The sequence below is a fragment of the Macaca thibetana genome, chromosome 1 (genome assembly GCF_024542745.1).
Source record: "Macaca thibetana thibetana isolate TM-01 chromosome 1, ASM2454274v1, whole genome shotgun sequence".
Lineage (NCBI taxonomy): Eukaryota > Metazoa > Chordata > Mammalia > Primates > Cercopithecidae > Macaca > Macaca thibetana.
The window spans coordinates 66,827,356-67,115,713 of NC_065578.1; the positions used below are offsets into that span (position 1 = coordinate 66,827,356).

A 288,358-nucleotide genomic window follows, 5' to 3' on the forward strand; every position below is an offset into this window, starting at 1 on the left:
ATGGACGTTGGAGACTCAGAAATGGGGAGGGTGGTAGGCAGGTGAGAGATTTTAAAAAATCACCTATTTGGTACAATGTATACTCCTTGGGTGACAGGTATACTGAAACCAAGACTTGACCACTTTACTATTCCTCCATGTAACCAAAAACCACTTGCACCCCTAAAACTATCAAAATAAAAATAAATAAAAATTAAAATACTAAAAAAATACTCAAGTGATGCCTTTCAAGAGTACAAACAAGGCATTGAGGGGAGGATTTGAGGGTTTATGGAGATCATCGTCTGAATACACATCAGCTCTGTGAAGGCAGAATTGTGTCTGCGTGGCTCAACATTTTACACCCAGGGCATATATAATAATATGGGCATAATAAATAGTGCAATAAATAATTGCTGAATGAAGGGGCTCAGCCAACCAGTATTTCTAGCACCTATTACATACCAAGCGGTAGCATTATTGACTGACATTATGAAAACATCCACTTATTTGGGTACCATGTGCTCAGCACAAACAAATCTAAGCCATACAATTCCATGAGGTAGGAAGTATTATCCCCACGTGGGCAAATAAAGAACCTGAATTTCGAGACATTATTCAGTGTTTGGCCTCGGTTTTCATAACCAGTAAGTGGCAGAGTCAGCATTAGAACCTATGTCTGCCTCATGCCATCACCGAACTTGCTGGACTTCTCAACTCTGCTTGCTTCCTTGTGTATCATTAACTCCTATCCATGCAGATCAGCTTGTGCTGAGGAGAAAGGAATGAGCATTGTACCTTTTTCTTCTCTCAATCAGTTTAGAGAGGTGCACACATTTTTTTTTTTTCCTCCACTCATAAAGAATCTCAGAATTCTAGGACTGGAAGAAAATGTGGAAAATTCTTCTCTTGGTGCTGAAGGCTTGAGTGGAATTTGCAGAAGCCCCTTCCGGGAGCTCTAACTAGCTGTTTGGTAAGTGCAAGGGGGCAGAGTCTGCCCTTGCCTGCCTGTCTGCCTGCCTGTCTGCCTACCTGCCTGCCTGCCTGCCTGCCTACCTGCCTTCCTGCCTGCCTGCCTGCCTGCCTGCGGTCATTGCTGGCCTTGCTAATTAGATCCCCTTTCATCTAAGGAGCTTCAAGAGCCTTTCTCCACTTAACTTGTTAATCTTCGCCCCATCCCTCTGATGCAGATGACAAGCTTAATTAGTCCTGGACAGAGACAACACAGAGCCAGGAGACAGCAGCAGAGCCAAAAGAAAAACACTGGATAGCTTATTCCTCCTCTGCTGGCTCATTGTCTCTCTTGCTGAAAAATGTATTTTCAGCTTTGTTTTGAATTGGCTTCTGCCCTGTATTTTGGTAGCCCAATTCTAAAAATCAAGCCTAGTCAATTTGACTCTTAATGCACACATTTGGGTGTGCGAAAATATCGCATTGCTTTCTTTTTAGCTTTAAGTTCAGCTCAATCCAACATAAGCCCCCCATCTCCCTGGGCTGATGGGAGATTTGGTCTCAGCTGTCATTGGTGCTGACTGCATCTCACGCCCTTCAGAAGCAGTATCAGTTCTAGAGCCCATAAGCAGAGAAAAACTTCTCAGTGGTGGCTGCAGTCGTGGATCCCTGCTGGCAGTGGCTGAAATGCGCATCATGTATGCTTTGAGGTCCCAGTGCTCTATTGCATGAGAAGGTGAGTGTAGTCAGCCATGCCAGGTGTCCAATGGCCACTCTATGTGGTGCTGCCAGGAAAGGAGGCTTGAGTGCCCTTTTGACCCCTCAGATCACTATCACCTCTGTACCTCAGAGAATCTGCCTCTGCCACTTAAGGCTCTCTCCCCCACTCCAGGACACACTGCACTGTCTTCTTAATGAATTTTGGCTCCTCCAAAAGCCAGGAAGAGAAATTGTCTCTCAGCTTTGGTTCAGTACAAGCCCCTGAGGCAGAGGAAACTGGAGGGGCCCAGCAATCCTCTTGAGATGTATGTAGAGAGAGGAGGGCAGAACCCCAGATCTGTCTTTTTTTACTTTATGGCAGAGAAAACAGAACAAAACATCCCCTGAATTTTCCTACTATCAAAGCAGTGTCCCCAAAGAGGAAACAAGGAGTATTACTTTGCTACATTTGTCATCACAAAGTGCTACAGATTGGGTGGCTTAAACAACAGAAATTCATTTTCTTGCAGTTCTGGAGGCTAGGGGTCCAAGATCAAGGTGCTGGGAAAATTGGTTTCTCCTGAGGCCTCCTTGCAGATGACTGCCTTCTTCCTGTGTCCTCGCATGGCCTTTCTCTGTGCATGCGCATCCCTGGTGTCTCTTTTTTAATTTTGTTTTTGACACAGTGTCTCCCTCTGTTGCACAAGCTGGAGATCCTCCTGAGTAGTTAGGACTGCAGGTGTGTGCTGCCACACCTGGCTACTTTTTGTTGTTGTTGTTGATACAGGGTCTCACTATGTTGCCCAGGCTGGTCTTAAACTCCTGCCCTCAAGTGCTCCTCCCACCTCAGCCTCCCAAAGTGCTGGGATTTCAGGCATGAGCCACCATGCTCAGTCCCTTCCTCTTATAAGAACACAAGTCATACTGGGTTAGATCCCACCCAGAAGGCCTCATTTAACTAAATCACCTCTTTGATGATCTTTCTCCAAATATGGTTATATTCTATGGTCCTGGAGATCGGGATGAATTTAGGGTGATGGGGTGGACACAATTTAACCCATAACACAAGGGTTAACTGTATTAAAAAAAAAAAAAATCCCAGTCCACTCTCTTTGCCCTCTGTAAACTGCAGCCACCTCCTTTTAGGCTTTGGAGTCTACAGACCAGATTCAAGTTCCTGCTTCGACATTTCCTAGATGTCTGGCTTTAGGCAAGCTATTTAATATCTCCGGGCTACAGTGTCTCCATTCATAAAATGGTGCTAACAATAGTGTCTATCTCAGAAGGTGTTGAGACAGTATTGCTGAAACACTGAGCACAGTGACTGAAACACAGTAAGTGCTGCATAAGGAAAGCTACCTCCCACCCACCCCAGCCCTGATTAAATCTAACTCTGCCTTGAAGGCTGAGAACAGAGGCCCCTTTTCCTCAGAAGCCCTCCCTGAAGTTTCAGGCTTGGGCTGGGGGCATCACCTTGCTATTTTCCCAATCATAACACTTAACAAACCAGATTGTGAAGGTCAGCTTAATTGTCCCTGTTCCTTAGTTCAAGAAAATATCCATGAGGCAGGTCACCAGTCTTGTTTGTCTGCCTCAGAGTTGACTGTCAGAGGTGGGCAGGTTGGTTACTGTAGAAAAGACAAGAAAGCAGAGCTGGATGGATGTAGGAAAGTGAGGATACTTTAAAGCGGGGTCTCAGCCTATGCATTATTGACATTTGGGCCAGATAATTCTGTTGTAGGAGCTGCCCTGTGCATTGTAGGAGGGTTAGCAGCATCCACACCTCTACCCACTAGGTGCCAGTAGCACCTGCCCCCCAGCTATGGCAACCAAAAATATCTCGATACCGACAAATGTTCCCTTGGGGACAAAATTGTCCCCGTTGAGAACCACTGGCTCAGAATGACTTAAGTCAGTGGTTCTCAAATGAGCATGCATTGGCGTCTCCTGCATTGGACTCTCAGAAACACAAATTGCTGGGCCTCATCCCCAGAATTTCCGGCTCAATGTGTCTGGGGTGGGGCCTGAGAACTTGCATTTCTAACGAGTTCCTGGGTGCTGGTTGGGTGCCAGTTGGGAACCACTGTCTTAAAGGCCAACAAAGCTTTATTCTCCGTAACATTAAGTGAGTACTTTTTGGTCTCAGGCCAGAGTTGGCAGAGTAAAGAGAAATCCCACAGACTCGGGGTCCCGAGGAACACATTTACATGAGACTCCCCTGAGTCTGTAGGCATGGAGGAGATGGCAGGGAGGGAGGCAGGGGTCAGCCTGGAGTCAGGAACAGCCCCACTGGGCAAGGGCAAGGTGATGGGAGGAGCCCTAACCCCTATCCCTGCCAGTCATACCCACAGAGAGTCCCAGCGTTCGACAACATTCATTCAATAAAGATTTGCCGAGCACAGCTAAGTGCAAGGTACTCTTCCGGGCACCGGGATTCCATGAAGGACACAGTAGAAAAACATCGCTGCCTTCATGTAACTTGCTTTCTGATGTGGTGAGACAGGAAATAAGAATGCTAAATAAATTGTGTAACCTGTTAGAAAGCAATATGTTCTATGAAAAAAATAAATGAGAGTAGGTGAGATTGGAGGTGGGAGGGTGATTACAATTTTGAATAAGATGGCTAGCAGTGGTGTGCTGGTAAATGCTGAACAACTGGCTTTCTGCGGGAAAAAGCCCTGATTTGTAGCAATGGCCAATTTCAATGGTGGAAATATCCTTGCCATGGAAGATCAAAGCTATAAATTTTTTTATTTATTTAGAGACAGGGTCTTGCTCTGTTGCACAGGCTGGAGTGCAGTGGTGCGATCGTAGCTCACAGCAGCCTTGAACTCCTAGGTTCAAGTGATCCTCCCACGTCAGCCTCTACCTCGGCTGGGACTACAAGCACACATTACAATGCCTGGCTTATTTAAAACTATGAATTCAACATCATTAAATGGGAAATTGGGAGTGCACATTAGCACAGTATTATGTAGTATACCTACCATACGGATGTAGTAGATGTAAATAACCTCAAGTATAGGTAATAGTAAAATGTAAAATAATTAGGCAATGAGGTGTTTCGAGTATGTTTAAAACCTGGGCTGCTAATACAATTTATTTAGTTATAAATTCACATAGTTTAGTTTTCACTAATGTTTGTGTTTACTAACCAGCTGGCAAATTTCCTGGAAATTTAACAATCAGCTCTTGGGAACTGGGACTAGCCAGCCCTGGTGTACCACTGGTGATTACCGAAGGCCTTGCTGAGAAAGGGACATCTGAACAGGAACCTGAAAGAGGTGAGGTGAAGGCGTAAGGCCTGGGGACATCTGGGGACCAGCACTCACTGGGAAAAGCACTTGCCTGGGAAAAGCAGCATCTCAGGCTGGTGTGTCCACATATCCATGCTCTTGTCCTTGCTGTGCCCTGAGCCTGGACAATCTGTCCTCCTGATATGCTTAGTGACAGCCATCAGGGCCAGACTTCCAGATGACTGATGGCGTAGAATTCTTTATTTCTCCCACGCCTCCTTACATCCTTTCTGGAAAAACAGGTGGCTATGAAGGTGGTATGAATAAATGAATGACCACAAGTAAACAATCAGTGTTCTTCTGTGATCCCATAGCACCTTGAGCCCAGTTGTTTTTAGCTCTTTACATTATTATCCCGTTCTTCTGTCCGTATCGGCCTCCCCCAGCACCCCACGGAGCCCGATGTCAGGCGCATGAAAACCCCTGGCTCATAGCTGACGTTCCAGGAGAGCTTAGTTATTGAATGGGTCACCATGACCTCAACCTGGGCTGGTTTAAGGCATGAGTGGGTTTTAGTGATCGCCCTTCTGTTGGGTGAAGTCCACAGGCTGAGGCCCTTCTGCTGGAGCAGCCTCGTTAGCATGATGGCTCACCCCCTGGCCTGTGCAAGTGAGGCCAAGGAGAGTGTACCCAAGCAGGCCCCAGCCCCAGCCCTAGCTATTCACACACACCCACCACCTGTTGGGCCGTGGCTTGGGACTTCATTGAGGCTGCGTTACCTAACCCTTGCAGCAACCCAGCAGGTGGGGATCCTTACCCCCATGTTACCTATGAGGAAAATGGGAGGACAGAAAAATCACCCGGGTAGTAAGTGACAGAGCTTTCCCTTTGCTGCATAGGTTGGGGAAGAGCTGGCGGAATATTCTGTAGAATATTAACTGTAGTAATGCCAGGCAGCATGGGTACATGCTCATTAGAACTGCAGCCACGCTTGGGAGCACAGCAGAAGAAATTAGTGATTCCACTTGGGGCAGGTGGTCAGGGAGCTCTTGGACACCATAGAAATCACAGCCTGAGCTCTGACTTCTGGGTGGAAAAGGTGTGGGGGCTCTGGGCCCTCCCACTGGAAACCTAGGTGTTGGTGGGACCTCAGAAGTGAGGATTTTCATGAAGCTGGCTCAGGATCTGGCCCCAAGTGCCTTATTTATTTATTTATTTATTTATCCACCAAAACAAGCTGAGGTAATATTTTTAAAATGTTAACTTATTTCCTCTGGTGTTTTCCTGTTAATGCAGTATGCTGGTCTGAGTCCACACCTCAGTGGAAGGGGTGTCAAGGATGAAGGCACAAATAGTGCCCTGCCCCTCTGTCTTTCTGGTTTTGCTTTCTAAAACTTTGTGTCCTCAGTGGAACAAAGAGGATTAGGATTAAGGTATCTCCAAAATGTCTGGGGAGAAACAGTAAAGGGAGACAGAAGGTTCCCCCCATCTAGTTGGGTTTGAGGAGGTAGAGGATGAAGTTAATGAGAGCAGGGTGGGCCAGTCTAACATGGGGAGTCCCCAGGCACTGCAGGTCCCACAGAAAGTTTTGGGAAGCCCGAGGCAGGAGTGCTCTACCTCTTTCCCTGTGGGAAGAACCCTGGGGGAAAGCAGGAAGACCCCATGAGGGAGTGGCTGCAGACCCAGAGGAGTCCTTTGCTCCAGCCTGGCATGGAGGGAGTCGAAGGATCCTCTGCCCTTGTGACGCATAGAGATGATAGAGGGCCCTGCCAGACCTCAGGGACTGTTGGGACAGGAACAATGCCTGTGGGCACTGCTTCCTTAGGACCAGCAGGATACTGGGAGTCTCATCAGAAGCCTAGCTGGACCAGTGAACTAAGAACCAGCTCCCATGTCTCTGCCCTGAGTCCTGGCGTGGCATGACTCACTGAAATTTAGCCACAATCCCAGGAAAGAGGGTGAGAGAAACCTCAAATGGATGACATTTCAGTTTCTGTTACCATGGGAGTATAGTGGCTTCAAGTAAAAATTAGGTCAAGTTACAGAGTCATAAACTACAGAAAATATTTATCAAGCCCCTAAGACTTTAGGCACTGGGGTTGGGAGTGGGGAAAATCAGTAAATTGGGGACCTGTCAGCGGTCCCTCTGTCTACGTTCCTGAATTAGAAGTTATGCCAGGGGTTGGCTTCTATAGAGGGTCCTCTGTATGCACGGTAGTACCACTGATGTGTGTTAGGCACTGACTTTATGCCAATCCTTGCACCAAGAACACCCTTCTTCCTGTTTTAGACAGGTTCTTGGGGCTAAAAGACCAAGCACTTTTTGCAATACAAAGTGGCTGTTTGGGGTTGAATTGTGTCCCCACAAAATATATGAAAGTCTTAACCCTGGTACCTGTGTATATGACCTAACATGGAAAAGCAGTCTTTGCAGATGATAAGATATGTTTGTTAGGGTGGGCCTGATGCAGTATGGCTGCATTCTTATAAAAGGGGGGAATTTGAAGATAGGGACAGACATGCATTCAGGGAGAATGCCATATGAAGATGAAGGCAGAGATCGGAGTGATGCACCCACAAGCCAAAGATTGCCAGCAAACCACGAGAAGATAGGAGAGAGGCACGGGACAGATTCTCCCTCATAGCCTCAGAAGGAACGGACTCCGTCAACACTCTGATCTCAGATTGCTGGCCTCCAGAACTGTGAGACAATAAACTTCTGAATGGCTTAAATAAATTTAAGCCACCCATCTGTGGTACTTTGTTATGGCAGCCTAGGATACTAATACAGTGGGTGACAATCCCACAAAGGGGAAAGATGACTTAAATACTCCTTCTCATCCATCAACACAACCCAATGGTCCTATAGGCACAACTATATCTACCAAATATTTTGGGTGTGTTTAAACATGGGCTAGTTATGAAGTAGAGGAAGAGATGGTTACCATGACAATAAATTTCTGAATGGCTGAAATAAATTTAAGCCACCAATCTATGGTACTTGGTTACAGCAGCCGAGGATACTAATACAGTGGGTGACCCCAGAGGCTTTGACTTAAGCCATGGAGTCGTGAGCCACAGAGCTAACCACTATACTGCTGTGCAGCTGGATTCTACAGAATAGAATGTCTCTTTTCTCTCTGCTCCATTAACCCTTCTTTACTTCTTCCCATATCCTTTGCACTATTTTTAATTGAAATCATCTCCATTCTTTCTTATCAAAGACTTCACTCAAGTACCCTGTGATCCTTCCTCTCTGGGTCATCGGGAGTTCCAGAAACACCCATTGTACTCTCGGACCCCAGGAATGTAGCTTATGCTGCTCCCTGCCTGAAATGCTCTCTACCGTCTGCCAGTGGCCACCTATTAAATCTGAATCATCCTTCAAGTCAGATTTACTGTCTCCCTCCTCTACCATCAACAGCATTAAAAAACTAAGTCTTTGCACACTCAGAATCGTTGTTGGGAATGGACATAGCTGACTTCTTAAGTGCTTTGGATATTTCTAGAAGGTCCCAGAGAGCAGGTGCTTTAAAACTTCCCCACATTCTAAGACAACTGAATCTGTGACTTTAACCTGGAGTTCTTCACCCCTTCTTTCTCTTCTGGTTTCTCAAATTTGCCTGCCCATGAAAAAGAAATATCTTCAAATGACTCTATACTTGGCATATATCTACCCCATTAACAGATTTTTTTCAATCCAGGCAAGAAACCCTTATTCCACTTCCTTCCTAGCTCCTTCCTGTATTTTAACAAGGTTTTGTCATCTCCTTGTGCTAGCCTCAGCAGAGATGATTTGGCTGGATGAGCATTTTATTTTGGCATTTGAAGATGGTGTTGGTGGAGCCTTCCATCCGTATACTGTGAAAGAATACAAACAGAACTAAATCATCCAGTTTCAGGTCCTGGATCCTCTCCAGTTTCAGATGAAGGCAGAAACCCTGCTCCCCCAGAACTGCAGCGTGGCCAGTGCCCTGAGAGCAGACGAGTGGGGAGCCAGACGACCGTGGCCGCCTCTGCGCAGTGGAACACTGGCCCTTGACAGCTGCAGGGGTCTGGAGGAGCTGCTGGCCTGGTGTTTTGCAGGGCTTGTGCTGAGAACTCTTCTCCTTTTTTGGAAAACAAATCAAACCCTGCAAGGAAACCTCAGGCTGGACAGATTTTCCTTGAGACGAATCCACTCTGATGTGTGCCTCTTTCTGCCACAACCTTTGAAAGTTAAGGCCACTTTGTGCTGCTGTAGGCCACTTCTCTGAGGAGCCCCAGAGTCTCTGAATCTTACAAGTGCTGACTGAAAGAAGCCTGCACTTACCTAACAAAGGGGAAAGATGACTGAAATACTCCTTCTCATCCACCAAGACGGCCCGGTGTTCCCACAGACGCAATTACATCTAACAAGTATTTTGGGTGTGTTTAAAGCATGGGCTAGTTATGAAGGAGAGGAAGGGATGGTGGGTGCCTTCTTGTTTGCTTTTAAAATTCTGTATTTGACAGGAATACTCTGTGCTGGTATAATGATGAGACTCTAGAGAACAGTAGTTTTTATAGGATAAAAGTTTAGTTCTGGCTGGGCGTGGTGGCTCACGCCTATAATCCCAGCACTTTGGGAGGCTGAGGCGCGCCGATCATTTGAGTCTTGGAGTTCGAGACCAGCCTGGCCAACATGGTGGAACGCTGTCTCTACTAAAAATAGAAAAAAATTAGCTGGGCGTGGTGGCATGTGCCTATAGTCCCAGCTACTTGGGAGGCTGAGGCAGGAGAATCGCTTGAACCCAGGAGGCGGAGGTTGCAGTGAGCCGAGATCGCACCACTGCACTCCAGCCTGGGAGACAGAGTGAGACTCCATCTCAAAAAAAAAAAAAAAAAAAAAAAAAAGAAAAGAAAAGGAAAAAAGTTTAATTCTGCTTCATGGACTAGCCCAGAGGTTGTCTGGTAGTCAGTAGTCTGATAGGATGGTCCTGCCACTCTCATTGTATCTCTCCCTGCTCAGGGTCTCACTCAAACCTCTGTATTCCAGTCAAAGGAAAGGGAGAAACAAAAGTTTTGCCCAAGGTTCTCACATCCCATTAGCCCAATACTAGTAGCATGGCCACCTCCAGTTGCAGGGATATTGGGAAATGTAGTCTCCAGTGGCATGCCTATGTGCCTAGCTAAAAATAAAAAAAAATTATATCATTGAAGAACATAATGGACAAGTCCTAGTCTCTGCCACCCTTTCTTTCACTTATTCACCCACTCAAGGAATTACTTACTACGTGCCAGCCATATGTTTGGCACCGTTTTTACTCAGTTGCTGATGATCCGGCAATGTATATGAACACATGCCCAGCTAAAGTCACATTGTGCTGCATTCTCTAATAATTCAAACACTGTGGATCTTCAGGGAAGGAAGGGCTCATTCCTTTCTGGAGAGATGTGTCCATTTGTTTACAGATTTATTGAGCACTGTGGTCAGCAGCCTGAAGATGGTCCCCAGTGATCTCCACCTTCCAGAATTTACATCCTTGTGCAATCTCCTTTCCTTGAATGTGTGCTGGACCTAGTGACTCACTTCTAGCAACTGGAATACAACAAAAGTGACAGAATGTCACTTTTGAGATTAGGTTACAAGAGGACTGTGACTTCCACCTCACTCTTTCTCAGACTTCAGTCTGGGGAAATCCAGCTGCTTTGTTTTGAGTAACATTATGGAGAAATTTGTGTGGCAAGGAAATAGTATCTTCAGTCAACAGTCAGCAAGGATCCTAACATCTGCCAACACCACGTGACTGAGCTGGAAAGTCGATTTTCTGAGGACTGCCAACAGCCACCCGAGTGAGCTGGGAAACAGATCCCCCCCTGCCGTTGACCCTTGAGACTGTAGCCTGACAGACACCTTGATTACAGCCTTGTGAGAGATCTGCACCCCAATCACCCAACTAAGCTGCACCTGTTCCTGAATTTCTGACTCAGAAACTGTGAGATAATAAATATTGTGAATTTCAAAAGCTAAGTTTTGGGGTAATTTGTTATGCAGCAATCGATGACTGATACAAGTACCTACTATTTTCAGGTAGTATGTGAGGCCATTAAAATGTGAAAAATGAGTGATGCTTCATTTTGTCACTGTGTCTGGGGAGAGGGGAAGACAGCAATATATATACAAACATGGTGCTTATGATAGAAGGTGGTCATTGCAGTGATGGAGAGGTGCTGAGTGTGAAATAGGAGCACAAAGGAAGAGCTCCTTATCCAGAGGAGGAAAGGAGATGAGGAGAGACATCCTGGAGAACACAAACATTTTCAGAGAAAATTGAGGGAGGGGTCATTCTATGGAGAGGGGACAGAGTGACTAAATGCCTGGAGGGGAAACAGTACAGAATCTGCTTGGGGATGGAGTGCTATCATTTGTGTGTACAACAAGAGGTAAAGGAAGATGAGGCTGGAGAAGTGACTAGAAACTAACCTAGTCTCATGCCAGCAATGTATTTCTATTTATTTATTTACTTTGAGATAAGGTCTCACTTTGTCACTCAGGCTAGAGTGCAGTGGCATGATCTCGGCTCACTGCAGCCTCTGCCTCCTGGCCTCAAGTGATCCTCCCACCTCAGACCCCAAATAGCTGGGGCTACAGGCGCCCACCACCATGCCTCACTGATTTTTTTTTTTTTTTTTTTTTTTGTATTTTCTGTACAGATGGGGTTTTGCCATTTTGCACAGGCTGGTCTTGAACTCCTGAGCTCAAGTGATCAGCCCACCTTGGCCTCCCAAAGTGCTAGGATTACAGGCGTGGGCCAGCGTGCCTGACCCACTAATTTATTTTTAAATAATCAATATTATGCAATCCTGCCTTGAGTAAAAGGAGGTAACAACAAAAGAGTTAATGAAGGCATATTCTCAACAGTCCAACACCTGAATTTTAAGAAGCCAGTTTCAATTACCTATAAAACACCAACAAGTGTAATTTGTTTCATTGTTTTTCTCATAAAATTTGAGCCAGGAACAGTTGACATATTTCCATTGAATAATTGTGGTTCCTATTGAGAAACCAGCTTAGACAAGCTGTTTGACGGATTTGCAACTGGAAAATTGACCCTTTCAGCTTTAGGTTCTCATGAGTCAATATTTTGAAAATCTGAGAAGTTTGGGAAGAATTGTATGTTTGCTGTTGTTGTTGTTGTTTGTTTGTTTGTTTTGAGACAAGATCTCACTTTGTCACCCAGGCTGCAGTCAATGGCGTGATTTCGGCTCACTGCAGCCTTGACCTCCTGGGCTCAAGCAATCCTCCCACCTCAGCCTCTCAAGTAGCTAGGACTACAGGTGAGTACCACCACACCCTGCTAATTTGTGTGTATGTGTATTTTTTGTAGAGACAGGGTTTTGCCATGTTGCTCAGGCTGGTCTCAAACTCCTGGCCTCGAGTGATCCTCCCTGCTCAGCCTGCCAAAGTGCTAGGATTCCAGGTGGGAGCCACCAAGCCTGACCTGGTTGATTATCTTTTTCTTTCTTTTCTCCCTTTCTCTCTCTTTCTCTCCCTCTCTCCCTCCTTCTTTCCCTCCTTCCTTCCTTTCTTCCTCTCTCTCTCCTTCCCTTTCTTTCAATTTTGCAGACTATCAAAGGCTCCAATAACATTTCTAGACTCTAAACCTCAGCTTTGCAAGGCATGAAGAAGAAACCAAAGCATTCCTCTCTCCCCTGAGAGAAGGATTAGCTCCAAAGATTTTTAAACTAGCTCTCAGGAGGTTCTCTGGATCATTACTGCTCACAAGTGCATCTAATGACTCAGTAGATAATGAGGTTATTTGAATGAAGACTACAACACTATGCTTATGGGTACGATTGGCCTAGAATAGGAGAAATTTAAAAAATTAACCTTAAACTTAAAATATTTTACAATATCACTTCAAAATGATTTTCTGTATCTAAAATCCTTATTTATTTATTTATTTATTTATTTATTTTTTGGAACAGGGTCTCACTCTGTCACCCAGGCTGGATGGAGTACAGTGGTACGATCTCGGCTCATTGCAACCTCTGCCTCCTGGGTTCAAGTGATTCTCCTGCCTCAGCCTCCTGAGTAGCTTGGATTACAGGCATCTGCCACCACGCCCAGCTAACTTTTGTATTTTTAGTAGAGACGGGGTTTCACCATGTTAGTCAGGCTGGTCTTGAACTCTGACCTCAAATGATCCACCGCCTCAGCTTCCCAAAGTGCTGGGATTACAGATGTGAGCCACTAGGCCCAGCCTAAAATCCATAATTATTAATATGAAATAATGTTCAGGTGCCCCCTCACCTGTGGTGCACACAGTTCCTTGAAGCTGGGGTCTGTACTTGTGCTCGTGCTTGTGGAAGCAGGGGTTTTGAGTAGACTCCTGGAAACAAAATATCACCTGCTGTGTTGGGTTTTGCTGGAGGCTGCATACTCCTCCTCCAAATGGAATTGGGCAGCCCTCTCATATGATGAAGTTATTTCTTCCTCTGTCTCCCATACATGAGTGTCTTGTGTTGCTATTACCCCCTGCAGGAATGATACTAAAATATTATCAACCAAAAAGACAAATGCATTGGCCAATCAGAATGGACATAGTGCTTGCTGGAGAAGCATCCTGGGGTCTCTCTTCTATGCCAGTTATTATCCATTTTGTAGGGAGATCTGGGGGCTCCAGAGGAGGGACTAGGTGACAAGGTGTTTCTCAGGGGCTCAGGGGCTCCTAGGGGGTTCAAATTTGTACAAGTTGAATAACGTTGTGGTTTTGTTTTTTGTTTTGAGACAGGGTCTCACTTTGTTGCCCAGGCTGGAGTGCAGTGGTGTGAACACTGTTCACTGCAGCCTTGACCTCCTGGGCTCAAGCGATCCTCCTGCCTCAGCCTCTTGAGTAGCTGGGACTATAGGTGTGCACCACTATGCCTAATTTTTGATTTTTTGATTTTTTTGTAGAGACAGGGTTTTGCCAACACCTGGGTTTAAGCGATCCACCCACCTCTGCCTCCCAAAGTGCTGGGATTACAGGTGATTAATGTTTTAATGTCTGTCTTCCCCACCAGACTGTGAGCAGCTTGAGGGTATGAGCTCTATTTTAGTAGTCTTGAGTATCTCTACTATCTAACACAACGTCAGCCCCTAGTAGGCACTTAGTAAATATTTACTGTGCAAAATGGAAATATGCCTGTTTAAACATTTGGTGTTTGTTGGGGACTCTGCCTTAAGCTAGCTACTGCCCTAGACAATTTGGGGGATGTAAACAGAATTAAGAGTTGGCATTTATTTTTGATGAGTTTTCAGTCTAGTTAGCAGACTCTAGTAGAAACTGTCTTGTTCATCTTCATTGCCCTGTGCCTGACGCAGTGCCTGGCACATAGCAAGCACTCAGTAAACATTTGTTGTAAATTCATGTGTCTGGGCTAGAAGGGTTGCTTCAGACTGGTCATTCTTTGTCTACCCCTCCAAATCTGCCAGCCCAGCAAACTCAGCTCCACAGAATTACTCCCAGTGATCCAACAAACTATTACGGTTAGCCAGGAACAAAAGCCACTAGGAAAATAATGCATCACTTTTCATCTGGATGTTTCCAAAGGAACTGAAGTATTAAAGTCACAGTTGTCCCAATCAGATCATCTTTTCAAAGGAATTACAGGGTTGTGAGCCAACAGCAACCACATACACCTTTGCAGTAATCAGAACCAGCGTTCTCAATGCTGAAAGCAAAATCAAGTAAACAAGGTTGTGTTGTGGACTTCCTTGACCCAGACTTTCAGGAAGGAGCTGACACACTGCCCAGACTCGCGCTCACCCACATCGCTCAGAAGCCAAACAAACTCGAGAAGCTCGTGTTTTCCCAGCTGTATGATGCACTCACTTCACCAAGTGACTGGCCAGAAAACAAGAAAAAGAAAAAAGAAAAATCCCTCGTTCAGACCAGTCAGGGGAAGAATTGCTTCAGCTGGCCTTTGCTTTTTATTTTCATGAAGTATCAAGAAATCTAAAAATGGAGGAAGTTAGATCTATGACTTTTAGTCACTTAAAAGGAAACAAAATATCATTTTTTTCTTTTAGAGAGCTGATCGTGTTATTACGCTGCCTTAAAACTTCAGTGGCTTTCTATCTTATAATCTTCAAACCCCTTGGTATCACTTCCAGGTCTTTCATAACTTGTTTAAAACAATCTTTCTAGCCACATCTGCCTCCTTTCCTCCTTTCCTCCACATCTGCTCAAGAACTGAAAGCTGTTCTTGAGCTTTGCCAGGCTCCCATGGTCTTAAATACTGCATGTGCTTTCTTGCCTACATGCTTTTTTGTTCATGCTATTCCTTTTGCTTGGAATACCCTTCCTTGCCTTGATCACTAGGAGAACCACAACTCATCCTTCAAGACGAGTTCAAATGGCACTGTTACTCACCCCAACAGCAGATTTAGCTTCTCCTTCATCTGTCTCTCCTTAGGACTACTTTGTATGTACCTCTTACTGCACTTGCTCTCTATATCATTCATCCACTCATTCAACAACATTCACTGTCTTTGCACTTTGTGCCAGATACTATGTGAGGTGTTGAGGATCCAAGTGTAAAAGTCCCTATCTAGTGGGGCATGCAGACAAGTAAATTGATTGTTATGACACAGAATTGTGTTTTTGGTAAAGGTAAGCACAGGTTGCTTTGGAAAATCCGAGGAGGATCACATGCCGCAGTCTGATTGGAGGGAGAGAATCCAAAGGGCTTTTTGGAGGAGATGACACCAGAACAGTGTAAAGAACAAGGGGTTTTTGTGTCCATTCTTGGCAGAGCACTCCTGAAGAAAAGAGTTAATCATAGCTCATATCAAATCAAGTCGTTTATTCTATACATGTTCACTGAACTCTTTGCTAGGAGACAAACACTCCCAGGAGCAGCTTAGGAACTAGGCAGAAGCAGTCAGGAGTGAGAGAAGTGGGTAAGACAAATAAGAGAGGAAATCAAGGATGAGTCTCAGGTTTCTAGTTTAGGCGAATGGGTGGTAGTGGATTAGGGCTGGCATGTGCAGTTGGGCAGGTTGTGGACTCACAGATGCAGAAGGAGGCACAAGTTCAATGAAGAAGAGCCTTACACTTGATCCCACCACTTAAGTACCACCACTTAATATATGATGTTGGAATGGACCACAATTGAGACAATTGTTTTGTTTTATTCAAAGCAAGCCTTGGCTAGGCGCAGTGGTTCACGCCTATAATCCCAGAATTTTGGGAGGCCAAAGCAGGTGGATCATTTGAGGTCAGGAGTTTGAGACCAGCTTGGCCAACAAGGTGAGACCCTGTCAATACTAAAAATACAAAAATTAGTCAGACGTGGTGGTGCTCACCTGTAATCCCAGCTACTTAGAAGGCTGAGGTTGGAGAATTGCTTGAACCTGGGAGGCGGAGGTCGCAGTGAGCCAAGATCATGCCATTGCAATCCAGCCTGGGCATCAAAGCAAGACTCTGTTTCAAAAAAAACAAACAAAAAAAAAGGCAAGCCTATTCTTTCTTAAGTGAAACAAAACATCCACTTTCCTGCTATATTCACTTGGCTCCTTAATTTTCACACATAAAAAATCTCTACTGTGAATCACTCAAGTCTTTTACACATCCCTCTGCCTTTAGACCATTTTGACACCTCTACCAGAGATTTTAGGATTTCCTGCTTAAATGAAGCTTGAAAACTAGGTATAAAACTGAATACTCAGTTATTAATATTGTTAATAATGGGGTTATTGGTATAATAGTATTAAAAACATCCATGATTATTAAATTCATAACCAAAAATTGCCTTTAGTTTTTAGAATTATTTCAAGCTACAATTTGATCATCTCGTAATAGGGGTAATGCCTTTTCTTTTTGAGATGGGGTCTTGCTCTGTCTCCAAGGCTGGAGTGCAGTGGCATGATCTCTGCTCACTGCAACGTCTGCCTCCCAGGTTCAAGCAATTCTCCTGCCTCAGCCTCCAGAGTAGCTGAGATTACAGGCGTGTACCAGCACACCCCCGCTAATTTTTGTATTTTCAGTAGAGACAGGTTTCACCATATTGGCCAGGCTGGTCTCTAAATCCTGACCTCAAGTGATCTATCCACCTGGGCCTCCCCAAGTGCCGAGATTACAGGCATAAGCAACCGCATCCAGCCCAGTAATGCCATTTTAACCCCACATTTTATTTTCCTTTTATTGTATTTTTTTCTTTTATATAGTGGAAGAAATCTCAGCAGGAATTTGATCACCAAAGATCCTTTACTAAAGCTAATCCTTTCAAAATAATTGAAATACATCCTAATGTACCCTAAATAATTTCCTCCTCAAAGTTTGGCTCTTTCTAAAACATGCCTTGGGTTGCCATTTGACTTCCTGTTACATTTAGACAGAAACGTAAATCTTTTAGTAAATATACTGCTTTAAGATGTATCCAGGCCTCTCAAAATCAGCTCTTTATTATTCTTGATTGCTATTCTTTGCCTTTTCCATCCCTTTCTAGAACTGCAGGGCCCCAACATATGTATCTCATAAAAATAGAAAATATAGTCTACAAAAGACAGCTGGGGTGGAAAGTGTAGCGATCATCGCTTTGTCATTGCCTATTTTTTCTCTTCAGCCTCACTGGCAACGTATTTAATTTGCTTTTTGTTATGAGCCCTATCCTCTTTTTTTTCTGTATTTTGTTCTTCAAATGTACTTCTCTTTGAAGCTGTTTATTATGGACTGTATTTCCTTTTTTAAAAACATTTCAACTTTTATTTTAGATCGGGGGTACATGTGCAGGTTTGTTACATGGTTATATTACATGATTCTGAGATTTGGGGTGTGATTGACCCCATCACCCAGATAGTGAGCATAGTACCCAATAGGTAGTTTTTCAACACTTGACCTTCTCTCTCCCTTCCCCCATGGTGTATATGTGCCACATTTTCTTAATCCAGTCTATCACTGATGGACATTTGGGTTGGTTCCAAGTCTTTGCTATTGTGAATAGTGCCACAGTAAACATACCTGTGCATGTGTCTTTATAGCAGCATGATTTATACTCCTTTGGGTATATGCCCAGTAATGGGATGGCTGGGTCAAATGGTATTTCTAGTTCTAGATCCTTGAGGAATCGCCACACTGTCTTCCACAATGGTTGAACTAGTTTACAGTCCCACCAATAGCGTAAAAGCGTTTCTATTTCCCCACATCCTGTCCAGCACCTGTTGTTTCCTGACTTTTTAATGATCACCATTCTAACTGGTGTGAGATGGTATCTCATTGTGGTTTTGATTTGCATTTCTCTGATGGCCAGTGATGATGAGCATTTTTTCATGTGTCTGTTTGCTGCATAAATGTCTTCTTTTGAGAAGTGTCCATTCATATCCTTTGCCCACTTTTTGATGTGGTTGTTTGATTTTTTTCTTGTAAATTTGTTTAAGTTCTTTGTAGATTCTGGATATTAGCCTTTTGTCAGATGGGTAGATTGTAAAAATGTTTTCCCATTCTGTAGGTTGCGTGTTCACTCTGATGGTAGTTTCTTTTGCTGTGCAGAGGCTCTTTAGTTTAATTAGATCCCATTTGTCAATTTTGGCTTTTGTTGCCATTGCTTTTGGTGTTTTAGTCATGAAGTCCTTGCCCATGCCTATGTCCTGAATGGTATTGCCTAGGTTTTCTTCTAGGGTTTTTATGGTTTTAGGTCTAACATTTAAGTCTTTAATCCATCTTGAATTAATTTTTGTATAAGGTGTAAGGAAGGGATCCAGTTTCAGCTTTCTACATATGGCTGGCCAGTTTTCCCAGCACCATTTATTAAATAGGGAATCCTTTCCCCATTTTGTGTTTTTGTCAGGTTTGTCAAAGATCAGATGGTTGTAGATGTGTGGTATTATTTCCGAGGGCTCTATTCTGTTCCATTAGTCTATATCTCTGTTTTGGTACCAGTACCATGCTGTTTTGGTTACTGTAGCCTTGAAGTATAGTTTGAAGTCAGGTAGCATGATGCCTCCAGCTTTGTTCTTTTGGCTTAGGATTGTCTTGGCAATGCAGGCTCTTTCTTGGTTCCATATGAATTTTAAAGTAGTTTTTTCCAATTTTGTGAAGAAAGTCATTGGTAGCTTGATGGGGATGGCATTGAATCTATAAATTACCTTGGGCGGTATGGCTATTTTCACAATATTGATTCTTTCTATCCATAAGCATGGAATGTTCTCCCATTTGTTTGTGTCCTCTTATTTTGTTGAGCAGTGGTTTGTAGTTCTCCTTGAAGAGTTCCTTCACATCCCTTGTAAGTTGGATTCCTAGGTATTTTATTCTCTTTGTAGCAATTGTGAATGGGAGTTCACTCATGATTTGGCTCTCTGTTTGTCTGTTATCGGTGTATAGGAATGCTTGTGATTTTTGCACATTGATTTTGTATCCTGAGACTTTGCTGAAGTTGCTTATCAGCTTAAGGAGATTTTGGGCTGAGACAATGGGGTTTTCTAAGTATACAATCATGTCATCTGCAAACAGGGACAATTTGACTTCCTCTTTTCCTAACTGAATACCCTTTATTTCTTTCTCTTGCCTGATTGCCCTGGCCAGAACTTCTAACACTATGTTGAATAGGAGTGGTGAGAGAGGGTATCCTTGTCTTGTGTCAGTTTTCAAAGGGAATGCTTCTAGTTTTTTCCCATTCAGTATGATATTAGCTGTGGGTTTGTCATAAATAGTTCTTATTATTTTGGGATATGTCCCATCAATACCTAGTTTGTTGAGAATTTTTAGCATAAAAGGCTGTTGAATTAAGGAGGTAACTTCTGACATATTATAAATAGTACCATTTAAAAATAAAGCTCTTATATTACTCTCTTGGCTGGGCATGGTGGCTCATGCCTGTAATCCCAGTACTTTGGGAGGCCAAGGTGGGGGGACCATTTGAGGTCAGGAGTTTGAGACCAGCTTGGCCACTATGGCAAAACCATGTCTCTACTAAAAATACAAAAATTAGCCAGGCATGGTGGTCTGTGCCTGTAATCCCAGCTACTTGGGAGGCTGAAGCAGGAGAATTGCTTCAACCCAGGAGGCGGAGGTTGCAGTGAACTGAGATCGCACCACTGCGCTCCAGCCTGGGTGGCACAATGAGACTCTGTCTCAAAAAATTAAAAAAAAAAAAAAAATAAAGCTCTTACATTACTCTCTTAAATGTCAAAGAATTCTTAATACCACAGCAATTTGATACCAACTAGAGTGCTTTGATATCCATCATCTAGTTAAAATTATATAAACAAGCTCTTTAATATACATTTTCATCATTTTTCTCCATTTCACTTCTACACAGAAGTTCATTCTAAAATAATAATGTTCAAAAACCTTTTATTTATCATTCTATTATACTTTTCTACTTCTACAACAAAACAAAATAAATATGTAAGTTAAATGCTGCAAGTGTTTTAAATTTTTTCCGAATTTAGTTATGATTAGCACAGAATTAACCAATACAACAGAGAAATATTATAAATTTTTATGCATAATTGTTAAACATAAAAAGTTTTTATTAGAATTACATATATTGATAAGCTGAGTAGCACTTTTTCTCAATTGCTTCTTGTATCCATGAATGAATTATTTATTGTTAGAATGAGACAGGGTGTAGTATCCATTCTATTTCTATTTGTTATTTTTACGGATAGAAACATTGAAAAACTGTGTTCACATAAGTAAGTAGGTAGGAATAGATTTCATAGCATTGACACTTAAGTTTAAACTATTTCATAGATATAAGACAAAGATCACATAGTCATTTACCACAAAGATGTTTTAAATGATCTATCAGCTGACAATTCAGTTCTGATGTCCTTCAATTCTGTTGAAAGCAAAGAATTGAAAGCCACATGACTTGCAAATAGATTTATTTCTCAGTCATTAGAATCCAGTTAAATACTGATATTTGGAAGTGTCCTTTTTTTTTTTTTCATTCTGAGACAGGGCGCCACTCTGTCACCCATGTTGGAGCACACTGGCACCATCACAGCTCAGCGCAACCTCTGCCTCCCAGGCTCAAGCCATCCTCACACCTCAGCCTCTCAAGTAGCTGGGACTACAGGCGTGTGCCACCACGCCCAGCTAATTTTAATTTTTGTGGAGACGGGGTTTTGCCATGTTCCCTAGGCTAGTCTTGAACTCCTAGATTCAAGGGATCTGCCTACCTCAGGCCCCCAAAGTGCTGCGATGATTACAGACACAAGCCACCGTACCCAGCCTGGAGTTGTCCCTTTGTAGCACAGAGATTTCTCCACCTTGGAGCAATGCCCCAGGGTAAGTCTGGTCAGCAGTGAGGTGTGATTTTCTTTTGTAAGGTGAGAGAATGAACCTAATGAGGGAACAGGAAGGAGAGGAGGACCAGAAGAAAGAGTCCTCACACATACTAATTTTTGGAAAGTGTACTTATCATAGTTCAGGATCTGTAATTGATTCTTTAAAATCCTTTGGAAAGTCCTCAAATAGTATACCAATTCGAAAACCACTGTTACAAAGATTTCTGCCAAGTATCGTCATTTGTTAACTTGACAATAGAGCTTTTTTTAATTTATTTTTTTCTCAGAAGACCTATTAATATCTGTAAGAGCCAACATTCTTGGAATACTCCCTGGGAAATGCTACTTTAAAGATTTGATTAATAAATCTTAATTGGCTCCCCAATTAGATAATAAAATCTACAGCTGTGAGCCAGAGGGTGTTGAAGTTGTAGGAGAACATATATAATGATGATGACGATGACAATATTGACAGCTATTACTGATTACGTCAGTTTCGTATAGCAAAGACCGACCCTAACAAACACAAGTGAATACCAGCAATGAGGTACTTGTCTCACACAACAATAAACTCCTGGCCAGGTAGCCCTGGAGTAAAACAGTAGCTCAACAAGGTCATCAAGCACCCAGCTCTTTCTCTCCCGCCACGTCATCAACCTTTGCCGTGAACCTTGTGCTTGTTGCCTCATGACATCAAGAGGGCTGCTCTACCTCCAGCCTCACAGTTAAGTTCCAGGCAAGACGAGAGAGCGGGGCAGACAGAGAGAGAGGAGCAAGGACTTGTGGCTTAGAAGCTTTGCCTTTTTATTTGGAAAAGTCAAAGACAGGTACTTACATCTCATTGGCCATAGCTGAGTTTTCTGGCCACCCCCAGCTGCAGGGAAGCTGGGAGTTTGGGTATTTCCTCTTCGACGCTTTCTAGTAGAAGAAAGCAAAGAAGCAGGTGTTTGAGAAGGGATTTTGAATGAACCAGTTTACAGGATCTGTCACATCCTTCTATTCTGAGCTAGACATTTTATACATATTACATTTATTATAACAATCCTATGTGATAGGTTTATTATCCCCATTTTTCAGACAAGGAAATGAAAACTCACTGAGGTAAAGTAACCTCACAAGGTACTATAACTGATTTGTGTGAAAAAACTGGGATTGGAACAGTTCTTCTGATACTAAAGTCTGTGCTTTCCATCTCTGACCACCGCATGGGCTGTTTTGCTCTACATCCTGATACATTCCATGTCCTTCATAGCGCAAGACCTAGAAAGTTCTGTTGGTTGCCGGGCGCAGTGGCTCACGCCTGTAATCCCAGCACTTTGGGAGGCCGAGGCGGGCGGATCACAAGGTCAGGAGATCGAGACCATCCTGGCTAACACGGTGAAACCCCATCTCTACTAAAAATACAGAAAATTAGCCAGGTGTGGTGGCGGGCGCCTGTAGTCCCAGCTACTCAGAGGCTGAGGCAGGAGAATGGTGTGAACCCAGGAGGCGGAGCTTGCAGTGAGCCGAGATGGTGCCACTGCACTCCAGCCTGGGCGACAAAGCGAGACTCTGTCTCAAAAAAAAAAAAAAAAAACCCGAAAGTTCTGTTGGAGTGCAGAGACTCCCAAAGCCTGTGCCAAGGGCAGAGGATTGGGGTGGGAAGGAGAGAATAAGAAAGACTCCCTCGGCCCCTCTTCCCCTCTCCCACGTAACTTAATCTTGACAAGAGCGGGTCACAGGAGAGAAGGGCAGGGAAGGAAGCAGCAGCTCTTCGCTGGGAACAGGCCACTGGGGCTCCTTTTCTGATTCTGACCCTGGACTTTCAAGTCACCTGGACTCTGCAGGCCTCAGTCTTGCTCTTCAGAGTGTATTTCCATGATTTAAGACAAATTCCCAGGACCTATGTTTGGGAGACTGCAGATTTGTGGTCTTGTGGGAAGTGAGTGTGATCACTCCTGAGGCAGCGTCCCCGTGCTCCGGAAGCTGTACCTTAGAATCCACCTGGCGTGAGACACCTTTCCGGCCCCTCTCCTCCCCTCCAAGCCCACCATGGACTCAGAGATAAATTCACTTCAGGGGCTCTGGGCTGTTGTGACCTAACAGGTCATGACTGATGAAGCAAGGGAGCCCCAGAAACTCCACATGAGGGCACAGACCTCCAAAACTTTCTGGAATTCAACTGCTTCTCACAACTGTTAGTCTGGTCCAAGCCAGCATTGTCTTCCACTTAGATGACTGCAATGGCCTTCTATTGGTTCTCCCTGCAGCCACTTTGCCCTATAGCCTATCTGCCACAGAGCATCCAGGGTGATCATATGAATGCCTCGGACAGGCCGTGATGTCCTCTGCCTCAACCCAATAGCAGCTCCCTTTTTCTTTCAAAGTAAAAGCCAAAGTTTTGACAAAGGGCTTCTAAGGCCATACCCAATCTGCATGCTGTTCCTCACCTTCCCTGCCCCTCCCCCCATACCTTTCTAACCTCACTTTCTACCTCTTTCACCCTCTAAGACATCTTCCTGCCTCAGGGCCTTTGCAGAGATTATTCTTTCTGTTGAGATCATTCTTCTCTCAGAGATGCAAATGGCTCTCTCATCTCCTTGAAGGCTTTGCTCAAAATGCCACCTTCTCATTGAGGCCACACCAACTACCCTGATTTTAAAATTCCACCCCCTCCACTTCTTCCCCCAACATGACCAATCCTCCTTACCCTCCTCTGCTTTTTCCATGGCACTCATACCTTTCTAATACAGTATGTAACTGATTGATTTATTTAGCCTATAGACTGCTTCCTGCCATGTGGCAGAGACAATAACACTCACCAAATATTCCACGTGCTTCCTCACATTTGCTAGTTTTTTTGTTGTAGGCGAGGCTGTGTGATTAGTCCTGAGAGAAAGCATTGTGAGTCACTTCCAAGCTGCAGTACTGACAAGCCCATGGGAAGTTCTTCGGTCTCACTTTCCTCTGCCATCACAACTAAGGAACCTCAGATGAAACCTCTTGGGCCCCTGAGTCACTGCCTGGAAGACAATTGCCTTGTAGAATCACAATGGATTTTGTGCAAAAGAGAAATAAATAAAGCATTGTTTTGTTAAGCCACTGATACTCTGCCCTTATTAATACAGTATAACTTAGACTTCCCTGACAAATAGACCCCATTAGAATATAGGGTCCATGAGACCAGGATTGTCGTCTGTTTTGTTCTCTGATATATTTTGAACACCTGGATCAGTGCCTGGCACATAATAATCCCTCAGTAGATTTGTTGAATTAATGAATAGACTCTTGGACACAGGCCAGCATCCCTGACCCAGTCCAGTTTCTAGCTTCCTCTAGTGTGTAACAAATTCCCAGGACCTATGCTTGAAAGCTCCTTATGAGTAGGGAATAAATTGCAGTCATCTTGTATTGTGCCCAGTTTCATAAGGCCTTGTCCATTGTTACTATTCAGTAAATAGGGACTGACTGACTGACAGAAATAACTCAGTGCTAGCCCAGCTCTCTCCTGCAGTCGTCAGGTGGAAAGCTCTCAGCAGGAGAAGGAAGATGGCCAGTTCTAGTTCACGTACTCCTACAGTTTCAGCACAGAATATTGCTTCACCAAGAAAACTAAGGCTGTTTTGCCTGATCCCCTTCAGTGCCTCACTCTCTGACCTAAAATCTGGCCTCTCTCTGTACCTGTGCTCACGCCTTCACTGCCCTGTTCAAGGGCACTAAGCAGGGTACACTATTCTTTCCAGATTTCTACCTCCCATTCATACCTCAGGCCAATATTTTCTGATCTCTGACACTGCAGTTGTACTGAGCTTCCTCTTGGTGATGGCACCCAGGACCTTCTGATTGCCAAATGCAGTGGGACTTTTTTTTTTTTTTTTTTTTATTGTGTGACGCACTGGAGACCTTCAGCTAATCTCCTTGTCACCTGCTACTACTTTGGCTCCCATGGCACCATCCTTTCCAGGTTCTGCTTATATCTCCTTGGCCATTCCTATGCCTCCGTGGGCTCTTTTTCCTCTGCTCATTCCTTCAGGGTCCTCCAGGATGCTGTCCTCAGCTCACTGCTATGGGCACTTGACACAATTTCCTCATGGTTTCAACAACCTCCTGGATACTGATGATTGCCAAATCTTTGTCTCCAGCCCCAGTCTCTCTCCAGAACTTTAGCTGATTTACGTATCTGCCACCTGGAGAGACCCACCTGGAGGTCCCACGACTTGGGTGTCTTTTATGCACCCTCTCATATCTTCTTGGCCTAATTTCTGAGTCCATTAGTGGCTCTGGCAAGTGGTTCTACCCTGGCTTTGACTCAGTTTACACTGACAGTAACTTTTTTCAACAATTGGCTTAGACCATGCTTTGTACCTTGGGGCTTCTCAGATGTCCCTGGATGCCTAGTCATTCTGGTTGCCTGTGGACATGGCTAACACCTAGGCGTGTGCAACCCAGGTTGGGGGTGGGGGTTGGGGATAACATTTCTTGGGGAAACTGGATTACGAAAGTACAAGAATCAGTGGATAACTGCCTCTCCCTCTTATCTCTCAGGTGGACAGTCCTGAAATGCAGCATAAATGCTTCTTGGAGGCCCCAGGGGCCCAGCATCAGTGTCCCATGGCAGTGACCAATATGATACACATCTATTACTGGATTTCCATTTTTCCATTTTTCTTTATCCCACCCTCCCTGATCCCTCTCTCTGTTCTTGGGATCACTTCCCAGATAAATGACCCATGCATAAACCTTTGTCCCAGGCCTTCCTTTGAGGGAATCAAGGCTAAAATATCCTTTAGGCCCCTCTATCTCAATATGTCTAAAGCAGGACTCTTGGTCTTGCCCTCAATCCAACTCTTCTTCTTCTACTCTTACCCCAATCAGTCATCAAAGCTAAAAACTAGAGACTCATCTTTTCCCTCTTTCTCATCTCGATTTCAAGTCAATCCTGAATCTGCCCCTCTACTCCTTTCCTAAGACCACCTCACCCAAGCTGCTGCCTCCCCTCAGTTCTCTCTGCCTCTCCCCCAATCCTCTCAAATCCATCCTACACCCAATCGCCAGTGTGAAATATCTCAAGCGCAAATTTTTTGCCACAGTATCCTTGACTTAAGCCCCTTCAAAGGCTCTGTTGGTAGGATAAAACCAAGCACCTTGTTATGACATGGGGCCTCCTGGGACCTGCCCTTTGCCCACCTCTTCAGAATCATGGCTGAACTGCTTATGCTTTCCAGCACCAATCCCATTGTGCACTCACCAGAGAGGAAGAAAATACTTATTTTGAAGAGACCTTTTATTTTGTCTGCTGCAGAGCATCCCAACAGCATAGCTGCTATGAAGACAATGTTGGCAGAGCTACTCTCTAGACTTTTACGTTCACAGGGCCTTTCTGGAGTCATAGCTTCATAATACACAGATGACAGGACAGTCAGGATGAGGGGTGGAGAAAGTACTGGAGGTACAGTCAGCACACGTGGGTTCCAGGCCTGCTGTGACACTGGCTAGCTGTGAGACTGTGGGTAAATTTCCTGGTTTCTGTATTCACAAAGTGGGAAAATGCCATCTAATTGCCACAGGGTGTGTGATGAGCACATAAAAGTAATGATGATGATGATGGTGATGGCTAACATTTATTGAGCACTTACCAGCAAGGCAATGGCAATGAAGAAGGTACCTGGTAAGCAGGTCATAGCTCTGCTGCTAACTTCGTAATGTTTTCTCAGTAAGTCATTTCCTGTGTCTTGACTTCAGTCTCACCCTGCAAGCAGTCGAGTTGAACTAGTTCAGGGCTTTTGACTGGGAGGTCACTAATATCCTTGATAATATAAGATAAAGTTCTGAGTTTATGAGCAGCTAGCACACTGAGCTATTGCTTGTCCTAAAGTGGGCTGAGCATACATCCGTTTTTAGCATCATTGGGATGCACACAGTGTGTTGAAGGTGACCTCACCAGCCCTGACATCAGCCTCCTTCCCCTGTGAAAAGAAATGATTGTGTCCTGAGCGAGAAAGTTAGAGATACTGAATCTCTTGCACTTTTTTTTTTTTTTTTTTTTTTTTTGGTCCAGCACACAGTAACAATGAGGGTAATTCTGCCAAAAAAACAACTTTTCTTGGCATGCATTGTGCTGTTCAAATCCATGGAATTTATTGCCACATCATTGCCAAGTTGGACAAATTCTTATCAGAGCCCAGTCAAATCCAAGGACAACTCAAGGCCTGCCATCTCTCTGCATGATGTCCAAGCTTCTCGTGTGGCCTCCTCACCCACCGTGGATTCTGCACACCTTCCTGAGGGCCTGGTAACAAGGAAGACGGACACTGGTACTCTGATCCTTCACCACTCAGCTCTAAAATGATGCCTTTGCTATAACTTTAGGGTTTTGTTTTGTTTGTTCATTTGTTTCCTCCCATCCTTCAATACCTTATTATTTCCCTGTATGAAGTGAAAATGTGATGGAGTAAATATATTGACTATTTTCTCTGTTCTGTTACTACCAAAGTCACACTCCCCATTTTGACTCATTTCTTTTCATATTTGATTATTTTCTGACTAGTTTCTGATCATATTTACATGATTTTCAATAACCTGCTGCTTCCTACATAATTGAGGTGGTCAGAATAAAAATCCCGAAGTGGGCATGAATTGGAAGACATTTATCCAGCCATGGTGAGGGGAGTGAAACTGCATCCATGGCAAAGAAGATACAAACTGGGCAGAGTGATTGTCCCTTTATTTCTCCAAAAGCCAGGGGTTTGTAGAAGAGCATTCCTGGGTGGGCTTTCCTGACGGGGAGAGCTAAGGGCAGAGAATCTAGGATAACACTTGGCCTTCATCCATTCCATGACACCTTACACCTTTGGCATCTATTTGGCTCTTGGTAGGATGGGGGAAATATGAGATGAAGAAAGAGGAGATTTGCCACCTCTGACTTCCCCTCATGACTCCCAGGTCACATTAGCACTAACACTAGTTATATTTTAAAGTGTCTTATTTGTTTATGTCACAAATAATGATTGAACACACACTGTGTATATACCAGGCTCTGTACTAGACACTGGAGACACAATGCAAAGCAGCCATACTCCCAGCTCTGTGGAGTACTCACGATGTAGTGCATGCAAAAAGACAATCAGATGTGGAAAGTGTCCAATGAGTTCTGTAGAATGTGGCCCATTAGATCTCTTATTTACAGCATTGTGGCTGGTATAATTAAATTATTTGAGCCATTATTTGTTAGTGTTGGTCTTCCATTTTCAATTAAAAATCCCATAAGGACTGTACGTCCTAGCATAATGCCTAGCCTGTGAGGAAGAGCTCAATAAACATTTATGAAGAAGGAAAGAAGAGGAGAGGAGGGAAGAAAGGAGGGAGGGAAGAAGAAGGGATGAAATAGAAAGAAAAGAAAGAGAAATCAGTTGTAGTGGTTCGCCCCTGTAATCCCAGTGACTTGGGAGGCTGAGACAGGAGGATTGCTTGAGCCTAGGAGTTTGAGGTTGCAATGAGCCATGATTGCATCACTGCACTCTGGTTTGAGTAACAGAGTGAGACCCTGTGGAGAAAGAAAGGCAGGAAGAAAGTAAGAAATAAAGGAAAGAAAGAATGAGAAAGAAAACTAAAGAACGAAAGAATGAAAGAAAGAGAGAGAAAGAAAGGAAAGAAAAAGGAGAAAGAAGGAAAGAAAGAAAGAATGAAAGAAAGAAAGGAAGGAAGGAAGGAGGAAAGAAAGGGAAAGAAAGAAAGAAAGAAAGAGAAAGAAAGAAAGAAAGAAAGGAAAAGAAAGAAAGAAAGAAAAAGAAAGAAAGAAAAGAAAGAAAGGAAGGAAGGAAGAAAGAGAGAGAGAGACAGGAGAGGAGAGGGAAGGAAAGGAGAGGAAAGGAGAAAGGTAGATTAGTGTCCTGGAGGAAGGGTGAAAGGACACTGTGAATAAACTCTGGGCATGTAGAGGGAAGCTGGGTGCTGAGAAGGCAAGGAAATGGATCTAAGTGAGAGGAGGTTAAGGCGGCAGGCACTAGGTGTATAGGAAGGAAGTGGATGTTTCATCTGGGAAAATTCCATGGCAGAAAAAAGGCAGGTGGCTGTGCAGAGCCTGGGGACTTGTCATAAAGTTCACCCTCTGTCTGGCTGGGAGGTGTCCTGACTGCAGAGAGCCACACCTCTGGCTGCACCTGGGAATCCCTGACCTAGGGCTGATGCTGTGCCAGGTGGGGCAGAGAACTCTGGACTCTGGGCTCAAACAGACCTGATTTGCCTTTAGCCTGTGCTGTCAATAACCTAAAGTTAGGTTTCTCTAAAGAGCTGTTGAGGTGATGAGCTGTGCTGGAAGAACCTGGCCAATGCCTTCTGGTGGAGGCCGGCCTGGGCTGTCTTCATAAAGATGCATTTTGTTTTAGCTAATTGATCCCCATGAACCATTGTTCTAGTTTACTGTTTCTCATCCTTAGCTATATTCGCACTATAATTACACTTTTCTCACTATTTCTTAGAAGCCTTCTATTTCAAATAGAACTGTGGTCTTACCTATAAAAACCACATTTCCCAAACACGGATTGTGATTGATAGTCACAAGGGCACTTATAGGGAAAACTCTGGAAAAATGAACAGCACGGCTGGAGGGTATAGTATGTGCACGGCCTTGTGCTCAGTGCTTGCATTGCAATATTCCATCTAGTCTTTGCAGCAGCCCTGTGGGGCAGGGGCTATTGTTATCCCCAGTTGACAGGGAAGGAAATGAGATCCAAGCAGGCTTCAGTCACCTCTCTGCAGTCTCTCAACCACACATGGTGGAAACAGGACCCACAAGCAGGGCTGACTCTCTCGGTCAGGCCTAGACACTCCAGCCCCAAGCCAGGCCAAGGTGATGCAGGCCCCAGTGGCAATGAGCTGCAGTTTTAGAAGAAAAGTGGACAAACAGTTTCTACCCTAATTGTTACATCTATTTTTAAAGTCTTTTTCTTTTATCTTGATAAGTGATGGTCATTTTTCATATACTATAAGTATGTAAAGTTTTATTTAATAAAGTCTGAAAGTGAACATTTAAAAGAGAAGTGTTCTGTAATGGTGTAGTGGATATATGGATACAGGGAGAGTGAAGATGAACACAGGTGATGATCTGGGGAAACTCAGGCCGCCCTCAGGGCTGATTTTGATCTTTGCTATTGGACTCTGTGACACTGTCAGTCTGCCAACCCTCATGGGACGTGCCACTGGGGTTTGTTGCATCTTACTGGGCTTTGCCTAATTGGTCATGCCTGTGTGGGTCTGTCTCATCTCTCGGGTCATGGCTGTGCCCCATCTTGACAGAATAAATATCAGAAACTAGGTAAAAGGGGATTTGGCAAATATCAGGAAACGAAATGTCTTCAGCTGCAATGGGCTCAGGACACACAAGGGCTTGCTGGGAAGCGACACAAAAGATGAGGATCCCCTCTGTCCTCTGCACAGGACCTGTGGCAAGTCAGGAGAGGCATGTACACACAGAGAGAGGGTCTCTGGAGGGAAAAGGCTGTTGTATTTACCAGGAGGCTGCAGCCTCAGAGATTTCCTGCTGTCACAGTGAAGGCGACCTGCTTCAGGCCTGTGTAACTATCATTCTGACCTTTACTCTTTCTGTAGGCATGAAGCCTCATACTTTCCAGGTACTCATTAAAATTGTTCTGAATTCACTCCCCTTGCCACTGCACTTGGGAGAGAACATTCTACGTAGAGGACCACAATTAGAGTTGACTAGGCACCCAGCTCTGTTCCTCCACTACTGAAAACTAGATAATGCAGCAATCTACTTTCTAATGATTACTGGGAGTTTCTTTTGCATGACGCAGTTCTCCCAGGACCACTCCCTGAGTGAATGGATAATCAGGTCCCAGAGCTGCAAGGCTTTATCCAGTTCTTGGATAAAACTATATAAACCTATCTCCTAAAGTATCCCTGCTGCCTCCTCACTCCCTACCCACCCCATAGCTGACGAGGTGGAAAAACTATTTTTGTGCAGTCCACTCAAAAGCAAAAGTCCTCTTATGTTAAAGAGTGTTAAGTCGTAAGATTTAACAACAGGTCAATAATGCCAAATAACTTGGCTTATTGATAATGAAAGTTGTGTGCCCCTTGTGTTTGTGTTCAAGGTAAGGAAAAGTTAATAGTCTGAGCAAATATTTTTGAGCAGATAATTTCTGCTGCTTTAATAAACAATATGTTTAAGGATGGGGGCTTTAGAATGACACTAATTGGGCCAGGCATGGTGGCTCATGCCTGTAATTCCAACACTTTGGGAGGCGAAGGTGGGAGCATTGCTTGAGCCCAGGAGTTCAAGACCAGCCTGGGCAACATAGTGAGAACTCATATCTAAAATAAAATATTAGCCCTGTGTGGTGGCACACGCCTGTGGTCTCAGCTGCTTGGGAGGCTGAGGAGGGAGGATATCTGGAGTCTAGGAGTTTGAGGCTACAGTGAGCTATGATTGCATCACTGCACTACAGCCTGGGCAACAGAGCAAGAACCTGTCTCAAGAAAAGAATCACACTAATTTCAGATCAAGTTTCTGCTCTGCCAATTAGCTGTGGCAATTTGGGCAAGTTACTTTCCCTCTCTGAATCTGTTTCTTTATCTGGACATGGGAACACTGTCTCTGGGGTCCCATGGAGCAGAGATTCTGTTAGGCTCACTCTGGTAATGAGGTTTTGATAAGGCCTGATGAGGGTAGGCATCCCATGAAAGCTGAGAGTAGGAACCATTCTGAGGAGCAGGGCATGGGGGTCTTTCAGAGACTGGAACTGGGCCCCAGGGCAGGAATGTGTGGATCTTTACTCTAGTGCTCACCACCTATGTGGCTATTAATACCACTCTCCAAGTGTTGGCCTACCCTTGGTCTGCTTCTCTTTCCTTCATGAAGTAGTTTCTCTCCCTCACCCCAGGTATCCTTTCTCTCCCTCATGGCTTCTGCTTACTCATGTCCATGACTTACTCATGCCCTCAATGCACTCAAGCTCGTCATGGCCTCTCTGGCTTCTTATCTTTCAACTTCAGTTTCTACGGTGAAATAGAGGACAATAGATTTCCTCTATTTTCTCAACTGGAACTTTCTAAAAGCAAAAATTAATGAGAATAAAGCCTTTTGTTTTTTGATATCCTATGAACTGCTGGCTAGACAATGGTTGCAGTTGGGCCCAGGGTGCATCCCCGATGTAGTCAGAGGTGTGTGTGTGTGTGCACTAGTGTGTGTGTATGTTTGAGGACAGTCATATTGGGCAAATGAAAGCCACTGAGGGCAACCTATTTGTTGAGTGCAGGTGATTGATGTGTAGTAGCCCCCCCCCAAAAAACAAAGTCTCCTAAGGTTATAGTGAAGATGCAACGAGATAAAACTTGTAGGGGACCTAGCACAGAGCTAGGACACATAGGAAGTTCTAAAAAATAAAATAGCTGCTATGTTATTCATCTTCTTATTATGCGATTGTTGTTATTATTATTCTAATCTACAATGAGTGCAGACTTGGTTCCAAAGGCACAGGGTAATTTTCAGGCTGCTAATAGAAGACACAGTGGGTAATTATTTTCTTCACACAACTAGGTCAACTTCACTAAAGACAGGGAGAGAGACGGGAAATAGAACCTCTCTATGTACAACATCAAGGAATTAAAAAAAAGGTCCTCAGAGCAAACAAACATTAAGAGTTCCTCTTTAAGTTACCCTTTAAAACCACAAATACGATCCTGTGAGCCTACCTAACTCTTTTAAGGACTTCTCTTTTTTCTTAAATAAAGGCACAAATTCTTCATAAGACCTTACGTATTCTGCACCCTCTCTCCCGCCGTGCGCGCCACAGACACACACACAGACATACACACACACACACACACACACACATACTTCCCAGCTTCCTTCTGCACCACAAATACCTTGCTTGGTTGCAGTCACGTTGACCCGCTGGCACTTCTGGGACACCAGCACACCTTGTTCGTGTTGTACACAGGGCTCGACACCGCACTGTTGAGCCTAGGACACTCTTCTCCGCCCTTCCCCAGCCCTTTTCTTAGTTAATGTCCACTCACCCTTTGTCTCTGTTCAAACAGCAGAGAAGTTTTCCCTAGCCCATGTTCTTTTATATAAGGTACACACTCACAGAATCAAATGCATTTTCTTCAGCCCATTATTTTACTGTAATTTGTGTCTGCTTCTCTGACCAGACTGTCAACCTCCAGTCCCAAGACCTTGCAGGCACTCAGTAAATATCTTTTGATTAAATGAATCAGTGATGGTTTTGCTACTAAATGCAACTGCCTATCTCAGAAGCTAAGACAACACTGGAAGGTAAAAACATTCAATATTACACCATTATTAAAAGTTAAAAACACACATGCAAAGTTCACCAAATTTGACTCTGTTCTATGCTCAAAGGAAATTACAACACATTTTTAAAAACTGTTATTTTACAGGCCACATTCATTAGCCAGAATGCAATAAATTTTGAAATTAACAGGGAGCCAAAAAAAAATCTATACTCCTTAACTATAAAAACACACTTCTAAAGACCTCTTGGTTTAAAGAGGAAGTAAACCACTTAGAACTAGACCACAGTGAAAGTAGCACACATCAAAACTAATGGAATATGGCCAAACCAATTTTTAGAAAAAAACTCTAGTCTTACATTTATTTATTAGAAATATAAAAAAGATTGAAAAGCAAAACAAAATAAAGCCAAGTAAATAGTAAGAAATAAATTAATATGGAAGCAGAAATTACTGAAACAGGAAAAAAACTCAGCAAAATTAATCAATAAAACCATAGATTTGCTTTATTTTAAGGTAAAAATTATTTGGCTAGAATAGTTAATAAAAAGAAAAACCAATATTACCTATTGCTTAATAGGCCATATCAGGCATGAAAAGGGATTTGTACAGATATAAAAGATCACTTAAAAGGAGCATTATGCACAATTTTATAACAAGGAATTTGAGACCCAGATGAAAAGGATTTTCTAAGAAAATATAAATAACTAAACTTTGGGAAGAATAGAAAACATTAATAAACCATTACAGAAACTGAACTATTAGTTAAATGTGTACCTCCTTCCAGTCCATGCAAGGGCATCAGGCTCAAAAGGCTTATAGGCATGTTCTCCTAAAATATAGATGAACAAATAGTATGTTCATGATCTTACATGTATAGAAGGCCTCCTTAAGTCATAAAAACAAAGAAAAAGGTGAGCAAATTTGACACATCAAAACTAAAATCTTATCTATGACAAAAGACATCATTAACAAAAGTTATGGTCTAGGAGAAAATATTTGCATTTGCAGATATATATGTGTATGTGCATATATACACACATACACATATGTGCATACATACACATATGTGCATACATACACATACATAATGCAAACACATATAACAGGCAAAAGAATGGTATCCTGGTGTTATTGACTGAATTGTGTTCTCTCTTGAATTCATATATTGAAGCACAAACCCCCAATGTGATTATATTTAGAGACAGGGCTTTTAAGAGGTAATTAAGGTTAAATGAGATCATAAGGGTTGGATCCTAATCCAATAGGATTGATAGCCTTTTTTTAAAAAAATCATTTTTTGTAGAAATGGTGTATCCCTATGTTGCCCAGGCTGGTCTCAAACTCCTGGGCTCAAGCAATACTCCCTCTTTGGCCTCTCAAAATGCTGGGATTACAGGTGTGAGCTACCATGTTCATGCAACCGGATGGCCTTCTAAGAAGAGGAAGAGACCTTCTCTCTCTCTCTTTCTCTCTCTGTCTCCCTCCCTCCCTCCTTGCACACACTAAGGAGAGGCCCTATGAGAACACAGCAAGAAGGCATTGTCTGCAACCCAAGTGACAAACCCTCACCAGACACTAACCCTTCTGGCATCTTGATTTTTGATTTCTAGCCTCCAGAACTGTGAGAAATTTTTGTTGTCTGGCTACCCAGTCTATAGTATTTTGTTACGGCAGCCCAGGCTGACTAAGACACCTGGATATATCAACCTATAAGAAGAAGAAGAAGAAAAGACAAAAAAAAAAAAAAAAACAAAACAAAACCACCTGATTTTAAAAAGTCAAAGATATGAACAGGATATTCACAGGATGGTTATGGTCAATAAACAGAAGAAAAAATGCTTAGCAATACCAAAATACCTTTTTAACGACCATCAGATTGACAAACTCTGTAAACAATTTGCTCATCTCCAGAATTAGCAAGTGTGAGGAGTGATAGAATGTAAATTGGTAACAGTGACTTTCGAGGTAAATATGGGACTATTTTAAAATATAAAAATGTATGTAACCTAAAATCCCACAATTTTATTTCTCTATATCTATTCCTGGAAAGCAACAGACACATACAATATGCTCACCAAGGCATTATTTCTGAAAGCAAAAGCTTTGAAAGAATGAGGGGCTGGCACTGGCAGCGTGGTCAGACAGAGAGAGGCTGGACCCAGAGAGGCTGAGAGGAGAGCCATGGAGAATGCTAGTGGGTTACTGTATCAGGGTAGGGTTGCCCCAGAGAGAGGGCTCAGCATTGACTGCCTGGGTTAGGATAGCCAGGGAGCCACAGCCAGGCCACAGAGCAGCCATGGCACCCATAAAAGCTAAGCTGAGATTGAATGAGGCAAAAGCAGCACCCCGTCGCCCAAACCCAGAGAGGAAATGACTAGTTACCAGCCTTGGACTTCAGGTTCTCATGCCTGTAGAACAAGCAGCAAGCAGGCAGACAAGGGACATCACCCTGAAAACCAGAGAAGGGACAGGGCCCAAGGACTCTAGCTCTTCCATCTGTCCAGCAAGGAGCAATAGCCATGCCAGCCCCCTTAGACCCAGGAACCATCACAGGGAGGAAACCAGGAGGAAGAAAGGCTGTCAGAGAGACACAGCATCTTATCCAAGAGACATGGTACACCATCTAAAAGGAACTGTTTAAATGATCATGTTAGACTACTGTTTAAATCAGGCTGACTCTTGAGCAGATTTTATTTCCTCCCACTCCCCAGGGGGTGATTTGGTGAGGAAGACCAAATCAGCAAAGAAAGATCATTTTTGTTTGAATATCTGAATTATGAGGTGAGTGCATTATGTCATCCTAATAACCTCTGCTTTTTATTTTTCTTTCATGAAAGAAATTTCAAAGTTCAAAGAGAGAAGGCATTAATATTTCTCAAGATGCAAAATATGATTTTATAAAAACAAATTGCAGAAAGCTGTAGGATTTCAAAAGTGGATCCCAAAGATAGTCATGCCCTTTCAGTCCAAGAGCGACATCTCAAAAAGGAAGTGGGGCACAGGCACAAAGCCTGGAAAACCCTGAGGATTCCTGGGAAGCCAGCCCTGGTTTATGGCAGGGAGGGTAGGTATTCTTATACTGATTGCAATACTCTTTGTGGTGATGATTAGTGGTGTGTCGATCTTATTGAATAGAGAAAGAGAAGAGAATTTCAAAATGAACTTGAAAAACATCAACCTTGGAATAAAATAGAAATAATAATATAATAAGAATAATTTGAATCACGATTAGTGTACATCTTACATGCATTATTACATTTTATCTTCACTGTAACCTTACAAAGAAAGCTGTTATTATTATCTCCCATTTTACAGATGGGGAAACCGAGGCTTAGAGATGGGTTGTCTGCAAATATGGCCATGAATTCCTCCATCCCAGTATGCAAATGCCCTTCTTCCCACTGAGTGTTGGAGTCTATTTCCCCTCCTGTTGAGCTTTGGCTGGCCTGTGGTGGCTTTCAACAAAAGAATGAATTGGAAGTGATGACATGCTTGTTCTGGCTTACATCTTAAGAACACTGGCAACTTCCATTTCTGCTCTCTTTGAAGCCAGTTGCCATGTCAGGAAGTCTGAATAACCTGTTAAGAGAGAAAGGCCACATGGACAAAGGCCACATGGAGAAAAGGATCCAATTTTTTATAAGAGACTAAGAAGGAAGAAGGAAAGACCCAGCCAGCCCCCAGCAATTTCAGCTACCCAAGACATGAAGTGTCAGACATGTGAGTGAGGCCTTCTTGGTCATTGGAACCCTAGCCAAGCTCACTGATGAACGCAGCCATGTGAGTGACCCCAGCTGACACAATGTGGAATACAAGAATCAACCCAGTACACCCACAGAATTCTAGTAAATAATAAAATAGCCATTGATCAGGCTACTACATTTGGGAGTGTTTCATTATGCAGCAATAAATATCCAAAACAAGAGATTAGAAGCTTGCCCATGGTCATACAACTGGTAAGTGATAGAGCCAGGCCTTGAAGCCAGGTATTTCTGACCTCAGTGTCCAGGCTCTTAACAGCTGCATGGCCAAAGACTGTAAGTCATTAAAGACATGGAAATTATTAGCAGAGGTCTACTAAATCACGGGATATGAGAGCTGAGGAAAGAACAAGGACGAGAAGAAGGAACACACTGAGAATGGAGATGAGCTTCCAGGAGCTTGAAACAAACCTTTTATTCCCATATTTATTGAGCATCTATAATGCTTGAGGCAATTTTGTAGGGGCTCTGGGAGATTCAGGTGCCATAGGGTAAATGATCTCAGGAAGATAGCAATCTAATTAGGGAAAACAAAAATGAATAAAAATCATACCATATAAAGTAAAATGGTAGAGCTACTATGGAACGCAGTTGAACAGTTTCTCAAAAAATTTTTGCCTTTAAAAGGAATGGGAAAAGCTGCAATTACTTTTGCACCAACCTAATATATGATCCAGCAATTCTCCTTTGAGCAAAAGAGTTGCTTGAACAAGTATCTCTACATTCATTTTCATAGCAGCATTATTCACAATAGCCAAAAAAGGTGCCAGCAACCCAAAGTCCATGGACAGATGAGTGGACAAACAATATGTGGTATGTGTAGACAATGGAACATTATCGAGTCTTTAAAAGGAAATTTCAGACACATGGGTGAACCTCGAGAACATTATCCTAAGGGAAATCAGTCAGTCACAAAGGACAAATCCTGTATGGTTCCATTTATAAAAAGTACCTAGAGTAGTCAAATTCATAGAGATAGAAAATAGAATCGCAGTTGCCAGGGGCTGGGAGGAGCGAGGGACGAGGAGTTAGTGTTTAAATGGTACCGACTTGCAGTTCAGGCAGATGAAGGAGTTCTGGAGATGGATGGTGGTGATAGTTGTACAACAATGTGAATACACTTAATGCCACTTAGCTGTACACTTAAAAATATGTATATTTTACCACGATAAAAGGCAATCAATTTTTAATTTTTTTTTTTTTTTTTTTTTGAGACGGAGTTTCACTCTTGTTGCCTGGGCTGGAGTGCAGTGGTGCGATCTTGGCTCACTGCAACCTCCACCTCCTGGGTTCAAGTGATTCTCCTGCCTCAACCTCCTAAGTAGCTGGGATTACAGGTGTCTGCCACCATGCCTGGCTAATTTTTTTGTATTTTTAGTAGAAACGGGGTTTCACCGTGTTGGCCAGGCTGGTCACGAACTCCTGACCTCAGGTGATCCACCCACCTCGGCCTTGCAAAAAGTGCTGGGATTACAGGTGTCAGCCACTGCACCCAGCCTAGACTTTAAATTATATATAAAACAAATGCTAGACAAGGCAGAGAGTTGTGAAGAGAAGAAAGCCAGGTAGGAAACAGTAGAGAGGGCTCATCACAGGCTCATCACGGGCCAGGCACTGAACTAGACTTCACACATTCTTCGCTTCATCCAGGCTTCTCAATAACCCAGAAAAGTCAATGGTATTACCCCAAGTGATACAAGAAGTAAGTTTATGGATTTAATTGTCCACACAATGTGTCCTAGGCAGTTACAAATTGGTTCAAAAGTTTTAGATAAAGTCAAGTGTGATAAATCCAGAATCGGTTATTTAAGGAACTATAGAAATGAGGAGTGGGGGAGGCTAGGTAGTTTTTAAAAATTCAAATTAATTCCACAGAGGAAAATGGTGACTCTGCACCAATTTTCTTTTAAAAGTTTGTTATGGCTGGGCGCAGTGGCTCATGCCTGTAATCCTAGCACTTTGGGATGCCAAGGCAGGAGGATAGCTTGAGACTGGGAGTTCAAGTTCAACCTGGGCAACATGGCAAGACTCCCTCACTAAAATAATAATAATAAATAAAATGAATAAAAATTAAAAGTTTGTTTTTCCATATTTCAGGAATAGTGAACAATTAAACATTTTAAAACTGTAGAATATAAATAGGAAAATAAAGCGATATATAACCTCATCCCCAGAGGTAAATTGCTAATATTTTGGTATATATCCTTCTAGTCTTTTCTCTGCATATCTGTATAGATATTTTTTCCAAACTGAAAAACACATGTAATGTGTATTTTTATATCCTGACTTTTAAATCTCTGCATATAAGGGAAATATTTTCTTACATTACTAAATATTCTTTAAAACATGATTTGTAATGATTTACCATCATAAAGTCAGGCCCAAATTTTACTAAACCACTCTTATTTAGAGAGTTTTCTTTTCTCTCTTAAATAACACTGCAATGACATCAATATACATACACCTTTAACCATAATCCCTGATTATTTCCTTAGAGAGGATTCCTAGAATCACACCAAGTGTTTTAGTGCACTGCCAGAGACAAAAAATTGGTCCACAGAGATCTCGTTTTTGAACCAGAATGGTGAGTATACTTATGTAAAGACACATCTTTGGGTTATGCCCTTAAAAATTATCTGTGCCTCTCTTTGTCTATGATAGTTCAGATAAATAAATATATAACTTATTATAGGTCAGCTACATAAGTAATTGTTATATAGTATAGACCAATAAATCAGCATGTATTATTTTTCTTGGCATCTCATATTGCCTGACACATAGCAGGTACCCAATACATATGTGGTGAATGAATGTCTATTGAATGAAATCCTGCAAAAATAAAGGCACTTTCAGCTTGAACATGAGGACCAAAAATTGGAAATGTGAAATTACAGTGCTTTCACTTCAGTGGCTGATTCACAGGCCCAGCTGGTTTCGTGCATGTTTTATGAAGAGCAGTGCGAAGCGCAGTTCTGTAATTATTGCAATCTGGGGGAATGGTCTCAGCGGGTTTAGAGCAAATCTTTTGGTGTAGGGTCTAACAAAGCAACTGCTCTCTGAGCCAGGGGAGTGCTGGGTTTCTCTGGTGAGCAGCGTGGGTGGCCAGTGGTTCTCGGCTTTCCTCCCATTGTGCTCAGACAGCCTATGTTTCTCTTGTCTGCTCTGTGTCACTAGAGCCCTAGGGATAGCAAGAAATCTGTCCAGAAGTGTAAAACCCCCCTTTTATGAAACGAGAACTTTCAGAACAAGAACATTCAATGAGCTGACCGGCGATCTCAGAAAAGACACCCAGCAATGGCAAAATATAAAACAAAAGAGTCATCTGAGATTTGGCATCCTAAATCACTTACTTCTTTCTAACAAAGGGAGTTCCATTTTCTATAAGCTGCTGCCTTTACACACCCTCAACACAGATGTTTCTCCCTCTCCTCAGAGTTTGTAAAACTCACTCCATGAGGAAAGTTTCTGTGCTGCAGGTGAGTATAAGAGTGTGACCAGGAAGCACAATATGGGATACAGAAAGCCACAAGGAATGGTGGAAAGGAAGATGACATGGAGAGAAAGGCAACCTGGGACTCAGTCTTGAGTCTTTCTGAGTGACCTTGGTCAAGTCACCAAAGCGTTCATTCAACAAACATTTGAGTGCTCAGTATATATTCCAGCAGTGCTGAAATATAACAAAAGCCACACATGTAATTTAGAATTTTCTAATAGCCACCTTGAAACAGAGTAAAAAGAAATAGGTAAAATTAATTTAAATAGTATATTTTCTTTAACCCAGTATATTTGAAATATTGTCATTTCATGATGTAGTCAATATAAGAAATTATTTAAGAGATTTATTTATGTAGTTTTTACCATACTACATCTTTAAAATGCAGTATATGTTTTATACTTATGACACCTCTCAACTCAAACACTACATTTTCATTGGAAATAGTCAAGCTCTTTTAGGTTTCATACAGCTTACAATTGAGAAAGGAGATTCCCATACGTGAATTATTCCAAGCATACTTAAAAGTTTTTCAATAACAAAATCAGACTTTAAATTAAAATTAAAATACAATGAAAAATTCATTTCCTCCATCTCATTAACCACATTTCAAGTACTCAGTAGCCGTATGTGGCTAGTGGTTACTATACTGGATCACTCAGTTCTACAGCCCATTGAACCCTGCCCTCTAGATTTCAATCCAATGGGGAATTAAGACAAAGAAAAAATCTAGTGACTACAATATAATAAGCCTTTTTATCTAAAACTTATCTGGATGTGTCTAAAGACTTACCTATTCTTATCTTGAGACTAGAGGTCTGTAGGTTAATTTTTAGCCAGTTTAGTTCAAAGGAGTCATAAAAATGGTACCTAACTTAAAACATTTTAAAAACTTAACACATAAAGGTATGTTAATTCATCAATCTTATGTGATGTGACCAAGGGATTTTCTCTGAATAAGAATTTACTGATGAAATTTTGAGTTGCCTTCCTGGCATGTGTCAGATCCATTGTGCAGGAACAATAATTTTCAATAGGGGAAAAATTCCAAGTTGTAAATGAAGGCCAAGGTCAAGGCCTAGCTACAGCCGGTGGAGAAGCCATATGGGCACAAGTCATTAATGGTAAATGTGGCAAACACTGTTCACTGTCTATTCATCCACCATCCTCACTTTCTTCTCTGCCAAACAGAACTCTGGTTTTATTCAGTTAGTAAATGGGGATCCCTTGATCTCATCAAAACTGTGCACAGTCTATCCAGCCCAGGGAAGAATCACGATTGAATTAAACTTTGCCAGTAATCGCCTAGGGGTAGGCATATGAGTTAGTTCTGGCCAGTGAGATTTCAGGGCAAACCTTTTGACAAAGACTTTCTCCCTAAGTGGAGAGAGTTCGCAAGGAGAACATGTTTGGTCCTTGCCCCTTTCTTTATGTTTGAAATGCAGCTCTGTGAGGAGTTGCAGCTGCAATCTTAGGCCCATGGGGCCGTTAGCCTAAGACTACTTGACACAGCTTTTCTAAAGTTTGTTGTACATAATGAGAACTCACTAAGTCATCACTAAGCGTGAGAATTTGTCTTTTCCTTTACAATTTTATTGACTTACCCAGGTCGCTTTGAGGCCCATCTCTTCCATAAACCCTGTGTGATCCCTCCAGCCTGCAAGGGTACTCCCTCTTGCGGACCCATAGTACTTACTTAATTGATACTTAATCATATACTATCTTGAAACACTCTTCATTTCTTTATCCTAACTTGACTTTTTATGTGTCTAACTATGTTGAGGGCAGACCCCATGTGTTCTTCTTTGTATCTTCTACGGCATCTAGCACCATCTAGTACTGGGCTGCTGTTCAAAAATATCTATAAAAGAAGTCAGTGAAAGAATGAAAGAGTAAAGACAGACATCCTCACTCTCTTGATCATGGAGTGGTATTTACCTTAAATAGCACTTAAGCCAGTTGCAAATTGATGGTCTAGGTTACAATTATTACATTGCATAGGTTCTTAGGTTCTACTTCAATATTTGATCCAATGTTTATCCCTTTTTTAAATTTTGGATTAAATTACCAATTTTGGATTCATGGTATTCTTAACCACTTTATTGATGCTCTAGTTTTTTCCCCCTATATTTCTTTTACTCAGATTGCAAAGAACTCATTCTAAATATCTTTCCACTCCTTCCTTGAAAATTCTCCCTTCTTACATTTCTGCCACCTAGGGACAAATGTACTTCAAATATTCCTTGGAACTCTATTCTACTATCCTCTCCACTTCCCAAATGTGGTAGTCTCTGAAGACCTGGACAGAGAGGGAAGGCCTGACCACAGTGCCTATAGTTGGTTAGTTCAAAATGGAACCAAAGCTAGAGTGTGGCAGCCAAGAATTGCAGCAGCCTAAGTCCCCAAGGCATGCTGACGTACAAACATGGGAAGCCAAGGGCCTACGCCAGTTTCTAGAGGCAAACAGAAGGGATCAAAGGTCAGCAGCTCTGCAGAAGCTGGAGCAAAGTAGAAGCCAACTAGAAATGCAGCAAAATACGTCCCAGGCACTTCCAAGAAGAGCCTTGGAAGGGCCTCACTCTCCATTATCAATCAGAAACCACATGGCACACAGAAGTGTTTCCTCCGCACGCACAAAGGGAAGAACGAGAGAATGCTTCCTAGTACATCTTCTTTTCCCAGGCTCACATCTTTTGTAGTTAAGTTTGTCTGGCTATTTTATTTATTAAACAAAGTTAATTCCCTCCATATCCTCTGAGAACTGGGCTGCTCCAGAGTCAGCTGGCCCCTTGCCTGGCTGCCTGCACATTTGCAACTGAAGAACACTGTCAGTTTGGACACCAAGGATGCCAGTAGGATGGTGGTTTCCCTAGGCTGCTTGCCTGCTGGAGAGCCTCTAACATGCCTGCAAGGAGGGGAAAACAGAGAGAGAGAAAAAGGCAATAAAATGTAGACAGCAAAATGCTAGTGTAAGAGGCTACTTAGAAAAGTAAACAGATCTATATCTAGTCCTAGAACAGCAGCAATGTCCAGAGGGCAGCCAAAAGCCCAGTGAAGCAAGTAAAAGATAACAGACCGCAAGCAGCAGGCAGCAACTGACAAGAGTTCTCAGAGCAGGCAGGAGGCAGTCTGAGCAATTATACAGGGTAAAGCTGAGACCCACAAAGCAATGAAAAGAGATGGAACAATGCCAACAAAGGCTTGGGGGTAAAAGGAGCATCACGGGAAAATAGGAACAAAGCTTCATGTGAGCCATTAGATACCAGATAAAGAAAGTTCCAGATCGATAAGACATATTGGGTCATCTAAGAGGAAGGGAGGACGATGGGAATGGATTTTTCAGGACGTGTTTTAAAAACCTTGTTTTATTTAAAAAAAAAAAATAAAGATGAGCTCAAAATGAGATCACTGGGGACTGTCACTTCAGTCCACAGCTGCCACAGTGCAGGAGGGAGGGCAAGGACTTCTAGAAGTGCAAAGTCACCCCATTGACTCATTGAGGGGACTCCCTGAGGTGTTAGACATCTGTTACTGGTGGCCCCGGATTGGGCTGCTGGCTGCAGTGTCAGGGAACAATGTGGCAGGACAAAGGGAGAATTCTGGTTTCTGAATGCAGCAAGGAAGATCTTGATCTATAAGGAAAGTGGCCAGTGGCTAGGAAGACAGTCCATCCAGGGATAGAGAGGCTCATGGCAAGGGCAGGCTCAGGGGAGGCAATTTGATTTGATGGAACACTTAATGTTATCTATGTAGGTGACAGTGACTCTCCTTGTTTTTACCAGGAAGTTTCTATGAGGGCATGGGTTTGTTTAGGTATGCAATACTCAGCACTCATTTGGCACTTAGCCTCCCTCTCCTCCCTTAACCTTCTGCCACATCCTCTGGCCCATTTCCAAACCTGGATCATTTCCATGATCCCTTTTTCCCTTATCCTGGGGCCCTGAGCCCTGGCCTATCACATGTCCACTATGAGGCCTGGACAGCCCAGAGCCTGCTAATGATTTTTTGCCCATTTCTAAGCCCACTTGCCATAAACTTTTTTAAGTGTCTGCTCTCAAGTGAGCTTGATTTTAATAAAAAGGAGTTCCTTCTATTTCCACCCTCTCTCCTCCAGCACACAAATGCCCCTGGCTCCTTTACTTGTCTTTAAACTTTGATCAGCTCTCCTCCCATTATCTCCCAGTTGAATCCCTTTCAGCAAAAGGTGTCAATCTTCTCTTTCTCTTACCCCTGCTCTGGTCAGCAGATGACATCATCTCAACTTCATGTATTACATAATCTGACCTTTTCTCCTCTTCATAGTCCTCTGTTTCTCCCCTCTCTTCCTCACGCCTGCCTCCTCCAAGCCTTGCACTGTTGCATAGTCCCCCAAATCCCTCATCATCCCCTTGACTCTCTTCTCCTATACACAAAAGAAAGGTTTTCCGCTTTAGCTGTGTTTTAGATCACCTGAAGAGCCTTTAAAAAGTATTGAAATCCAAAAAGGATTGAAAAGAGGATCTTGGGGAAATATTCGTCCATCTGTGTCACAAGAGCATTATTCACAATAGCCAAAAGATGGAAGCAACCCCAGTGTCCACAATGAATGAACCAACAAAATACGGTACGCCCATACAATGAATATTATTCAGCCTTAAAAGGACAGGAAATTCTGACACACAGTACAACATCAATGAATCTGAGGATGTTATGTTAAGGAAAATAAACTAGTCACAAAAGTACAAATACTGTATAATGCCACTTATGGCAGGTACCTAGAGTAGTCCAATTCAGAAGCTGAAAGTAGAATGGTGGTTGCCAAGGGTTGTCAGGGAGGGGAGAATGGGGAGTTATTGTTTAATGGGTACAGAGTTTCAGTTTTGCAACATGAAAAATGTTCTGTGGATGGATGGTGGTGATGTTTGCATAATGTGAGTGTACTTAAGAACTCCACACTTAAAAATAGTTAAAATTAAAAACTAGCCAGGTGTGGGGGCACACGCCTGTGGTCCCAGCTTGGGGAACTGAGGCGGTACGATTGCTTGAGCCCAGGAGGTTAAGGCTGCAGTGAGCCATGATCATGCCACTGTACTCCAGCCTGGATGACAGAGCCAGACCATCTCAAAAAAAAAAAAAAACAAAGCTAGAATGGTAAATTTTATGTTGTATATATTTTACAATTTTAAGTAAATAAATAACTTTCTTTTAAGTATGGATGCCTGTTCTCCACTCCAGATCCCTTAAATCATAATCTCCAGAGTGGTGAATGTTTTCTATTCATCCAATTGACAGTGACTCTGTGCCACGCCCTGTGCTGGGGGTTGGGGGTACAGACATGAAGCACACAGCATCCCCTTGTTGAAGAGTTCACAGCCTAGGGAAGAGAGCAAACGTTTTGCATACAGTTGGCAAGATGAGTGATGAGAGAGGAGTTCTCACCCTGGGATCAGAGGCTGGTGGGTGGACAGCACCTAAGGATTCCTGGAGGCAGCATTGTTACCTCCACTTCCTGGCAATCTCTCCTGTTTTCCCTCACTCCTTGCAATCTTGCAATCTGTCTGTTAAAATATTTGACTGGTTTAAATGCTCCACCCCATCCCCATGTATATATTAACCTTTATGTGGGTTTATAATGCGTTCCTAATTGCAAAACACTGTGGTGGCATATTCCATGTGGCAGAGATAATGCTATGGGTTTGCCCACTCTTGTGTTATTTTCCTCTTTCCTGGGCACGCAGGCACAGATATTTTCTCCACCCTCCCTCTTAGATTGAGGCTATGTGCCTCACAATGACGTGTGAGGAGAAGGGATGCAGGCCACTGCTAGGCCAGACCCTTAAAAACCCCCCATCCCCTGTCCTCTCCTCCCCTTCTTTGGCATCAGTGCAGACTCTTGCTTTATAAGGACAAGCCTCGAGGTAGAGAAGGGTCTCATGACCAGAACTGGTCTTGCTGTGAGTGAAAAACAAACTTTTATTAGGTTAAACCACCTGAGAGTTTGGGGTTTTCTGTTGCAGCTGCTGGCTTTAAACACCCTAATAAGTTCTCTATCTCTGTTCCTTCATTCAATCATAACTTTATTTATGATTTTTCAAATGTTTAGCCCTGGTTGTCTTCCTGGCATGTAGCTGTGGGTATTCTCATTACCCTTATTTTCTCTTCAGAATCCAGCTGTGAATTGCCCTCCTGAAATGTGCTCAAAGTCTCGGCCACAGGGCTTCCGCTGATTTCCCCTTCCTCCATGATGTGCGGCATTCTCCTCCTTTCCTCACTTACGAAACAAAGGCATTTCCCAATAGTTTTACTCTGGATTTCTCTCCCTCTCTAACACTATTGTGTCGGTTGAAGGAGGATCAGGAGGAGGTGGGGAGAGCCTCACACAGCAGGAGGATCCCTTGAAGCCAGGAGTTCGAGACCAGTCTGAGCAACATAATAGGAACTCATCTCTAAAATTATTAGCCAGGCTTGGTGGCGCACCTGGAATCCCACCTGTAGGAGAGGGGAAGGGAGGACTGGCTAGGAAGAGTGCCAGGTTGCTGTGCACCTCTGAGCAAGTGTGGGCCAGGCTGCTGAGCTCCTGAGCAGAGTGCTTGTCAGAGGACTCCCATGTTGAGCAGGAATGACCTGGCTCTAGTACCTTTGCCATGCTCTGATGTTGGCTGGGAGCAGCCTGGGGAGTGTCACCTCAGTAGGAATGATGCAGTTGAACCCCAAAAGGGCAGCAGCTACAGGCTGTCAGCTACTACACTCCTCCCATTCTGGTTCTCTCTAAGGAGATCTGGGGGTGTACTCCCAGGCTGCCACATGTGTCCACTTGCCCTGCTTCTTTGTTGCACTTCTCCTGTGGGAGGCTCATTAGTTCCAGAGTATCTACTAACACTTGATATCCTGGGAGAGTTAAGTGTGAGATTCAGACCATGAGTAAGAGCGTACTTTGCATACGTGGCTCACTTCAATCTTTGCCTTCTCTGTGAAGCCATTCTCCCCTCACCCACCCATTCCATAACACTTGTGTGCCCACTACCATCTCTGCACTTGCCAAATTCTGGGTTTTGAAAACTATAAACCCCACTTTCCCCAATGATTTGTGAGCATATTTGTAAAATATGTAAACAAGTAAGTTGTGGTGGCCTGCGCCTGTAGTCCCAACTACTGGGGAGGCTGAGGTGGGGGGATCCCTTGAACTCAGGAGTTTGAGGGTTTGGTGAGCAATGTTTACACCACTGCACTTCAGCCTGGGTGACAGAGCAGACCCTGTCTCAAAATAAATAAATAAATAAATAAGTAAATAAATAAATAAAAATTTAAAAAATGAAAAAAAAAAGAGGCCAGGCACGTTGGCTCATGCCTGTAATCCCAGCACTTTGGGAGGCTGAGACGAGGTGATCACTTGAGGTCAGGCAGGAGTTTGAGATCAGCCTGGCCAACATGGTGAAACCCCATCTCCACTAAAAATACAAAAATCTGTGGGGTGTGGTGGCGCATGCCTGTAATCCCAGCTACTTGTGAGGCTGAGGCAGGAGAATCGCTTGAACCCAGGAGGTGGAAGTTGCAGTGAGCCAAGATCGCACCACTGTGCTCAAGCCTGAGCGACAGAGTGAGATTCTGTCTGAAAAAAAAAAAAAAAAAAAGTAAACATATTTATCTTTGCATCCTTATAGCCTGATACTATGTGAGACATACAGTAGGAGCTCAACTGAATTGTGTGTTGAATAAATTTCAGTATTAGAAATAATTACTGGGCTTACCATGGAAAGTGTGGAAAACTGAATCAGCGGAGAGCAAAGGAGTTGCTTTCAAGTCCTAGCTCCAATGTTTAGAAGTTCTGTGAACTTGGGCAAGTTACTTAACATCTTTGACTCTCATTGTCTTGTCCATGAAAAAGGAAGTGACCTTAATGAAGTCCCTACTCTGAAGCAGGCATTTCACACATAACTCATGTAATAGGAGTGACCTGTCCATCCCAGTGATAAAGCTATTGTGAGGCTCAGCAAAACGTCAGATGGGAAAGCATCAGGCAAATGCTAAAGCTCTGTAAGGATGTAAGATAGGACATTTTTACCATCTCTGTACACACAAATCCCAAATCTTCATTTCTAGCCCAGCCTACATCCTGAGTTCCAGGCTGGAATCCCAGATCAAAGCAAATGTCTTATTCTAGTATTTACTTCTTGCCACATCAGACCCTAACTCATTCTTTTGGGTCCCATCTTATGCTATTTCCCTATAAGACAGACCCTCTGCAGGGTTCAAAAAGGCCTAATTCTGTGAGCAAGCCTGCACCTGCCCAGACTCTGAGTTTTTGCTCACAATTGGTCTCTGTTTTGGGGAGACGTCATCTCTCTCTCTGCCTGCAGAAATCTTGCTATATTTAAAAGCCAAACTCAGATCCTACCCCTACCAAAGTGCTGTCTCATTATTCTCACTCCTACAACAGCCACCAGTAGTACTATTAATACCACTATAATTACTAACATCTAGTTAAAAGACTGCCTGGGTTTGGATTCCTTAATTCTGCCATTTACTAGCTGTCTGACCTTGAGCAAATCGATTAACCAATGTGCATTTTAGTTTCCTCATCTGTAAAATAGGCATTAAAACCCTCCCATCTCACAGGGGTATTATGATGACCAAATGAAATAATACAGATAATATGTACTACAATGGTTTCTATTTGATAGGTGACAAAATGACTGTCTGCACCTCGAATGGAGCACTTAATTAACAAGATATCTCCATGTGACAGGGTTAATTTTATTAAGCTTTAACTACAGTTGGTTACTATGCTAGTCATTTTACCTGTTTTATCTCATTCATGTCTTACCATGATCTAAGTCCCTACTTTTTTTAAAAATAGAAAACCGGCCAGGTGTGGTGGCTCACGTGTGTAATGCTAGCACTTTGGGAGGCCAAGGCAGGAGGATTACTTGAGCTCAGGCATTTGAGACCAGCTTGGGCAACATAATGAGACCTCATCTCTATTTTTAAAAAAATGAATAAATAAAAATAAAAATAAAAAACAAGAAAACTGAGGCACAGAAAGTAAAGCAATTCGCTCAAGGTCATGAATCTAGTTAATTTCTACAAACTTCAAATTTAACTCCAAATTCTGTACGTTGATACTACACCACACTGTCTCTTTATTATGTGTATGTCTTAACAACCAGATTGTTGATGGCAGGGCCTGTCTGCACTTCTTGCTACTTGAGCCTGTCTCTCAAGCACCACAATAACTATTTGATAAATACATTTTCGTTGATTGATTAGTTCATGCCACATTTATTAAGTGTCTCAGTGGCAGGCAGGCACAAAGGTAAAGCACAAGTTCTATCTAAGTAGGAAATACTATTATAGTATATTATATATTATAGTATGTATACACACATATGTATAACATATGTTATAGTACAGGATATCACAGAGTGGAAACACAGTAAAATGAGCAATCAATTGATCAATTCAGTACACATCAAATAGCACCATGTACATATGCCCAAAACAAAAACTACCCGAGAAAACACTGCTTAGCAATAGCCTACCTAGAAATATTAAATTAGCCAGCAAAACTTGCAGGTCTCCTGCGAGAAGGGTGAAGTCCTTTCTTACCCTTCTTGAATTGCAAAATGCTATAAACAGATCTCCAGCAATGTTTTCGATGACCGATCCAGGGTAAGGAGACTGCCAGGAAGACAGCTGCCTCCTCTGCTGACTCTTACTCATTACCTACTGACGGAGCACTTCTCCACTCCAGACCACAGCCACAGGAGTAAATAACCCTCAGTCAACAGAGGCACTGAGTTGAGCTGAAGTGGGCACACTAGGTGGAAGGAAGGGCTGTTATTTACCTGGCACTAAGCATGTATTCTATGATGGGATCCTCACTGTACTCTCTGGATAGTCATTTCAAACACTTTCCTCAAACCTCCTACTCCTCCCCACTTCTACTGATGGCTTCAACTATACTTTATTGAGAAAATTAAAATCTTTAGAAGAAAATTGCTTCATCTTCCCACCACTGAGTTCCTAAGTTTAACTGAATCTGGGTCCATTTTTTCCTTCCTGCTTGTTACCATGCAGAAAGGGACCCTCCCACCAGCAAAGGCTGATCCCTTCACTTGTTCCAGAAGCCATCCTCTCTTCTCCCAGGGACTTTGCTCCTTTTTGGTTCCCTTTTTCTTCCATCATTATTCTCTCTCTCTCTCTTTCTCTCTCTCTCTCTCTTCCTCTCTCTCTCCCCGTCTGTCTAGTAAGTCATTCTTATTGGCATAACATGGTCTAGCACCTCCTGTATTTAAAAACCAACAAAAGCCTTGACATCACATTCTTTCTTAGCTGCTACCTTGATTTTCTAAGGTTGTCTACATGTGTCCATATTTCTTCTCCCCATTTGCTCATTTTTCCTTATTATTTTACATTTTCATTGAACACACAGAAAAACTACATAACCATCACCAATATTCAAGGTTCTTACAGGCATCCCTCAGATTCCATCTCCCTACATCCCCTCCAAAGGTAACCACTATCCTAAATTTTGTTTTTTTTTAATCACTCCCTTGATTTTTTTCTTAATCAGATTTGCTATCAAATAACTTATATGCAGTAAATTCACATAATTTAAAAGTACATGCTTGGCATGGTGGCACATGCCTGTAGTCCCAGCTACTTGGGAGACTGAGGTGTTTGAAGCCATCTGGGGCAACATAGTGAGACCCCATTTCTAAAAAAATACAATGCAATGAATTTTGCTAGATATATGTCATCATGTAATCACCACCATAGTCATGATCCAGAACATTTCTTTCATCCCAAAACATTTTCTCTTGCTTCTTTGCAGGTCAATTTTCTTTTTTCTTTTTCTTTTTTTTTTTGAGATGGAGTCTTGCTCTGTCACCCAGGCTGGAGTGCAGTGGCATGACCTTGGCTCACTGCAAGCTCCGCCTCCTGGGTTCACACCATTCTCCTGCCTCAGCCTACAAAGTAGCCGGGACTACAGGCACCCACCGCCTCGCCCGGCTAATTTTTTGTATTTTTAGTAGAGACTGGGTTTCACCGTGTTAGCCAGGATGGTCTCGATCTCCTGACCTTGTGATCCGCCCGCCTTGGCCTCCCAAAGTGCTGGGATTACAGGCGTGAGCCACTGCGCCCGCCGCAAGTCAATTTTTATCCCTATCCTTGACCACTAGCAAACACTAATTTCTGCAACTAGTGTCTTACCTTTTTTAGGATTTTATATAAATGGAATCATATAGTATGTAGTCTTTTGTGCTTGACTTCCTTCAGTTAGCATAATGCTTTTGAGATTCATCTATGCTATTGTATGTAGTAATAGTTCATTCCTTGTGCTGAATACTATTACACTATATGGATATACTGCAATGTCTTTATCCATTTGCAGTTGAGAGACATTTGGGTTGTTTGCAGTTTTAGGTTATCATGACTAATGCTGCTTTGACTATTCAAGCACAGGTCTTTATGTGAACATATGTTTTCATGTCTCTTGGGTAAATACCCAGGGATGGGATTGTTGGGTGGTTTGGAAAGTGTATGTTTCACTTTATAAGAATTTACCAAGCTTTTTCCAAAGTGGTTGCACCATTTTTACATCTCCACCAGCAGTGTATGAGAGTTCGGGGTGCTCCTCATCAACATTTAGTATGATCGGTTTTCTTTTTTTTTTTGGTTTTTTAACTTTAGCCATCCAAGTTAGTATATAGTGATATCTCATTGTGGTTTTAATTTGCATTACTCTACTAACTAATAATGTCGAACATCTTTTTATGTGTTTGTCATCCATATATTTTCTTTGATAAGGTATCTTTTCATATCTTTTGCTCATTTTTAAAATTAGATTTTTATCTTCTTGTTATTAAGTTGTAAGAGTTCTTTATATATTCTAGATACAAGTCTTATCAAATACTTGTTTTGCAAAGTATTCTCCCAGTCTGTGGTTTGCCTTTCCATTTTCTTAACAATGTCTTTCAAAGAACAAATGTTTAAAAACTTTAAAATACTATTTTTAAACATTTTTAAGTGTTATCAATTTTTTTCTTTTATGATTTTTTGTATCCCATCTTAAAAATCTTTGCCTATTTCAAAGTTATTGCAATAATCTGCTAAATTGTTTTTCCTGTAAGTTTAGTAGTTTTAGCTCTTATATTTAAGTCTATGATGCATTTCAAGTGAATTTTTGTGTATGGGATAAGTTAAGAGCCTATTGCTTTAACACCATTTATTGAAAAGATTATTATTTCCCCATTGAAATACCTTGGCACTTATGTTGAAAATCAATTGACCATATATGAGCAGGCCCATTTCTGTATCTCTACTCTTTTCAGTTAATCTTTATGTGTTTCTTTATGGCAATACCATACCATTTGTAGAGTAAGTCTTGGAGTCATGTAGAGTAAGTTTGTTTTACCTTTTCAAAATTATTTGACTATTTTAGGTCCTTTGTATTTCCATCTGAATAAGCTTGTCAATTTCTACAAAAAAAGAAAAAGAAATTCTGCTTGGAGACTCTACTTTTTTTTTTTTTTTTTTTTTTTTGGTTGCCCTGCCTGCCCACATGTTGTGTTACAATATACAGATGACCCTCCATCTCTGTCGGTTCTGAATTCACAGACTGAACCAACTGTGGATCAAAACGATAGTTAAGTCTATGATGGTTGAGTCTTTAATGAACATGCACAGACTTTTTTTTTTCTTGTCACTGTTCCCTGAACAACACAGTATAACAACTATTTACAGAGCATTCACATTGTATTAGGTATTTCAGGTAGTCTAGAGATGACTTAATACATAGAGGAGGATGTGCATAGGTTTATGAAAATACTACACCATTTTATACCAAGGACTTGAGCATCTGCAGATTCTGGCATTCAGGGGGATCCTGGAACCCATCCTGCACCTGACACTGAGGAGTGATTGTATGTTGCAAAGCAACAGAGTGACGTTTTTAGATTCCATTTTCCCCAAACTCTCCAACAGCATCCCATTTTATTTAGAATGAAAGCAAAATACCTTCCAGTGGCATATGTTTAGTTTCTGTCACCTTTCTGACGTCATCTTCTCTTCTCATCGCTTTCTGTGGCCATCCCAGGGAGACTCTACTTTCTATAATGATGGCATGGAGAAGAGGTAGAGAAGTTTCTTTCCACAGCAAACAAGTATAAAACTGGACAAAATTATTAACAACAACCATTTTGGAGCACTGGTAAATGACCAAAGTCAAGTAACAGTTTTAGAAGTTTCACTCATGAAAATTTCACCACACCAAATAAGAAGACTGAGTTTGTGGCCTCCGTTGTTCTGGACATGGCACAGGAGGCATTCCTATGCAAATATCCATGTTGAATAGCAAGAACCTACAGTTTTAATGGTTGGAGGTGGTTGTCTTGGTTTGAGAAGTGTGGCAGAACACCTAATATGGAAGAATTTTGTTAATAGACCTGAGAGAGCCATAGAAAGGCTGATATCATAAAATCTCCACATATCTCTGAATAAATGCTAAGCTATGTGTGCATCCCAAGAGCCCAGTTAAAATTAAAAGTCTGAAGAGACTTGAGAATCTGCCGTACCTTTAAATGTGCTCCTTGTCCAGGCGCAGTGGCTGGCTCTGTAATCCCAGCACTTTGGGTGGCTGAGGCGGGGGGATCACCTGAGGTCAGGAGTTCGAGACCAGCCTGACCAACATGGAGAAACCCCATCTCTACTAAAAAGACAAAATTAGCCAGGCATGATGGTGCATGCCTGTAATCCCAGCTACTTGGGTGGCTAAGGCAGGAGAATTGCTTGAACCTGGGAGGCGGAGATTGTGGTGAGCCATCGCACTCCAGCCTGGGCAACAAGAGCAAAACTCCGTCTCAAAAAAAATAAAAAATAAAAAAATAATAATAAAATTTTTAAAAAAGTGCTCCTCAATGGATATACTCAGATGGCAGAAAGTGAAAGTCTTGCTGGCTTGAGGTGTCTTAGCATAGCCTCCACCCAACATATTGGTTTAAGAAGAAGAAAAAGAATCCAAAATTACTGAACATGTTATTTACAATTCTACTTTTTAACCCCCATCCCCAATATAGAGAAATAGAAAAGTATGACCCCTACTCAAGATATGAAAACCAGTCAATAAAAACTAATTCCAGGCTGGGTACAGTGGCTCAAACTTGTAATCCCAGGGCTTTGGGAGGCTGATGTAGGGGGACTCCTTAAGGCCAGGAGTTCATAACCACCCTGGGCAACAGAGTGAGACCTCATCTCTACCAAATATATATATATATTTGGGCATGGTGGTACATGTTCTAGTAGTTCTATCTACTCCGGAGACTGAGGTGGGAGAATCTCTTCAGTGCAAGAGTTTGATGTTAGAATGAGCTTGATTATGCCACTGCACTCCAGCCTGGGCATCAGAGTGAGAGTCTCTGCCCCACACTGCACCCACGCCCCCCACCCAAAAAAAAACCAAAACTGATTCCAAATGTCCCCTGACATTGCAGCTAGCAAAAAATATTTCAAAGCAGCTGTTATAAATATGTCTTAGGAATTAAAAAATATATGTGTTCAAATAATTAAGGGAAAGTATGCTAATGATGAGTGAACAAATAGGAAATCTCACAAGAGAAACAAATTTGTTTAAAAAGATTCTAATGGAAGTGCTAGAGCTGAAAATACTCTATTGAAATGAAATTTTTTGGATGAGCTCAACAGAAGATTTGATCTGTCCGAAGAAAGTCAGTGAGCTTAAAGATAGATTCACAGAAATTACACATCTGAAGAATATAGAAAAGATGGAAGAAAAATGAACAGGATCTCAGACACTTGTATGAGATCACTAGAAACAGTCTATCCTACATGAAACTGAAATCCCAGAAGGAGAGGAAAGCAAAAGAAGCAAAAAAATGTGTTTGAATGAATAAAGGCTGAACATAATACAATTAATGGTTGACTTCTTCTTGAAAACAGTGGAAGCTAGAAAACATTGGAACGACATATTCAGGTGCAAAAAAAAAACAAACAAACAAAAAAAAAAAACAAACCACTGTCAACCAAGAATTCTATATCCAGATTATTCTTGAGGAATGAAGACAAAATAAAGACAATTTCAAATAAAAAAAAATGAAGGAAACTTATTGCTAGCATATCTGTACCTACAAGAAATGCTAAAGGAAATCCATTAGGCTAAAAGAAAATGACACCAGATGGCAACTCAGAGACTCAAGAGGAAGTGTAAAGCACTGGAATTGGTACATATTTGCACAGATATAAAAGATTTTACTGATTTATATATTTTCTCTTTTTATTCTCTTAATTTATTTGAAAGACATGACTCTTTAAAGCAAACTTTATAACACTGTACTCGAGGATTCACAACATGTATAGATGTAATATGTATGACAATAATAACACAAAAGACAGAAATGCTACTATAACTATACTGGCAATAAGTTTCTATATTTTATCATTATTTATTGAGTTAGACTGGTATAAGTTAAAGATGCATATTGTATCTTTTTTTTTTTTTTTTGAGACGGAGTCTTGCTCTGTCACCAGGCTGGAGTGCAATGGTGCGATCTTGGCTCACTGCAACCTCCACCTCCCAGTTTCAAGTGATTCCCCTGCCTCAGCCTCCCTAGTAGCCAGGACTACAGGTACATGCCACCATGCCCAGCTAATATTTTGTATTTTAGTAGAGACAGGGTTCACCATGTTGGCCAGGATGGTCTCGATCTCCTGACCTCATGATCCACCTGCCTCAGCCTCCCAAAGTGCTGGGATTACAGGCATAAACCACCGTGCCCAGCCTATCTTTTTATTTTTATTACATATGAGCTATCGCTATGTTGCCCAGGCTGGAGTGCAATGGCTATTTACAGGCACAATCCTGCCGTTAATCAGCATCAGATCTTTGACTTGCTCTATTTTCAACTTGGGCTGATTCATTCCTCCTTAGATAACCTGGTGGTTCCCTCCTTCCAGGAAGTTCCCATATTGATGCCAAGCTTAGTACAGACACCTGATCAACATAGCACACTACAGCCCCAAATTTCTGGGCTTAAACAATCCTCCCATCTCAAGCTTCCAAATAGCTAGGATTACAGGTGTGTGCCACCACACCCAGTCTCATATGGTATGTTAGAGGAATTACTAAAAAATAAAGCAAATAAATATAGCTATCAAGTCAGAAGAGGAATTAAAATAGAACAAAAGAATAAATTTTTCATTATTCAGCTCCCACTATAAGTGAGAACACATGGTATTTGGTTTTCTGTTGCTCGGTGGGTTTGCTGAGGATAATGGCTTCCAGCTCCATCCATGTCCCTGCAAAGGACATGATCTCAATCCTTTTCATGGCTGCATAGTATTCCATGTTGTATATGTACTATATTTTCTCTATCCAGTCTATCATTGACGGGCATTTGGGTTGGTTCCATGTCTTTGTTATTGTGAATAGTGCTGCAATGAACATACATGTGCACACAGAGAGGGGAACAACACACACTGAGCCTGTTGGGAGGTGCAGTGCGGGGAGGGAGAGCATTAGGAAAAATAGTTAATGCATGCTGGTGACGGGTTAATAGGTGCAGCACACCACCATGGCACATGTTTACCTATGTAACAACCCTGCACGTTCTGCATGTGTACCCCAGAATTGAAAATTAAATAAATAAATTTTTAGCACAAAAAAGAGTAAAGGAGGAACACAGGAGCAACAAGAACAAAAAGATGAAGTGAATAGAAAAACATAGCAAAATGGCCTAACTTTTCTAGCACTTGATGGTTATATTTACTGTGAATATTTACTAAATATTCTAATCAAAAGTCTGATATTGTCAGACTGGATAAAAAAGCAAGATTCAATATTTGGTTTTTACTTGAGATGTGCTTTAAATTCAAAGTCACAAATCTCATCCAGTGAATTTCTTACTTTAGATAATATCTAGATGTTCCATTTGGGTCTTTTTCACATTTTCAAATTCTCTTCTCATTATGGCTATGTTTTCTTCTACCTTTTGAACATATGGAATTGTTTTAATATTCTTATGCACTAGTTTCATCATTGATAGCATTTTTGCATCAGTTTCTATGGATTGGATTTTGTCTATGTTTTGGGATATTATTTTCCTGCTTCTTTGCATACCTCATGGTTATTTATTTTTTTCTCAGATACTGGGCGTTGTGAATTTATGTTGCTGGTGGCTAGATTTTCTTACATTCTTTTAATGTTGTAATTTTTTTCTGGTATGCAGTTATTTGGATAACAGTTGGATCCTTTCAAGCTTGCTTTTAAGCTTTGTGGTTTTGGGTCCACAGCAGCCTCTAGTAAGGTTTTATGCTGACTATTAAGATGTTTTACTTCTTAGTTTCCTACTGATGCGCCATATATCATGAGACCTGTTCACTCTGACTTGTGGAAGCAAGAATATTTTCCAGTGCTATATGAGGTCCAGGAATTGTTCTGCCTACTCCCTTCTGGTAGGTCTTTCCCTGACCTCAGGTTATTCTCTCTCACTCCCATTAATGCCTAGTGTTCCATTATTGGAACGCTAAGCATGTGGGAGTTATCTATATCCTACTGCTCAATGTCATCGTCAAGGTCTGATTTTTCAAATTCAAAAAATTGCAACCTCAGGTATAAGTGGGTTAAGTAGATCACTCTGCAGATCCCCGGAGCTCTCCTGTATAGCTCCTTCCTCTATAGTACTCTGCTCTGTAAATTGTGGCTGCCTTGTTCTCCCCTAACACCAATCTGCTTTCTTCATTACCACTGGATTTTGTTTGGAGTTTGGTTTTTCAGTGCTACTGCCTGAAAACTCCCTTCAGGGGGTAAGCTGGTGCAATTACAGAGCTCACCTGGTTTGTTTTCCTTCACTTACACACTACAGTCCTGCTCTGCCTATTGTCCAATTTCCAAAAAACCATTGTTTCATGTATTTTTCTAGTTGTCAAGTTGTTAAGGCAGAAGAGTAAATTTGCTCTCTGTTCTAACATGTTGGCCAGAAGCAGGAGTTTCAGTTCTTTTGCTTTTTAAAAATACTTTTATAATATTTTAAAATTTGGGGTATTTGAAGATTATTTTAAATGCACAGTAAATAATACTGTAAGTTGGGGTGTTTTTTGATAATTTTTTCTCCATTCAAAGTACTATTTATTTATTTTTCTACAAATTTCTCCTTTAATAAGGGCTTGTTCATTTTGTAGGGAAAATGTCCGAAACATCAGGCTGTTCACAAAAATAAACCACAATATCAACTTTATAAAACAATCTTAAGACTGATTTTTTTTAGAGGATGCATTTGACATGCCAACTCTCATTCACAAAAATACACTGCTACATTTGTGCTGCACTGCCCCACGCAGCACACGTACGTGGGATATAACCCACATACTTCTAACTCAAAGCTGCCCTCCAGTGCTACTGAACTAAATGAGATTGCCTTTGCAGGTAGGGAAACAACTACTGAACTCATGTATGAATGAAAAGAACTGTACTCCTGCATAACAAGAGATTATTTTGGAGACAGTTGATAAAAACCATACATCCTTTTTATCGAACAGTCGTAAAGAGGTATCAAAATTAAAAGCAAAAATTACAGGGTAAGACTTAACAAAACTACTAGGAGCCTCAAAGGAAGTGATAACGAGACTAGGCTCAGAGCAATATGAATTAATGAACATGGGAAGGACAAGGATGGGGAGAACAGTGAGCATGTGCCGAAGATACTAGGGGAGAGAATCAGGTGAGGAATTTGATCTTAGACAGCCGCCTAGGTAAAGAGATAATGGGATAGGATTTCTAAACCCCATCATGTGCTTAAGAGTCGCTCTCAGCCAGGTGCGGTGGCTCACACCTGTAATCCAGCACTTTGGGAGGCCGAGGCAGGTGGATCACCTGAGGTCAGGAGTTCGAGATCAGCCTGGCCAACATGGCAAAAACCCATCTCTACTAAAAAAAATACAAAAATTAGCTAGGCATGGTGGCACACGTCTGTAATCCCAGCTATTTGGGAGGCTGAGGCAGCAGAATTGCCTGAACCTGGGAGGTGGAGTTTGCAGTGAGCCGACATTGTGCCATTGCACTCCAACCTGGGTGACAGAGCAAGACTGTCTCAAAAAAGAAAAAAAAAAGTCATTTCTGCCATTGGCGCTGTCTCTGTCATCCTCCCCTTTCTCAGCCTCTTTTTAATCATCCTTGATTATCTCCAATTGGTCACCCCCACATTCAGTATCATCGTCATCCAGCAGGTCCTTCTCCTCAGCAGAGTCATCTGCAGCCCCTCAGACTCCTTCTTCACGTTAGTCTCATCTTACTTCATGGAGCTGCTGCTCTGCCCGTTCACATTCTTCAACTCTACTCCTTGTTGGCTCTCCTCCTTTTCAAATTTCTGCAGATTTTCCAGTAGAGAATCCACTTTTTGTTTTATCTGGGTCAATTCCTTCTTATAGCCCGAAGGTCATCTCCTTTCAATTTGGAAGATCCCCACTGCCCACTCTTAGAATTGAAACCACTTTTACCCCTTTGTGAGGTGTTTCCTGATACACGCTGGCGTTTTGAGGGCACTACAGCCCAAGCACTAGGAGGAGGAGGAGAAGCATGTGCTGGATCACTGTGCATCCTGTCATAACAATCCCTTTGAAAGTCACAGACCAAGTCAAAAGAGGAGCCGTACATCTCCGCTGCAGATCATCTCATGCCGGCTTTTCTTCAATTCACTTTCAGCTCTGCAGCCAGATTAGTATCTAAAACTTGGCTGGCAATCATTCTGCCATTCCCTCCTGCCACAGCAGCCTGGGTATTTCTCTCATGAACATAGTGAATGGAGGCAAAGCCCTTATGAACAGAGCCACCCACAATTTTGCCATACTTTGAAAAGATTGCTTCCACATCAGAATTCTTGACCACAAGCGTGTTGAGATTCCCAACGAATACTCTGGGGTTCATGGAGTGAGGATCTCACTTGTTGGTTACATTGCTAGCCATTGTGTTTGATGGAAAGTTTTCTCACAAAGCCAAAAACAGGAGTGGGAAGGGAGATTCTGTGTCTCCAACTCCAGGGTTCCATGTGGAGAAGTCAATTGCTGCTTGAGGTCAACAGCATGGCCACAATCACTCAGTATTCATCTCAAAGTATTACTTATAAGATTCATCTTCGTTGGTCTAACTACAATTCATTCATTTCACTGCTGTATAATCTTCCATTGTGCGAATACACCAAAACTTACTTATCCTTTCTTTTGTCCATGTTTGGATTATTTTAATTTTGTGCTATCATGAACAAAGAATAGTGCTATTAGGAGTATTTTATGTATGTCTCCTAGTAGGCATATGTAAGAATTTCTCTAGGTTTTATGCCAGGAGTGAAATTACTGGGTTTTAGGGTAGACAATGTCCATTTTTTAGGATAATGCCCCCCCTGCCCCGCCCCAGCCCTCCGCTTTTCATTTTTCAATCTACTAGGCTACTTTTACTTTCTCAACCTCTTCCTTTACTAGCTCAGGACCTTTGCACAAACAATTTCCTTTACTTGAAACACTTTTCTCACTTGCAACTTACAAAGCTTGTCTTTTGCATTCTTTAGATATCAGCCTAATATCATATCCACAGAGAGGCCTTCTCTGCTTACCCACCTGAAAGCAGATTGCCTCACTTTATTCTTCATCATAGCACCCAGCTCATTTACAGCTTGTCTCTCACCAGGCTATAAGGCTCAGGAGTGTAGGAACAATGGTTATCTTGTTGAACATTGTTTATCTAGTGCCTAGCTCAATGCCTGGGATGCAGTAGGCATTTAAGAATATGTTTTCTGGATGAATGAATACATAAGCAAACTAATAAAAGACATTATTATCTTCACTTTACAAATAAGGATATTGAAGTTCAGGAAGGGTTGTATAACATAGTGACATGATACAGATAGTAGCTGAAGAAGCCAGGATTTGAATATAGGGTCTGTTTTTCAAGGCTTTGGATAGCATAATTAAAGTAACAGAACTTTTCAATATTTACAAAGGTGATCTCTCTGTTAGTTTCTGGAACCCCTTCAACATCTTGTGTTCCAGGACTTTGGGGAATTTCTTAAGCAGAAACTAACTAGAATTCATCCTTAGGCTATTGGGCATCTCTTACTGTAGCGTGCTAAACATGGGTATTTTATAGACTGTTTTCATATTACAGTAGGGTTTCTATGCAAGATGGAGAAGGGGGAACACTTGGATATATTCCACAAATTAAACTTGAACTATTCCACAGACTTAGTATCAATCTTTTCTGTGCCTTAAACATAAACTAGAATGAGTTTCATGAGTTCCTTGAGTATAGAAACGACATCCTTACATCTTGGTGTCCCAGATGTCTAGCAGAGTATCTAACTTATAGTGGGGACTCAGCACCTATCAGATGAATGAAAAGTAGCAGAAGCTGGATTATGAGGGGTGACACCATTTCACCTTAAAGGTAAAATAATGCAAATGAGATTATATGCACATGTATTTTATGTAATATATAAAATATATACATAGATATATGAATGAAGTAAAATGAGATAATAGCATATTCTGAAGACTATTTCAGAAATGAGCATTATAAGTTATAGAAAAATTAAGTTACATAACAAACTAGAATATCCTGGGCATGAAGAGTATTAAAATCATGGAATTATTGGTAAAATTCTCCTATAAAGTAGAAATAAATACAACCAGCTACTACACACACACAGATACACACAAACACACACTCCAAAAAGAATTCCAGCAAATGCAATTGTGGTAGAGAAATGAAAGCACAACTAAAATCTAAGTGATAGTATGTACCATTATGTTAGTTGTTATTATAGAAGGCTATGTGGCCTCATCGCTAAAGACAGGGGGATGAGCATCAAACCTCAGTTCAAACCCAGCTCTGTCATTTAGTACTATAAGAACGTGGCAAATTACAACTCTGAGCTTCTGTTTTCTCAGCTGTAAAGTAAAGACGATAACACCTATTTCATACGTTTATCAGGAAGATCAAATGAGACAATACGAATGTTTAAAATTGTCATTGGCACATGTTAGGTGCTCAGGAAATGAGTGTATTACTATTGTCATCATTTTCATCATCAGTATCATCATCGTATTGGCAATTTGAGCAACACATTCTAATGGTCATCTCATGAAACTAGAGATCTATCATGTCTGTGACAGTACAGAAAGTTTTTATTCTATGTACTTGCCATTGCCTCCTTTTTCTACTCAAACAATAGACCATTGTAAAGTACTTGGCCAACTGGATTGATCTGTTGTGGTAACAGTTAATGCCAGATATGCCAGATACACTGGAAATATAAATATTAATCCTATTCCAGGTGAGGAATACTAAGTCTTCCTGATTATGGAGCCTAGAAGCTCTTGATTAACAATTAAAACAAACAAACACAAAGTTTGAGAGTGGGAGAATTACTCTCTTGCGCAGTAGAGGATAGACCTGCAGCTGAATCCTTGAAGCCAGATATCTTTCTGAGCACCAGTTTCTTGATTTATAAACTGGGGACATACTCACCTGTTAAGGTTTCTGTGAGGACTAAATCATATAATGTCTGCTAAATTACCTAACAGAGCAACCAGGACAAAGTGATACTAAAAAATAAAAAACTAAACAACAACAACAACAAAAACAGTGGTCTACTCTTTCCTTCCCAAACTTTTTGAGTGTTCTAAAGACTTGGTAAATGGAAGCTAAAAAATCCTTTTTGAGAATAAGAGGCAGCTGGATGACAGTGGGAGATCTTGTTGGAGGACTTAGAAGGCTTCCTGTTTTTACAAAAGCATGAATTAAGAGAACAATAAATAATGGAGCAGCAAAGGAAGAGGAATTAATGAGTGCCCTCTCTTTGATTTTTCCTTGATTTCTACATCTTGTCTTCCTAATATACTTCTTCTTAGGGTTGCATTGTAGCCTAGATGCTTTTAGAACAAAATGTTCAGGTAACACAACCATACAAATTAAGAATTGACTGTCAGAAGTAATGATAAAGATATCATACTGGCATACATCTTTATTGGTTATGCATTTTTGTAAGGACTAATAAGTTCTGTGAAGCTTCATTTTTTTCTTTCAACTCACAACTATTAAGGATCAACTATCTATTAGGAACTGTGCTAGATGTTAGTAATACAGAAAAAAACACTGTCAGTTCAAGTTGTTTGCATTCCAAATTCTTTCCTCTTACTTCCAACTCCACAAATGTGACTGCAAGAAAGAATTTTTACACAAAGACAAAACTCTTTCATCCTGATGTATGACCATTGTTAGCCTTTATAATGACAGGAAGTCACAGGGGGATAATGCCAGAATGCTACAAAGACAAAGCAGATAGACCCATAAAGAAGAGGGAAGTAATTAATCGATGGGAAATAAATTTTTAGTTTCAGTATCTCCAGTGATTCTTTTAATCATTTCTAGTAAGTATCTGAAAAATCTGTTTTTAGTCTTTTTATTTATAAAACTTAAATCAGAAATATTAATTACTTCAGTTTTGGTTTTGGTACATAATAAGAACACAAGGTCGAGCGTGGTGGTTCATGCCTATGATCCCAGCACTTTGGAAGGCCAAGGTGGGTGGATCACTTGTGGTCAGGAGTTCGAGACCAGCCTGGCCAACATAGTGAAACCCCATCTCTACTAAAAATACAAACAAATTAACCGGGTGTGGTGGTGCATGCCTGTAATCCCAGCTAATTGGAGGCTGAGGCAGGAGAATTGCTTGAACCCAGGAAGTGAAGGTTGCAGCAGTGAGCTGAGATCATGCCACTGCACTCCAGCCTGGGCAACAGAGTGAGACTTCATCTCAAAAAAGAAAAAAAAAAAAAAAAAAAAAGAGAGAGAGAACTAAACTAAAGTGTTGTTTGACTTGAGTATCTTGAGATACATAATTTTCTTACACATTGTTTACTAATCTCATGCATAGATCCCATTAAATTTCCTTACATTAAAATTCTCTTTGTTCCCTCTTTTGTAGTTATTTTAAATTAACTTTTCCTCACTGTATTATTTGCATTGTTTCATGCTACCCTAAGTCCCTTTGGAATCAAGGAAAAATAAACAGAAATCTATGCCTTTGGCCATTACACTAAACGTGTTGAGGAAACAACCTCACTTTGTGCGTTCTTTCAGAAGCACAGATTCTCACAAATTCTTTTACCAGTAACAGTTAAAAGATAATGATGGTGATAACAAATGCCAAATTTATGGGGTTTCAATTTATTTTCTTAATAAGGATAAGTCTGGTTATTTATTTGCAATAGTAGCCCACATTTCAGAGCACTTTCCACCTAGTTACAAATAAAAGATTTATTAGTAATATTTACAAAAATATGTTAATGTATTTATATCTAAAAAACATTGCAATTCATTTATTCCACTCATTTTCTCACTATATGTAACCAGCAGGAGGGTTAAAGGTTCAAAAAGCCCCCTGGAAGTCTTCCTTTTGGGATAGCTCCAGCGCATAGCATGAAACAATATAGCTGCATAAATTATTAACACCACTTTAATCCTCCGATTAAAACTGCAGTGTGAAGCAGACTGTTTTCCTATGTAAGCCACACCACGGGAGCATGTTAAGCACCTTTAGATGTTATTCTAATTCTTCCAGCACTTAGCACAGAGCCTCTGAGCACGATAGGCTCCATTATACATGGTTTATTTGCTGGGTTCAGATGATTTGAGTGCTATTTGATACACTAAATCATTAATAGGTAAAGTGGGATTCATAGTCAGTTCAATTCAACATTTATGGAGCACCTACTATGTAATATGATCACATCACTCCCATGCTTAAAATCTTTCAGTAATTCCCTATAGCTTTCAGGATAAAATCCAAGCTTCTTAATACAGAATAAGAGACCCTCCCTAATCCATCATAATGGCAGATATATGACATACAGACTCCCACTCCCCTCTTCTGCCCCCACAACAAAGGGAATCAATGTATCCCATCACTATTTCCCGCTGAGACTGGCCATAGCTTCAGAATCCTTCACAACACAATGTTCTAGACAACCACCACCAAAAGACCAGAGTGAAAATCTATTTGCTAGTCCTTTCTGATGATCTAGCATTCAAGAACTTCACCAAACACCATTTGCTCCAGTCACATAGAATGACATGTAGTTCCCTAAACATGCAAGACTTTTCACACTTATGTACCTTTGCATATATTGTCTCTCCCTAGAATAATCTTCCTCCTTTTTCACGTTTAGGTAGCTCCCACTCATCCCGCATAATTCAGATGAAGCTTTAACTTCTCAGTCTGATCCCAATATCTTTCTTCTGCGCTCTTGAAGTACTTGGCACTTAGCATTTTTTTTACTGGACCATGATTATTAGTGGTTCATCCCGCTCCTTGATTAAAGTTAAATTCTTTAAGAGTAAAGGATATGTCTTATTTTACCTTGTATCTCAGGAAGAAGCCATCACAGAGCCTGGCATACAGTAGGTATTTAATAAATGTCTAAGAATAAATGTTCTAGTCACTCTACTAGGTTCCAGGAACACCATAAAGAATAATGCATAAGAACAGGTAACATTTATTCAACATTTATTATGAGCCAAGCACTGCTCTAAGCATTTTACATGTATTATCTTATTCAAACCTCACAGCACCCACCCTTCAAGGTAGATTCTGTGCTTGGAAGGACTATAATAGATGTATGTTCAATATAAAGCGGTAGCACAGAAGAGAGAGTGATTAATGTGGTAGGAGATGGAGGGACAAATGATCAGGGAAGCTTTCACTTAAGAAGTGGTATTTGCCAGGTGCGGTGGCTCACGCCTGTAATCCCAGCACTTTGGGAGGCCAAGGCAGGCAGATCACGAGGTCAGGAGTTCGAGACCATCCTGGCTAACACAGTGAAACCCCGTTTCTACTAAAAATACAAAAAAAATAGCTGGGTGTGATGGTAAGCACCTGTAGTCCCAGCTACTCAGGAGGCCGAAGCAGGAGAATGGCATCAACCCAGGAGGCAGAGCTTGTAGTGAGCCGAGATAGGCCACTGCACTCCAACCTGGGCGACAGAGCAAGACTCTGTCTCAGAAACAAACAAACAAACAAAAAAAGAAGTGGTATTCAAATTAGGTTTGGAAGACAAAGAATAGCACAGGAAATGGAATGAAGGGAAAGATAGACTAGGCAGACAGAGGAGTGAAACAACACACATAGGAGTGAACCAATATGATGTTTGGCCAGCAGGACCCAGTGCAAAATGAAGATGTAGGGAGAGGGAATATATGCAAAGGCATCTAAGTGAGATGGGGTTCCACTGTGTTGACCAGGCTGTTCTCAAAATCCTGGTCTTAAGCAATCCTTCCATCTCAGCATCCCACAGTGCTGGGATTACAGGCATGAGCCATTGCGCCTGGCCAGCATGAAGACGTGGTTTCTTTCATGCAAGAATTAGTTCAAAATAGTTATAGCAGAGCATTAAATGAAATGGAGCCCTTCTAAACTCAGTGCCCTGTCAAACAGCATAGGTTGCACACCCATGAAGCCAGACCTGCTGGGTACCATAAATGCTTCAGTATTGCTGGAACAAGAAGTACATGGAGAATAAGTACTTTATGAGGCAGGAAATGACACCAGTGACATCAGCAAAGGCCAGATGCTATGCTATGCTAAGTAGCCTGGACTTTGTCCCATAGTTAACAAGAAGCCATAGAAGGGATCTCAGCATTGATGCAACCTAATTGCATTAATTTGTAAAAGGATACTCCTGGCAGCCTTATGGAAAGTAGACTGGACGGTAAGAGAGGAAAACAAGGGAACAGCATGGCAGCAGTGGCCATCATGTGGGCCAGAGAGGCTCAAGCCTTCATTTTGGTCTTTTCAGTGGGGATATCCAAGAAAAGCAGTCTGAGAAATAAATAGAAGGTATGGCTTGTCGGCACTGACACTCAAGGTGCACATGAGGGAAAAGGAATAAATGAAAGGCGGAACCAAGGGTGTGGCATTCAGGAGAAAACTTTACCATTTTGCTTCAGCCTGCCAGACCAATTTAAAGTAGTGCATGATATAATTATTCAGCATCATTTATGTCAGTGACATTCCCAGCCTAGAGAAGGCTAATGCACAAACAGCAAGGAATGAAGCCATTATGCAGATTTCCATTTCTGTAACTTCCATAAGCAAAGACGCACACGAAGAGTCTATTTATATTTTTCTTGATCTATTTCCAAAGAACAGTGGCTTTGGGTCACTTGAGTTTTTCCTATGAAATAAAAAGAGATGATCCTTACACCCTTCCGATGGAATTTCTCAATTACCAAGCTATTCCCAAAGCTTCTTGAGTTCTCTTTGGTTTACTTGCACTATTTGAATGTGATCTCCAATATAATAAGGATAAAATTAAACAACACGTTAGTTCTTTGGAGGTTCAAACACCAATATTGGCTTCATTTATACAAAAACAGTAAACACCTACATCCTTGGAGGCTGACAGTAGTTCACACAACTAAATTACCTGTTCTTAACCCTCTAATCGTACATTTTTCTGTTCAGTTGTTGAAGATTCAGTCAATTTGTGGAAAGTGTCCTAATCATGCTAACTTCCCTTTCACCTCTTTGCTCATAAAACTTAGGGAATTAGAATATCAACATACACAAATTTAAATAGTCAAAGTATTGATCTACTTATGACTAATAATCCTCTTCATTAAATAACAATTTTTAAAAATGGGAACATAGTAGATTATTTTTCTGGTTTCAGGGATAACTGACACCTTTCAAACTTTTCTTTACTGTTCTAATTGTTCCTAAAGAAAACGGCAATCATTTAACAAAATGCTAACAATGGGGTAGCTTGATGTGGCTGAAAGATTATGAGGTTTCAAATCAGATGGATGAAAGTTGGTACAGGTGTGGACAAGTTATTTAACTTCTCTCACCTTCAGTTATCCTGGGTGTAAATTGGGATTTTTATCTACATTGTAAGGTTAACAGAGGACTGAGTGAGCTCAAGGTTGTCCCTAAGCAGATCTTCAATAAAGTCAGGTTCCTGGGTAGCCTGTGCGTGTCTTTGGTAAGCAAAACTAAATGATGCTTAATACCTTTATAACTTTTCCCTCAATTTTAACTGGTTGGTTGGCTTCTGAGGGTGAGTTCCTTCCCTTTAGGTATAACCAAGTGGGAAGGTCCTTCATGATCTCAGCTTCAGAACATGAAGTTCCTAAGCTGAAATCAGCTCTCCCAGGGTCAGACCCTGAGACGGCAACACCAGCATTGGGAAATTCAGAATCTTCTTCTTACAAACAAGTGGGGAGCTCTTACATTTCCTTCTTTCCACAAAATGCTTTTAGCTCTCATATTTAGTGCTTCAGTAATTTCCTCAGAAGTCTCTCCCGATCTCCCTGACCTCCTCACTTGATCATATCCCCTGCTATAAACTCTCATAGAAACCTGTAATTGTTTCTTTGTAGAACTTACCACAATTATAATTGAGCAATTAATTCTGAAGTTAGTTGTTTCAAGTACATCTCAATGTTAATTACACTGCAAATCTGTCTTGTTCAATACTGTAGACCTAGTACCTGGTGCACTCCCTTGCACCTACTAGGTGCTTAACAACTATGTATAACAAAACGAATGAATGGATGCTGGGCCCTTGTTAACTAATTTGGATAAACACATATATTATTCATACACATAATGATTTGGGTTACTTTGCTTGATTCACATGTGTAGTCTTCAAACTAAGGATTCATCTTCATATACAAGGACATTTGTGATTGGTAATCAGTGCAGAGACTTATCGAACTGCTTTGATCACAGTGGGAATGGATTTGTGCAGATCCAGGTACACTCTCCCTTAATAATTATTGTGTCCAATGGTATACACTTACAATTTGGTGAGACAAATGAAACTGGGCAAGTAAGGGTGGAACAGAGTTGAGAGAAACGCCTCTCAAATGCAATGAGGTGGTACCATTAAGCTTGTCTATAAAAGCTGAGTATACTTAAGAGTGATTTCCTGAGTCTAGAACTCTCAGCAATGCAGCCAAGCAGTGGGTGATGGGGAAAAGCGACAAATCCTGAGAAACTGCCATGTGGAAGACACTGAATCCACTGACATTGATGTATCTCCCATATTACAGTTGAAGAAATGGAGGTTGATAAATGTTAAGTAAACTTTTCAAGGTCACAGAGCTGGGATTCAAAATAAAGGCAACTTAATATGTAGAAAGTACAAAAAAATACTGGAAAAGGGCAAGGTAGAGAATATAGGGAAATAGAGAGCAATAGGATAGGTCTAACTGGCACAGGCATAAGGGCAGCCTCCTTCTCTAAGAAACTACAATCATAACAACTGACTCTGTGACCCATCCTTATCCCCCTAATATCCATTCCATTCCTCTTAAAAGGCAACCATGCCAGGTATGTAAGGGTTTGAGAGGTGGGAAAAAGGCATCTCCACCTTAGAGCCACAGTGATCAGTAATCACCTTAGTAGGGATGAGTTATCAGATACCGGAAAAGGACATGAGGGTTGGTGGAATAAAGAGAGGAACACGGGCAAGAGGAAGAAAAGGTAATCAGAAGAACAGGTGATGGGCACCAAATAAAAATCCTTTCAAGTCACCATTTTGCCCTGCACCAGCATTGTAAATCATTGCCTTTGCCCCAAGGTATGCAATGGATACATTATAGATCCATAGTTAGAACCATGGTCAACAGATGTCTGAACCTCACTATGGTTAATCCATAATCTTGGCCTCTATTGCATAATGATCTGCAAGAAAAAAAATTAAATGGTTCTATCATTAACCAAGTTGCTTATTCCTGGATCTGAAGTCACTTTTGATACCTCTACTCATTTATTTATCACAGCCAATCATTTGCCAAGGCTCAGTTCTACTTCTGAATATGCTTGCAGGTTCACCACGTGCCTTCCTCTTTAATCCCTCACAGTGCCATTCTATCTGTCTCTAAAAGACTTTTAACACAGTATCAGTCTTCCACAAAGATACAATTGTCCATGAGGTTAGGAACCATGTCCATCATTTTACCATCATATCTCCCAGGCTTAGCACAATCCATGGCACACAGTAGGAGCTTAACAAATATTTACTGGAAGAGTAAATAAATATTTGCTGACTGAGTAACTAAATAAATAATACCCTTTTAGTCAGTCCACAAATATTTAGTGAGTCAGTACCCTCTGCCAGGCAATGTGTAAGGCACTTAGGATACAGTGAACGAGATAAACATAGTACCAGACCTTTTAGAGCTTATAGTCTAGTAAACTTTTTACCTTTTCTATTGGAATGAAATAACAGATCTAAGCTCTTATAAAATCTTACCTGATTATCTGGCTCTTCTCTGAGTTTTCTTGAGCTACATAATTTAACCCTTAAATGCTCCGTGCTAAGCTCCCTATTATTTTTCTCATCTCCTCACCAAAAAGGTAAGATCCTTGAAGGCAGATAACTGTTTCAATTTTTGTGTGTATGTGTCCTGTCTTAGTCTACACAGAAGCTTCTTTTAAGAGACTGAAAGAATGGAACTCTCTGAAGTAATGTAAACTTTATATATCTTGATAGGGGATATATCACTAATAGGGTTGTGTCCTGATTGGGCTTTATATCTTGATTGGGTTACACAAGAATATACATTTATCAAAACTCATCAGATTGTACATTTATGATCTGTGTGTTTCACTGAAGATAAATGTTACCTCAATTAAAAATATATTTAAAGTAACACACACTTATTATATAAAACATCACCAAATAAAAGTAGGCAAAAATAAGAAAATAAAAATCACCAGTAATCTCATCACTCAAAGAGGAACACAGGCTAGATGCAGTGGCTCATGCCTGTAATTCCAGCACTTTGGGAGGCCAAGGTGGGAGAACTGCTTGAATCCAGGAGTTTGAGACCAGCCTGGGCAACATAATGAGACCCCATCTCTAAAAAACATAATTAGCTAAGTGTGTGCCTATAGTCTCAGCTACTCAGGAGGCTGAGGTAGGAGGATTGCTTGATCCTGGGAGGTCAAGGTTGCAGTATGAGCTCATACACATCATGACTGGGCCACTGCACTCCAGCCTGGGTGATAGAGAAAGATCTTATCGAAAAAGAAAAGAAGGAAGGAAGGAAGGAGGGAAGGAAGGAAGGAAGGAGAGAGGGAAGGAAGAAAGGACGGAAGGAAGGAAGAAAGGACGGAAGGAAGGAAGGAGAACAAAAAGGAACACTGCTTAAATTTTGACGTATATCCATCCACATTTTTTTTGCACACACATACACACACACTATGGATTCATATAGAGTGCAGTGCCTTCTAATTTCTTTATAAACATATACTGAGAACATACATAAAAGGTTCTTTATAATTACCTCTTGAAGGATTAATTTGCTAAACTGCATAAAAATCAGAATCCTAAATTTGTTTCCAAAACCTTTGGAGCGTACGATATTCCATCATCATTACCATCAACACTTGTTGAATATCAAATGTCATCCCTAAAGAGTTTTCTTGACAAAGAATGATCTTTTGCTAATGTTGCTAAATCTTAACTGCTAGGTGATCACTAACAGTAAATTTTTAAGCTGGTACCAGATTTATGATCAGCTTCAACTAACATTCTAGTGTTCTTAGTGACCAAGTACAACAAGCATCACCTCAGAATTTATTCTTCTATTCCCCTCACATTACTAAGCTGTTATAAGATCCAATTTATGGCAAGCTGCTATTATATTCATTGTTTAATTTGGGTAGATTCTAATTTAATACAGGGACCCACATAATTGTATGGCTAGACTGTTGTGATCTACATCCTCATAAAATTTACCACAATATGAGCTCATACACGCAAATCTCACATTTATATCAGCAGTTCAAACCACATCAAACTTAAGACATAATATTTGAAGTCAGCAAAGCCACAGCCCACCTCTAACACTTCCTAAAAAAATCCATTGCTAAATCTAGTTCACCAAGAAGATGGCATATGGGTAAATATTCTAGTGAGTCCTTTGCTGGTTTCCTGATGGTGCTACACAGACTCAGACAGAAGGAGAATTACTTGGAACTACCCAGAAAATGAGAAGAGCAAGGACTAGAAGCAAAGATTTGTGAGAAAGGGAAATGTCTTTTGCTTTACACTTTTTGGCAAATGATAAAAGGCAGCTTTAGTGACAGCAGCCAGATGGAGATCAAATGACAACTGTGAGTTCATAATGGTCTCCAGCATTCTGGCAAGCACAGGGGCAGTAGGGGAAGTGGGAGGGGTCAGCTTTCCTGGTACTACAAGTCAGTCTGGTGCACATCAGTGTTATCTGACGTCAGCTAAAACCAGTTCTGAGGCACTACATTGGGACCAGCTGTTACATACTGAAAGCACCCTGGCCTGCCTCTGTGCACTCCCTGAACTCCTCCTGCCTATAACATTTACAGGGCGCTACCAGTTAATTTATGTTCCCTACACCAGGGAGGATCCAGATGCCGAGGCTGCAGTTGCTGATTTGAAAGGAGCTCACAAATACAGGAAGCTCTCAGAGGATAAAAGAAAACATAAGAGTATTTTACAGTGAACTTGAGAAACTCATTGTTCTGTATTAAAAAAACACACACACAAGAAGGGTTTGAATAACATCAAGCCTGTTCCTTAGCATGCACAGAAACACGATTCACGTTACCAAAACTGCCTAAAAAGGCTGGTTGTGGTGGCTCACACCTGTAATCCTAGCACTTTGGGAGGCCGAGATGGGTGGATTACTTGAGGCCAGGAGTTCAAGACCAGCCTGGTCAACATGGTGAAACCCTGTCTCTACTGAAAATACAAAAATTAGCCAGGCATGGTGGCTCGGGCCTGTAGTCTCAGCTACTCTGGAGGCTGAGGCACGAGAATCACTTCAGCCCGGGAGGCAGAGGTTGCAGTGAACCAAGGTTGCGGTGAGCCAAGTTCATGCCACTGCAATCCAGTCTGGGCAACAGAGCAAGACCCTATCTCAAACAAATAAGGAAACAAAAACAAAAAACAGCCTAAAGATCTAAAATGCACTGACGGGGGAACCTCAGTTCATCTGTAGTTAGAAAGGGAATATGTATATTGGATCTACCTGTGGCTTGCATCAAAATTCAGGGGAATTTTCACAGCAGTAGGTGAGGACCGGGAAGTCCAGTCAGCACTTTTGCCATTAGCAATCATGCCTCAAGTGTTAGAGAAAATGGAAATAAATACAATATTTTACTTAGATGAAGGAATTAAGAACAAAGAAAACTAGAAAGGACATTGGAAAATGGGTGCCATCTAATTAATATTCATGACGTCCTGCTACATGCTGTGTACTCTAAGTGCTGTGCGTATTTTGCCTCATTTGATTTTCATAATAAATTTAAGAGATAGAGAAAAGAGGCAAAAGAGCTTAGGTGGCTTGCCCAAGCCTGATTCCAGAGTCTGCATTCTGAACACTACACTCTGATGCCACGTGAACCACAGCTGTTCTAGAGGAGCATAATATGTGGTTAAGAATGTGAGATTCGCAGTCCCACAGATGTGCATTTGCATCTTGCCTTGGCCATTTAGCTATGGGTCTTTTGAGTTAGTAACTAGTTTAACCTCTCCAGTAGGCTACAGCTTACTTAGCAATAAAATGAAGATAATAGTATCTATCTCATAGATTGTTGTGAGGGCTTAGTGACATCATGTAAATAACAATTTTGCCATACTGCTAAGCATGATAAGCATTTAGCAAATTAGTATTTTTTCTTCTTTTTATATTTTAAAAATTTATTTTAATTTTTTTTAGAGATGGAGGTCTCACAGTGTTGCCCAGGCTGGTCTTGAACTCCTGGTTTATATGATGTCATGGTCTCAAGTGATCCTCCCTCCTCAGCCCCCTGAGTAGCTGCGATTATAGTCGCGAGCCACCATCCCAGCAAAAATTAATAGTCTTATTAATAAATAAGGTCTGGGGGAGGATCACTTGAGCCTGGGAGGTGGAGGCTGCAGTGAACCAAGATTGCGCCACTGGACTCCAGCCTGGGTGACAGAGCAAGACCCTGCCTAAAACAAACAAACAAAAACAAATAAACAAAGAAAAATAAGGTATAGTGGGGGTAGGGGAGGAAGTGTCTTTAAAGGAGCTGGCAGGTCTTGAATCTATTATAGTGTTGAGGACAGCATAACTTCTGATTTTTCTAAACATCTCTGGAAGCCAACTCACTGCTGCACACGGATTTCATGAGAAAATCTTCTAAAGGAATGCACATAGGTTGAAGTTTTGACATCTCTGATTTTTGGAAATTATGCTGAGTGTCTTTTCATTAATTTAAACTTGGAGAAGAATGAAGGGAAATGCTCACATCATAGGTGACAACCTGAGAAAAAGTAAATTGCAGAGCACTGTAAAAACCCAGTGTTTAAGGACTCCTCATAGCTAGAACCAAATAAATTAGGATTTCCACTGTGGTTAGATTTAAGGCAAATACAGCTTTAGGATCACAGATGGACTTGTTTTGATAGTTTACATAAAAGATATAAATCCAAACTTATAAAATGGAGTAGAGGGTCCATTTGCTAGGGATAATTAGGGACACGCCAAATTAACCAAACTTAATTCAGATGGTCATTAAACAGTAACCCCACCTGGTTTTTAGTCGTTTTACCATCTGTTGCAGCTCCTTCTTCTCAGATGGGAGAGGTCGCGCTAACTCCCAGGTGCGACCTGTTTATTAAGACGCAGTGCCAAATCATACTCCATAGCATTTGGTGACCAGACAATAAATTCAGGTTAATAAGGCAAGTTGTAACATAACTTCAACCAACCTATGGAAATAGATTGAAATGTTTGAAAATTGATATCAAAGCAGAGGAGCATGAATGTTTTTTAAATTCTTTAGGCACATTATCTCGTGATTGAATTTTTAAGGCCCAGAAAAATATTTTTTTTGTGGTAAGGCAAGGTATTTGGGATTTTTCAGTGACTGTGGAAAAATATAGAGTAATTATAGAATAAAAATTATTAAGTAAAAAATGTTAGAGCTGGAAAGGTCTTAGAGAACAAGATATCTCCCATTATGATGAGTATGCATGTCTCAGGGGTTATGGGGTGTATTGCAGGAGGGGATTATGAGGGGAAGCCTAAACTTGCCAATCCCTGCCCTTCACCCCCACTGCCATCCGGCTACTGCAGCCACAACACTTCCACTTTTATCTATCTATATGTGGGGATTATGCCTAGTATGGATTTTGGGGAAAGGGAGTTCCTTTCAAAATTAAAAAGAGTTCACAAATATTTGTCAAATGAGGAAACTGAGGAATAGAGAAGGTAAACAACCTGCTAAAGATTATATCATTCAAGCCACATTCTCAGAGGGACATCAAATGAGATTTATTATTGTTGACTATGTCTGAAAAGTAGCCACATAGTTCTTAATTTTACAGCTTCATTTCAAAACTTCCCTAAATATAGACCAGATATACAATATAAACAAATAAGCTTATAAACGGGCCTTCTTGTATTTGATGGTGATGCTTTCCTAAAATAGGGAGGATGGCTTGCCAAGAGGGAGTCTCCAGCTGAGAAAGCAAAATCTCTGACACATTTCTGCTTAGTGGACAATGATACTAATAAGATTCCCCCCTCCTATATCTTAAGGGAATGAGCTGGAACATATGGCAAAAATCCGTACAGGTCTACAACAGAATGTTAAACACAATCCATCACTTTGCCACAAACTGATACGGTCCACAAAGCACAGAAGTGTTCATAATGGATAGCCGGATAGCAGAGCATTCACTGCATTCTTCGGTTACTGAAAATGAGGCTACTTTGGACCTTTACAGTACAAAGTCACATGGGAGCCAGAAAGACTACTGTCACACAAACATGGCCGTGGCCCACATATAAGACCAGCTGTACAGAAATGAGCACTCCAAAAGACCATGTCCTAGACCCTCTTCAAAACATCACAGTCTTACAGAGTTTGATCCTAAATGATCTTATTTTAATATTTAATATCTTCCAGACTCTGAGACTGACATTTTATTGCCAAAGTACATGAGGATCAAACCAAAATATAAGAATGCATATTATTCACAGAGCAAAAAAAAAATCTTATAAGCAATTTCAAAGAATAAGTTTTACTGGCAGAAATTTCCAGTTAATCAGGATTAAATGCTTATAAGCACTAAAGCCAGAGAGAGAGGTAGAAGTTCAAATAGTAGTAAAGAGTGCTCTTATTCTCTTTTATTTCTTTTTCTTTTGTTCTCAGTCTCCTAAATATTACTTTATTTCCTTAATTTCATCTCCAATTGTGTTTCTTGCATTTTGCTTCTGCAACATAACCCATCTTTGCTTTTAAATCTCCCACTTCAAAACTCACCTTCATAAAACCTTTCAAAGTTGTTTTCCTCATCATTATAATCTCTTTATGCTACATTGAAAGAACAAGATTTGAAGCTTGGCAATTAAGCACCTTTTAATCTATTGAGTTTGATATGTGTATACAGTACAGGTCAAAATCCTTAGCTTACAAAATGGGTCCGTTTATCCCGTGAAAAAATTATGAGAAAAACAGTTGGATGGGGGTGGAGGGACTATGAGAATAATATGAATGCAGATAAGGGTGCATAACCCTCTGTACCTAAAACAATACAAGCTGTTTTCTGATGTCTTGGAGGATTGAAAAAAAAAGCAGCAAAACAGTATTTGATCAAGACATCTTCCTTTCTAATATACAAAAAAGACCACAAAGTGTATAACTCTTATGTTCTAACTCATCAATTATATATTAAAATCTGTGTACCTTATTCATTCAATAATATCTGATTTAACAAATATTTATTAAGGGTTCACTCTATATAAGGCACTGTTCTAGTCACTTAGGGACCAATCAGTGAACAAAACAAAATTCTACTCCATACTTTTGGATAGTGGAGTGGGCAGGAGGAGAGTCAGATAACAAACAATATATATAAGTAAAATATATATGTTTGAAGGTGATTGTGACATGATCTTTTAAAAAAACAGGGTTTAAGAGATTAGTAGTGCCAGGGAAGTAGAGGTATTGCAACTCAACTAGAGTGAGCAGAGCATGGCTCATTAGGAAGGGGGCTGGAAGGCAATGAGCAATGTGGTATCAGGAGAAAAAACATTCCAAGCTTGCGGTCAGTACAAAGGCCCTGAGGCAAAAGGGAGTTCAATATGGCTAGAGAGAAATGAGCATGGGGGAACAGTATAAGATAAGATTGCTGTAGGGATCAGATTTTTATAACAGCTTTATTGATATAATTCACATTCTGTACACACCCTAAATATTTTATTCAATGGGTTTTACTATATTAACTGAGTTGTACAATTGTCACCACTATCAATATTAGGACATTTTCATCATGGGCACAGATTTTATATGGTATTTTAAGCCATAGTAAGGACTTGGGGTTTTTCTCTGAGTAAAAAGAAAAGCCACTGATAACTTTGGGTTAAAGAATTGACTGGGATCTGACTTACTATTTACAGGATCCCTTTGACTGCTGGAGGTGAAGGGAGGAAGGGCAAAAGCAGAGGGAGACCAGTTGTTACATTTTTCCAGGTGGGAGATGATGCTGGTGGTAGCAGTGATGAGAAATAGTTGAATTAGTTTACATTTTGAAGTGCAGCCTATAGGATTTGCTGATGGACTGGATGTGGTTGGTTGTGAGAAAAACGAAACAAGAATGACACCAAGGTTTGGGGGCCTGAACAGTGGGAAGAATGGAGTTGCCATTGACCTATTGTATGCACAGATTTGGCCAATCAGGAGAGCAACAATTGTCATTTTAAGTTTAAGATGCTTACTATATATTGATGTAGATATGATGAATAAGCGCTGAGGTTCAGAAGAGATGACTGACCAGGTTTGAAATATGTTTGGAAGTCATCAGCATATAAATAATTAAGGCCATGAGACCAGATGAGGTCACCAAGAGAGTGAGTACAGAGAAGAGGTATAAGCATGAGCTGTTACGAAGTTAGGAAGAAGAAAACTTTGCAATGAAGTTGATGGGTGAATAGAATTGTCTTTTTTATTTCAGAGAGAGAAAACTCACAAATCAGCTGGGAGCAGTGGCTCACACCTGTAATCCTAGTACTTTGGGAGGCCAAAGTGGGAGGATTGCTTAAGCCCAGGAGTTTGAGACCAGCCTGGGCAACAAAGCAAGACCCCATCTCTTTGAAAAATTTAAAAATTAGGCTGGTGTGATGGCATGTGCCTATATTCCCAGCTACTCAGGAGGCTGAGGTAAGAAGATTGCTTGAGCCTGGGAGTTCAAGGCTGCAGTGAGCTATGACGGTGCCACTGCACTCTAGTCTGGATGACAGAGGGTGACCTTGTCTCAAAAAAGAAAAGCAAAAAGCAAACTCACAAATCTGTTCAAGGTGCAAAAACAACCTACCAGTGGCCAATCAACAACTCAGACCACCTGTTTCCCTCACCAGTGATTAGCCTACGAAGCAGAGACTCTCAGAACATTCCTCCCGTGATAGAAGCCTTCTGATACACACTTACCAACAGAGAGGTGGGGGATTGAGGGGGTGCTGATCTTGAATAATGTTCTAGTTAGTCTCTTCATCTGACTGCTCCACTGGCTGGACCTTGCTTGACTGGTGAAATGTGAGCAGCTGGTGGCAGCGCAAGATGGCCAGCCCAAAGCTCAAATCAACACCATGATTACTACCATGATTCTTAACAGCTGAAGAGAATTTCCAGAGGGTAAGGATTTCTTGAACACACAAAAAAGATGGCATTAAGAATATTATACTAGTTTTTTTTTTTTTTTTTTTTTTTTGAATCGGAGTTTCATTCTTGTCACCCAGGCTGGAGTGCAATGGCACCATCTCAGCTCACTGCAACCTCCACCTCTGGATTCAAGTGATTCTCCTGCCTCAGCCTCCCAAGTAGCTAAGATTACAGGTGCCCACCACCACACCTGGCTAATTTTTGTGTTTTCAGTAGAGATGGGGTTTCACCATGTTGGCCAGGCTGGTCTCGAATTCCTGACCTCAGGTGATCCACCCACCTTGGCCTCCCAAAGTGCTGGGATTACAAGTGTGAACCACCACACCCGGCCTCCATTAATTTTTGTATTTTTAGTAGAGGTGGGGTTTCACCATGTTGGCCAGGCTGGTTTTGAACTCCTGACCTCAAGTGATCCGACCTCCTCAGCCTCTGAAATTGCTGGGATTACAGGTGTGAGCTACTGCACTTGGCCAGGAACCTTATGATTTTTAGCAAGAAAAAAATAATACAGTACAAATCTAAGTAGGTGGAAAATACATCCGTCACAGTCGAACTGATCTTCTCCTTTAATGTGGACGATGATCGGTCTAATGCTGAAATAACAAGCATTATATTTCTTTCAGATGTTAAAGCGCTGATTGTTTTTTGAAAGAAAGAAAGAATAATTCTGCATTATGGAACCAGTAGTAGGAATGTATGTAGGATAAGCATGACTAAAATATCAAAAAGATCTTTAATATGCAAAGCAGATAGCAGTGCTAAAATAATTGAACAATTCTTGAATATATATTTTCATATGATTTCCAAATATAATTATTTGGCATCTTTACAAACATTACTACAAGGGCATTCTACTTCTGTGTACTTGCAGGTCTCAGAGTTACCTGTAGTGGTTTTTAAAATGACATCACATATTGGAGTTATCACACTGATTATAAAGAAATATATATAAAAAAATACTTATATAAGAAAATTTCTCTGATTTACCATTGACTACCAATGTCCTCCAGGACTAATAAACAGTTGTGATAAATCATCTATATCCATTCTAATGTATAACTACAATCTAACTGTGTAGCTAAATGCAGTTTTTACTTCCAGCCATTAGGTCCAACTTTGAAGATAATCACTGAGAAAACATTCTAGGTATACTCAGCAATCAGGCAAAATGATGTAACATATCTGAGTCAGAAAGTATGACAAATGAATATTTTTGCATACTGGAAGCCCAAGCTTATCTCAGAGAAAATCCCCAAAATACTTGGGCAAATAACTTTCTGATGAAGTCAAATATAGCATCCAGTACAATTTTTGAGTGGAGGACTAAGCCTATAATAAAAAGTAACCATTTGATATCACATTTTTACTGGATATAGTTGACTTGGGTGGGGCACTTTAGGACTGTGGTTCATTTGAATTGGTGTAAACAATACACGGGTTCTACTGTCCTAGCCTCCATTCAGATGACTGAAGTCATGGGACTTTCAGCATAGTTAGCTGATGACAGTGCATAGTATTTTGTCCCAAAATCCAGTTCAAGCGTGGACATACCAATTAGAGCCTAAGCTTTTTAAAGGCAAAGGACCAGGAATTGTACAGTTCTTGGTATAGAGGAGGACAGGAAAAAGTGTTTTTGAACTAACGTTAAATGTGGAATATGTGGGAAGTCATGCAATGCACAGGACTGCAGGATTCTGATATCTTATTTAACTCTCAGATTCTATTCAACTCAATAAATCTTGACTGTGCTTCTACTAAATGTAGGTATTGTGCTAGGAGCTGAGGACACCAAACTGATGAAGTCCTTGCTGTCAAGAAACTCACATGATTCCCTAATTCTTTGTCAGCTTGCTGTGATCATATTTGCTTCCCAAGAACCTCTAAGAAATGCCTAGTGGATAGAACCTTGGAGTTCCACGGAACATATTAACAATCGTCAAATGATGACTCAGGCTAGATTGTGTAATTCAGGTTTTGTCTGCAAAACTGAAAATGCTTTGGTAACCTACCTAAATTTCAATGTTGAGGAATTCTTTAAGAAACACATCAAATGTGAAGATTTAAGGCACAGACACGAGATACATAAGCATTCTTGGGTGAATTATGCACTGACCATGACCATTTCTTTACTCAAAGGTTGTCCCTGGCTGACAACGCAGTTAAAAAATGAGTGCAAAATGACAACTCAAATATATGAACCAGAAAAACCTATCACTTTTCTTTTCTACCAAATTAAGATCAAGAGAGCTGGAGAATATTTTGTCTAGAGTGATAAAAACATAAGGGTGCAAAACTCCCAGGTGACCTTTGCAAAAAATTACTTCTGTGACCTTTGGCTGTACAGCAACCTTAATAATGCAAGCACTGTTTTGAATGCAAGCATGTGGGAGCCGTTTTCACCACTTTTGGTGACTTCAGTAGGTTTAAGAAATGTTTTTGCATTTATTGCATAAACCATAAAACAAAGGAAGGGACTTTTGAACTACTCAGTGAGAGTCTATATATTAAAGTTTGTTTTTCAAAATATGTAACTACCATTTGCAGTTTTAAAGGTCTGCTTTCCACCTGCAAGTTGCCATTATCTCAAAGGTGAAATTTTAGCATATGACTAAAAACTTCCTATAGTTACGGCTTCATGATTCAGCATCTAACATCAATAATTCACAGTGAGATCACACAGGAGGCTCTCTGTGGAAGGTAGTGACATACATACGTTAGGAAAGGAAGCTTAGGGCATATCAAGAGCATTTTGAATTTAGACTTGTGGGCTGTGTGGGTGTCAGATGGTTGTCTCTCGACTGGTGGGCGTCCAGAAGGATCCTTGTTTGGGCAAGGCTCTTTGAGAAAGGAGAATCTGGGTTGCCAGGGATTCCCACATGTGGTCAGCAGCTCCCCACGCAGACCAGCTCACGATTTCCCAGTTACAGCGGGCAGGTGGGAAACCGTTCTGCATTCTGTGGAAAAGACTCCAACTTGGTTCCCTGCCATCCCTGAACACAAACGGGTTGGTTTTTCTTTTTTGAGCTTCCAACCCTTGCAGCTTTCCAAAAATAAATCAAACCAGCCATCAGGGCACCGAAATAATACTACTGCTAATAAGCAGCTTCGCCTAGACTTAGATAAACAACACTTCTGAGGTAAACTTTGCCCCAGAGGTCTGGAGACACTTTTTTAATGTAAACTGCTTACTAATAATTACTAGACTTCGGTGCATTAACCCTGGAAATAGATTTTAATAGCCACCCCTTAAAACAAAAGGCATGAAACGATAATAAGAAAAAAGTGCCGCGACTATTATAAAAAAACACTTGGCAGCCTGCTTCAGCCCAAGCTAAGGCTACCTCCCGCCTCTGCTGAAGCCCTCCACTCCCAGTGGTCCCCGCCAACCGGATAAGAGAGCGCGCGGGACCCGCCTTCCTCTCTCTGCACCGCCCCCGTCCCCGCCCCCGCCCCCGCCCCCTCGGCTCGCCTCCCGCGTGGCTCCTCCCTTTTCCGCTCCTCTCAACCTGACTCCAGGAGCTAGGGTCAAATTGCCGGAGCAGGCTGATTTGCATAGCCCAATGGCCAAGATGCATGCAAATGAGGCGGAAGGTGGTTGGCTGAGGGTTGGCAGGATAACGCCGACGAGCGGGGCCCTTTGTCCTCCAGTGGCTGGTAAGCAGTGGCTGGGAGGCAGCTGCCCAGTTAGTGTCGTGCGGCCGGTGGCGAGGCGAGGGCCGGAGAGCGAGCGAACGAGCAAGCGGGGCGGGAGGGGTGGCCGAAGCTGCGGCGGCTGGCACAGGAGGAGGAGCCCGGGCGGGCGTGGGGCGGCCGGACAGCGCCGGGGCCTGAGCTCCCGGCGCGGCGCCTGTGAGTGAGTGCAGAAAGCAGGCGCTGGCGCGCTCGCCGTGGCAGGAGCAGCCCGCACGCCGCGCTCTCTCCGTGGGCGACCTGCAGTTTGCAATATGACTTTGGAGGAATTCTCGGCTGGAGAGCAGAAGACCGAAAGGTAAATCGGCCTGCGGACTCTTCCGGCCCGAACTTCTCTCACCTACCCCGCGCTCCCGGGTGCAGGCGGGCTGTGGAAGGTTTGCAGGGGAGGAAGCAGAAAAGTTTGCACAGGGCAACTCCCGCCCTTGCTCCCTCGGGACTCTCCGTGTAGCGTCCGCGGACTGAAAGATCATGCCCCGCAACCCGAACGAGCCCCGCCGGGGCCTTTGCAAAGGGCAGCAGTGGCCGTCGCTGCCCTTGCGGCTCCCGGGGCTGGCAGCCTGTGGCAGGGGCACTCTCGGGACTTCTCACGGGACGCCCGGTCCTTGGGCGTGCAGGGGTCATGGGGGGTGACGGGGCCGCGAGAGCGCCGGGTTTTCGGAGAGCCCAGGTGCGCGGTGGTGCTTGCATTCGAGAGGGAGGGGCGTGGTGCCGGGCAATGGGGGCGGCGATGGGCCCGAGGGCACTGGGGCTGACGGGACCCCTCGCCCTTGCCCGCGTGTAGGATGGATAAGGTGGGGGATGCCCTGGAGGAAGTGCTCAGCAAAGCCCTGAGTCAGCGCACGATCACTGTCGGGGTGTACGAAGCGGCCAAACTGCTCAACGTGTAAGTGGGGCCCTTGCGCGTCTCCCGTGGCACCCCTTCCCGCCCTAGCCCGGGAGGTCGCCTTGGCTGGGCGCCCCTCGCCCGGCCGCGCCACTTCCTGTCGCTTTTCTTCTGCCCCCGCGGCTGCCTGTCCCGGAGGGGAGGGGGCGAGCTGGCCGGGCGGCGACCCCCGGAGACCCAGGCAGGGGTTGAGGGCGTCCGCGGTTCTGCGCTCACTGGCCCCGCCCGCTGCCCCCAGCGACCCCGATAACGTGGTGTTGTGCCTGCTGGCGGCGGACGAGGACGACGACCGAGATGTGGCTCTGCAGATCCACTTCACCCTGATCCAGGCGTTCTGCTGCGAGAACGACATCAACATCCTGCGCGTCAGCAACCCGGGCCGGCTGGCGGAGCTCCTGCTCTTGGAGACCGACGCTGGCCCCGCGGCGACCGAGGGCGCCGAGCAGCCCCCGGACCTGCACTGCGTGCTGGTGACGGTAAGGGGCAGGGGGACTGCAGCCTGCGGGGTAGAGCCCCGGAAGGACGGGAGTCAGGGCTGGGTCGCCTGATTGTGGATCTGGGGTAGGTTTGGGTCAGGAGGGTGCTGCCTTTGCCCCACGAGAGTGTGGCTGGACTTTCAGCCGAGATGTACTAGTTTCATCATCAGGATAATCTGTGGTACAGAACATGTCTAAGCATGCTGGGGACTGCCAGCAGCGGAAGAGATCCCTGTGAGTCAGCAGTCAGCCCAGCTACTCCCTACCTACATCTGCATTGCCTCCCGTGACTAATTCCTTTAGCAGGGCAGATTAGATAAAGCCAAATGAATTCCTGGCTCACCCCTCATTAAGGAGTCAGCTTCATTCTCTGCCAGTCAGAGCTAAAAATAGAAATTGTGTAGGAGACAAACCTTGTTAATTCCCTAGAAATACATTAAGAGGATAGAGTGGAATTTTTTTCTCTGCAATCTTGCATTTTTTTAATGGGCCTTTTTTTTTTTTTTACTCTTCTGATAAAAACCTTTGGTAGGTAGGGAAGTTATGTTTTCAGGGATAAGTGTGCTACTTTTGTCTTCTAAATTTTGCTTTTTGACTGGTCTAGTCAAGTGACAGCCGGATTATTTTGCTACTCCTTAAAAGTACTACTCTGTCTCTTGGGAGTAGAGTTGATGGCAATTCCAGTTAACTGCTGTGCAGCTCTCATCTCATTGTGCACACAGCATGGAAATCTTTCTCAAAACTGTTTCACTCAGGTCAGGGTAACAAGTTTGGTAGAGCAAACCCGTGAATGATACTCTCATGCAAAACTGAACAGATATGCAAACATATGTATGTGGTTCAGCTTGGGTTGCATGGGTTCAGACTTTGCAGTGTGTAGTTTAATAGGTAATTACCCTTAACGATTTTGCACGGAACCCAACTACTTTGAAGAAACTTTAATTTTTTGTGCTTCTAATTTGTCTCCATGTCACGTAGCCAAAATATAGAATGTTCAAGTGTCTTCTCCTCAAAAGTGTAATACTAGCAAATATCGATTTTTTAAAAATAAGTTTATTTTTCTAAATTTGTTTCCAGAATCCACATTCATCTCAATGGAAGGATCCTGCCTTAAGTCAACTTATTTGTTTTTGCCGGGAAAGTCGCTACATGGATCAGTGGGTTCCGGTGATTAATCTCCCTGAACGGTGATGGCATCTGAATGAAAATAACTGAACCAAATTGCACTGAAGTTTTTGAAATACCTTTGTAGTTACTCAAGCAGTTACTCCCTACACTGATGCAAGGATTACAGAAACTGATGTCAAGGGGCTGAGTGAGTTCAACTACATGTTCTGGGGGCCCGGAGATAGATGACTTTGCAGATGGAAAGAGGTGAAAATGAAGAAGGAAGCTGTGTTGAAACAGAAAAATAAGTCAAAAGGAACAAAAATTACAAAGAACCATGCAGGAAGGAAAACTATGTATTAATTTAGAATGGTTGAGTTACATTAAAATAAACCAAATCTGTTAAAGTTTAAAAGTACAGCCATAGTTTGGGTATTTTTGGTTTATATGCCCTCAAGTAAAAGAAAAGCCTAAAGGGTTAATCATATTTGAAAACCATATTTTATTGTATTTTGATGAGATATTCTCAAAGTTTTATTATAAATTCTACTAAGTTATTTTATGACATGAAAAGTTATTTATGCTATAAATTTTTTTGAAACACAATACCTACAATAAACTGGTATGAATAATTGCATCATTTCCTATTGTGTGCTCTTGTTTCTTTTAACTCGTACTTTTTAAAACATTTTACTGACGCTCTGCTCTATACCAGGTCTATAGTCAGAAAGCACATGACTTAAAGGAGTTGGAGTTAGGAAAAAGGGATGGTTAGAGATTCAGCTTGCAAAATTTGAATAATTAAAGATCAATGATAGTAGTGCCAAAATAAGATTATACACAAAAGGTTGAGGAGGCAGAGAGGACAGAGTGACCAAAGCTACCTACCAGTTTTTATTGAAGAGAGATCATTTTATGTTGGTCTTAGTTTTATTTCCCTAGTTACAGAGGGCAAAAGGATATTGCTAGCAGCTGCACTAGTTTGTGCAAAGGTGTGGAGGCCTGAAATACCACAACCAGGTCAGTAAAAACAGAGTGATTCTGTGTGTGCCTCTGGTGTAGAAAGATAAGGGAGCGACAGGGCTGAGAAGGAAGGTGGGGATTAGGCCCAGGCTGTGAAGGGCATTCTGTGTCACCCTTATGCATTTGGGCTTCCTTCTGTAAACTTCAGGCAGATAGCGGAGCCCTTGAAGGAAGTGGCATGATCAGTGTTCTAGGAAATTAACACCAGGATCTGTGAAAGATGATAATTGGGATGAGCAGCTGTAGGTGACAAGGCCAATTAGGAAGTGACTAAGAATCCAAGGCTGTGCATTTTGCAGAACCATTTTTACAGAGCAAACAGGGAAGTGGCCAGGCAACGTTTTTTGGTGCCCCCAGTCTCTTCCTAAAGCTTTGTGCTTTCCAGCTGACCATTTCTATGGTACTGAGGGGTCCACTTAAATTATATCAGATGGAATAGATGGCAGAGAAGAAAAGCAAAAGAAAAGGCTTCAGGAGAACAATCATTTTTAGTTGGAACAGTCACTTGATAATTAACTCCAACAACCTTGTAGACATAGACCAAAGAAAGCAAAAATGCTTATGGAGGCAAGGCCTAGCCTTGCTTTAGTCCACAGGAATTTTCTTGTGCTATTTCTCAAACCATCCCCTTATGGCTCCCCTGCCATCTGTCTTTCATCCTAGTCATGACTACATACAATCAGGAAAACGGGTAGGGAAAACCCACTAATAGCAACAAAAAGCTCCAAGTTTCCGCATATATTATGAATACATAGGTCCATGAGACCTTCACCTTGCAAATGACTCTCTCTCCCCACATCTGCTAGAAATGTGAGTTTTTAGGCCTCGTTTAGGCTTCTTGTGTCTTTTCACAAGTGACTTTTTCTACATCTGCTAGAAATGTGGGTTTTTAGGCTTACGTAGGCTTCTTGTATCTTTTTAAAATCCAATGCCCACTCCAAAACATAACTGGTATTTAATATTTGTTTCTTATATTACCAAAAGATTGAGAGCAGTGAGTTTTAAATAGCAAGGTGTTTTGCCTTCCCATTAAAGTAAGGTTTTTTCAGCCCCTTTTCACAATAATTTGGTAAAAACCCTTTTGCTGGGATGAATGAATTAAAGTGGGTACAGAGTGGATAAAGCTGCTTCACTTAGTGGAACAAACACAATAGCAGCTGGCCTTGACTAGTCTTTCTTCATCCTGTTTTACTCATGTAAAATGGAGATAAGATTACCTATCTTGCAGACTTGTGGCCTCTCCTACAACTCTGCAACCTCCCTTAGGCAGGTAATATCTGCTTCATTATTGTAGCCCAGTAGTTGACACAAGTGCCAGCAAGTAGTAGGAGCTGAATTAATATTTACTGAATAAATGAATGATTAGAAATAATGAATACAAACTACCTGGCACATGATAGATGCTCAATGGAGTGTGGCTATTACTAAAACCCAGGTGATAGCAATAGGAAAACTGAAGGCATCAGAGAGATCTGTGTTATGACATGTACATCTATATAACTATGTTTTTCAAAAGGAGTTTTTGAGCTTTATTCTAAATTCACAATGCTTAGATATCTGTAATAGTACTTATACATTCTTCAGATTGTTTTGAGGAAAATCTCAACAATTACTGCAGTGCTGTCTGGTTTCTTCAAACTTTTTAAACTCTTGTTTTTCTATCCTGATTGAGCATAACAGAAAGTTAACACAGCATTGAAAAGCCCAATCATGAAACAGTTAATTTTAAACAAGTATAAAATTACCTGGATGGCTTCTATCTCAAATTGATGCCAATATTCTTCAGTTGTTGCCTTAAAAACCATTAAATCTACTTATTGCAAGCTATGTTACAACAGGAACAAAAATCCCCTCATCTACCTAAGGTGTATTGAATGTTGAAAAAGTGGAAAATACCTGTTTTTTCCACTGGCAACTTCGCCTCAGTGTCATAAATAGCATTGCTTCCTCCTCTCCACACTTAACCAAGGCTCTTAGCAAGTTAAACTTTTATAATGAAAGTAGCTAATCTCCTATAATACATACCTTAGTTCCCAAATCAGGGAAAAAGGGTCATTTCTAGGAAAGAATTATTTGTATACTGTCAGTTGAAAATATTTCCAAAGCATGTTTTGAGATGAGTTACTGAAGCCGTTGTGAAATAATGGCTTACTTCTCAATTACATAGGTTGAATTTTATTCTTCGGTATATAGACTGAAATGTGAGAGACAGGTTTTCTTCAAATGAACAAAACTCAGTGGCATGATTTGACACCAAGCAAGTATCCCTCAAAGAAGTGAATACTTTTTTCTTTTTAACAATACTTTGGTAAACATAAGAACCTCTGTGAAAAGGTTTTATTCATGAAAACCACTAAGAAATATTAAGTGAGTGCTTACTGTGGGCAAGGGACTATGCTGGTTATATTGAAGTCTACAAAAAAAAAAAAAAAAAAAAAATCAGACACACACTTTGGCCTCAAGGACTTTGTATCATGAATTACTACATGAATACAAAGCAGAAAATGACCAGCAACATAAGAAAGGCCCAGAGAACTGTTCCGGAAGTTCAAAGGATAGAAATCTCCAGAAGGCATACAAGAATGGAATGGAGAAAAAGGTTGTAAACTCTCTGTTCATAAGCTAGCATTGTATTTTGCAAACAGCACAAAAATGTGATTGATTGACTGACTGAATGTCGAATATAATTCTCCTATGTGCTACAAAGAATACAAAGATGTAGCCTATTACAGCATTTGTCCTTAAGTTGACAATCTATAAGGAAATCATTAAGCACATTAAAGAAAAGATAAGCATGTTCATTTCAATCATGCTGTTTACTGAATGCATATCATTTTCCTGGCACTGTGTTAGGTTCCAAGGCCACAAAGGTGAAAAAGCAGCTGTCTTTAAGGATGTGTACAATTTAGTAGGGATACCTGATACCTGTAATACTAGGTGGTAAGTGATAATGAGGTATATTCAAGACCTAAGTGTTCCTGGGGCCAGGGAATGTTTGCCAGGTTCAGTGAGACCTGAAAGATGAAGAGATCTGCCAGGTGAATGTGAAGGGCATTTACTCCAGGAGGAAGAACAATAGCTCAGGAAAGTACACACTGAAAGCGTGTTTGGAGCTAGCTTTTGGGGGACAGCAACAGTCATACAAGACTTATTACATCCTGAGCTCTGATCTAAGCATTTTATAGACAGGAACTCATGAGCATTCTCAACAACCCTGTGGGAGTAGCTACTATTATTAGCCCCATTTTGAAAGTGAAAATACTGATACACAGAGATCTTAATTTGCCCAGAATCATATTGCGAGTGGCAAGACCAGGATGCAAACATGTCCTCCAGTGATGGGTGATGGAGTGGCAAAGATGGTAGAAACCGGAGCATGATTTTCCTGCAGGCCAAGCTTCTTTTCTACTAGATGATAGAAAGCCATTAAAATTAATTGGCAAAAACTAAGAGAAGAGACAGATGCTGGCACCACCAAGAGACAGACAACAAAAAGATGATGCTATAGCTTACAAAGTCCTAATGTGAGGGTGGAAACTGGTAGCCAAAAGAAATGTGGATCACACAATGTTTAAAAATTTTCAAAAATCAGTTATAAACATTTAAAAATGGGAAAATTTCTTAGCAAAATCCAGACTTCTATTGTCTCTTGAAAATTTGCTATATTGGCAACAGTGGGTCCACACTCTGCATGGCGGCAATTGGCTGGAGCCGAGAGGAGGCCCCTCCCTTTTAGTCTCAGATTTCCAGTTTGCCACAGACCTCACCCCTCCCTGTTGTAACTCTAGTTTGCTGGACTCATGTAAGCTTCCCTCCCTAATCCTGTTAGGCATGTGAGGTCCACCCTTCGCCCCCACCCCACCGACTCAGACTGGGGCTTAGAATCTTCCTGTGTAAAATGAAGTGTTTTACACTATCAGAATTTCTCAAACTGTTTGGATGCTAATAAGGCCCTGGGGTGTTTGTTAAAAATATAACTTTCAAGACCTATTCCCAGAAGCTTTAGATTAAGTGGGGCTGGAATAAGGCTCAGAATTTATTTTTCCTGATTCAAGCCCCAGAAAAAGAAAACATTATATGTATGTGTGTGTGTGTGTATATACACACATATATATATGTATATATACATATATACACACATATATATATGTATATATACATATATACACACACATATTCTCTCTATACATATATATGTGTATGTATATATACACACACACACATATATATGTATATATACACACACACACATATGTATATGTTTTTAACAAGTAATTCAGGTAATTCTTACAAGGGAAGTTTGAGAAACAATGAATGGTCTCTCGGAGCTCTGTTTACAAATCTGAGGGATTAGGGAGGGAGAAGCTTCTACATGATCAGTTTCCAGTTTCCCTTGATGTTAGCCCACCAAAAGGATGCATATTTCTCTGCGAAGATTGCAGGGATTCCCAGGAAGAGGTGTACCAGAACAATTTGCTACCTGGAGACAGAGAATTTACAAGTTAACTCAGGTGATCACTGCAAAAAAGGTAGAAGAGTCTGCAAACAGAATGGTTCTTACCTCTCGAACTGACAGATCAACCCCCACTCCCCACAGAAATTAGAAACACATCTTCTAGTTTTTCTTCACTAGTTTATTATCCTTGTTCATTCTAACTATCTTCATGTCAAGACCCTGCTTAAAAATCTCTTACCAACTACCCTTCTCCCCCATATAATTCAATACAAACTCTTGGCCTTTGTTATGTGCTAGACATGGCGCTAGGCACTTTGAAGATGAGGGAGAAGCTGACAAGCATGATTAAAATCTGTTATTGTTATACAATGAGTACTTCTCAGTGTCAGGCACATAGTAGGTGCTGAGAAGTAAGTGGGGCTTCCTGTTTTAGTTTTTCTTTTTTCTTTTCTTGGAGACCGAGTCTCGCTCTGTTGCCCAGGCTGGAGTGCAGTGGCACGATCTCGGCTCACTGCAACCTCTGCCTCCCGGGTTCAAGCAGTTCTGCCTCAGCCTCCCTAGTAGCTGGGATTACAGGTGTGTGCCACCACACCCGGCTAATTTTTTATATTTTTGGTAGAGACAGGGTTTCATCATGTTGGCCAGGCTGGTCTTGGACTCCTGACCTGGTGATCCTCCCGCCTCAGCCTCCCAAAGTGCTGGGATTACAGGTGTGAACCACTGTGCCTGGCCACTTCCATTTTTCTTACAACCACTAGTACTTTCTGCCTTTCATGGATTTTCACATTTATTAATTCATTTGATTCTCTGCTAAAGCAACTGAGGCTCAGAGAAATCAAGAGACACCTCCAAGATCCCATGGAAGTGGAAGAATCAGAATTTTCCTGTGAACTCAGTCCTCTTGATGCTAGGTCAGTCTCTCAAAGAGGCCAACCAGACAGCAGAGATTAGGCTGGGGAAGAATGAAACTAATTGAATCGAATCTTTTACTTATCCAATAAGTGGGGCAGAGCCTTGGGAAAGCTAAAGGACACACAAAACAGGCAGGCGAGAATTCTAAGAATTGTCTTCTTTCATCTGAGAACTGGGAAAGTTCTAAGCATCATTGGAAAGGTGACCTTTGTGTCCCTGTATGCTTTTATGCTAATATCTTTTCTAGCATTGTCTGAGAAAGAATTTGTAAGAAAAGCAGCAAACTTCTTAGTATCATCACTTAACACATGATTATATCACCATATTGTAATCATCTTACCATCATCGAAATAAGCACTCAGCAAGAAATGGGTCATCTGAGGAAGTCTTCTGATTTGATTTTGCGTCTTTATATAACTGTGAAGGACAGGGCTAGTGAAAGATACGAACAAGAGTACAGCAGTTAAGACAGTGGCCGCCACTCCAGGCCGCTGTCTTAATACCAGCCTGTAATACCAGCACTTTGGGAAGCCTAGCTGGGAGGCTTGTTTGAGGCTAGGAGTTTGAGATCAGCTTGGGCAACATAGCAAGACCCTATCTTTATAAGAAAGAAAAGAATAAGAAAAATGAAGAAAAAAGACAGTGGACTCTTAGAGGCAGAAAGACTTGAGCTTGAATCCTGGATCCTAGCTAGAACTTGGGAAAGTTAGTGTAACTTCTCTAAGCCTCAGTTACCTCTCCTGTAAAATGAGGGAAATAAACAAGACTTATATCATTGGGTTATGGTGAAAAAGAAAGGAAACAATGCATAGGAAGAACCTAGCTCAGTTCCTAGAAGCAGTCAATATATGTAAGCGAATAATAATTGCATCTTCCATGAACCGGTGATTTTCTATGCATGTTTATATTCCATTCATATTTAATTGTTCTGTTTGCAAATTAGTTATATAAGTAAAAAAGAAACCACCCAGTAAACTACATGGCCCAACATAACTGAATTCAGCAAGACACCACCCAATTAAATTATGTTAATTTTTACTAATCTAGTTTCCCCTCTCCATTTCCATTAACTCAATTTAGTTCTTTATCTCTCATTTAGGTTATCAGAACAGTTTCTGTTCAAAATCAAGGTTGTGAGAACATAAGTACTGGGTATCAAGTACCGTGCTAGAGCTTACTCCATAAAGATGATTATGACACAGTTCCTACCTGCAGTTTCCTGTAGGAACTATAGGAAGCTGACAGACACAGATAATTTTCAAGCCAGAGTGGTGTCATGGCAAGCATGGGTATGCACAATGTGTGTGTGTGTTTGTGTGTGTGTGTGTGTGCGCGTGTGCGTGTAGGGGGTGGTCAGGAAGCCTTCCAGGAGAAGGTGATGCTTGATGTGAGTCTTAAAGTACATTTAGGAGCTCATTGGGGTGAGGGATGTGGCATGTGTGGGGCTCTGTGGTGTTTGTTAGGGGATTAAGTATTTAAGGAAGGGAGTGGAGAAAGGCAGGCTGAAGAGGTAGACAGAAACAGATCACAGAAGAGGTAAATAGCGGGTGGGGTTGGAGGAGAGTGATGCGGATTTGGAATGGAAAGGAGTTGAAGAACTAATAAAAGAATAGTGAATATCACCCCCCACTCCCCACTCCCCACAGAAATTAGAAACACATCCTCCAGTTTTTCTTCACTAGTTTATTATCCTTGTTCATTCTAACTATCTTCATGTCAAGACCCTGCTTAAAAATCTCTTACTAACTACCCTTCTCCCCCATATAATTCAATACAAACTCTTGGCCTTTGATTATTTGACCCAACCTTCCTTCCCAGCCTTGTCCACATTCACCTTCCCATACTTCTGTTGCAAAGATCTCTGCTACTCTGACACTCCATGCTTCCTTAGATCCTGGGGCTTTTGCGCACACTCTTTTTCACTGCTGAGAATATCCTTTCCCTGTTCTTTACCAACAAACTCCTACTCGTTCTTCAAAGTCCAACTAATGTATTATCTCTTCTGTTAAATCTTTTCTGACTCATTCAGGCAGAACAATTTCTTATGATAGCATTTACCATATTGCATAGGAATTTATCTGTTTATTTCCTACTGCCCACGCCCCTCTTACCCCCACTCCCACTATCCTTGTCTTTTCTGGGTTTATCCTAGGACATACCTACCACAGTGCTAGTAGGAGCTCAACAAATAAATACATTTCTCTTTGTTCTGTTTCTATAAACCAAATGCACTCTCATTCATATTTAATGTTTGAATGGACTATTTTTCTTTTTGTAGTTACGTTTTATGAACTCATAAGGTGCTACTGACACTTTAAGTTTGTTGAAGAAGTTTGCTCACTTAATTCTGTTAGTGGTAGGCTGTCAATATTCAAAATGCTCTTCTATAATTCATTTTTCCTTAAAATTCTTTACTGACCTGTTGATGAGCCAGTAGCTGAAGTGTCAGGAGGTGATTCTTTAAATATATTTTTAATACCTATAATTATACACAACAAACCCACATGCCCTCCTCTGACTCCATATGCTAGACTTCGGTTCTTCTCCTTATTTTCAGTTCAAGGAGGAAAATGTAAAATGTCCTGGGGTGGAGATGGCAAGAGGGTTGATCTCCTCTCAGATTTACAGATTTATATAAAATTTGAAGCTAGAGGAAATGTTAAAAATTACCTAGCCTATATCTTTTTTAAAAAAGTGAATGGGGAAATAGAATCAGAGGTCATAATATGTGTCCTAAGGTTGCACAGTGAATAAATAGTAATCAGTCCAGAACATGCATTTGCTGATTCCAAGATACGTATTCTTTCTCTTATGTCACACTGGCTACCCTGAAAAATGGTTTTCTGAAACCATATCCAATATACTTTTGGATGTCTCCAGGCTTCTATTTCCTAGTATGTAAAGTAGGAATAATAGGAGTAGCTGTTTCCTGGATTTGTTGTGAGAATTACATGAACTAACAGATGCAGGCCAGGTGTGGTGGCTCACGCTTGTAATCCCAGCACTTTGGGAGGCCAAGGCGGGTGGATCACCTGAGGTCAGGAGTTCGAGACCAGCCTGGCCAACATGGTGAAACCCCATCTCTACTAAAAATACAAAAATTAGCTGGGCATGGTGGTGCATGTCTGTAATCCTAGCTACTTGGGGGGCTGAGGGAGAAGAATCACTTGAACCTGGGATGTGGAGGTTGGAGTGAGCCAAGATCTTGCCACTGCACTCCAGGCTGGGCAACAGAGGAAGACTCTGTCTCAAAACAAAAACGAAAAACAACCACCCCCTCCACAAAAAAAAAAAAAAAAAAAAAAAAGATGCAAGATGCTAAGAACAGTACCTAGTCATAGTAAATGCCTGAAATATAGCACTGTTTATTCTTAAGGCCCAGGGTATTACACCCATGATTAGTAAAGGACTTATTTGTTTACCTTACCTTTTATTTAATCTAACAATTACCAAAGTTACTGTTTTTGTTTGTTTGTTTTTTCCCTTATTCAAACCATGCTACAAATGTTAAGATAGTCCATGGGCTGTAGAATCGCCTGGGTGTATGTACTTAGGACCCATCCTTTTATGTTGTAGGATCTAGCTTCTCTGAGCCTCAGTTTCCTCATCTGTAAGATGGGCTTAAATCACATCTACTTTAAAGAGTCCTTTAAATGGGAGAACACATGCACAATGCCCAGCCTAGTGTCTGGAGTTCAGTGTTCCTCATTGCCTTGCACAGATGTCTACAAATGTTGACAGATGTTGCATGGCCAATGTTGAAATGTTACATCACCAAGGTCGGATCTAAAATGTTTATTTAGAACAAAGCACTTCTAGGGTATTGGCCATGGGAGAATGTTTCAAGGTTAAAAGTAGAAATGTGAACCTTGTCTGCTTTACATAGGTGATTCTTTTTTTTTTTTTTTTTTTTCTTGAGAACAGTGGTTCTGTCACCAGGCTGGAGTGCAGTGGTGAAATCTCGGCTCACTGCAAGCTCTGCCTTCCAGGTTCATGCCATTCTCCTGCCTCAGCCTCTCCAGTAGCTGGGACTACAGGCGCCCGCCACCATGCCCAGCTAAGTTTTTGAATTTTTTAGTAGAGATGGGGTTTCACCGTGTTAGCCAGGGTGGTCTCGATCTCCTGACCTCGTGATCCGCCTGCCTCGGCCTCCCCGAGTGCTGGGATTACAGGCGTGAGCCACCGCGCCTGGCCTACATGGGTGATTCTTGGAGTTGATTCCCAAAGGGGATGCTTGGCTTTTTACTTGCTTGTATTGTAGGGCTTCATGACAATTTTTTCCATATCCAGATCAAAGGTATGCTATTATATACTGACATTAAAAAATATATAAGTTGGCTTACTTTTTATTTAAATCTATTTTAGAAGGAAACTTTCTATCACAACTTGTGCTAGTTCTGGTTTTCCTAATACATATAAAACTACCCAATTAATAAAATGTTAAAAAGTTAACATGTGCACTACCTAAATCTCACATGCCAACTTTTAATTAAAGTCAGCGACATTAGTGACCAAGTCTGTCAGTGCCTGGCTTAGAGGAGGTAGCACTGCCCACAGTTGTTCAGGGAGTGACTCCTTTAGGCTTGCCCCAGTACACAAATTTATGGATCCACAGTGCCCTTGTGACATCACATATTTGGCAAATGTCTTCTGTTAGGACCATATTTAAGGTCTTTTAGCGGATGATGCCCTCCTATCCCTGAGCAGGGTGTGTGTGTGGAGGGGTTGGAGGTGGTTGGCTCTAGAGATCAGAAGTAGCAACGTGGGGCCAGGGAGCAGTGACTCACACCTGTAATCCCAGCACTTTGGGAGGCTGAGGAGGGTGGATCTCCTGAGGTTAGGGGTTTGAGACCAGTCTGGCTAACACGGTGAAACCCTGTCTCTACTAAAAATACAAAAAAAATTAGGCGGGCTTTGTGGCATATGCCTGTAATCACAGCTACTTGGGAGGCTGAGGCAGGAGAATTGCTTGAATCCAGGAGGAGAAGGTTGCAGTGAGCCAAGATCGCGCTACTGCACTCCAGCTTGGGTGACAGAGGGAGACTCCGTTTCAAAAAAAAGAAAAAGAAAAATAAGGCCAGGTGCGGTGGCTCACGCCTGTAATCCCAGCACTTTGGGAGGCCGAGACGGGCGGATCACGAGGTCAGGAGATCCAGACCATCATGGCTAACACGGTGAAACCCCGTCTCTACTAAAAATACAAAAATTAGCCGGGCGCGGTCCGGTTGTCTGTAGTCCCAGCTACTTGGGAGGCTGAGGCAGGAGAATGGCGTGAACCCGGGAGGCGGAGCTTGCAGTGAGTGATCACGCCACTGCACTCCAGCCTGGGCGACAGAGTGAGACTCCGTCTCAAATAAATAAGTAAATAAATAAAAATAAAAATAAAAACTATTATTGTGCACACAGACGTCTCAGCTGCAAATTTCTTGGACTTACCTGGTATCTTCCCATTATAGATGTCAACCATTCCAATTAATTGCTTTCATCATTCAGTAGATTGTCTAGGAGGAATTAAGGGGTATAGGAATGCTTCATATGTAACATTAATTCTCAGTGATGCCTAAACTTTACTATGAACTTCCACTTTTTTGTACTAAATATCACTCTCTCCAGAGTTGTATTTGACAGTGCCAGTGGTCATCTACTGACCAATATATTAAGTTATTTGCACATGACAATAAATTTACTGGGACTGCATTTTCCTTCAGGGCAGAAAAATTTTTTGAAAAAAATGGGCAATTGAGGTGAGGGTTCCTTAGACTAACTGCACATTTACCCAGGGTTGGCCTAAAGTCAAACAACCTTCATGGATTTAAATGATCCAGATCATTCAGATAAGGAGAAGGTAATTAGAGTAACAGAGGGCTCATCTGAAGGCAAAGGTTATTTGCTACTCACAGTGGTAAAGTGGTACAGCAGCAAGTATGGCCATGCTCTGAAAACAAGCACAAGGCTCTAGCCACGCCAGGTGGTACAAAGACAGCTAGAACTGACGGTGGGACCAGGCTCCACAGACACAGTCAGAGTTTTAAGCCGAGAGATTATAAACCTGGCATATGGAGTGAGGGACAAATACTCAAAAAACGGTTGCCTAGCCCCAAATAAGCATTATAGAGCCCCAAATAAAAAGGTTTAGAGGGAAAATCCATGTGTTTATGTGTAACTGACCCTCCTGCCAGGGAAAACCTGATCATGGCACACATCCAGAAGAGGTGGAAACCCCCGTGACATGCATCTCCACTCTGAGTTCCAATCACTATCCGCAGGCCTGGGTTTCTTGTCCATGTTAAGGAAGTATCCATCTCACCTGCCTCTTCCAGCTTCATTACCTTCCCTCCTCCCGACTTTTAAAAACCCACCCCTTCCCAATCCCATCCATCATCCCCAACTCTCCTCCACTGAGGATTACAAGAACTTGGCAATTTGGTCAGAAGCGGTAAAAAGTGCTTCTCAGTGGTTATTTTTCAAAACCAATGTATCTTAAATCCTTCAGTCTTTTACTAGAAAGGGCCCAGGGACTGTCTTTTGCCCCTACCTTTCTTGTAAGTGTGGAGTGCTGGTTCTCAGAAGCAGGGGCCATCTCTGTAGCATTCCTGGTTCCTAGCCTGGGGCTTGATGACTGCCTCTGCCCTTGTTCTTTGATTTTGCCCTCCCCTCATCTCTGTGGGAATCCCAGCCCTGGGGGAACGGGCAGAAGAGGGGGCAGGGCACCTTCAGCAAACACATGGTGAATATGAGTCACCACCAATCTAATGACCTTTCCATTTGTTATCAGTTTCCATGGCCACAGCTGGTCTCAGGATGGGAAACAGCCCTCCACAGGTCAGAGTTATTACCTCACTCCTTAACAGCCTCTCTAGCCCCCTTGTTGGTTTCAGGATAGGCAAGCAGGATGGGAGGGCAGGATCGGGGGCCATCTGCACACTGGCTTCCAGTCCTCTTTTCTCCTCCTCTCATCTCCTCCCAGGACCTCAATTCCAACGCATACTGTTCCTCTCTCACTCAGCCCAAACATCACCACCCTTGGAAGCCTTTTCAGAGGGAGGTCTTTGTCAATGTGGAGCTAGTCCCTCTTTCCTCTGGGCTCTCACAGCACTCTGTGATCACCTGAGTTATGGCACTTGCCACATGATACTATGATGATTGGTTTACATATCTGTCATACCCACCCTCCTTGCTCAGACTGTGACCTTCTCATGGGCTGGTGTGTGTCTTATTCATTTGGGTGTCATGGGAGCCTGACTCTCAGCAGCTTGCTCCCAGGAGGTGCTCAGAAAATGTTAACTGAGTGAAGGAAGGGAAAGGGGAAGAGAAATGGTATTTTATTCATTTATTGAGCAAAACACAGGTAGGATGCTACAACGAGGCACTGATGCAGTAAAGAAAGCAATGGCGCTTCTAATGAAACTTCTTTCAAATCTGTGAACATGCTAGCTGTGAAGTAAATCCTTTTATTCTTTCCATAGGACATATTTCCAAACAATGATCACAGTGTTATGGTTAATAAGATGCTGGACAGATGAGTAGCCGAAGAATATTATATAACAACAAAATCTCATCAATGATATATCAAATGCAAATTTACTGAGACATCAAGAGAATATGTGTTTGTAATTACATGGCTAAAAACAAGACATTATTACAGTAACCAAGTCCATAAAACTAGAAAAAAAGCACTGTATAACAAAAAGGCCTTTTAGAAGCTATTAAATGAATAAACATTATAGATAAACCAATTTTATATCTGAAGCAGCTTATAGCACCAACACGTTGGCAGGACCAGCAGAGGGGTGGGGTCTTTGGACCAAGGCATCTGGGAACTGGAAGGGCTCTCAGCCATCATCTCCTGCAGCCCCTTGTTTTACACATGGAGAAACAGAGGCTCAGAGAGATGAAGCACCTTGTCCAAGGTCACACAGCACAGGACAGACTGGGAAATGATCCAGGCCACTGACTTCAGGTAAGTGCTCTATTTTAACACACAGATACAAGATTCTATTTGATGTGATGTATTTTTTTTCCCCATTAACAGGTCTACCATAAAAGAAAGCAATACAACCCATAAGGTCCTCTGATATTGTATTTATTTCACTGAGAAACGACTGGCATGTACTATAATCATTTTGGGGGCCTGTATAGATCTTACATCAAAATTCAGAGGAATTAGTCAGATAACACTATTTTAGTTATAAAATGGTTAAGAAGGTGGCATTTGAAGAGAATATTTGGCACATCCTCCACTATGTAAGCTACCCTATGCCTCAAAATTACCAAATCATTGGTATAAAGTTTTGGTTTTTTTCCTGATAGTTTAAAGATTAGTAAAGTACAAAAACAGTCTAAATAGAGAAAAAGCAAATCAGGTCTTTCCTTTAAAAGGTAAGTATGGCACTTTTCATTTTAATAAGGTAAGTGATTTTTAAAACCTGACATTTTTTAGAAGGAAAAAAAAAACTAGCTATGACCCATCACTTGTGAACCATCTGATATATAAAATATTTCCCTTATTTAAAAAATGTTTCTGTAAAATATTTCGGAGTCATGAAATTTTGCCATGGTCCTGAGGCCTCAAGTGGACAGATTTATGATGAACTAATGAAGATGTAAGAACGAAAAAAAGAAAGAGATCACTGCTAACAGAAGCAGCATTAAGGACAAAGTATACTGAATATATTGAAATAGCTTCATGGAAATGAAGCCAAGAAGTTGCATGTATATACGTGAGAAAGTATATCATTACAGTGGTAGTTGGAAAAAATAACAAACCCTGGGCATTTGTCTATCATTAACATAAACCAACTGCTGCAGACAGTTAAACTGTGGCTTTGTAAGGAGAATAAAGCCCGATAAATAAAAGTGACTTCTGCATATCATATATACGTATACATATATTTTCTCACACAGACGTCTAGTTATACGTAAATCAACATTTAGCTACAATTTTTCCCCTCTTGGGTCCAGCATCAAAAGATTTGATATTCATGAACATGCCCTACACCTGGTTAGGAAGTTACATATTTATACTCATAGCCTTTATTGTATTTGACCAGGGCAAAGAAAATGAAATCTCCTGCGACCTCAAGTCCATTTCTTACCACTATAAGCATATTAACAGATATATATCAAAACATACTTGTTTACCGTTAGGTAAAAGAGCATGTTTCAGTACTAAATAATAAACTATGCCTGCTACCAATAACGTGCACATAATGGTATAATAAAAGTAATTTTTCATGAAAATATTTTGAAAGAACCTACATTATAAATATTTAAAGAAACGTTAAAAATCAGAGTGAAAATCAGATTAGTGTTCTGAAACTGAGTAGAAAAATAGACTTATAAAAAAAGAATGTTTCATTAAGTGAAGCATTAAATGTAAAGTTGTCTTTTTAGTGTAAATTTCCAATCTCACCCTTTGAGAGGTAAAATCTTTCTCTCTCCTAAACAGGTACTTACAATTGATTTGGGAACTGGGCATATTGCAGAACGAAAAAGCAGATGACACAAGGCTAAGGGCAGTGCCGTGATTTTCACATGGCCTCAGAAAAGTGAGGGCCATTCACAAGGCTGAGGAGATAGCAACTTGGAGAAATACTGAATAAATGTGGGCAATTTAAAAACAGTAATGCATTTTGTTCACCCTAAATGAGCTAATACTCAAAGCCCAGACATTAGATTTTAAAAGGGGTTTGCTTTCCAGGACAGATTGTACAAAATTTGGGAAAATCATTGTAGATAATTGCTTCTTGGGGTTGATTCCTTTTTGAGAGGAAGTTTTTAACCTTTCCTTAGTAGTTACTTTTAACGAACTAAAGATGAATTAAAATATCAAAGGCCGTGTGTATGATTTGACTGCGAAGTGACTCTCTCTTCTACTTTGATAAAGTCAAGATACCTTATTGGCCATAGGAGATTCCTCCTTTTGGGGCTACCCCCACACCCGGAAATTCCAAGGGTGTGAGGGCTGTATTTGGGCCCAGAGGAAAATCAAGGAACTCCATACACAGTTGCTGAAGCCCTTGGGCCCAAGGAGTGTACCACTGAATCCAAGGCTCTCTTGGGTAGCCTATAGGCCTCTTGGATGGTGTATGAACAAGGTAGGGATGAAACTGCAGATATCTGAAAAGAGCTTAAGCATCCTGACAACTTTGCATTTTTTAAAAAAAATTTTTTTTCTCACCGTGTTCCACACACCTGCGGCTGGGGAAGGTGGTATTAATTCTGCAAACAGATGCTCTGGTAAGATAGGAAAGATACAGGGAAGGCAGAAAGAGCAAGACAGAGGGCTCAATCACAACGCTGGGACAAGGAGAGCAGCTGGTTTTCACACATTCCTGCTCCTCTCTCAGCTGGGCTCATGTTCACTCCGTTTCATTCCAATGATCAGGGTGGAGATTTCAGAGGTGCCTATCCCTAATCCAGTAGAGAACATGAGCCCTGGGAGCACAGCTGCATGGGGTCCTCCCAAGGGTCTCCCCTTTTTCCAGACTCAGCATCATTGAAGCCCAAAAGGGTCCTTGTAAATTAATGTCTCATATTATTGAAGGACTGTCAGTTTAGCTTGGTGCAGTTTATTGTAGCCTAAGAGGTCCAGCAAGATTTCAAGAGAGGAGAGATGACTGCATTACTTGATTACAATGAATACAATCTTTAGGATACTCTTTACTTTTTGTACAATAACGATATGAAAGGAATTTTTTTATTCTGCCTATACACAGCTCAAAGTAAAGGTATAACTTCTGGAACTGAGAAACTGATGGTATGGAAAGAGGGATGTTTTCATAAGAAAATAGCTTTGATAAGTGTATACACAAAGGCATATATATACACAAAACATCCCTCTCCCTTATATACTATACAGGCTGGCACACGCCTTATAAAGAATATGATATAAAGGCTTTAGGATTTCAATTAATTTTGCCATTTTAATTTGACAGGTGCTTAGGCAATTTAGGTCCTGACATATCGGAATCCATCGTATATTTAAAGTATATAATTATGTTTTTAAAAAGGCCCAGATCAACTTTCCTTAAACAGTAACCCAACATAAAGCTATAGTTACCAAGTGGAAAATAAGATTGTTATTCTGTATTAAATCAGTAAAGGGTATTTTAAGAGAAAGGACAACTTGGAAAATAGAGACTTCAGAGTCCGTTATTCCAAGTTGAGAACATTTTAGTTACTAGCAGTGGTTACCAAATAAGCTGAAGGTAAATCTCTTCAAGGAGCTGCTCATAATTTGCTTTGTTGAGAAGAGGCGAGGAGCTGTTTCTCTATTCCACTATAAGATGATGCAAGTTTTTTTATCCTTGAAAGGGTTTTCTGAAGTTGGTATTCCTATCAGCAAAGGGTCACTCCTGGCATGTTCCTCACAGTAGGACATGAGGTCCGCTGATGCCTTCGAAACCTAGCATGGAAATAAATCAAACAAACAAGAAAGAAAATATTTTACTTGCAGACTTTCAGAGTGTATTTGAATGCTAGGCTATTGAATGGAAGACTGATTTGAACAAGATCATCAGAGTCTCAAAGCATCACTTTCAGATACTTGTCAGGTTAAAAAAAGGTAATGGTGCCTTTAAAATGGTGCAATTTGGCAGGTAAGGTCTTTCTTAACCAGGCAACTTAACAACGATCAGACAAAGTGGCACCATGTATCCCTTCAGGAGAGTGCTGAGGACACACCACCAGCTAATGAGCTAGCATTCCTGTCCAACATTTACCTGGAGTCCAGTCAGCAAACGATCACACCTAAAGTGAGGGTGATTCTGCAAAATAAGTGGCCTGGATTCTTCAAAAATGGACTGTGTGTTAGGTATTCTTGTTAGATAATCCTGAACTGCAAATAACTTTCGAGGGTTTAAAGAAGACATTATATATGTTTTGTGTGTATTCGTGTACAGACAGATGGAGGGAGAGAGAGAGTGCAAGCAAGTACATGTGGTCAAATGTTAACAACTGGTGAATCATGGTAAAGAGTTTATAAATGTTTGTTGTTACAACTCTTCTGCAGGTTTGAAATGTCTCAAAATAAAAAGTTAGGGGCCAGGTGAGAAAAAGCATATGTGAATCAAGGGAAGGTTGTATCTTAATTTCTACCTCCCCCCCCAGCAAAAAAAAATAAAAACAGATTGGAATGCAGAACAGACTTTAAGAACTGAACGATGGGCTTGGAGCCAAAACTCTGGAGCCAAGTCGTGGAGCTTTAAGATTTACTGTTAGAGACTGGGCTTGCGGAAGTAAAAAGAGAGACTAAACCAGCATGGGAAGAGGCAGCACCTTACTCTGGCATGAATTAAACAGGGAAAATATCATGCCCTGTTTCAGAAGTCTGGGAAGGAGATCCTACAGAATAGGATCTCTTTGCCCTACGCAAAGAGCAATGGGGCAGCTGAGCCCTGTCTAGTATAGCCCAGATAGCCTCATGCTGGAAAGACAGGTGACTATCTCCAGGCCCAGAGGAATGGATCAGGTGACTGCTTCAGTTTCTTTCTTTTTTTTTGAGACCAAGTTTCGTTCTTGTTGCCCAGGCTGGAGTGCAATGGCACGATCTTGGCTCACCACAACCTCCACCTCCCAGATTCAAGCAATTCTCCTGCCTCAGTCTTCTGAGTAGCTGGGATTATAGGCATGCGTGCTCCACCATGCCTGGCTAATTTTGTAGTTTTAGTAGAGACAGGGGTTTCTCCACGTTGGCCAGGCTGGTCTTGAATTTCCAACCTCAGGTGATCTGCCTACCTTGGCCTCCCAAAGTGTTGGCATTACAGACATGAGCTACCGCGCCCGGCCAACTGCTTCAGTTTCAAGGAAGAACTAGTCATAACATTCCAGGGCACTCACTGCCTAGTTCTCTCTTGGGATTCAGGGGAAAAGACTTCGAAGTCAGGTGATCTAAGAAATGCATTCCAGTTTCTCTATGTGATCTCAACTAAAGCTGGCATTATTACTCTGGGCACAGAAAGTGGTCACTGAGGGCCAAACACATTTAAAAGCTTCATTTCCCTAAAAAGGAAACCTAGACTGTTGACTTGTTATGCGAAGCTGCCTCAGCTGCACTGATAACTCTAGAACACTACAATTCCAGAGGAATGACTAGGGTGTTGATGAAGTCTACTTGGAACCCCTGTCCCACTTTAGAACACAGGGATCAACGGACTTGACCATGTTCATTCAGGGGAGACAGGTCCTCAGGAAATCCTGTCTCCGAGTTTTACAAACAGAGAGGCTAATGCAGACACTTTTGAAGTGAGGCTCATGCTAGATAGGAAAATGAAAGTTAAAATTTTGAGACTCTCAGCCTGTTCTGGAAAAATCCTGGAAGCAAGCGAATGAAATGGTATTATCTTCTCTGGCAAGTGGTCCAGCCTCCCAGGAGCAGGGGGAACTGAGTAGAAAGCACATGTTATCCAGTCGGGGCTTCTTACCTTTATTCTTTCAATGGAGGCTTCTAATCTTAACTGTTGCACAGTTCTCCTTGCCTGGGCTATATTGTTGGTACTTGCTGTTTTGCTGGACATCTTCAATTTTTGTTTTTACCTGAAATCTGAGGAGAATTTTTTTTTGAAGTAACAGGCATCTTTAAGTTATTTAAACATTCATAATAGTATGTTCCACTTCAAGGGAAATAGATGGATTTTCCCAGTCATTGCAGCTCCTTGGAGGCAGTTACTAAAATGCCCCTTAGAAATTTGAGCGGTGACCTAGGTATCTAAGTTTGTCATCCATTTGAGCACCTACATAAATCTTTAGTTTGCAGAAACCCAGCACTAGCAGTTTAATCAATGCACCCCAACATATAACATAAAGCTAGACTTTTCTAGGATTTCCTAAGAGGAAAGAAATACGCAAACACTTGTAGTAGTTAGGGCACCTGTGGCAAAAGTGAGCATTTGCTATGAGAGGCACATTACATATCAGTTTAATATTACTGCTACCAACTTTCACAGAAGGTTTGATTTCATTTTTTTTGGGCTCTTGCACCCAACTCTTAGGCTGATCAAAGTCCTGGCAACAGAAAAGGAGAAGAGAGCTCCTCTAGAGAACTTTGAAAAAAGGGCGCTTATTTTTAGGTACTGTCATGATGTGGAATCGTTTTCAAAGTGTTAGGCACATAAGGAAGTCTTTATTCATGAAAGAGTGAAACCTTTCAGTGGAGACTCTCTGTGATAGATACACAGTAAATGTCAAATGGGATACATGAGTAGCCTACAGTCTGAAGTAATTAATGAAACTTTATTATTCCCTCCTTTGACCTCTCCCTGGTCTCATCATGATGGTCTGGGCACTTGCTAATTCTGTTACTCCATCATATGTTCGTGGATTGATTCGCCTCTCTAGCCTGGGTTGTTGGCCTCTAGGCTGCCCTGCTGCCCTCTCTCCTTAGCCACCTGGTATAAAGCAATGGAAACATCCTGGCCCTTGCTTTACGAACTGCTTGTCCAATAGCACATTGCAAGAGGAAGGCAGGCTGGGGGAAAAGTGCTGCCTGGTGCCCTGACCTATATGGCTAAGTTCATTCTCATCAGGGTGGCAACTGGAGGAAAATGCAGGGCTGGCAGGCCTGGCAGCAGTGTGGCAGTTTTATGACTCATGGGAGCAGGTGGACAGTAGGTGTGCCTCCCCGGCGCTATGCGAGGGCTCAGCAAAGTCTTAGGGCTCCATGGCGCCAGCAGCAAACTCAGGCTGACTCAACCTTTTGGAAAGGCTGCGGCTGAATAATGTAATTCTGCCATATAGGCCGAGACCAGACAAAGCTGCAAAAAACACTAGCAACCCAGACTCCAGGGCATCCATCATGTGGGCACCACGGTGCTCCACACTGAATTCTACCAGACTTAGAATATTTCCAAAGGCCGAGTTCCAGGACTTGGGTAGGTCTTGTAGCCTCTGTGGTCAGAGGACCTTTTGGGTCAAATGTACAAATAAAATTGTGCTTTTAACTGCATGCAGAATTTTGAATCAGCCTAATAAGCAACCTTCACATCCCAAAGGATTTTTAGGGGGATTCACTTTACCGTTGCATATCAGTATTCTGCATAGGACCAAGACATTCCATCAACTGCAGCTGCTAGTATTTTTATCCTTGGGGGTCATATACAGCACAGTGAATTGCAATTCCCTGTTCACCTGTTTGTTCTGCACTTCCCCAACAACTGGTCAGTGAGCCTCAAGGGTTCTGATTGAGCAGGTCTGGGTGGGGCTATGGGCACCAGCCCTTTTTAGAGTCCCTGGGCAATTTGCACCACTAGTGTCAGAGCCGAATGCAAAGACTAGTGACAGCCATCACAGGATTTCCCTAGGAATAAGGAAGCTCTAGCAGTACAGAAAACTGGGAGGATGAAGCATGTGGCAGGGCAGGGTGGCCTTGCCTTGTGTTAAGGCTTGGACAAGCTCATTTCAACACACTCCCAGAGTAGCTACCTTTTCCTCAGATTCCTCAGTTATCCCTGCCCCACCCAAAAGAGAGGCCTAGGGTCTCTTAGATTCTGCTCACACCCAGTGGCCTGGCCCAACCCCTTTCTGTGCTCCCAGGCCAGCACTTACTAACAGAGCCTCTGAAATGCAACTGAGGAAGTGGGCAACCTCACCCTGAACAGTGTGCAGTGCTCTGACTCACAGCAAGTTGGACATATATATGTATTTTGTTCCCTGCAGCAAATTATACTGGGCTCTCCTTCCAGCTGGCGCTGGTTCTGAGGCCCCCAGACTCCAGAATACGAACATGACACCCTTTCTCAGTGACCTGTGGTTTCCATGTTGCACCCTAAGGACTTTCTAAATGTTCCCTTTGCATGAGGATAAGGTCAAACATTCTCTTCTTCCCAATCTCCAGGGCATAAAGTTTCCAAGGCCTGAGCAAGTTTTCCGGTAACTGCAGAACAGTTCACACATATCAGGACTGGACCAGTAATTGCTCCCACCCGGCATGGCCATTGGCAAGCAGTCCACAGTCAGACTCTATTAATATTTATAAAATGCTCGAGTAGGTCCCTCTAAAGTTGGCGAGACACTCAGCATTTAGTACATGAAGGTCTTTCTTACTTCCTGGCTATATTATAGTCAAGATTAAAAACAGCCAGCAATTCATGATTCACGCTTGCCAGCTCAGGCTTCTTGCAGCTTTCCTGCATTCTGATATCTGTGTTCAGACCTGCTTCTTCAGAGGGCTTTCTCCAACCTTGTCACTCAGAGGCTCCCTGCTCCCTTCCAATGGGGTATTCCTGCTGGTCCCAGGCAAAGTCCATACAACACATTTTTAATTGAGTGCTACTGCTACTAGGTACAGTATATTGAGAATAAATGGCTAGGACAGGCACAGAGCTCCTGCCCTCACAGAGGCAACATTAAACAAGCCATCAGAGACCTCCTTCTGCTTCAGGCATAGTGGCCCCTCCTCCTGCTTTGCTACCCCTCTCAGGCTCCTAACTCGAATACAATTTCTCTGCTGAAAGTCCCTTCCCATCTGCTGGTACAAACATGGATAGCCTCACCCATAATACAAATTAAAGTTTAGGAGACAGGTAATTTTTACACCTTCATAGATTTATTAAACACAAACAACTTTCTATGAATATTGTATAGCAATTGTTTTGGGAAGTCGATTAAATGGGGGTAACTGTGATTGTAGGGGAATGAAAAATGACTTCCCTCCACCTTTCTCAGTTCTATGGCTGGGCTACAAATTAACCTGACATATAAACAGATTGACAGGAGGAAAACTGTATTTAATTATGAATGTACACATGGGAGTGCCACAAATATGAGACTCAAAGTGGTCAGATGATGAAAGCTCACATAGGATCCTGAGATACAGAAAAGAATGGGGGTTCAGGGTTTCTGGGGGGTGGTGGCGACATGAATTACGGGAGGTAAGGGGAAGAAATAAATGGTGAATAAAGGTGGTTTTGTCAAGCACACAAAAATTCTCAGTTAACACAAGTTGTCTCACAGCAGCCCTCGGAAAAAGAGGTGACAGTCTGTCTGGGTGTGGTGTCACCTCCAGTCTCCCCTCTTGGGATCTGAGTTAATCTTTCCCAGTTGATAAGATTTCCGGGAGAAGATTCGTGACAACTGAGTTCCTTTTGGAGGATCTGTCTTTAGGCTGATAAGGAGAGCTCAGAGAATACCTCTGCCTACATCTGCTGTTCCCCAAGTGTCCTCAGTTCAAAGTAATCAGCACACCAAAGTGTTATATTTTGGGTGGCATTTCCTGAACTCCTTCATGGTCATTCTTAGAAAAAGCTGTACACTGGGCCAGTGGAAAGGAAGATAGTTTCTGATCATAACATTCTTCCTATGGAGAAAGCAGATCAAAATTAGACCGTTTCAAGTTAAGGAGCCTCTGGTTCGCTGAGCTGCCACATGGCTGCACAAAGAGGGCCACTGTGTGACCCCGGAGAGGCAGAGGTGTTTACAGGAGCTGGAGCTCTAGCTAAGGACTTCCTTCTGACTTGCAGCTGCTCTGCAGCTCCTCAACAGTTGGGTTGCGCAGAACAAGACAGAAAGGCTGGGGAAACAAGTATCTCCAAATACGTCTGTGCCTTTGGAGGGTTTTCTTTGGTCTTCCCTCAATGGTGAGGATGTCTGGCTGTTTGTTTGTTCTACTAAGTAGATAAAAAGGTTGCTTTATTCTTACACCGAGAATAGCTTCCAAGGCAAACAATACCTGATATTTGTATGGAACCTATGAGCACACACATTGCTTGCATATGCATTATTCCATGAAGCCTCACTATAATCCCGAAAGGTATCTTATTAGATGAGGAATCAAAGTTAGAAAATCTTGCTTCAAAAGTTAACCCAGGCTGCGTGTGATGGCTGACACCTGTAATCCCAGCACTTTGGGAGGCTGAGGTGGGAGAATGCTTGAGTCCAGGAGTTTGAGACGAGCCCGGGCAACATAGTAAAAACTTGTCTCTACAAATAATAACACAAATATTTGCCAGGAGTAGTGGCACTTATCTGTAGTCCCAGCTACTCAGGAGGCAGAAGTGGGAGAATCTCTTGAGCCCAGGAGGTTGAGGCTGCAGTGAGCTGTGATCATACCATTGCACCCCAGCCTGGGCAACAGAGTGAGACCCTCATTAAAAAAAAAAAGTGAACCTAGTTGCCTTTTCACTCCAGAAGCCACCCTTCCCACTGCACCAAGGAAAGGATTAATTCCAATTAGTTTGATTCATACACACTCAGGGCATCACTGAATGCTCCACCATGTGGTTTTTTGTTTTTTTTTTTTCCTCTTTTTTTTGAGATGAGTCAGGCACCTGCCACCACACCGGCTAATTTTTGTATTTTTAGTAGAGATGGGGTTTTACCATGTTGACCAGGCTGGTTTCGAACTGCTGACCTCTGGTGATCTGCCCGCCTTGGCCTCCCAAAGTGCTGGGATTACAGGCATGAATCACCACGCCCGGCCCACCATGTGGTTCTTAATCAGGGGTGACTGACACGTGGTGACCTAAAGTAGGGGGCTTGCTGATTACCTTATGTTTGTGTAACACCTCCCTTCTCTTGTATGCAAGCTAAACAAGAACATTCTCACTCCTAGACAAGGACTGCAGTTAGCATCTGCAGATCCTGAGCCACCAAGTATTCTATCCTACCCAGAAGGGCCAAGGCCTGTGCATGCCTGTGCAGACTGTCAGTCTGGTAACACACTGGCTATCGCTTCTGCAGCCTTGCTTTAATTTTTGCATATGGATAACAGATTTGAATAAACACATGTAGTATCTAGCTATTCAAATACTTCGCATTGGTTTTAATGCTGTGGTTCATCTGAATTCTCAGGTTCCTAGAAATTCCTAGGAACATGATGGTCCATTAGGGAAATATGGGTATTTTCATCTTTGTCAAGAGGGGCCTGAAGCAGGGAGAGCAGGGTGGGGATGGAAAGAGTGTCACAGAGCACACTCTGGGAGGAAGGCACCAGGAAGCCCCAGGGTCTGAATCACAAGTCATTATGGCCTGGCCAGTAATTGAATCACTGGAGTGAAGCCAACTTTCATGAGCAAACACACCCCTGTGGCTGTAATAAAAGAGCAGGCTAAAAGAAAAGAAAAAAAAAAAAAGTCACTGGCTTCCACTTACTCTCTGGTCTTGCCTTCAACTTTCAATGTCTTTCTCTAGTTCTTCATTTGCCTCTTCTTCTATAAAAGAGGGACTACAATGCAGACCTCATAGCGTTGTCAGGGAAGAAACAGAAGCACCTTCCCTTGCACATACAAATGTTTACTAAATGCCGGCCCCTAGGCTCGCTAACAAGATGAAAAACATGTGCTTGGTGGGAAATGAGAAAGATTCAGGAAGCAACAGAAGAATTCAAGGTAATGTGACCAGGTAGCAACAACTTTCTAATGTGGCCTTAGTAAGAAGGCCGAGTTAGGCTCTTAAGAATAGTTCCTCTATTTTCATGAGCACTTCTTATTTATATCAAAGCCTGCAGGCTAAATCCAGGCTGCAGATGTGTTTGGTTGGGCCCCACACAGTGTTAACTCAGTTGTGTGTGTGTGTGTGTTTTAACTTTAAATTGAATGTCAACATTTGAAAAATGGAGAGATTTCACTTTAAAAGGAAGATTTCTGGAAAAATCAGAAAATCCTATAAAACTGGGCTGGATCTGAGCAGCAGCTGCCCCTTCAAGCACTTGCTGGTGCACCTGCCAGGCCCTCTATTTGAACTGTGGCACTGCCTTTACACTATGCCTTGGATATTTTAGTTCCAGGGACACATTCAGGGATTTGCTGGGGGCATCTGGGCTCACTCCTGTCCTGCCACTTCCCAGATCTAAGGCCTTGGGAGAGGACTGATAACCTATTTAAGCCTCAGCTTTCTCATTGGAAAAATGGGATAACAATACTTTTCTATCTCAAAGAACTGTTAAAGAGCATCAGATAAAATAAGTATGTGAGTGTAATAAATACAAAGGATACTTGGTTTCTGAGTGTTTAGTACCTGCATCCTCTTATACACTGTGTGAAGTATACCCAGCACTTTGCATTCCTCAGTGGACTGCAGCCAGGCAGCAGTTCTACCCTCCTCCTAGCATGCCTCACTGGACTGCGGGGCTGGAAAGTGGAAAACTATAACTTCCAGTGTGATGGGCCAAATTGTGTCCCCCAAAAGTTATATGTTGAAATCCTAACCCCCAGTAATTCAGAACGTGACTGTACTCGGAGACAGGGCCTTTAAGGAGGTAATCAATTTAAAATGAGGTCACAGACACATGAAAAAATGCTCTTCATCACTGGCCATCAGAGAAATGCAAATCAAAACCACAATGAGATACCATCTCACACCAGTTAGAATGGCGATCATTAAAAAGTCAGGAAACAACAGATGCTGGAGAGGATGCGGAGAAATAGGAACACTTTTACACTGTTGGTGGGACTGTAAACTAGTTCAACCATTGTGGAAAACAGTGTGGCGATTCCTCCAGGACCTAGAACTAGAAATACCATTTGACCCAGCCATCCCATTACTGGGTATATAACCAAAGGAGTATAAATCATGCTGCTATAAAGACACATGCACATGTATGTTTATTGCAGCACTATTCACAATAGCAAAGACTTGAAACCAACCCAAATGTCCATCAATGACAGACTGGATTAAGAAAATGTGGCACATATACACCATGGAATACCATGCAGCCATAAAAAAGGATTAGTTCATGTCCTTTGTAGGGACAGGGATGCAGCTGGAAACCATCATTCTCAGCAAACCATGGCAAGAACAGAAAACCAAACACCACATGTTCTCACTCATAGGTGGGAACTGAACAATGAGAACACTTGGACACAGGAAGGGGAACATCACATATCGGGGCCTGTTGTGGGGTGGGGGGAGGAGGGAGAGATAGCATTAGGAGATATACCTAATGTAAATGACGAGTTAATGGGTGCAGCACACCAACATGGCACATGTATACATATGTAACAAACTTGCACGTTGTGCACATGTACCCTAGAACATAAACTATAATAATAATAAAAAAAATGAGGTCATAAGTGAACCTTAATCTAAAATGATTTGCATCCTTGTGAGAAGGAGAAATTTGGACATAGATGGGGACAGAGAGAAGGCCATGTGAACGCAGAGGGAGAGAACGACTTTTTTTTTTTTTTTTTTTTTTTTTTTTGTTGAGACGGAGTTTCGTTCTTGTTGCCCAGGCTGGAGTGCAGTGGCGCAATCTCAGCTCACAGCAACCTCTGCCTTCTGGTTTCAAGCGATTCTCCTGCCTTAGCCTCCTGAGTAGCTGGGATTACAGGTGCCTGCTACCAGGCCCAGCTCATTTTTGTATTTTTAGTAGAGACGGGGTTTCACCATGTTGGCCAGGTTGGTCTTGAACTCCTGACCTCATGATCCACCTGCTTCAGCCTCTCAAAGTGTTGGGAATACAGGCATGAGCCACCACGCCTGGCCTTGACCATCTATTAATAAAAGCCAAGAGTGAGGCCTTGGAAGAGGCCAACCCTGCCAATGTCTTGATCTCAGACTTCTAGCTTCCAGAAATGTGAGAAAATTCATTTCTGTTGTTTAAGCCCCTGGTCTGTGGCAGTTTGTTATGGCATTCCTAGCACACTATCACACCCAGGTTATCTTGATGTTAGGGCTCCAGATGACAGTCTCTGCCAATTCAATGCATTTAGGAGAGATCTGGCAGTAGAAGTGAGGAGGCCAGTTTCTTGATGCTTGGGTTATTTCTGCTGACAAGCAGGGTGGTGGGCAAGCTGCTTAGGGGAAGTGGAGGCATCATAGTGTCCAGTCACTAGCAACACAGGACTGAGAAGCTGCATGGCTGCAGCAGCCTATTGAGTCTCTACTCCCCACTGGGCACCTGTGGCCAGTTCTGCAGTGGTGTCTGGGAGTTGCTCCTGGGGACAGTATCACGGGCCTGCTCCTCCAGCCCTTCCAATGATTACGCAAACACCTAATTCTCTGTATTGAAGCTCATTCTGCTAACTCTGCCAAGGGCACCTTCTGTTTGCTGTAACTGAACCTTGGCTGATTCACAATTGTTAATCTGTTGCTTTGTAAACTGCAAATAACTTATAAATATCAGCTATTATTTGGATTATTACCACGCCATCATTGCTGGACATCCCAAACTCTAAAACTTGAAGGGAGGAAGGAGTTAAGACATACAATTCTTTCTCTTTCTCCCCAATCAAAGTTGCAGGTTATGAGGCCAGGGTGCTTGAACCTGTGGTCAGCTGCAAGTGCTGCCCTGGCCCGGCATAGTTATGAGAGCAAAGAGCAAAAGAGAACATGTTGCTGGCTTACAGGAGAGGCAAACGAGAGGGAGAGATGAGGAGGGGCTGCACAGAGAGGTGGGAAATGTGGTTTGGGGTGGGGAAGACAGAATGTCTAGAGCTTTACAAAGAGAAGTTTATATAGGCTCAGAATCTGCAGAATGAGAAAGAATGAGAACACCTCTCTCTGAAAACTTCAACAGAGCTCATTCTGTAAAAGCAGCACACTTTCAGATTTGGAAATCCTTTTGAGGTCCCTATCTGGTGCCTTTCATTAGTTGATTTTATCTGCCATCCAGGGTACATGCCCCTGAATAATAACAATAAAGATAATAAGTTATAATGATTAATTCTGACAATTACCACCATTTACTGAGTGCTGAGTCTGTGCCAGGTAAGTAAATTCCAAGCAGCATTGCATTTAAGTCTGTCAACAACTCTAAGAGATGAATCCTTCTATCATTTCTGTTTGACAGATGAAGCAGAGAGGTTAAAAAATTCTTGCCCAAGATCACACAGATTTACATGGCAGAGTTGGGACTCAGGGCTACCTGGCTCTCAAGATCATGGTCTTACTTACGACCCTTTGCTGCCTGCCTCTGGACAGCAAGAATACAAGGAAGGGGTTGGGAGAAAGGAGGCAAGTATCAGCCAGAAGCACTGAATAAAGAAGACATGGCCTCCATTCAGGGGTTGCTGTTCACTCAGACAGGTTGTCCCCGTAGCAATGTCAGTAAGAAGCGTGAAGCTAAGTGGCTTTGCCAGAAGACCTAAGCAAAGGAGAATCAATTGTTCTTATTTATAAGAACGACTGCCCCAGATTCTACATAGGGCTGTTGCTAAAGACACAAGATGATTCTCCCGTGCCCGAGAGAAGTTGGCAAGGATCCATGAGAATGAGCCAATTCTCAGCAATAAATCCAGAGAGTGAGCTGCAGAGCCTGGGCAGTGAGTTCCTCACTTCACTGTGTGTCTAGAACACCTGGGGCGCTTGTTTCAGAAAATCTGATTCAGTAGGGCTGGGGAAGGGCCCACAGATCCATATTCAAAGGCCCCCTAGATGATTCTGATATAGGTCCTCTGAAGAAATGGCTTATAGTATGATCAGAGTCTCCGTCTCTTGATCCTCCCCCCCATGTTTATTTCTTCCTGGGGATTAAAAAATGTCAATTTAAAAGGACACTACTCTGCCGGGCACGGTGGCTCATGCCTGCAGTCTCAGCACTTTGGGAGGCCGAGGCAGGCAGATCACTTGCGGTCAGGAGTTGAGACATGCCTGCCCAACATGGCCAAACCCTGTCTCTACTAAAAATAGAAAAATCAGCCAGGTGTGGTGGCGCACGCCTGTAGTCCCAGTTACTTGGGAGGCCAAGGCAGGAGAATCCCTTGAACCTGAGAGGCGGAGGTTGCAGTGACCCAAGATTGCAACACTGCACTCTGGCCTGGGCGACAGAGTGAGACTCTGTCTCCAAAAAAAAAAAAAAAAAAAAAAAAAAAAAAAAAAAGACACTACTTTTTTTCTGTGCTTAACTTTTCAAAGCTCTGAATAAGTAAAAATTATAACTTCTTTTAATTACCTTAACCTACAGGATTAAGTGTTCTTCAGATTGAAATTTTTCTTACCATTTAACATACTTCTTTGTTACAAAAGCCTGAATCTGTAACAGCCATTGCTTTCTGAAAAGCATCTCCTCCCTGGCATCAGTGATGCTAGACTCTCCTGTTCCTGCCCTGTCCAGGGATATTCCTTTGGTACAGCTCTCGCTCCTTCTCCTGAGTAGGTATTCTCAGGGGCTGGAATTCTAGCAGAGTGATCATGGGCTTTTAGAGCCAGACAAATTCAAATCCCGGCTCATCACTTACTACGCCAAGTTGTTTTACTTCTCTGGGCCTCATTCGCTCATTTGTAAAATGGGAAGGAATAACAATAGTACTTACCTCAAAGAGTTGTTACCAGATGAACTGAGAGAGCACATATGAGTTACTCAGCACGTGCCTGACACGCACTGGTCCTCAGGAAAGGCAGATGATGCTCTCTCCACCCTATGACTTCAGCTACGACCAACCCACTTCACATACAGCCCCGATCCTTCACCTGAATTCCAGTGGTAAATACAGCCTGTTTGATTTTATGCTTGAATGGTCCACAGTTGCTTCAAACACAACACAGGTAAAACTCGACGAAACACCACTGTCTACCCCCAACCTGACCACCACTGTCCTGGTCACAGAGGCCTCCTTTTGCTTCTGCCCTCCTTCTAACTCCTCAGACCATCTTTGTCCTATAAAAATGTGAGCCACCTATGTGATTTAAAATTCTTTAGCAGCCACATGAAAAAAAAAAGTGAAATTAATTTTAATATATTTAGCCCAATATGAAAATAAACTGACATGTAATCATTGTAAATATTATTGAAATTTTTTTTTGTACTATGCCTGTGAGACCTAATATTCTATACTTGCAGCACATCTCAATTTGGACATGATAGTGGCTGCCTTATTAGACAGTGTGAGCTGAAACTCTGGACTCTGAAAATCTTGAATTCTCCATTTTGACAACTCCCCCACCCATTTTAACTTTCCCATTCTCCTGTCTTCTATTTTACCTGAGTCTTGGCTCTCTGCAGCTCACATCAGGGCTACTGCCTGAGCCTTGTACCAGCACTCTCGCCCCTAATCCTTCTTCAATCTGATCCACCCTGACCACTATGCTCAGATATAGTACCCCTTCAGCTTGGTCCTCTCTGGCTTTCCCAGGACCCCCAGGAAAAGTCCAAAGGGCTTGGTTTCATACTCAAGATCCTCTCTAATGTGTTTGCCACCATAATAAAAATCCTAATCATAAAGCAGCTAATTTCTACACAGAGCTTACATACGCCCATCAATGTCAATACATTACCCTATTGAATCCTCAAATGGCCCTGTGAGGTAGGCTCTAGTTTCATGCCCATTTTACAAATGAAGAAACTGAGGCACAGTGAGGTTAAATATGTGTCTTGTGTCAAACAGCTAGCAAGCTGCTTGGTTGGGATTTGAGACCAGGCAGGCTGATTCCAAAGGCCCGGCGCAGAACCTCTATGGCTATACTGTCATAGTGTCAGGGGAGTGTCACCCCATTTCCTGGCTTCGTGGGCTGTGTTTAAAGTCTCACTTGTGAGCCTCCATTCAAATTCTCTGTCTTCTTCTCTTGACCTATTTAAATTCTCCTTTTGTAGGCCCTAGTTCACATCACCTCTTCCAAGGAAGGTCTGTCTCCCTTTTTGCTTTTGTTTATAGTAATTAATTCCCTTCATGAATTCCTGCTACATGCTTACATCTTATGGGTTCAAGGACTCCTGAGGGTGGGTCATGAATGCAAAAGGTAGGCAGGGGGAGTTGTGCACTAATGCCCTAGAACTGTATGCAAAATTTGTTGTGTGTGCTTATGTTTTGCTTTTTTTTGTTTTCTGGAGGATAAGATTTATAGCTACCGTCAAGCTTTCAAAAAGGTCTATAACACCATTTATTTCAATGGTTAATTGTATGTTATTTAGTGCCTACTGTGTATCAATATTGTCTTTCTACTGTTGGCTCGGTAATAATAGAGCAACTACACTTATTCATTACTATGTGCCAGCTACTGTGTCAAGTACTCTATGCAGATATTAGTTCATTTGATATTTTCTGCAACTATAGGAGGTTGGGGTTTATCATACCTATTGAGACTAAAAGCTCAGGACAGTTACATAATTTGTCCAAGATCATCCAGCTATTACATGGCAGAAAGAGGACTTCAACCCAGATATCTGACTTTAAAGCCACGCCCTAATCAGGCACCTGAGTTATCCCATGCCATCTTCTCTCTCATATTGACTAATGTGGAGAATGAGGCCTCAATTAAAACTGGATTAGATTAAGACATGCAATGTAGCAACCAACATATCAGCCAGCCTCAGTCTTGCACCCTGGGTGTTTGCGTGCCCAGTGTTTGTTTTCTTAGCAACAGGATACACCATGCTGCTCCTTCCTACAAGTATCCCGCGAAATACTGACTGTTCTGAGCCCACAGATGCTCACTTGTTTGGTGGCCTACACAACTCTGAGAAGCCTGGGTGGAGCTTCTGATGTTTCCATGCACTTGATTAGGGCCAGTTGCTGGTGCTCTGAACTTTCACCTCCAGCATGAGATAGCCACTTGAGTGGCACCAAGATTCCAAGGGACCATGCACCCTAATCCTGTGCCCCAAATAAGTTTTCAGTTGGTGAAGGCGGACCCGCGGGGAGTAGCCCTCAGATGCAGACCCATAAAGGAGTGGAACTTGGCCCCTTCTGTGCTCTGCTGGACCAGAATCCAGTAACACACAGACGTGTGTTTACAGTCAACACTAAGAACGATGTTTACAAACAAGTTTTACTCTCTACCTAGTATAGCAAGATGGGCTGACAAAAGATTTGCTGGTATCTGCATGGCTGGCTTAGGAGAGCCAAATATCTCATGTGCTTCTCCATAAATGAATAAACGAATGGACAAATTCAGCAATTACTTAATATTGAAAATAAAAGCTAACATTTAGAGTACTTTTTCTGTGCCAGGCACTGTGTTAAGGGCTTTAGGTAAAGTTATTTTATTTACTCTTCAAAACATCCCTGATAAAGGCATTACTATTATTCATTAACTAGTTTTCAAATTTTAAAAGAATATACGCATGAGCAAATAATTTAAACAGTCTAAAAGGTTATACGACAAAAACTAGGTCTCCTGGTACTCCTGGCTTTCCCAGGCAACAACTGTTACCAGCTTTTCATGTTTCTTCCTGACATCCCATGCATATATAGACATGATTATGCTTATATCTGTCTTTAAAAATAGAAATGGGAGCATATTATACACATTGCTCTGAGCCTTGTCTTTATTTTGATTAATAATATATTCTTGAGACCATGGTAAAATTAGTATTATTAACCCGTTTTCCAAGTGAAGCGCTCAGGGACACCTAGTTAATAAGCTCCAGGGCTGACATGAAGCCTGGTGCTCCTAGCCATCACTCCACACTGCAGGCCTCCTGCAACCTTCAGAACTCTTCTGAGCCTACAGAGAGGAAGTGGGAATGATCAGGGAAGCAGAAGAAAAAAATGCCTGCCCTAAAAGAACTCATTGCTTTTAGGGGCAAACAATACTATATGAAGTGAGAGAATATTTCCAAACAACTTAAGAACATATCCAGGACACAGGTTCACAGTACTCCAAGATGCTAAGCATGTGTGAAGGAAGGAGACCTAGAGTGAAGTAACTCCAGCAAGAAGTCCGCTACAGCTGTGGTTCTAAACACGTGGTGACACCAGCCAGCAGCATGAGCATCGCCTGGGAGCCCTTTAGAAATGTAAATCCACAACCTCATCCCAGATCTACTGAATCAGAACCTCTGGGAGTGGGCCTGGCAGTCTGTTTTAACAATCCTTATGAGTGATTTTGATGCTCCCTAAAGCTTAAGAACCACCCCACTAGAAGAGGTAATTTCTAGATTAGAGCTTTTCAACAGAAGGACGATCCAGCTATGAAGTAAATTAGCATCAGTCTATTTAAGCCAAGATTGATCCATATTCTTAGCATTACCCTAGGACTAAGCTGAGAATGGGGGATACACAGACAGACCCTACATCTTAAGGAGGTTATTCCTGGCAAGGGGCATAATATCAATCTGCCTAAGGAAGGAGGCAAAATATTCCAAATTCCCTGGTTGAGGGCTCCACCTCTTATCTGCAATGAAGTGGTCTGTGGCCCTTCTGATACCTAAATCCAGACAACTTGTAACTCCCTATATGACCAACTGGGAATCCTTCCCATCAGTATTCCTGCTCCCTGCTCCCCTGGCTGAGCAGGAGGTTGTCTGAAATGGAACCCTTTACCCTGGATATTGCCCACAATGTAGCTAATCTACCCCAGTTCTTGGTGGGCTGACAAAGCAGAAGAACAGAGAAAGAAGAAGAACAGAGATATTTATGATTCTAGGCTTAAAGCCCTAGCATCTGACCCACAATAAGAGGAGGGCATGCTTTCTAATATTGCTAAGCAAATAGGAGCTCACCCACTTCCTTAGAATGTATTTTAAAAAAGAAACCGAAAAACCCAAACACCTTATGGGAGGGTTGAAAATGAGGCAACAGGCACATGCTGCTGCATCCATTTTAGGAGAAGAGAAATTAAATTCCTAGGGAGCCACTCCTCTGTGCTGAGTTGTGTCAGCTTCTTGAAGGGGCAGGAGAAATGGATTCAGGAGAGAAAAAGGCTGAGAAAGGACAGAGAAGAGTGTGTGCAGTTCGCTGACATTTGCAGTCGCCAGCTGGGGCTGGGCTTCACCAACAAACAATGAATGTGGGCGACTGGCCTGGTGGTTAAAGGGCTTACGACTCCAGCATGATGGACTGAGTCCTGCACATAAATAAGGAATGTAAGTGGGTCAGTAAAACATACCAAAGGCAAGCAGTAGGTGCTTAGAGAAAGGATGGTCAGTGAGAACTTGAGCAGCCAGAAGACAGATGGAGGAGAGAGGTCTTAAATCCTTGAAGGGTAGGAACTTGACAGGTGGGGGCAGGGAGAATTTCAAAATCGTTACTGAGGGAAGTGGTAGAGAGCAGATTAAAGTTGACTTTCTCATGTGGAATGGGAGCCACCAAAGGTTTCTGAGCAGAAAAAGCAGGCATAAGGGAACACTGGGGAAAATGATTGAGCCACCTCCTATGCAGGGTGGAACAGAAATGGGAGACAGTGAAAGATAAAGTAGACTATTTCCACACAAGGTTCAGGAGCAGGCAACATAGTCAGGGCTTGGGGTCAGATGGAACTGGGTTCAATCCGGATTCTGCCACTTAATGTTGTATAACATTGAACAAATCACTCTCCCTGAACCCTCAGATTCTCTATCTGTAAAACAGGGTAACAAGAGTACCTATCTCACAGGACTGTAATGATTAAATAATATAGAAAATAATATAGAAAAGAGCCAGCACATAGAAACCATCCACTGTTCATCTATCAATCAAACATCATTATTATTAGGAGTTAATGCATGAGATTTCAAACAGATGGAAGCAATTACAATGCAAAAAAAATTTTAACAGCTGGATGTGAGAGCTGTGAAAATGTTAAGAATGAATAAGACTCCATTCTTGGGGCTGAACGGGAGTGACAGCCCAGAAATGGCTGTTGATTTCCGAGGGGTGCATGAAGAAAAGTGCAGAGGATGGCTTTGAGCCTTTCTCACTTGGATAGGGATAGTGGGGCAGATTCAAAGGAGTAGAGATGGGCTGGGGGAGGCCATCTGGACAGGGCCACATCCTCACAAAAAGGGAAAGAGAGGGAGTGTTAGGGAGGAAGCACAAGTTAATGCTGTATAAATATGTTTAGTTAAAAACATATTATACCCAGAAAACATATTAGAAGAACGTACTCCAAGATGTAGCTATTGCCAGGTTGTATGAATTTCAGGGGATTTTCTAGTGTTGTTTTCTATGTACTCTGGTAGTTGTGAGTTTTTCATTTTTTGGAATTAATAGTTAATAACTTATATAGCACTCACCCTTGCCAAGCATTGTTCTAAGGGCTTTACAGATATTAATTTTCAAAACAATGCTATGAGGTTATTCCTATTGTTCTTCCTAGTTTAGAATTAAGGGAACTGAGGGAGGCAGCCACTTAGAACACAGCCAAGGTCAGAAAGAAGGTTAATGGAGGAGTCAGCACTCTAATCCCGGCAGCCCGGCTCCTGATTCTATGCTCTTTAACCACATGTGATACTTTTATGATTAAGGAAAAAAAAAAAAAAAAAAGCACCTAGTAATTGTTATTCACAAAACCAGGGGGAGGAGTTATTAGTCACTTTACGGGGTAAGAGGAAGTAGAGGGCAAGAACAGCTCACAGATGACTGGGAGTTACTGGGGACTGCTGAGTAGTTTCCACAGCTTGAAGGGAATGGAGTTCAAATGATAAGGGGTTGAACACAGAACTATTAATTCAGGGACCAGGCAGTGACTATAGAGGAATATTTAGAAAAATTTGGCAGTGTAGTCAAGACAAGGAATTGTATAGACACTTTTAGGGGCAGGAGGGTTGTTTTAGAGATGGTTGGCACTGGAGCATTTCCAGAAACAGAGGAGGAGTGTTGAGAAACTAAGGAGAGTGAAGATGCGCAAAGAGGGTAACTGAGAGGGCAGAAGGGGATGAGCTCGGGACTGCATTCAGAAATTGGTCAAAAGAGGAGCTGATAAACCAAAACTGGTTATAGTGGATACAGTGGTAGAAAAGCAGGAAGGAGTGAACTGCTGATACAACACAGGTGAAATCTCTCAGATATTATATTGAACAAAAAGGCAGTTACAGAAGAGCATGCACTGTCAATTTCATTCATTCAAGACAAAGTCTCACTCTGTCGCCAGGCTGGAGTGCAGTGGCATGATCTTGGCTCACTGCAACCTCCGCCTCCCAGGTTCAAGTGATTCTCCTGCCTCAGCCTCTTGAGTAGCTGGGACTACGGGCATGTGCTACCAAGCCCGGCTAATTTTTGTATTTTTAGTAGAGATGGGGTTTCACCATGTTTACCAGGCTGGTCTCGAACCCTTGACCTCAAGTGATCCACCCACCTTGGCCCCCCAAAGTGCTGGGATTACAGGTGTCAGCCACCGTGCCCGGCCCAATTCCATTTATATAAAGTTCGGGAACAGGCAAAACGCATCTACAGTGATAGAAATTATAAGAGTACAGAGTGGGTGGGGATATGGATGAAGAAAGACTGGCTATGAGTTAGTTAACTGCTGCAGCCGGGTCACTTCAACAATTAAACTGCATGAGGTTCATTTGACTTTTATATATGTTTGAAAATTTAAAAAAATTAAAAGTCTATAGTTCTAAACATATCATAACATATTATACGATAATTAACATTATCAGTTGAGATTTGTCATGAAAGAATGGAAGACATGTTAATTATTATCCACAATTTCCTTCTTTAGATCATGATGTAACAAGTATGTCCAATGTCCACAGCACAAAGGAAGCAGTTGCCTTTTGAGGGAGCATGGACAGGATTAAAAAAGCCACAATCTGGGCCCTTTGCCCATTGCACACAATGCTCAGGCTCTGGGTCACAGACACCCAATTTTTACCTGCCAGGAAGCATCATTCCTTGGAGGTACCCATGAAAAAGGAAAGGCCCAACACTGTGGTGCAGATACTCATAACTTTGACATGCCAAAAAATGCAAAATAGGATACTTAATTTTTCTTTCTTCCCTCATTTCACCTTCTCCCATAAAACGATAGCAAGGAAACATGCCCTCACCACCTTTTAAACATGTCTGGACTTGAGGAAACATGTCTATCAAACACGTCTGTACTTTGAAAAAGGTCAAAGTCTGTGGAATTTCTGGGGTGACCAACAAGGTGAACATTTTGTGTTGACTCTCATGGTTAAAGTACTTGTTTTGAGACTCACAGTATCTAAATGTTTATATATTTTCAAAGGGGAAAGGACTGATGATACAAGATGTTCCCAAGTCAACTTCTGACAGTTCTAACTCATTCCCTAAATTGATTAGAATTCTCTGTCTCTAAAAACAAACTTGATTAACAGATTCTTTTTAAAAATGTTACTTGAGGGAAAACATGCGCCAGAAATCAAAGCAAGCCATTTAAAGTCCAAACCCAATCAGCAACAGCAATACAATTTAAATAACATGGCACTCATACGGTACGCTTATACTTTAGTTCACTGAGTTTTGTATTTCAGAATGTCTCTAGTTCATCTTAAGGAGTGACATAAAATTTCTCAGAAATATTAATTCGAGTTAAAATTTTTCTTTAAATAGGTACAGAACTTGTGGTTGAGTCAAACAAAACATGACAGAGCATCACTTACAACAAATGAAAAGATGACACCAATTTAAATACTTATGTTACTATAAACAACTTGCTTGTTAAGTTTTGTTCACTCAAATTTAAGAATATCACAAAACAAGAGCATGGAGTGGAATGGAGTGGGAGGATTCCTGTCTGTAATCCCCCCAAAAGAACTTTCATGGCTATTTTCAGCCCCAGGTTTCTTGGGCCAGACCTATTTGAAATATTCTGCTTCTTTTGATATATCAGTAACTGACCAGACCATGGGTCCCAAGCATTGACTTTTTAAAACTATAGTCAGCAGACTTTTCACAAATATTGACATCTACTTCACTCAGGAGAGTCTTTAAGTCGAATCCTCTATCTGATGGTGGGCACCTCACATTATATAGTGCTTTATATCTTCCATATGCAATAGACAAAGAATAAATATGTGCTGATTTATCATGAGTCACATGGATGGTCTTGGCAGAAATGACAGCTTTGTCATTCTTCTTCATAATTCAGGAAACACAGGAACAACACATGCCTTGGGTTGGGCACAGAGTGAGAACTCAATAAACACTTCATCCAGTGAAACGATGACACAGAAATCTGTGGCAGTGCTTTAGTTGAGTGATGATAAGGGCTTGAACCCAATGCGTGAAAACCAGAATTTATGAAACAAATGATATGATGTCACATTACAAAAAGATTCCTCCAGAGAAGACTTTCCCAAATGTATTATCTATTGAATGAAAAGGTTAAGTCAAAGAAACTAATTGTTTAGCTTTTTTCTAGTTAAATATCAATTAGGAACTGTAATACACATCTCTAAATCAAAATATCACATTTTTGCACAACATCTTGCATGTTCTGAGTATAATTCTACTTAAGTTTCCAAAGTACATTACTAGTGCATGTGTTCTCATCATTCTTGTACTTGTGAAAGGGAGGGTGGCACAGACTTTGGTTTTAGGCTACCTGCTACTTTTGGTTTCAAAAGCCGCTCCTCTTCTGATCTCTGTTATTGGTGTATTAAAGACAAATACTGGAAAGTATACGTGTGACCCTGCAAGCTCTGGAAAGAGAAAAGTGTGCCAAGTGCCTCCACTGCTTAAATCTGCCTGTGCAGGTCAATTAAAGTGGAGGGAAACAGGGCTGTGTCCAAGGGTAATTCATCTTATGAGTGACACTGGGCAATTCTAATAGGTAATACAACAATATTATGACTTTTATTTATGTACTTAATTGCAAAGTCAATTAAACTTTTCTAGCACTCAATGGGTCCAGGGATTAAACTCCTGGGAGAGATCACAGGAGACCAGTATTTAGTTGTCTGTGACGAAGTAAGAGTTTCAGAAAGTTGAAGTAAATTCTATACAAAGTCTGTTCTTGGAATGTTTTCACAAGTGTGTGAGATTCGTTGAAACACTTTTATGCACAATGTAAGTCAAAATAAATGACATGTGTTTATATTACATGTAGAAACTATAAGATTGATTTTAGTAGATTGAATAAATACATGCATATAATTCTTATAAACAACCATTACCTGTCAGTGTCACCATTTACAAATCAACAGATGTGGCATTCGCATGATCTCTGGATGCATGTACCTTCATGGGCTGGAGGGCTTTATAACTGAAAACCAATCCCAGCCGAATTCTGGGAAAACATACCTATGTGTCCCATGTAGATGCTGCCATATCTTTGTATGTCCCTTCCGCCTTTACCCAATGTAGAAATCTGGTATTGTATTTCTAATGTGGTAAGCCTGCTATAATGCCATTAAAAGATAACAATTTACAAGGTGCTTTCTCATACCATCTATATTAGATAGGGCTAATTAATTGTTTAATTTTATTTTCATTTCTACTTATGGTCTTGCCTGAACCTGTTGAATTTAGCATGCAAATTTATGTGATTAATAAGATTTTTTGGCAGTTGATTGGAAAAAACCCAGAACCTTTTGCCTCATTAAGAATCCTGTTTCTTAGTGCCCTATCAGTTGCTTCTCCTCTTTTTAGTGTATTTTCACTTCTAATAATTTCCTGGACCTTAAATAGAGGAAAATATTGTTTTTTCCCCTTTAAACAGAACCTATTTAATGATATTTTCTTAGAAGCAGATTATGCCTGTACTTAAGAGGTAGGGCAAAATGAAAGACGGAAATCACAAACAAAGCCACCAGAAGTGGATTCCTAACAGGGCTGCCTTTCAGAATCACCTGGGCAGCTAGCTCTTTTCATGCATCCAGGTGCAAGCCTCACCCCATACCTCCAGAGTCAGAATATTGGGGTAGGACTTGGCAAAAGTGCACTCTGGAAAAGTTCTGGATGAGTGTGACCTGCACTCCTAGTTAAGAGCCATGGGACTAGAACACAGCAGAATTGTCAGTCACAAGGCATGGTGTCTCCCTGATTGCTCTGTCTGGTGCCTCGGTCAAGTCACTTCTTTTTCTGGGCCTCAGCTTCCTCGTCCCCAACAAAGGAGAATAGAGATGCTCTGCACCCCTTCTTTGCTTCTCTCTGAACAGCCCTCCCTTGCTTGCTCTTCAGAACTACTCAAGCCACCAATTTAAGCTTTTGATACTTATATGTTATCATAATGATCAACACGGGGACTGTAAATGTCACTAGGGTGAACCTTAGAGGCGATACAAACAGCTGCATCTAGTGCCTGACGGAAATATGCACATGGGGAGGGGAGATGGGTCAGCACTTGACAGCTTCTGAAGCCCCAGGACACTTCACAATTGGGGACCAGCTTATGGGAGAGAGTCAGGGCAGGGCAGCTTTCTTTACCAAGGGGGCTCTAAAGCAGGCAAGCATTCGGGAGAGAAAATAGTGATAATGGATGTTTCAAGAAAACATGCCCCCACACACAGAAAGCTCTCCTTTAGCCAGAATGGTTTGGGGAAGGGTATGACAGCAAGTTGAAATTTCTGGTTGAGTTACCATGTGCAAGGGCACCACTGTAGCTAGTTCAAAGAGAAACAGCACAATACACAGAAAACCTGGAACATAAGTGACAGTTAAGAGGCACTTCTGTGAAATTTCATGATTCTAGATAATGCTGAAGAACTCTTTGAACAACTCCATTTTTTGGCACTGATACTGCTACCCTGGCCTGCTCTCATTTCAGATTCTGGCCCTCCCTTGGGCACGTCTTTACATTTCTGACAGACACTGCCCCATGTCCCGGGCTGACATCTTTCCTGCTCTGAGTGCTCTAAATTCAGTTGTCCTTGAAGATTTTGCCCAAGTGCATATTTTTTCCTCACTTTGTCATCTCTCCTGTCATCTACCTCCAAGGGCTTGCAAAGGACTCTTGGATCTATCTGTCTATGGTCCTGGGGACCTGTCTGTGAGACCCCACCCTTTCATCCAGACAGCCTGCCAGGTCCTGGAACTGAAAAAGTCAAAGTGCCTTTCCTCTACACAGGAGGCCAGTTCTTTGGACTCAGCTTCTCTCTTTCTGCTAATAAAATAGCTTTTATTACAGTTACCTAGACTCAAAACTTTAGTTTTGTTTCCGAGACCTCCATCTTCGCCTGCTCGCAACCAGAGCTGACTAGACCTACTGGTTCTATTTTCTACTCAGCACCTCCCTTCCTAGTCCCCTACATCAACCTTTCGCTCAGGCCCTCCCTTGATATGTGTTGGGAGATGATGGCAATGGCCTTGGTCTTCTTGGTTTCCCTTGTGCTCTACTCTAAGGCTTTTAATCCGTCAGACGGTTGGCAAAAGCAAAGTAAACAGGTATGAGCCAGCCTGCTCTGTTGGAGGTTGTGTGGGAAAGGGGTGGCTCAGAGCACTACTACTAACTGGCTTTCCATCCTCCCTCCCCAGTGGCAGCCTCCAAGGGGACTCTGCAGATCTTCAGGGCTACCCGAGACAATTTGAAATCGCTGCTGCAAGCCACCATAGATACCACAGCCAGATGAATCTTCCTAAAATTCAGCTCTAATGATATCATCCTCCTCAAAAATCACCAACTGGTTGGTGGGAATGTAAATTATGGCAGTACTGACTTAGGTATTGCCATTCTAGTCCTAGGTATATTCCCAACAGTAAACGTGTACCTATTTTCACCAAAAGACAGGTATTGGAATGCTCACAGCAGCACTATTCAAAACACACCCCAAATGGAAACTGCCCAAATGACTAAAATAAGAACACAATGAGTCACTCAATAGAATATTATACAGCAAATGGCAATGAACAACTTTTAAAAACACACAATATTGATGAGTCTCACAAACATAAAATTGAGTGAAAGAAGCCAAACATAAAAGAGTGAAAAAGGAGGCTGAGTGTGGTGGTTCATGCCTGTAATCCCAGCACTTTGGGAGGTCAAGGTGGGTGGATCACATGAAGCCAGGAGTTTGAGACCAGCCTGGCCAACATGGCAAAACTCCGTCTCTACTAAAGATACAAAAAATTAGCTGGGCATGGTGGTGCACATCTGTAGTCCCAGCTACTTGGGAGGCTGAGGCATGAGAATCGCTTGAGCCCAGGAGGAAGAGGAGGTTGCAGTGAGCTGAGATCATACCACTGCACTCTAGCCTGGTCAACAGAGCAAGACACCACAAGGGGGAAAAAAAAAAAAAAAAAAAAAAAAAAAAAAGAGGAGTACATACCATATAATTCTATTTACATTAGGTACTAAAAACAGGTGAAACTGATCTATGCTGTTAGAAGTTGGGATATTGGTTTCCTTTGAAGGGAAAGGTGGGAAAGGAAATACAAGGCAGCTTCCAAGTGCTGGCTGTGTGTTTCACTTAAGGTTAAATCAATATGATTTGGGTACTTTTCTGTATAATATTTTACTTCAATAAAAAGCTTAAAACAAACAAATCATCAAATATTCCCAATTAACTGTTGCATTAAATGCAACTTTCACTGGGGCCCAGAAACCCTTTTCAATATGGCTGTAATCTACTGTTTCAGAGTACTTTTTCATTTTACTGTCATGATTCTTTTTTTTTTTTTTAATTTTTTTTTTAATTGAGATGGAGTCTCATTCTGTTGCCCAGGCTGGAGTGCAGTGGTGCAATCTCAGCTCACTGCAAGCTCTGCCTCCTGCGTTCACACCAGTCTCCCGCCTCAGCCTCCCGAGTAGCTGGGACTACAGGCGCCCGCAACCACACCCGGCTATTTTTTTTGCTTTTTTTTTTTTTGTACAGAAGGGGTTTCATCACATTAGCCAGGATGGTCTTGATCTCCTGACCTCGTGATCTGCCCTCCTCGGCCTCCCAAAGTGCTGGGGTTACAGGCGTGAGCCACCACGCCCGTCCTACTGTGGTGATTCTTTACCCCTAAGGGGTTCAGATATTCCTACGAAATGTTGTGGGAATATACATTTTCTGGGGAGAGGCATTCATGGCATTCCATAGCATTCATCCAGAGCATCTGTCAGCTTTTCAAAGGGGTCTCGCAAACCAAAAAAGTAAAGAGCAATCACTCTCCTTGTTGCTCCTCAAATGGTCATTAGAATTTAACTCTGTGATTATTCCTATTTTGTTTTTAGTTTTTCCCCCCAGAAAGCCCTCCCCTCTCTGACTTCCTCCTCTTGAGATTCTACCTGTGCTTCTAGGGCCTGTCAGGTCACCTCTACCACCAAGTCTCTGGATTCCCAAACCAAAAATTACCCCTTCGCTTCCTGTCACAGCTATTTATAAGTGGACTGCTACGATGCTCTGGAAGGCCCTGAGGATGTACAAATACTAATCCCTGTTCTCAAGGAGCTTTCTATCCAGTAGAAGGAAAACAGGTGTAACTTTAAGCACACGTAAAATCCACATGTAACTTTAAGCAGAAAGAACAGAGAGAGACAGAGAGAAGGCCAAGGGGAGTTCAGAGAAGAGTGATTGCTTTTGGCTGGGGGAAACTCGAGCAGGCTTCATGAAGGAGGTGGAACTGCCCTGCAGGATTTGGAGCTAGAAGGAAAGTGCATTCTAAGTGAGGGATGAAGGTAAGTGTGGTGAAACCCATGAGCCTGGGCAGGAAAGGGCAGGCAGTTTGGTTCACCCAGAGCAGAGGCACCATGAAGATCTGGAAGGGTATAGGCTGGAAGCAGAAGGTTAGCTTTCAGGCTCTGGATTTTGAATTTTATGCTGGAGGCAACTGAAAGCCACTGAAAAAGTATAAACAGGGCATGATATGATCAGATATGTGCCTTAGTATCTCAGAGGGATTAAGATGATCTCTTCCTCCTTCGAGGGTCTAAAATGCATTGTTCTGCCTCTGTGGTACTTCACTGCCTTTTCCTTCATAATATGGTTATTTTGTACACTTATTTTTTTTATATTCTCCACCCCAACTTGACTTGGTCTAATGGAAGACAAAAATGGTTTCAGTGCTAGCATGCTGTCTTACATGTGGTGGCACTCAACAGATATTTACTTAATGAATGTGCAATGTCCACTTAAAACCATTTATGAATGAATGAGGAAAGAAGGTGGGAATGTGCAAAAGAAAAAACACACAGGACTAATACAAAAAAGCTGGATGAATTCAGGTATTCCGCTCAGTCTTTAGATTCCGCGTCTATGCCTAAGTGTTCACTATTCTGAATGACTGACATCTAGAGGAAAAAACTGCAGTCACAAAGGAGAATGTTTAAAGTTACTTAAGATGCTATATGAGGTGTACGTGAGGAATACTGTCCCACATCCTATGTTCTCAAGTAAACTATCAGGGGACCCCCCAGAATAAAGCGACTGTTATTATCAAGAGAGGCCTATTCAATGCTTAGCGCCTAGAACATGAAATCAGAAAGTCAAGCCTAACCCTTGGCCTTGTTCTCTGACTTTCTGTGGGATCTGGAAGGTGGGGAAAAGAGACAGTTCAACCTTTCAGGCCCTTGGGTTTCTTATTTTAAAAGAGGGGATCAAGTACTTTACATACTGCAAAGAAAGGGGCTCTGCCTCCAATCAAGAAAGAACAAAACACTCCATTGGGAGAGAAGTCAGCTCAGGAACTGAGTGGCAGGTCCCATAGCTCACTACAGCTAATAATATTCATGGTGCTTGTTTTCTTTGTATAACATTGCCTTTTGCTTTTGAAGCTCTTTCATGTTTATTATCACACCTCATCACTTTGTCTGGCTAGCATAAGAGGAAACTGAGGCAAACGGAGACTTAACGACTTGCCCAAGGTCCCCCAGGACTGGGGAAGGGAGCTGGGTTCCTGACCCTCAGATGAGACTCTCTCCACTCATCTCAAGGCCTTTGTAGGGGCAGCAAGTTTCCGCAGGGGTGACCAGTGATAGCTACGGCCCTCCTGGCAGTTGTGCTTGGGGTGGGCCCCTCCATTTGGTCCAGGCCCGGGTGATTAAGCGCTTTATCATGGCCAAGGGCAATACACGGGAAGTTGAACCTTGGAGGATCTGAGCAGCTGGTGTGGCTTACCCGAGGGAGGGCGTGGGAAAGGAAAAGCAAAACTTAGCACCACTTGCAAGTGCACAGGCTCCCAAGCCACACACTGCACAGCCCAGTTTAGTGTGCATGGTGCAGAGCTGACTGTGACTGCAATCAGCCCATTTTCTGATCTGAGTTTCCTTCCCTTACTGCAAAGCCCTCCAGTCAGTTAGGCAGCAACACCTATCACAAGCCACCAGTATTTAGCCCTATTTTTGGAGCTGGCTTAGGGTGTTTGCCTTTTCTTCTTTTTTTAAATAAAAAAGTGTTGAAAATTCAAACTATATGCATGTCTATAGAACACAAAGTTAAAACTCTTTCCTTTGAATTTCACTCTAAAGGGGTAACTACTGTCAATACAGTCTTTTTCTTTCCTTCCATACCCTCTTCTGGTCTTCGCAAACATACAATCATATACACATGCATGGTCTTTTAAACAAATGGAATCATATTTGCATATGGTTCTGCAATTGCATTTTTCACTCAATAATAAACACATCACATGTAACCATCCTTGCCCATACAGAGTGTTAGTGTATTTTTCTAATTTTAATTTTTCATTTTGAAATACTTAAAATTTATAGGAAAAAAAAAAAAAAAACCCAAGGGCAACATGAAACAATACCTAAAGTGAATTTTGAAAATCTGTAAATTTCTGCAATTTCTTTCCTTCTCCCCCATGGACTTCCCCCAAATCTTCCTGGGAGTCATTGCAGGACCAACTTCAGAACACACAGGGGAGGGGAAAGAGAAAAACCCAACCAAATGTTATCTGCCTGTTGCAGGACTTCCCAACAAATAGCCCAGGCAGGCTGTGTACTGAGAGATCAGCCCAGAAGCTGAGCCTGCAGAACTGTAAGGCCCCTCATACAGCACCCATTCTCCTTGGAGGACAGTCTCAGGTGAAATGGGGCAGTGGCAAGTTCAGTGAGTGTGCAATGCTTGAAGATAGTTTCTCCTTCTGGAAATCCAGAGCCAGTGGTTTGCAAACGCAGCTGCCTTGCTCAAATGCAGGAAACTTGAGTTCTTTTCTCACCAGAATGTTCTTTTTGCAGATTCTGCTGGGGCCACCCACAGCGTGTGGCTAAACCTGATAGCTGTCCTGTGTCCCAGCGGGAGTGTGTGTTATTCCTGACTCAAGGGCAGGGCAGAGACCTACTGCCTAGACCTGAGCCCAGGTCTGGGCTGCTATCTGGAACAAGCAGATGGTGAGAGGCAGAGCGAGCACAGGGCAGCTAGAGAGAGTACCAGAGGAAAGGAGCGTGAGGGCATGCTTCTTCTTTGATAGGTTTTCTGAAGACTGGGCAAACAGCATTTTGGCTGTGATCAGACCACATGGTGGTAAATGTTTTGATTCCTTCTGCTACATTTAGAACACTGACTACTTCTCTACGTGCACAACGGTGTTCCAGGTCCTTTAGATGCACTGACTAATTTACCCCTTACAGTCACCCTATGCAAGAGTGCTATATTTTTCCCACTACACAGATGGGGGAAGTGAAGCACAGGAAGTTAAATAATTTACCTAGGGTGTAGCAGATATTGGACTTGAACCCATGAACTCTGGCTCCAAAGTCCTTGTACCTAACCATAACATTATGTCGCCTTCTTTATGATTTTTAGAGATGGGGCCTTGCTCTGTCACTCAGGCTGGAGTACAGTTGCAGGATCGTAGCTTACTGCAGCCTTGAACTCCTGAGCTCAAGCAATCCTCCAGCTTCAGCCTCCTAAGTAGCTGGGACTACAGGCACACTACAGGGTCTGGCTCTAGTTGCTTTTTTAGACTAGGGTGGTGTTTCTCAAAACGTATTACTATTTTTATTTAATATTTATTTATTTATTTATTTATTTCTGAGATAGCGTCTCATGCTGTCACTCAGGCTGTAGTGCAATGGCGCAATCTCGGCTCACTGTAACCTCCGCCTCCTGGCTTCAAGCAGTTCTCCTGCCTCAGCCTCCTAAGTAGCTGGGATTATAGGCATGCACCACCACGCCTGGCTAATTTTGTATTTTTTTTTAGTAGAGACGGGGTTCCATCTTGTTAGTCAGGATGGTCTCGAACTCCTGACCTCAGGTGATCCACCCTCCTCGGCCTTCCAAAATGTTGGGATTACAGGCGCGAGCCACCTCGCCTGGCCTCAAATGTATTATAATTTAATAGGTATATACTGAAATGGGTTCCATGCCATATATTTTGGAAAGCCCTAGTTCACTCAATGATAAGCAGGCTTCTTTCATGCAAGGCTTCTCAGGGTCTTTCCTTCACTAAGATACATTTATGATCTGGCAAGAGGCTTGTGGCTTGCAGCATTTCCCCAAACTATTTGCACATAAAAACATTTTCTGAGGAACATCTCATGAGATCAGTGTTCTGCAGATCACACTTTGAGTGAATGCTGGCAAATGGACTTGTTAGGAACAGAGCTTAAGTTCTGGTTCTTGCCATTTAACTGAGTGACTTTCAAAGTTGCTTAATTGGAGCCTGTGTGCTCATCTGCAAAAATGGGAATAACAACAGTCTCTACATCTCATGGAACTATCCGAGGATGAAATGCATACGCAAAGTGCTTAAAATTGTGCCTGCCTCCAAATATTCAATAAATGGGACCTCTTATAATGATGATAAAGACTACCAAATAATTGAAGAAAGAAATTATGAGAATTCAATTAAAAGGGGCAGAGAATCACTGTAAATACTATAATTTCTGAGTGATCTTCACTAACAACAGTGAAGCTCCTGTGAGAAAAACATAAAAAATTCTTCCATGAAAGAAAATCCTAAACCATCACAGAGTACAATATTCTTCTAAAGAAAGAAAAAACAAGGGAAAATATTTTTTAAAAAATAGTTCAGACAGAAAGTATCTTTGGCAAAGAGGATCTTCGGATAACATAATAGATACAAATGAAAGACAAGGGCTGATTTCCTGGGCGCTAAACCAAGTGGAGGAGTTCTCCCAAGAGCGAGGTGCTGACCCCCCTCTGCACTAGGGAAAGAAGGAAGATACACACACACTTTCTTGCGGGGGGTAGATTCTCATCCCTGAACTGAAAACGGCTTGGCATCAACAGGATGTCTTCCTGTTCCCATCTTATGAAGTGACTCATACATCTGCCATTTCACTTGCAGTCACTGTGGGAGAAGAACTAGGAGTCTGTTCATTAGGAATCCTGGCTCCACAAAGGCACTCCCTCCCAGCCTGACACAACGCCTACCTCTTCTTCCGGTTGTGCCTGCCAAGCGTGAGAGTGTACAAAAACCAAAGCAAAACAAAAATCCCAACCCTTGAACCAAGCAGCAGGCAGGGAGAATGTTGCAGTAGAGGGCTACTGCTTCCTGATGCAAACGTGGACGCCACAGGCACAGCCCACAGTTCCAGAACCCACAGCACCTGAAACAATTTGCTCTCAGTGGGCCAGAGCAGCTCTAAACACTAGACTGCTTCCTGTTGTGCAGCTATGTAAATGAACCCTGTGCTGGGGCCAGCGCCCAGCTGCACTCTGTGGCAGGGATGAGTGAGTAATGGAGCCACTAGGGCAGCCTCTCAGTGAAATATACTTGTGTAGCCTGCAGGCTCAGCCTCATGATGCCAACCCCAGGAGCAGTGACCCCCTCACAGGGCACCACCTCTGCCTGGAAAACCATCCATGTGGTGGGAACAGACAATTCCTTAGAAAGCACCATCTGGATTCAGGAACCTCAGCAGATAGGGACTGAGTTGGAGGATGATTATAACCTAGGGGAGTGGGCTCCAGACTGAACTCGGAGTGGTTTCCTTGGGTCATTTCTAATCTGCCTCAGTTTCCTCATGTAAGATGAGAGGAACCCACCTCTTAGGACCTCATTTGTGCAAACACCAAATGTGTGTGCTTGCTAATGTCCACAGCAACACTGGAAAGGGAGTATCTCATTTTGCAGATGTGTAAACTGAGGGTTGGAGGAGTGAGTGAGTGTGGCCAACATCATGTAGGTACTAAAGTTGTGAAGCCTGAATTTAAACCAAGAATTGTGGATATTCAGAGGTGTCCACTCCTGAAATTCCACATAGGCTGCTAAGCTTCTTTAAAATGATGTTTGCAACTAAAACTGTCTTAATTTTCTATATAAGCAGTACTCATTGGGTAAATTATCTACTGCAAATTAAAAATCATACTTTCATCAACCCTTCTTGGGCTACTTAGTCTTTTGTATTGCCAAATGGCCTGTGCTTAGGGGATCGTAAATGGATTTTGAAACTAGCTAAAGCAAGTTTAATTATCATATTAAATCATTATCAAAATAAATCACTAATATAATTCCATAGCCAAATGTAAATTATTTCTGTTCTAAGGCACTACCTCATTTATTGGCCTGAAGAAAGTTGGTTCTGAAAGATAAACAGTCACATGGATGGTAAGAAGAATCTGGGCCCAGAGTCAAGAAATCGAGGGTCTATCTAGGTTCAGGTGTTAGTTTTGGTTAACTGTGTAATTCATGCAAGTCACTCAATCCCCTTCCCTTTCCCTTTCTGCATCAGTAAAACAAAGAGCTTGGATTAGGTCAGTGTTTCCTCCTCTTTTCAATAGGAAGACTTTTTTTTTTTTTAAATGTATAAGCATTAGCTTTTCCCTGCTCCAAAGACAGCTGTGTTTTTGGAGGCTAATGGTTATGAAAATACATAATAACAAGAAATTAACAAAAATGTTCTCTTTATTAATTGCAACAACATCTTCATATACTTTAACGAGAGTGGTGCCATTACGTTTAAGACATTGTTACTCAGTTTATTGTCAATATGTGGCCCCTGTAAACAACGGCTCACCCTTTGCAATAAACTGTCCACTCCCCTTACCATTCTTTGCCTGTACACTTTGAACCTTTGCATTAAATGGCCTCTAAGATTCTTTTCAGTGTCAAGCTTTATTATAAAAGCTTTTTTTTTTCTTTTATTTTTTCTGTCACCCAGGCTGGAGTTCAGTGGCAGGATCATGTCTCACTTCAGCCTCAACCTCCCAGGCTCAGATGATCCTCCCACCTCAGCCTCCTGGGTAGCTGGGACACGTGTGTGCCACCATGTCAGGCTATTTTTTTGTTTGTTTGTTTTTTGGTAGATATGGGGTTTCATCATGTTGCCCAGGCTGGTGTTGAACTCCTGGGTTCAGGTGATCTGCCCACCTCAGCCTCCCAAAGTGCTGGGATTACAGGTGTGCACCACTATGCCCGGCCCTATAAGCAAATTATTTCTAAGAAACTACATACCAGATTTCCATTGTTTTGTTTTGAACAATAAAGCAAATTTTCAGTTAGTGATTTTGTTTTGTGCTAAATCACAATCACTGTGCAACAACAGCCACAGATTAATTTATTCATTAGACATACATAACTGAAATCTTGTGCTAGGTTTACAGAGGTGAATAGACTCAGTCACTGTCCTCACTGAGCTTTGGTCTATATCAACTCTTTAACAACGATCTTGAGCCCTCCCCTCTTTATCTCCAGCCTCAACCTCCCCGTGGAGCTCCAGTCTCTAATTTTTACCTGACTGCTCAACATTCCACTTGGATATCTAAAATGTATCTCAAAGTTTACACGTGTAAACTTTGTAGCTCACACCCATAATCCTGGCACTCTGGGAGGTGGGAGGATCACTTGAGACCAGGAGTTTGAGACATGCCCGGGCACCATACACAGAACCTGTCACTACAAAAAATTTAAAAGGTTAGCTGGGCATGGTGGCATATACCTGTGGTCTCAGTTACTCCTGAAGCTGGGGCATGAGGATTGCTTGAGCCTAAGAGTTCAAGGTTATAGTAAGCTATGATTGTATTACTGAACTCCATTCTGGGCAACACAGCAAGACCTTGGCTTTTAAAACAATAGAAATGGGACCAGGTGTGGTGGCTCATGCCTGTAATTCCAGCACTTTGGGAGGCCAAGGTGGGTGGATCACCTGAGGTCAGGCGTTCGAGACCAACCTAGCCAATATGGTAAAACCCCATCTTGACTAAAAATACAAAAATTAGCTGGGCGTGGTGGCAGGTGTCTGTAGTCCCAGCTACTTGGGTGGCTGAGGCAGGAGAATCATTTGAACCTGGGAGGCGGAGGTTGTGGTGCGCCAAGATTGCACTATTGCACTCCAGGCTGGGCAACAGAGCAAGACTCCGTCAATTAAAACAAACAAAAACAAAAAAACCCCAGCAACAACACACTTAATACGTAGAAATCTCTGGATTCCACCCTGTATGCCTGTCAAAATCCTTCTTCCTGTGGCATTCGCCATCTCTGAAATGGTAATACCATTCACCCAAATGCTCAGGCCCAAAAGACTCTTCCTGTTCTGAAATCCTCTCCCTCAAGGTGATATCTGCAGACAGTTGATCACAATGACACAGTTCATCACAATGACCAGTATGATCTTCACTCAACGTAAGTTTACGGAATGCCTACTATGTGGTAGGCCCCATATAGACATAGAAGACAGAGGGCAGGCTGACATCACACAACTGATGAGAAGTATTGGGATTGCTATGTTGGAAAATCATAGAATAGGGGCTTTATCTTGTCCTGGGATCAGGGATAGGTTTTTGAAAGTGGTGTTCATGAGCTACATCTTCAGAGGAAAAGCCTGTGTCAAAGTGGTGTACTTGTAAGTTAGAAATGTACTCATGAATACTCAAAATATCTGACAGATGAACTTCAGGGTTGAGGGAAAAGTTATGTTCTCACTCCTACAAACCAGAGCAAATCAGAGCTGGGCATAAACCAGACATAGTAAGTTCAGATATTTGAAGACCAAATGAGCTGCTTAATTTAAACGTAACCCAGCCAGGAAAGCCATCGTGAAACTGGAACTCCACAATGGGCTGGAAAGCAGTTACAACTCTGTTTTAAAGCTGCTTTTCAATCCTTTTCCAAAAGCATAAAAATGTTCATATTTTTTGACCCCATAATCTGAACACAGGGAATTCATCCTAAGGAAATAACCCAAAGTATGTGTAGAGATATTCACTACAGTATTATTTACTGAAAAATTAAAAATGAAGAATAAAAATTCACAAAACACAGGCATGGATAAATTATGGCATGCCAGCTGGATAAATGTACCACTGAAGGCATGATTTTTCAAGATTGTATTGCTATACAAAATATGTTCAGGATGTTACATTAAGTAAAAAATATATAGTTTTACCCGTGCTACTCAGAGAGTATATTAGATTATATATAAAATGCATAAAGAATGAGCAGAACGTACAAAAATGAATTAATTTGCTATACAGGACTATGAATACTCTTACCACTGTTGTTTGAACAATTAAAACAATTAAAAATAGAACAAGTCTCCTATATTTCTTTCTTGCTGATCTGGGGCAGGGGTCTGTAAATTACAGCCAGTGGGCCAAACCCAGTCGGCTGATGATTTTTGTAAATAAAGTTGTATGAGAACACAGGCATGCTCACTTGTTTATGTATTACCCATGGCTGCTTTTGCCCTGCAGTGGCAGAGTTAAGTAGTTGTGATAAAGACTGCATAGCCCACAAAGCCTAAAATATTTACTATTTCGCCCTTTACAGAACAAGTTTGCCAACCCCTGATCTGGAGTAAGAAAAGATCATGCTTCATTCTAAAATTTACCACATATATAACTGCTACGGTTTATATGTTTGTGTCTCCCCAAAATTCATATGCTGAAATCCTAATCCCCATGGTGATGGTATTAGGAGGTGGTGATTAGATCATGAGGGTGGAGCCTCCATGAGTGAGATTAATGCCCTTATAAAGCAGGCTCAAGGGAGCTAATTGGCCATTCCCACCATGTGGGTACATAGCGAGAAGGCACCATGTATGAGGAGGCAGGACCTCGCCAGACACCGAATCTCCTGGAGCCGATCTTGGACCTCCACTGCTCCAAAACTGTGAGAAACAAATGTTGTTTATAAGCCATCCAATTTATGGTATTTTTGTTGTAACAACCATGAATATGAATGAACAAGGATTCATCCATATTTTATATTTTTATCCACTAGTTCTTAAAAAAAAAACCCAAACTAAAGAATAAAACCATTCCCCAAAATTATTCTTCCCATTTGTTTCCATTTCAGTGTATATATAAAGCATTAACAGATAGCTTGTTATCTAATTTGAAGCTCAGTTCATTTTTATAAAATACAGACTGGGGAAATGCAACAGAGAAATGCTTCTTAAGTTAAAGATTAGTGCCAAGAACTGAAAACCATTTTTTACAACTTAAGGTTTTGTTTGCTTTTTAAAGCTTCTCTGGCCTTTGGGAAAAATAAACAAGTCAGAGTTCCCGGCCATTCTGACTGCACACCTGGACTTCATGGCCATCGCCTTCTTGTGTAAGGTCACTGACACGTGCAGACTACATAGACTTAATTCCTCCAAGCTGTTCCTCCTTGTGCTACAAAAATGCACTGACCCTGGAAGAAAGTTCACCATATTCTATCCAAAGTCCCTCACAAGTTACCAGTGCTGTTAACTGCCTGGCATCTGTTTCCTCTGTTTGCCAACAGGGGAAGGACTGATGGCTATGTTTAGGGTTAACAGCTCATTCTCAGATTCTGGGGGCGGGGGGGGGCGGGGCTGGGATCACCCCAAACAGAAACTGATCATCAAAGGTCTTTGATTCCACCATCTTTAAGTCTATAACAAACTAGTTGTTTGATACTAGAATAAATTATTTAAAAATACTGTATAACTTGACAAAGCTCTAGAATTGGATCAAGGAAGTAAAGTCTAAGTCAAAAGTCCCAAATTGACATTTGGAGGGCTAAATTTGGCTTGCGGACTGTTTTATTCGGCCTACAGAGAATTATTATATTTTTTAATGGAGCTAACATTCAGAAATTGGGAGTTTTCACATAAAGATCCAGATTTCTGGCTTCTTTACATAAAGCACATTCCCACGTGGCTGCTTGGTTGGAGCTGAGTAGCAGATGCTCTTGGATACGGCCTGGCCTCACCTGCTGCATTGCTATACTTGCCGGGGCCCACAGGTGGCTGAGGCTGTGACCGTGGGGTAAGTCATCTTTTGGAAAGTTGTTCCAATGTTTCAAGCAGGCAGTGGGACCAACATCAAGTTTAGGAATCAAAACCTTTAAAGTGCTGAGACTGAATTTTAGTTCTTCTGCTTTTCTACTTAGAGGGGCATCAATTAGGGTGAACCGGCAGATTTCCCTTTTAGAAATGACCTAAGTAAATGCTCACAACATTCATAAAAAGACTCATCTACCACAATGTGCATTAATCAATTAATATCAAGAAATGTTTTATTCTCACGACCCAAGTTCTGTTTATTTCCCTTGAGCTACTCTAAAACGATCTAATCTTCAATAATTTAATAAATATATGTTGGCATTTTCTAGAGGCAAGCTACTACACTCTACACGCACAAAGAATTCAGGAATTCTCTGGCCCCAAGGATTTGGTAATTCAGCTGGGAAGAAAACTCCCACACAGACCAAAGAGAAGCTTATAGCTCTAACTCTGTGGCAGGCACTGTGCTCAGAGCGTTCATTCTCACAACTACTCTATGAGATAAGCACGATTATTATCTCAAAAGAGGAATAAATTTGGGGGCCTGAAAGGATAGGTGGGGTCCAAAGAAGTTGAAGAAAAGTAGCAAAGATGTGTATAAAGTGATATAAGCTATCTAAAAAAAGAGAAATAAATATTTTTATTATAAATAAAGTCACTAAATTTCAGTGGAAGATCACTGGCAAATTATGCCATTTGATTACTTTCTACATCAAAGAACACAATTTTCCATTCTTGGAAACATATAATGATTTCTGGTGGTATATGGACATACATTTACTTTAATAGAAATAGCTCATGTTTATTTTAAACATGATAAAAAGATAAAGATTTGAAAAAGATAAAGATAATTACACATCAAACTAGTGGTTTTATGGATGAGACTGTTTGAGACAAGGATAAGTTAAAAAGTGAGTTGATTTAAAATGGATTTAAAGAAAAACACTAAACATCTGATACTAGATGGTATGCAGGTCTGATAAATACTCTGATGGTGGCATGCAAAATACTGGTGTTTAGAATACACTACCTTACTAGAAGAGTAAAGATACAAGCTATCTACTTAGTAATCAGGAAGAATAAAGGTTTCTTTTTGACTGCTTAGTAAAAAATTCAGTTACACTGGGTTGACTAAGAAAACATTCCTAGAGTGTTACCATGAAGCCACCTTCCGGGATCTGGAGAGTAGGAGTAGGGGAAGCTGGGTGAGAATGAAATGCTATCTATTGTTTTAGGAATTTGAATCTGGAAATCTCAGCGTCAAGATTTAGTATGCACTGAAGCTAGTACCTGAAGCAGAAGCAAGGTTCTTCATGCTACTGTCAGCTGGGTGGGCAAAATAACATAAAAACAACAAATATAACAAAATGCAATACATTTTTGTTAACAATAAAAACTGCATCTAACCTCATGGCATAAATGTCTCCACACAGCAACTGACAGAGAATTTTTATTTGCTGCTAACGCAGCCAAATTCAACAGAAGTACAGAGTGAAACTCAGAAAAGCCTAGATTAGATAAAGACTGTGACAGGCCAGAATGCCTTTGCATACAGGGATTTTGCAAGACCCAGGGAAGTAAGACAGTTTAGGTTCACTCACACCTGCCTCCATTTGAATTTGCTTCCTGACTGCCCCCTACCTCCCCTGAAAAAGCCCTATTCATGGCATATATTTTTAAAACTTCAGAAACTCAAAGAGCAATTAATTTAGGCTGCTGTAATGCTTAAGACACTTCTATATTTCTATTCATCAATAAGCTGAATTCTTTGTGTTTATAAGCAGGAGGTAAGTTATGAGGAAGACCAGTCATCCAGCTTTTTACAAGGATATTGGTCTTTAAGAGATTGAGAACGTTAGTTGCATGTTAAACAATCTTCTGGAAATATATCACAATAGAGAAAATGGCATTTATTTTGTCAGTGAAGTACTGAAAATGGTTAGTAGAAATAACATAGTAAGCCACTTGGGTGTGTTCCTTTGAGTGAGTTTTTGTGTGTGTGCGTGGGGAAGAGAATCCTCAAAAGGCATTGCTTGAGTGATGATGACAGTACGAACAATAAACTTAACAGTATTTACTGGATGCTTCCTATGTACCAGGCACTGGTGCTACACAAGAATTACCTCATTTACTCTTCACACTAACCCTATGAGGGAGTACTTCTATCATTCCCACTTTATGTATGGAGAAACAAAGGCATGAAGAAATCAAGTAAACTACAGCTAGCAAGTCACAGAGCTGGGATGTGATCCTAGGTAGAGCAACTCCAAGCTTTTGCTCTTAAATGCTGGTCCCCCAGGTGCCTTCTAAGCAAGATTGTTCTGGGTTAAACATCAGGGATTTTGTACTGCTAACTGCTGTCTGCAACTCCAGAGCCTGAAATGAAATTCTCAGGTGTCCAAGGAAAGGCAGAGGCTACACCTGGTGTTTCCTCTCCACTGCACCCTACACTGTGCTCGGGCACTTCTTTAAATAACTGATTTTCAGATATATGAAGAATGTTTGTAAGAAGAAGCACCAGTTTGCAGTCTGCAGAGAGGGCCCACATGTCTTAGTCCAGCTCTATGGAAACGGACAGAGACAAGGCACGGTTCCAGAATCATACATATGTGACTGCTACTCATGGGGCAGGAGCTAGGAGGACTCAGGTGTTTTTGTGAAAGGCCATACAGATGCTATCAATATCTCATTTCATCCTCACTAGAACCCTACAAAGTATGTAACATGTCCCATGCTACAGATAGGAAGAGTGGACTTTGGTCATCTGCACCAAATTATACACTTAGCAAGGGGTAGATCCAGCATTTGAATCTCTACCTCCAAATCTTCTGTCCCTCCTAGCATATCTCCTAAGAGAGACTGTGATCCTGTTTAAAACTACAACCAAGAGTAGCGGCTAAGTTCACGGGCTGGAGCCAGAATGTCTGGGTTTGACCAGCTCTGCCACCGACTTGCTATATGACTGAGGGCAAGTTGCTTATTTTCTCTGTACCTCTTTCAGTATCTGTAAGATGCGAATAATAATTGCACCTATCCTACTGGATTGTATTGAAGAATGAATGTACTAGTATTTGTAAAGTGTTTAGCACAGTGCTTGGCACATGGTAAATATTTACTTAAGTGTGTGAAATAAACAAAAATGTAAAACTTTCTCTTACATGGGCACTTAATATACAGACGACAAATAAACCAGGGTAATAGATGTGTCATCATGGAAAACTTATATAAATCAACTCTCGCAGTGGCCAACGTAGCAAGCCCACCACAAACACTGCTGTGGGACCTGATAGCTTTCCATCTGAATTGCTGATGTGAAGAATACATTTGGAAGAGTCCTGGACTTTAGTTTCAGATCTGACATGAATTCCTATGTGACTTGGAGACAGCATTTCACTCTTCTGGGCCCTGCTTCTTCCCAGGTGAAAAGCTGCCCCAGTGACCAGGCAGCATGGCATGGGGAAGGAAAGAGCCAGAAATGGCGTCCAAGCCCCACAGGGTCTGGTTCTCCCATATACGAATTTTATAACTTTGGACGAAACTGCTTTATTTCTTTGCATCCCTATTTCTTCTAAAATGGAGAAAATGGTGTCTGTCCCCTTATTTCACAGGGTTGAGGGCAAGTAAGAAAGGGAAGGTTAGAGCCCCTTTGCAAACAGAGCTCTCCACGGGCATGTCCTTTGCTGGGCAACAGGTGGATACTTAGTAAGTATTCGTGGTTTCCAAGTCACTGTAAAAATCTAAAAAATAAATAAATACATACATAAATAGATGTTCGTGGAAATGACGTGCAGCACCTACCATTGTCTGATGGAGTTTTCCTTGTTTGTTACTTGTTTCTCCATCCCCCTAGAAGCTAAGGTTTCTGAAAGCAGGGACATCTCTGTCTACATCCCTGCAGCTGGTAGAGTCAGTACTTAATAAATACTTATTGACTGCATTTGTGGAAAGTATGAATACATGAACCAATGAATACATGACTCTGAAGTTATGTGAGAAGCAAACAAACTTACCTAAAGATATTAATGAAAGTCCAAAGTCTTAAGAAACAAGGTATGTAGGACTCTTGGTGTATTGTATCATCTGACTCCTCTAAATTCTTTTCTTTGGAGAGGTGGTTTGGGCGGAGAAATGGCCGAGTTAAGATACTACAGGGTTGTTAAATTAACATACTCAGCAGGTCCACAGACTTTCTAAAGCTGAATACCAGCCGAGATAATTAAAGGCCAGAGCCTTCTTTTTTAATTGACTCTCCAATAAACTACCTGCTGACAAAGGCATAGTTAAGTTGATTCATGCAAGAATAAAGAAACTTTTCTCTTCTATTCTTAATTTTTTAAAAAGTCCCCACTTTCCCCTCTAGCTCAATGAGCACTTAAATTCACCAGAATCAAAAGGAAAGTTACCAAATATATATATATTTTTTAAACTAAGCAACGTCCTTTCTTCCCAGCAACCAATTCATGAAGGCACGGAAGTGGCTTGTGCTGAGGAAGGCATTTGGAGGGAGCTATGGGGGCGGGGGAGGTGGTCACACCAGCTCTTCCCCAAGGGACGGAGAAGTGCCCAGGAGCTTCCCTCATTATTCTCCATCCCTGTGGTCTAAAATAAAATCTGCCGTCTAAAATATACTGTTCTAAAAATAGGGAGTTTGGCTTAAATACACCAGTTGGTGTTTTGATTTTTAAATTATGTGCAAAAAATTATGCTTAAGACCCAGAGAGTATTAGTAAGTAATTCAAGGAGGTTGCCATTTTATTTTGATTCCAAAGTTCTAAAATATTTATTCTCTCAGAATCTGAGGAAAGGTGAAAAGAGACAACAGAAGGGGGGTAATATGATGTAGAAGGCTTAAATTCCAGTTTGAAAGTGAAAGGCAGCTAAACATTTCTAAAGCAAATAATACACTTTAAAAGTGTGTGTGTGTGTGTGTGTGTGTATGTGTGTGTGTGTGTGTGTGTTTTTCGTGGCAGGGGCTGTGCTATAATTCACTATAAATAAGTAGAAGAAAAACTGGCGAGTTTCAACTTAGTTACTCCTATCTTTCCTGATGTCATTTTGGGATCCAACTTCTATGCACACAAAACTGCAAATAATTCCTAACATGCAGTTTTCAAAGCATAAGGAATCTTTTTTTTTTTTTTTTTTTTTGAGACGGACTCTCACTCTGTTGCCCAGGCTGGAGTGCAATGGCACGGTCTCGGCTCACTGCAACCTCCGCTTCCCGGGTTCAAGTGATTGTCCTGCCTCAGCCTCCCAAGTAGCTGGGACTACAGGGGTGTGCCATCATGCCCAGCTAACTTTTGTATTTTTAGTGGAGATGGGGTTTCACCATACTGGCCAGGCTGATCTCGAACTCCTGACCTCAAGTGATTTGCCCACCTCAGCCTCCTGAAGTGCTGGGATTACAGGCATGAGCCACCGCGCCCAAACCATAAAAAATCTATTGAGTGTTCGATGGCCCAAGACTGTATCATCTTTGGAATAAGAGTTTTAAAGCCTCCCTCATCAGGCATCAATCATAACCAGAATGTATTTTCAGAAAGGTGTGCTATTATAGTATCTTGATTAATGAATATTAATTTCACATGAAATTGGGCTATTTTAAAAAAGCTTTCACTTAATGAGAATGAGGTGGGTGAGTAGTGTTATAAGAAGCAAGTATTAATGCTATCTCCTTCTGGACAGAAAGACTGAAGTACCTAAAAAGTTTGATTTTACATGTGAACTTTAGCAACACAATTTTCAGCTCATCTCTAGACTATAAAGATTTGGACTTGTGTGTGGGTAGCATCATGTGTGGACCACAAAAGTCACTATCTCTCCTCCTTTCCCCGGAACAAACACCCACAAACTGATGGAGATGCTCTGAAGGTTAAACTAGATCTTCTAATTGTCCAGGAACGTATGCTATGCAAACAATGTTGGCTCCCTGTGCCAAGGCAGAGCTATTGTGGGACTTGAGGCTGCTGGCTATGAGGATGGTGGGGAATAGTTCTATTCACAGGGGCAAAGTGGGAATCCAAAAGAGGGTGGCTGAAATGTTTTATTATCCTAATCTTCAGAGAACAAATAATTACAGAACATTCTATATCAGAACAAGAGCCTGTTAGTCTGCATGGGGGAGGGGGTCAGGGAGAGAAAAGGCAGAGGGCACAGATAAAGAACTTTCCTTTCTTGGGGGCAGGGAAAGGAGAGAACCTAAAGAGTGGGCCACAATTCACTTTTCAAAGGAGTTTTCTATTTGTAATATGTTTCCTTTGAAAAGTGGAAGTTCTGAGCGTTTGGGAGTTTGGTTACAGATCAAGAAATTCTTAGCTTTCCAGAGTTTGGTGGCTACCAATCAAAGGTCAATCAGATATGAAAATCAGAGTAGTCCTGAAACCATACCATAGGCTACTGGGAAGATGTAACATGCTTTATAAAAAAAAAAACTATAATCTCTTGCATGCATTTTTCTCTTCAGTGAACACAAGGGATATGAGTTCTTTAAAAGAAGTAGCAAGAAGGGCACAAAAAGCAGAAATCAGGGCTTTGGGGGACAAGAAGAAGAGAGGGTGGAGGAAGAAGTACAGCGTCTCTTGGGATGGCAGCTGTTTTATTTGCACCCTCGAAGAGTTCCTGAAATAATTAATATGCACTGCCATTCTTGTTTTTCCAGTGGTGATTTCATCCAGTCCCTACAGAAACTCAGAATTAAATGTCATGGTTTTGTGTTTTGGAAAGCAAAACTCTCCCCCAAAACAAGGGAGTTCTGAATACTGCTGAGAGCATGTGAGATCTGAAAAGTCTGCAGAGTGCTAATCATTAACATGCTACTTTTGGAGGCAGGACTGCCCCTTTCTTTGCTATCACATTTCCTTCTATTTGATCCTGCCCTGTCCTGGTTTACTTTCTGTTTCTCCCACTCATTACCACACATTCTTCCGTAACACATGTGAAGTCCAGAATAGCCTCTCCCTTTCGGTTGGCCAACTCAACACTTCCCTTACAAACTCTCCTTTAAAAAAAATCATCTCTGACTTATTTTCCAAGGCCTTTCCCTCTTCCCGCTCCCCTGGAGGGGGGGGTGGGGGAAACAACCAAACCCTCCATTTCTTCCTGAATAATGCAGGAGAATAAAGCAGAAGTAAGGTCTATAGACATTACTTACAGTAACTGCAAATAAAAAGGTCTAAGAACAGTCTGCTAATTTGGAGGCAGACAGATTTGGGTTCACATCCTGCCTTTGTCATTTGCACATGGTGAGACTATGGATAGGTTGCTTAACCTTCCCCTAAACCTCCGTTTTTTTCACCTGCAAAATGGAACTTTACATTAGGGTAAAATTATTACTTTAAGATAACAGTATTAGGAGTTTTAATGGTAAAGAAAAGCCCTTCCAGGGCTGTAAAGGGAATTAAATGAGACAAAGCACATGGAGTGCCTGGAACACAGTAAGCGCTCAATAAATGTTTGCTGCTACTGATGATGATGCAAATTCTTTGAGGAGAAATGTCATCCTTTCCGCCACTGCATGTATAGTAACAAGGATTCAGTGCTTCTCAAAGCTAAAAGACAGTACCAGGAGGAAGGGACTGGGTACAATTGTTAGCTGATTGCAGCCCCCAGGAAGCACGTCTCAGAGGCAGCCTGCAGAACAGAGCAAAGGGCTTATTTTAGGAGCCTCTGGTCAGGACAGACTGGTTGATCTGGATGCCGCAGCCTCAGCCACACGCTTCTCTCCACAGGCTATCGGCATTCCCAGTGGGATGCACCACAGCCCCAGACTCCGGGAATTTTACCCACAACTTGTTCCCCTCTCCTGATCTCCCTTCTCCCTTTTGGAGACCTCAAGGCTTGAGAGAAATGAAAAGCAACAGCTCTGCCTGACAAATAAGGTAAGGACTCTGCCTGTCAGGTGCTGAGTCACTGGTTAGGAACTGTCCCATCTACAGACTCTCCCAGAAAATTACACAAAAACACAAAGTTGGGCTCCAAACCTTGGGCACTCTGAGAAAGGCTCTGATTCACCAGGGTGTGCTTCAGAACTGAAACTCTGGGGACAGAAGGTACCCACTGTCCAGCCTGCCAGCAACCTATCTTCCTTTAAACAACAAAAACGAAGCAGAAAGAGGAAAAAAGCCTGAACCTTTCCTAATAAGGTAATACCACATGCCATTTCTAGTTTCAAATTGCTTGGCACGCCAGGATCATATGACATTCACTGCAGCTACTGCTTCATGCTTGTGTGAGGCTCTCCAGGAAAAATGAGAGAGTCTTTGGTGTGCCTCTGGGGATTATAAACGAATAGGGAACATGCTTTGCCAGTGGAACCCCACATTTTCCTGATTCACCACACTTGCCTCACATTCCTCTTTCACACTGCTGCCTGCAGGCCTCCTGCTTTGTGGGCTCAGGCATTGTAAAAGTTCTCAGGTTGCTTTGTATGCAGGTTTTCTCTCTCCAACGAGGTGCACGCTTTTTAAGGGCAGAAACACTCCTGTATTTCTTTTGTTTTACCCTGCTATGCTTATCACGGTGCAATCCACCCAGCAGTTACTCAATAAATGCTTGATGATAGACTAGTGCTGACAATTTTACAGATCAGTAGGTGATCATTTTATATCATTAGCCCCCAACTTACAAATCAGCAGGGTTTCAAAAGTTGGTTTCAAAGAAGGTATTTATGGAGCATATTTTCCCATAGAAACAGTGTTATAACTGGGGCTTAGGTTTCCAGGCCCACTTATTCCTCAGAATATCCTATACCTACTTATATGTGGTCTCACTGAGCTCTCTTATATGCCTCAGACTCACATTAGACTGCCAGTACATGCGCAGGATGTTCTTTCAGTTACAGCAATGCTGACTTGCACAAATTTCCTTTCCCACTTATTAGTCGTATTTTCATATTTCATATTTCATGACAATATATGTAGCAGCAGGTAATAAATTACTCATCATATGCTTTAAAAATAACACTAACTGGTAAGGAGTTATTTTTGTTCCTCATTAAAAAATATGCATGCACTTCTGTTTTTCCTTTTATATTAAAATATTTTTCAACAATTTTTAACCTCAGTTATTATTTGGGCCACTCCAGACTTTCCCAACCATATACACACACTGACCCCCTCACCCACCCACCCACCCACACATCCACTCATAGTCTAATTATAGCCTCCAGGACTGCCTGTTTACATGGATACACACACACACACACACACACACACACAGAGTAAAATGCATTCTGGGCCACGAAAAATATTTATTATCCATTATAGAAATGAATGACATTAGCTTTCAAAGTAAAAGCTATAGTTGTTCAACAGAGAGGCAGAGTCTGTGAGCCACTTCCACCACAGCATAGGGAGAGTGTTTAATGGTCTGCCTCTGGGAATAATACAGTATCTGAAGAAAAAAGCTTGCAGTGGCTCAGGGGGCAGGACAATCACCTTCAGTTGCCTGTCCCACAGTGAGGGTCTCTGCCCAGTCTCCTCCAGAGCCTCGAGAGTGGCAGCTCTGGGGGAACACTGTCCCCTGTCCAGGGGGGGGTCTTCAAACAGGTCAGGGTTGCTGTGTTTGGGGTTATGAGTACAAAAGAACATGCACACAAATGTTGACTGGTGTATTGGTTCTTGGATACTTAGGTAACCTGAAAAGCCGTACCTTGACCCTTATTCCCATTCAATGGCATCCTGAAGAGAAATCTAAGTGATTTTCCAGCATGGCTTGCGAGACATCTCTTGTGTCTCTAAGGCTGGCGGAAAGAGTTATCATGCAGATGCGCTGGAAGAGTCAAACCCAAACAATAAGCAAACAGAAACCTCTCTCAAGCCTAATGTGCTGAACACGTGTACTAAATGAGATGAGCCTCTCCCCATTTTCTGGAGTTCACAGCTGTCTTTCTAAGCTAAGTTGGCATTTAAGTGGCACAACAGAGATGCCAGGTTAATGGCTGTGAAGGATGACAAGTATCAGTATGGTTGTATTACATCTGTCTTTCAGTAAGAGTTACTACCAAGACAAGAAACTGCAGTCTCCTCTCTGCCCCATAGCACCTCATAGTTATTCAATGTGGCCCATCCTCAACTGATTACGCTGACCCTTTAATGAGAAGTTCTGATAACCATATTCTTGTTAGCAGGCCTTTTCTTTGATCAGCTGTTACAGGAAATCTAACATATACTCCTTCACTCTCCCACCATTTGGAGAAATATAACTGACTCAATGCAGTAACTAAGTACCCCGTATTCATCTTTCCTTGGCGTTTCAGGATGTTGCTCTGGTTCCAGGTCTCACTTGAGAGAAGAGGGCAGCTGTATATAAGTAGCAACTATAAGAGACTGGTCTGAATGTACCAGGATCACAATAGACATTATGAAAGTTTACTTTGATTGTTTACTTTGTCTCTGAAAAATGCCAAGCATGTAGGAGTTTGGGGTTAACAAGTCGCACGCAGTCAGATCCCCCTTCCGTTGAGCTATTATTCCAATTTAAGGAATGCAGACATGTGGCATGGAGGTTGCCTCTTTTCCTCTTGCACTCACGGTAGACATCCCTAATGGATCAGCACTCACAGCAGCTATCACTAATGAGTCATGGTGTTCTTTCCTGTTGGGCCCAGACGTGAGTTAATTAATACTTCTTTTCAACACCTCGCTCCAATCACATAAGTTGGAAACAATGAACTATTTTTGTTCTAATTGATTTCATATACTTTCTTTCCTTGAAGCAACTGGTAGTTGACTAAGGTATCATTACCTTATTTTAGCAACATTCTCTCTATACTTCTTAGCTAATTCCTCCACTAATCTGAGCTATAAATAATATGGGCTATCATCCATTGCCAAACACTGTTAGACAATAAGTGCCAATTTACGTCCCTGTGTCCTTACGAAAATCTCAAGGCAGGGAAAGGTGGCTCAAATCTGACCTGTATTATGGCTTCCAGTAACCTTCCCAGGTGACTGCTACCCTGAATTAGCGGCCTCCCTTTGCTTCCTACAGTGTCACCACTGCATTCACTTTGTGGTACTACAATGGTCTGTCCATGTATCCTCTTCCCTACTTAGCTCCACAACATGTCTTACTCACCTAGAACAATGCTGAATACAGAGTGGGTGTTTGGTAATTATGTTGAAAGAATTTTTTTTTAAAGTTCTTGTTTTCAAATGCAAGTTGAGCATCCCAAATCTGAAAATCCAAAATCCTTCAAAGTCTGAAACTTTTTGGGCCGTGACATGACACCCAAATGAAATGCTCACTGAAGCATTTCAAATTTGGGATGCTCAACTGGTAAGTATATAATGTAAACATTCCCAAATCTGAAAAAAACCTGAAATCTGAAACACTTCTGGATCCAAGCATTTCAGGTAAGTGATTCTCAATCTATACTTGCTGAGTTTCAATTTATGCCCTACAGTGAACATGACCTGTGACAAGCCCTGCGACTGGAGGAAATTTTACTTCCTAAAGTAATGAGTGGTGGGCAGGCCAGCTAGAATTGAGGTGAGGGCTACGGCAGCCCCAACACCTTCCTTGAATCAGCTGTTTGCATGCACCTCCTCTCCAAGCATGGAAAGCATTCACAGCTCAGCTTCTGCCTCCATGCTTCACTGCTGGGTTTGCTGTTTGCCTTTCTGTGCCTCCCACACTGGACTGTGTGCTGTATTCCTAGCACTTAGTAAAGTGTTCGGTCAGTGGTGAATAAAGATCTTTGAAGGGTCTGTACTAAAGAGACCACTGGCCTGAGACTGGAGAACGGGGAGCTACTTCTAGAACTGCCCTGATCCCCTTGGGTGGTTTCTGTCTGGGTTGTTTCTGTGGTGTCGGTGAGAGAATGCCTGCCCAGCAGGACAGGTGGTGGGTGTTAAGCGTGGCAGTGTATCTGAGCACTCCGCCAGGGTAAAGGTAGGCGCTCCCTTCTCCTCTTCAGGAGGCTGCCCTACACGGGCTGGTGTTGTCATTCCAGCATTCCCGCCCCTTTGCCCACTCTCCTCTGGGCCACTTTGTGCAGTTCAGTGTGACAACTTGCTGTTCCCGCTCGTGCCCGGAGGGTTGTGAGCTCCCCATCTCTGTGCACAGTATTTCCTTTCCTTCATCTCTCCTCACCTCCAACTCTGCACAAATTCCTGGGCAGCTGGAGGGCAAGCTCTTGGCCTGGCCCACAGGCGCTGTGTGCTGTGACTGCTCGGTCACCTCTTCAGCTTGGTCCCGACCACGCCCACCTCCCACACACTAAGCTCCGGTCATACCTGAACTCATCATTCCTGTCACCACCACAAACCTCCGCCTACTGTTGTGGTCTCCAGTTCAGGGAGTGGCACTGTCATCTGGGCAGCTGCCCAAGCCAGACACCCCAGAGTCATTCAGGACTCCCCACACCTCCACCACATCCCTTCTTCTGTCTCTAAGTCTTGCTTAAGCCACCTCAATATTTCTCAAATTAGTATATTTTTACCCCACTGCCCCACCCCAGTTGAGACTATAAGCAGCTGGCCACTGGATCACTGTAGCACAGCCATGGTTATCTAGCAGGTCTCACTATCTCCCCACAGAACCCCCTCAATCCACTCTGCACACCCAGAGTGATGTTTCGGTAAAGAAAAGTTGACGTGACCCTCCTCTTTTAAAGCTCTGTCCACAGTTTAGACATTGCTTCCTGCAGGAAGCCACAGCACCTCCGTCTCTCCCATCAGGACACCGAGCACACCTGTGGGTCTTCTGCGTTAGAGGCCACTCCGTGAGGGCTCCCTTGCTCTCCTCTGAGCAGTGGAAGGTTTTTAATCACTCCTTCTGTAGCACGCACTCCAGCCTGCTACTTGACGGCCATCTACTCCCTCGTCTCTGCTGGTAGAACAAGTTCACTCTTTCCTCATGTGATGAGGGTAAATCCAGATTGGTCTAGGCCACAGGGATGGCCCCCGACCACTTATGAGTGTTTAGCGGTGGGCACGTGCCCCAGTTCTGACCAGCGAGACATGAGGGGAGGTCGGCTGGGGAGTTTTGAAAGCTCTCTTCATTCATAGAGAGATGCATAAGAAGCAGTTCTTTATCCGTCTGCCTTGGCGTTGTAATGAGAGGATGGGATGCCTACAACCTTTCTGTACCTAGGAGGAGAGCTTGCTGATGCTCTGAGGATAGCAGAATAGGTGGAAAGAGCTTGATGGTGCTGGGCTTCTGAATTGCTGAACTGGAAACAGACTCTATGTGGACTTCTTTTTCTGTGAGATGGTAAGTCCCCTTTGGTTAAGGCCATTTTGAATTTGGTTTTCTGTTATTGGAGTTCAAACAGATTACAGATTCTTGGGCACTTTTCACTGCCTATTTTGTCTTAGAGGTACTTACTAGGTATAAATCTGTTTCTTTTTTTTAGACTGTGGTCTTTTTAAGGGCAGCATTTGCATTTTGATAGAACCTTGTATCTCCCAAAGGCTGGTGGCTTGTCCTATTCTTGAGCTTGAATGAAGAGCCAGCACCGTCTTCTGGCCTCACACTATAAGGTCTCAACCTGTAGATGGGCCTTCTTCAGGGGCTTAATTTGCTTCATTTATTTTTACAAATGTTCAATGTAGGAAGAACCATGAGCAAAATATAAAAGCTCTACGGTCCACTTTAGGAGGCAAACCTATCACATCCATCCTTACATACCTCACTGTACTCAACACATGCTTTGCGCAAAGTGGATACTCAAAATGTTTGCTAAATGAATAATTTAATTTGCCTCTGATGAGTCAAGAGCACTTAGGACTTTTATAACATCCTAAGGTCATAACGAACAGTAATTACCAACAAATAGTGCTAAATATATCCTGGTTCTAGGAGATCACTAGTGGTAAGTTTTTGTTTGTTTATATGAGAGCTTTGATCCACCAAGATGCTAAAGCCTTAAAATAGAACAAGGAGAACTAGGCTTCGTACAGTGAAGCAAAAAAAATAAAATTTGAGCAGCAGAGCTGCCCACTGGATGTGGGCTGAATGCCCATCTTACTTGGGCCTGGCCTTGGGGCTCAACCAGGTAAGACTGACCCATTGTCCTCAAGGGGTTTAGAGTCTGGGGGTGGGAGGAAGAAAAACAGACAACTTCAAAAGAGTGCAGTAAATGTTGTAATAGGTAAGCTAGAGGGTGCAACAGAGATTCCAAGGCCAGACCTGATGCATTGAGAAGCTCTCTCAGAGAAGTATCTGAACAGAAAGGGTAAGTCTATCATTCAGGAAGGGACAAAAATAAACAATAAAAATAAAAAGAAGAGTAGCATGATCAGGTCTGTAGTTTATAAAAAGCGGATTCTGACTGTAATATATGAGGTAGGAGAGACAAGGCTGAAGTCAGGGAGGCCAGTTGAGGGGCTGCCAGAGTAATTCACTGTGAATACCACAGGTTTCTCAGGCTGGAAACAGGTTAATGACAAATAATGTCAGGCCTGGGTTTTCAAGAGCATGTGGTGCTGTGGCTGCTGCTCAAAGGATGCTGGCTCTGGACACCAGCTTCCCATCTTCCGGGTTCAGGTTGGGGAGTGGGTCTGACTTGGAGGCAACATGGTAGAATGTGATGGTTTTAACCTGGTATGAGCATGAGTTCACGTGTGTGTGCATACGTGTGTGATGTGATGCTCTGCCTCCTCATTTACCACATCCCAGTTAGGTGAGCACAGGAATGGCTCTGGTCCCAGCATGGCCACAGATTCCTCTGTGATCTAGTTCAAGGGGTCATACATCTTTGACCCCCACTTTTTTCACAGGTCCTATCAAGAGGCTGGGCCACACAATGTCTAAAACCAATCAACTGCTGTGCCTGGGTCATATGCACTGCAAGGTTTATGATTCTCTGGACCAGGGCTTCTAAGCCGGTGTACCCTGCTGAGGTTCAGGTATGCCTCAGCCTCAGGTGGCCAGGCAGGGCCTGGACCATCCAGAGCCTCCAGCTGTGGGCATCTTCCTCCATGCTATAATATGACTTTTCTAAGTGTGCCATTCAGGTGGAGCATCCCTTATTCAAAATGCTTGTCACCAGAAATCTTTCAAATTTTTGGATTTTTCTCAGATTTTGGAGTATTTGCATATACACAATGAGATATCTTGAGCATAAGACCCAAGTCTAAACTTGAAATTCATTTATGTTTCATATACGCCTTACACACAGAGCCTGACGATAATTTTATATACTTTAAATATTGTATATGATACAAAGTTTGTACACACTGAACCATCAGAAAGCAAAGGTATCAGATGGGGAATTTCCCACTTCTGGTGTCATGTCAGTGCTCAAAAAGTTTTGAATTTTGGAAGATTTCAGATTTCTGGATTAGGAATGATCAACCTACATGAGGAAATTGGCAGGAAGTACCACTCTAGACAAGAGAAAGGAAAACATTTGCATGAGCCCAGAATCCCCTTTGGCTCATCACTCGTTTCCTTCCATCACTCAAGTGTCCACCAGCTCTTTAATGACAAAGCCAACACCAACCTGCTTCCAGCTGCATACTGGCAAGGCAACCAAAGACCGACATGGCTGGAAGATGCCAAGCAGTAGGGCCAAAGGGACTGTCACAAATGGGAGCCTTTCCACTAGGGCTTTCTACCTCATGCCCTCCTGCCTTCTGGGGGACCTTGCACTATATTGACTGTTGCCTTCCCTCCAGAAGCTCCAAACTCCCTCTCCATCTCCTTTGATATCTGTGATTTTGGTCACAGTGGAAAAAGAATCTTGTATTTAGAGGAGAAAAATTCAGAAGGAAAAGCACTGCTTTATTTGAGAAGGCTGAACTAGGGGTCCCCAGGGACACTGGGGAGCGTTGAGAAGTTCTGAGAAAGATTTGAGATGGCTCAGCTCACTTAAAAAGAAAATGCAGCAATGCAGAAATGGACAGGGGTTACATAAACAAGTCTCAGGGCTCAGAACTGCAGGTCCGAAAAGGAGGTTTTAGCTTTGGGTTTCCTTTTTTTTTCCTGAGACAGAGTTTTGCTCTTGTCACCTAGTCTGGAGTGCAATGTCACGGTCTCGGCTCACTGCAGTGTCTGCCTCCCGGGTTCAAGCGATTCTCCTGCCTCAGCCTCCCACCACCATGCCTGACTAATTTTTGTATTTTTAGTAGAGGTGGGGTTTCACCATGTTGGCCAGGCTGGTCTCAAACTCCTGACCTCAGGCAGTTTGCCTGCCCAGGCTTCCCAAAGTGTTGGGATTACAGGCATGAGCCACCACGCCCAGCCCTAGCTTTGGGTTTCCTATTGCAGCAACACATTAGAATAAACAACCAACCAAACCCTTGGGACTGAACTATTACACCTAGAGAAGGATTAATGTGGCCTGGGTCCTGCTGTCCCTCCTCAGACTTAGTATTTCACCATGATGATGAAATACCATCGGCTGGTAGCAGCGGCCAGCTCGCTAAGCTGGGCAGCCGACCCTCCTCTGCTTTTCACACAGCTTGGCATTGGCCTGGTGTCAGGATTGCGGAGCATGCTGGACAGGGGCTGAGTGGCTGCCATATGCACACTGGAGCATACATTGATGGTACAGCAGAGAGGGCTGGGCTCATTGCTGTTAACCCATCAGCTCTGGCTTTTAGATGCTTGAGAGATGAGGCTGGACACAACTACACCAGAACAAACCCACCCAAAAAAGTCCTTGACAGAAAAACATGAAGCAAACAAAATCAGCTAAGATGCTCCCTGTGGAAGTGTGACTTGAAAACATTTGCCTTTTCCTGACTGCTCCAATGGAGGAATACCTTATTACTAACAAAAAGTTAGGAGTGATGTATGGGAGCTAAAAAAGTAGACCTCATGGAGTTAGAGTAGAATAATGGTTACCAGAGGCTGGGAAGAGGGGATGAAAAGTTGGTTAAGGGGTACCAAAATACAGTTAGGGAGAAGAAGTAAGTTCTAGTATCTGATAGTACAGTAGGAAAATTAGAGTCGACAACAATTTATTGTATATTTCAAAACAGCTAAAAAAAATTGCCATGTTCCCAACACAAACAAAAGATAAATGTCTGAGGTGATGGATAGCCCAATTACCCTGATTTGATCATTATACAATGTATACATGATCAAAATATCACATGTACCCCCCAAATATGCACATTACACAACAATAAAAAATGTTTTAAGAAGTTAGGGGTGAAATCCAGCACATGGAACAGCATATACATCCCACAGTACTAAATGCAGGCCAGAAGGCGTGTGGCTTTCGGAGGGAGGAGCGTCAAGGTCTCTATGGTTCCTGCGTAGACAGTCTTCTCCATGTTGGCTAACTATAGTCTGATAACTACTCACCTCAGTAAACATTCGTCAAGTGCCTAACGGCATCCAAAGTACTGTGGGAGACAATACGGTGCAGCCATTAAGAAAACGAATTCTGGGCCGGCGCGGTGGCTCACGCCTGTAATCCCAGCACTTTGGGAGGCCGAGATGGGCGGATCACGAGGTCAGGAGATCGAGACCATCCTGGCTAACACGGTGAAACCCTGTCTCTACTAAAAAATACAAAAAACTAGCCGGGCGAGGTGGCGGGCGCCTGTAGTCCCAGCTATTCGGGAGGCTGAGGCAGGAGAATGGCGTAAACCCGGGAGGCGGAGCTTGCAGTGAGCCGAGATCGTGCCACTGCACTCCAGCCTGGGCGACAGAGCGAGACTCCGTCTAAAAAAAAAAAAAAAAAAAGCGAATTCTGGAATCAGGTAGGCCTGGGTTTGTGTTTGGACTCTTTCACCCATTCTCCGTGTGACCTGAGAAAGCTATATAACCTCTCTGTGCCGTGGTTTCCTCATCTGTAAAACGAAGGTAATAATAATACTGACTTTATAGGATTATTGTGAGAATACTACTTAAAGCTCCTAGAATAATGCATGATCTATACTAAGTACTTAGTATCTGTTGGCTGTTATTATTATAATCTTGGTGCACCTCAATTTCCCCATCTACAAAATGGACATAAGAACTGTATGTACCTCACAGAGTTGCTGTGAGGGTTAAATGAAATCATGCAAGTATGATGTTTTGTATAATACCTTATGCATAGTAAGCACGCTATAAATACTAGTCATTGTTATTCCTAGAAGTTTCCCCAAATTATTTTAAAAAGAAGGCACCTAGATCTAAATGACAGTCCATGTAACAAAGAAATCCCTTCCTTGAGCAATCTCAGTGAAGGCCATTTTTTAACGACGCTCACTCTCACTTCCCTCCACTCTGGGTCCCAGTCATGTAAAAAACACTCTGCTTTGTGTTGACTAAGCTCCACAGTGACATTCCAAGGAGCTCTGGTGTCCCTCCAAATATTCGAGGCTGCCCTTTTAACCTGATACTGATACCCTGTCCACTCTACTGTTTAAGGGGCTATTTAAAAATTTGGCTTTGTAAAACAGGGAGCAAGGCAGAAAGCCTGCAAAGCTTTAGCAGTTGGCGTGGCAAGGGAGAGAAAAGCAGCATTTTACAGTATCAAATACCAGAAGCAGCCCTCATAGCCACTAACTTTGTAGTGCTCTTCCCTCACTGTGGCAAAGTGCCGAGCATGTTACATGCATTATATTACTGAAACCAAGGCCCTGTGACGTTCCAGTGTGTCCAAGGTGCTAGCTGGTATGAGCACAGCTGTGGGCTCTAATCTATGGCTTTGCTTCAAAGTCCATGCATGCAAATCCTGGGCAACTCCCTGCATTTCCAAGGCAACCCAATCAACTCATCCAGAGGTAACTAGCTTCCAATAACTGTATAAGCTCACTCCCATCATTTGGCAGGTTGTAGGGCAATCAGTTCAATTTATTTTTATTTTTATTTTTTTGCTTTCTCTGATATTTGACCAACCACGACACCTAGTGGCCAGTGCAGCACAAACATGGGTTGCCCGAAAAGGCTGACGGACGGGTGACCTTGTTCATGATCAGGAAAAACATGATGGATCGTGTTCAAGGTGAAGAAACCAAATGAAGAAATGAAGCAACTTGCCTAAAGTCAAAGCTAATGTAGAACTGTGTGGAAATACTGAACCTTAGCATTAGCGCTTGTATTCTGATTCGGACTTGGCCTAATTTGATCCTCAGCAAGATACCTTCTTCAGTTATTCAACAAACATTGACTGGGCACCTCCAGAGTCAGGCACTGTGCCAGATGCCAGGGACATGACAGTAAGCAAGGAGGACACATCTCGATCCCTGCAGTTAAACAGGAGGGGGAGGATAAACAGGAAATCCACAAGAACAACACCAGCTAATATGTATTAAGAACTCTGCTTCAAGAGTTTGATGTACACCAACTCGCTTCATCCTTGACTTGAAATGATCCTATAATGGGGGTGCGATGATTATTCTTGCTTTGAAAATGTGCAGAACATTTAAGTTGTGGGTAATGAACAGGGCTCCTATGCCTTTCTAGGTCTAAGTTTCTGAAATAAAGTTGTGCTAGATACTAGAAGATTTCTAAGGCCTCTTTCCAGCTCAGTTTCCCTTCACTTCTAGGATTCTGGGGTAGAGCTGAGATTAGACCTTGGTCGGGTTTCCTGACCAAGAGTCTAGTATTCTCTCTCCATATACTGTGCTGGTCAATATTTATGAATAATAACTGGAAGTTACTGAATGCTTACTCTGTGACATGCCCTGAATTTCTATCAGTTTATGTAATCTTCTTAAGAACCTATGAGACAGCTTTAAAGTAGAAATAATACCTGGGCAAAAAATCATGCTCTAAAATAGTTTAAAAGATTCCCAAGATAAACAGAGAGGCTTCCAACCTCACCCAGCTGTAGCATCCTGAACCTCTGTTCTGATTTTGTTGAATAGTGGATTTAAACCTTATGTATTGGCGTCCTCAGCTCTCATGATGGGAATGGATAATGGGCCCAGGCAAATGGTTCAATGATGAGTTACTGTCCAGGGAAACAGGGGGCATCTTGTTCAATAGCAACATTGCTTTGGGGTAATTCTGGGTCCCTAGAAGTATCTACAAAGCCTGCAAGGTCAAGTGCAGGCCAACTTGGCCCTTTGGTTTTATGATTCCAAATGAATAAAACACATTTCCAACAGTTCAGCAGGGTATATCCGAGATTGGCAAACTCTCCAACCAGGTATTCCCATTAACCCTTAGTCCCTTACCCTCCCTGAGGGTATGTGCACACCATCCGCTTTCTGTTGGGTGAGGGAGGGGGCGGCGAGAGAGGCAGGGGCAATCAGGAAAACTCTCTCAGTGATCTTGCAAATGGGGACATTGAGTTTAATCAGGGCTCTGCTCCAGGACCAAAGAAAGCAACTACTGCCACCTGCAGTCAGACCACTCCCTCCCAGACCCAGGAAAGCAGACCCAGTGGGACTTGGAGCTTCTCAGGTCTTGTAAGACTCTTGGCGTCTTTGTTCAGGGCCTCCAGAACGATACTCCAGTGGGTCTTGGTGAGAACATACACTAGATATGCTGCAATGTTTAGTTTAGAATGCTCTATCTTTTCCAAATGTCAAGCTCTCACTAAACTTTCTAGGTCTAAAGATCAACACCTTCTCCTTTTGCCTGACCACCACGGCTGCCCCCAACCCAAGCCTGTCCCCTGTAGGAACTGCTACATTTGCCCAGTACCTAGCACAAGATTGTAATCACTGACTTGTTTATCTGCCTACCCCATGGACTTGAAACATCTCTCAAAGATGAAGTGGGGTGGCTCAACCATCCTTACATACTCAGTACCTAGCTAGCACAGCATCTGGATTAAGGAGGTGCTGACTCCAAAAGAGATGGAAAGGAAGGCAAGGACTGCAAGGCTAGAAGATGATTAAGAGGTCATCTCATTTATAATCCTGCCCAATATAGGATTTCCCTCACAACATATTAAAGAAAAACAAGAGAAAAGTTTAAAAGAGTATGTATTTATGTACACACATACATTTCTACATGCATGCATACATACACGGCATCCTTCTACTGGAATGGGGTATGTGGTGGTGAAGACACACAGAGGAAGATTCACTCAGATTTTTGAGCGCTAGTGTTTATCTCTTTTTAAAGATTTTTCCCCCTATGTTTTCATGAAATACATGCAATTTAGTGAAAAATTTGTAAAATATAATTAAAGTGAATAGAAGGTAAAAGTGAACATGCTGTTATATTTCCTTCTAATATTTTCTTGGGCATTTTCTGTTCTTCCTTTTTAAAAAAATCAAAGGAAACCTTGATCAGATTGAGTTTTTAAGGTAGTCTAAATTATACTCTGCTACACAACTTTGTATTTTGCTCCATTCTAGCAAAAGCATTTCCCTATGTGATTATAAAGTCTTTATAAGCATCATGTTTTAATTTCTATTTTGATATAAGTTCAGACTTAGAGAATAGTCGCAAAGCACACAGATTTGGGTTCCTCAAATGTCAACATTTTACTATATTTAACACCCTACCCTCCGGGGGGGGGGGGGGGGGGGGAGAGAGAGAGAGAGAGAGAGAGAGAGAGAGAGAGAGAGAGAGAGAATGAATATGAATGAATACGAATACGAAGTTTTAATCCTAAACACTTCAGTGTATGTTTCCTATGAATAAGGAGTTCTCATATATAACCACACCAATTAGTCAAATCAGGAAATTAATTCTGATATCTTATTATTATCTGATCTACAACCTTATTCAGATTTTGATGATTATCCCAATAATGTCCTTTACAGGAAAAGAAAATACAAAATTATACTTTATGTTCAATTGTCATGTCTCTTTAGTCTTCTTTACTCTGGGATGCTTCCTTAGTATGTCTTGGTATTTTATGTTACTGATATTTAAGAGTAAAAGGTGGTTATTTTGTAGAATGTCCCTCAATTTGGGTTTGCACATGTTTCTTCCTGATTTGATGCAGGTTATGCACTTTTGGTAGGGATACACAGAAATAAATATACATCACTTTTTTTTTTTTTTTTGGTAAGAGACAGGGTCTCACTCTGTCACCCAAGTTAGAGTGCAGTGGCGCAATGATATAGCTCTGCAGCCTCAAACTCCTGGGCTCAAGTAGCCCTCCTGCCTCAGCCTCCAGGGTAGCTGGGAATACAAATTCCATTTTACACAAGCATCTTCTTGTTGTAGCATTTTAGGTTGTTTTTATAATTTTGCTATAATTCCAAATCAGCCCCCCTCCCGCCCTATGAACTATTGATTGGCTTTCCACTATTAATTTTTATATTTTAGTTTATCTGTTTAAAAGAATACATTAAGATTGTTACTATATTAACAACTTTTGTCTAAGAAGCTCTGTCAATTTGCAGTCTAACAAAGGATAGACTGTGAACTCCACGTCAGGCTAACAAGCCTTGCGCATTGACATGCTAGTATTGCATTGCTGTTTTAGTGGCTTTCACCTTAAATTGTGATTATAAAGGGCACTGCTCTTGTCATGCCTCTGAATATATTCCTTTCCTTGCTTGCTCGTTCTTTTACTCCTTCGCATTCACTCAGTAAGTATTAAGTGTATATTCTGGGCCAATAGTTTAGGTGTGAGATCAAGGTCTCAAGTAAAGAAAGAAATAAGAATATATGGATTGTGTTAAGGGATGTGAAATACACAGGCTGGTGCGACAATGAGTACCCGGAGGCAGTGCTCCAGGTAGACAGGGAATAGCCTGGTGCATAAAGACAAATGAGCCAGTGAGCTGCAGCTGGGGGACCAGGAGAAAGAGGTGGGGTACCTCTTGGCATTTACCACATTTACCACAAAATTCTATCAAAATGTCTGCAAAACATTGCTCTTACTAAAAATACGAACCCTTATTCTGACCTATCCCAAGTACCCACTTCCAAAGCCTACCCTTCTCCTCTGTCAGCAGGGTCTAGTCAGCAGGGTCTAAATTTCAGCGTGTTGCAATTTGTGAATAATAATGAAAGCCTGAAAATGCTCTGAAATTAGAGGGAACTTCGATATCATCCTGATGTTGCTCAGCACTGCAATTACCTGACTTTGAGGGACAATTAATGAATGAGACTGTCTCAACATTAGATTAATGGCCACTTTCAACAGCGGAAAGGGGACAGATGTCCAAGAAGACACAAAGGTACTAACAGCTGTGTGTATATGCATGTGGGTATATGCGTGTGTGTTCTCCTTCAATAACTGGGGTGGCGGTGACGGCCACAAGCAAGGAAGATGGGTGTTCCCGCAAAAACAATCGACCTGCCTGTGCTTTGGAGTTCCTCTGGTTTAGCAGAAACTGCAGCTCTCTAGGCCTTACCATCACCTCTGGACTTCGTCAGAGTGAGTCAAGTAGCAAGAACACAGAGGAATCCTCCAGGAACTGGACCTGGGAAAAATATATCCATCTTTCTCCAAACAAAGCCTGTTTGGTACTTCAGGCAATTGGTTTCCACACACTTGGGGCAAAAAGCAACAGATTATATTGTCAAAAAATTATTTCCTTGCATAAAAATTGCATGAGTTGAAAAATGAGACAAAATATATAAGAATATATAAAAACTAAAGTAGACAAATATATAAGAATATTATCAATAGTCATTAGAAGTTCAAGTCCTGAAAAAATAACTTATAATAATCTACAAAATGTATGCACACTCTCTTCTTTTCACATCCTTCTGAGGGAAACAGTCCCCAGTAGGCAATTAATCTGACGCACGAGTAACGATCTCTTAACAATGCCATGCCCTCAAATACTGAAGTACAGCTCAGTGTTTCTAAGAGCAGAGAAAGAAAAAAACCCATTAAGACTATTACTAATATCAACACTGTAATTGTATCTTGCACTTGAGGGATGAAGATCTAGAACAATGAAGATGATAAACATATTTACCCAGAGACAAAAGATGGTAGATAACATTTTTATTATAAAGGCTTTATTTACAGGGAACACATTAGAAGCCAAGTAATTGGGTCAGATTTGGTAATTAAAAGCAGCTGAATAATTAACAAAGGCTTAACAAAGGTGTCAGAATAAGATCATATTTTAACAGAAGATGAAATATATAGAAAGGTTTTTATGCTTCAACCCTTATCCTTCTGCTTGTTTTGCATTTTTCTTTTAAAAATACACAAAATGTATAGGAAGTAGTGAAATAACTACTACCTAGTTAACCTGTGACTGAATCAGTTGTTAGTAGCAGGTGTAAATGAAATGATGCAAATAAAGTAGCAGGACTACATCAAAAAGATTTCAATGTGAGTGACATAACTAAAGTCTATAATTTAGGATCTCTAATACATATCTAGTTTGTGGTTGAAAATTCCTGCTTTCTAGTGGGCTTTATGTCTGCCACAACCCCAAGGAGTGAAAGGAAACTCAAGACTAACAATGACTGTCATAATTAGAAGTAGTGGTGAAAATCTGGCCAAAAAAAGTCCACTATAAATGTAACAGCTGTGAGCCTTAAGTCTGGTGGCATTTAAACTATTTTACTCTTGATAGCTATAAGAGTATTCAACCCCAAGTTTGCAATAATATCTCAAGGCAAAATCTCAAGGCAAAAACTCAAAGCAAAAGCGCGCGCGCGCGCGCACACACACACACCCACCCACCCCCTAAAGTCCTCTTAGACAAGACACACACACACACACACCCCACCCTAAAGTCCTCTTAGACAGACACACACACACACACACACACACACACACACACACACACACACACACACACACACACACACACACACACACACACACACACACACACACACCCCCCCCAAGTCCTCTTAGACAAGCCCCTTTCACAGTCCCATCTAATTACAGGCTAACAATCTTTCCAGATTATCAATCAGTACAATAAAAATGCCTCGAGGGCTCATTTTAAACAATTCTCTGGTCCTCCTCTAGGGGGCGAAGTTGGCTCGCATTTCACTGAAAGGGGAAATTACGATTTTCGCACAGTGCTAGATACTCACATATAAAGGAGCCTTTCCGCGCTCCTGTTTCTTCTCAATACATTCCACTTGCGCTGATGAGCAAAGCAGCCCAGCCCTTCGGCGCAGTAACAGGGAGGGAATGTGATTACGGCTGAGCATGAGCAGGGCTTAATCAGCACAGCCCTGAAGGCTGGCCAGCCCATTCTCCTCAATCTTGAGATCACAGCTATGGTTTTGCCAGCGATGATACACTTTCAAGAATATATGTTTTTTTTTTTTTTTCCAGGAGAATTTTCCACTGGGGAAATTCTGAAGCCAGTTGAAGCCTCACACGGGGCTCCCTCCCACCCGGTCTCCTCTGTAGGGCCTCCCTCTGAAAAACCACAAAGCAAGCCGCTGGTGGTCTGAGTGCCTGCCCTCCCTTCCTGCATGAACGGGGCCCTTTCTATCCTAAGGATGGCATCTGGTGGCCAGGAAGGTGCCTGGACAGCAGTTCCTCGCTGGGCCTCGCTTCCCCCTTACAGAAAGGGTTAGGTGTCCTCTTAGGGAACGCAGGTCTAGCTACAGAAGGGGCACACACAGGCAATGCCTATTCCCAAGGGAGAATCAAATGTGAGTTTCAGCGCCCTGGCAACCATACAACAGGGCAGAAGGCTCAGAGTGTGTGTGTCCCTGATGCATGGATAGATCCAGTTTTTGTGAGTTCTAAGCCTTATACCATTTTGGCGGTCCTCTTTAGAAACATAATACAAAATTAGGAATACCACATTAGCTACAGGGCATTGGAAGGGGATGCTGCCAGTGAAAGATCCTGAAACTTAGGGCTCTTAACTGCTGGGCCATGCAGTTATCTTGTTCAGCCTGCCACCACTGGACTCTCCCCTGCAATAAAAACCCATGTAATCCTGCAATAAAACCCCATGTCACGTGTGCTGGCTCTGGGTCTCTTCTTGGCCTTTTGAACATGGTGCCATCTCTAACGAGGCCGATACGGGTTCAGCACGACAGGGCCCGAGCTCCACCCGCTTACGACTGTCCATTGCCTGGAGACAGATACTGAGGTGGAGCTATTGAAAGAAACACTTGCGCTGCCCTGTGAAAGGGAACAAACTCCTCTGCCACGGGCCAGCTCTCCACACCTACCTGACCAAGCCTCAGTCACCAGTTTGGGTCGTCTCACTAGTTCAGACTCCGCCTTCTTCTCCTTTTCCACCCATGGAAGCTTATGCACCCCTGCTTCCAGACCTCCTTGGGCTGCACAAAGGTGCCAACTATACTAGTCTTTACTGAAAGAGAGCAAAATCAAGTGACCTGAATTGCGAGCATTTAGCTAAACATAGTTTGTTTGCATATTTTCAGTCCTTGTAAAAATAATACGCAATTTTTTCCTTATCTGATGGCAATATCACTTACCCAAATCTTAATAAAATGAGGCAAGGCCTAAAAAAATGGAAAGTTAAGTTTAGTTAATGTAGCTTGTTTTCACATGTGCTACAGTTTGGAATGTATAAGCAAACCAGATATAAACTTTCTTCTTTTTGAACAAAACAGTAAGAACAACTTCTTACATATAAAAGTGTCTTCATAAAAGCCATTTATCACAAAAAACAGTGTTCTGCAAATTTGATTTTAAAACTTGTTTTGGAGATGGGCTCTTGCTACATTGAGGAGGCCGGACTCAAACTCCCGGGCTCAAGGGAATCCCTGGCCTCAGCCCACCAATGAGCTGGTACTACAGGCACATGCCACTGTGCCTGACCTTCTGCAAATTCTTATTTGTAAAATGGAGTGTGATGGGAAAATAATAGCCACCATTATTTGTGTCCTGTGAACTACATGTAGTCTAAACATTTCATATAGACTATTTCACTTAATCAACCTCAATAACCCTATGCAGTATTATCCCTATTTTATTGATGCGGAAATTGAGGCTTTAAGAGGTAAGCGACTTGTCCAAGGTTACAAAGGTATTTCGTATAGATTTGAGGCTGGATAGGTTGAGCCTTATTCTTAAGTCCCCATGCCATGCTGCCTCTGCAGCCAGAAATCACTTTCGATACTATAAAGAACTAGTGAGTTTCACAAGAGAGTTATTTTTTAAAAGCAGATCATTGCACATATTTCGATTTTTCCCCAAATTCCTATTTGATTAAAAAGAAAAAGAGAACAGGCTGAGAAATGGGGCTACTTTTTTCCAAGGCTTTAAAAGTTTTTAGAAATCATCATAATAGTTAAATGCAAACAATGATAATAGCTACCATTTATTGAACATGTATTATGTGATGGGCACTGGCTAAGTTCACTATATGCGCCGTTTCCTTTAATATAGCTATCTTGTGAGGCAAATGATATGATGCCCATTTAACAGATGAGGAAACTGAGACTCAGAAAGGTTAACCATAACCACTATGTTCAAAGTGTCTCAATAGCTAAGGAAAGTTTGAACTTTAGTCTATCTGCCCACACTAAGCCACTTCCCTACTATAAAATGTATACAAATAGAAAGCACGCTTTAGCTAAGAGCCTGTTAGTTATTTCAAATATATATCTAGATCTTTGAATGGCCAACAGAAATCACTATATGCTTTCAGGCCAAGAGAGTATAGGTGAGCAGTCCCAGGGGAGTTGAGTTCTGCTATCTGAGCTTCTGTCTCTAATATCACCTCATATGATGGGTCTGGGGGAGGAAAGGAGGAAGCTGTATCTTGCCATCTTTGTAAACAGCCAGTAAAAATGAGGACATAAATCAGTTTCACATCTGGATATATGATGTTCAGTCTTGCCAAGAGACTAGTACACGATGGAACTACCCCAAATGCATTTAATACATTCTTAGGCCATTGCACCCAGAGAGACTCCAACTTTAGCTGACCCAAGCATCTTCCCAGCATGGGTCACTTGCTCATTTGAGATGCTGGCTTCACTACGGGTTGGGGGGCCTATACTCAGTGAGTGACCTAATTGTTACAGGACCCAACATCACAGTGATCCAACCGCACATGACAAAGGAGGGCATGCTGGCAGAGAGGCTGAGTTCACAGCGCTGGTGCCAGAGAAGGCAGAAAAATATGCTGACTCCAAATGTCACATGAGCATGAAAGAAAACCTACATAAGTGAGGGTGGGTCTTTGGAGGGAGGTAGGACATTCTGCAAGCTTGAATTTGCAGAGTTCATAAACCCTGCATGGAGCCCTGATCAATATGCCCCCACAAAGCACAGCAAATCAGTTCTCAGATCAAGAGAAACTATGTTAGGGTCATGAGCATGAGAAATGGCATGAGCACCGTTTCTAAATACTAGCTTTCTGCTGGAGTTATACAGGTGCATGTTGGTATGCAGGCAAAGGAAACCCACCCAGACACACGAAAGTTTCCCTGTGGGCTTAGAGAACAGGGTGTCTAAGCTTCACTTTGGAATCTGAGGCCCAGGCAAGAATTCCAATTTTCCCAAACGTTTTGCATTTTTCCAATGTCCAATTTTCCCACACAAGGCATGCACACGTACACACACTCATACTCTCTCTCTCTCTCTCCTGAGATCCCATTAGAGAGAAAGAACGTCATAGGAAGCTAGGTTTGGCACGGAGGGAGCAGTATCTTTTCAACTCCAACTTAGCTGAAAATCTGAATGGGATGATATGAGAGGGAGGGAGGGGAGAGGGAGACAGGAAGCTCCTCACCAGATGAAGGACCACTTTTAGAGTGTTAAAAGAAGAGAAGTGTCTCACACTGGGTCTGAGGTTAAGATGCTAAAGTGGAAGTTTCCACCACCTCAAGATGTAACAGATGGTAAATTCCAAAGCAGGGGATCTGATCATCATGTGGAAATTTCTAAGAAGCTGGCTCTAAGACCCAGAAGGAGGACACAAACAGGACAGTGGAAAGCAATGGAGGATTCTGTAAGATTCTTTGGTAATGCTCTGATTCCTACGGTTTCCAAGGTGGGTGGAATGGAGAGGGTTCAGCCTTTTTTCTCCAGCCCAGAGAAAAGGGTTTCAAAAGCTGTATGTGGTGAGTTTGATATGCATCTCCTAGAGTTCCCAGGTTGATATGTGACATCTGCCTTAGGAACCAAAATGTGAGAGGTGGCTGACGTTGGCTAAGCCAGCAGGGCGGATGCCACCTCAGAAAGTGAGTACTGTCCCCTTGCCCCATGGCGGAGGGGAGGGTGAAAGCAGTATGAACCCTGGACACCCAGAGTGGCAGCCTGGGTCTCTTCGCAACAGGTTCTCCCCGAGAGGGCTTTGGCATGAGAGTGAGAGGACCCCAAAGAGAGTCCGACTGGAAGCCAGAAGGTGCTGAGGGGTGGCAACAGTAGCAGGAGGAGAGAACCACCCAAATCCCAGGGGCCCCAGTGCAAGGCCCCTCAGAGGAGTCCTGGAGAAGGCCATGGAGGTGGCCAGGAGAGAAAAAAGTCCCCTTTCCCTGTCTGCCAGGCTCAGCACCAGGTGTGACAGTCGCAGTCAGGTAAAGACTTGCTGCACACTCCCCCTGACCCCACAACCTGGAGAGACCTGAGCAGTGGGCAGCTGGAGGCCGCTGGAAGAGGAAGTGGCCCTTGGTGGCTGGATGGAGGGAAGTCCTCCCTTGCAATGAATACTGACTCTTTATAGACCAAAGAGGGCATTTCAAATTTCCAAAATGAACCTGTGTGCATGTGTGTGTGCATGCTGAGAAAGAGTGAGAGTGTGAGAGAGTGAGAGAGAGAGAGAGAGAGAGAGAGACAGACAGGCAGGCTGACTTGAAGTGGCCTTAGAACTTCTCATTACCAGAAAAGTAACCAGAAAAGTCATGGGCCTGATCAAGTTATTATCCGAAATGGGGTACAACACACCTCCCTGAATAAACTTTAAAGGAACAGTGGGAGATAAGAATGAAGCTGAGTCTTAACTATGACTTGTGAGTCACATTGTACAATATATTAGTTACATACAGTTAACCTTTGGTAAGTCCTGACTATATGCCAGGCACTGGGCCATGGACTTCACAGACACTACCTCATTCAGTCCCTCTAACAACTCCTTGAGGCATGTATTTGACAGATAAGAAAACTGTGGCTCAGAGAAGTTAGGCACCTTGCCCAGGGTCACACGGGTAAGTAAGTAAAGTAGTAGGAACCTGTACTCAACCTCAAGCCTGACATCTATCCGTGAGCTCTCATATTGTCCCGGATGAGTGGTTTTCAGCAAATTTGTGATTGAAGCAGGAAAGGGACTTGGGTCCTGCCCATCCTTCCTCCTTGGGAGTCCCTGAGCTAGAAAATCAAAAAGCAGAGTTTGAAAGCCACTGACAAGTATGATCTTATGGGTCTTGTACAACACTCTGATTTTATGATGCTATCATCTGTGGGTGGGAAGGTAGAGAGAGGTGGACCCCCCACAGCAGACAAAGGGGAGAGGAAAAACTCAGAATTTGTATCCAGTGTTCCAGGAGAGGCAGCTGGAAGGAGCTGGTTCCAGCAGGTGGATCTGAGGTTCCCAGAATTATAATCATGTATATAAATATAGAGTTCAGAGAATGCAGTAAAGCACTTAGCACAGAGCCCGGCATTAGGTAAATGGCAACTATGATTGTGGAAAGTGTACATATGTGCCTAAAAAGCTTAACATATAATTTAACGCAACATGCTCAGCCACTGATGTCACTGTGTCTGTCCCATAAGGAGCTATGTTTATCATGGACACTACACTTTACTAATTGAGCCAAGACAAGAAAGGAACGTGTAAGATTAAGCTAGCCAAGTCTAAAACAATTAGAGTAAGTCTGAAGCAATGGTTTTTAAGCAAGGGGGGCCCAGGGGAGGGGGCAGGCATGGAGTCCTGTGACACAATGATGGAAAACATAATACTTTCTCCAATAAAAAAAAGTGCATATGTACAATTTTGCAAATAATGACAGAAGGTTCACAGATCTGTTGAAGTATATTCATAATCTCCAGATTAAGAACCACTCCTGTAGATCCTGAGGATTCAACATGAGGTCCTCAGGCCAAGAGCTGCCCACCAGATCTGAAAGTGGTGCTACCCATCCTTGTCCTCTCCACATGTTCCTTATTGGTAGTCTGGATCATGACACCAAACCTGAAGTAGGTAGTCAACGTAACTGTGCAGAATCTAATTTCCAACCTTTCAAGTTTAACAGACTCCAAATGAAGAATGTCTAAACTAGTGGACTCTGGTACCCAGAACATTTATCTGCTTGGCATTCTCAATCTTTCCTTCCTTCCTTCTGGTAGCAACAACCCTCCTTTTTATCATTTTTTAATTTTTTAAATGTATTTAATGTGGGGAGTCTTCCAGTGAAAACAGAAAACCTGCTAGACAAATTCTAAAAGAGCTGTAACACTACCCCTCCTTTTTTTTATGGGGAACCCATTCTGTGTAATTCTGGTGGGATTTACCCTCTCTCATGGGACACATGAACAGGCCTTAGCTAAAGTGATGCTGCTTATTGTCGACTGCCTATTTCTGGCCATGCTGATTCAGGCAGGCAATCCAATCTGGGCCGGTCAAGGTCCCTCCTTGGCACTTACTACTGCTAGAAGTATGGCAAAAGAGGCACCCATAGCTGTGAGAATAACAGAAACCCAGTTACTGATAGCTACCTCTGCCACCATGGTAAGGGAGAGCATGTCTGAGAATGAAGCTGAGACAGCTAAGTAAAGTCAAGACAGAGTGAAAGATACTGGCCTGATGATATCTTTGGAACTCCTGAATACAGCTGTGCCTGAAGCCCTTACTAGTATGGCCATCCTAATCATATAAGTCAAGAGACTAGTTTGAATTATATTTCTGTTGCTTGCAACCAAAATACTCCTAATAAACTTGATCTAAAGAAAAACAAAGTCCCAAAGGAAATTCCCCTTCATGGGTAGTCCTTGTGGAATTCTGGGCTCCTCTTTGATAACGACCCTAAATGAATTAAAATTTTTTCTTCCTATGACATTCTTGCAAAAAAGTCTAGGCTTAACATTATTCCCTATCATTCTCTGCACCAACAGTTATCAGTGCCGCCAGTCAGCAAATATCTCATTCTCCCCACCCTTGATCCTGCACTCCTGCTCACCTTCCCTACACTATCGGATACTACCTCTTGTAATAAGTATTAAGGTTACTCATTAGAAGAGGAGGGACCCAGAAATGGACAATAGTAGCCTAGTTTATAGTTCGCTACCATCAAATAGCGAGACTTGGAGTCAAGTCTCATGAGCCCCTCAAACTGCCCCCAAAAGGCACTGAACGTTCCAGTATAAGAAATGAACCTAGAACCACTGGGCTCAAAAGAGGAGAGAGACATGGAGCAAGGGAAGAGGATCATGCAGGGTCAATGTAAATTCTGTGTTTCAAAAGCCACAACACAGACTGAGTCACTGTAGAATGACTTGAGAATTGAGAGAAGTAACATTCACAGAGCACTATCAGGAAGTTGTTTGTTTTTCTTTCAGAACAGGGATGGTAAGTAGATTTCAACTCACGTGTCTAATCTGGTCCATAACTAAAATGCCAAGGCTCAGCATCAAGACGGCCGTGACAATCTGAAGTCCATTACGAGGTGGGGAGGGGAGGAGGGTTGTGAATATATGTATTTGTTATTTCAGTTGAAACAATTACATTTCATCCTTGGACTAAGCAAGACCAACAGAGAAATGCACACCTGAACTAGAGGGGTTTCTCTTGGACTGCACTCAGCTGTCACATCACTCGCTTGCACAGAGGCAGTCCTCACTGTTTTACCTACAGGGATGTTGTCGGCCACTCTGTGTGGCATTCACTTTATGAGCACTCTGAAGACATTTCTCTGAGCCTTGAATCATGATCAACCTTGCTTCTTCTGAGTAACTCGTGTGCTTTTATCTTCCAGCCACCGTAAGTTGTTAACGGAGCATGTTTTCCTTCTTATACTGACTGCCCGGAAGCTCAGAGGTAAGACTGTGGGACCTGACAGCAAATGAATAGCCTCTCTCCCATGAACTGGGGCCTTATTTTATCTCTGACTTCACCCCACTTTTCCTTCTCCACAGATTTCCTCCCTTATTTTTCTTAATCGCGTTATATTATACCTATGTTTACAGGCCATCTCAAAAATCTTTGAAGACAGGTACATACATCAGATTAACAGTAATCAACATAAGAGGAAACAAACCAGATGGTGAGTGGAGGAGTTTTACAAATGCTGCCATGCAGTGGCAGCCACAGGGTGATGGCCTTGAACCAGCAATAGCCCTGGGCCAACTCATCAAGTCAGCAAATATCTCATTCTCCCTACCCTGGATCCTGTGTTCCTGCTCACCTTCCCTACCCTCCATCCCCCATGGGCAGCCAGTGCCCCTGGGCCATTCCTGAGCATCCACACCTACTCTCTCTTTAGTGCTACTGGTTGCTCTCCCCCCCTCAACTCTTCCCACCAAATCAAAATGCCTTCTACCTCTCTCTAGAACCTTGGGCTTGACTGTATGTTGTCAACAGTTGATAAGAGCGTAGTGTCTTTTCTTTCTCAAGGACAGGTACATTTTAACCAGGCATTTTGAAGAGGAAAAAACCCCATAGAAGTAATTCACTAATGGTGGAATATACTACAAAAGTAGTACAAAAGAAATTGAAAGGGAGATTTTTCTTGTAAATCTCAAGTAATTCTATGTAAGGCAGCACAGTACCTGGCACACAGTGCTCAAAACACAGTAGCTACTCATTATTACTATTGTTGCTGTTATTGTTAATCCCACCACCATTTAATCACTCACTGTCTATTCCTTTTACCTCTACCAAGCAGGCTACTGCCCTTTTCAGAACACTGGCCGACTGGAGATCCACAATCAATTAATTCATTTTAATTATACTTATGATTTATAATGCACTTAGGGTAACTTGCAGGATGATGAGATACACGGCTTAGTCATCATTAACACTCCACCTGACAGTCAGTGACCCCAAGAAAGAAAGCCTAGCTGACATGGACCTGCAGCTACCTGCAGATACATGAATAGTCCCAGGTGAAAGGAGAAGGATCACGTAGCTGAGCCCAGCCCAAATCACCAACCCACAGAATGGTGAGATAAATAAAGCATTGTTATTTTGAGCCAGTAAATTTTGACTCAAAATGCTGGCAGTAAATTTTGGGGTGGTTTGTTATGCAGCATAAGATAACTGATACACATTGCAAATAACCACAATATTAGGGAGTGATGCTATATGAAGCCCCAGAAGCTTTCTCACTTTTAAAAAGTACATTATTTTCCTAGCTCTTAAGGAAGTTTTCTACCATGGCAGAACTATTACCTCACAATAATCACATTTAGGTGAGCTAAGAGATGGGAGAAAAAAATACAGAAATAAAGAGTAGAGCCCCAGTATGTTTTATGTTGTAGCTGTGAGCCAATTTTCATTACAACACACTACAAGGGACTGTCTGAATTCCTTGGCTGAAATAACACTCTGTTGTTTTGGATACTGCCTGAAACAAGCAGACCATCAACAGGGGCCTGGAAATAGTTTCATTACCCAAAAAAGTTTTTATTTTAATAGTATTTGGCATGTAATCATGGATCTTTATCCTGCCCATGGTCTTACAAAGGAACATGGGTTGCTCTGTTTTTTTAAGGCATAGAAACATCATAAATCATTATAGAGATTAAAGAAAAGTACAAATAAATAGACATCTCATCATAGCACTGGTAGGGAAGCATCTAACCTAGAAGTGTGAATGTCATCTCAAAAATAAAGTCAAACAGTCACTTTGTTTAAGAAATGAAGAACTTACCAGTAAGACTTTGTGTGGTCCAATGTTTTCAGGTTTTAAGTGGAATGAATCTGAAATAGAATTAAATAAACATTCCATAAGTAAATCACATTTGGAAAGGGTGTGCTTTCGATCCCAAGTGACTGCCATAACATTGAGCATTTATTCATGTAGTGAAAGATGAACAAAGCTTTTTCTGGCTCCTGATGGAAGAGCGAACATTTTTGGCCAACACAGTTTAACTTCCTGAATAGAAAGAGCATGCTCTCATCTACTTTGGGGAGTGCTCAAAATCTGAGGCCAGTGTAACTATAAATGGTAGTGTTTTTTCCAAACCTCTCCAAGTCCGGGGAAGCCTCTCTAGCTGTTGCCCTTACCTTGGTCTCTCAATCTCTTTATGCTAGGACCCAGCCATGGCTCCCTCTAAGACACCACCTAAAACACTGGTGGTCCAACATAACTTGAAGGGCAGAGGAGGAGTGTACAAGACATTCTAATAGTGGCTATCTGATCATATACATAAACACAGATTTTTGTCTTAATTGATAGTAATGAGCCTAAGGTAGTGTTATTCAACAGAAATATAACCCAAACCACATACTATTAAAACATAATATTAAATATATTTAATAATTAGATTAATAATATAAAATTATGTATTGTATTATATATATTATAACTATACATAATTATAATAAAATACATTTAATAACTAGAACATATTAGGTGTTCTAGTAGCCACATTTAAAAAGCAAAAAATAAATTAATTTTAATATTCAATTTAACCTAATTTATCTAGAGTATTATTGTAACACATAATACAGAAATCATTAATAAGATATTTTACTTTTTTTAGACTAAATCTTCAAGATTCAGTACCTCTCAACTTGAGCTAGCCACATTTCAAGTAGTCCATGGCCACACATGGCTAGGGGCTACCATACTAGACAGCACAGGTCTAGGGAACCTATTCTTGGCCTTCAGGTATTGGCAAGGCTTCAAGAAGTCCGACGCATGTGAAGATCTTATTCACCTATTTTCCTTCTCTCAGTCATCTATCATTACTCCCATTTCATGATGTCATTTTAACAGAAATCAGACAAAATGACAGCAAATACTTATATATAGCACTTACTATGTGCCAGGAACTGTTCTTGGCATGCCCCTGTGTTACCTCACTTAAACCTCACAATAACTTTATGAGGTAAATATATTATTCTCATTTTGTAATGAGGCAACTGAGGCACAGAGGGGTTACACTATTTACACAAGACTGTGAGACGGTGACAGGGATGAGATTCAAATCTAAGTCGTTTGCCTCCAGAGTCCATGCTTTTACCCACTACCCTCTCAATTAAATTTGAACAGCTCAAAATAAGATAATTACTTTCAGTTTTAATTATAACCATCAAATGATCCAAGTCTGCTCTCATGATAACATGGTTAGATAATAGCAGTGATGGCAGATGGAACAGTTACTGGATGCACTAGCAAATTAAATTTAAAACAATTTGGGATCTGAGCACAAAAACCATAGCAGGCGGGGTCGAAAAGGCTGCACCGGGTCTGGAGGTTTGTCTGGATGACTAAGGTGGTGGTGGTCGGGGAGGTTAATGTGAGGTCCACGGAAAATCTTCTTTTGGTGATTTTTCTGAGGGAAAGGCCTAGTGCTTTCATCAGATGCTGAAAGATTCTCAAACGAGTCTTTTAGATAGGTATCCCTATATCTGTCTCAGCAGGGGTAGGGAGTTAGGAAGAATCAAGTAAAAGAATTAAGAAAACACATCCTTTTCACTTTATTAATCCATAGGCCCCAAAAGAATCACACTCAGTGAGCAAAATCAGCCCGCCACATGCAAGCTTTCTGCCAAATCACAGAGACGGAGGCTGGTCACTGACATCGTAGAGCTAAGGCCACTCAAAGTGCTGCCACCCAGTCTCCCATAGAGAGCCCTGAAGCTGCTGAAAATCCTTCCGTGGCTTCCTCTAGGTTTTAGGATCAAGGCCAAGCTCCTCAGACTACTCTAAAAAGCCCCTGTGGCCTCATGCCTGGACTCTCCCTCAGGCGTCTCACTGACAGGTCCCAAAATGCACACCCTGCCCCCTTCACTCCTCTATGCCTTTGTGGATTCTGTTCTTTCTGCCAAACATGTCCTTTCCCTACAGTATCAGTGGGTCTTCACATCTCAGTTCAAAAGTCACCACCTCTGGGAAGCCTGTGTGAATACTCTCGACTGGCTTAGCAACAACTTCTCTGCAGTAGTGACAGTAAGGTAGTATTCATTCGATTCAAATGGCAATTATATACTACTATAGTTATGTGTCCCTGAAGGAGGGCAATGTGTTCTGAGAAATGAAGTTTTAGGGGATTTCATCATGTGAATATCGTAGGGTGTACTTACACAAACCTAGAGGGTACAGCCTACCACATACCTGGGCTACATGGTAGAGCCTATTGTGTTTAGGCTACAAACTTGGACAGCGTGTTACTGTTCTGAATACTGTAGGCAACTATAACACAATGGTAAGTATTTGTGTATCTAAACATAGAAAAGGTATAGTAAAAATATGGTATTATCATCTTTAAAATAGGTTGTTTTGTTTAAAACACATTCAGTTGGTACCAATGGTATTATAGTCTTATGGGACCACTGCCACGGATGCAGCATGATAGTTGATTGAAATTTCATTATATGCACATGAGTGTACTATTGGTAATATTAAAAGCTGTTTTTTTAATGTGCTAGGCACTGTTCAAATGCTTTACATGCTCCTTTAATCCCCTTAGTAATCTTATGAGGAAGATTCTTTCATTATTCCGTTTAGTAGGACAGCAAATTGAGGCACAGAGGTTAAGCCAGTAGCCTAAGGTTACATGGCTCATAAGTGGCGGAGTCAAATTGTAAACCCAGACAATTTGGTTCTAGACCTCAGACTCCATGCCTGCCTCCAACTAGGGTCCCCTTCCCTCTACCTTCATTGCCCCTGTACTTACTTTACTCTGGTATCTCCTATATTTTAAGATTTCCATTTATTGGTCTCTCTCCCCACGTTTGCAGAATCCCTGAAGGTTAATAATGTGCCTAGCTCATTTTTGTCTCTCCAGGACCTAGTAAGGTACTTGGTATATGGCAGATACTCAATAAAGACACACACAGGAAAACACTGGAATAGCACTGAAAGGATAGGAGCCAAGGCTATCAACCCAGGCCTGATAAAAATGCCTTAGGATAAAGAATCTTCAAATACAGACTTTAACAAAGCAAGTTTTGACTTTATCTTTTAAATCCAGCCGGTACCAAGGAGATGGTCACTTCCTAGGCCTGTTCAGTACCAGAGGGAGGAGAAGCAACTCAGAGCTTGGCAGACTTGCTCACACCTCCAAGTTCATCAGTTTTACTTTACTTTGCATGTAGAACTAAGTAATAACGTGCTTAAGCAATAGCATACCCAGAGTCTTGGCTGGCCATTATCAAGGACTGCCAGAAAAGACACATGCTAAAAAATTTCCTTTGGCTGCCTGGACATGGCTTGGATATTTCTACCCTGGAGTTCCAGGATATATTTCTTTCCATTACTAACTAAACTCCCCTCGGATGCCTATGGAATTTGAACTTGTAGAAGAATACTTTAACAGTGAGAAAGGCAAAAAGTTTTAAGATCTAGAACATACACTGATCTCTAGGAAGAGAAGGAGCTCTCTCTAGCCTGGTCAGAGATTGCATCAGGATTGTGGCCCAGCCTACCCACTTGCAGATAAATACAGCCAGCCATAACATCCACCCTTTATACTGCATCTAGAATGTAAAAGAATCCACCACCTTCCCATGTAAGTAGATGGATGTCAGCATCACTTGTTATTAACAACCAAACCATAAATCTGTATTGACTCTTGCCATATCATCTCCTTACATAAGAAATAGTGACATTAATTTAGTTATTATTGAGAGGTCTACTGAATGTAAATCATGTGCCAGGGATGGTTTTAGGTGCTGGAGATGCAGTGGTGAATGAAGTATAATTACATTATTGACTTGAGGCCCTTACATTGTAATGGGGGAAAGCAAACAAACACGTATGCAAATAAGTAAATAAGATCATTTTAAACAATAAGTTCTACAATTTTTTTCATACATGCAAGGAGTGAAGTGACCTAATGAAGAGTTTAACAAGGTTTCTTCAGCAGCTGTAGGGAGGAGCATTGAAGAGGCAATAGCGAACAAATGGTGACCAAGTGTGAGGCCATTTGATTGTTCAGGTGAGATATGGTACCTCAGATATAGAGAAGTAGATGAATTCAGTATAGGTTCCAGAGGTAAAACAATTAAGACTTGCTGATGAAGTCGATACAGGGGGTCAAGCAACTCGGTCAATGATGGTTTCATTTACTCAGGGAGAAAACAGATTGAGGGAAGAAAAAAAAATCAAGAATTCTGATGTGATCTGGTTAACTTTGAGACATCCAAGGGAGGATGTCAAAAAAGCATTAAGAAGTCTAGAACCATGCTGTCCAACATAGGTACATGTGGGTCTTTAAATTTAAATACAATTAAAAACTTACTTCCCCAGTTGTATGAGCCACATTTCAAGTGACCAAGCAGCCACAGAGGCAGCTACTCTATGGAACAGCACAGGTACCATATGGTTTCACTTGCAAATTCTGATATGTTATCTCAAAAGGCAAAAACAGATGTAAAAGGGCTTTTGACACACATAAAGGACCCTACTGTAGGGATAAAAGGTAAATGCTCCACAAAGGTGGGGCATAGTTGAGGGAAATAAACCCTATGCTTTAAGTCTTACGAATTTGCCTTTATTAGATGCTTGGAGGGCTACCAACTTCGTAAAGTAATACTATATGTGTCAAAGAATTATAAATTCATTCCTGAGCTCCAAAGGTTAAAAACTGTGGGTTAAAATGCTGGCATTTTGCCCCATTGTACAAGGGCTTCTGTCCCAGAGAATGGCACACCCCAAAAGGTTGAACCGGCCTACTTTAACCAAATGGTACCACCCCATTATCTCCACCTTGGGACTGGCTCTTGGCTGGAAGAGCTGGTCTAGGCTGTTCATCAGGAGAAACTCTTTTTACCTGGCTACTGTCCTAATCTACAGAGAGTTTCTGAAGACAAAGTTTTGTTTTCAAATGAGGAACTGGTGGTATATATACTCAACTAACTTGTAGATGAGTTGGGGGAAAAGTATTCTGATAATGCCAAAGACAGTATAAATTTTAAAAAATACACATAGATTCCTATTTCATCACACTTTAAGAGAATAAGTGAAAAAGAGTAAACAAGAAATTGAAATGTTATACTCAACATAATTTTTTTCCCATTTTTGTACTGAAAGGACAATCACAGTTTTAAAAGGATGGCAAGCTTCTTTGGAATTTACCCATATTTCCAGCATCCTAGTGCTGCTATTTATTTTTGCATGTTACCTTTGATAGAAACATGTGCTTTTATGTGACTATGGCCATAGTTTATACGGTATTGGTAGTAAAGGCTTTGGAATTGGGCAGATCTAGGTTTGAATGTCGGATCCTCAACTAATCAGACGCAAGTCCTTGAACAATTTATCTCTAGTGCTCAATTTCCTAACATGTAAAATGGGGCTAATATTACCTTTTGTATACACTTGCTCTAAGGATAAAAAAAGAAAATCTTAGCACAGTGCCACTAGGACAAACTCCATGAATTACAGCTACTATTTCTTTCTAAAATTTCACTTTAAATATTTTAGTATTTCTACACATAGACAGAAGTGTTTCATGTTGAAAAGCCACAATTTCCTAAATCAATCCCCTAATGCTGGATAGTTAAGTTACTGCCAGTTTTTATTATCACAAACATGATTACATTGGACATCTTCATGACTTAGCTTTTTCATTCTTTTATCTTATTTCTCTGGCTTCTCTAAATTCCTAACAGTAGAATTACTAGCTTTTGCTTTTAAAAGGATTTTTATTGGCTGGGCGTGGTGGCTCACGCCTGTAATCCCAGCACTTTGGGAGGCCAAGGCGGGTGGATCACAAGGTCAGGAGATTGAGACCATCCTAGCTAATACCGTGAAACCCTGTCTCTACTAAAAATACAAAAAAATTAGCTGGGCATGGTGGCGGGCGCCCGTAGTCCCAGCTTCTTCGGAGGCTGAGGCAGGAGAATGGCTTGAACCCAGGAGGCAGTGGAGCTTGCAGTGAGAGGAGATCGCGCCACTGCACTTCAGCCTGGGTGACAGAGCGAGACTCCGTCTCAAAAAAAAAAAAAAAAAAGGGGGGATTTTTATTAGCATACAATATCACCAGCAAAATAATGCACAGTTCCTGAGATCTTCATATTTTATACATAAAATAGTATTAAGACTGTTTTATTTTTTATTTGTAAGAGCATTAGGATCAACATTTTTACATGTTTATTAATGGTGTGTCACCTTGAAAAACAATAATTTTATATTTTTTGGTTATTCATGTACTAGGAACCTGATGTTTTTCTTGTAAGTTTGAATAAGTTCTTTGTAGTGCACAGTAATCAACAGATAATATATACATTTGCCACAAATAGATTCCCAAAACTTATGCAAGTAAGTATGAAAGTATCTTTTCACTTACATAGCATTTCATAAATAATGTGTAACAGCTATATTTTGTATAAACCTCAAGAGATATGGTACTGCTTCTTGGCAAAATGTTTGGCTTTTGATTGAATTTCAAAGTCAATTTATATCCACGCTGATGGTCATAGCAACCTTGTGAGTGAACTGGGAAGTATAACAGTGTTGCCTGTACAGCAGAGAAAACAGATCCAAACAGGCCAGGGGACTGAGACAGGACCACTGAATCCTGCAGCTGAATCCCTCTTTCTCTGAGTCACAGGACCCCTTGTGAAAGGAAGCTTACAAGGTAAAAGTGAAGAGACGTATTTTGTGCAAAATGGATTATTATTCAAAGCACCAATTCTATATTGTTTCCTATTAGAAAGCCTTTACACACAGCATCCAAGAACCATGTTTACTTCGCTGGAGGATCTCAAGAAATGCTAGCATTACTTCAGCAAATTTACTGTAACAATGGCTCACAAAATGGATCTACCCTCACACAGTTTTTTATACAGACAAAATAATTTAAATAACTTAAACCTAAATTAAGTTTTAAGTTATTATTATTATTATTATTTTTACCTGGCATAAATACCACTTCTTCTCCCAAGTATTCCCTCATTCTTTGGCTCAATGAAACCACTCTTCTCTTAGAATTTCTACAACCTTTTTCACCTCCTACTTTTTATCACAGATATTTGGGAATGTGCTGCACTTCTCTTACTGGGTGGTAAGGTCCCCACGGTCCATATTTTAGTCGTATCTCCTAAATCACCTGGCATCTTTCTCTGCATGGAGGAGCACTCGTTCAATGTTTTACAGAGACATGGGGGAAGAATTTTCATAGTTAAGAGACAACAGTTTTTTAAAAAATGTAATTAAAATAAGAGCATTAAAGTACAGGTTGCACTAACTGTATTCTCTTTGCTACACCATTCCTTATTTTGGCAAACATACTATCATGAGACACTTCTAATGCATTCTTAGGCTGGAGGCCTGCATTAGCCAAATAATACTAAACTACATTAAACAGAATGTCTAAGAATGTTTCCAACCATGTACAAATCTGTATAAATACACAGCTATATCTGTGATGCTTTTATTTGCAAATTCAGATATAACTTATTTCTCAAAAATTCACTGTGTATACACACAGACACACAGCACACAAGCACTAAAGTCTTGGTCAGCATTTGGGAAAAACTCAGATAAAAATATGGGACATCTGTTTCCTAATACTAGGAAAATTCACAGGAAATGATTAATGTTAACTAGGGAGAAAGAAATAATCTGGATTGAATTATGAAATGAAAACATCCAAAATTTACAATTGAATACAGTATAGCCTGTGAGCCATGAGATCTTCAAAACTGGGGATGATTTAACATTTTATTGAAATACCTGTTACAGTAGAAACATTTTTATTCCGTATACACACCAATAAACAAAAGTGAATACCCCAGCCTACACAATACTTTCAGATTCTGTATCTCCCCGCGGACATTTATGTAACCCTTGGCAGTTGAGGTTAGCTGTTTCGTGTGTATTTCCATAACGTGCCCAGTGCCTTGTGGGACAAATTAGTACCTAACACTAAATTGGACGGTGGTCCCCAGACAGAGAGGATTGGGGTCTTTTGAGAAAGATCTAGCATAGCTATATCTCCCAAGGTGAACTGGAGGGACAATGATGGACAGCCACAGAGCAAGGCCAAAGAAAACTGTAGAAGAGGGTCTGTAGCTTGTTAGCTCTTCCACCATCCTGCTGCTTATAAGTGTCTCTGAACCTACTATGTGTTTGGCAATGTGGAAGGTGGTAGGGACAAAACAGAGAACAAAATATAGTCCCTCTATGGGCCAGATGCAGTAGCTCACGCCTGTAATACCAGCACTCTGGGAGGCTAAGGTGGGCAGATCATTTGAGGTCAGGGGTTCGAGACTAGCCTGGCCAACATGGTGAAAACCCATCTCTACTAAAAATACAAAAACAACAACAAAAAACTAGCCAAGCATGATGGCAGGTGCCTGTAATCCCAGCTACTTGGGAGGCTGAGGCAGGAGAACTGCTGGAACCCGGGAGGTGGAGGTTGCAGTGAGCAGAGACTGGGCCACTGCACTCCAGCCTAGGTGACAGAGTGAGACCCTGTCTCTCCCTTCTCTCTCTGTGTGTGTGTATGTGTATATATATGTGTGTGTGTCTATATATATGTATATATATGTGTGTGTATAAATATGTGTGTATATATATAGTCCCTCTCCTCAAGGAACCCACAATAAGTCATATAAACAACTCATGAGGCCACCATAGCTCCAGTGGCAAATAATCTAATTACAGTAAGGACAGCTAACTCTGAGAACACAGGGGACACTTATACCGGTCTGGAATGATCACAGAAGGCTTCCAGGAGGAAGCAGGGTGGAAGCTAAACTGTACGGAATGACCAGGGTTTACCACAAGAGGAAAGGAGGGAGGTATAAGTAAGGTAGAGGGAAAAGCTCGTGCAAAAGCCTGAGAGGAAGTGAGTCCCTAAACACACTGGGGGATGCAAAGAGCTTGGTGCACTGGGGCAAAGAGTTCTCAAGTGGAGAGAGTCCTTATTAACTAACAGGCAACAGCCAGGCAAAACCTAAAGGAGGTAACTATAGTGAAAACCACAGGACCAATGGAAATGACCCAGAATCTCTAGCATCTTCACATCAGAAAGAGTTATCACAGACGGGGGGACAGCCCAGGCCCTTTTGAGCAATAGACCTCTAGAGAGAGAGCAAGAAGATAAACTGTACCATGGCCACAACCTCATCAGAGTCAATGCCGGTTTCCAACTCCAAGGAAAAACCAATAGCCAGCTACCCAACCCAACAAAAAGGAAGAGTGAGCAGGCCTTCTTCACAACCCTAAGAGGATGGCAGAATTATCTCCATTTTACAGGTAAGCTGCTGGTTTTAGAAGACAGGATTTATCAATATTCCTTTCTGTTGATCCATCCAGCTTCTGACTAGGAAAAACCAACTCATCTTGCTTTGACTGGGACTTCCTAGTTTTTGTACTGAAAGTCTCATGTCCCAGGAATCCCCTCAGTGCTACGCAAGGCAAGATGGTTGGTCAGCCTACTCAGAGTTTGTGACGTACATGAAGTGGGCAATGGGATTTATGACACAGCTTTTTGTATAGGAACTGGTGCAAAGTTACACGTGACCGACCTCCCAAGCTAACTTGGATCCTCTGAATGATGGAACCTTTTGGAATAACTTAGTGACTTCTCCAAGGCTCCTATATTATTTGCCATAATTTACACTGAATAATATTTGCAAAGCAAAAGCCTAGCTGAGGGCTTAGTGATTACTATCTGTGTGCTAACATCAGATAATTGCATACTTCACAGCAATCAGCCCGAAGAGTCGTCTGAAATTAGTTGTTGTTGTTAACTGAAAGTTAACCAAACAATCTTTCAGCTTTAACTTTTTTGATTTGTTTTGTTTTGAGACAGTGTCTGGTTCTGTCATTCAGGCTGGAGTATAGTGGTGTGATCAGGTCACAGCTCCCTGCAGCCCCTATCTCCTGGGCTCACACAATCCTCTTGAGTTTCCCTAGTGGCTGGGACTACAGGGTCACTTCACCACACCCAGCTAGTTTTTGTATTTTTTTTTAAAGAGAGAGTGTCTTGCTACGTTTTCCAGGCTGGTCTTAATCTCCTGGCCTCAAGCCATTCTTCTGCTTGAGGATTCAAAGCATAAGGATTTAAGGCATGAACCACTGTGTCTGGCCGGCTTTAACTTCTGACATTGAAAATCTTCCTAAAATAAATTAGTTTACTTACACAGGAAGAGTAGTATACATATTTTCATATATCTTTGTTAACCAGGAATCCTACCATGCCTTACTTATTGCAATGGCTTACATTCTTACCGTTCGACAGATTTAAGAAGGTTTAGAAGACAACAAGAACGCATTATAGTTTCCAATAAATACAGTCACAATAGGATATTACTTTGTGGCAATATCTGGCAGGCAGAGAGTGGCTGACAAATCTTTATAGAATGAATGATGGTGGGAAAGTGGCCCATACAGAACTACAAAAAGGAAAATGATGAGGATAGTGAATGAGATAAAGGCTATACTTGTGCTTTTGCTACAGTGCTGTTGACTAAAGCAGCGGGAGCTCCAAGCTGAGGCACACAGTTCTTGTCCAATAAAAGGAAGCAAAAGCTCTTCAAGAGCAGTCCTTTCCTTACAAGGGTGGTAATGAATAAAATAGGTGACATGGCCTTCGGTCTGCAGAAGATGCAGAAAGACTTCAATGGAAGACCAAGGGCCCGCTATTAAGTCCTGATTCAAAAGGCATCCCCCCAGGAAGCTCAGGAAATGTCATCCAGGCTAATGCTCTTTGGTGAGAATCCTGACATAGGAATGGATGAAGATACGTGCCTTAGAATCTTTCTCCGACAAAAGCAATGATTTCTAACACATTTTTGGTTAGCTTTCGATGAAAAGATATTTCTAACATCTAATCGTGTTTGAATGGAACTATATTAAAAATACCTTTCATTAGCCTCAGAAAACTAAAAAAAAAATTAAAGAGTAAAATTTAGCAGTACTTTTTACTGGTGATATGTAACTATGAGTCCCTCTAAAAATTCTGGTTTTATTGGAGTAGTCTAGGTAACTGAGATTTTGCTATATATTGAAAATAAACATTTTGCCCATGAGGTTTAGTTCTCTAATGCTATTACTCTTTTTGCCAACACCTTTGCATCAGACATAGAATCACAGAAGACATATTCAGGTTATGTCTGCTGTAGAGTCAGGCGGCACAAGCGGGCAGGATGCAGCCAAGGGCATTGCCCTGAGCCTGGATCAGAAAAACAAGAGCCGGAAGGGTTTGTTTCCACTCTGCCAGACCTTTGGTGTAGATGAGCGCACTTCCCCAGGCCTCGGACTCAGAGGAAGAAAATGAGGAGTGCTCATCAGGTGAGACTGTGAGCCTCCCTCCAAGACCTGCACATTCACAGATGTGTGAGGTGGGTGTGCTATAAAGTATCCCACGCTGGTTTTGGGGCTTTGACTCCACAGAATAGTTTAGTCTTAAACTCTAGCTATGAAAATATGGATTAGCAAAGAAATTTTTCTGTCATTGAAAACCAAAGAAGTAAGATATACAGATTCTAAGGACTTGCTCATCTTTTCCTGTATCATCAAGAGATCAACAGCTTATTAAAAAACAGAAACAAAACACTCGTCTGTGTTCAACACAGTCCACTGAAAGCCATAACTCAACAGGAAGACTATTCTGAAGAAAATCAGCATATCCAGTACAACCCACCTGTTCTTACACTTACCGCCTGCTTCCCGGGTAAAGCCATCTTTGCTGCCTCTATTGTAATATTAGTTTGCACCCCCGCCCTCCACCAGGCATCCTTACAGATCTTTCCATTTTACATACATTCTGAACTACACAGACAATCTATTGCCCATCATTTAGGGAAATATACAAGCATATAATCACTGTACTAGCCAAAAAAACTCTTTTTTTTTTTTTTTTTTTTTTTTTTTGAGATGGAGTCTCGCTCTGTTGCTCAGGCTGGAGTGCAGTGGCACTATCTCGGCTCACTGCAACCTCTGCCTCCCAGGTTTAAGCAATTCTCTTGCCTCAGCCTCCTGAGTAGCTGGGATTACAGGTACATGCCACCACCACGCCCGGCTAATTTTTGTATTTTTAGTAGAGACAAGGTTTCTCCATGTTTGTCAGGCTGATCTCAAACTCCTGACCTCGTGATCTGCCCGCCTCGGCTTCTCAAAGTGCTGGGATTACAGGTGTGAGGCACCATGCCCAGTCCATACTTTATTTCTATATGTATTTGTTTTCCTTCCCACAAGAATTATCTCTTTACTTGAAGCGCCCTAGATTGTTAATAAATGAAAAAAACACTCTGGATGTACTTAATTATATCTAATTTTCTAAAACTGAAATGTTCACAGTGGCTCAGGGGAAGGGTAACGCAAGAGTTAATTCTGAAATTCAGTTCTATTTATCTTATTTGTCAGAGCCAGCTTTTATTCCTGTGAACATGTCTCTCCTAATACCAGGAATAATTGTGGATACTGATGATGTAAATACAGTTTTTCTTAATCTTTTAAAATTCGCACTCATTTCTGATAACCTTATCATCCCTAATCAGATTCTGATATACCCATCCTTAGGTGTCTTAGGAAACTGTGATATGTATTTCAGTCTCCTTTGCTGAATTCTCTCCTTTTCCTCAAATCTGATGACTCTCAAATCTCTATCTCCTATCTCAGCTTGCTCTTTGAACTCCACACATACTTGTCTGACTGACTTCTTAATATCTCCCCTAGGATGCTTAATAAGGCATCACAAACAATTGTGCCCTGGCCACAATCACCTCCCACACTGCTCTCCCCTCTTGGGGCCCCCAGGGGACATCAATGGTACCAGGAGGACTCCATCATTCGTGCCCTTGTTCAAGCCAAAATCTTCATTCATTTTTGGCTCCTTTCTCACCAACTGCATATCCAATCAATCTATCAGCAAATCCTGTCAGCCCTGCCTTCAAAATACCTCTAGAATCCAGTCACGCATTGGCATCTCCTCTGCTCCCATCTGGGCAAACTAGCAGCATCTCTCGCCTGGATGACTTAAAGAGTTCCCTCTGCTGACCTGGGCTTCACACTTGCTTCCCTCCTCAACCCCCCACCTAGTCTCCATTAGTCATTACTTCCCAGCTCAAAACTCTCCAACAGTTTCTCAGCATACTTAACACACTCACTCACATCCACTCCTTGGCCCATCAGGCGCTATGAGAAATGGCCTTGGCTCACTGTATTCAGCCACACTAGCCCCTCTTCTCCTTAAATCTGCCAAGCAATGCTCTGTCTCGGGGTCCTCACACAGGTTCTTCCTTCTGCTTAAACTTCTCACAGACACTGTAGTCCTACACATCTCACTGCCTCACTTCCTTCAGGTCTCTAGGTCAAGCGCTATCTCCTCAGAAAGGCCGTACTCTCTCTTCCCAGACTCTGCTTTGGTTTTCTTCTTGGTATGTAACCCTTCCCCCTTCCTGGCACTCTATTTTCTATCTATTGAATTATTAGCCCTCTCCTTCACTGGAATGTCAACGCCATGAGAAAAGGATGTTGTTTGTTTACCGTTGTACTCCCAGTGCCTGAGGCAACGCCTGACACAGGCTAGGCATTCAAGAAAAAATACGCATTTTTTTTGTTACTGAATGAATGAATGCATATTCTCAACTAGGCAGAAATATTTTATTGAACTTGATTTTTCTGATGTTCACATTATAAAAATAAATATTTTCTCTTTCCCCAAGTGAATCATAAGATAAGGCATGATTTTTAAACTACGTATGCCTTACCCCTTAGATTCTGATATCTGCCCATCGGGGTGTCTCAATATAGAAAACCTCATGGCTACATTCTGAATTTTTACTAAGCATCTGGCATGTTCTGTAGTCTTTTACCTCTAACTAAAGCCTTAAGGCTTTATTACCTTTAAAAAATGCTTGCAGAATTAAGCTAATAAAGACATTGTCTGCCTTACTTGTGGCAGTGGCAGCTTTTTTTGTTTTTCCCCCAGTAGTATCTGAATAAGGCTGCTCAGATTTCAATGCCAACTAGTTTGTCCCACAACTTTTGTTGTTTGGGCCCAGCAGCCACAGCAACACTGTGGAATATTAAGATAACTCCTTGGAAGAGACTAGAAGGAAGTTCAGGCCCCTTCTGCCAGGAGTCTCCAATACATTTGGGTTTTCTGGCTGCCTGGCCAGTATTGGTGCTTTTCAGAAGAGCAGTGTTTCCTTCATGAATGAAGCCCATTTATCATGACACACTCAGTGGACAGAGTTAGCTCCCAGGGGACAGCCACTCTCCCAGCCTCTGACATTTTCCCAGTGTGACAGTGAATACCACCCCACAGAGACCACTATTGCTCTGTGAATTCCACCTTGGACTCTTAGCAAACCTCAGCTTCAGCAAGTTCAGTCAACTGGAAATTGTCTCCTGTGTCTTTTCTCCTTTTCTTAAAGCATAATCTTTCTGGATCTTTTACATATAAGACTTTGGAATTATTGTGTAAAAACAAGATGTTCTTAATCCTGACTCATTTGAGAAATGTCAGACTCAGCTTAGTTCAAAGATCTGGTCAAATTCTAACATTAGTGATAACATAAATAGAAAACACAGATGGTTATCAGTTCTGCTCTTTTACTTCTTTAATAAATAAAATGCAGCAAATCATCTGCAAGTCTTGGTGAACTTTGATTTCCATGTATTTCTTTAAAGCTTAAAAATTTTGATCTTTGTGATGTGAAATCTTATTTAATTGTTTGGGAATTTAAGTTGTTAGGTGGTTTGTCCAAAAGAAGAAAATGGTAGATATCAAATACTAAGTATTTGGTCATTCAAGGCAAAAGCTCCCACTCAAAGCACTTTGATTTTTTTTTTTTAAACCACAAATCTGGCCTCCTAGAATGTTGTGCTTGTGCAGTTTAACTCTGGACTTCATTCCACTGCAGTCTGCATCCCTCTCGGGCTGTGCAAGTGGCTTTCTTCCGCTATTCTCTGAATACTGAACTTGGGAAGAGCCAACATAAACCCCATGCTGGTGACATTCTGAACGACCCCCAAATTCCTGCACTCTTCTGCAAAGCTTCACCGCCAACCCTCCTCCCTGTCCCCTCCTTCCTCAAACACTGTTTCACGTGTTTTTCTCTTCACTCACTTTGTTGGGGAAGTATTTTGTTAACAGTTCTTTGACCAGTTTCCGCACACAATTTCTGGCATTAGTCACTGTTGCAGCTTTTTAGAGGCCTACCACTGACTCCAGAAAATATTTCTCTATTTGAATTCGTTTACTCTTTTCTTTTGCCATCCAAAACGGAGCGGGGGGATAAACTCTCACGGAGAGACATAACAGTCACAAAAACCTTTCTACTCTGCATAAACAGAATCTTAAGGCACCAACTGGGGGCTCACAAATCCTGAATCCCTTAACCCAGATAATAAAGTCTTACAAGTAAACCATATCCACTAAACTTTAATGTTGGCTTTTACTTTCCACTTAATTACTTTTGTGAAAATGTGGCCAACATAAAGTTGTCCATCCACCAACAGTCCTCAACATCTCTTTGCTAGCAGAACCTGGGCTTGTTGGAATAGAGACCCTGTGAGCTCAGGAGAGATGGGAGCCGTAGTTTAAGGGTGGGCCTTTGCCCTGCTCACTCCAATGAGGTCTGAGGGGAGATGACGGGAGAATGCTGGGGAAGGATTCTGCTTCCTCACAGAAGCCAGGGGTAGCGTGACCCATACCCCCTTGATTCCCAACTTTGAAACTGGTCATGAGGCACAGAACCGTGACGGCCATTTGATGACCACGAGAAAGCATGTCTCAATTTAAAAAACTTAACACAACAAAGACGGTGGATCACAGAGATGAAAAGAGCATAAGTCTTTCATGCCAAAGAGCAGAAGCAGCTGCCTCCTCCAAGCTTTATGAAGATGTAGAGAAACAACTCCCTACTTGTTAGGGACAAATTAGTCCAGCTTTTTTGTTACTTATAGTCTTGATATATATGAGATGACAAAAGAAAGGCTTCTTAATTTGGTCTAATGCAGAATTGAGAAAATGTTTGTTTAGCAAACTTCAAGCTAATAGGGCAAGTATGACTTGCTCCAGCTATATTTATATTATTTAGTACAGAGGCCCTTCGGCTTTCTCAATCCAGAGTGGTCACTCCATCCATCTGTCCAACCAACCAACCAATCATCCATCCACCCACCCGCCTATCCGCCAACCCATTTCTTCTTTTTTTCTAACAACAACCAACTGCTGAGCCAGGCACTTCACTAAGCACTGTAGATACAAACAACCCAAAGGACAGAAAATACGATACCCATTTTAGAGATAAGGACACAGGTACAGATGGTTTCAATGTTTTTCCTAAAACCTAGTCTACAAGTGTAGAGTCAGGATTCAAATCTAGGATGTGTGAATTTAAAGGCCTTGCGCTTTTTACTATCCCATGCAGCTTCAAATGTTAGTAATCTCCTTGTTGGCCTGATTTAAAAATAACAAAAACTGCACTGCTTTTTAATATTCTGCAATTTTGACTGTTCCCAACTCTGCCATCTGCAGTTAGTTACACTGCACCCTTTCTTGACATTTGATGTACCCAGACCAAAGGTCCACTTTCCACCTAGAAGTCTGACGGATACCATGCCTGCAAAATGGCAGCCCACCATGATGATCTCTTTTTCAACCGCATGCACCTTGCCTCTGCAGGCTGCTGTCTGCACCATGAGTCAGAGACCTTTTCCACCTTGCTTACCCGTCCTGAGTACACTCTGTGGCACTCACTAGGTTGTCCATACATATCTGCTGATTAAATGTATGAGAAAAAATAAGCCAAAGAATAAGATGCTGTCTCAGGAAATCCTGAATGCCAGTTCTCAGGACTCTTAATTTAATGAGTTGGTATCACTTCAAAAACCTTGGCAGAGTCCCATTCCAGAAGGTGTTTAATAAGCTGCTGACTAAGCTCTCTGGACACCAGGTTTATAGCAAATATGTTCTCATCTGTGAAACACTGGAAACAACCCAAATATCCAGTATTTGGATGAAAAGTTGAACCAATGGCCACTTATCAGTGCAGGAGTTTCTTTTATTGCCATTACAAGAAAAAGGATGTGGAGTGTGAGGACACAGGAAAAGGGCAACACGAATCAAGGTCAGATGCAAAGGCAGGAAGACCAACAGAGAATAATACACTGACTCCAGTTATGCAAAAATATGCACATGGAAACCAAATGGCATGAGAATGTGAAGCTGAACTCACAAGAATACTTTCTTCTACATGTACAATAAAAATTCAGAATTTAATAATTGTAAACTGGCTCTTCTTTCTTCTGTTTAATCTCCATACCCTTCTTATGATCGATGTTACTGAATTCTTATGAAATGCAGGCTCACAATTTAACATGTGACCGATTTAGAAAAACATGTCTTCTATATGCCTATGATGAAAAGAAATGCCCTACTGACAAAAGACATCCATTTATTTGTCAGGCTAAACATATCTATTTATTTAGATCTATTTATTTGTCAGGCTAAACATATACTACATTATTCCCGGTGTCTGAATGCTGTGTGTGTGAAAAGCCCAATACACACATACTCTTTTCACATTGCACATTCAGATAACCCAATCTTTACTTTTCAAGGACAACCATTCCCTGCTGAGACTGGCACACTCAGGATGCTTTCTGCTTGAGGCCTGCATTTCCATACCTTTCTTTTAGCTAACTCTGGTTCGTTAAAGAATTCCTGAACTTGAGCGTACCTTTCTCAAATAATAACAACGAGTACCACTTATTATTTTACTACATACTAGGTATGTCTGTAAGCACTTTCCTATGAGCTCATGTCAATCATGTTTTCCAGTATGACCTCAAACACAGATTATATGACAGATAGTAGGCACTCAATAAATACATATTTACTAGTTGGGTTATGCTTTAGTTCATGTAACTCTCATGTCCACATTATAAAAGAAGTATTATAATTATCCGTGTTTTACAGATGGGGTGCAGATAGGTAAAGTCAATTGCTTAATGGCCAATATTTTGCTAAGGTCAATAGAAATAGGGTAATGTTGTTTTGTGTTGCTATAAAGTAATACCCAAGGCTGGATAATTTATTTTAAAAAGAGGTTTATTGGGGTCACTATTCTGCAGACTGTATAAGAAGCATAGTGCTGGCATCTGCTTCCGGTTAGGGCCTCAGGAGGCTTCCACTCATGGTGAAAGGCAAAGGGGGAACAGGTGTGTCACTTGGTGAGCCAGAGAGCAAGAGAGATGTCAGGTTCTTTTAAACAACCAGCTCTTGTGTGAAGTAATTAAGTGAGAACTCACTCATTACCATGGGGAGGGCACCAAGTTATTTATGAGGGATCTGCTGCCATGACCCAAACATCTCCCACTAGGCCCCACCTCCAACATTGGGGATCACATTTAACATGAGATTTGGAGGGGATAAACATCCAAACTAAGACAGGTAGTCAGCTTCCTACCTCAGCTAACCACATTTCAATCCCTGGCTCATTTTCAATGGGATTATACTTTTATGAGTTAAAAATTAAGTGATAAAACACAGAAAATCATGCTCATCAGAATAAATTCCAAAATTATTTTTCTACTCATACCTAACTTGTCCTGCCATTATGATACAGGTTCTTGAAAGGCAGAGATCCCCTCCCCTTTGTATGTCAATGGAAGGTGGAAATACTCTTCCCAAAATGCCTCACCAAGTACCACACTAGACCGTTCAGACCGTTCAGAGGCAAGAAGTCCCATGGCTTGTTGAACACTGAGATTCAAAAGCATAACTGAGTCAGGCAGGACAAAACTATAAATTAAATCACCTGTGAAAGCAAAACAACTCAAGTATGAACTACACAAAAATAAAACGTAACCCTCCACACTCACTCTGTAGAAGCCAACTAGCAGTGTGCAGCTTAGGGAAAACAGTCCCTTGCTGTGATAGTTCTGACTTTTAAAAAATCCCAACTTATTTCACTCAAATTATTTCCAGTTAAACTCTCTACACTTTGCCAGAAGAGGTTCTGACCTAGAAAATAGGATGGGAAATGGGAAAAATAATGATCAGTCCAATTCCAGTCAACCAGGGCGCGACATATCCCTATCATGGCATGTACATAGCATTTAACAACAGAACCATCCCCTCAGAGCCAAGACCTTCCTCAGGTGACAGCGCCGGCCAGGCTTACCAAGTTCTACCGTAAATAGGGCTGAGGTGACACGCGTCTCCACTGGCACCACTGGATGACCACGGTGGCCTCAAAACCAGCCTCTCTGGCTCAAATGCCCTGTCCTCAGATCCATCCTACTCATTAAACCAGTCCATCGTACTCATTAAACCAGTCCCAACTACATTTTTGCTCCTGTGTTCAAGAACCTATAGGAGGTTCCTTTCACTTTCTGCCTCAGTCTGCCCTCTCCTGTTTGCTTTCCAATGCCCTACACCAGGGGTCTCCAACTCCCAGGCGTGGACTGGTATCAGTTCGTGACCTGTTAGGAACTGGGCTGCACAGCATGAGGTAAGCGGCAGGGAGCCAGCAGTACCACCTGAGCTCCACCTCCTGTAGGCTCAGCGGCAGCATCAAATTCTTACAAAGCATGAACCCTGTGGTGAACTGCACATGCAGGGGATCTAGGTTGTACACTCCTTATGAGAATCTAACTCAACGCCTGATGATCTGAGGTGGAAATTTCATCCCCAACCCCTCTGTGACCGCTGGCCATGGAAAAATTGTCTTCCATGAAATTGGTCCCTGGTGCCAAAAAGGCTGGAGATCACTGCTGTATTGAAATATTATTAGAGAAAAGGAAGAGAAAGAGGTCAGACAGAAATTATGATGTATTTCCATAAAGTTACCCTAAGTCTTCCTGCCTCCCCTTCCCCCTCTGCCACCTGAGACAGCAAGACCAACCCCTCCCCTTCCTCCTTCTCCTCAGCCTCTCACCGTGAAGATGTTGAGGAGGAAGACCTTTATGATGATCCACTTCCATTTAATAAATAGTAAACCTGGCTGGGTGCGATGACTCACACCTGTAATCCCAGCACTTTGAGTGGCTGAGGCGGGCGGATCACAAGGTCGGGAGATCGAGACCATCTTGGCCAAAATGGTGAAACCCCATCTCTACTAAAATACAAAAAATTAGCCGGGTGTGGTGGCATGAGCCTGTAGTCCCAGCTGCTCGGGAGGCTGAGGCGGGGGAATTGCTTGAACCCGGGAGGTGGAGGTTGCAGTGAGCTGAGATCATGCCACTGCACTCCAGTCTAGCGACAGAGCAAGACTCAGTCTCAATAAATAAATAAATAAATAAATAGTCAATATATTTTCTCCTCATGCTTTTCTTAATACTTTTCTCTAGCTTATTTTATTCTAAGAATGCATTATATAATACATATAACATACAAAATGTGTGTTAAGTGACTGTATATGTTATTAATACGGCTTGTCAGCAGTAGGCTATCGATAGTAATGTTTTTGAAGAGCCAAAAGTTATATGTACGTTTTTGATTGCATGGGGGTTGTAACCCCTAAACTCTGTGTCGTTCGAGGGTCAACTATAGTTAGGAACGTGGCTACCCATTTTTACCAAATAGTCTGAGTCTGCTTCCCTTAGCAGAAACTGGGCCTTTTAAGAAGGGGCTTATAAGGCATGGCAGACACGTTTATTTGTCTCTCCAGGGAACTGCTCTTCTTCACATCTTTACTGTACTTAGCATAATAAATCCCCAGGCGCAGCCATAAACAGCAGAGCATTGTATAGTATTCTACAATCATTCCATGTTTATTTGTTCTGACTTTGTATCTAGTTAGATAGTGCCAATGAACCCAGACCACAGTGACGTTCATGAATAAACTTTGCTAGAGGACTTAGTTTTCACATGTATACCAGCAACTAGCACTGTTTACAAACAGTTCTATTATAGTACTTCTCAAACTTTTTGTTCTCAGGACCCTAAAAAATTGATAATCCCAAAAGACTTTCAATTATTAGCTTAATCTGATATATAGTTAGAAATTGAAACTGAGAAGTTAAAAAATACTTATTAATCCATTAAAATATAATAGTAATAAATTCATTACCTCTTAGCAAAAACATTTATAAAAACAATGTTTTCCAAAACAGAAGAAATTTTAGTGAAAATTGTTTTACAGTTTTGTAACTCTTTAATTTCAACTCTCTTTGCACACCTTTTAACAGGAGACAGCTGTTTTTTTTGGTTTCTGCTTCTAAATCCAATTTTTGTGATATGTTGTTGTCGTTGTAGTGTATGAACAGTCTGGCCTCACACAGATATAGATGAAAAGTCTTTTAAGATATGTGTGGATATTTTTCTTTGAAACTAAACCAAAACTTGATAAGTAGAGGCTTCTTACAGGCTGGCTGAAAGCCTTTCAATGAACTTCCTGCATTCTGCTATATTAAAATTGATTAGTCTCTGTTGCATTGGAACAGAACTTTAACCCATGCAGAGTTTTTAACATCGCACATTGTTCACTGAAAAATATTGGTTCACTGAGTTATACAGGTTTTCCAAATGTTGACATATTACATTACACAATATTGAAAATGTACTCATTAATGTCATCCCTGATCTTATCAGCAAAGCCTAAGTATTGGGAAGTGGTCAAGCTCATGGTGGCAGATACAAGTATTCCAAAATTCCGAGTTTTGCTTGAAAGCATTATTTTAGCAATAAATATAATCATTTTTCTTGCAGTGACAGACTATTCTTTTTTGAGAAACTGTCTGCCAAATATCCAAGTCTGAATAATCAGAGCTTGTCAGACATTTTTCCAAGTAAAAGCAGTGTCAGGTGAAAAGGTGGCTAGTTCAACTTGCAACTGAAATAATCACACAAGTATTTTTCCTTGAGACATACTTTATTATCAGCAGAAGAGCTTTAGTTTCCCTATTATGTCACACAGAATTTTTTAAAAGTGCTCTCAAAATTATAAGACTTAATTTCTACTGCTTCAAGGACATTTTTAAGTGAAAATGGCATTTTGGTGTTTTTGAGTGTGTGGTGATAAGGGATACGACTACTGCCTTGTTTAATTAGCAGTTTTATCCACCCCTGTTTTTGTAATATCATTCCAAATGTCAACACAAGGAAAACATCAAATAGGATCTTAATATGATTTTAAAAGCAAACTTGACCTTGTGAACTCCTTGAAAGAATCATGGAGACCCCCAGGGTCTATGTACCACACACTGAAAACACTGTTTTAAAAAGTGTTTAATAAATGTTCTTAAATATCTCAATAAACAAATATAACTTCATATTATGGAGGGAGGTTCTGGGAAGGTCTAGGAGACCTTTTCAGTTGAGCCACCAAGACTACACTGGATGTTTAAAGGTAAAGGAGGTTGGAAGGAGCATGAGCCAAAGCAAAGAGCCAGAAATGGGCAGGAAACTTTCCTAGAGCAGAACAGGGAAGCACAACCTCAGTTGAGTAGCGCCTTCTACATGGCCAGGTGTACTATGTGCAAATTACCTGTCGCGTCCTCACAATGTTCCCAGAAGATGGGTCTTATCTTCCTCACCTATGCATCCCTGCCAAGGAAGGCAGGGATCATGCCCATTTTCTTCACTCATGAATATGTGGAACTCTCACCCAGTGGTCAGCACATGGGAAACACCCAATAAATATTCACTGAATGAATAAATGAATGAGGCTCAGAGAAATGAATTATCTGTTCAAGGTCATACAGTTAGGAAGTGGTGGCCACAGGATTGAACTCAGGTCTTTGGGCACCAAATACCATACTCCTTCCCTACATGCTGATTTCTTCAAAGGGATAGAAACTCAGGCCATACAGCGGGAGGCTTGGATGTTGGTGCAGGTAGTCTATGAACCGAGAAGTTTTTATTAAGAGGGCAACATTTGTGCTGTCGAAAGATTATACCCAGTGAGATCTGGGATGACTTGGAGTGGAGATCAAAAGGAAGAGGAGAGAGCAATTTGTGTCCTATTTCAGCATTCTCAGTGAAAAACCGTAACTTGGTGGGGAGTGTCAGACTTCACAGGTTTCCACAAATTCTCGCTTAACGGTGTGAATTTGGAGAAATTACCTTTCCTGTACGATTCTTACGTTCCCTATCCGCAAAATGGGATAATAATCTATACTTTCATAGAGTTGTTGTGAGGTTTAAATGAAAAAGTGTATACAAGGCAACCAGCATCGTTCTTCGCTCAATAAATTTTGCCTACAAAAAAGTGGAAGAAAGGGAGGGAGGAAGGGAAGGGGGAAGGAAAAAAGAAGGAAGGGGGGTGAGGAAGAAAAAGGAGGGAGGTACAGAGGAGGAAATATGGCTGAGGGAAGGAAATATCTGTGGAATGCCTGGATGAACCTGGGCAGTACCAAAGGGAGAGCAAATCTATAAGCCCCGCTTGTGGTTTCTTGACCAGAGAATGGGAAAAAGCCATTAGATCATTCCATGATTTCAAGCCTGGGTGACCAGAGGAACGAACTGATATGAAGCAGCCAAGGAGGCTGGTACTGTAGCTACCAAAGGGCAAAGACCTGAAGGTCCTCTGCAGGGAAGGAATAGATGAGGGAAGAAAGGCACAGGGTGAAGGATCAATATTTTTGTAGGACACGTGCTATTGTAAATTAGGGCAAATGGAAAAATGAGAGAAAACAGGATCTGAGACACAAAAAGGATGCACCGACTTAAAACCTTTTAACTGGCTCCAAACCCTTGTCGGCAAGGCACATATTGGCTCTACCGCCCCAACTCCAGCCAGTCACTCCTGCTGCTCTGCCAAACTTGCGATTTCATGCTTTCAGGCTCCAGACTTCTGCAAGCTCTGCTCTCACCGCCTCTTTCCCAGAAGCAGAGTTTCTCAAAAAGCGGCACTTGTTATTTTTAAGGTCATATATTAAGATTATGGAAAAACAAAACAAAAAATCATTAGGGAGAGCATCATTTAAGGCCCAGGCTCTCTCACCACCCCTGAGGCAGTTGTGTCCCAGGCTACCTCTCTTTGTCCTGTTGCTGCATCCTCTATGCCCCAGCACACACACTACCCTCTGCCCCTGTCCAGACAGTCTTCGTTCATTCCTTTCTCAGGGCTCCCACTGGACTTTGCTCCTGCCCACCATTCCCTGGTTGGTTTCCTGCTATAGCAAAGCTGGGTCTCTCTCTCTCTCCCCCTACACATGACCCTGTCCTGGACATCTCCGCATATAGCAGCCACTCGGTCTCTGTTGTATGGTTGATGAAGCCAGGAAAACAGACATGGAGCCATAAGAGAAGCAGCAGCAAGAGGAGCTAAGAGGTGTTAAGAGAGACCAAGGATGATAAAGTCCAGAAGAAGCTAATGTATTTCACAAAAGAAAACACTGTTGGGGGTCTAATGTGGGCATTCTCCTTGCAAGGGACATTGCCCCAACTAGGGAGTAGAAGCCGGTTCTCAGGGGGTGCAAGTAAAAAAATTCTTAGATTACACTGGTCTGTGGCCCTCCAAAGCTCAATCCTACATCCCAAAAATCTTATTCCTTAATATTTATCCCATTAGGGAGAAAATTTTAATTTAAAGTTAATTGGATGGACACAGTGGCTCATGTCTGTAATCCCAGCACTTTGGAAGCCTGAGGCAGGAGGATTGCTTGAGGCCGGAAGTTCAAGACCAGCCTGGACAATGTAGTGAACTCATCTCTATAAAATTTTAAGTTAATTTATCTTAATGTTTCTCCTTATATGGTGACAATGAAAAAAAGGTTGAGAAGCACTGATCTGGAGGAACGTGATTAGGTAAAAGGGGTGAGAGAACAGCAGCCTGGAAGGACTGACTGCAGAAGCAAATCAGGAGGAAACAGTGGTGACAATGACTTTTCTCCCTTTCTTCATGGGTGAGCCTCCTGTGCCATATCTATAATTAGTGTGTAAAAGGTATCAGGCCCTGTGTTAAGTGCTTTGCGAGCATTATTTTACTTTTATCTTCACAACAACCTTATGAAGTTATGTTCCCTTTTTAGAGATGCTTAGAAAATGTAGATAACATATCCAATGTCCCATAACTAGTTAGTGGTAAATGATGCAAGATGAATACTTAGCACAAGTCTGACACAGGGTAAGGGTTTAATTATCATAACCATGAGCAGAGGAGGCAGGCCTGAACACATCTGTTAGACGAGGGAACAACGTTTCTGCTACACAGCAAGTGTACCAACAAAACAAAACAAAACAAAACAAACCCACATTATTTGAATGAAACAGCAGAGAAGCAAAAAACATGCAACTGGAGAGGAGATGATGATGGGTAAGGAATCTAGGCAAGAGAATGGATGGAATCCAGGCAGAAGGGCTGGCTTTGGCAAACAAGAGAGAAAGAAGAGGGATAGGGAGAAGCTGAGAAAGCAGGTTAAAGGTTGTGGGCAAGAGATGAGGGCAGGGCCTCAGTCGAGAGCAGGAGGGAAGAAATCCTGTTCCCACTGGGGCCCTGCAGCTGAAGTCACATGGCATGAATTCCTGGTGGAATTAATCAACATGACAGTATTACTTTCTCCAGTAACCTCTTCAAATAAAAATCAGTTAATTAATATTACGTCTTCTTAATTCCCACTGCCCCTAGACTGAGAAAAGGCAACCAAAGTGCTTTAGTGAAATAATTCCCCATCTTTTCTAGTTATGAAGACAACTTCGTGCCGTTAGAAACAAAACCCAAAAACTTCCCAAGCACTCAGCTGCAGAAGCTGTACTTTCAGTGCGCACTGAGAAAATGCTAGGTGCACATTAACTCTGTCCAGCTGAGACACCTGATATGACTCCATGGTGTCTTTATCATAAAAGTGCATCTGAAAAACAGACATTTAGCCAGCTGGGCACGCAAGGAGTTTAGTTGTTGTCACTTGCTCCTAACAACTAGAAAGCTGAATAAATGGAAAAATCAACAACTTTTCTTGGATGCAGTAGAGAAGTAAGGTGACAAGGAAAAACCACTGCCCCAAAATTTGGAGAGAAAGGCAGGTGGATACAGAAAATCATAGTATACAGGATTAGAAACCTTCAAGCAGAAGCCTCCGCGGGAACAAGCACCGAGGTGGAAAAACCTGAGCTGTAACCAACAAACTGCTAGAGACTTAGTGTGGACAAGCCAGGGAGTTAAAAACTTCAGGGGAATCTAGTAATGGGGAAATGGGAAGACATACGTTTGTGAGTTTTACCTCTAGAAGCTCTCTCAGGTCCTCACTGAATAGGGATGAAAAATCCCTTCATGCTTCCAGCAGGGGGAGGGAGAAAAAAGCATTTTTAAATATACCAGAACATTCTATTCTTAATATGGACTGTCTTCAGAGGAAACTATTTTTCCAGAGCCTAATCTGTTTGGGTTTTAACAGAGCCTAACTTATCTGGGGAAAAGAATTACCCAACTCTAGTACCCTCTTGTTATCCTGTCCCACCTCAGGGAAGAAAAAATACTGGGAAGCACTCGTGAGGTTCATAGTCCAGGGTGCAAGACTCATCTAAAGCCTCAGATCTAACCACAGAGGTACAGAACACTTCTGCTATCCCACACTTCACCTCCATGTTCCTAAAAGCCTGTTTATCACATTTCCTTCACCTGGTACATCACATCTGCCTTTCATTCAAATTACAATGCATACTAAAAGACAAAAAACACTGAAGGAACTGAACAAGCATCAGAACCAGAATCAGAAATTGCAGGAATGCTGAATTATCAGACCAGGAATTTTTAAAATTTAAGATTAATAAGCTAAGGGCTTTAATGGAAAAAGTAGGCAACATGCAAGAACAGATGAATAATGTAAGTAGAAATACGGAAATTCTAAGAATTTTAAAAGACAGAAATAAAGAATGCCTTTGATAAGTTCATTAGTAGACTGAACAGGGCTAAGGAAAGAATCTCTAAGCTTGAAGATACGACAATAGAAACTCAAAATCTGAAAAGCAAAGAGAAAAAAGATGAAAAGAAACAAAACAGAATATCTAAGAATTATAGCATGTCTACAAAGGTGTAACATACATGTAATGAGAATGCCAGAAAAATAAAGAGAAAGAAACAGAAGCACTATCTGAGGCAATAATGACTGAAAATTCCCCCGAATTAATGTCAGACACCAAACCACAGAATTTAGGAAGCTCAGAAACACCGATCAGAATAAATACTTAAAAAAAAAGAAAAAAGAAAAACCTAGGCATAACGTATTTCAACTTCAAAAAATCAAAGATAAAAACTTTTGAAAGAAGAAAAAACAAATCTTACCCATCCAGGACCAAGGATAATTACACTGACTTCTCAGAATTGATGTAAGCAAGAGAGTGGAATGAATCATATAAAGTACTGAGAAAAAAAAACCAGTAACCTAGAATTATGTACCCTGAAAAATTACACTTCAAAAATAAAAGAGGAATAAAAACATTCTCAGATTAAAAAACAACTGAGGGAATTTGGTGCCAGTAGACCTGCCTTGTAAGAAATATTAAAAGAAATTCTTCAGGGAGAAGGAAAATGATATAGGTCAGAAACTCAGATCTACATAAAGAAAGAAAGCATCAGAGAATGCATAAGTGAAGGTAAAATACTAACTTTAATTTTTCTTAATTTTAATTGATTTAACAGATATACTTTGTTAAAAAATAGCAACAATATATCCAATGATATACGCTTATGTCCATCCATACATACAACTGATCCTGGAACAACCCAGGTTTGAACTGAGAAGGTCCACTTCTACTTGGATTATTTTCAAACAAGGATGGAAAATACAATATTTAATATTTACAGGATGTGAAACCCACATATTTGGAGGGCCAACTTTCCATATGTGTGGGTTCCACAGGGCCAACCGTGGGACTTGAGTATGTACAGATTTGGGTTACATGCAGGGCAGAGGGGTGGTCCTGGAACCAATCCCCTGTGTATACCAAGGGATGACTGTAAAGGGATAAAGACATATGCTAAAACTAATAGAGAAAATAGTAGTAGCTATATTAATTTCAGGCAGAGCTGACAAGGAAAGTTACCAGGAATAAAGACAGGCATCACATAATGATAAAGGGGTCAATTCACTAACAACATAACAATATTTGTCATGTATGCACCTGAGAACAGTGTCAAAATAAGCTAGGTAAAAAACTAATAGAATTTCAAAGACAAACAGATCAATTCACCATTATAATTGGAGATTTCAATGCCCTTCTATCAGAAATGGACAGATCTACAAGGCAGACAAACATTAAAGCCAACAGTTGAACTTAATGGCACTACCAATCAATTGGATATAATTGACTTTTATAGACTACTTTATCCAACAACAACAGAATACACATTCTTTTCAAGTTCACATGGAACAGTCACTAAGAGAGACCAAATACTGGGCCATAAAAAAACCTTAACAAATTTAAAAGAATATAAACCATATAATGTCTGCTTTTAGACAACAATGAAATTAAACTAGAATTCAGTAACAGAAAGATAATTGGAAAATCTCAAAATACCTAGTGATTAAACAACACACTTCTATAAAATACATGAGTCAAGGAAGAAATCTCAAATTTAAAAATATTTTGAACTAATAAAAATGAAAATATACCTAACCAAAATTTATGGTCTGAAGCCAAAGCAGTGCTTAAGAGAGGGAAATTTATAGCATTAAATGTATATATCAGAAAAAAAGAAAGATCTAAAATCAGTAATTTAAGCTTCCACCTTAAGAAACTAGAAAAAAATTCAAATTAAGCATGGGCAATGATTAATATACAATGAAAAATAAAAATAAAAAATAAAAAATTCAAATTAAACAAATAAAGCAAAAAAAATCAATGAAATTAAACAGAAAAAAACCAATTGAGAAAAATCAATGAAACCAAAAGCTGTTTCTTTGACAAGGTCAATAAAATTGATAAGCATCTAGTGAGGCTGAGAAAAAAAGAAGACAAATTACCAATATTAGATATAAAGGAGGGGACACTACTACGGATCCCATATGCATTAAAAGGCTAATAAAGAAATATATGCACAACTCTATGTCCACAAATTTGATAACCCAGATGAAACAGACACACTCCTTGAAAGATACAATCTGCCAACATTCACAAAACAAACAGATAATCTCAATAGGCCTATTTATATTAGTGAAATTGAATCAATAATTAATAACTGTTCAAAACAGAAAGCGCCAAGCTCAGATGGATTCACTTGTGAATTCTTCTAAACACTTAAGGATGAAATTATAACAATTCTCTAGAATCTCTTGCAGAAGATAGAAGCAGAGAGAATAAATCCTAACTCATTCTATAAGGCTAACATTACCCTAAGACCAAAACCAGATAAAGACATTACAAGAAAACTTAAGAGTATCTCTCATGAATAAAGATGCAAAAATCCTCAATAAAATACTAACAAATTGAGTCCAACAATGTAAAAAAGAATTACACACTGCTACCAAAGGAGATTTACCTCAGGGTAAGTAAGGCTGGTTCAACATCTGAAAATCAATTAATGGAATCCATCCCATCAAAAGGCTAAAAAAGAAAAGTCACATGATCATATCAATAGATGCAGAAAAAGCATTTGACAAAATCCACCATCTATTCATGATTTAAAAAAAAAAATATGTAAACTAAAAATAGAGGGGAACTTCCTCAATTTGATAAAGAACATCTACAAAATAGCCCATAATTAATAGTGAGTAACTTGGAGTTTTCCTGCTCTTTGATTAGGAAAAAGACCAAGATGTCCCTCTCATCACTGCTTTTCAACTTTTTACTGCAAGTCCCAGGTAATGCAATAGTAAATAAAAGAAATAAAAGATATACAGATAGGAGAAGAGGAAATAAAACTGCCTTTTTCAAAGATGACATGAACATCTATGTAAAAACTCTGAAAAAACTGCCAAAAAAATTCCTGGAACTAATAAGAAATAATAGTAAGGTTGTAGAATACAAGGTTAACATGCAAAAGTCAACTGCTTTCCTATATACCAGTCACGAACAAGTGGAATTTCAAATTAGAAACACATTACCATTTACATTAGCACCCCCAAAATGAAATGTTTAGGTATAAATCTAACAATATGTGCAAGATCTGTATAAGAAAAACTACAAAATGCTGATGAAATATATCAGAGAAGAAATAAATGAAGAGATAGTCCATGTTCATAGACAGAAAAACACAATATTGTCAAGATGTCAGCTCTCCCCAACTTGACCAATAGATTCAGTGCAATCACAATCAAAATCCCAGAAAATTATTTTATGGATGTAAACAAACTGAATATAAAGTATGGAGAAGCAAAAGGCCTAGAATAGCCAACTCAATATTGAAGAACAAAGTTGGAGGACTGACGCCACTTGACTTCAAGACTTAATATAAAGCTAGAGAAATTAAGGCAGTGTGGTATTAGCCAAGAAATAGGATAAGAGGTCAACGGAACACAATAGAGCCTAGAAACAGACCCATATAGGCAGCTGATCTTCAACAAAGGAGCAAAGGTAATATAATGGAACAAAAATAGTATTTTCAACAAATAGTGCCAGAACTGGACATCCACATGCCCCCCCCCGCCCCGCTCCCCGCCAAAAAAGAAAGATTCTAGACACAGACCTTATAAAATTCATAAGAATTAAGTCAAAATTGATCACAGAGCTAAATGTAAAATACAAAACTAGAAAATTCCTAGAAGAAAACATAGGAGAAAATGTAGATGACCACGGGTATGGCAATGGGCTTTTACATACAACACCAAAGGCATGAACCACAAAAGAGAGAATAAGCTACACTTCATTAAAATGAAAACCACCTTCTCTGCCAAAGACAATGTCAAGAGAATGAGAAGCCACAGGCTGGGAGAAAGTATTTGCAGAAGACACTTTTGATAAAGGACTATTGTCCAAAATATATATAAAGAACTCTTAAAACTCAAGAATAAGAAAATAATTTGATTGAAAAATGATCAAAAGTGACCTGAACATATACCTCACCAAAGAAAACATACAGATGGCAAATAAGCATCTGAAAATAGGTTCAATATTACATCACTGGGGAATTACAAACTAAAACAACAATGAGATACCACCACACACCTACCAGAATAGTCAAAATCCAAAACACTGATGACACCAAATGCTGATGAACATGTGGAGCAACAGGAGCTCTCACTGTGGGAATGCAAAATGGTACATCCACTTTGGAAGACAGTTTGGCAGTTAAAAAAAAATTAGACATACTCTTAACCATATAATCCAGTAATTGTACAACTTTGTATTTACCTAAATAAACTGAAGACGTATGTATGCCCGCACAAAAATGTGCACATGGATGTTTACAGCTTTGTACATAATTGGCAAAACTTGAAAGAAACCAAAATGTCCTTTAGTAAGTCAGTGGGTAAATAAACTTTGATACATCCATACAATAGAATATTATTCAGTGCTAAAAAGAAATGACCTATCAAGCCATTAAAAGACACAGAGGAAGCTTAAATGCATATTACTAAGTGAAAGAAGTCAATATGAAAAGGTTATGTACTATAAGATTCCGACTATTTGACATTCCACTATGGAGACAGTGAAAATATCAGTGGTTGCCAAAGGGTTAGGAGGGAGAGAGGAATGAACAGGCAGAGCACACAGGACTTTTAGGACAGTGAAACTATTTTGTATAATACTACACTGGTGAATATATGCCATCATATATTAGTCAAAACCGATAGAATGTAGAATACCAAAAGTGAATCCTAATGTAAACTATGAACTTTGGCTGATAATGATGTGTCAACTTAGGTTCACTGATTGCAATAAATGTACTACTCTGGTGTGGGATGTGGACAGTGGAGGAGGCTATGCATAGGGACAGTGGGTATATGGGAACTCTCTGTATTTTCTGCTCAATTCTGCTGTGAACCTAAAACTGCTATGAAATTTAAAGTTTATTAAGACTAAAAAAAGACTGATTTGTGAGACATTTAGTCTGCCAGCAATGCCTGCTTTACATCTGGATTTGCAAACCAAAACAATAAATCTTCCCTCCTCCTCCCCACCTTGGACCACAGGTTGGGAACCATAGGTCTACAAGGAAGGCGAGTGACATTTTGGATATGGAAGGGGTCTGGCCTTACCCAGACCTGGTTCAAACTCCGGTTCTGTGATGACCACAGTGTGATGACTGGTGAGTTACTGAAACTATGTCTCAGTTTTATTCTTTGTACATGGGGACAGAAATACTTTAAAAGGTTGTCAAAACCAAATGACATGGAATTTATCACATGTAATGTAACAGGCAGTTAGTGTTAACATTTCTGTTTGCTAGAATCAGTGGTTCAACCCCCTGGACTGGCAGCATCAGCATCACCTGGAAACTGGTTAAAAATGCAAATTTTCAAGCTGCAACTCAGGCACATTGAATCCTCTGGTGGTGGGCCCAGCAATCTGTGTTTTAACAGCCCTCCAAGTGATTCTGATGCTCATTAAAAATTGAGAACTGCTGCTCTAACATCATAGTTTTCAACTTTTCTTTATAAGCAGAGAAATCCTTTCTTCAAAAGGAATCTTATTCAGAAAGCTGATCTGTGGAACACATAAACTTGAACCAGTTCTGATTGAACTGGGTAGGGGGAGCTCGATGTGTGCCCTTGAGGTCCCACTTGGTTCCCTGTAGCCATCCCCAAGGGACCTCTGGGGCAGGGAAATGCTCTTTGATCGTTACAGATACTACAATTTTTGGTGGCACCATTAGCAGAATTAAAGGACTAACACAACACTTAGCGATTCGACCATAATTATAAGGCAAACCCTGCTGCGGTAAAATAATACTTCCTGGGGTTTCTAGGGGCATCCACAACTAAGCCACTCCACACTGGGTCACCCTCTAGTACCACATCCCTGGCCTGACTTGGCTATCTTACATGCTTGGAACAAAACTTTTCAGAAGTGCCATCTAGCTCTCTTTGCAACATCCTTTGTAATATCTAGCCTCAACTTGATGTTACACTGTCTGCTGCCCAGAGCAAGCTGTACCCCATTCATATTGGGTCAAAAGACCTCCTTACTCTGTGGTGTCAAAAACACATTTTATGTCTCAATCAATGTTTGGTGGCATACTCCTGAAGAAAGCAGAGGCTCAGCAGCAGGCAGTAGATATGCCAGTGGAGAATCACTGTCTAGGAATTAAGTTTGAAAACTACTGATGTAGAGGATATAACCAAGGAAACAATCATGAGAAGGTTTTTGCTGTATTTGTTTACGGAAGAACATGCAGTTCCAAGTATTCAAATGAAACTTACATAAGCTGACAATGAGTAAAGGAGCCAAAGAAGGAAAATCAAGATAGATAGTCACAGTTCTCAGGAAAAGGGATCTGCTTTGGGTTTCCAGATAAACAGCTGACTATGGAGTAATGGCTTAGGGAATGCCAAGTTAAGCAAGTTATTATAAAAGCTAGCACCCACTGATCAAATCAGTCATCTTTCATCAGTACCATGTCTCCCAGCTCATATTTCATATGGGCTGTGGGTTATTATTTCTCTACTCTGGCAATGAGGATCTGCTGCAGCTTATTGGAAAAACAAATATCTGTATCAAAACCAAAAATATTTCCAGATACCATAGATTATTTAAAAATAAAGGTTGCAAACGGAGCTCATCTCACTGATTTTCTACTTCGAGCTTCTCCTAATCTGAGAGAGGGCAGAACGGGTGTTAATTTCAGCTGACAGATAAGGACACTGAGGTATGGGCAGACTATGTGCCCTGCTAAAGGTCACTGATGATCACTGGAGAGCCAGGTCTAAAGTCATAATGCTTCAGAGTGGAAGAGGCCTCAATGAGCCATCTACTCCACTCATGTCAATTTTACAGAGGAGCTAACTTTCATCTCGAGAGGCAGGAGGCGAGGAGATGAGACTGAGAGTGACTCTCTTGGTTTGGCACAAAGCAGCTGCACTGGAGCCATTAGAAAAGGCGGCCTCTCATTTGGTGAGAATGAGGTAGGAGATGAGGATAAGCCCTTTCCTCCTCCTAAATGTCTATAAAAGCTGAGCTACCCAAAATGGTAGCTATATATTAACAAGTTTAATTAAAATTAAATAAAGCAAAATTTAACTCCCAAGTTACAGTAGTCATATTTCATATGCTCAAGAGACACAAGTCTGGTGGCTACAACACCAGACAGACTTAACCTGTTCTTCATTGCAGAACGTTTTGCACAGAGATACTCTTAAGTACACCGTTTATGACAAGGATATATTTGCTGGAATGGGCAGCTGGAATCAGGAATCCTGGAGCTGCCACCAATTAGCTATGTGAACTTGGCAAATCTCTGGGCATCCATTTCTTCATCTGTAAAAAGAAGTTAGACTCCATAACGAGAATGGCCCCTTTCTGTTGTAACATCCCATAATTCTGTCCCCAAAGCTCCAGATGGCAAGCTCCCGACTCTAGCCACTCTTCTTTCCAAACTGGGCCCTTTATCAAATTAGATCAAGAGAACATGCTCTTGGACTTCATTATTTCCCATAGAAATGCAGTTACTGAATAAGAATAGCATGCTCTAATTATTTCAAGGGTCAACATAAGAAATAGCCATAAGAAAAATTTCTCTAAATATTTACCAGGAAGAACCACTTAAGATAGTGAAGAACCTATCCCCAAAGGCCCTCTCATAAGAACTTATACCTACATGATAAATCTGTTACAGTTTAGGACCAGAAAAAAAATGTATTTCTCCAGAAGAATTGGTACGCCAATTATGAATGAAAACGACATTGCTCATTACGATGTTTAGGCATTAGTTAGGGCCTAAGCATGGGAGGCCCCTGTTCCAAGGAAACTGGAACAATTGTGTCTCCAGCACAGAGCTTCTGTCTTCCTTGACCCCACTGAAAGTACATTTTCTGCAGAGGCCACACTGAACACTTTTTAAAAGTAGAGTTAAAATGTTAAGTTTTTAAATATTAAATAGTTCACTGATCTTCCCACTATACCGTACTATCGAATATAAACATGGAATACGATGAGAATAAAAAAAAAACATGAACCTCAAATCACTATGCTAAACAGAATTAATTATACTGGAAGAATTTGCAGAAGGCTGAATTGCAGCAATTTTTGCATCTTTTCCTCCCCCATTATCTCTATCACCTCCTCCAATTAAATTAATTAAGTTCCAAGTAATTAAAATAATGGCAAGCATTTATTGAGTATCTAGTCTATTCAGTGTCAGGCACAGTTGTAAGCATTTACATATATATATATAGTAGTATATACACACACATATATGTAATTAAAACTTATGCCTCACAATAACCCCAGGAGGAAGATAAGGTAACTTGTTCAAGGTCACTAAGGTAGCAAGTGTCAGAGCTGGGATTTAAACCCTGCCAGTCAGGCTCCTGCTCCCTAAAGCCCCCTTTTTAATATTGACAGTGAACCTTTTCCCACCTTTAAAAGTAAAAATTTAAAATATCATTAGAAAACATTACAGAAACACATAAAGTAAACAACAACAAAACATTGTGCTTGCTTAGCAAACAGCTTTCAGATTTGTCTCTTAGCACTCTTCTACCCTGCCAGCCCTAAGCCCTTCCTGTTTAGAAATTTTGGAGAATGCCAACCCTTTAATTCTGTCATTTTTCCACCATTCTCTCTGAACTTCTTCCGCATTGTTTTCTGGTGAAATAACTAAAAATCCTGCATTTAGTGTAACAGTCAACTAAAGGCATAATAACCATCAGCAAAACTGTTCCTACCTATTAGTTCCCTGTTTAACAAGGGTGGGTCACAACAATAAAAAGACAATCGAGCTGGGAACTGACAATTTCAGTCTTTGCAGCTGTTATGAGCCAGTTTAAAAATGAATTTACATAAGTGATTGCTGGGCTTTTTATAAACATGGTACCTGCCAGGAAACAGTTCCACTTTCTCTTCCCTGGACTTTCTGTCCTCTTGTAGACTCTAATTCCGTTAAGCCTCGAGCTTTACAATGCTTTACATGCTTTCATGTTTTATATGCTTATCAGGACAATCTTCTGTGGACAATAAAAGGAAACAAGTCTCTTAAAGCTATTAGAAAATTAACACTTGAGTTATGTGTTTCTTTAGTTCTAGGAGTAGTGTAGTCAAACAGGCACAGGTTTCAATTCTGGCTTTGCAGCCTTGCACAAATTACTGAAGCTCTCTGAGTTGTACTGCTTCTGTAAAACGAATTATATTGTCCTAATGGAGCTGTAATGCCAAGTCAACAACAGACACACAACAAAGTTACTTCCCATAATCAAAGTTGTAAAAAGTTACTTTCAAAACCAAGCTGCACTTCTGAGATTCCATTTTTCATTTTTATCCAGTTTGTGGCCACAAAAGTTCCAAAGGACTCCTTTCAGGTGCTTCTGGAAAGTGTTACCATACGAAAGACTTCTAGTTCTTAAGGCGGAATGGAGAAATATATGTGGATTGGAAATTCCATCCAAACAAAACCTCTCTAAAAAAATTTTAAATAGTATTTGTATCCAGGAAATCAAGGTCACAAATCATTTCTATGAATGAGAACTTTACAGGTTGCCTTCCCTCACAGTTTTTCCTTCACGTATATCCCTGATAAACATAAGAAATGCTGCTGGATATAAAGCAAAATTAATGTTGACCACTAAAGCCATTTCTAATCAAAATTCAATAGCCTACATACGCCTCTTGAAAAAACAATTTGCTCCCAGGCTCCATATGATGAAGCTGGCCATGAGTAACACTCACGTCCCAGAATCCTCAGATTTAGCTTTCTCAAGAAAACTTTCCATGAAACACGACTTGCCAAGGCAAGGACTTGCAGAGGCTCCTTGTGTACCTGGGGCCCTCATCCCTAGAGTGCTGTGCTGTTACCCTGTGGGTTACTGTGTCGAAATGGAAACGGTGACGTTCTTCCTTCAGGGACATTCCTTTTGTTTTTACCTAGCAGCATACACCAATAATTTGTAAGTAGGAAGAGTTTTCTGTTTTCATTTTTTTCCTAACGGACAGATTTAGACAGCCCAAAGGTAGGGCTCGGTATGTGTTGAGGAAGGGGGGCTCAGAGGGCTGGCATGAGGGAGGATTTGTGCCCAAAGGCTTCTCACAGACTCCATAACTGGATGAGGAAATGAGCCAGGATCCAAAAGACTCCTCAGCAGCCAAATCCAGAGTTCTCCTCCTGTCAATCATCTGCACTACAGAGACTTACAGTATACTCTGGCAGCAAGAAGGCTGCTCACCCAGTACTCCTACCTTGACCACACCCTGGAGTCACCTAGAAGCTTTATTAGACTGTACCCTCTGGGCCCCAGGCCAGGGCTGGGTGCGGCTGGGGCTCCGTGATTTTCAGTCACTCCTCAGCTGATCCTAACATGCACATAAGTTTATAAACCACTGCCCTGGTCCCTTCTGTCTTCAGTTAGGTTGCAGAAGGTGCTAGAGCCTATTCTCTTGAGACTTTTTTTCTTTTCTTCTAATGAAAGAAAAAGATAATGTATGAAATCATATATTTTGAGCTTTCCTCAAGAAAGTTTAGGTCAGAGTCCTTAGTGTGAATTTATCCCTTTGCCCCACCCACCTAATGAAGACTACAGCCAACCGCAGTGACTGGAGCACAGAACATGCTCCTGGGCAGTGTACAGGGCACCCTTTCAAAGAGGGTGGAAGGGAAATGTATTGGAAGTTTATGAAGGAGAGAAAAGAAATTTTAGAAACAGATTCACTGCCCTTTGGATATGCATGCAAGGACTTTCACTACTTTCCAAGACCCTGCCTTCATCTGGGCTCCTGTTCCTCCTGGACGCACTCATCCTCCAGTCTAGTTACAAATTACTCACTCTTAGGACAGGGCCCTCTGCCTCCAGCTCAAGCCAGCTGGAGTCCTCTGCCGTCATCCCCACCCCAGGTTTCCAGGTGGGCCCTGCCACTTAGGGTGTGACTCTTAAATACCTGTGGGGCAGCAGTGAACCAGAGGGGTGGGGAAGGGTGTAGACAGGGCTCTCTCCAGGACTGACTCCTGCCTACTCAGCCGTCCTCTCAGGACATGTAGGGCCCAGTGATAAGAGGTCTTGAGCCTGGCCAGCACCTGACAACTCCCAACTCACTAGAGTTGGATTTAATGAGGCAGCACAAAAGCAGGAAAACAAGAGGTGTAGGGCTCTAACTCCACCTTTGCCCTCTGCTAGCCCATGACCTTGAGCAAGTAACAGAAGCTTTCTAGAAAGTGCCTCAGTGTCCCCATCTGTAAAGTGGAAATTAATGTTTGACTAGACTCCTCAGAAAGCTTTTTGAAAAGTGCAAAGTGCTTAAAGTTATTTTGATACAATACAACTTCTGTAGACATTAATTGAGTCTTCTATGCATGGACACTGCCTATCACTGACAATATAAAGATGAAAAAAAGGCCACTGAATTCAAGGGGTACAATACATTCCATGCGGGAAACAGAAATGTGGTAGATAAAGCTACATAATTCAATGTAATAATTAGTATGATGGCTGAATAGCATGCTACTGGGAAGTCAGACAACAGAAAATTTACATATGTCCACAGATGGAGGAGAGGACAAGGTGACAGACAGCAGGTAAATATTGATAGTCAGGTACTCATCTGAGCACTTTATGTATACAATCTCGAGTGAGCCTCAAAACAACCTTGTGAGGTAGGTAGGTACTGCTTTCCCCATTTTACAGATAAGGAAAGCAATACCTACCTACCTCGCAAGTTCAGAGAGGCAGTCTCTCAAAGTCATATGGCTAGTGAATGGCAGAGTTGGGCTTTGGCTGTGGGCCCAAAACCTAGATCATAATCTTTCCACACACTGTCTCCACCCTGACTATGACCCCATTCCTGACCTCCTCAGTGCCCTGCCCTGGCCCAGGCATAGCCCAGCACACTCCTCCTCTGTGCTTCCATACTGCTGTATTCACAATGCCATATAACATGCCTATTATTCTGTCATTATTTGTTTTTGTGTCTGTCTTCCTGATTAGCTTACTGGTCCTTAGGGAAGAAAGGGAAGGCAGCAGGTGCCTAGTAAACAGTTGGTGTTTGGTGTTTAATAAATGTTAATAAATGTTTTCTTTTGTTTCTTTTCTTTTTTTTTTTTTTTTTTTTTTTTGGAGATATCTCATTCTGCTGCCCAGGCTGGAGTGCAGTGGTGCAATCATGGCTCACTGCAGCCTCAAACTCCTGGGCCCAGACAATCCTCCCACCTCAGCCTCCTGAGTAGCTAGGACTACAGGCACATGCCACTGCACCCAGCTAATGCTTTTTGTTTTTGTTTTTTTTTTTTTTTGAGATGGAGTCTCACACTCTCGCCCAGGCTGGAGTGCAGTGGCGCCTATCTCGGCTCACTGTAAGCTCCACCTCCTGGGTTCGTACCATTCTCCTGCCTCAGCCTCCCAAGTAGCTGGGACTATAGGCACCCGCCACCACACTGGACTAATTTTTTGTATTTTTAGTAGAGACGGGGTTTCACTGTTAGCCAGGATGGTCTCGATCTCCTGACCTTGTGATCCACCTGCCTCGGCCTCCCAAAGTGCTAGGATTACAGGCGTGAGCCACTTCGCCTGGCTGCACCCAGCTAATTTTTAAATTTTTTGTAGTGATAGGGTTTCACTGGGTTCCCCAGGCTAGTCTCAAACTCCTGGGCTCAAGCAATCCTCTCATCTCAGCCTCCCAAAGTGCTGGGATTATAGGTGTGAGCCACCGCACCTGGCCAATAAATGTTTTCTCAATGAATGAAGGAAAAAATGAAATTATGCTAAGCTTCGAGAGACAGGTAGGAATTCACTAGGTGGTTTGAGGGAAACATTCTCAAAAGTAGAGGCAGAACCTTATTCATCCTTATGTCCCCAGGGTCTTGTACTTATTACAGGTACTTAATAAATGTCTAACAAATTCTAGGCAGAGGAAACAGTGTAGGAAATCCAGAGATATTTAAGGTTACACAGTGAGTTTGGATAACTTGGCCAATGTGAATCACATAGTGGGTATGTGGGGACACAGAAGTGCTTCTCAAACTATTCATGGGGAAAGACCAGGTTTTTTTTTTTTTTTTTTTTTTTTTTTTAGCTTCCAAATCAATATGGACCAAATCTTTCATAAAAATGCAGCAAAAAGGAACTGCCAAAAATGGGACAAAATGCAAGTCCAGTTCCGAATCAACAGATTCAACAGATGTAAAATGATGGTCAAACTGCTATAAAAATTACCAAACATGGACTTATCTAGCTGCAGACTGCTAACAAAGAGGTCTGTCTGCTGACCAAGCTTTTGGCACTGAGAAAGGTGGAGGTAGGGGCTATTGTGGAGAGCCACAAGAAAGACAAGCTTGAATTGTTCTACAAAGGAAAGAGAGATCCAGAATAATGTTTACTGAGGATTTCTGTGTGCCCAGCATGGTTATGAGTGCTTCACACCTATTAACTCATTTACATTTCATAACCTATCTGTGAGGTAAGTGCTATTGTCACACTCGTTTTAGAGATGAGTAAACTGAGACACAGCCGTGAAAAACATTCCCAAGATTCCAGAGGTGGTAAGAAGCATCACGAGGCCTTGAACCTGGGCAGTGTGAACCTTCATTACTAGACTCCGATGCCTCTGGGGAACTCAGACAATTTTCAGCCAGGAAGTGACCCACTGAAATTTATGTTTTAGAGAAATCATGCTGGTGGCAGTGTGCAGGGTAAAGGTCAGTTAGGAAGCCACAACAACAATCCAGGTGAGAGGCATGGGGGTAGGGAGGAGCAGACATATGGGCGCTTTAGGAGATGGACCCAGGCTTTGGTTGGGGGCAGGGTGTACGAGCTAGGCAGAGATGAAGAGGAGGGAGGCGTTCCTGATGACTCAAGGGTTCAGAGCTTAGCAACCTGGGTGGATGGAAATGTCTTAAGGAAAACAGGCCGGAAAGCAGGTTTTAAGGGGAAGATGATGAGATCAGTTTTCAGCAAATGTCTACCTGAATTTGAAGAGCCTGAGACAGACAATCTACAGCTGTGTCTTAGGAAAATTCTACAGACTGTGATCTTCGTTTACTGAATTCAGGTAGTCACTATTTTCACCCTAGTTCTGCCAAGCCACTTTCCTCCTCTTCTTTCCCCTTTGCACTGGTTACACTTAAAATAGTTTAAAAAGCAGCAGTTCCACAACCCTAAACTTGCCTCCCTTCAAAAATAACATAGTGTGTATGCAAAATGCCACACTCATTACAGCTTATGTCTGAACAAAAAGCAGATTTCCCTGCAAATTCTTAATTGCATTTTCATTAAATCCAGATTCTTTATAATGGCGTATGTGACCTATTCTCTGTCGACTTCTCCAAACTCATCTCCTACCACGTATTAATTCATTCATTGTTCTTTACACTCCTACCACAGGAGCCTTCTTTTTGTGCTCAAACACGCAAAGCTTGTTCCCAGCTCAGTGCCTTTGCACTGGCTGCTCCCTCTACCTGGAACGCTCTTCTCCAGATTTAACCTGGTTGCCTCCTGCTCATTCAGCTCTCAGCTCAAATACCAGCAGAGAGATCCCAAGCGTGAGAAGGATTTGTCATAATGTTGCTAGCTCTGATATGGGCTTAAGGGCAAAGGACCAGAGGGAGGTCTCTAGGAGTTGATGGCTCCCAGCTGAGAGGCAGCAGAGAGCCAGAGGCCCTCATCCTATAATTGCAGGGAACTAGATTCCACCCACAACCTAAATGAGCCTAGAAATGAATTCTTCCCAAAGCCTCCCAATAAGAGGCCAACACCTTCAATTTGGCCTTGTAAAACCCAGAGGAGAGAAACCAGCCAAGCCCACCCTGACTTTCAACGTACAGAACTGTGAGATAATTCATATTTGTTGTGTTAGGCTGCTAAATTTGTGGTAATTTGTTATAGTAGCCATAGAAAAACTAACACACTCTTACAGCTGATGTGCGTTATAGTTTAATCAGCAGCATTTTTTTTTTCTTAGCGGCACATAGAATAATGGCACATAGAATACTAGCACATCTAATCAATGACATCTTAAATTTGTTGAAATATGGTGTTACTATCTCTGTTTTGCAAACGGGAAAACAGCATCTGAGAGGTCAGGTGATTTGCCCAGGAGACTGAAACTGCAAACTCAAGCTCTAAACCCGGGGTGTCCAATCTTTTGGCTTCCCTGGGCCACACTGGAAGGAGAATTGTCTTGGGCCACCCATAAAATACACTAACGATAGCTGATGAGCTGAAAAAAGAAATCGCAAAAAAATCTCATAATGTTTGAAGCAAGTTTAGGAATTTGTATTGGGCCACATTCAAAGTCATCCTGGGCCACATGCGCCCCGCATTTTGAGATTTTTTTGCAATTTGTTTGTAAGCTCATAAGCTATCGTTAGTATTCGTGTATTTTATGTGTGGCCCAAGACAATTCTCCTTCCACTGTGGCCCATCTTTTGAGCCCATGTTCAAAAGACTGAACATCCCTGGGCTAGGGTATCTTGTCAAAAGGCCAAGGAATGGCTGACATGACCTCCTTCAGGCTCATGTCTGATACAGGACCACAAAGACCCAGCTAGCTCCAGAAGCAGTCAATCCCTTCTGATCAGGCACCCAACGGTGCTAGGTACCCTTCTAGGTACTGGACCAAGATCCTGCCCTTATGAAGCTGACACTATAGTGAGGTAGGTTAATATAACAATTGATTGAGATAAGTGCTAGAAGGAAAATAAAACATCCAGAGAACTTCAAAGCAACCTTCACAAAAGTCAGAAAGTACATATTCAGGAGCTGAAAAGAAACAGAGCACTGGGCCTGGAAGATAAAATTTTTTCTTTGGGATTTTTCATGGGCCACTCATTGCTAGTGTGGGAACTCCCAGAGACAGAGTTTTCTGTTGTGAGTTTAAAATTTTTTTTGTTTTTTTGCTTTTTTTTGTTTTTTGATGGAGATATAGGGTAACTTTATACTCAAATTCATAAGACTGCCTCTTGTGAATTTCCAAAAACAAAGCCACAGCCATCTTCCCATCATATAACAACTTCCCTCTCTTTCAACGGAATTCAGTTTTTAAAAGATGAAAATTAATTTTATATTAAAATAGCATCCCAAGAGCTGACTGAAAGAGCACTTCAAAAAGAAAGATGATTCTATGCAACTCCAATCCCACATCCTTTGTAGAATCTTAAGCTCTGGCTTGACTTCTTACATTGTGCTTTTACTTTCATCTTCTCTTTCACCCTGGAAATACAGTAGACAAAGCTCTGATGGTGAAATTAAAGGGAGAACAGGAGCCCAATTCAGAGAGTAAACAACAACAACAACAAAATGTGGCATGTATAACCTTCTTTGAGGAGATAGTTGTAAGTGGAAAATTCTAGGCTTCTTAAAAGGAAGTTTTTAAGTTTTGCAGGAAATATTATTGAAATGTATATATTCTCAACCTCTCTCTCTTGTTTTTGTTTGAGAGGGAGAAATTCCAGGCTAGAAGATCATCTTCATCATGTTTTTTGGAGAAGCCCCAGTTTAGTAATACCATTAGCTGAAAACTATTTTTAATTCAGACATTAGCAACTGGCATAAAACCCTACTTTCCACTTCTCTTGATTTTGCACTGACAATTTGGCAGCCCACTCTACCCTTAGGCCCAAAAGAGCCATCACATTCATAAGTCTGTATTTAGGAGATTCTGACAGAGATGTATGCAAGAGGAAAGGTCAACAAATGCCCACAGGAGGATCAACATTCTGTAAAAGATGTAAGAACGGCCCCAAACCACCATCTCACTCATAATAAAAAATATTTCAATGGCTCTAAATTACTGTTGTGCAGAAACCAGATTAGCAAAAATAAGAAGAGCTGACACTTTTATGGCCGGTGGCCCTAAGGAACCAGGACATCCAATACATTCCTAATGGGAGGGCAAAATGGTTCAATCTTTCCGGAGGGGTACTACAGAGCACTGTGATTCAGCAGTCCCACTTCTGGGCATCAATCCTTAGGTACACCTTCACAAAGCAAAATGATGTATTACATCTTTATTCATCACGGCACTGTCTGTAATAGCAAAAGACTGGGAAACAGCCCAAAGGTCCAGCAGTAGGGATTGGTCAAGAGGACCATGGTACATCCACGTGATGGAAAACTTGTTATTCTATGTGTGTGTGAGAGAGATACTTGCAGAGACAGATGTCTAAAACATACTGCTAATTTTAAAAGGCAAGGTAAAGAGTATATATACCATCTTTAATGAGAGAAGGGGGAAGAATTAAAATACCATATATTCTTTTAGATTGTATTTACAAGTTGCTACTTGCAGAGAATATGGGAAGGCGTGCATGGGGATAAGATGGGAGCAAGATTTTTGAATATGAAAACTTTTGATTTTTTGTGAATTTGCTATTTAAAGAAATCCTGGGGCTGGACATGGTGGATCAGGCCTATAATCCTACCACTTTGGGAGGCCGAGGCTGGCAGCCTCAGGAGTTGCTTGAGCCTAGGAGTTCGAGACCAGACTGGGCAACATGGTGAAACTCCATTTTTACAAAACACACAAAAATTAGCCAGGCGTGGTGGCAGGCACCCATAGTCCGAGCTAGTCAGGAGGCTGAGGTGGGAGGATTACCTGAGCCAGGTAAGTCGATGCTGCAGTGAGCCATGATTGTGCCACTGCACTCTAGCCAGGGTAACAGAGTGAGATCCTGTCTCAAAAAAAAGAAAAAAGAAAAGAAAAGAAATCTTGTAGAGAATTCTTATAGGAAATTGTCAAAAATGTTTACCTTTATATAAGATTATAATGTTTCTTCAAGATCATATATTATGTATTTTCAAAAATATAGAGGTTGCATAGGCAATTTTCCCAAAAGTATGAAGAAAGCACAAGATTGGCAGGGAAGAGATAAAGCTAAGGTGGAGTTCAGCAGCTCAGGAGGAGGAGTTGGAGAAACCTGGGTTTAGGCAGGTAGGTTCTCATGTGAAAGTCGGTCAGGGAAATCTCAGTCCAGAGTTCAGAAGGTGAGCACAGTGAGCGTGGAGAGGGTAATTTCTGCCCTGTGTTATATTACCTGCTGGATGTGGGTGGCTCTGAGCCCCCTGATATTTATTACAGCCAGAAGAAAGTCAGAGAACTGTAGGTGAATGGGAGGCAAAGACAGGAACACTAGGATTACCTCCCAGGAGGCCTGCCAGGAGCATTGATTTGCTCTTGGAAAAAGCATGCTGCTCATCAAATATTTATGTTAAAAAAGAAGGCAAGGCATGTGCTGGAATATTCTGCTTAATTTGACAGAGATATTCCTTGAAAACTTGAGACTCCTGGAATTTTGTGTAATCAAATCATACTAGAAACACAACAAGTGAATTAGTTATTTAAAGAAATTCTGTAAGAAATTCTTAGGAATTGTCATCTTCTGCTCTTTCTGCTTTGAGAATATGAGTATGTCTGAAGATGGCTGCATTTAACCAGGTTAAATGTGAAAGGCATTCACGTTTCTGCATCTTTTGGATTTTTTCACAAGGTGTATTGTCTCCAGAAAACAGCAGATGGCCTAGGTATGAAGTACGAACCAGCACCTTGGCCCTCAGGACCACTACCTTAGCAGTTAGATTCACTAAACATGGCTGATCCTACAGGCTGTGCAAATGCCTCCCAGAAGAGGAGCCAGGAGGAGGAAGTTGATTCTGACTATAGGCTTGTCTAAAGGATCAACTTAAAAAGCATGCAAGTAGTACCAGTTGGTACTAAGAGGAACACAGACAAACCCTCTGAGTTTGTCATACCTTTGGCAACAAGACTCCGCACCTCTTAGCCTAAACTAGGAGCCTTTTTCCAGAAGTAGCAGCTACTCATAGGTAAGTTCCAAAGGCTCCTGCAACCACTGTTACTTGCATCCTGTCCCCAAGGAAAAAGGCCTATGGCTGATCAATAAATAACATGAACCCCTCTCCACATTCCCAAGAGTTACTGCTACTCCATTCCCTGCACCAGGCCAACAGCACAACGGGTGCTGGTGACCCTGGCAAGTGACCCTCAGAAATAATGAATTGAAGAGAAAGAAGTTCATCATAGGCAACATGTACCACTGAATGTTTCTTTCCTAGCATATATAATCCATACTACTTTTTTACATGTACCTTGCTGACACACACCACAGAAAACATGGTTTTATTCCTTCATTCCACTGGCATTCATGAAGTTTATACGTTTCCCAATAAAGCCCGACATGATAAACCAAATGGTTAAGTGACAGACTCTACCAGCTGATGGCATCTAGGGGACTACTGTGGCTGTAGGGGCTTTGAGAAGCAGAACTGCTGGTAGCCATATTGTGCCTTTGTGTGTGTTAAAAAAGGCAATCCCTCCAAGTACACCTAGCCTTTTGCAGGCTTGATAGCATCAGAAAGAAGTTCCCTTTTGTCCTAGTAGAGGCAATCCTACTTCAGGATGCATGTGGTTTTTGTTTGTTTAGCAGATGTGAACCTCCCATTTGCCTCCTTGCCCAGGCCCTCTTGTGCAGTGAACAACCTGTACAACAGTTCAAGGCATCCCTGTCAAGAAGTCATAATCCATTCTTTCTGCTTCTTGGCCAGACATCCAACCCTCCCATGACAACTTATCTGCACAGCCAATCATGACCTTATATACCCACATGAAGCCCCATGGTCTAATGTGCAGGCCATGGTCTAATAATTCAGGTTTCATTAGTGTAGGTATAACTCAGGCATCCAGTCTAAAGGTTACATTTTTCTAATTTGCCTGAGATTCTGGTTAAACTTGGTATGATGATGTTATCTCACTAACGTCTTCAATAAGCCTCAATAAAGTCCAGGAGGCTTTCAGATTTTGATTCCTCTTTCCATCCTTAGCTTTAGCTTATGGTGGGTTAATGGATTTCAGTATGAGTCTTCACTTGAGAAAAAACCTCATGTTTTTCCCCGGCAATAATTTATCCCCCCACCCAAAATCCCACAAAATTTGATGTAACTGCAAGCTTGGGGTCTGAGTCAAAGGGTCCCAGTGGGGAGTTAAGGGTTTAGTGTCCAGTGGTCAAGGACGTCTTGGCTAGTGCCATCTGCAGCTAAATAAAAGCCTGATTATTTCACATCAGTGAAGTTAAGATGGGCTCATGTGAGTCTGGACACAGCCGTTCTGAATGAAGACAATTCTCTACACACAAGTGCAGAGACGACAACTGATTCAGACTTCACTCCAGTGAGCATGTGTGATCACGCAAACTCAAGTTCAACCAGAGCTTATACTTCTCTCTTCTGTCAACCAAAGGGGATCCTATGTGTCAATCACATGACCTTGCCTATAAGGGGAGTGGTGGCCCTACTGTGTCAGAAAGCACACAGAATACAAAGCCTTCTGACTCTCTGGGCCCAACGTCAGCCAGTTATTATACAATCAATGAAACTGAAAATTACAGAAGATTTTAGCAACCAATCTCTTAGAACTTTTAGCTACTAACCCTCCGGCAGAACTGAAAGTATTAAGTCTTAATAGTCTCCAACACTCCAGTATTTTTTTTTTTTTTTTTTTGAGACAGAGTCTTGCTCTGCCGCCCAGGCTGGAGTGCAGTGGCGTGATCTCAGCTCACTGCAAGCTCCACCTCCCAGGTTCATGCCATTCCCCTGCCTCAGCCTCCAGAGTAGCTGAGACTACAGGCGTCTGCCACCATGCCCAGCTAATTTTTTGTATTTTTAGTAGAGATGGATTTCATCATGTTAGCCAGGATGGTCTCGATCTTTGAGCCACCACGCCCGGCCAACACTCCAGTTTTTATTATACAGTAATTCTCTGAAATGCAGACCCATTAAAAGAAGACAAAAACCCTCCTTGTCACAGGATGGCAACCAGACACTTCACAACCAAGCACTTTTATGATACCCAATAAAGCCTGACATGATAAACCAAACATTTCAGTAACACCAGAAATGATTTTCAAGAGAGACTCTCCAATAAACGGAATAATCTAGCTAGAAGTTATCTTAAGTCAAATCACCTCCACCATCTGCCCTGGATCCATGCTACCTGTTAACTACTCTCCTGTCGTTCCTAAGGGAGGAAAGTGGGGAGATCAGGATGTGTGGGTATCTGCTGGTTCTAGAACAGGACTTAGCAGGTCAGTTCCTTCATCTGTATTATCCAGGCCCCCTTTGGGAGTCCAGGGATGAAAGAGGTAGACTTCACAGGGTCACCAAGGACTGGACCTTTGTGTTCTCTTCAGGCCTGCTGGGTCTCAGCAGCCATTTGGAAGTGTTAACCGCTATGGCTAAAGAGTGGCAAGTCTGATGGAGAGGCACTGATGATTCTCCTCAGGTAGGTCACCTAAAAGGAGTCTCCTCCTCATGTTTCTCTTGATGTGATTTATAGTTTTTAAGCAAAACTGACTCCATAAAGCCCTCTTCACTCTCACCTCTGGCTGGATGCACCTCCATCCCTGCGCAGAGGGCATGAGATGCGGAGTTAAGATGCTTCTGGGTCAAATTCTGTTCTTGCAACTTAAGCAAGGTTCAGACTTTAGGGAACCTCAGCTTCCTCCTCTGGGCTGTTGTGAGAACTGAGCAAGACTGTATATGGGAAGGGTTTAGAAACAGCCCAGTATATAGAATACATACAATTGTGCTGTAATTAGTTTTTATCTATCCAACCTTCCTGTTAAACTAAGTGCACCAATATTTGCCTCATTACTGTCTTCCTGGTGTCTGATATACTGAAGGTGCTGTAAAAGCGCAGCTCATCAATGCAGGCCTGGATCTGGGAAGTCACAACTTCCATAAAGTCAAGGTTAGTGGACTAGGTCTATATGCAGATCCTAAAAACCCACTGGTAGACTTTTCAAATATTCCTCATGAAGATCAACCTACAAGCTTCTGGGCCTTCTCTTTTACTGCTAAACAATTCTCACTGCAAAGGTTTTGACATTTAACCGAAGGACATTCAACTGCCATAAAAGTTGGTGCTTTTTCCAAAACAACAACAAAATCCTGCTATTTGTAGTTAACAAGCCAGATTTGTTTTTTAGTAACTATTACACAATTTTATTTTTAGTATTTGTAGTTAATAAACCAGATTTGTTTAGTAACTATTACACAAATGAATTATTTTTTAGTATATATATAGGCGCATTGTGGAAAATAGGGGAAAAGCAAGTTGGGGTGGGGGGAGCACCATAATCCCATCACCAATTTGTCTTTATTTTCTTCTAGCCTTTTTTTATGGTTTAAAAATAATTTTTAGGCTAGCTGTAATTGTAATAACACAATGTAACTGTGCACATTGCTTTTCCCCATTTTAAACTGTAACAGACTTCATGCATTACTGATTTTTAAAAGTCTAATGAAAAAGAAAATGGAATTGAGACTTGGAAGAATTAACTTGTTTAACAAATTACAAACCATTTCACATTCAAAAGACATAATGATGATTGCCTAACTCTCTTACTTTGTAAGTACTATTTGGCAGGACTATTTAAATTACTGAGCTTTTTTTAGATTTGGGGGAAATACTAAAATTTTGTATAGCTGTTTTCCTGTTACAAAAATAATGCATGCTCATTATACAACATGTAGAGAAAATTTCAATAATTTAATGTTAACATTTATTGAATGTGGACTATGCACCAGGCACTAATCCAAACGCTATATACATAGATTAGCTCATTTATTCCTTATAACACTTATGGAAGCATAGATTAAGTAACTTGCTCACTGTCTACTCACCTAGAAGTATGAGCCACAAATCATTATGCTATGTTCTAGGAGTGAAAAGCGTCAATAATTTACTCAATCAAATGCTTCAACTGTTTCAGAGCATAATGTCATAGGCAAGAAACAATTAATAATAACACTGTACCCTTTATAGTTATTTAAAATTATTATAAATCACATCTCTGTGTCCCAGTGGAGCAATTAGTAAAACGAGAAATCATCTGTGGCATGAGCTAAGCTCCTGGTTCAGCCCAATTCTGTGCAACTGACGTGCATTAAGACAAAAACAAGAAGATTTAAAGGGTTTGTTTTAAAGACAGAGGCTTTTTTTTTTTTTTTGAGACAGAGTTTTGCTCTTGTTGCCCAGGCTGGAGTGCAATGGCCGATCTTGGTTCACCGTAACCTCTGTCGCCCAGGTTCAAGTGATTCTCCTGCCTCAGCCTCCCAAGTAGCTGGGACTACAGGCATGCACCACCATGCCCAGTTTATTTTGTATTTTTAGTAGAGACGGGGGAGGGGGGGCGTTCTCCATGTTGGTCAGGCTGGTCTCAAACTCCCAACCTCAGGTGATCTACCCACCTCGGACTCCCAAAGTGTTGGGATTACAGGTGTGAGCCACTGCGCCTAGCAAGATAAAGACATTTTAAAAATCTTTTAGATTTTAGGAAGTGAGTCAACAATGTGATGAGTAGAGTCCCTGAATTAACTGAACACCCAATCTCATGAAAATTTACAAATAAAACAACCACTCACAATCAGCCTAACACTTCTTATGGCTTATCTGTTGGCCTTGGACATCAGTACATGCAAAAGTAAATAACAAGATACCCTTGGGTCACGTGTTTTCATACTTTAATTAAGAATTATGCTTGGTTAAAGATGAATACTTCAGTTCCTGGCTACTTTCCTACCTAGGGCTAATAAACACAACTATTTGAAATATAAATTATCTTTAAATGTAAAGGATAATGCAATGTTTCTGTCAAAATTACTATGCAACGGTAACTTTGGCACTAAAAGCATATTAAAACTATTAATCCTTTAATCATAATTATTCATATTGTTGTGGTAGAAACATCACACACACACACATACCAGTTACTTCTGTGGAATTTGAAATTGCTCTATCTAGCATTTTCGGAAGGTTCAAGCTACCACCTTGCAATTTATCCAGTAGCCTGCTGCTTGAACAAGCTAGATTAATATCTAATAATTTTGACCATGTACTGTGTGTTAAGTCCAGTTTAAGTGTTTTCCAAAGACTGTTTCACATACTTTAAAGCCCTACAGATAGAGACCATTATTATCCCCATCTTATAAATCAGACTGAAAAGGTTAAATAGCTAATATTTTCATCTAAGTCTGTCTGACTCCAAAGCCAACACCCCAAATCACTGTTAAACAAGCTTCTCTTCCAAGTTAGGGCTCAGAAAAATTTACTTGACTTTCACAACTTGCCTTTCTAGGTTAAGCTTAAGCTGACATAAAACTCCAAATTAAAGCAAAACACAATAAATCACTTAATTCTAAATTTGATTTTTTTTCCTGCTAGACAGAAGTTTTCAACAATTAAAAAAAAAACTAATCTGATATTGGCTAACCACTTCCTCGAGTGTTCTGACCATGAAGCCCTTTGCTCTCACACTTTAATAAACCACCGATATTCTCTAACAAGTGACAACACAAATCCACAAATCTAATTGTTAGAGAGCTTTCAAGTAAGATTGGAGCTTTCTGGACAGGAAATTTTTATAATACTATTTTTTTCAGGCTCTTGTGAAACACAGATTCACATTTTCATATATTTCTACACAAATCTCAGTGCTGTGTGCCCTGTTGGGTGTTCGATATCTAGTAAATTACGTGAGTTAAATACAGCAAAAATAGGACTGCATTATTTATAAGGTCTAACGACGCAGTAGACTTTTAAGCATTTTTTGGATTTAAACCAGGGCTTTACGGCGCTGGTTAACTATTAGAGAAGGCAAAGGGACTGAACATTTTATCTGAAAGTCCTTTTATCACTTAAGACTCTGTAAAATGTTTGATTACTTTAAAAATTGTGTGTGTGAATCATGTTAGTTTACTAGAAAAGGGGCTTGCTAGTACATATAATTGGGTTAAAAAAAAAAACAAAAACAAAACAAAACAGCTCCTTACTTGAATGTGATTGTTTTGGCAATAGTAAAATTCAATCCCGTCGTTCTAGCGCTGCCTGCCTTCCTGGTTCTCCTAGGTGAGGGCCGCCATCCTGCGATAATTTACTTTGAGACCTGAGAAGCGCTGGCAAGGGTGCAGTCTGGTGACTAGCACTTTTAAAAACAAAGCCAAACTCCGCTTTTAAAATAGAGAAGGCACAGACGCAGACCCTGCCTCTGACGACATCCAAAAGATTCATTATAGACAGCCTATTCAGGCGAAGCTACAACCGCCCCAGGAAATATAAACTGTGTCGGCAAAGACAGCAGGGGGGGAGAGGAAGTAACTGATGGGAAGGAAGCTAATCATGTGAAGTTTGTCCAACTCCACATGGTCTAATAAATTCCCGTTTGTTTCCGCTGGGAGCAGCCATTAAACGCGCCCTGACACGTGGGCGCAGGAACCTCCCTTCTACCTCTGGCGTTCAGAGATTTCCTTCTCTACCCACTTGTTTGTATACAACCACGCCCGGCAGGATGACCACCAGATGACCGGCCGCGGCAGTGCCTGCACTCAGCCCCAGCTGGGCAAAGTTTCACTCCACCGCGGCGACGTGAACAAGAATCACGGCTTCCTTACCGTGAGTTATGAATGATTTAAGCCAAGTTTACAGTACACACAAAGCGAGGGACGAGTGAGTGACGGCAGGCGCTGACAGGGTTTTAAAGTTAGCTTTTATTGATACGCCCTAATTACAATGAAAAACAGAAGTCACCCTGACCCACGGGATAACTGTCGGGGCAATAATTTTTTTAAGAAAAAATCACGCAAGACTGAGCCTCAACCTCCCCCTTATCACCTGCAAATATAGTCTGCAGAAGGGCAACCTAGGGACCCCACTTGGGGGTCCCTCGCAGGGTGCGTCATATGGGCTCTCCCCTCTGCGACCCGCTATTTCCCTGCTAGACCCCCAGCGCCCAGTGGATTCCAACGCTGCGCTCCCGCCGGCTGGTCCCGGGAGGTAGAAAGCAGGCAGAGGGGCGTGGCGTCTCTGTCGCCCCCAGATTCCAGCCCTCCTCCAACGCCTGGCACCACCACAAGCCAGGGCTGGGAACACTGGGGGCCTCCCAATCGGGCGCGGGGCGCACGGCCGCAGGCTGGCGAGGAGGCAAGCGAGCTCGCGGGGAGACCTTTCCTTCCACCCCTAGCCTAGCCCCAGCCCCAGCCGTGGGGGCACCGGCTCCCCGCGACCTCGGGTTGCCGCCCGTCGAGGGCGACCGCGCGGTTTCTGCCTCTGGGTCTGGGTGTCCCTTGCCCCCTTCCTCCGCCTCTCCCCGGTCTCCGGCGCCCAGCGCCCCGACCAGTCCCCGCCCTACAGGACACTCTTCCCTCCTTCCTTCCTTCCTCTGCTCCCTCCCTCCATCTCGCTTCCCAGCACCCGGGACTCGGAGGCGGCCCCCGAACTCGCTGGCCGACGCCCCGCGCCGCGCCCGGACCCCGCGGGGACCCGACTCACCACCCGCGCCCGCCGCTTGGTACTCACCCGCCTGCTGGTGCGCTGCCCCGCCGTGGCCGCCGGGACTCGGTCTCTAAGGGCTCCTGGAGACGGCTCCGACCTCTCCTCCTCCTCCTCCTCCTCCTCCTGCTCCTCCGGGCGCCGGCTCCGCCTCGCTGGGGTGGGCGGGGCGGCGGCGGCCCCAGGCTCCTTCCTCAGCGCCGGGCCCTGCCTCCCGCCCAGACACCCTGGCTATGTTGCCCCGGGCCGCGGAGCCCGCGTTGTGGCCCGGCTGGAGGAGGGGAGAGGCCTGGCCTGGGGAAGCTCGGTGGACGTCTGGCCGTCTTTGGCCATCCCCCTTCCCCTTATTCTCATGGAGGACCTGAAGTTCTAGGAGTTGAGGGCTCCCACTCTACGACCCGCTCCTCCGCGGGGCCGCCCTGACGCCTCGCAAGTTTCCTTCGCGTGCGAACGCCTCGCCAGCCCCTGTGCCAGCCGTCCCCAGGGCTGTGAGGATGAGCGCTGCCAAACCCCTACACAAAAGTTTGGCTCTGCCCCAGACACTATGGAGGAAAACACTCACAGTAACATTTAAAGGGCCCTGGGGCCACGGAGAGACGTTTCACAGAAAGTGGAGGTATAACTGCGGATTATTGAATTTGTAGTACATCCACCCACCATTAGCTTCCCGTCCATCTGCCCCAACCCCCTGAAATTTGTTTCCGAATGTCCAGTACCTGGCAGAGTTCTGCCCAATGAATTAATCGGATTTGGTTGGTCTTTTCTGGAATGGTTCAAGGTCGGGTAAATAGAGGAGCCATTTCTGCTTCCACAGATTTCGTACTATTCCTTGGGCCATTCGACAAACATTACCGAGCACCCGCTGTGTACCAAGCGCGATGCTAAAGGTGATGGGAGAGGTACAAGGATGAATCAGACAGGGGGCTTGCCTTCTTGGAGTCCAGAAAGAGTAAAGAAGCTGAATGTTCAGAAAACCACTCAGCGGACTTCTGGAATATTCCTAGGTAACCGCTTTCTTGTTTGACAGGGTGGAGAGAAAAGAGGTGAGGCCAAAGTAGGTCACTTAGAACCAGTGTGGGCAGAGTCCGCACTTGAAATGGAGTCTGAAAGCATTGGTGAGGGATGTCTGTGTATTGAGTTTCACCAACTGAGGACAAGTGGGCCCTGGGGAATCTGGAAACTAGGGACTGCAGTCAGGGCATTATATTCCCTCTTGCTTTCCTTCTGACCCCTAAGCAAGTATCAGGCTTAGTGAAATGATTTGCACATGTAGAAGAGGTGTCACAGGTAGAGTCGGTGTATGAATGCATGCCTTGCCCCAGGGGTGTGATCTTAGCAAGCTGCAGATGAGGGTGGTTTTGGGGGTGCAAGTCACAGGCTACCAGAGAGGTCTTTATTTCCTGTTCTGTTCAGCATTAGGAAATGCTTGACTGATTCACAGGTACTAACAGTTCAAATGATACATCTGAAACAGAACAGCATGACACCACAGGGACTGAGAGGGTGGCATACTGGAGTTTGTATTTTTTGGCCACAGACCACAGAATAGACTTCTCTAAGCCATACTACTAATTTCCCTTCCTGGGACACTTTATAGTTTAATAAGTGCTTTCATGTACTTACTCTTACTTTTCTCTCATTAGTCTCTTGCAAAAACCTGGAAACTGGAACACCAGTAACTTAAGTGGCCTGTTGGAAGTTTTCTAGTTGAGTGCTGTTCAAAGTGTGGTTCATAGAATAGTGACAGTCTGCAAACCGTTACCCATCTACAAAGGGATGAGCATAGAAATTGAAGATGAGCATGTAGAAACTTATAGCAGTTTGACAGAGTAATTTTATGTCTGTTGAATCGTTTAAAATGCAGCTTTGTATTTTATGTCTGTTTATTTCATTTTTCTCTTATCATGTAGAAAGGCATCAGCCTGCAACAGATTGAAAATAAAATATCACTGATAGTTTGAGAAAAACTAATCGAGTTAGTATTAGGTTGGTACGAAAGTTATTACCGCAATTACTTTTGCACCAACCTAATAGCAAGGCAGGAATGATAGCAGCTAATACTTAACCAGCACTTTCTGCATGGCAGATGTTGCTTTAAGTGCTTTACATATATTAAACCTTTTACTCCTCCTAACAACCTAAGGACGCCGTCACAGTAAGGTTAGGTCATACAGAGCAAAACTGGCAGAGCCAGGATTCAAACCCTGGCTGGCTGACCTCGTATTTTGTTCTTTTATCCATGCCCTCAATCCAGTGTCCTTTCTACTCTGCTGGTGTTTCCCAAACTTAAATGATTCACATTCCATTTTCATGCCACTGTAATTCCTATTTTTTATTTATATTTTTTATTGACTCACTTTTGTTATTTTGTACATGTATTACCCTGGCAGTTAGTAACTCCAAGCATGTAATCATGGGTTTGATAAGCAAGCATCAATCTTCTACCCTAGTTCATGTTAAAGTACATGCCTAATTCCAGCAGTTGCTGTCAGTGCTTGGCCATATCCCCTCCAATCCTTTTCCGGTTTTGTGCACACTGGTTCCAGGTGTGCGTTCATTCCCACCTGCCAGCACCTGCATCTTATTCTCAGAGTACCAGCTCCAGCTGCAGGATTTGCTTTGCCTGGGCACAGGGTAGCTGGAAACGCCTACAATTAATGTCCTCCACCTCCATCCCTAGCCTTTAGCCAGTGTGGAGGAATAAATATTTCAGCTCCTTTGCTCATATTTGTGATAACTGGGTGGATCTACATTGTCTACAGAGTTCCCTATGCCGTTGGGCCAAATTTCATGAGCCTATTTGGTTTCTTTTTTTTTTTTTTTTTCCTCTACTTTTAAACTTTTTTTCTTACTTTTTTTTATGTTCTTGCTATAAAATAGTTAATGAATTATTTTCGACTCCCTCACCCAGTGGCATTCAAAACAAATAAATCAGTTTCCTATGAAAGAGTGTCAGTGGAGTGGAGTGAAATTTATGCTTTATGAGATAAGGTCTTTGAGATTAAGTCCTGGCTTTGCCATTAACAAGTTGTGTAAATTTGGGACAGTCACTTAACTTTGCTAGGTCTCTGCTTGTCTTTAAAATAAAGGGATTGTAAGAGAATGCCTCTAAAGTCCCAGTTCTATGGAAATTAAATTTTAGTTTTAAAAAGTGGCTTTCTTGGCCATTTAATCCCTCACGAGACAAACAAGAGAAGTGGTTTTATAATTCAGGAAAGTTTTTTTTTTTTTTAATGAATTGCAATTCATATGTCAATCTACTGTGAATTTCTATTTAATATCCAATAACAACACCGTAGCTAAAGGATGAGTCAGAAAGAGATGGTGAAGAAATTAAAAAGTGAGGCAAATCAGTCAGTCTCTCGGTGATTAGGTCTCCACAGACTTCAGAACAATTCTTTTTTTTTCTTTAGAGATGGAGATCTTACTTCAGAACAACATTTTTGGGATATTAGCTTTGCTCCCTGTGGATTTTATTGGTCCTGTTGCACATGGCTTCACTTTTTGTCTGGACCTGCCCTGGAAGTCAGGGAGAACTCCCTCCTTTTGAGTAGGTCACCTGGGAATAAATGTCTTCCAAACTGGTTTTTCTGCTCAGTCAGAGGCTGCCATATTTCCATGTAGAAGTTAGGTCAGGGATAAGCACCCACAGTCTTGGAAATCCCCACATAACCTGTTGAAACGTGTATTGCCATAGGCAGGAGCTATGACCAAAACTGTGGCTACAGATCATAAGGCAATTTAGCATAGTTCCACACTCACATGGGTGGAAACCTCCAGACGCCTGGGTGGGAGTGACCCAAAATGGAGGCACCCATGCAAGTTAGTTGATTACTAACTCAATATGAGCTCTCTGACTTATTACTGCAATAGCCTCCCTAGCTCTAGGGAGTGGAAGTCCCCAGATACTGTTGTCTAGAAGTCAAAAACATGGGCTCAAGAGTTAATGAATTTCCAATCATTGGAGGAATTCAACCAGCGGTCACTTAGAAAGTAGAGATGTAGGGGATATCAGAGATGCAACCCAAATGCCCATCATAAGAGATAAGATACCTCCCTCTAAAGCACTCTGAAAAAAAAGATACAGATCTAAATATGTTCACATGAAAAGATGCCCTCAATGCATTCTTGAGCATAGATAACAGATTGTAAACCATCATGTGGAGAATTTTCCATTCATGTATAAAAAAGCATACATACACACGAATCTCTTCTATAAGTGTATCTGCAATTATGTTTGTGAAAATAGTAACAGTGACTTTCTCAGGGTGGTGAGATTTCAGGTAACCTATCTTTTTTTATACTGCATGAATTTTTTCACAGTGAATGTGTAGCTTTTCTATAAATCATGTCTTTTTTCATATTATAAATGTATCTTTTTTCATAATACAAAACGACAAAAGGCATTGTGCAGACCCGGAGTTGGCAGATTATGACCAGAGGACAAAAGGACCACATCTTTTGTAAATAAAGTTTAATTGGAACACAACCACACTCATTCATTTCCCTATTGTCTATGGCTGCTTTTGTTTTTAGGTAAAGGTAAGAGTTGAATAGCTGTCAAAGAGCTTATGGCTTGCAAAGCCTTGAGTATTTATCTGCCCCTTTAGGAAAGAAGTGTGGCAACCTCTGGTGTAGACAATTAAACTAGAAAACGTTTTCAGTATGGCAAATTGCAACCTAGATTTACTTTTTCAGATTTCAATTTATTTGAATTTCTATTAAAAATATGTATAGACTGTATATTTTAAAGTATATCCCAGTTCTGAGTAGTGATTATAACAGAGCAAAGTGACAATATTAGTATTTGGGTAGCTAAGGTCTGTATATTCTCCTTCTTCTTCCTCTTCCTTATTCTTTTCCTCCTCCTCTTCCTCTTCCTTGTCATTCTCCTGATAAGATCACCATCTTATTCTACGGTTTGCCCTCAGATGCTGTTCTACTTGAGAAAGTACCAGGAGGAGAACTGAGGTTTCCCTTTCCTGGCTTGGATCTCTCCAAGACAGAATAATTGAGGAAGTCCTTGACAAAATAAATTGTCCTGGCGGAAGAGAGGCAAGGTTCTAAAGAATAGACCTAGACCTGGAGGAGAAAAAACAGGGAAGCTGAAGGAGCCCAGCTGAGGAGGAGGGGAGGATGTCCAGCTCCAGAGGAAAGGCTGGGAATTGGATGGAGTAAATCTCTCCCTTTTCCCCTTCCCTCATCAGACCCTTCCCACACGATCCATCTAGCCTCCAGATATACAGAGGAGGTTTGGGGGTTTTTCTCCTTCACAGTCAGTGGTATCCAGCATCAAAGCTCCCATCTGCAGAACTCACATGAGCAAGGCTAACTAATGCCAGTCTGAGCAATGCCAGGCCCTTGCTGATTTCCAGAACTCAGCCAGAAAAGTTGGATATTGGCCTTGATATGGAATGTACTCAGATACCAAGTAATTAAATGGTTCAACAGAAACACGCTCTTTGTCAGCCACTCACCTTAGACCTTCCCTGAAGAAAACATAGGCCCCTGCAGTGTCAGAAAGAAAAGCAGCCTGTGAGATGGTTAGATTATTGGTTTACCTATAGCCTATGCTATTGGGTTTTGACTCATACACAGGCAACTCTGTGGACCTGTAAGCTAAGTTAAAAAGGGAATGGAAAGTATTTACTCTGGCACTTTGATAACCAACCTGTTAATTTCATTTAGCTTTGGATACTGGTGAGAATGGAAAGTACCAAGCCTGCAACCTCGGTGACTCCAATTTACATGGTTCCCAAAATAAATAAAATATTTTTTCAGAACATGGGGGAATCTCAGAAAATGTAATAAAAATGCTATTTTCTTTCAGTATTCTAGTATTACATATTTTAGAGTACTGAAATCCTGGCATTATTGTTGGTATTACTCATTTATCTCAGTATTTTTTAAGAATAAAAATATGAACCATTTCTGTCTTGAGACTACCCAGAGAATTACATACCACATTAAAAATTTAAAGGTAATAGAAGTGCATTCATTTAAAGAGTGTTCTGACCACATTCCTTGCCTGTTTAAATCCTCCACAGGTGTCTTATTGTTGTTTTATTTCCTATTTCCTGGATTACTAGGGAGATTGAGCACATTTTCTTCTATTTATTAGTCATCTGCAGGCCCAATACCAATTTGGGCATGGATCTACTTGCAGAGGTCTTTGATGGATTGTGCTGGATATTTCTGTATTCCTATAAATATCCTTGAGCTTTATTCTGGAATATAGTTAAGTTATTTGGAAACAGATTTGTCCTTTCAGTTCTTGCTTTTAAGATTTGTTTAGCAGAGTTGGAGCAGTTACCACTGTAGGATTTTTGCCTCTATTGAAGCAAAAGGGGATTGTGTGTCTATTCAATGCTCCATAAATCTTGAGTTTTTTTTCAGCCTGGTTGGTGGGGGGAGGGACTCTTCCTGGCCCTGTGTGAGCATCAGGTATTGTTTTCTCTAATACCTTGCACACGGTTCTTTTCTCAGCCTTGGGTAGTTGCTTCGCCTGCAAGAGCCCATTATCACTCACCATACTCATGCTAGTTTCTGGGTTTTCTTTCTGTACACTCTCTTCTCTCTGGTTCTCTGTCTTAGGAATTCTAGTTGCCTTAATCTCTTCTTGTCTCCATCTCCTTAACTCAAGGAGTCCACCAGATTCTTCCTGAATTCCCCTCTCTCTGCTGCGGCCTGGAAACTCCCTCAGGGGAGGGTGCTGGGGGAGTCGTAGGACACACCTCATCTGTTTCCCATCTCTCAGGGATCACTGTCCTCTTGTCACTTGATGCACAGTGTTTTGCAAACTGTTGTTTCAATTATTTTGCCTGTTTTTAGGTTGCTATGGGTAGGAGGGCAAAACTGGTTCTTCACTCCATCTTGACTAAAAGTAGAAGTTGCCCCCTTTTAACTTAGTGTTATCTAATATTATTGCCTGCCCCCCTCATCATGCTGTAAACTCTATGAGGGAAAGTACTATGTCTGTTTTGTTTTCTATTGCCTCCCCAGCACCTGTAATATTGCCTGACCCGTAGTGGTACTCATTAAATATTGAATGACTGAATGAAAGCTAGACCAGGATGGAGATCATGAGAAAACTCGAATGATGAGCAGGAAAATTGAACAGATGTTGCTGAGAGTGGAAGCTCCTATTCTGAAACCAGAAGAATGTAGGCCAAGTTCTATCCAATTGCAAAGTGAGGACCTTGAGCACTGCAATGCTGGTGACTTTACTCAAGCTACTCTGTCTGTAAATCTGCCAAAGTTCTTGGCAGATTAGGTCACATTTTTGGAATCTGCTTGGAATTCAGGAACATGGCGGTAATAATGAATCATGATTTTGACCCTTCCTCTTAATCTGATTGGCTCTAAGCCCTTTACAAATATTAATTATGTATCACAATGGAATTGCCACCCTGACCTCTTTTCTTAGACTGCTAACACTGGACACTGCAGTGTTCAGCCCTCCTGTCCCATAATAATGTGCCTACTCCTCCTTCCTAATAAAGGAAAGGATGGGATGCTATTTCCTATCAACATCCTTAAATTATTTAGTCAGTATCCTAAAGATGGACTTGACAATTGAACAGTTTTCTTAAAAACCTCACTTGACAATTGCAAAAGCCTCTCTATTGTTTTTTCTGACTCTAGTCTCCAAGACAGTCCTCTGAGGTGCAGGAAAAAATGTTAGAAATCACAGCTACATTTAATTTTTGTCTTTTCCTTTTGTTATTATGGTAGGTCAGGTATATAATTTACAAAGACACATATATTAGGACTACGTGCTCAAAGTCCTTACCGATGAAGTATACAATCAAAAATGTTTGGACATCACAGATCTCGTCTCTGAATTCCCTGTAGTTGTAGTTGAGGCTGGCTTACTCTTCCTATGAGGCACCTCTAATCGTGCCCCTTTCTTCTGCAAAACAAACAAACAAAACCTCAAAACCTCTGAGGCTTAAGTATAAGAAAACAACTTTTACAGCAAGCTGAAGTTGAAAAGAAGGGAGTTTTTCTATGTAGATTCAAAATCCAGTCTGCAATTATTTGTTAGTCCCCACATTTATGTAGTACATTATAATTGTATACTGCACTGAATGTGGCTACAGGGCTTCTGATTTCAGAAGAACATGAGTCTTCTCTCAGCAAAGATTTGTATATATTTAGTTCTCTGTGAAGCCTCTCAGGTCCACTAAACTATGGACCCAGAACAAGTACAAGGCTGTGAATATTTCCTAGGTGCCATGTTAACAGACTGAATTGCTAAGGAGATGATAGAAATAACAAATTTTAAATATATGAAGTTATTTACCATAAAAGTAGTTTGCAGAAGTAGCAATAGAGTAAAAACGAATCTGCAATACACTATGGGGTATGTGTGTGTAGGGGTCGGAGCAGGGAACACCAAAGTGCCAGACACATGAATGAAGAAGATATTTTGGAAGAGGAACCTCTGGCCTGGACTCCCCATCTGACACCAAGTAGACTAGAAATGAACTGCTCAGTTGAGCCTTTACGGAATTCCTAACACACACACACACAGACACACACACACACACAGACACACAGGTAACACACACTCATGAACAAAGTAAAAAGGTTATTTTACTTCTGTAAGTTTTGGGATGGCAGACCTGAGAGTTGTACACATCATCTGAATACTTGGATCCAACTCTGCCTGCAGCAAGACTACCCTTGGGTTTTTCAGTAAACCAGTTCATTGCTTTCAGTGTGCTCAAGCTAGCACAAGTAGAATTTCTGTCCTTTGCATCCAAAAGAATTTGGAATAATGCAGCAGCACTGTCTCTTTTAACTCAAATGCAAAAGCTTCAGCTAATCATATTTCTCAGTTGGTGACTTATGCTCATTTTTGATCTGTGCAATGGCCATCTCTTGATTGATTGATTGATGGTTTTCATTCCTATACTTTTTACGCTGTTCCTACCCCATTTCTTTCCTGTTCGTAGACATTCTAAGTCTGATGTGTATCTTAATTCTTACATGCCTCTTTTTATTTGCATGTGTCCTTATAAAACATATAAAATTTATTTGTGTGTTATTTTAATGGTACTGTATACTCTATATAGGAAGAATACTTATGAATTATTCAAATTAAATGTCATGGTGGTCTATAATTTTCTTCAAAAGTTATAGATTTCTTCTGTAAGAGATATACATTTTGATAGTGTCTGTTTTTCTTGACAGTTGTTTTGTCTTCTTGGCATTTTAAAAAAGAACTTTTATTCTCTGAATACCTACTTCTTCAGCCCCACTGATTGATTCCACATATATACTTTATTTTTTAATAGTAAATATTCTGGTTATATTAATACTTTCTCATCTCTTTGGAAACATTTATTATGTATATTGGGCTTTTTTCCTGTTCTTTTTATTGTCCTTATTGTTTCTTTTGGCTTTCTTTTCTTTTTTGTGTTTTAAAACATTTCTTCTTTTTATCTGTGTCTTTCATGTTAGCAGCTTTCCTTAAATGTTGACTGATTCTTGGCTGATTCTAACTGGAATCCTTGTGTGTGTCCAGAACTTACGGAGTGGTGACAATAGGTAACAGAGCAGAGATTTGGCTATTTTGTCTTCAGAACTCTATTGGTTTCTATAGATTTCTTCTCTAGGGCTAGTCAGATACCCCCAAAAGGAGATCAGATACCCCACTTGGGGTTAAGGGGAGGATTTAAGCCTGACTGCCAGCATTCCAGGAGCCTGGATATCTCATCATGGTTTTTATTTGTTTTTAATCTAGATATTCACTTAATCATCTTGTTTTCAGTACAGTACTCTGTATTCAACTGTTTGATCATTCATGTATTCATTAAATATATATTGAGTGTCCCCTTAATACTTTGGGCCAGGCACAGTTCTAGGTGCTTGGGGATACACTAGCAATCAAAACAGATGAAAATCCTGTGCTCATGGAGCTTACATTCTAATAGGATACGTGTCCAGTGTTCTGCCAGGGTAAGAGAGGGATGGGTGGCTGGCTGCAAAAGGAAGTAGCAGAAATCTGGAGTTCCAAGGGGCCATCATGAAGACTTTCAAACAGTCTTCCTGCTGTGGTTTGGATATTTGACCCTTCCAAACCTCATGTTGAAATTGGATCCTCAATGTTGGAGGTGGGGCCTAATGGGAGGTGTTTGGATCTTGGGGGTGGATTCCCCATCAATAGATTAATACCCTCCTTGGGTATTACCAATGAGTAAGTTCCCTCTCCATTAGTTCCCATGAGACCTGGTTGTCAAAAAGAGCCTGGCACCTCCCCCAGCTTATCTTGCCTCCTGTCTCATTATGGGGTCTCTGTATTCAGCCTGAAGTCCTCACCAGAAGCAGATCCCCAATCTTGAACCTTCTAGCCATCAGAATTGTGAGCAACTAAACTTTTTTTCTTTATAAGTTACCCAACCCCAGGTATTCCTTTATAGCAACATAAAACAGACTAAGACACCTCCTGTTTTGAGCTTTAACCCACATTCCTATTTTCAAAAGTGCTTGGTGCCTCCAATCTCTGAGCTTTTCTGGGTTTTAGTGGAATAAGCTAGCTTGCTTTTGTTGGCATTCCCCCTAACAGACTGAATTACTAAAGAGACATTTAGTAATTCAAATATTCTAGATATTTGGATTTCAACTTTCCTTGTTCTGCTAAGCCAGTTGCCTTGTCACTTGGATGTTCATCTACTTTCCATCTCTTATCTGTTCTGGTCTTCTCTCATTTTCCTCCTTCTATGGACTTACACCTTTTTTTTTTTTTATTTCATGTTATTTTAATGAGATTTGTTTGAAAGGAGGAATAGAGATAATCCTGTGTTCAATCAACTGTGTTTAACCATGTGCCAGCAACTTTCTATACAGGCACAAAGTTATTTGCTTGACAGGTAAAAAGCGGGGGCAGCCTGGATAATGGTAGTATCAGATTCTGATTTCTGATAGTCACATCTTTGTCAAGCTGTATTGCTTGAATTGAATTTGGGATGAGATCACAGAAAGGTACATAAGCATCAATGTTTCTAGGCCTCCCATTATTATGGCTCATTTTCTTCCTTTCTCTCTTTTTCTTTCTCTCTCTTATTTTCTTGCTTTCTCTTTGTTCTTAGGACATGTTTTATTTAACTTTCTTCTCCCTCAAATTACATTTTTGTTTTCTCTTCTATTACTGACCTTCATGTTATCTCTTATTTTAAATCAATGTAGAGAGAATGTTTTTGACTAAATTTCTAGTCATTGCATGCATGTATTGTGACTTACAGAATAAAACAGTGTTTTTTAAAGAATCGAAAGAAATGATAGGAACACTAGCAGCAAACATTAAACACTTACTGCGTGCAAGGCACTATCCTAAGAGCTTTATATGTATTGCCTTATGAAATCTCTGTTATCACCTTATGAGGTATCATTTCCACTTTATGGATGAGATATCAAGTCTTACTACCTTATTTTATAAAATCTAAGCTAAGAGAGAGTAAAAACTTGCCTAAATCCTCATAGCAAATGAGTGAAATTATAACAATATTCATGAAATGAATATGTTTTATTTATTATTAGAATTATATGTATTCCTCATTAGGAGTTTGAAGTGGGGTTTGGTACCCCAAACCTCTAAGGCTCCCTGCTGAGGGAGCCACATATCTAAAGATCAATAGCTAATTACAAGACAAAGAACCAGATGTATTTGATAGAATAGCAGAGATTGTCTTGTTAGCTGTGCTGGAGGGTTGAGTCTAGAAGCCAACATGGAGTTTTCTACTCCCTTGAGTGGGGACTGGCTGAGTGTAGAATGGTTAGGCCTGCACAGCAGGTTCTAATCCACTGACCTAACCAGCTGTGCAGTAGAGAAAGGCTGGCTTGCCTCACCCACACCACTGCAGACCAGAAAGCTGGGCAGAGAGCACAAGTATTGCTAGGCTGCCCTCAAGGAGACAGCTTGTGTCCAGGTGAGATTCTCATAGGGTAACAGGATGTAGAGATGGGCCCACTACACATGGACGCATGTAGTAGGAGAGGACACAGGACACAGACAAGGCAGCCATCAGGAAGTGATCCAGTGTGAAACAGGCGCCATCCACTGGGATTGGCATCCTCTTGCTTCCTCCTTGGGGATCTGTGAGGTGGTCTCTAGAAGTATGGGCAGGAATGTTCTCTCTCCTAGAAGCTGGGTGGAAGTGTTCTTTTTTCTATGGGTTAAGGTGGAAGTGTGAGAAGAAAAAATAGGTTCCCTTCTTAACATTTCTGTTTAGATAAAAATTTAAACATTGCTTATGGCTAGTTCTGTATTCTAAATTCAAAACAACTTTTTTTTTTTTTTTTTTTTTTTTTTTACTATTGAATTATTTTTTCTATTTATTTATTTATTTATTTATTTATTTATTTATTTATTTATTTTTAGACGGAGTCTTGCTCTGTTGCCAGGCTGGAGTGCAGTGGTGCAATCTCAGCTCACTGCAACCTCCGCCTCCTGGGTTCAAGCAGTTCCCCTGCCTCAGCCTCCCCAGCAGCTGGGATTACAGGCACATGCCACCACGCTTGGCTAATTTTTTGTATTTCAGTAGAGAAAGGGTTTCACTCTGTTTGCCAGGATGGTCTCAATCTCCTGACCTTGTTATCCACCTGCCTCAGCCTCCCAAAGTGCTGGGATTACAGGCGTGAGCCACTGCACACAGCCTATTTTTTTCTGTCTAAAATGCATTCTGATGTTTTTTCTTCTATTTTATCTTTTAAATCAATGCTGATTGCAACCCACTCAGGGTTACTTGACGCACTAGTGAGTCAGGACCCTCAGTTTGAAAAACACTCATCTAGGAGATTTGTTGACATAATTTTGGAGCAAAAAACAGTTCTTATTTGTAAAACATATAAGTGGTCCTTTGTTTTTACATAGAGCAAGAATTAGGGCCCAGATTAGAGAGGACTGGTTGAGACAAGATGCCCAGTTTAGTAAAACTGCAAAGGATGATAAAATTGAAAAGATACTCTTCTTGGGTAGAGAGATTATTCTGAAGTTAACTGAGTCTTATTTTCCTGTGAGTGGTATGAAGGTAGTGCCAAAGATGCAATGTTAGGGAAAGACAAAGAATCTGAGGAGAGAGGGAATTGAAGGGAACACTTTGATCTTATGGAAGTGGGTCCAGTACTGAGGTCCAAATCAGTGACAGCTAAGGAGGCCCTGACTGTTACCAGGGATTGGTCTATGGATACCAGGAGCAGAAATGTCTAACACTGGGTTTTGAGTGGTATTCATGCACTGCATCATAATTACCTCAGGATATCCTCATGTCTTTAGTGAGGCTGGCTAATCACTACAGTCCAGCATCAGGCTAGTGACTAAGGGAAGGAAAGGAAAAGTTGACTCTGTAGTTGAGATACCAATACAGTATACCAATACCTGTAGTTGAGATACCAATACCAGTACAAGACAAGACAAGACAGTGCAAGTCAAGACAGTAACTAATAGCCTATAGCAGCAGTTATGAGACGGTAAGAAGAGACCAGCAAACCTGGATGGAGAAGCTGTCTTGAGTGCAAGGTGGCAAGTGCTAACAAAAGATGTGTATCTTTATCAGGAAGCCTATGTCTTCTTCAGGAATCCTTTTTTTGGAAGGAAGTACTTTTTTAGAAGGGTGGTTGGATTTCTTGCTGTCACAGAGGTTTAGGGATTTGAGTTATTTATTTAGTTATTTCTAGATTTTAAAGAAATTGTGCTCTATATCTTGTTTTCCCCACTAGATCCTGTTCTGTGCCCCAGCAGCCTGACCAGCATGGACTTCACCAATGGGCTCCCTTGTCCTCTAGCTTCTGGCAGGGTTTGGCCAATGGGGGAAAATCAAAGAAAGAATAAGAGATTGGGATATTTATTGCCCTAATTTCTTCCCAGCTGAGTGTCAGTGGGTTCACTGCATCTCCCCAGTGAAAGCCATAGCTCCTGTCAGATGGCCATCTCCACACAGCTAAATTCCTCCTCTTCTGGTAACCTGTTACACCCCTTACCTCTTTAGGCCTAGGGTGGTAATGGTTCCCCTTCTTGCTAGCTTCTAGATACTACGTTATTATTTGCTGGTTTCCCTCAACACTGCCCAGTCTTTTTTTTTTTTTTTTTTTTTTTGAGACGGAGTCTTGCTGTGTGGCCCAGGCTGGAGTGCAGTGGCCCAATCTCGGCTCACTGCAAGCTCCACCTCCCGGGTTCACGCCATTCTCCCACCTCAGCCTCCGAGTAGCTGGGACTACAGGTGCCTGCCACCATGCCCGGCTAGTTTTTTGTATTTTTTTTAGTAGAGACGGGGTTTCACCATGTTAGCCAGGATGGTCTCGATCTCCTGACCTCGTGATCCACCCGCCTCGGCCTCCCACAGTGCTGGGATTACAGGCTTGAGCCACCGCGCCTGGCCACACTGCCCAATCTTTGTAAGTAGCCACTATTAAACTTTCATCAAATTAATGATCTGTCTCCTGCCAGATAGTATTGAGCTTAGACTCAGGAAAAAGAGGTCTCCTCTATCATGGCTCTTTAGCGTGGGCCCCCTGCATCACAGAGCCCACTAATCAAGATGAATGAGTGGAGAAACCTTTTGTAAATGTCTTAAGGAATGTACAAGGACCTCTTTCACTTGAATCTAATGCTCAGTCCTGGCCTAGTACAACCTGTGTTCATAAACATGTGCTTTCATGACTAACACTGCTCATACTTTAGGGGAAATGTTTTTCCACATCTCTTTCCTGTGTCCTCAATAGAAAAGGCCACTATGTCTGGATGTTGTGAGGGTGTATGGCTCATGCTACTGCCAGTGTTGGAGGTGGACACTGTTTTAGCGTGTGGAGATTTGAGTGATAGAAGCACTTAGGTAAGAAAAAAGACAGTTTGTCAAATCATTCCTCTCATTCATACAGTGAATTTCTGTAGGAAGTGCAAATAACTTAAGCTCTTTTGATACAACAAAGAGGGCCAGAAGATGGGAAATAAACTCCAAAAAACTTCAGGAGCCTGCCATTGCAGTGAAATTTCTAGGGACTGGAGTGTGCTAGGGTACCCCTCACAGAGAGGACAAGATACCACAAATGGCAACTTATACCACTAAGACAGGAACACCATATATGGAAGCCTCTTTGAAATTTTTTTTTAAATGCCGATAAGTTCTCACTGTGTTGCCCAGGTTGATCTTGAACTCCTGGCTTCAAGCGATCCTCCCACCTTGGCTTCCCAAAGTGCTGGAATTACAGTCATGAGCCACTTGGCTCTTTTTTTTTGTCACCACCAAAGCATTAAAAGATTTTTTAATTGAAATTTTTATTGAGTTAAAAAATTTTATCTTACAGCACACAATTGTGAGAAGTAATATTAAAAGATCTCATGTGCTCTTTTCCTGGTTTTCCCCTTGCAAAGCTCTAGTATAATATTATGAACAGGACATTGATGTTAATATAGTCAATATATAAAACATTTACATCATCACAAGTATTCCTAATGTTTCCTTTTATAATCACACTCCTTTCCACTATGTCATGAACCTCTGGTGATCAGTAATCTGTTCTTCATTTCTATAATTTTGTCTCTTCAAAAGTTGTTATAAAAATGGAATAATACATTATGTAACCTTTGGGAAACAGGCTTTTTTTTTTTTTTTCACTCTATACAATTCTCTGGAGATTTATCCGAGTTGTTGTGTGTATCAACAGTTGATTCCTTTTTTATTGTTGAGTAGTATTCCATGGGATGGATGCACTAAAGTTTATTTAACTATTCAATCACTGAATGATATATGGACTATTTCTGTTTTTTGACTGTTATCAACAGAGCTGCCATAAACATTTGTGTACAGGTTTTTGTATGAACGTAAGTCTTAATTTCTCTGGGATAAATGTATATGAGTACATTACTAGGTATGGTAGTTGCATGTTGAGTTTCAAAGAAATTGCCAACAGTTTTGCAGCATTGCTGAAACATTTTACATTCCCATCAGTAATTTGTGAATGATGTAGTTTCTCTGCATCCTCATCAGCATGTGTTGTTGTCATTATTTTTTATTTTAGCCATTCTGATAGAAGTGCAATAGTTTCTCATCATGTTTTAAATGTGTATTTCCCTAATAATGTTGAACATCTTCTCTTGTGCATTTTCTATCTGTATATCTCTGGTGAAATGCCAACAAGGATTTTTAATAAACCACGTGTTAAAATAATGTAGAGGGTAGTATAGTATTATTCATAATAGTAGTAATATTGTTCATAGCATGATTTCTAGGGCTTTCTACCTTAAAAAAAACCCTGTATATAACACTCTGTGCTAGGCACCAGGGATACAAAGGTAAATTGAACAGATATGGCTCTTTTCCTCATGGAACTTAATAATCTTGAAGTGGGTCAGGAGTTAGAAAACTTAGAAAAAATAGATACATGTATGTATATAAAACAAATACAAAAAGTATGTGCCCTGAAAGAAAAAGCAACCAAACAGAAAACCAAATGTCATAAAAAAAGAATAATGGAGACTCAATTTACATTGAGAGTCAAGAATTTTCAAATTGTACCTGAAAAATGAGTAGTTAATATTCAAGTGCAGTGGGAGCAAGAGGAACTCAGCCCAAGAGAGCAGCACGTGTGAAGGTCCTGGGGCAGGAAAGAGCTTGGGATGTTGTCGAAACCCAAAGAAGGGTAGTGTAGCTGGAATGTAGAGTAGCAGTGGAAGAGTGAGATGAGGTGAGTTTAGCAATGTGGGTAGGGCCCAGATCAGAAACAGAGAAATTGTATTAGTCCAAGCAAGAGATGGTACCGGGTGATGGACAGAGAAGTGGATAGTTCTGAGGTGTATTTTGGAGATAGAATTGACGGGACATGATGTGAGAAGCTGTACAGGAGAGGAGGGAGAGGGAGATGAAAGTATCAAGAATGACTCCCAGGTTCCTTGAGTGAAAAACCTGGTTGATGGAGGTGACTTTAGCAAGATGGTGGAAACAAGAGGAGGACTTGGTTTGTATGGAGAGGTTGGAAGTAGATGACAGTCATATTTTTAGGTGAACATAAATTCTGAAGCCTGATGCATGTCTACAATACAAATAAACCCTATTTAATTACATAGTACAAACAAGAGTCCTACAGCTGAGGCCGAAAGAGCTGAGGCTAAAAGAGACAACTCAAGTTCAACATACATCACCCTTCCCTTTATTTTTAAAATTGTTCATGAATATTTGTTAAAAGTACTGGCTGGGTGTCCACCAGATGGCAACATTTCTTTAAAAAAGCCCAGATTTAGAAGCCATACCTTCTTAGCTACATTCAGGTGGATTCTTGGAGGGGCACGCAACCAGAGTCTAGTCAAAATCACTGAAAGTGCAGCCCATCCTGCTGAGTTCTTCTATTAATGTGCATAAGTGGAGGCAGTTTTATGAGAAAGATCCTTTTGTGGCCTCTTACAAGAAGGCTCATGTGTTTCAGTGGGTACCTATGTGCATGTACTATCTAGGACTTACGCTTCATATCATGAAAAGCCCCTTAATCCTAAAGGTTCTTAGTGCAAGCACCTGAGTTGGAAGCCTTAGATAACCTCTCTGAGTCTCTTTCTTCATCTGTAGAATGTTGTATATGTATTAGTACCAACTTCATTGGGGTGTGAGTGTGAACTTAGATAATGCATGCCTATAATGTGTCTAGCAGTCCTGGGACAAAGTAAGCACTTAATACACGGTAGCTCTTATTATTATTTCCACAGTGACCCTTATCCCCACTTTCCCTGCTCTAAGACTCTATTCTTTGCCAGCCTTAGTTGTGGGCAGCCTGCCGGGCATGATCTAATAAGTGAAGCACATGAGTCATGGCAAGATGACTGACTCCCTTTCAGGTTCTCTTAGTACTTGGCTCCTGGAAGGTGCTCCTCCTTGGTAATCCTTCCTCCCAACTGTATTGACACAAGATGGAGTCTTTCTGCAATTGACTTGTCTGATTGGACAGGCAAGCCATGAAGATGGAGAGCGAGGAAGCTCCTGAATGGAATGTGGATGCTGGAAAATCACCGCCTCCTGATACACTGCAATGAATTAAATTACTCTCTATTTAGTAGCTTTTCCTCATCTATTGGAACATGTACAATTGCTATCTGTTAGGATCATATATTCCCAGCCTTCCAGGTAGGATAGGTCCGAGTGCTGTTTTGTTTGGAGCTTCACACAGTATGAATATAGCACAAATTTACCTAGGGAAGAAGTTGACTTGATGCTAGTGCCTGTGATTCAGCCACAGGGAATATTTATACAGCAAAGCCAGCCAGCTGTCCCCACTGTATTTATCTTCTTCCCTATTTCCTACTAGCTCAGGCCACCAGATACTTCACTTTCTTTTATAAAAGTCTAAAATATTTGGGCGCTTTGAAAATAGGTTTTCAGAAATGTTACCCCAATTAATACTATATATATATGTGTGTGTGTGTGTGTGTGTGTGTGTATGTGTGCATGTGTATATATTTATATATTTGTGTGTGTATATATATATAGTGACAGGGTCTGCTCTGTCACCCAGGCTCAAGTGCAGTGGCACAGTCATGGCTCAGTGCTGCCTTGACCTACCTGGTCTGAAGTGATCCTCCTGTGTCAGTCTCTCACGTGGCTGGAACCACAGGTACATGCCACCATACCTGGCTAATTTTTTCTTTTCTTTTTTTTTTTTTAAGAGACAAGATCTCCCTGCATTGCCCAGGCTGGTGTCCAACTCCTGGGCTCAAGGATCCTCATGCCTTGGCCTCCCAAAGTGCTGGGATTACAGGCATGAGCCACCGTGTCTGGCCTAATTAATACTGTTGTTATCTAATAGCATTGCTTTTCAGTGGGGGCTTTCTATTTCATGTGGGGGCTTGCGAGGGGAGGGTAATAAGGGTGTGGTGAGAAATGGATAGGAAATATACCTTTATCATAGAGGGAAGGAAACAGGTTTTTTGGTCTTTCACCTGTATTGCAAGTAGCAAAACAAATGTTCATGTTTTCAGTCTATGTGAGAGATTGCTAAGAGAGCAGGGTGCTAAAATGTGGTCATGTGAAAAGCAGGTTGTCATTCTTCCTCACGTGTGCACAGCGTAGCTCAGTTTATAAGGCACACTGTTTCATTGGCCTTTTATGTAAATTTTATATTGTAGGCAGCGTTGTTTCCCACATTTTCTTCAACTGATGCTCAGAAATGTCAGGCAACTTGGCTCATTCAACAAATTTGTACTGAGAGCATACTATTAATATGTGCAAGGCAGTGTTGTAAGTAGTGAAGGAAATCCCTGCCCTCATGCAGTTTATGTTTTAGTGGGGAGCACACACATAGATAAAATATGTAATATACCAGATAGTGATGAGTGGCATGGAGAAAATAAAACGGGAACTGGGAAGGGGATTGTGTGTGAGTGTGTGTTTGGAGGTGGTAGTGTTGCTAATTTAAATATAGTAGTGAGGGATTGCCTGATTGAGATGATGGTATTTTGGTAAAGACCTGAAAAAGGTGAGAGAGGAAGCTCTGTGGATAGCTTGATGAAAGAGCATTCTGGGAACAGGCAAGGACAGTTGCAAAAACTTAGAGGAAGAAACATGCTAGAGCAGAGCGAATGAATGAGACAGCCAGGAAATAAGATTTGGAGAGGTTAGGAGGAAGGTTGAGGTCTTCAGGGCCATAATAGATTTTGAGGAGGGGTACATGATCTGATCTAGATATCTAAGCATCACTCAAGGTGTTGTGTTGAAGTTAGAATATAGAGGGCAAGGGTAGAAGCAGGGAGATCAATTAGGAGGCTATTGCACTAGTCCAGAAGAGATGAGGATGGCTTGGAACAGCGGGACAGTGGTGGAGGTGTGAGAGGTGATTACATCTCGAGCCAGCAGGGTTTGCTGGTAGATTAGCTGAAAGAGGTGAGAGAAAGACAGGAGTGAAAGGTGACACCAAGGTTTCTGGAAGGATGGAGTTGCTGTTTCCTGAATGAGAAGACTATGGGTCAGGCAGGTTTGGTAGAAGAAAGTGGAGGAATAGATTTAGACATAAGTTTGAACTTTAAGTTAGACATCTCCATGGAGCTGTTGAGACTTCAGTTGGATACACGAGTCTGGGGTTCAGTGTAGGAGTTCTGGCTAGATAAATAAAGTTGGCCATCTCCAGTATGCCGACATTATTTAAAACCTTGAGATTGGAGGGACTCACCAAGGGAGCGAGTATAGATAAAGTGGGAGTCTGAGGGCTGAGCCCTAGGGTCCTTTGGGACTTAAGGGTGGGGAAATGAAGGGAGGATGCATCAAAGAGAAGGAACAACTGGTGAAGGAGGAGAAACCACGAGGACATGATTTCCCCAGAGCTGCGTGAAGAGCGTGTTTCTTGGAGAGGGAGTGATCAACTGTGTCAAAAGCTGTTGATGGTTTATGTAAAATGAGGACTGAAAATGAGCAACTGGATTTAGCCAAGCAGCCCCAGTTATTCTATCCCATAGCAGTCATTTCTCCATTGACAGTATCTGAATTTTTCCCTTCCCTTCCCTTCCCTTCCCTTCCCTTCCCTTCCCTTCCCTTCCCTTCCCTTCCCTTCCCTTCCCTTCCTTTCCCTTCCCTTCCCTTCCCTCTTCCCTTCCCCTTTCCCTTCCCTCTTCCCTCCCCTCCCCTCTCCTCCCCTCCCCTCCCCTCCCCTCCCCTTTCCTTCCTTCTTTCTCTTTCTCTTTCTTTCTTGTTTGCCTCTTTCACTGGATAGTAACAGTAACCCCTATGAGAACAGGGACCATGACTGTTTGGGGGCATAGTGGCTGGCACATATTAGGAATATGTTATGCAATTTATCTCTTTTGGTTTCTGTTTTGATCACATGTTGTCCATTTCCCTTTCTCATCTTTCTAATGTTCCAAATCACTTTGGGGAATTTCCACTCTTCTGTCGTGTGTGGTCTTGATGGGATGGCAAATTCTGTGTTTGCCTCCTACTGTGGAAGCCAAAGCGAGCAGATGCCGCCCCAGACCCCTACACCAGGGGGCAGGCTGTGTCCATCAGAGGCTCCTGAGTTACCCCTGGACAAGAGGATGAGTTGAATCCCAGCATCTCTGTCCTCACCAGAGCTCTCCTGGTGAGAGCTGTTGCCATGGTTTCCATTTCCCAGGCCTCGGTGCTCCCCTGCTTCCTGCCATCACCAAGCCTGCTGCTCCAGCCCTTGTTTCTCTGAGCTCCCAATATCCTTCCAGTAAATCCTGTTTTGCTTACATTAACCAGAGCCAGTTCCTATTCCTTTCAACTTAAAAAGTTCCCAACACCTAAGCACTCAATACACATTTGCCGAATGAATGAAAAAGTATGGTTTTCATTTCATGAATGGTGAGTCTAAAGTTCAGAGAGGCTTACCACGTGTCTAAGGCCACATGTCTTCCATCAGTTCTTCTATGCTCACTTTTCACATTCTCAGATCTCTGAAATCAGGATGCTTTTTACAATTGGCAGTGTCTTACAATCAAGTGGAAGTATTTTTCTGTTTTTAGTAGTATATAAAATAATGTATCTTATATTAGCTTAGATTCTATGAAATATGATAGTCAGTATTGAAGTCAAAATTTAAACATATTGCAAAAGTCTGTACATCTTTGCTTTTCAAGGAGTTTACTATTTAGTTGGAGAAAAAAGCAAGTAGGAAAACCCCACAAACCTTTGTCAAATACAGAGTAGGGTTTCATAAACACTGAGTGGAGGCCCTCACTAAAGCTGCAGGGGCACATGACTCTGAAGGGCTGAGTGGGGAAGCCACAGGGTAGACATTTATGTTGATCTTGGTAAGAAAGGTTTGGATGGATGGAAATGTGAGAAGAAAGGAGAGGAAGGAGGACTAGGTTCTAGATGATGGCAACCCTGCAGACTCTTAAATGCAGGTCTGGGCCACGAGGCTGAGTTTGGTGGAGATGGTTGCTTGGTGTCTCCCCTGTGACTCTTTCCCTTCTCCTTCTCCATGGTAAATTATTCTTCCAATTCTCCCTGTGTTCGCCATTATAACTGTTTTCTGCTGCAATCTTTTTCTGGAAAGTTCCCACCTTCCTACCTCCTGTCCATTCTTCCCAATCAGTTCAGCTCTTGTGTGTGCTGGACAGAAATCCCTCTTGGCAGCCTGGGCAACATAGCAAGACCCCCAACTCTACATTTTTTTTTAATTAGCCAGCATGGTAATGCACACCTGTAGTCTTATCTACTCTGGAGGCTGAGGTGGGAGGATCACTTGAGCTCAGAAGTTAAAGGCTGAAGTAAGCTATGATGGCACCACTGCATTCCAGCCTGGGTGACAGACCAAGACCGTGTCTCAAAACAGACAAACAAATAAAAGAGAAATTACTCTGGGATCCAGAAATAAGGGAAACAGTATTTCAGGGGGAGGAACAGCAATGAGCATGGAGGTGCAATGCATGATGTATGTGAGGAAGAGTGCCTGAATACCATGAAAGGGTAGGCTGGGAAGAGGGTTTTGCTCATCCATTCAATGAATATTTGAGTATACACCAGGTACTGCTCTAGGTACTGGGGATAGAGTAGTGAAATAAAAATGATGTTTCTTCCTTACAAGGCTTACATTCTAATAAGAGGAGATAAGCCATAAGCAAATAAATGTTTAAATACATATGTATATATGCCTATGGAAAAAATGTCAGATGGTATAAAAGCAAAGAAGAAAAATGTTAAAAGGGTTAAAGAACCAAGAGTGTTGGGGTGTGAGCTTCTCATTCAAATGGAAGGACCAAGAAAGTCCTTTTTGCTAAGTTAACATGTCAACAGGGATCTGAAAGAAGTGAGTCAGAGTCTTTTGAATCTTCCAGTGGAAAGTGTTTCAGGGCCAGGGCACGGCAGATACAAGGGTCTGGATGGAGTGTTTTGTTTGGCAGGTTTAAAGAATAGTATTTCTACAGTGGAGTGAATGGGGGCAACACAGTAGCAAATGCATATGTGGTGGGGAGGCTAGCCAGGCCAGAACAGGTAGGCCTTGTCAGCATTGCAAGGATTTTAGATTTTATTCCAAGAGGATACAAAGCCTGTGGTGAAATTTGAGTGAAAGAAAAGGAATGAGAGATAGATGGGGCCTGATCCTTGCGAAGCTGCAATGCTGTCCCAAATAGTTTGAATCCGATTTTCCTATGTTCCCAGAATTTTCATTTCTGAGTCATTTAAATTGAGCAGGAAATCTATTCTAATGAATAAATATGTGTTTTGTTTTTTTTTATTCGAACACAGAGAGGCCTCCGCTTAGAACAGATGTAATGAAGTCATAGTTTGTTTTGACAGAAAGAGGCTACGGAAGGTTACACTTCCTCCACTCTGCCTTTGGTTGTCAAGGAGATACCCCTGGAAACCTCTTCTTTTGTAGCTAAATGTCACTGTATAGCACTTAGATTTTTCATGTTCTCCTTTTATTATGTTATTGTAAAGTTTGCTGTGTAATTTTGCTCAGGAGTTAACAATTTCATCACTGATGAGTCTATTCATTGCAAACTACCTTTTCTGGCATTCTGATTGTCTTTCTCCATCCTGAGGCTGGCTTCCAGGAAGGGGCTGCACCTGGAAACTCATCAAACCTGTCTTTAGAAACGTCCTGAGGGTCAGACAGGCTGAAAAAGGCAGATTGATTCTGAGAAGCTGATGGCAAAATGTGAACTGATGCATCAAACTCCAGAAAGATACGTGGTGGCGTCTTCTAGTTTTTAGTGTGCTTTCTACAACACTGTGCTTTTTCAAAGATATAAGCTGGAGATGATAGGGTAATTCATTCATTCAACATGCCTTTTTACAGAGTGCCTTCTGTGGGCTGAGCACTGTTCGAAGCCCTGGGAATACTGAAGCAAAAGAGCAGAACTCCTCATCCTGTTCATACACCTCCCATGCCCAAGTAGACATTACTTTTGACTGTCAGCTGGATATAGATGTAGAATTTATTATAGATCAAGGTTGGCCCTTTAGATGAAAATCTGCTATCCCTGGCTTAGGCATACATGGTTCAGAGATCAAAAAAGCTAAATCTGAATCAGTTCTCTCTCTGAAAGGAAGTTGAGGTTTTTCAATAAGCTCCGGACTAAAAGACCCACGAAGACCGATATATACATTAAGTGGGCCATGGATATTGTTGGCCAGGGATCAGCCTCTTTCCAAAGTGGTGTTTCACAACTGATTAAATAACTCTGATGAGCGAAATGTGCTTCTCCCAGCTTTTGAAATCATGTGCTTTAAATTATTACATCTCTATGCTGTTGTGCACAATTAAGAGTAAACAGTGCATCCTGCTATCACCTCTTTTCAGCACAAGGGAGGAAATAGGTTGATTTCTTTGGACTTTGTGGATTGCTTTCCCACGGTAGCAGTACTCTCTTCTTATAATGGGCAATCTTTAGGGTTCTATCTGCTAGCAATGTGCATTAATAAACATTTGTATTTATTCATTTATTTTGAGACAGAGTCTTGCTCTGTCGCCCAGGCTGGAGTGCAGTGGCGCAATCTCGGCTCACTGCAAGCTTCACCTCCCGGTTCAAGCCATTCTCCTGCCTTAGCCTCCCGAGTAGCTGAGACTACTGGCATCCTCCACCACGCCTGGCTAATTTTTTATCTTTAGTAGAGACGGGGTTTCACTGTGTTCGGATGATCTCGATCTCCTCACTACGTGATCCACCCGCCTTGGCCTCCCAAAGTGCTGGGATTACAGGCGTGAGCCACTGCGCCCGGCCAATAAACATTTTTAACTGAGGAGAGAGTGATGGAGTTTTTATATCTAAATGTCTTTCTGAAAGCTCTGTTGGTAACCACCATATTTAAAGAGAGTTATACTATTGGTTCTACTGTCTGCACATCTTAATTATTCAAGCCTTCCAGGGCTTACCTAAATTAGACAATGAGGAAATTAATGAGATATTGAAACTAGGCCTCATAATTCCTAAGCCTCATAAAATTTAGAAAGCTTGGCCATCATGAAACTTAAACCCCAGATGGCCACGGATAGCCCCCCGATGTTCCCAGAACCCAAACAGAAAGACAATTCCGGGAAATAGCCTCATGGGGTCCCACCCTGATAGCCTCATGAGGTCCCACCCTGATAACCTCATGGGGTCCCACCCTGACTCAATGTCCCCGATGTTCCCGGAATCAGCAATTCCAGGAAAGAACCTCCTAAGGTCCTGCCCCAACCAATCAGAACAAGATACCTTGCTCAGACCATAGACAGACCCAATTACCACGCGCCTAAAGCTTTGTTTGAATTTCGCGCCCTAAGCTGTGTTTGAACTTTTGTTTGCCTATATAAACAACCTGTAACAAGCACTCGGGGTCCCAGGGCCAACTTAGAGCTTGGGACCCTAGCGCGCTAGTAATAAATAACTCTCTGCTGTGAATCTTGTGTCGGTGATCCTTCGCGGCGACCCCTGCCCAGGAGGGAATCGACAGTTCGGTTCCAACAATATATTATAATGTTTAGACAGATCAAATGAAAATGTGTCAGATACAAATAGCTCACACTGCATTATCTGATTTTGTCCACAGCCTTTGCTTTTCAGTTAGGAATGTCTGGATATGTGTGTAATCAAGAGAGGCTTGTCTCCTCTCTGCTGTGCTGTTTCTTGAGTGGTCTTTAGTCATTTAATACAGGGCTATAGGTACCCATTATTCTGGCTTTGGGGCATGTCTGACTTTTGTGGATTAGGGGAACTTGGGAAACTGATCTGCAGGAAGATGGCAGTTGATTTGCATAAGACCCCCAGGCATTTTGAGACAAGGGACCAACATTCCAAACTGTTTCCTGAGGTCTGGTTAGGTAGAGCTTCTGAGAAAGGTTGAAGGGCTCCGTTTAAAACCAGGGCAAGGAAGGCCTATGAGGTTCCTAAAATAAAAATCAACCTCAAGGTACAGATATCTAGGCTGATGACATGGGATCAAAACCTTAAAATGTGTGAGGGAGGGCTGGTTCCGACACAATTCTTCATTCATATCAGTATCCCTTCCGGACACAGTGAAAAGAACGAAGGGAAGAATTTCTGAGAACGAGAGTATATCTGAAAGACTTGCAACCTCAGAGTCCAGGTGAAGAGGTGAGCGGGCACAACTAGTCCCCCACAATCCACAAGGACACCAGGCAAAAGACATGCAGCCCTGGATCCATCGAACCTCTTCTCTTTCAGCTTGGTGTTGAGGGACAGGTCTGAACATCGTTGCCTTGTGTAAGCTCCAGGGAGATGGTTGGACTCGTTAGAGTTGAAGACAACCCAAGATGCCACTTTTGCTAATAGGGCATGAGGATATTTGAGTACTCAAGTAAAAAATAAACGAGATATGGCCATATCTGTGCTCTGAATTCATACAACAGTACCTACTGGTTACGATGTGTGTGCGTGTGTGTGTGTACGTGTGTGTGTGTGTAAGAAAAGGGTTCAGCTGGAATTTTACAACTCATTGGGTACCAAATATCTGCCTCATAGATTCATCACCCCCTAGAATTGTAGCCCCTTAGTGATCGAGATAAGGGCCATCATCCTTCTTCCTCTTAGTGAGCCTTCTCTGATTGCCTTATTTAAACTTGACGTTTATGCTTCCCCTCCCCGATTGATTTCTCTCCATAGCCCTTATTATCCTCTTTATTGTTCACTGTCTATTTCTCTACCAGGATCCAAAAGGGATTTTCACCTGTCTCTTTTTCACTGCTGCATTCTCAGGTCATATGAAAACACATTGAACAGTTCTATTGCATGGGTGCTATAGATGCAGGCAGTAGCACTGGGGCAGGCTTCCTGAGAGCCCCTGCTGAACCAGGCACACTGCCTTTGGTTGCTAGATTGTGGGAGGTCCAGAGTCCTGGGGCAAAGGCTGGGGCAGACGTGAAGTAAGGGGTGAGGATGAGGGGTTTCTTAACAACCAGTGATTTTGTACTTGTGAGTCCTGAATGAATCCCCAGTGCTTAGAATGATCCTCCCACATAGTAAGTGCTCAGTAACTATTGGTTGCATGAATTAACTCCCATTTTATGGATGAGGAGTCAGAGTCACAGAGAAATTAGGTAACGTGTGCAAAGACACAGCTAGTAGGTGACAGAGCCAAGCATGAGTCGTTCCCTGCACCAGAGCCTGCGCTGTGAACCATTAGGCTCTGTAGTTGGAAGACAGTCCAGATGAAAAGAAAGAAAGAGGAGGAAGCTGCTATCCCGTACCAGACATATCATCCTTATCAAATTCTTAAGGACCATTAAGGATTCTTAAATTTTTTCTAGGACACGGTGGAGGTCTACACAAATGAACTAAAATACCTTTCTGAAAAATTGGAAATGAAATCGATCAAGATTTTCATTTGCCTCTTCCTCTCATGTGGGTAGCTACTAGAGAATCCAGCTGTATGACACAGGATCAGACAACATTGAAAAAATTACTTCTTATAGACAAAACAATAACTATATGATACCAAATGTGGCAGGCAGAATAATGGCCTTCCAAAGATGTCCTTGCCCCAACGACCAGAACCTATGAATGTGTTACCTTATGTGGCCCAAAGGGACTTTGCCAGTGTTATTAAGTTAGGAATCTTGAGATGAGAGATTAACCTGGATTCTCTGGGTGGGTCCAATCCAATTATAATTATAAGTGTTCTCCAAAGTTGCTGGCTCTGAAGATGGAGGAAGGGGCCAGGAGCCGTGGAATGTAGGTGACCTCTAGAAGCTGGAAAAAGCCAGGAGATGAATTCTCCCCTCGAGCTTCCAGCAAGGAAAGCAGCCCTGCCTACACCTTGGTGCTGGCCCAGAAGACCTGGGCCAGACTTCTCACCTGCAGAACTGTGTTTAAGCTGCTAAGTTTGTGGTAATGTTACAGCCGCAATAGAAAATGAACGCACCACACCAAGTAAAGATAAAGTGAAAAATTCAGTCAAATTATCAAAGTGTTAAAAGAACTAAAAAAGACCAAACTGTTGTTTTTCGTTCAATTCATTCAAAATAATTGTATTCATATAGTATATGGATATAATTACTTAAACATTTTTAAGTGATATGTTTATTGATAGCAAATAAATCTTCCCAGTCTTTAAAAGAATGCACGATTTTCGTAAGTATTATGTAAGGAAAATAAAGAGGAACATACTGCTATCTCAGTTAATGAATCTGTATTCCTTTATTAAATCACTCAGGGTGTCATTTATAGGAAGCAGACTTCATATAAGTAGGAGAAGATCATTGCCAGGTTTTGAGCTCCCAGAGCTCCTTCACTCTTGTGGCTTCCCGGGTAAATCTAATCAGCCTCCAACCCTATTATTTCTTCCATCACAATGATCCTTGCATCTGTTCCTTCATTTTCCTGCCACTAATTCAGGCTTCATCACTTTCCACCTGGATAGATAAAACAGGAATCTCACTGACCACTTGGCTGTTGCTTGTGCCCCTCTGATCTGTTCTGTAAACACCCTCTAGATTCACCTCTGTCAAAGCCCTTCTCCATCATGCTGCCCTCCTGGGAGAAAACACTCACACCTCTTGTCATAGGGCATAGTAGAGGTTCTCAGCCATCAGTAGGACCTGACTAGTGGTGAGGGGGCTGCACCTGCACATTATTATGTGCATTCAGTCATAATGGTTAAGGTTTGAAGATTATTTATTTTTTTAAAACAAATTGAGGCAGATTTATTCATTTATATCATTTCACAAATACTAAGTATTTATTAGGTGCCTGGCACTATTCTAGGTACTGGGGACACAAGGGCAAATGAGAGAGACAAGACCACATTCCAGTATGGGAGAGAGATCATGCTCAATGAAATAAACAGGAAATATCTGGGGAGTGTTAGATGTTACTCAAAACATCAGACCAGGCGAAGTGATAGAATGATGGGTCAGCTACTTTGGACTGGGTGATCAGAGAGACCTGTGGGAGGAGGTGACATTTGATCTGGTGTCAGTGAAGATCCGGAGGAAGAACGTGCCAGGAAGAGAGAAGAACAAATGCAGAGAGTCTCCGGCAGCTGTGATCTTGGCATATTCAGGGAACAGAGAGGAGAGTGTGGCTGGATGGAGGAGTGCATAAACATCCAGGAAAGCAGTTGTTGGATCTTACAGGTCTCGATTTCCCTCTTAAGATGGTAGAAAGCTCCTAGAGCTTTAAATCAGGGAACTGACATATACAGTGTTTGTCTCTAAAAGCTCACTTTGGCTTCTGCAAGGTGAATGGATTATTGAGGAGGCCAGCTAGGAGGTGATTGCTGTGATCTGGGCAAGTGACTGCAGTGGCTTGGGCTATGATAGTGACGGTGGCAAGAAGTGTACAGACAGATCCAGAACATATTTTAGCTTTATGATCATCAAGACTAGCTGATGGATTAGACACGTAGGATAAGGCAAACATAGTGACTTCTGGATGTTTGGCTTGATCCACTGGTGATTGGTGATACTATTTATTAAGATGAGAAGACTCAAAATTATCATTTTGAACATCTAGTATTATAATGTGCTTTCTTGGTTTATGAGGCATCCAAAACAATTTGCCCTTGCATGAAATGGCACAAGACCACTATGCTTTATAAAACTTGTTTCTATGTTTTAATAATTTTATAGTGTTTGCCTTTTTGACCAGATTCCTGCCACTAGAAGTTTCTCATTTCTCCCTAAATCTGTCCTGGGCTAGGAAACCAGATACAAATGCTCATTGAAATTGTAAGTAAAATACCAGTAAACAGGAGCTGAATGAAGAGATGAAAAATTACTTTTGAGTAAAAGATGTGCATTTTGTTTCTTGGGCTTTATGACAAAGATTGTTCAGAAACCCTTTTTGTTTACTTACTCTGTGAGAGAGACTACTGAATAAATGACCTCTGCATACATAAGGAGTTATCGTGCCTTTTCTGTGCTTATGAGGTGCCTGTCTGCCTTTCCCAGAGTGCTCTACCAACAGCTGAGCCACCTTGATCTCTATGTCAGCAAGTTTAGCCCAACTGCATCATGTCATACTTGATGCTAGTTAAAACCTGATTACGTGTCCCAGTTTGAGTTGCTGTGTTTCTACCCTGCTATTATCACTTGGTCTCCCCCAGGTACCTTGTTTCTGTGTGTGTATCTTGGCCTTGTTGTCCTGAGTGGCTGCCTAGCTAATCCAAGCTATATAGAATAACTCTTATTTTCCTTTTTAACCCTTAATCATGTTGAGATAGGCATTTTATTCCTGAACCAAAGCCTGGAAACTCCACTACTATTATCAATACAGCTAGTCCTACTAGTAATAGGATTACTAGCTAGCATTGGCTGAGCATTTATGTACCACACATTGAGATAAACACACAACATGTATGACCACACTTGATTCAGCTATCCAGTGAGATAGACTTTATTATGCAACTTTAAAAAATGATGAAACTGAAGCAAAGAGAGAATAGGTACCTTTTCTTTTTTTTTTTTTTTTTTTTTTTTTTGAGACGGAGTCTTGCTTTGTCACCCAGGCTAGAGTGCAGTGGCCGGATCTCAGCTCACTGCAAGCTCCGCCTCCCAGGTTCATGCCATTCTCCTGGCTCAGCCTCCCGCGTAGCTGGGACTACAGGCGTCCGCCACCTCGCCCGGCTAGTTTTTTGTATGTTTTTTTTTAGTAGAGACGGCGTTTCACCGTGTTAGCCAGGATGGTCTCGATCTCCTGACCTCGTGATCCGCCCGTCTCGGCCTCCCAAAGTGCTGGGATTACAGGCTTGAGCCACCGCGCCCGGCCAGGTACCTTTTCTTAGATCACAAAACTAGTTAGTGGGTGACGGAGTGATGATGAGAACCCAAAGCGACTGAAAAGTTTCTTCTTTTCATCATGATCCTATAACTGCCTATATAGACTGATACACAAACTTGAGGCCCGTGACTTGCTCAGTTATTTCCCTTTCTATGCCTCCCTGCCTCTAAGTTGATGTCCCTCTATGGTGGACCCAGATCCATGCCCCTTTACTGTCACACGCTTATTTCATTAGCTATGCTAGATGGCGAGGAGGCTATGCTAAGGGGACAATTTGTATTTTTAATTTGCTCCAAACTTTATAGATAGTAAGACAGTAGTTAATAATTGAAGAGTTCACTGGTTAGCCAGCCTCTAAAGTAGGTGTCATTGTTCTCATTTTAGAAATAAGATAACAGAAGAGAGCTTGTCATTTGCTCAAGATCACGTAACTACTTTAGGATGGGTCCTGGATTTCAACCCATGTCTGGTTGATTTCAGTGTATCCTCTTAATTAATTTCTGGGAACTCTTTCCCAAATGGCTCTAGCTTTGGGGCTAACAGACTACCTATTTTACATGCAGCATTCTGTTATTTTACTTCCTATAAATAAATGTCTCTCTATGAGTTTTTATGGTAATATAAATTTTTAAATGCATTTTAATGCTCTTGTCCAATCACTTGAAACAGTAAAATTGATAAATTGTTTGTATTCATCTCATTTTGGAACACAGTTCACCTTTTTCTTATTTTATAATTGTGCTTTTGAATGCTTGTTTTGTCTGATCCATGCCTTGAAATATTTTGTAAATCTGAATGTATTACTATCTTAGGAAAAGGGAGCTTTTTCTTAACAAAATTGAATAGTGCAATTTCTATGATAAAATTGCTCGATTATACTGAAAGTAACATAATATATCATAAGTTATACATCATTGAACAACTTAACCACACAAATGCTCAAAACCAAGAGAAAAAGTTGTAAAGGCCAATTTAGTGGAAACCCGGAAAGGATTTAATTTTCCTAAAAGTGTTTTTTGGGAAACTCATTAGCTTCTTTAAATACTCTGTCAAAAAATGGTTTCTTGTAATATAATTTAGACATGCTCTGTATTTTATCTCCTATGAAGGATTCAGAAAATAAGATTTGCTAATTGAAGGCTCTGAGAAGTCCTACTCCTACAGTAAAGAAAATCTGATCCCTAATTAATTTTTTGTGTTGGCCATCTGTTGTTATTGCCTGCTCAGTATGTGTTCTCTTTTCTGGGAATAGCACCATAATTTTGTTCTGGGAAACTGTGCCACTTGATTTGACACAGTGTGAAGTGGGTGTTAATCAACGGGCCTTGCCATGCCCTGGCCAAAGTATGGGCATGTGACCCAAGATGGACCAATCAAATGCTTTCTCTCTGGAATTTGTATCTTGAATGGAACAATGCAGTGATTCAATATGGTTGAAATTCATTTTTCCTGGTGATGGTGCTCCACTTACTGGATCTTTGGAGCTACTCTTCTTCTTGAGCTTTTAACATTCTGGTTTTCCAGCCTTCCTTTGTGTAATTGTACAGGCTGTGTGCTGCTTAAAGGGCACCATGTCTAAAAAGAAAGAAAACATTCATGCTGTAGATCTATATTAACTCCTGTGAGAATGGGGGTGGGAGGGGCGGTGGATAATGGAGAGTCTGGGATTTCTGGCTGCATCTGGAAGTAGTAGAGGAGAGTTCCCGATGAAGTTAGGCTGCACCAGCATTCAAGAATATACATTCACTTCGGAGACCTGCATGCACACTTGTTGATGACCATGGACTCACAACCTGGTTTTGTTCCTGTGTAACCCCAAGAATTCTATGAGGTTGTTTCTGTCATCCTTCCACTGCTCTCAGATACTCTCAGAAACCTATCTAGACACAGTCCCTTTGCCTAGGGAATAGGACTGGGGGCATGGAGTGTGCCTCTGTCAACAGTGTGTATGTTCCAGTATAGGACTTGGATAAGCAGCCAGGAATGTGGGCACAAGTGTGTATAGCAAGACCCATTTCTACAGAGCACCTGTAACTCTGCCTGCCAGGGCCCTTGCAGACTTTCTTTGTATGGCCTAGAAAACTGAGGGTGTGTGTCCAGGCAGCAGGCTTTAGTTTTACTTTCTCTTCGTTTACAGGTAAGGTAGCTACTTACCTGGTGTCTACTTTTCCTGGGTGGCCTGAGTATAGTGCTTGGTTGTGCAATAATATACTAATGGAACCATCTTTCATTTGAGGGAGGAACATCCTTTTAAATTTGTGCTAGTGGCAGTCTTATCTCTGAGCTGCCTTGTGTCCTTCCAATATGCTTCAGCTAGAGTCAGGTTAGGTTGCACTTTCCCAAAGCTTAGGTAATACATTCCTGTCATCTTTTAATACTCCTCAAGTTCCTCAAAACCTTTGGAAACCCTGATCCAGTGGAAATAGCACAGGACTAGGGTCCTGTGCAATAAAATTAGGTTTTATTTTATTGATGAGAAACTCAAAGCCCTTTAAAGTGAATTTCATTCAGGGCTTTCAGTAATGCAGAGTGGAGAAGATAACAAATCCTCTTTCCCAAGAACAACTGGAGAAAACTGTCCAAACCAGCCATTTTAGTCTTCTGGAAATGGACAGAGGTCAACAAGAAATTGGGAAACATTTGTTCATGGAACCCTGCTGAACTTTGGATAAGAAAAATGGGAGTCTGTGTTGTTCTTGCTTGGGGATGCCTCATAACCCTAGATCTGTTGTCACAATAGTGTTGCCAGGGTAGATCTGCTTGTGCCAGAAGGTGCTGACTTGATTTAGAGTGAAGGACATCATCAGTAAAACCAGAAAATTAGAAACACACAAGAAGAGCCTACAGCTTTGCTGACCTCAGATTGTGGCCAGAAATTCAACAGGTAGACCTTGGGAATTAGATCAGCTCTCCGCGCATCACTGGTTGACTGAGAGGATATGCGTGCACAAGAAGTCCATGTGGGGCCTAACAGAAAGTAAAAGCTGGGGCTGACCTGAAACCCACCTGAAACTTGTATGCACAAAGTTTGATCCACACTCAGGTCCATCAAGATTAGCTAGAAATCTTACTGGCTGAAGGCATCTGAGCATTTTCTGACCAATTACTGACTACTAAGCTATGCAGACACAGGAGCAACTTCTAGAAAACTAGACTAAAAAGTAAAAGTAAGAATTAAAAAATGCTTCCAGTGCTTTGGGAGGCCGAGGCAGTAGGATTGCTTGAGGCCAGCAGTTCCAGACCAGCCTGGGCAATATAGCAAGATCCTATGTCTACAAAAATAAAATAAAACAATTATCTGGGCATAATGCCATTCATCTGTGGTCCTAGCTACTTGGTATACTTATTTATTTATTTACTTATTTATTTATTTTTTATTTTTTAATACAGTGTTTTACTCTTGTCGCCCAGGCTGGAGTGCAATGGCATGATCTTGGCTCACTGCAACCTCTGTCTCCTGGGTTCAAGCTATTCTCCTGCCTCAGCCTCCTGAGTAGCTGGGATTACAGGCACATGCCACCATGTCTGGCTAATTTTTATATTTTTAGTGGAGATAGAGTTTTGCCATGTTGGCCAGGCTGGTCTTGAACTCTCCTGACCCCAGGTGATCCACCTGCCTCAGGCTTCCAGAGTGCTGGGATTACAGGTGTGGGCCACCGTGCCCGGCCCCCCAGCCACTTGGGAGGCTAAAGTAGGAGGAGAGCTTCAGCCCAGGAGTTCAAGGCTGCAGTGAGCTATGATCATGCTATTGCACTCCAGCCTGGATGGCAGAGTGAGACCCTATCTCTGAAAAAAAAAAAAAAAGCTGAGCAGAGACAACTATGGCTGCGTACTGCAGAGGAGACGGATTCCACAGATTAAGTACAGGTAAGTTACTAAAGAAAACCAAAAAATCAACAACAAGAGTTTAGAGAAAACCAGAAAACAAAGTTACTACAATATATCTTGATAATTTTTGATTAATGTCCAGTTGAAAAAAATTGTGAGATGTACAAATACCAGAAAGTGTGGCCCTTAGGAAAAATATAGCCAATATACATCATATGTAAGTGAACCCAGATGATGGATTCAGCAGATGAAGACCTCAAAATAGCTATTATAAACATGTCCAAGGAATTAAAGGAAACCACCTGTAAAGTATTTAAGGAAAATGTGATGAAAATGATTCAAAAAATGGGGAATCTCAATAAATACATAAATAGGTACTACAAAAATGGAAATCGAGAGTTGAAAAACAGAATAACATAAATGAAAAATTTGCTAGATGGGATAAATAGCAAATTTGGTATCATGGAATAAGGAACCTGGTAACTTGAAGACAGACAGAAATTATCCCATCTGGAAAACATAGAGAAGAAATATTGAAGAAAAATATCCCTCAAAGATCTGTCAGACAGCATTAACTGTCAATATACATGTAATGAAAATCCCAGAAGTCAGGGAGAGAGGAGGAAGGCAGCACAATTATTTGAAGACATAATGGCTGACAGTTTTGCAAATTTGATAAAAAACATTATCTGGCCAGGCGTGGTGGCTCACGCCTGCAATCCCAGCACTTTGGGAAGCCGAGGCGGGAGGATCACGAAGTCAAGAGATTGAGACCATCTTGGCTAACACGGTGAAACTCCGTCTCTACTGAAAATACAAAAACTTAGCCGGGCATGGTGGCGTGCACCTGTGGTCCCAGCTACTCAGGAGGCGGAGGCAGGAGAATGGCGTGAACCTGGGAGGCGGAGCTTGCGGTGAGCCGAGATCACGCCACTACACTCCAGCCTGGGCGACAGAGTGAGACTCCATCTCAAAAAAAAAAAAAAAAAAAAAAAAATTAGTCTACAGATTCAAGAAATGCAACCATCACCAAGCAGGGTGAATGCAAAGAGATTTCCACTTAGATACATCAAAGAGAAACTATTGAAAACCAAAGAAAACCTTGAAAACAAGAAAAATGCCTTATGTACAGGGAAACAATTATATGGTTAACTAACTGACTTCTCAAAAACAATGGAGTCAGAAGGTCATGGAATACATATTCAAAGTGTTGAAATAAAAAAAGGTCAATCAAAAATCTATACTCATCAAAACTATCTAGGAGAAATAAAGGCGAAATAAAGACATTCCTAAATAAAGACGGAGAATTTGATGCTAGCAGACCTGCCTTGCAGGAAGTATTAAGGAAATCCTTCAGGCTGAAAGGTGATGATACCAGACAGTAGCTGGAATCCACAGAAAGAAATGAAGGACATTAGAAATGGCAAATATAATACATACTTTTGTAAATGGCAGTATAAATACATACTTTTTAAATAAAAATTTGCTTAGAAGACATAGATTGTTAAAAGCAATGATTGTGATACTGTACGGCTGGGTTTATAAACTACGTAAGATGCCATATAGATGATAATAATAGGACAAAGGAAGAACATGGAAGTGGAGCCATATTGGAGCAAAGTTTGCTATATTTTAACAGGATTAAGTCACTGTTAACCTGAAATAGATTGTAATAAAATGGATATTGTAATCTCTAGAGCAGCCAATAAGAAAATAACTAAAAATATATAGTTAACAGGTGAGTTGATTTGCACAGGGTCATTACACCAAGCTAGTGCAAGTAAGACACTTTATCTACCTGCGTCAGTTTCTCCATATGTCATTTCAGGACATTAATACCAGCCACACATCCTCACTGTCAGGCTCTGTCCTCCCATACTAGATTTTTCTTAAATCTTTGAAGTAAGCACCCAGCATGCTGCAGACTGCTTGGCCTCTGGCCAAAGTTTAAAAAGATCTGACATGGCTGGCCAGTAAACTCTCAGTTCTTTCCTTCTCTAAGCAGGACATGGGCTTGGCTGTGCCTTCTGAAGTTGAAGGGCTCAGCGGTGATATCAGGGAAGCTAGGTTTCTCTGGGGACAATGTGAGTATCCCAGGTTTTCCATCCCTTTTCAGGGCAATGAAACCTAGTGGAGACCTTGCATTATACTTCAATCAGCTGATTGTAGCCACTTGAATTTCCTGTGGGTTCTAGTTACCCACAAAATGAATTTTAGTACTATCCCATTTACCCCATACACATACACACTGTTCCCTGTCCCCACAGACTTCACCCTCTACCTCCAAATCTTACTCTCTGTAGTCTAACATATCAAAATCTGTTCCTCAGCGTCTTAGACTTCTCCACTAGCAAGATAGTACTTGAAGTTTATTACTCTGTGTAGACTAAGAGTCTCATGCCAGAGGTCAAGGCTTCTGGACTAGTCTACTTCTCACTCATTATTGTCTAGAATATAGACCAGTGTTTTGTGTATAGCAATCGCCTGGGAAACTTGTTAACTACAGATCCTGATTCAGTAGGTCTAGGGAAGAGCCTGAGAGTCTGCGTTTCTAACATGGTCTCAGGAGATGGGGATGCTCTCGTGGACCATACTTTGCGTAGCTAGTTTCTAGACTAGAGCATAACTATGTTCTAACGCCCTTCCTGGAGCTAATATTAACACAGCATTATGTTGAGATAAAAGATAAGAATGGAAAAGAGGATTCTAAACTATAAAAAGCAAAACATTTAACTAGGGTTCTGGACTTCAAAATGTAAAGTTTTTAAAAACCTTTAATATTAATTTGTTTTGTTCTGTTGTGTCTGAGTTTGACTATAACCCATGTTTACTCCTACCTCTCTTTCAGCAGAATTAAATATTACACAGATTCATCTTGAAGCCCTTCCAAAGGAGTGTGTTGATTGAGATAACAAAAATAACATATTTATCCATCCAACCATCTGTGCAGCCATCTGTTTAACCATCAATTTCACCATCTCTCCATTCATCTACATTTCTAGGGTCCACTGTGTTACAACTACGCTGTGAAAGATGTAGGTGTTAATGAGACACAGTTCTTGCTCCCAAGGAATTCCATCTCTTATAGAAATGACACAATTCTTGGGATATATTCCCAAGGACAGTATTAATGTAAGGCCCTACATATTGTCAGAGTGCTAGTTAAGTACTTGGCTGTAAACTTGAGTCCATAAGGTCATTCAACAATACAAACAGTACTGTCAATAAGATAAACAAAACAGAATTTTATTTCCTGGATAATGAACTTACTCCTGTCTATTTTAATACAGAGTCAACTTGATTTTTTTAAAAATGTTGAAAGTGTAGCTTCTTCACTTTCAGAAAGATATATTCTTTTCTTTAGTGCAGGCAAAAATAAAGAGAATATGCAGAGGTGTCTAAAGGAGGTAGGTATTACCAGCATAGAGGCTAGTGTTGATTTATTTGGGTCAGGAAGCTGTTTAGAGATGGCAGAAACTCTGAGGTGTTTCCAGAGTACAGAGTAGAGTTAGAAAATTTTAAAGTTCATGTCACTCATTTTCTTTCAGAGAGGTTAAGTCAAATAACCTATTGAAAGTACATTCAGGATTTCTGCTCTCAGTCTCTTCCTCCCAGAAAAATCTGTGTAGTTTAGTAGCATTTCTACTAGTATTTTTTTTAAGACTAGTCAAGTGCAGTAGTGAGAAGGGGGTCTACTAGTATTTTCATTAAGGCCAATTAATCCTAAAAATTCACACCATAGGAAGGATATGGAATCAACCTAAGTGTGCATCAGTGGATAAATGGATAAAGAAAATGTGGTATATATACACAATGGAATACTATTTGGCCACAAAAAAAGAATGAAATCTTGTCGTTTAAAGCAACATGGATGAACTGGAGAGCACTGTGTTAGTGAAATAAGGCAGAAAACAGAAAGACTAATATCACATGTTCTCACTCATATGCGGGAGCTATAAAAGTGGATCTCATGGAGGTAGAGAGCAGAATGATAGTTCAAAGAGGCTGGAAAGAGCATGGATATGTGTAGGGGCATAAAGAGGTTGGCTAATGGGTGAAAACATACAATTAGGTAGAAGGAATACGTTCTAATATTTGATAGCAGAGTAGGGTGACTATAGTTAGTAATAATTCAAAATGGCTGGAAGCGAGGACTTGAAATGTTCCTAACACACAGATATGATAAATGCTCAAGATGATGGAGATACTAAACTCTGATCATTACACATTCTGTGCATGTAAATAAAATATCACATGTACCTTATGATATGGTTTGGCTGCGTCCCCACCCAGATCTCATATTGAACTATAGTTTGTGTAATCCCCACATGTCATGAGAGGGACCCAGTGGGAGGTAATTAAATCATGGGTGTGGTTACCTCCATGCTGTTCTCGTGATAGTGAGTTCTCACATGATCTGATGGTTTTATAAGGGACTTTCCCCCAACTTCGCTCTGCAGTTCTCCTTGCTGCCACCATGTGAAGAAGTATGTGTTTGCTTCCCCTTCCACCATGATTGTAAGTTTCCTGAGGCCTCCCAAGCCCTGCGGAACTGTGAGAGTCAATTAAACCTCTTTCCTTTATAAATTACCCAGTCTTAGGTATGTCTTTATTAGCAGCATGAGAATGGACTAATACACCCTGTATGTACAAATGTGTATTAACAAAAAATGAAAAGTTAATACACAGTTGATGATATTGATCAACACCTTCTGACTTATCAATACTGCCCCCACAGGTCAACTTCCCCATCACCATTCCTTCCTTTTCCTTCACACACACACACTTTTACCTTTTATAGGTTTGTACAAATTGGAAAGTCTTAGCTCTGCAAGTAACTTCAAAGGGACAGACAAAAATGTAAATAAATATACACTCATCAAAGCACTCATGGTGGGGCAGAAGAAGAGACTAACACATACTGAAGGATATTCAATAGTTCTTACCTCTCTGCTCCGCCTGGCCAGCCCCTTCTCATGTATCCTGTGATTTCTTCCCATGCTTAACCCCCTTTTCTCAACTCCTTGTTTGTTCCCACCATAGGGAGAGAAGTTAGTTTGAGTGGTCAGATTTTGGGACTGTTGGTTGAGCCATGTGGACTAGTGAGCAAGGTTACTGTACCTTAAAATACATAGACTTCTTTTTCCCTTCTCCTTCTCACAGGTGGATGAATTAGCAGATTCTAGATGACTCTGTTGTCTTACCTTCTCTTCAACTGCCTATACCAATTCTTCCTGCCTATCCCAGCCAAAGCAATAAGATGTTCAGATGGACATTTGGGGTCAAAGAGCCCATTACTAGGCATTGCAATTGGTGTTAAGCTGTGTAAACCTAGTAATAAGTGGTATTTTAATTTTTATTTATTACTCCTTTCATGGCCAGCTCCCTTAGGAACTCCAATGGAAGGGAAGATAAGCAGAACAGGATTTGGGCATTCCTGGGTCTCTGGCCATGAAAACGATTCTTATATTATTCTAACCTTGCTTATTCTGGTGATAGAAAATACAATAGTGTATCAGTTAGGGTTCAGTGCAGGAAAGAGAGCCACTTTAGAAATTTTATGCAAGAAGTGATTTAATGCAGGAAATTAGCTGCTAGTAAAAGTCATTGGAAAGTTGGGAGGAGAAAAATCCTTGCTCCAAGAATAACACAGCAACTCCTAACCCCTGTGGAAGTTACCATCTCTGAAGCTACCCCTGGAAATTTTGAGTAGAAGTAGAAGAACTCACCACCCCATAGTCAAGGACCTGCATTGCATGATCTGAATGACATCTTCAAGGATCAGAAAGCCAGATTAAGAGGCTACAATCGCCAATGCCTCTGTTGCAACTACTTTCTATACCAATGAAGCTGGATAATAGACACTGCAACCTTGCTATAGAAATAGCTCCTGTCCCCAAGATAATGTTGGCCAGAAGAAAACCAGTCTAAAAGGGGCAGGGAAAAGGCCTCTATCTCGTTTCTGCTTTCCATATTTTGCACAAGTGCATCTATTTGGTGGGACAAAATTTGTATCTACACCCTAGGTGCAAAAATGTCTGGAAATGCAGCTTTTAAGCTTTCCAGATTCTGCAGTGTGGACAGGCAATCTGAAGGAGAGAAAAAAAGGAAGCAAATGGAGGATAACATGGATATGTTATTTTATACTTAAAAACATGTGCTTTATTTGTTTCATGCTCAAGAACAACCTAGAAAATAGTCAAAAGTATAAAGCATGTGATAAACATCAGATGATGGTTGTCAGTAATATAAATCTTCTAAAGCAACCTGAAGTCAAAAGGGAGTACTTATGAGAAGGGCATGGGAACATCTCCTGGAATAATGAGAAAATTTAGGAGACAAGGGCAGATACCTGAGTTCTTAATGGTCTTCCAATTCTTGTTTCAGGCTGCTGTGAGGTTCTGCCATTCATCTTGTCCTCTTCCTGGGCCTGAGTGGATGCTTGTGCCATTTTTCAAGATCAAGAATACAGAAAAAATGACTCCTTAGCTCTTCCTATCCCTGAGATTCCTCAACTTTGTAATCTATTAATTACACAATTCTCTGATGTTTAATAATTTTGAGCCTCAAGAAAGACATATATAACTTCAAAAATCCTGCTTACATAAAGCTCAATGTTTTAAAACCAGCCAAACAAAAAATAATACAGCAGAAGTCTGGGATGGGTGAGGAGGACAGCCAGATGGTCAGTTGAAAATATAATAATTCAGGACCAGAGAGATGGGCCTGGGAGCAGTTGGCACAGATGTGGTTTTTGGGGCCCACTGGGGCTTAAGGGAGTATTGGACCATATTTCTCTCTCTCTCTCTCTCTCTCTCTGAGTTAAGGACCAATACAGAAATAAATACAGATACCAATAGATGGAGATCAATATATCTGTTTCAATAGTAACAAGACTGGCTTAGATCTGTTGCCACAGGGGTTTCCTAAAGCTCTCTTCTGATTTGAAATTACTAAAGTTATTCCTCAGACCTACAGTTCAGTGTAGTACATAGAGGAGAGCAGAATTTGTGATTTCCACAGGCAGGCTGGAACAAAAAGAGAGAGGACAGGCGACATGGGAACCATGGACTTTAACATTTCAACCTCTCCCCTATAAGGGACTATGTAAAAATAGGAGTCAGATAAATTAATTCTCTCATGGGAGAAAGGAGGGGTTCATTCAGTAGGGTTCTTTCAATACTATTCTTTCTTGGGAATGAAAGTTCTTTATCCTGAAACATGAGGACAGAAGCATAACATTTCCTCTAATAGAACTGTAATTATTGATGTGAATATCTGGGAAGCCAAGAATAGAAGAGGACAAAATAAAGAGTCTGGAGAAGTCTCCAAAATACACTAATACAAAACATTGACAGACCAATGTGGTCACAGAAGCAGGTGGTGAACCAAAAAGGAAAACAAAAACAAACAAAAAACAAAGCTCAAGAAATGAAGGGAAGAAAGAATTGAAGGAATGGAGGAAGTAGATGGTGGAAAGTGTGAGTTTCTATGGAAAACAGATGGTAAAGGATTAAGAAGTTTATGAGTTTAAAATCTTTAAATTTTAAAAAGAGCTGTATTGATATATACTTGACATATAATAAACTGCACATGTTAACAGCACAAGTTTTAGCCTTGAGCAGGAGTAGGGACAATTCTTCCTCTAACATAGAAATGGAGGAAATGAGGGCTAGTTCTATAAACAAGTAAGTTGAAAGTCAAGAGGAGCAGTATTAGAAGATTTGAGACTTTATGGTTTCTTTCCTAGTAAAAAGGTTGAATCATCAGATTGAAATGAGAAGCATAAGTGTGGAAATAGAGGGGCTAAGGATATGTGGTAGAGATTTTTAGAGGCTTAACCCAAATATGTTATCTTCTTCATCCTTTGTAAGAGCCTTGATTTTGTTTAGGTTGGCAACAAGCATGGTTAAAAGACTGCATTTCCCAGCTTTTCTTACAACAAAATGTCATGTGATTAAGTTACAGCCAGTGAGATGTCAACAGAAGTGTTGTATGGGACTTACATGAAGGCTTGAAGATAACTCAGCTTTCAGTGTGCCCTAATTGGTCTGTTATTATTTCACCTTCTTGCTGTCTAGAATGTGAAAATGATGACTGGTGTACCGGCAGCCATTTTGGATCATGAGATCATCTTGAGGATAGAAGCCATCTGCTGAGAATGACAGAGCAAAAATATACTAGGTTCTGATGATTTTGTGGTATCTGCATAGCACACTTGAATCCAAGTATCCAAGAAATTCAGCCTCTGAATTTCTTTCAACCTGATTGGGAAATAAACTTTTAGCATATCTGGGCCACTATTATCTGGGTTTCAGTGATATGTACTCAAATACAATCCTAACTGAAATAGGACCATGTTAAAGCTATGGTGAGTGGAAAAGGGAACGTACTAGGGTCCAGTGAAGGGATTCATGAGCTGAGGCTTCAGCTGACAAAAGTCATGAATCTGCAAGGTATGTGCTTTTCTCTACTCTTGACAGTCAGGGATCAGAGGCAGAGGCACAGGCTTGCTGGATTTCCCAAGGGTTAGAGCCATTCAAGCAGATGGAGCAGAGTGATAGTTGAGAGAGGAACTGCGGAAACAGTTGTCATTGGGTTTGAAGAATTTGATCTTGGGATCCAGGCTGGACAGGAAAGAAAGTGAAGCCAGATGAGGAGTGAGGTCCTGAGAATACTGAATCCTTGAAGAGGGTTTTGGGACAGTTTTATGGTCTACAGGTAAAATTTCAGGAAATTGTGATGAGGCTGGGAGATTTTGAAGTCTAATATTTTTGTGGTGAAATCAAGGTAATGGTAATGTTGAGGCCTGGGTGTGACCATGGGAGTGAGGAGATGGCTGCAGTGGAATGGAGATGAAGCTATTAGCAGAAAGGAGGGCCAGAAGATGCGGGCCTTGTCTGAATGGAGGATGACTGTTCATAAGAATGACTCAGTGGGATATAAATTTGACATCTGTTAAGTTAACTGGTATCGAGAGGAACAACAGGTTCAGCTCTAATCTCAAAGCAGGCAGGTCTCATGGAAAGATTTTGGGAGGAAGTTAAAAATAAACTGATAGGTGATTTAAACAGGGCAGCTAGAGGGCATGGTAAGCGGAAGGCATTAACCACCCCATCAACCAAAATCCAATGACTGAATCTCCAATTAAGCAAACGGAGCCGAAGGATGTCTAGCCAAACATCCCTGAGGTGGGCAGCGACTTTGGGAAAGGCACCGGCAAATTACATTTGACATTTTCTGTTCAGCCATTTTCTGAAACACAAACAATATTTCAATTAGTGTCACAAAGAAAGGATCATTCCTGTTAAAATAAGTGATTCTTCTATAGCTTTCAGGGATATGATGCTGAAGAAGAAAAGTACAAACCTGGAACAGTAATGCTGTGTATGTTTTTGGAGAAATCATCATTGGTTTTGTATTGATTTGTGCAAAATAAAGTGTAATTTAATGAAATACATAATGTTCTCAGCCAGGATAACACATCAGCCTGGAAATGGGGAAAAAATAGCTAGTAGATTAAATTCTACAGATGATGGCTAAATAAGTGAGTTGTGCTTCTAGAGTGGTGGCCATTAACCTTTCCATCATGAGGACACCATGTCTCAGTGTAACATGGGGATAACAGTGAGTTCTATAACCAGACTACCTGACTTTAAATCCCTGTCCTTTTGGATATTAACTAGGGGTCCCAGGGCAAGTTATCTAATTTCTACATGTCTCAGTTTCCTTATCTATAGAAGGAGAATAATAAGTCATCTTAGTGAATTGTAGAGAGTAAGTGTTCAGCTACACATCACCTATATCTATAGATCTATGTCTATCTAAACATTTTATAGATTCTAAGATGAGACTAGCTGTATATTAGGATCTCTAGACTGAGAAAATACGTATAATATCTACTTCTGGTTAGATGTAAAAATAGGAACCTTCTATACCCATGGTAACTCCAGGATCAAACAGAGATCATACGTATGAACAGGACAACCAAAGAGTAGATGTAAGGAAGACTTGATGAACTGACTTCCACGGAGAAGCATTCTTCCCTGGCAAGCAGGGAGCTGCATCTGTTTCCTGGTGGTGAACTCTGGATCTGGGTATGAGTGAGAAGAGAGAAAGTTTACAAAGATCAAAAGACTTTGCTGGGGAGAAGAGACACCCATCAAGCTACTGGTAATGGTGGGGCAAGTATGACACTGGACTCTGAAAGTGCCCTGAATGATCAGCTGGATGCTTCTCTTCAACCCCTACCTGAATTGCTACTAATACGGCACTGGCAGAACTGGATACCAGAAGGAATTCATGGGTGATTTCCATGGTTCCTGCAAACAGGAGACTGCAGTCATTGAATCCAAGGATGAAACTGAAACCCAGCCACCCTGGCTCAAATGCTAATAAGAGCAAAGAAGTTAGGTAGCTGCTCCTGCAGCTATAGCACAACTAGGGACTGGGCTAACTATCTGAGTAAAGCCGAGGCCTATCCCAGTGAAATGTGACACTTAGTGAATACTGAATGCTCACTTCCTCATCTTAGCTACCAGACATCGGAAAGAGCTTGCACACACTAGAAAAAAAAAAATCAAATCTTACAATCTCCACTATATTTTTATATACAATACAAAATAAGACATGTGGAAAAAAAAAACCAAAATGGTCAGTAGCAGACCCATAGATGATCCACATATTGGAACTAGCAGAGAAGAATTTCAAACAACTTTTATGAATATGTTTAAAGAACTACAGGAAAAAGAAGGAAAGAATGGGTGAACAGATGGGTAGTCTCAGCAGAAAGTGGACGCTATGAAGGAAAGCCAAATGAAAATTCTAGAACTAGAGATACAGTCTTTGAGAGAAAAAATAAATTGGATTTGTTTAACAGCAGAATGAAAACTGCAAAAGAAAGGATCGGTGAACTTAAAAATAGGCAAGTAAGCAGAAAATATTAAAAAAGAATAATGGCCAAAACTTTTTCCATCTTTTATTATGGAAGACATTAATCATCAAATCCAAGGATCTCACCCTATGCAGGATAAATACAGAGAAAGTCGTACCTACATGCACCATAGTCAAACTGTTAAAATATAAGCATAAAGAGAAAATTCCAAATGAATTCAGAGAACATTCCAGGGAGCAATAAGAATGATAGCAGACTTATTAAAAACAATGCCCACCAGAATGACATATTTAAAGCATTACAAATACAATAAAGTAAGGAAAAAAGTCAAAAGATTAGAAAAGAAAAAATAAAACTGTATTCACAAATGACATGATTGTGTACATAGAATATACAAAGGAATCTACAAAACACTATTGAATCTATTAAGTCAATTCAGCAAGGTATCAGAATACAAGGTTAACATATAAAATTAAATGAATCTCACACAATTAGAAATAAATATGCCATTTATAATATAAATATATTTATAATAATACTAAATATTAAAAGAAACATGTACAAGACTAAATACTAAATACTAAATTTAAATACTAAATCCTAAGTAATACTAAACATAAGAAACATGTGCAAGACCTGTATAATAAAAACTATAAAACATTTCCGAGGGACATTAAAGAAGACCTAAATAAATGGCAGTAAAATAGTAGATGGGTAATCAAAGAGGGAGATTCTGGGTGAAGGAATTTTCCAATTAGAGTCAGTATCTATCCTAGGGACATGTCAGAAATTCTTCATGAATTGTGAAATTTTCAATAGAGTGCATCAGAGCTGGGGAACGCAGACAGGGACCCTCAATGACTCATAAGACCATGAATTCTGTTACACTTCTAGCCTCAGTCCCATATTCTCATTTCAGAGTAAAGACTAGAACTAATGGATTTTGAATTTATAAGCCTTTGAGAGTGGATGATCCATCCATTCATCCAACCAACTATCCAACATGGACTTCCTGTTTCCTTTGGAGTCATTTGAAGAAGGGAGCTGAAAAGAGCTTAGCTTGTATCTACCCCAGCATCATCACTGGCCATGACTTCTAGTAGTGTAAAACTTAAGGTTTCTTAAAGGGCTGTGACCAAAAATCTGTCTCCTTGCTCTATGCCATTTCTGAAAGCTGACACTGTACCATTGAGATTTGATTCTGTTGGGTCAAGATATTGTTCCCTGCTAGTAAATAAGTTTTCCTGTCATGATTAATATATTGATTTTACTTTAATAACTAAGGTCTACTTATATAATTTTGCAGTATACTGAGAGCACTGGTCTTCACAGAAAAACTCAGCATGTTAAGAATATGTGTTTTAATATTTAAATCTATTTAAAACTAAATATTATTTTTGAATAGTTAATGACTTCCTATGGTTCATAATTTGGAAGTTCAAAATGATATATGGTAAAAATTTGCTCTCATTGTTATAGACCACGCACACTGTAGCCTTTCTCAGGGATTAGCAATGTGTTACTGGTTTTTTGTGTTTACCTCCAAACATATTCTATGCATTTAACAGTACATAGATGTTCCTTTCTCCTTTTCTTTCCTTCCTTCCTTCCTCTTTCTCTCTTTCTCTTTCTTTTCTTCTCTTTCTTTCTTCCTTTTTCCTTCCTTCTTTCCTTCCTCCCTCCCTTACTTCCTTCTGTCTCTCCTCCTTCCTTCCTTCCTTCCTTCCTTTTCTCTTTCTCTCTCTCTCCCTTTCTTTCTTTTTCTCTTTCTTTCTTTTCTTTTCTTTCTTTCTTTCTCTCTCTTTCTTTCTTTCACTTTCTTTCCCTTCCTTCCTTTCTCTTCTTTTTCCCTTCCTTCCTTCCTCTTTCTCTCTTTCTTTTTCTTTTCCTTCCTTCCTTCCTCTTTCTCTCTTTCTTTCTTTTGCTCTTTCTTTCTTTCTTTTTCCTTCCTTCTCTCTCTCTTTCTTCTTTCTTTCTTTCTCTCTCTCTTTCTTTCTTTCTTTTCCTTCCTTCCTTCCTCCCTCCCTCCCTTTCTTCCTTTCTTCCTTCTCTCTCCCTTCCTTCCTTCCTTCTTTCTTTCCTTCCTTCCTCTCTTTCTCTTTCTCTCTTTCTCTCTCTTTCTTTCCCTTCCTTCCTTCCTTCCTTCCTTCCTTCCTTCCTTCCTTCTTCCTTCCTTCCTTCCTTCCTTCCTTCCTTCCTTCCTTCCTTCCTTCTTTTTCCCTCCCTTCCTTCCTTTTTTTCTTGCTTTCTTCCTTTCTCTATTTTTTTTTTGTTTTTTACAAAAATTGAGCATTTTTTCTGTACCCTTTTCTAAAAAGTTAATAATACTTTCTTGGGGATCATGTCACAATGTTACACAAAGAACCTCTGCAACTCTCCTCAACTGTACTAAAACAGCTTTCACATGCATTATCTCACTGAAAATAGCTGGACATGGATTAGACATAATTTACTCTTTTTTCCCTTGTGTGACAAACTTAACCTGCTGATGTACAGTGAAGAAGTGCCAGAGCTAGGACTAGGACACAGACCTTCCAATTCCGTGTCCATTGTTCATGTCTTACTGTGATATCAGCCTGTGTCTGAAATTGATGTGAGGATTCAATCGTTTCTTTATAATGAGCCATCTGGATGTTTACATTTAGTGGCACCATTGCCCTAGCCCAGTGTCTAACTAAATATAATTGCTCTGTAAATGTTTGTTGTGTGGAATAGCATTGGCTAATTCATAACCCTGGGTGATGATTCACTTTTTATCATCAATCTCTTGTGTTTCCTAGGAGATATATCCTTAGCATATGTGGTGACAGAAATGCCAGGCACGGATGCAAATACAAAATGTCCTGGTCCCAGCCAAGTGCAAATTGGAAAAATTTAAACAGTCTTCCAGCTAGCACACTGGTGAGTCAGATAGCACCTTTCTGCCCTGCAAGGTCTCCAGTCTGTAAATCTGAGAAGCAGAAATAGCATCTTTAGTCTCCTGATTTTTCCTTCTTGTGATTCCCATATTTATTGGACAGAAAAGGATGAACTGGGTAAACTGTGCCCTGTTTATAAACCCTCGTTTTTAGGAATCTGCAAAACATGCTTGTTTCCTTGGAAAGTGATTATACAAATTCACTCCCTAGTTGTTAGCTTGTGCAAATGTGTGTAGTAAGAGGGGTGACTCTCATGTTTAGTGTGAACATATGCTTTTACATGATTAAAGAAGCCCAAGCAATGATTGTCAGTATCCTGTTTCACTCAGTTTTCTGCATGTGATGGGTAAGGGAGCCTTCTCACTCAGATTACACTTGATTAGGTTCCCTATTTGGGCAACTCGTTTTTTGCCCTTCATCAGTTTTTACTGATAATTGAGGGGTATAAGTGCATATTAGAAAACCAAGTGGGGGGGCTGGCCCGGTGGCTCACGCTTGTAATCCCAGCACTTTGGGAGGCTGAGGAGGGTAGATCACTTGAGGTCAGGGGTTTGAGACCAGTCTGCCTAATATGACAAAACCCTGTCTCTACTAAAAATATAAAAATTAGCTGGGCATGGTGGCATGCACCTGTCATCCAGGCTACTGGGGAGGTTGAGGCGTGAGAATCACTTGAACCCAGAAGGTGGAGGTTGCAGTGAGCTGAGATCACACCACTGTACTCCAGCCTGGGTGACAGAGTGAGACTCTATCTCAAAACAAAAACAAAAACAAAAAACAAGCGGGGAAAACCTGAGTACCCTATTTGAGCCATGGGTTACCTAATTTCCAAGCAAATAATTTTATATTATTAACTTTTAACTTAATTCCAGAGGACACACTTTGAATAATTCAGTACTTCAAAGTTATTTGAGGCTTGGTTTATGATACAGTTTACAAATAATTTTGATCATCCTCAAAACAACATTATGAGATATATATTATTAAAGACCCATTTTAAACATAAGGAAACTAGCACTAGAAGGGTAAGAAACTTGTTCAAGGTTGAGTTGAAATTTGAATGCTGGCATTCTGATCTTAAGTTCATTCTCTTGAACACTATGCCGTAATGCCTCCACCCACAAGAGGGGAAAACGGGCAGATTCTTAAAAAGGCACTGTGTCTAAAATCTTATGAAATCTGCTCTGAATAAAGGCCTTTACTTAGCACAGTTGAAACATACTGAACCCATTTTCAGTGTTGTGTAATGGGAGGGAGGTATACACATACGTTGGTGCTTGTTGGGATAGTGAGAAGGTTAGGTCCATGTGGGGTATGTCCACTGGTCCAGGGATCTTCATGTGAAGAAACTTAATTTAAGAAAAGAAGCCATTGAAAGAGGCAGGCTTGGGTTGAAAAAGGCAGGCTTGGGTATGGACAAACGATCCCTACTTGGGGATACTTACAATAGCAGATATCTTACTCACACTCCTATGGGTTCTTGCCTTTGCTCCAGGAATTTTTGCCCAAGACCTGGAGAAGGGAGTGGAAACAAGAATAGAGTTGCCTCAGAGGTAAGGAGTATTTTTCCACCTGGCTTGAAGCGGCCACATTTCAGAAGGATAGAATCATGGAAGACTAGGTAGTGAGCCAGACCTGGGTTACCTCCCAGGAGCTGCAGCATAGATCCTACTGAACCTGGGAGTCACTGGCAGGTGTGTAAAAGGTGCACTCGTTTGGGCTTCCGTTGTGCACCCCAGGAGGAGAAGGGTGCCAAGCCAGCAATGGCAGAAAAGCACAGTGGCCCAGAGACCTAGGATCTGAGCAGGAGGGAGTATCTGCTTAAGTCCCCTAAAAGTCCTCTAAGCTTGGAAATCACAGGTAGAGCCAGAGAACTACTGCTTGGTTACATGTCCCTACTTCCTCTTTAGGCTGATAAGGCCTGGGAGATAGGACATGCTGCTTGTTCTTTCTGTGAGAAGCAAAGCATCAAACTCTTGCCAAGGAGGAAGGAGAAAAGTAATACAGTATTTGTAAAACACAATTTATGCTTTTCAACACAAATTTGTTATGTAAGATATTGTAATCTATTTGTAATATAAGTTAACAATATTGTAAACTTACTTAATTCTCAAAATTCATTCTTAGCTGCTACTGGGAGTACAATTCATAAGAGTGGTTTATGGTAATGTACTTAATTGTCTTCGTATTTTCAGTCTTCAGCTTAAAGATTGTGAGTATTTAACATAATGCTTAGGATCATGATGTTCTTGTGATGGTACCAGAACATTCATTCAGTGTTGTGTAATGGGAGGGAAGTATACACGTACAAATTAAGAAATAATCTAGATGCCTTTGAATACCTTACGTATAATTCACATGGAAAGGCTGCAAATCACCACTTGATTCTTTGTATTTTTCTTAAGATTCTTTATAGTTCATAAGGCACTTTCATATAAATTTCCCGATTTGATCTTCAGAACAACCTTAGGTGTGGCAGGTCTTAATATCTTCATTTTTCTTATGGAGAAATTGAAATCCAAAGAAGTAAAATGGCATATCCAAGGTCACATAGAGGGGAGTAGAACTGGATCTGAACTCTGTTTTCTGAATTTAATTCCAAAGGTTTTTCATTTTACCTCATGTTCCCTGACCATCCGTCCGTCTGTCCGTCCGTCCGTCCATCCATCTGTCTGTCCATCCATCCATCCATCCATCCATCCATCCATCCATCCATCCATCCATTCATCCATCTTTTCATTATCAATTCATTCAACAAAAGTTTTTGAGTGCCTATTATTAGTCAGGCATTGCAGTGGGTGCTGACTCATAGAAATATGAGTCAGTCATAGATCCTGTTCCCAGGGACTTTTTAATATACTAGGGATATCAGCTACAGGGCTGAGTAATTCTAAATGGAGACAGAAAGTGATGAGTACTATGAGTGAATCAGAATGCCCCACAGGAATTCTGGTGCAAGAAGGATAACAGAACTGGAGACAAAGGAGTAAGGGCTGGAACAGGAGGGATTTACATGGGAGGGGGCCATCTGATAGGGGTGCTATGTGTAGAGACAAATCCTTTGAAATTAATTGGCTGGGAGAATGGCCCAAGCTTAACCTGAAATGACTCTTAAGAACAAGTAAAGAAGAAAAGAGACTGAACATATCTAAGATGGAACGGAAAAGGAAGACTTTTAGCCAGTGACATGACCTTTTAAAAGAATATACACAGACTTTAAAGTTCTGAACCAAAGGGAGAAAATCTGAAAAGTGGAGGAAGAGACTTAAAAGTAGGATGATCCAGAGGCACAGTGTTTCTAGATGTAGTGGGGTATTTTCTGCTGAGGCTGAATACTTGGAGCATCTTGTGGGTAAGAGCAACATAAAATCTTGATATAGCTGCTTCCACAACAGGTTGAAGAGAATCAAAATCAACACATATACAGCAGAGTTAGAACAGCTAAGAAACTTGGAAACTCGAGCTTTTGGAAGTGGGTCCAACTGTTATGAGTGTTAAGGTAGCAGTTGTGGTGAGCAGAGTGAATGAGTTTTAGAAACAGATCACCCAGGGATTCTCAGTGTTTAGATGTGGTTTGTATATTTAATGTGAAATATATATCTTATAAAGCATTTTCTGTTAATCTATGTTTTAGTATGATGTTGTGATGGTTGTTTGCTCTGTATGTGTGATTTTTTTTTTTTGAGACATGGTCTCGCTCTGTTGCCCAGGTTGAAGTGCAGTGACGAGATCATAGCTCACTGCAGCCTCAACCTCCTGGGCTCAAGTAATCCTCCCACCTTGGCCTCCTGAGTAGTTGGGACCACAGGCATGTGCCACCACCCCCAGCTCCTTTTTAAATTTTTTGTAGAGATGAGGTCTCACTTTGTTGCTCACACTGGTCCTCCAGCTTCTGGGTTCAAACAGTCCTTCGGCCTCAGCCTCCCAAAGTGTTATAGACATGAGCTACCATTTCCAGCTGATATTTTGTATTGTGGTGAGAAAAGAAAGTAGGGAATATGCCCATGAGGAATTATCCCATGAAACTAATTGTCTCAAGGAATTAATCTAAAAACCGCCCTGACTTAAGGTAACATGTACCTGATTGAAGGTCCCAAGTCACACCTAGTAGTTCAGGAATTAGGTGAGGTCAACCCCAAAAGGACCAAATGATAATATTTCCACCCTTCAATTCAACCAGGGGGGTTTGTATACAGAGAAAAAATGTGGCTAAGTTTGTGTCTTCCTTCCTAGATTATAAAAACCTACAAAGGGAGGGACCATTTCTTGATCATCTTTGCATTGCCTATACCTAGCATTGTAACCAGAAGGTCAAGTTCTGATCACATGCACACAGCCTCGTCTGCGAGCAGCTCTGATAGTCATCACAGTTCTTTACAGACTACAGAGATGGTGGGCCGTTTAAGTGATATAGACATTAAGTGCCACAGGAATTCACAGTAGGGGAAATCACTTCCAGCTGGGGCGGTCCTGAAAGCCTTCTTAAGAGAGGTAGGACTGAATTAGACCTGGTGAGATTTATACTGCCAAAGGGAAATGGGGAAAATGGTGTGTTCCCTCACCCTTCAGCATCCACAGGATAGCTGGGACTTCAGAGGGTGCCCACGAAGGAGATGGAGCTGGAGAAAGAGAGCTTTGCAAGTCACAGCTACCTACCAGAATCGTGGAGTCTGTGACATATCTCTAAGGCCGTGCATCTTCAAATAGAAATGAAAATTTGAGCATGGGGAAAGATGAAAGGGAGGAAAAGAGGACCAGATCTCTGGATTAAACCTCTTGAAAGGGATGGTTAGGGAGAAGAAGTCAACTCAGTCAAATTCAGAAAGAGACGAAAGAGGATAAAAGTCCCATCCAGGCCAGAAGCAGTGCTCTGGCTGAAAGATGTTTTCAGTGAGATGGTGTCAGGGAGGAAAAGCTGATAGGGTTTACTTAGAAGGTATGGTCTTCTTAGTTCCAAGGCTAAAGTAAAAAAAGACAAAAGAGAGCATGTGAGAGGAAGCAACTAGGGAGAGAGAAAAAAAGTCAGCAGACCTCCAGTAAGGCGCTGCACACATCCTCGAGTCTGTGTCTCTGCACTTCTTCCACGTTTCCCTGTGGCACTCCCCATCTCAGAGGCTTGAGAAAGCACAGGGCCTCTGTAGTGTTGATACAGAAAAGCCGAAATCAGGGCTCACTGCCTGGTTGAATGGAGGAGGCAGGGACTTAAAAGTAGAACTATTCATAAGCCAAGGTGGGTGACATGAGGCCTTCCATAGCACTGTCAGAGGAGAGGGAAGATGCCACTCTTGAGTAACAAGAAGTTACTGTAACACCACTTTTTATGGCTACAGATGACAAAAATACTACCAAAGACATTTATTTGAGTACTTACTATGGGACAGGCCCTGAATAGTTTATATATATTCATTCATCTAATACAACAACTTTATGAGTAGGCACTATCATTAAGACAGTGTACAAAAAAAAAATGAATTAAATAATGCAGATAAAGCAGTCCACTTTGACCACCATATACCAGCCTCCCAAAGGGTTCAGATGTTTCTCTTTTGGCATTCGATGGTTATTTAGATGTTGCCCAGTTTTTCTCCATTATAAGCAGCATGGCATTGACCATATTGGTACCTGCCTTACTGGGAACTTGCAAGTCATTCTGCAGGATAAAGACCAAGAAGTAAAATTGCTAGGTGGGAGGCAATGTGTATTTACAAGTTTTTTTAGATACTCTAAATTGTCCTCCAAAAAAAGGCTTTTTCAATTCATATCCTCACTAACAGTGTACAAGGTATATACCTTTTGCTACTCAGGAAAACCTGCTGTTATTAATCTTCTTACATTTTGTGCTAATCTCCTGTGTGAAAAATGTCTTGCAATTATTTTAGTTTGTTTTTCTCTAATTGCTAGTGAGGCTGTGCATCTTTTCACATCTTTTAACACTGGCTGTTTGTCTTTCTTCTGTGAATTACCTTCTCATATCTTCGTTTATTTCTATTGGGGGCTATTTGTCTTTGTCTTGTTGATTTATAGGACTTCTTTACATATTCCACATGTTTGTTATTTGTTACATGTGCTGCAGGTATTTCCTCCCAGTATATAATTTCTTTTATTTTTAATTTATGGAGCCTTCTACCATTTAAAAGCTTGATGTATCCAAATTTATTTTCCTTTCCTTTCTTGCTTCTGCATTTTGTACCTTGATGTATTTTGCTGTACTTTATACTTTCACGGGTTTGCTTTCATGTTTAGCTCTTTAAAACATCTGAAACACATTAAACATACATAAAACATCCTCTTTTCTTATCCCTAGACACAGAATATAATAAAGAAGATGCTATAATTATAGAACTGAATCCCAAAACAAGAGTTAAGTAGAAATGGCCATCATCCCTTCTGGATGTGCTGGGAGGTGCTGGCAATTTGCCAGAGAGAGCTTCCTAAGGCATGCATCTCCAGTGCTCCAAACTGCTTAGAGAATCAAACTCTTCCAAAGGGATTTCTCAAGGTAAACCCTACATGGAGTATTTTCCATAATACATTAATATTCTGGGATATTAGTAAAGTATTAACAATTATCACATGAGGAAAGGCTTTTGTGGTCATATGACTGGGAAAGACTTGGTTAAACAATATTAAATGGGTTTCTTTGAAGGCTACTCAATTAATGAACATCTATTTTGGTCAGAGGCTGTAAGTTGTCTTCTGATAGAAGTTTACAGTGTGTTTAAAAACCCAAGGGATCATTTAGTTCAGAGCCAAGTTTCTTAACTTTAACTACATTTTGGAATAGCCAGGGAGCATAAAAAAAAATGTGGAAATTCAAGTCTCTTAGCTTCAGGGACTGTATTTAATAGGTCTATGGTGTAGTTTGGGTATGGGAATTTTAAAAGTTTCCCTGATTATGACAATGGCCAACCCAAGTGAAGAACCACTGACTAGCTTCATGGCTTCATTTAGTAGACAGGGAACACAAGCCAGTTTGGGGAATAGCTGGGGCCAGATACAGATGTTTGGAACCCTAGACCTGGCCTTTCCCTCTATACTGTGCTGCCTTCCTACAACAGTTCATTAATTTGTAGGTTTCAACCCGGAACACACATTACAAGCTCTGGCTTTTTGGCATATATCAGATGCTACCTTGCATTGCTTGTTGGTTCTGAATAGCCGCAGTTTTCTTTTCTGTAAAAGGGGCCTAATACCCCATCTTCCTCATGTCATCATTATTCTTTGAATTGAATGAGCGAATGCATATGAAAGTTCTGAAAAATGTATATTATGCAAATAGAAATTAGAGTGGGCAAATAAGGTCAGGTAACCCAGTGCCAACACAGTGCTCCATTCATAAATAGGTTTGGGAGATGTTTATTGACAGTAATTGCTTGTGGGAATAAGAAGCAGCTGCTCTTACGGAATAACTTCCTCACAAACACACCTGGAATCCCTCGCATCCCAGCAAGCTGTCAGCATCACCTCCCTCAGGGAACCCTTGATTAAGGTTACCATATTTTCAGCTCCAGGCATTCAGAAAATAAATTCTACATAATTAAAATGCACATGCATATGCATGAACGTGTATATAATTTTGCATGCTGTGTTGAATAGTCTCCAACTTAATAAAGTAGTACACCCTGCGGTTGTCATACTGCGGGTGTCTCTTTCCCTGGGCTATCCCCTAATACAGAGGACAATTGTTCGGGGACCAGGGAGACTTAACTAATGGAAGGAGCTGAAAGAAGCTGTAGGCAAAGGACGAGGCATCCAGGGACTGGAATGGGAGGCCTCCATCCTGCTGACAGCAAAGGAGCAATGTGGCTTTCCCAGAGCATCGAGCAATGCTTTCCTGCAGAGGCTTTGGAAGCCTTCAGGACTCTGTAGGAATCTGGAAATGCAACCTGCTCTGTGCTCCGGAGACCACCTCCTCCTTAGCCACAAAAGGAATTTAGAGCAGCCTGAAAGCGGCCGCCACGGACTTTCCCTTCAGCGGTAGGGAGGAAACAGCCTCACTGACAACCCAAGCAGTCGGTGTCATTTGTAATTAATTCAAAGTATGTATGTGGTAGGTCCTGTTTGTCCTGGAGACACACAGTGGGTGTTCAGACCCCACCCCTGTACTTGTGGAGAATGCAGTTGTATGGAGGATACTGACAAAAAGTCGATGGAAAAATCAAAGAATGACATTTTGTTGTGTTATGAAGGAAGCAGATGAGGGGCTGGCAAGGGTGGGGTGGGAGGGCATTTGCTTTAGTGATGATGGTCAGAGGGAGACCAGTGTGACTGGAGAGTGAGGAGGAACCTGGCAGAAAAGCAGAGGAGACCCGGGCAGGGAGCAGATTATGCCAGCATGTGTGGGTATGCTGCATCTATTAGACAGCCATGTCCACTGCGTGGGTGATAGTCAGGGGCAATATTTAAAATAGTCAACACCTGGCAGGGGTGGACCTGGTTTTGCTTAAACATTTTGGGGAGAGGGCCTTCCTTAAAAAAAGAAATTTTAAAATGTCTGCTCAATGACTTTTGTTTTTCAAACAAAACAAAACTGATATGGCCTTGTAAACACATGGGTAGGGTCTTTGAAAGGTGTTTTGCATATGGAGGCCCTGAAACTTAGGCTTTGACAGATTCACAGTAAATCTACCTTTGAAAATCATTCAGAGCAGATGCCAGCAGTAAGCGCTGGTACAGCTGTTCTGAGGCATTCCAGCTAAATGTCAGATGCAGATGCAGAGGTTCTTTCAGGGCTAAGGAGAAAACCTTGAAACAAGTGGGGCAAGGGTGTTAGGGATATTTGCATGGGAGTAGGGGTAATGATGCCCTCTGAATCTAAGTTGCAAAGTTATAGAAGTTATAATATATATTATCGTAATATAATATATAATAACAATGTATGCAGACAGAGGAAAATAATGGAGTCAGTGGGTTAGAGATCTTATAGAAGTCCTAGAATTGTACTAGTGGGGTGCCAGAGAAAGTGAGCTAAAATGACAATGAAAATGAGTTCTTGGAATCTAGAGGTTAGAAGTGGCCCATTTTCTGGTGATGACAAAGGACAGGAAATGACCATGCAGTGGGTGGCTGGGATGGTGTGGAGGAAATGTCATTGAAATTGAGGGTCGGAGTGTGGGATGGCTCACCCATGTGGAACTTTCAGCTACAAATGATGTCATGAGTTGGGTAGAGGGGAAGATAATGAGATTTTTTTTTTTTTTTTTAATTATACTTGAGAACTCTTCATTGTGTAAGAAACAGCTATAACTCTCATTTCCTTGGTTGCTAGGTGTGCTGTCCAGGATCTGGAAAGAAAAGTGCACACAACATCTAAATTTTTCTCCCAGTGGGAGATTCTACTGCTGGTATTAGAATCACAGGCAGACATTACTGCGTTTGTTTGGGCTTGGCTGAATCCATGATCAGTTACATAGTTATAGATGTCTGCACTTTCCCTTTCCTTGCTGGAGGTGAATGCCTTTCGAATGGTCATAATCTCTATAGAGAAGTGTGTTATTAAAAAGGAAAAAAAAAAGCAACAGATATTTTATAATATATAATCATTTTTGTCTTGCAAAAGCCTTTCACATTTATCTCATTTGATCCTCAGAACAAACCCATAAAACACTGAGCATATTCCCATAAAAGACAGAAAGAAACAGTCTCAAAGAAGTTAAGCAAACCACACAGCTTACACATGTTATAGAAACCAGAGCTGAGGCTTGAATCCAGGCATTCTGCCTCCCTATCCAGTGCTCTTTCCACCGTAGCACGGACTCATATCTTTGTGGTGATGTTGCCATCTCAGCTGCTTCTACCAAATTGTTTGTTCCTAATGTTGCAAGCCTGTTGGTCTCAGAGAAAAGGGGCAAATGAGAGAATCCTGGGCCTGAGCCTTCAGACCCATGAGATATTTGCTTCCTCCAAGCTGGAGTTTGCTTGCTAAATGAACCGTGCTGGTTGTAAAGATCATGAAGCCACCTGAAAAAGATTTATAAGCTGTTGGGTGATCATCATTAATGGGAATACATAGGAGTGTGGGCAATCTTTAATTTACCACCTTGCTTTGTGAGAGTGTGTACACTGGTATGGATACACGTACAACCCAGGCAGCCTGCTACACCAGTTTCCAAGCTGGCTTGCTTCAGTGCATTTGCACACATCAATCCTGTCATTGGGACTATCCTTCTTGGCATCATTGCATGTCTCATTCAATCTCATGTCCTAGCTTGAATACTCAACTCTTTGGACCACTCTTGATTTTCCTAGATAAATGCAAAGTTTTCCTCCTCTGAACTCTCTTTCACCCTCCTGGGACCTCACTTATGGTACTTTTCATCTTGAATTAGTGGGAGGTGAAAAACAACTAGTCTTTCCTACTCTATTGTAAATGCAATACTTTAAGGCCAGGGAACATGTGTCATTCATGTTTGTGTATCTGCCAGTGTTACCTTGCACCCTGATGTAAAGGAGTTTTGTTTACAGTCTGCAATGAGGGACTGCTCATTGGGCCCCCAGTCTGCACAGCAAATCTTGATTCAAGGCACCCAGAAGAGTTGACTGGGGGTGTCTGGAGCTCATGAGAGAAAGAAGGTTGAATTGTGGTCCTAGAGAGGGAAGGTGAAGTCACAGAGCGAATGAGATCACCCCAGGAAACTGTGAGGACTAGTAAGAAGTGATGCAGCCCGAGGACTGAACCTTAGGCAAACACATAAAGGGAGAAAAGAAAAAGAGGAGCCTCTGGGAAGGAATCACTGGGATGCAGGATAAAGTGAAGTCACAGGAGCCAGGAAGGAATGGTGAACAGTGGAAACATTCAGAGAGATAAAATAAGATGCTTTTAAAAGTGTCCGTTGGATTGAATGACAGAGAGGCCATGATGTTCTTTGCCATGATAGCTTCTGTGAGGTGGTGGCTAAGGTGATCAGATGTCCCCCACTGCCTGGGACTGAGGGAGTTTCCAGGATGTGGGACTTGCAGTGCTAAAACCAAAAAAATTCTGGGCAAACTGATAAGTTGGTTACTGTGAGAAAAATAAAAATCAAACTCCAGGGCTGAAGAGCGAGTGTGAGGGAAGAAGCAGCAACTGGAAGTGAAGAGCAGTTTTTGGTTCACAGCAAAATTGAGCAGAAAGCACAGAGTTCCCATAGACCCCTGTTCCTGCACACACACAGCCTCCTGCCACTATCCACATCCCACACCAGAGTGGACATTTGTTCCAATCAGTGAACCTACACTGACACATCATTATCACCCAAAGTCCATAGTGTACATTAGGGTTCACTCTTGATGTTGTATGCTATATGAGTTTTGACAAATGTACAATGCAGTTTAGAATGTCAATATGGGAGGAAATTATTAGGTGTAAACAGATTGGAAGGGAAAGGAGACATGGATACATGAAACTGCATTTGTCTTCACTTTACATAAGGTTGGAAAAGTACCAGTTGTCCACATCAAAGAATAAAGGGCTGATGGAGATTTGGGAGGAAGTTAAACCCTGCCTGAAAGTCAACTCCCGTGTAGATCTCTAAGGAAAGGCCTATTCCTTATGCTACCTATATGAAGCTAAGATGCCAGAA

The 288,358-nt window shown here is 41.6% G+C and overlaps 2 protein-coding genes, 2 long non-coding RNA genes, 1 other non-coding gene and 1 pseudogene across 15 annotated transcripts; 2 read left to right on the forward strand and 4 right to left on the reverse strand.

Annotated features, from left to right (window-relative positions):
* The first annotated feature begins 728 nt into the window (after positions 1–728).
* On the forward strand, positions 729–28,423 carry LOC126939260 (uncharacterized). 6 transcript variants are annotated; one of them, XR_007720321.1, is made up of 5 exons: positions 729–952; positions 4,788–4,913; positions 12,068–12,164; positions 13,786–13,857; positions 27,143–28,423. It is a non-coding gene; the product is annotated as an uncharacterized LOC126939260 (long non-coding RNA). The 6 variants fall into 6 exon arrangements; XR_007720351.1 differs by lacking the exon at positions 729–952 and adding an exon at positions 3,744–4,123; XR_007720367.1 differs by lacking the exon at positions 729–952 and adding an exon at positions 3,744–4,103.
* A 30,976-nt stretch (positions 28,424–59,399) lies between these two features.
* On the reverse strand, positions 59,400–61,799 carry LOC126939396 (heterogeneous nuclear ribonucleoproteins C1/C2-like; annotated as a pseudogene).
* A 21,055-nt stretch (positions 61,800–82,854) lies between these two features.
* Positions 82,855–86,142, forward strand: GADD45A (growth arrest and DNA damage inducible alpha). The gene is made up of 4 exons (XM_050764838.1): positions 82,855–83,331; positions 83,818–83,919; positions 84,158–84,395; positions 85,473–86,142. The coding sequence occupies exons 1-4, from the start codon at positions 83,288–83,290 to the stop codon at positions 85,584–85,586; spliced, it is 498 nt and encodes a 165-aa protein (XP_050620795.1). The 5' UTR covers positions 82,855–83,287; the 3' UTR covers positions 85,587–86,142.
* Positions 86,143–90,849: 4,707 nt separating this feature from the next.
* LOC126939532 (uncharacterized) lies at positions 90,850–99,045 on the reverse strand. Its single transcript, XR_007720409.1, has 3 exons — positions 97,330–99,045; positions 92,234–92,325; positions 90,850–91,005 (listed from the first exon to the last, which is right to left on the reverse strand). It is a non-coding gene; the product is annotated as an uncharacterized LOC126939532 (long non-coding RNA).
* Positions 99,046–99,274: 229 nt separating this feature from the next.
* Positions 99,275–228,650, reverse strand: GNG12 (G protein subunit gamma 12). Of its 6 annotated transcripts, none has more exons than XM_050765312.1 (5): positions 228,521–228,639; positions 174,991–175,040; positions 166,378–166,520; positions 105,318–105,436; positions 99,275–103,300 (listed from the first exon to the last, which is right to left on the reverse strand). In XM_050765312.1, exons 4-5 carry the CDS (start codon positions 105,408–105,410, stop codon positions 103,175–103,177), a joined length of 219 nt encoding a protein of 72 aa, XP_050621269.1. In that variant the 5' UTR covers positions 105,411–105,436; positions 166,378–166,520; positions 174,991–175,040; positions 228,521–228,639; the 3' UTR covers positions 99,275–103,174. The 6 variants fall into 6 exon arrangements, with proteins under 6 accessions (XP_050621269.1, XP_050621440.1, XP_050621348.1 ...); XM_050765483.1 differs by lacking the exon at positions 228,521–228,639 and adding an exon at positions 226,999–228,235; XM_050765391.1 differs by lacking the exon at positions 228,521–228,639 and adding an exon at positions 175,849–175,991.
* Positions 171,521–171,581, reverse strand: LOC126944982 (U7 small nuclear RNA). The gene has a single exon (XR_007722256.1). It is a non-coding gene; the product is annotated as a U7 small nuclear RNA (small nuclear RNA).
* Positions 228,651–288,358: the final 59,708 nt, after the last annotated feature.

Bases quoted from the DNA above. Each gene is read 5' to 3' on its own strand.
- GNG12 (XM_050765120.1), bottom strand. From the start codon at position 105,410: ATGTCCAGCAAAACAGCAAGTACCAACAATATAGCCCAGGCAAGGAGA. The intron at 103,301-105,317 runs GTAAGAAGCCCC...TTTCCATGCTAG, and splicing joins CCTCCATTGAAAGAATAAAG to GTTTCGAAGGCATCAGCGGA.
- GADD45A (XM_050764838.1), top strand. From the start codon at position 83,288: ATGACTTTGGAGGAATTCTCGGCTGGAGAGCAGAAGACCGAAAG. The intron at 83,332-83,817 runs GTAAATCGGCCT...GCCCGCGTGTAG, and splicing joins GGAGAGCAGAAGACCGAAAG to GATGGATAAGGTGGGGGATG. The intron at 83,920-84,157 runs GTAAGTGGGGCC...CGCTGCCCCCAG, and splicing joins GCGGCCAAACTGCTCAACGT to CGACCCCGATAACGTGGTGT.